The 288358-nt window shown below is 36.7% G+C and overlaps 2 long non-coding RNA genes and 1 other non-coding gene across 5 annotated transcripts; 2 read left to right on the top strand and 1 right to left on the bottom strand.

The window, feature by feature from the left end:
- The first annotated feature begins 4051 nt into the window (after nt 1-4051).
- Nucleotides 4052-4353, top strand: LOC146397545 (signal recognition particle RNA). Its single transcript, XR_014825377.1, has one exon.
- Nucleotides 4354-85165: 80812 nt separating this feature from the next.
- LOC146397544 (uncharacterized) lies at nt 85166-219937 on the bottom strand. Of its 2 annotated transcripts, XR_014824210.1 has the most exons (4): nt 219872-219937; nt 198081-198232; nt 121220-121309; nt 85414-90094 (listed from the first exon to the last, which is right to left on the bottom strand). It is a non-coding gene; the product is annotated as an uncharacterized LOC146397544 (long non-coding RNA). The 2 variants fall into 2 exon arrangements; XR_014824209.1 differs by lacking the exon at nt 121220-121309 and having other exon boundaries at nt 85166-90094.
- A 107-nt stretch (nt 219938-220044) lies between these two features.
- On the top strand, nt 220045-258495 carry LOC106505717 (uncharacterized). 2 transcript variants are annotated; one of them, XR_014824208.1, is made up of 3 exons: nt 220045-220265; nt 232539-232609; nt 254440-258495. It is a non-coding gene; the product is annotated as an uncharacterized LOC106505717 (long non-coding RNA). The 2 variants fall into 2 exon arrangements; XR_014824207.1 differs by lacking the exon at nt 254440-258495 and having other exon boundaries at nt 232539-236561.
- Nucleotides 258496-288358: the final 29863 nt, after the last annotated feature.

Below are 288358 nucleotides of genomic sequence, written 5' to 3'. Positions count from 1 at the left end.
AAATGGGAGGGAAAGAATGGAATCTCCATTAACTCATTCAGCTACTCCTGATTAGTTTGTAAAAGCTGTCAGGCGATGTTTAGTGAAAGGCTTTTCAGGAATAGGAAATTAATTAAGGTTTCCATATATACATATTATTTCAACCCAAACAGTGCCAACTATATATTAAACGAGAATAAATACTTCAGCTCTTCCTCAATGCCCTGCTTTAAGCAGCAGCGTAAAAAAGCACCCACTTTCTTAAGGACACTCAACACAGGACCAGCTAACTCAACAACCTCAGCACCATAAGGGGAGGGGAAGTAGGTGTACAGGGAGCAGAGGTATTCAAGGAGGTGTGGTTCATGGTCAACACAAAGACAACTATCCCAATTCCTAGGTGGCCTATGCATTTCAGTCACCAGGGAGTTCAGGGAAGTCCAAGTCAGAAAACATTCATCAGGCAATACTATCCCTGGTTCTAACTTGGTGACAAAGTTGGGAAGTCTTTTCTGGGCTATGGGGTTGTTCTAGCTTGAAGGAGAGACTCGGTCAACATTTAGTTAGGACTCTGAATTACAAATCTCTCAGGTTTTTCAAATGTTTGAAAAACCTACGTCACTGTCTGTGAAGATTCTTCTAAAGCTACTAAATACCTCAGGCCATTAGAATAAAAAATATTTTATAGTGAGGCCAATAGTGCAAATAACTTAGTTGCTTTAAGAAAGTAGCTTTGGTTTTGGCCTCCTTTCCTGGGAAAGCTCCAAGTTGAATAGAGAATAAGACAGAGGAAAATCTTCTTGTGAAGACAAGAAGCATTTACTGAAAGCCTATTATGGATATGTACTGTTCTATAACCGTATTAAGCTTTCACGACAACTTTATGTGATGAGTGCTATTACTATATCCATCTCACAGATAAGGATGCTGTGGCACAAGAGGTAATTTGCCCAAGAACACTATGCTATCCAAGTGCCTAGTTTTAGGCATGAATCCTGATGTCATAGGAATCCTGGTGTCACAGGAATGCACTGTGGTCATTTGTTTTCACCTGGACTCCAGACACTGTGGCTTTGGTTTCTCCTGAGTGTTTTATTCAGTTTAAATCCTAGCCTATCTTCAGGCTCACAGGAACATTTAGTTGTCTCCACTCAACTCCACACACCTGTGTGTATAAACTAAGTGGTCACACACCCAGGTTTTCAAAGCAAAAGCATATTGATTGTCATGGGGAAGAAAGCAGCACCTTGTCCTCACCTGATTTCCTGGGATAGTGACTTTCCAAACTGAACACTTTCTCCCAAGTTGGCTGTCAATGCAAAGTAATTCCTCAGCAGCCACAGCTTGGCTGTTGCTGAGTCTTGCTGTTCTGAGAACATAATAAAGTTTGGTTTTAGTGTGTCACCTGAAAAAAATTTTGCGTAGTCTTAGCTGGTGACCAGAGTTCAGCAATTTCAGAATCTATTTCTCCTATTTCTGGTTAAAACATTCAACTACTTAGTTGTCCCTCTTCCTCAGGTGCCCTATGAACTTGGAGACTCACCTAGTTACCATTTTTAATACATACTATATTTTGTATGTAGAGTTACTAGTAAAAACACATGACACGTAGTTAAGTTCAGCTTCTAGAGAATTTTAGAGAAATTCCAAGTTTGACTGGGCATCATGTGCTTCTGTATGCTAAATCTGGCAACTGTATTCTACAGCTAGCTCATTAGAAGTGAGGGGAGGGGCAAGCCACTTTTTATTGAATAAACTACCTTGTGTGTAGATTAGTTTAATAACACTAGAAACTGAAGTATTTTTTCATGGTTAGCATCTGCAGATGGATGCAAAATTTTCTCTCATTTATTTTAAATTGTACATCATAAATTAATTATATTCAGGCTCTAAATCTAAACATATTTAGTATGATTTCCACAGTTCATTTTCCCAGCGTAAGATAATCACCATAATAATTTTTAGGAAATTTCCCCTATTCATTTATGATTAAGGGAGCCCATAAAGATGAATTTTCTTAAGCACTAAAACACTCTAATTTTAATTTTTCATAGAAAATTTTCTGAAGTTTATTTCACTTTGTTTTATCTACTTGAGGGTGAGGTACTGAACATGACTTCCCCTGGAAAGTTATTAATATAAATTATTTTGGTTTGTAATACCATAATATACCCCCACAGTGTACTGACATGTACAAGACTGGTTTCTTATTTATAAATAGCCTTGCTGTGCTATGCTTTTGTGATTGCATGCTGCCATTTGCTCTCCTCTCTGGCCATCTCCAGGAAACAGTTATGAGTGAAGGACTGGGGAAAACTCACAGATTCAGGTGCATTTGCTTTGTGCCAGCTGTGTTTTTTGCAGCTATTTCAGAGGCCTGCTTGCACTTTGAGGTCTATCCTTTATTCCTTAGAGGTTGGGCATGTGCAGGGCTGTTCTGTGTTTGTCATTATTACTCCTCTAGATGTGTTCTACTGGACACAAATTCTATGAAATGTTAATAGGTGCCTCAAGAAAAACTTCAATAGTTGAGGAGTTTGAGAGAGTGAGCTAAAAAAAGTTAAACTCATAAAAAGTTAAAGCTGCCTCTACAGGGATTTTTGTATGTTAATGGGGATTATAAAGCCCCAGGTGTTTAACATGGTATATGGCAAATTTTCATTCTATTTATCTATCTAATCCTTTTGGTGAAAAAAAAAATCATATTGGACTCACTGTGACCCTTTGTCATGACTTATGGTTTCAGTTGTACATAGAAGTAAAAATCTTCAGCATAAGTTTCATTCTAAAAACTTAGGAGAGTGGAATGGAATAGAATGAACTGATTTATAATGGGGATGCATTAATATCCTTTATATATTCAACTAATTATGCACTGGAGATAGTTCTTTGAAAATAATAGCAAGTGTACAGATCTTCAGCACATTAACCAGAGGACAGGATTCTTCTTTAGAAGTAAAGTGTTGAGTTTCTGAATGCTAATGTGTTAAAAAAGGAGTAACATGTCAAGGTTTAAAACCCATAAAATATAATAACAGAACTCCTTCTTGCTCTCCGGGTAAGTTCAATTGGAAGATAAAAGGTTAAAAGTTTAAATAGAATTCAATGCTTCCAGCAGAAACTTCAAAAAAAAAAGGTCGAATAATAAACTTGGTTTCTTTTTCCTCCTGAACTGCCATTTCTTTTCCTCTGTGCTCTTAAAAACAAACAAACAAACAAACAAAACATGTATTTTAGGTGAATATTACTGCTTTTAATCAGTATTTGGTATTGTTTTGTCATGGCTTTGGGGAGTTAATACTACTAAGTATTGAAGGAAAGGGCTGTATATTTTGTTGAGAGGAGCATAGTAATATTTGGCTTAAGTATGTGTGCCATTTGTCTTTGTCTGAAGACACACACATGCATAGAAATATATTTGTATAATTATATTATAAATATCTAATCATGTATAACAATGCCCTCTGTTCTCTGTTTTGTCTCATGTCAGAAATATATTTTTATGGCTTAGCATCAATGATAAATTGTAACTCAGATATTTAATTTAATCTGTGTTTAGAAGCTTATTTCAAAGACAAATTCATAGCTGCCTGCAGTTATTTTGTGTCACTTACTGGCTTGCATCTTAAGTGATCTGTGTGAAGAAGTTCATTTTAATAATAATGGCAAACACATATGTCAGCTTTGCTTCTAAAGTGTTTTACATGCATTATTTAATTCTAAGAACAATGTGTTCATGATTTCATTTTAGAGATGACAAAATCAAGGCATATTCACCCAAGATCAACAGTTAGTAAGCTATGGAGCTGGAATATGATTCCAAGTAGTCTGATTCAAGAGGCTGTTGTTAATAACCATTAAGAATGGAAATATAGGAGTGATACTTAGGCTAGTCCATTAACTTTAATTCTGCATTCCTAGAACCTTTCTGTAGGTTTTCCTGAGGCAATGTGTCCACCAAGCTAAATCTTTATATTCATCACTAAGATAGGAGGAGTAAATAAATATTTTTCCACTATCCTGGGGCATAGTTGGTGAGGTCTAATGTCTTCGACAGAAAAAATGCCATGCTGTTGGGTGGAGTAGCACCACCTATGGTCCCAGCAATTGGGACGCTGAGGCAGGAGGATGGCTTGCGTCTAGGAGTTCTGGGTTGTGGTGTGCTATGCCCATCAGGTGTCTGCACTAAGTTCAGCATCTATATGGTGACCTCCTGGGAGTGGGGGCAGGGATGGCCAAGTTGCCTAAGGAGGGATGAACAAGCCCAGGTAAGAAACAGAGCAGGTCAAATGTCCCATGCTGATCAGTAGTGGGATGGGCCTGTAAATAACCACTGTACTCCAGCCTGGGCAACATGGCAAGACCTTTTCTCTTTTGTTAAGGGAATCCTGTATCTCCTAAATGTGAGGTGATAATTTTATTGCTAGAGGAAATTTCTCTTTGCTGGAGAAAGAACATAGATGATTATCCTAAAACCTGGGAGAGGTATGGGCTCTGTCTCACTCTCCTTTAACATCCTACAGTGCTAACCACAGGACCAAGTGCTTAGGAGTTGTTCAACAAAGACTTTTTGAGTGATTCTCACTTTATAGATGAAATTGAGGTCCAGGAAGAAGACCTTGACTGAGGTGTTACAGTAGGTGGCAAAAATTCCACCCATCGTCACAGGTCCACGTCATTTTTCACTTGACTATGTTGACATTTGGTGTTGATTTCTTGAGTTAACAATTTGTAGAAATGTTAAAATGCTGGAATTATTGGAATTCATGTTGATTTATTGTTTGTCATAATTATATATGACTATATACACAAATATCTTCATTACAGTGACTGGGTCTTGCTGATGATCAAGCTGATATTGCTGGTGGTTTCTAAAACAAATTACTCTCCAGATGTAATTGGGCCATATTTCCAGTAGCACTTTTTGGCTTCCTCATAGAGCATCTCTACCTTAAAGCAAGCTAGACAAATTGCCATCTTAATCTTCACTAGGAGAATCTAAAGTGGTGGCAAACAAATGCTTTTCCTATTTTTCCTTTGAAAAAGCCAGTAACTAATGATGAACTGTTCAGGGTTGATAGACCAACCACACATATTATCTCCTTTCTTGACAATGCATTTTACAAGGCAATATGAAAAGCACTACTTTCTGAACTAGAACCATTTTACATGGGAAACTTCCTAAATGTCTTAAAAATTTGCATGTTGATGGGTCGCTTTTATTTCTCTACCCACTCACTATTACTGATGTGTACATTTTCATATCTTTCTTTCACTTCTGACCATTTTTTTTTCTTTCTGGCTGTCCCATAGCATGTGGAAGCTCCTAGGGCCAGAGATTGAACCCCCACCAGGCAGTGACCTGAACCACTGCAGTGACAATCCTTAACCCACTATACCATAAGAGAACTCCTTGACCAATGTTAAATAGATGTCTGTTCTTTCAAGCCTCTAAGTTTTAAGACCAATAGTGCAGCCATCACACTTCAGATATTCCGTTATGCTTATCTTTTTCTGTTTTAGAAGGACATGTGAACAAAAGAATTTCATTAAAATTTCTGGAACACACTATATAATGAAAAGTTTTAATGTCACTGACTTTGCAGTCATATTACACTTGGATTAGAATTTTGGCTCTAATAATTACCTTGTGACCCTGAACAAACTACTTAACTGCTCTACACTTTCGTTTTCCTTATATGAAAAAAATAAAACTACACTGACAATAAAACCTATCTCATAAGGCTGTAAACATTAAATGAGATAATGCATGAAAAGTGCTAAGCACAGTACTGGCTAGTACTAAGCATAACTGTTAATTATTTATTTACATCTTCCATACTAATTGATATATAGAGAGCAGATCTTTTCAGGCCCAGAAGTCATGCTGAAATCTCCCTCAGTATAATAAGGAAAAACATTTACCGAAAAGACAAGCTATAGGAGTTTTGTAAGTATGTGAATAAATACCAGTGGCACTGGCTAGCCTACTCAGTATGGGGTGCTTGCTCTTTCTCTCTCTCTCATACACACACACACACGCAAGAAGTAAAAGTTACTATTTAGACAGTCACAAATAGAACAACAAAAACAAAGTAAAACAACAAAAAATTACCATTTCTATTTTGGGAACTAGTATCTTTTTTTTTTTTTTTTTTTTGGCTTTTTAGGGCCACACCCATGGCATATGGGAGTTCCCAGGCTAGAGGCTGCATCGGAGCTACAGCTGCTGGCCTATGCCACAGCCACAGGGATGTTGGATCCTAAAACCACTGAGCAAGGCCAGGGATTGACCCCACAACCTCATGGTTCCTAGTCGGATTCATTTCTGCTGCACTCAGGGAACTAGTATCTTTATAATCAGATGTACTTAGGTATGACTTATTTAGTTTACGTGCTACATTAAATGCCAACCTTTATAATTATACTTGTAATTACTAATATAAAATTGTATCTTGGTGGCTAAAAGTATGCATTCATTTGTGAACTTCCTATGCTACAATTAAATTATGAAGGTAAGAAATAATTTGTATTTGGATAAGGAAAATGGCTTGTTCAAGGGCGTAGGTCCCCTTGTTCTTTTCTTCTTTGTGGTTGGTGTGACAGTCCCCCTAAACTTGGAAGTGATGACCTGCTCTCCCTGCACCTCTCAAGCTTTTCTATGCTTGGCTTTCCTCAAAAATATACTCCGTTTCGTCTTATAGAGCTCATGGGTATACATGAGCTTATTTCAGTACCAGCACCCACAAAACCATCAGGCAATTTCCAGGTCAAAAAAAAAAAAAAAAAAAAAAAGAAAGAAAAAAAAAAGATGCTGGGCGGTGTCAGTTTTAAAGATCAAGGTCTTTAGAAGATCTTCATTGCCCATCTCCTAATCTATACTTGGTCTCAGTGACTGTGGAAATATCACTTTTAAAATCTGACACCAATAGCCTCTTTTTTTTCCAGGTGCAGTGACTGTATTATCCAAACAAAAATGAGCAATTATGACTGAAGAAGGATTTTGCTTCCAGGTGTGATAAGCAGTATCAGAGATGACATATTGGACCCTTGAAATATTTCAAGGTTTATAGGAGTGGTTCACAAGCTTTTGGAGACCGAGGAAGCATTTTTTGAGTACCTATGTTAGGGGACTGTTAGTTAATTCACATTATGACTCAATAAGTAGGCTTTTTATAGTTTCTCATTCTTTAGGGGAAAATTGAAGCTTAGAGAGCTTTCCGCTAAATCACACAGCCAGTAAGTGATAGAGTCCAGGTGTGATTCAAACATGTAATAATGCTTCATTAAATTTTAAAGATTCTTAAAAAACCCACAACTATTTAGTTAAACTTTTAAAAACATAGTAGATTCTCATGTATCTGAAATAGTTTAAATATAGGAATTCCTAGAAGCAGGGGAAAGAATACATTGTCTTAGAGGCTCTTCAAAATCTGTACAATCTGATTTTAACAGGTGGTGCTAAATTCTTCTTTTACCTAAACAGAAGCTAATTTCAGGAAAGATCTGATTTGAAATACTGATGTAATTAAAGCTATCAAATAAATTCTTATTTCTTTACAAGATATTAACATTTTGGACCACTGTCTACAATAACCTAGCTATATGTGTATCATAAAGTCTATCACAAGATAAATGTAGTTTTCGGTGACCAAAGGTAATTTTCCTGTGTTATTAAAAGTATATTTATACTTCTTTGTATATCATCTTTCACTTATAATCATGGTTCATGAAAGTCTAAATATGTGAATATAATCTAGCAACATAATTCATATATTTATAATTTTGAATAAAACAACATAATTCATATATTTATAATTTTGAAAGAACTCTAATGTAGCAGAAAGAGCATAGTCCTGGGCCTTGTCCTCACATTGCCACAAAGTAGATGTATAGGTTTGGGTTATCCCTCAGCCTCTCTGGAGCCAGTCTCTTCAGTTATAAAATCTATTGGGTAGTACTAGGTGAGCTGCAAGGTCCTTCTAGTTCTAAGGTTAATGATCTCCATAATGAAGGGATCAGAGAGAACAAACACTATACTAAAGAGGTTCTGCATTCTCTGAGCTGCCTTTTAGAAAGTTGTCAGTAGCCTTTAAATCAATCATGAACCAGAGGGCAGACTTGCATTGTATGAATTGAAAAGCTTCTTGCTTTTATTTTTTGGGTGCATTTCTGACACTTCAGGGTAGTTTAAATGGCTCTGAGTGCCCTAATGCCACACAAAGCTCACATCACTCTCATCATTATGAAACCTTCACAGATGTGCACTGGAAAGATTTTCTGAGGAAGTTAGAAAAATGAAACTGTAAATGCCTTCCAGCTGGCATGCCTAAATGTTCTTCATCTCATTGGAGATGTGTTCAGGTTAATTTCAATTGATGACTGATAGCTCATCCAAATGTTACTCAAGATAATGTAAAGCAATTTTTCTCTTCTAGTGATGAACTCAGATATGAGGGTGATTATTGAAAAAAAAGTAACTAACATTTCTCAATTGAAAAAGATGGCATCATTACAGAAACACAAAATTAAATTATAATGTCTTTAAAAAAAAAAGAAAAAGACTCAAGGTCAGGTCATAAAAAGCATAAGGCTAATTACACACATGCATATGGTGCACATTCTATTTAAGTACTAAGGGAGTTAACACCTTCATGTCCAGCTGCTTTAGGTCAGGCCATTTACACCCTGCTGTTTACAATAATATTGATAAGAAATGGGCTGCTTGCTATCACTAAGTGCCAGATACAGACCATATGGCAGCAAGGCAACATCAAATTTTAAAAAATAGCAGTTTTCTCAAGATTTAATATACTTTGATAGCTTAAGACATGCAATCTATTACACATTTCCTTAATTTCTTTAAATCCCTCTTCTCATCCTGGCATTGCTGCTGGCTGCTCTTCAGCTGTTCAATGTGAACATGAAAACAAGCAAAAAGCATGATTATAAAACCACATATCCTGGAATCTAAGTTCTTTACATTGGATGATTTCCTTCTTTCACTGAAAGCGCTTTGTAGAAACAACAGAAGTCCAGGAATAAAAACATAAAAAGGGATGACAAGCTATTCAGACGTATGTATATAGGCAGACACATATAATGTGAAGTGATTTCTTAAAGTTGAGATAAAAATAATGGAATCATAGAATGTTAAAGCTGAAAGGGATCTCAGAGCTCTTTAGACTCACTCCATTGCTTTACAGAAAACGAAACTGAGGTAGAGCTGTGTTAAATCACCTGCCAAGAGCACATGAGAGTTATTGACAGAAATGATTCTATAATGCAGGCCTATAGACTTTCATTCTAGTGCACTCTCAAAATCTGATCTTTTTTTTTTTTAGAGCCATACCCGTGGCATATGAAAGTTCCAGGCTAGAGGTCAAACGAGCTGCAGCTGTCAGCCTACACCACAGCCACAGCAACACTGGATCTGAGCTATGTCTGTGATCTATACCACAGTTCACGGCAACGCTGCTGGATCCTTAACCCACTGAGCAAGGTCAGGGATTGAACCTGCATGATCATGTATGCTAGTCCTCAAAATCTGATTATAATATGTTGAAAGATTTAAAGATAATAGGATTTCAAAGAATTAATTTATGATGATTGAGAAATTATTTGGTGTAAAACATAAGCAGACCTTGGACTTCATGATTAAAAGCAATAAACTTCTAACAAATACAATATACATTTTGAGGAAAAGTTGAATTTTTCTTTAATATGATTTTATCCATTAATTGAACTAGTGAGTTGCCCTGATCATTCCATGTATCAAACATTGTTGGAATGGGTTTCATAGTCATTCCACAAATCTTCCTCTATACACAAACTAAAACCACCATATTTATCGTAGTCTGAGGATTGATATCCTCTTCTGTAAAATGGGCCTATGTGATCTAAAAGATCCCTCTCAACGCCGGCACATTATGGTTTTACCGTACCCTGTTTGCAATAAAGCATGAATTTTGAAGCTGTGATTATCTGACCTCAAGGTAATTCATGATTTAACTTTTGATGATTTAAAAAAGGAACCACTCTATAGTGTTGGTTAAAGATATTTTTTTGTTAATGATTGTTTTATAACCAGATTATACCTAGATATTTTAGAACATTACCCTTAAAATAAATATTCAGAAATTTATAACTACTATTGATAGAACCATTATCCATTGGAGTTTTTCCGTAACTCAACCCTAATTGTATGAAATAGAAGGCCCCTGAGACTAGTTGCTTCAGTGCAGAATTTTCATACTCTTTCTTATGTGAGTGGCAATGTATTTTAAAAGGAATTTAAAACTGAACTGTACTTATCATTGAGCTAACATTAAGCCTTTTATCTCTACATTTTCATATTTAAACTCCATGATTAAAACCAATCCCAGATATCAAAGCATCAGAAGGACCGGTGATAAAAGTGAGGAACAGCCATGAGTAACGGAACTTTTAGTCACAAAGCAGAGTGAAAGATTGAGCTTAGAAGCTTAAAGTTAGAGCTAAAAGCTGATTTATTAAAAAGTATTTTTGTTATTAAATTTTTATTTGATTATAAACTACTCAAGGACTTCAAAGGATCAAGATTAATGATTATTAAAGACCACAGTATGAATTACGTAAAAAATCTATCACTGAATTTTAGCAAAGTCCTTACCAATTCTGATTTTTGTCAATATAGCTGATTCTAGGGCTGGAGAAAGAAGAGTCTACAGCATCTTGTAGCCCTAGAAAGAAAAAAGCTCAAAAATTGAAAAAAATGTGGGTGAGGTATGTCAAAGGGATATGGGAGCCAAACTGAAAGAATTCCCAGTGGCCAAAGCTGGATCAATATGAGCAACAAAATAAACAACAAAGATTGGATTATGACCCAAAGTATGAAATATCCATGTATACATACCAGTATAAATGATCAAATAAGTAAATGAGGCAGAGACAAATCTCTTGCATAAAAAAATTTCAAGTAATTTATGTAGCTATTAATCCCTAAAGGGGGTAAAACTTAGATCCCTATCCCTTAAATGTGAGCTATGCTTAGTGACTTCCTCCCAAAGAGTAGAAATAGTTTAAAAAAACTACAAATTCACAGTGAAGGAAGCTGGCAAATGCTATCTATCTCAGTCGGGTGAACAATGTTATCATCAGTGAGAAGTCGCACTGATAGCATGTACCTTTGAAATGATGTGACAAGATGGCCCTTCACCTCTGTGGTCTTCTTCACCCAAACCTGCTATCTTAGGCTAAGAGAGAAAACAAGACACACACCCAAACTGAGGGACATTCTACAAAATACATGACCAGTACTCCTCAAAACTATCAAGGTCTTGGAGTTCCTGTCGTGGTTCAGTGGGAACTAATCTGACTAGCATCCATGAGGATGCAGGTTCTATCCCTGGCCTTGCTCAATGGGTTAAGGATTCCGTGTTGCCATGAGCTGTGGTGTAGGTCACAGATGTGGCTCAGATCTGGCATTGCTGTAGCTCGGATTCAACTCCTAGCCTGAGAATCTCCATATGCCGCAGGTATGGCCCTAAAAAGACAAAAAAAAAAAAAAAAAAAAAAAAAAAATCCCCACAACTATCAAGGTCCTGAAAAACAGGAGACTTTTAAGACCAGAGGAGACTAAAAAGACAGGATGACTTAAATGTACTCTGTACCTTGGACTGGATCCTATAACAGAAACAAGAAGAGAATAGTATGGGGGAAATGAATGAAATCTGAATTAAATATAGAGTTGAATGAATACTAAGGTATCAGTATTGGTTGATTAGCTCTGACAAATGCATGACACTAATATACTAACAATAGGGGAACTGGGTTTGGGCTATGTAGTCACTCTCCATATTATCTTTGTAACTTTTCTGTAAACCTCAAACTATTATAAAATGAAAAGTTTGTTTAAGAGCAAAGAAATTTGATGATACTGTTCTCTACAGTTTCTATAAGACATGTTGTATGTTTTGGCTGGCATTTTCTTTTAGATTAAGTCTTATTTACAAAATTTTTGGAACAATTTGCTTAATAGCAACGGTTTATATGTGTATCAGATAGAGAAATAAATTGTATTTCAAATTATGCTGCCCTATGCCACAAAGCTCAAAGCATTTTTTTGAGTCATCACTTATTTTCTAATGATAAAACTTATGAAAGTGTGTTATACTGTAAAAGAGCATAAAACATATACCACAATTACTTATTACTTTATGATGACTTTCATTATTATTCCTGAGAACTCAATAATGTTGCTAAAGGGAGTTTCTATAGGTTGAATAAAGCCTATCTTCATAAAGTTAATGCCAAAGAAAAACCTCATTTAGTCCCATAAAATAACACGATGTGATTTTAATTATGTGGATGTGACCTTAGAATTACATGTAATTGTCCAATTTAGTCGATTTTTCTTGCTTTGTTCAAACCAAGTGCTTCACATTCTTAGTGTCATATTTGAAGAGCCATTTAAATAAAAAAGGCCAACAAGATTGATCATATTCTTTATATATGAATGATTTAACCTTGAGCAGACATAGGTTGTCTGGCCTCAGTAACACAAAATTGCAGACAAGTAAGGCAAAATTGCTAAATATTTATTTTCCTGAGAACTCACTCTTGGAGCATGATTGTGTGATAAAATATTTTTTATGAATTTGGACTTTAGCCATCTTTTGAGATAAATCAGTGGTGGAAGTGAGAAGAATATTAGAGCCAAAATGCAAATACACTGGTGAGACAGACAGATTTACAGTGGTGAGAAATGCACTCCCACTGTGAACTCTCCCTGGATTTGAAAAACAAAAAAAGAGCTTTATTGAGGTATAACAGCACTACAATATACTTCACATATTTAAATTGTGCAGTTTGGTAATTTTTGACATACGTATGCAACCATGAAATAATCACCACAATCAAATAATGATCATATGCATCACCCTCAAAAGTTTCTTTGTGCCCAGTTGAAATTTTTCTCTCTTGCTCCTCTCCATACCACCTCCATCCTTGTCCCCAGACAACCATTGATTTGCTTTTTGTTACTCTAATTAGTTTGCATTTGTTTCATATTTTTGTTCAAATAGAATCATACAGTAGTTGCTCATTTAAAAATTTTTGAACTCTTTCACACAGTATTATTTTGAGAGTCATATTGTAGCATGTGTCAATAATTCATTCCTTTTTATTTTATGGACCTCTCACAATGTGTATTCATCTAACTGTTTGTGGCCATTTGAATGTAATCTCCTCTTTTTCTGATATTCAGACAAGAAATTAGTGTTAGCATGGTTTTTTATCCTTTTACTTTTTTTTTTTCTGGGTGCACCCATGGCATGAAACCAGGGATGGAACCTGGGCCACAGCAGTGTCAATGCAGAATCCTTAATTCCTAAGCCACCAGGGAACTCCTTATCCTTTTACTTTTAACCTATTTGAGTTTATATTCAAAGTGCATTTCTTGTAAGAGCATATAGTTGGTACTTGCTTTTATATCAATGTGAAAATCTATATACTTTATTAGCTAGAACTCTTTGTTTTCTTATTTCAGTGATTGCTTTAGTGTTTATGGTATATATCTTTAACTTATCTCAGTCTATCTTCATTGTGGTCAGTAAATTATGGTCAATGAGCCACATCTCTCTCACTGTCTGTTTTTGTAAATGAAGTCTGCCTTTCTTAGGTGATGTCACTGAAGCAGCTGGCTGTCTACAAAAATCTATTCCCCGGTTCTTACACAATTTTAGAATTGTAGCTAGCATGGGGTTGCCCAGCTGAGGATACATTCTTAACCCCCTTTGGAGTCTGGTGTGTCTGGATGGCTAAGTTCTCAGTTTCAGAATATGAGCCCCAGGGAAGTGTGCCAATTTCAGTAATGGGGGAAAAACCAGGAGTGATACTAAACTTTAGGTTGCTCAAACTTTTTGATGTTAGTTTTGAGTATAGTTATAGTTAGTCAATAAATATTTTTAATAGACTAAAGAACCTTTTGATACTCCAGTATGAGTGAGAGAAGCCACATAAATTATTCTTTTGTGAGATTTTCATGACATAAAAAGACTGATATGGCTATAAATGTTATAGCCATGTGTCCCAGCTTCAGCAAGTGAGCTTCATCATAATAAATGAACTATACCTACTGAAAGCTTCTAGAGTAGAAAGAGACTTTAAAGCTATAAAGGGCCTTAAAGTTTAATTCATAAACACTTTCTTTGGTTCTGCTCTACAGTGCCAAACATATTGTGAAAACCTAAGAGAATATTAATGGACAACACTCAATTCTAAATTGGATTCAACAAGTCAGTGTAGTTTTTCTATTGATAAAGACCTTCCAACAAATATTAAAAAAAATACCAATTCACTAATAGCTTTTGTCTCTCTATAGATACACATTTATAAAGTATACAAAGTCAGTATTTTCTGAATCACCTAGTAAAAAAAATTATTGATCTTGAGTGAGTGAGGGCTGATGTCATGGCTACATTAACTCCTCCTAGATACAAACTGTTTGAAACTACTGACCAAGAGTTCAACCATATTGCTAATGGTTAGGCAACCTCTCACTTAATATGCATATAAAATCCACTAAATGGGTAAATTCTCTACCTTAAACAGTAATGGTTTGATTTGGCAACTGCTGAGCTAGTTTCTTTAAAAAGTCTTTTAAGACATTCTTCTCCTTCTATCTCCTGCCTTGCTCTTTCTCACTTCTCTAATCAGAATCCAGAAATTACCTAATTATAGGTATTTGATTCTACTACCAACAGGATTCCTAGACTAGAAAGTTGTATCTTATGCTATAGTTGATATCAAAGAGTCAAGTGTGTGTATATACTTATAAATAGCCATATACATATATGTGTGTGTGTAATTGTAAATCTACCAAAACATAATTGATTAAAGATCAATTCTTGTAAGGAATGAAATCTTAGTACATTCTGACATTTAAGGAATATTAGGAGAAAAAAAATGTTATTAAAAACTCTGTCTTTTTTTAGCAAGTATAAAAGGCAAGAGGTATAATATCAATGTGTGGTAGTTAACTTTATGTGTCAACATAATCAGACTTTAAAGTGATGGGATCTTTGGTCAAACATTATATTGGGTATGTTTGTGAGGGTGTTCGTGATTGAAATTAACAACTAAATTGGTAGACTAAGGCAGAATGCCCTCTCTAATCGGGGTGGGGCCTATAAAATCAACTGGCCGCATCCAATCAGTTGAAAGTGTGAATAGAGACGAAAGACTGACTCTTCCACAAGGAAGGGGGAATTCCTCCTGCATAACTGCGTTCAAGCTGAGACATCTGATTTTTTTCTACCTTTGGACTTGAACTGAAACACTGGCTCTTCCTACATCTCATGTCTACAAATTTTGGGACTGGAACTACACCATTGGCTCTCCAGGGTCTCCAGCTTGCTGGCTGCAGATCTTGGAACACGTCAGCCTCCATGTGATTGCATGAGCCAATTCCTCATAATAAATAAATAAGTAAACAAATATACTATTGGTTCTTTTTCTTTTGAAAACCCTGACATTAGTTTTTGGAAACCCACACTATATTAGGTAAAGAATTCAGATAATAAGGATAATGAAGTAAATGATACAGCACTTATTTCATATAAATAGAAATATAATTAGTGAGCAAAATTTTAAGAGTAATGATCTTATTAGCCAACAAATTATCATTTTACACTTATTAAACTAATAAAAAAAATTAACATTTATACCCAAGCCTAGGAAAATTGTGTTGAAACTGCTAAAAACAATCCATTATTGGAAGTAATAATTTTTTTTTTTTTTGGCTGTGCCTGTGGCATGTGGAGGTTCCTGGGCCAGGGAAAGAACCTGTGTTACAGCAGCAACCCAAGCCACTGCAGTGACAACACCAGATTCTTAACCCACTGCGCCACAATTCTGGAAGTAATAATTTGTCACAACTCTTTATGATAACAGTATGGAAAAATATATAAAGGATTAAAAAACTGCTTATATACCTTGACTCCAGTCATCAAACACATAGGAACTCTTCTTAGGGAAGTAATGCTAAAGGGGAAAAAAACCTATCTGCATAAAGAAGATTGTAGTTTATACAGAAAAGTGAAACAATGCAAATAGCCTAAGAAGTAAATAGTACAGAAATGGTTTCAGAACCTAGTAAAATGAATATTATGCATCACTAAAATCATAATTATGATGATAATTTAAAGAATATTCCTTATGTACCTAAAGAATTTTTTACACTACTATAAGAATAAAATAGATACATACACTACTATATATATACACTACTATAAGAATAAGTTAAAAATGTATATGATTATCAGGTGGAGTGGAAAAATAAAATCCTGGGCTATAGTTAGTTAGTATTCAACAAACCTACCCATTGTCCTATTTTATTTGTTAGCAGTGGGCCACAGATTTATTTGTTAGCAATGGGCCATAAATTAGGCAGACTTCTGGCAGCTAATTTGAAAAAAAAAATTTTACATTGTTTAAAAATGTCATAAGAACAGGCTATTTTTAGTGTGAAATCTGAGAGATATTTTTCCTATGGAGTCTCTGCAAAGACAACGTGGTGTGAACTTCGTGAACAAGGTCCTACATTTTAGTGGGAGGGACTCCTCCCTCCCTTTTCTCATGTTTCCATGGAGAAAGGAATGTCCACTCCCCTCTCCAGGAGGGAAAGGTGGAAGACCTCCACCAGAAGCTTCTTTTTCACCCCCTCTCTACTTAGGGAAGAATACTTCAGCTGATTGAGGAATTTGAGAGAAAGAGTGTGTATAGCTCAACCCCTTCCTAATTTATAATTCTGGAAAGCAATTTCTGTCTTCTGGGGGTCTGAATTAGCTGCAGCTCCAGGGCAATTTTCAGGGTGCAGCTCAGCCTCAGAGAGATGGGAGTAGGTTGCTACTGTCTACCCTGGCCTGTGACTCAGCTGGTAAATCTCTCTCAATCATGGGTCCTTCAGGGAGTCCATTTTGCCCGAAGGCAGACTTCTCCTCCATCATATTGACTTTCATCCATCAGATGCCTCTAATTCTCTCATAAATGGTCAGGTCTTGGATTTGAAGAAGAATGTTTATTTACTGGCCCCTAAAATCTAAACGCTTAACAACATCCTTGTTGTAGATACTTCATTGAGACTTTTCAGGGATATTTCTTAAAATGTACCCCAAAGAAGAAATCCACAACAGGGCCAAATATCCTGCTCTGTGTCTCCAAATTCTAAGGCTCTCTTCTTGGCTGGCACAGGGTCACCTTCCTGCTGTGTTCTTACACTGTGGGAGAGGGTGGGGCAGAGAGAGAGGGAAGGAAAAAGCTAGCTTTCTGATATGTCTCTTCTTGTAAGAGCACACACTAATCCCATTATGAGGGCCCTACCCTCATGACCTTATTTTAACCCCATAAGCCCTATCTTCAATACCATCACTTGGTGAGTTAGAGTTTTAACATACAAATTTTGGGAAGACAAAAGCTATGGGTCTAAGGTAGCAACAGCATTCTGAGGTAAATCCATCAAGGAGTAAGTTAACTGGATAGAAAGACTTATACAAGAAGTGATAGACTCATTTTCTAATCTCAATTTTGGAAAACACCACTTCTCTTCTTGGTGGCTCAGTTTCCTCAGTGGTAATCTTATTTTCATAGTCTGTGATTTATTTTCTTTTTTGTTGTTGTTGTTGTTGTTGTTGTTGCTATTTCTTGGGCCGCTCCCGCGGCATATGGAGGTTCCCAGGCCAGGGGTTGAATCGGAGCTGTAGCCACCAGCCTACGCCAGAGCCACAGCAACTCAGAATCCGAGCCGCGTCTGCAACCTACACCACAGCTCACGGCAATGCCGGATCGTTAACCCACTGAGCAAGGGCAGGGACCGAACCCGCAACCTCATGGTTCCTAGTCGGATTCGTTAACCACTGCGCCACGACGGGAACTCCCTGTGATTTATTTTCTTTTAACACCTATTTGGCATTGTGTTCTGGAGTGAACTGCATGAAACAGGGCTGTGGGTGTGGACCTGCTCTAGATTTAATATTAAGATCCCTTAGTGCAGCCACAGGTCATATGAATGTCAGGTAACCAGCAACATGGTCTAGGATGATATTGCCAATCTACCAGCCTTAATGTGACATTCCTTATAATTCCAGCATTCTAAAGAACTTTTGCAACTTTTGTTATCAAACAGATATAAATGCATATAAAACCGGTCCTACTGTTCTCTCCTCTTCACTGGTAACCACTTTCATTTCTTTTAGCTAATTATTTTGGGATTTCCTTCCATGTTTTAAAATTTCATGCTTGTATTGCTACTTCTTGACTCAGTTTGAAGCTTTATCAATTGATTTTATATCAAGGAAGATGAAAAGTGGTGTTTTCCCACACCACAAGCAGGCATCCTTCTCACTAACAACATCCTTCTAATTGTCATGTAGTAATTTTGCTTAGATCAATATTTCGTGTTTACATTGTTATGACTATTAACAGCTAAACTATATTATCAACTATAAAGGCTTTCTTTTTTGTATCCAACTTTTCATTCCCCTGGAGATCTTTAAATTTTTTCTATTGGGCCCTTTTTACACATACTTTTCCCTCAGCTTCCAACATGTGCCTTCCTACTTCCCACTTAAAAAAATGTTATTATTTTCCTCCCTTTTGACATAAAACACAGCATATTGTTAAAATGTGGTAAATTCTTAGTGTTAGAGTCTGTTTATCAGCAGGGTGGATAAAGAGTCATCATCCAACAGATATTTATTGAGTGCCTAATCTGAGGTAAGTACTGTTTTATACTACAGGGAGAAAGCTGTGAATAAAACAAAGTCCTACCTTGCATTCTGGGGAACTCAGATAATGTAACAATGACAGTTGCCTCTAAATGCGACAGTTTTTGTTGTGTTTTGCTTTTAAATGAGAAACAAATTTAATACCACCTATTTGAAAATATATGCTTATCTCCATTGAGCTCATAAATACGCAGGTAAAAATGCTTATCCAGCTGAGGTTTATCATCTCTTTTAAGCTTCTAAGTTTTTGTTTAATGAGTCACATTCTTAAAGTCACTGAGCAGAACTAGAGGGCCCTAAACTAGCGCAAGTCAATTGCCTTAGAGAGCAATTAATTATAGGAATAATCAGTTTCAACCCCAAATCCTCTTAGTGAAGTTACCATCCTACACAATTAAATGTGTTATTTTAAAATCTGTTGTTGAAAATAAAGTGACATGTGGTTTTCCAGAGTTTATTTTTACGACTCATTATGCCTTAAACTAACACTTTTCCTATCCTGTGGCCACAGACTTTATTATTTTCTAGAAACACACTGAAAGTCTTACCTGCTTGTCCATCACCTTAATGTGGTTTGCTGTCATTTACCAAATTCTCTGCCTGCCTGCGAATAACCAATAACATAACTGGTTAGTTCAAGAAGACCCAGATCACTGATTCAAGGCGTGTGACAAACAAAATGACACTCGTATTTCACTTCCACTTTCAGAAGAAAGCAGCTCATTACCACTATTGATTCTGTAAACATGTCAGTGCTGGTAAATACCTTTCTGACAATATCTGCCTAATGAAACTCCAGGAGAAATGACAAGCCTGCCATTAACCTTTAGAGGAACTGATAGTAGTAGAAACAAAATTTATCATTTACAACAATTACTTGTCAATGTTTTATGAATCATTTATCTAAGAGATAACAACCAATAAAGTAAGCTTGAATCTTGAAGAGTTAAGCTTTTTAAAAGTAAGTTGTTAAAATAATTGAGTGAACAATCACTAACTCTAATACAATAAAAGAGGCATAAATCTGTGCTTTCTGAATTGAAAAGCTCTTGCTGGGTCCAAACTCAGGGACATATTGTGGACATAACTCCACAATAACAACAATAAAATTTCATCTTAATTATGTGAAGAGACTCTATCAGAAAAGCAATAAATTGTATTTATATTTTAGCGAGGAACTTCTCATAAAACCTGATATTTATCAGATTCTCCATGAATAGTCTGAAAAGTTTATTCTGTTCCTTCTCCTGTTTTAGTAAAATAAAAAGTAGGGAGTGTTACAAAATCTAGGTATCTAGAATTTTGTTAACCATACATTTCTAGTAACTAAAACGTAAGTACCATGGAATTCACCCTAAGGTCCTGAAGGCTCCTAAAGAATTTCATAAGCTTTTAAATATGTTGAAAAATTACAATCCTTCATCACTCTGCAAGTCTCTTCACTGGTGGCCCTCAGCCATTAGAGGTTTTAAAAGCTATAATGTGTAGCCAGAGTTGAGGCCAGGGGTCCATGTTTCTTAAGGTGTGCTCTGAAAACTACCTGCCTCAGAACCACCTGGGATCTTAAAAAATGCAGGCCAGAATTTTTAGTGTTGGGCCTTGAAATCTACGTTTTGTTTTGTTTTGTTTGTAGAATATGTGCTTTTCATTTTATTTTTTCTATTATAGCTGGTTTACAGTGTTCTGTCAATTTTCTACTGTACAACAACTTTTTTTTTAAGAGGGAACCTCCATTACACTAAGGATCACTTCAAGGCAAAGAAGAAAAGTCATAATGAATCCTGATTTTTTTCTATAGGGAGTTATCATCTCTTTGTAGTCAAAATGGCCATCATTAAAAAGTCTACAAATAATAAATGCTAGAGAGAGGATGGATAAAAAGATCCCTTCTACACATTTACACTGTTGGTGGGAATGTACATTGGTACAGCCACTACAGAGAACAGTATGGAGGTTCCTTACAAAACTAAAAACTGAGTTACAATATGATCTGGAAATCCCACTCCTGAGCATATATCTGGAGAAAACTCTAATCTGAAATGATACACACACCCCTATATAAATAGCAGCACCATTTTCAATAGCCAAGACATAGAAGCAATGTGTCCATCAACAGATGAATGATAAAGAAGGTGCAGTGTGTATACACACACACACACACACACACACACACACACACACACACACACACACACACACACTGCAATGGAATATTACTCAGCCATAAAAAGAATGAAGTAATTCTATTTGCAGCAACATGGATGGACTTAGAGATTATCATATTAAGTAAAGTCAGTCAAACAGATAAAGACAAATATCATATGATATGACTTATATGTGGAATCTAAAAAATATTGATACAAATGAACTTATTTACAAATCAGAAATGTTAAGACTCACAGAAATAGAAAACAAACTTATAGTTACCGAAGGGGAAGGGAGGCAGAGAGGGATAAATTAGGAGTTTGGGATTAATATATATACACTACTATATATAAAATCAATGTACTACAAGGACCTACTATATATCATAGAGAATTATATTCAATATACTATAATAACCTGTAACGAAAAAAATCTAAAAAATTGCATATATATGTATATGTATAATTGAATCACTTTGTTGTACACCTGATACTAATGCAACATTGTAAATCAACTATGCTTCAAAAAAAATGAAATATCATAATGAATCCTGATTTTTTTTCCCTTTCCTACTTCTTGAAGCTAAATAAGCACAAACAATAGGCCCAGCATCTGCAGCTTTACTTTGGTCTGCAGTGATAGGCTTGCTATCAAGATTTGTCTCATTATTTATTGTTTATTTTTTACTTCCCTGCTAGCTCAAGTCTGAGATCCAAGACCAATTAATTTTTTTTTTTTTTTTTGTCTTTTGTCTTTTTGTTGTTGTTGTTGTTGTTGTTGTTGTTGCTATTTCTTGGGCCGCTCCCGTGGCATATGGAGGTTCCCAGGCTAGGGGCCGAATCCGAGCTGTAGTCACTGGCCTACGCCAGAGCCACAGCAACGCAGGATCCGAGCCGCGTCTGCAACCTACACCACAGCTCACGGCAATGCCGGATCGTTAACCCACTGAGCAAGGGCAGGGACCGAACCCGCAACCTCATGGTTCCTAGTCGGATTCGTTAACCACTGCGCCACGACGGGAACTCCGAAGACCAATTAATTTCTTATTCATCAGAGGGAAGAATCACTATTGTCTTTTAATTTTGGCATTAGCTTGATGAGGAACCAAGAAAATTAATTCTTTGAAGAAAAAAAAGCATTTTTAAGGTTTGTTAGAATTGAGCATAATAAGCAATCCACGGACTACTTGTTGGGTTATAAATTGGTAACAGTCTTTTGGAATACAGCCCTTTCATCTTGGGAAACCTAAGAGGATCATTTTGGGTTCCATGGCAGGGTAAGTAATGTTCCAGTGAGTCAACCTTATTTCCCCAATGCTACTCCAACCCTGCTGTAGACTGGGGGAGACTTTAATCTCCAGGTTTACCTCTGCCCACATGCCTGAGCCAGTATGAACCCAGAAAGACTATCCCTACCAGTAGGTTAGTCTTGTTACCTACTGTTATACAATCCTGGTGTTGGTTATGTGATTCCTTTTTAGCTATTCATTGACAACTCTTCTCACACAGATGTATTTGCAAAGGGTACAAACACTTTTTTCTTATTGACTATTTTATGCATATTTGAAACAAAATTAAAAGCAGTTTACAAATTAATCGTAATAGCTACCATCTATTGTTGGCTGCTATATATCAGGCATAATGTTGGACATTTCAAATATACTATCTCTAATATTCTCACAAAAATTGAAAATATGTAATATTGTTCCCACCTTTCATGTAAAGAAATTGTTAAATTCAGTATCATACAAGTAATGAGTAGAATCTAAATTTTAATTTAGATATAAACTCAGTAGTTTAAAACACAACCTCCAATTTTACTTTTGCTTTACTTTAACTGAATATTGTTAAACAGTGCCTGGTATATACAGTAACTTTAAATATTCATCTGGAGGCAGATAGATAGAATTTTGATTACCACCAAGGTGAACTTGGCAAAATTTTCAATTTTTGTGAGTTGAAGTTACCTACAAAATGGGATTATCTGAGAATTAAGTAAGAACATGAGTGCCAAGAGCCAAGTCTTATGACTATTTTCCTTCCTCATTCATGCCCAATTGTAGTGCTTACCATGTCCATATTATTATTTTATAGCTTCTAGTCCAAAACTTCAGGTTAAAATGAGAATAAAAGGTTTGGGTTTCCATTCATTCTGAGCAAAGAAATAATTATAAAATAACCTCATACTGAAAGTACACCACCAATCCAGTCTTTTATAACAAAGCAAGGCTCTCTTACTGTCATACTTCATTGAAAAGTAGTTAATTAACCACAGACTGCCAGATGAAGATGAATGAGTTTTTCCCCTTTAGTTCTTCCAGAAAAATCCTATTATCACTTTGTGAAAACACTGTGACATTGTCACAAGGCTGGGAAATGCAAACAGATGAAAATAATAGTGGTCTGAAGTGAAGAAATAGACACATAAAGAATTTCTCACTCAAAATTTTTGTCGCATATTTTGTTGTTAGTCAACTGTCCAATTCGCAGAATCTACAGATGTATTTGGAGGGCAATTCAAAGAAATGTTAAGATCTAAATGTAAGGAGAAGGAAGTTTATGCAAAAGTGCTTTGTTTAACAAGTTATGAATAAAGCAAGCAACCACAGTTTCATGTAATATTTATACAACACTAAGAAAATTAACAAGAGGTTTTCTAACCTTTAGGAATTTTAAAATAAATGACATAAGCCTTGGCTTCTTTCCAAGGAAGTTGTGGCAGGAGTCACAAAGAGCCTCAGGCTCTTGTCACAAATACAGTAATTATTCTTTGACTTCGCTAGAGATCCTTTTCTGTTTGAACATTCCCCCCAAATAAAAGAGTATAATATTAATTTAAATCCATAAAAATGAAAAGTTCTACAGTTCCCTATCAGGCCATGTTTTAGGCTCCAGTTTATAACAAGTTTATAAGGAAACATTCAGTATTCATTACGGAAGAATCACTCAAAGATTTTGTGTGGGTAGTGGTTAAGCAAAGGACTAGAGAGCCAAGACGCCTGGGTTTTTGTCGTAAATCCTGCCACTTACTGTGTGACTTTGGGGAGGAGATGTAACCCATTTGTGCTTCATTTCACAGGTTGTGATGAGGATGTAAAACATTGAGAACAATACCAGAGACATATCTGGAACCACTGAAAACAGCTTTTTCTTTTCTTTTTCTTTTTTGGAATAAGCAATTTGTCAGAGTCACCACCTAGCCATTTGGCCTTGAGTAAGTCACTTTTCTGAATCTGATTTTCTTAATCTTCCCCTCCTCCCCAGCCACGCCCACAACATATGGAAGTTCCCTGGCCAAGGATGGAATCCAAGCTGCCACAGAGACAATGCCAGATACTTAACCCTCTGTACCACAGCAGGAACTCTTGATTTTCTTAATCTTAGCTACAGAGGGAGAGCTAAAGATTGTCTTTGAAACATGGCTATATGCAGCAAATATAGTTCATTGCATTGTAACTTCTCACGTTTTTATCTTTATCTTTTGTATCTTTTTTCCTACCTTCTACCTTTTAATTGCTTGTATATGTGTGTATGTGTGTGTTTTCTCTCCCTCTCTCTCTCTCTCTATATATATATGTACATGCAATATATTCTAGATTATTAATTCCTTGAGGAATTGAAGAAATATATATTTATACTCCAGAGTACATCAGTCAGTGTCTTAAATGTGGTGGATACTAAAAGATTATCAGCTGAAAAAAAATTAATATTAAATTTATTACTTTGGAATATACTAAATTCTGTGTGAGTCTCTTTAACTTTATGTTATGAATTATACCATACTCTTCAAGAATCTGGGAAATCAATATAGTAATATTTTCTATACCATAGAGACAGAGGAAGTAGAGTAAAAGATCCATTATTTCCATATTCAAATACAACTAATCCATATTAATTTTAGAAATTTCCTCAAGTAACTGAAACTGATAACATGGAAGAGTAAGCCCTGTTCTTAAACCTTCAATCAGCTTTAGAGTGCTATTTAATCCCAGGGTTATTCTCTGTTCTGTCCCGACCTTGGTACACCTATGCCTGTTTCTAACCATGGAGCTGTCTTGGCCCAGATACAACTTCTAAATTCACAAAATCACAGGGTTTCAAGTATTCACTAATATGATCTTTTGGTAACAATACAGATTTCTTCTCTTACAGTTCTATACTAAGAAGTCTGACAGAGGTCTCACTGGGCTAAAAGGCTGTGCTAAAATGTTCCAGGCTATGTTTCTCCTGGAGGATCTAGGGAAGACTTCATTTCCTTGCCTTTTCTAACTTCTAGATGCCACCACATTCCATGGCTGGTGATCTTCTGCTTCCATCATCAAAGCCAGCAACAATGAGTTGAGTTTCTCCCATCACATCACTCTGGCTTTTCTTCTATTTCCCTTTCCCACATTGTGATTACACTGAGTCCACCTAGACAATCCAGAATAATCTATTTTAGCATGTTGGAAAACTGACATTTTAAAATTGGAGTTCTTTATGTAATTTTGGAAAATCAGATTTCTGTAAGAGGGAAATAGTCCACAGTTGGATGTGTGCTTATATAGCAGTGCCAAGAGGGTCCTTCATCTCAGAGGACTGGTTTCCACAGTGACCAACAACAGCATCATCTGCTGTTTGGCAGCCTGCGATGTAGGGCACTCACCTCGATTCCAACATGAACAACTAAGTGACAGAACAGAGCTCTCCTGGCAAAAACACTTTATCTAAAAGTCCAGAGACTGAGGATTTTGATGCATAATTCAGCCTCCTCCAACTTAGTCTGTATCCCACCGTGTGCTTGGCAACACACTGGACTCAATGGAAAGATATCATTCACGTTGGATGGTTTCTGCTGACTGACAAGTTGACTGCAAAAGGAAATGTATGACAAACAGAACACCTCAAGTTCAGCTAAGGATGTCAGAGTTCTAGTGTCACAAATGAGCTACATTCTCAATGTGGAGATTTGCTTCAGATGGAAAACAGCTGTTTAGACTCCCAATTTCTGCCTTTGATACAGCTTGTTACTGGTAGCGTGGCCTTGGAATCAGACAGCCAGGGGCAAAGCCCAGCTCTTTTGCCTAAGAGATTTCTCATCATGAGCATTTTACTTTTCAGGCCTCAGTTTCTGCATCTGTAAAATTAATTATGGTTACCACAGAGGATAATTATGAGGAAAAGTGAGGTAATATATTAAGATTTTAGTACAATGCTTGGCATACTGTAATTCCTTGATGGATGGCACTACTTTTACTTCCTTTTTAATCTGTTTGATTTTACTGCTTTAAATTCCTACTAAAATATTAGGGGGAATATGAAAGGCTGTATTTTTTACCCATGGCAACAAGCTAATGATTTTTTTTTATTACCTTGTTGATTTACTATTTGTTAAATTAGTTATTGAACAAAATATTAAATCAACTAGGTAAAAATGAAAATTTTACTTTAAATAGCTTTCTAGCAACATGAGATAAAATTTCTTATTATTTTGCAAATTCTATTACTTGCAAATTTAGATTATCCCTGCCTTGTTTCCTGTCTCTATGCTTCTAGATCTCTCACATCCAAATTTGCAGTTGCTGTGTTTCTAATATTGGCCTCATGTTTGTCCTTATTCATCACTTGTATTCAGAATCCACCAAGTTTAGGATTATCCTGTTCTTTATGTGATGATGGTCATGCTAAAGAGGGAAGAGGCACCTAGAAGAGATCTTTGATAGAGGAATACATGGAGTGCAGTGGAATCTATTTTTAAAGAAGAGACAAATCTTCATGTTGGTCCTCATTAACCTTCTGTCAAAAAGAATAGTTGAGCACAAGCTAAATGAAAGGCATCTAGTCATGAACATGATAAAGATACAGAGAACTTTAGAGCTTTGTAGTAAGCAACCAGCAGTGGGCACTTGACAGAACTTTCCTAGCAATAGAGTGGAGAAATACCATCTGTAAAGTGATCTGGTGGTAAGTGCAATTTTATTTATTTTTATTTTATTTTTTGTCTTTTTAGGGCTGCACCTGCAGTATATGGAGTTTCCCAGGCTAGAGGTCAAATTGGAGCTGTAGCCGCTGGCCTCCGCCACAGCCACAGCTGTGCCAGATCTGAGACCTGTACCACAGCTCACGGCAAAGCCAGATCCTTAACCTACTGAGCGAGGCCAGGGATTGAACCTGCGTCCTCACAGATAATAGTAAGATTCATTTCTGCTGAGCCACAACAGGAACTCTGTGAGTGCAATTTTAGATGGTGAGACCAAGTGAATTAATGTAATAGCCCCTGGTCGTTTGGATGTGTGAGGCCATGGAAAGCCGAGGAGCAGAACCTGAACACAGAAAGAAGAAACATCTGTTCTGGCCAGAGCAGACCAAATTACCCAGCTAGTGAGCTAGTGAGGAGGATCTAGAAATTCTTTTGAAATTCCATCTTACAATATTTATAATTTCTTTATAATCATGCCAAAGTTGTGTGCAAATATTACATATGGATTTCAATGTGTAGTTATCACATTAAAAACTATTAGTAGTTTGGAGAGTTCCCATTGTGGTGCAGCAGAAATGAATCCTACTAGGAACCATGACGTTGTGGGTTTGATCCCTGGCCTCGCTCAGTGTGTCAAGGATCTGGCATTTCCGTGAGCAGTGGTGTACTTCGCGACTTGGATCTGGCGTTTCTGTTACCTTGGTGTAGGCCAGCAGCTATAGCTCTGATTAAGACCCCTAGCCTGGGAACCCTCCATATGCCACAGGTGTGGGCCTAAATACACAGAAAAACAAAACAACAACAACAAAAAATCTATTAGTAGTTAAATCCACTTCAAGGGGTTTCTTTTGTGGTCCTCATGAAGGAAACTCTTTCCACATATTCCTCCAGACAGCTACATATAGTAGGTTAAACCTCACACTTAGTTTATCTGAATACCATCTCCCACAGGGCCAAGTGGGCTTGCTCTATCTGCTTGGTTTTTGTTGTTTAATTTTCTTACTCCCTTATTTCTTTGTCTTTTCCCATCTTTTCTTCCTCAGATGTATACAGTCCATGACTTCATCTATTTTACATATTCAGGGAAGCCTAATATCAAGTTAGGAAATGACCATTATGATGGATGGGTTCCCTTCTGTCTTAGCTAGCATACTTCTTCACTGGTTGAGTATTGACGGGTACCCTGAATGCCTTTTATCTGAGCCCAGGTAATGAGAGTAGGTATAATTCTTCTTGGAAATTAATGCTGTTTATTTGTCATCTATCGCCAAGATACAACTGCACATCTTTTTGCTTCCCAAATTTTACTGTCCCCTGCTAGAGTGTAAATCCCTCAAGAGGAACGATCTATCTCTGTTTTGGTAGCTGTGCATCCCACTTGTCTAGAACAGTGCTGGACACATAGTAGGCATACAAATAGTTATTAAGTGAGTTGCTCTTGGGGAACAAGAAACCTAGCAAGGGTTAAACTTATGTGGGGATGGGGTGAGGTGAGATGGGCCAGAAGACTGCACTACTGGTTACTGCGAGAGCAAATGTAAGAATGGTTTTGTGCTTTGGTTGTTTTCCCCAAATACCTCATGGTCTTGCTTTCATACCATTTTTTTTTTCCCTAAGATTTTTTTATCACAATCCTAACAACTACTGTATTAACATAGTATCTTAAACATTGTCCCATAGGTAGTACTTTTGAAAATATATTCAGGAGTTCCCGTCGTGGCGCAGTGGTTAACAAATCTGACTAGGAACCATAAGGTTGCGGGTTCGGTCCCTGCCCTTGCTTAGTGGGTTAACGATCTGGTGTTGCCATGAGCTGTGGTGTAGGTTGCAGACGCGGCTCGGATCCCATATTGTTGTGGCTCTGGTGTAGGCCGGTGGCTACAGCTCCAATTAGACCCCTAGCCTGGGAATCTCCATATGCCGCGAGAGCGGCCGAAGAAATAGCAAAAAGACAAAAAAAAAAAAAAAAGAAAAAAAGAAAATATATTCAGCTGAGGAGACTCCTCTCCCTGTTACCCAACCCCCTCTCAGCCACACCTCTGTGTGGGACTATTTCAGAGAGGAGACTGCCACTGTGACCTTGCCAAAGAGCAAGTTATTAAAGGAATTATTAAAGCAGAGTGCATAAAAATAGCATTAAGTATTTATTTGTGAATTGTTGAACATATTCATAAAATTGCCCAGCTAATCCTCAATGCTTATGTGAAATATTGATACCCTGCCTATGTAAACACCAGTTAAAATTATAATTTCTGTCTTCAATGTTTCCCTTCTTCCTCTTTTATTTCTTCTGGATTTCTGTTTTTCTCTCTGTTTCTTTTGTAAATATTCACAAAGAGCATACAAGATCTATAGTACTGAGATGTGCTGGCTCACGGAGTGGAGTAAGTAGATTCCTGTCAGGAGGAATTCACGGTTTAATGGAAATAGATGTTTTGGTCAACATGATCCTATGTGGTGAGTTCTATGAGGTGGATACGTATGAGAGGCTATGTGGGCACAAAGAAGAGTAAGTAACTTAGTCTGTAGGTTTAGGGAAGCTTTCCAAAGGAGAAATCCTGATAGATGAGTAAGACTTCTAAAGGAAGTCAAGGAAAATAAGGGATTTCAAACAGAGGGAATATGTCCATGACCCTGTTGGTTGCTTGTTCAAGTACCATTTCCTCTTCATTTATTCCTGGCCATGTAAATCCAGACTTTGTTTGTATTTCTGGTAGTCTCACGAATCACTTAAGGCTTAGGTGGTCCTCAGTCCCGTGGATTAAATCATTATTAGTCTACTTAATAGGACCAGTGCTATTGCCCTTATCATGGTTGGTTTAGAAAAGATCACTTTTTGAAAAATTTTTTTTAAATTAAAAAAATTTTTTTATTGTTATTTCCCCAACACAATATTTTTTTCCCCACTGTACAGCATGGGGACCCAGTTACACATACATGTATACATATTTTTTCTCCCATTGTCATGTTCCATCGTAAGTATCAAAATCATTAGTAAGGTCTGTAATGTGTAACACAGTGACTGTCGTCAATAACACTGCATTGAATAATTTAAATTTTCTAAGAGAGGAGAACTTAAGTACTCTCACACCAAAAAAAAAAAAGATAAATATATAAAGTGAGGGATGTGTTAATTGATTATAATTCTTTCTCAATGTACAGGTATATCAAATCATCATGTTGTACACTATAATCATTTTATTTCTGCATTATACCTCAATAAAAAACTGGAAAAAAAAAAGAAATGTTATAGTACTAGGATTTATATTAAGGGGTAAGATTCATTATGAGAAAATTTTATAGATGGTGCAAACAAGAAGTCAATATTTGTGTGTGTGGCATAAAGCTATTCTAGACTTGAAACATCATTTAAAAGAGCATCCATCCTCCATGGATTTTTCTTAGCAACTAAGTAAAAAAAAAAAAAAAAAAAAAAGACCTCATATGTGACAACTATTTCTTTCTTTCTTTGTTATTACTCAATGAATTTATTACATTTATAGTTGTACAATGATCATCACAATTTTTATAGGATTTCCATCCCACAACCTCAGTGCATCATTCCACCACCCAAAAAGTCTCCTTTACAAACCATAAGTTTTGCAAAGTCTGTGAGATATTGGTGTCTGACTGACTTCACTTAGCATGGTAATTTCTAGGTCCATCCATGTTGCTAAAAATGCTAGTATTTCATTCCTTCTAATGGCTGAGTAATAGTCCATTGTGTATATGTACCACCTCTTCTTTACCCACTCCTCTGTCGGTGGACATTTAGGCTGCTTCTATGTCTTGGCTATTGCAAATAGTGCTGCAATGAACATCAGAGTACATGTTACACAGAGTACATGTGTTTTTGGTTTTCTCTGGATAGATGCCCAGGAGTGGGATTGCTGGGTCAAATGGTAGTTCTATCTTTCATTTTCTGAGGAATCTCCATACTGTCTTCCACAGTGGCTGCACCAATTTACAATCCCACCAACAGTGTACTAGGGTTCCTTTTTCTCCACACCCTCTCCAGCACTTATTGTTGGCAGACTTTTAGATGATGGCCATTCTGGCTGGTGTAAGGTGGTACCTCAGAGCGGTTTGGATTTGCATTTCTCTAATAATTAGTTATGTTGAACCTCTTTTCATGTGCTTTTTGCCCATCTGTATGTCTTTGGAGAACTGTCTGTTTAGATCTTCTGCCCATTTTTTGATGGGGTTGTTTGTTTTTTTGATATTAAGTGGTAGGAGGTGTTTATAAATTTTGGAGATTAATCCCTTGTCCGTCAATTCATTTGCAAAGATTTTCTCCCATTATATGGGTTGTCTTTTCATTTTGTTTAAGGTTTCCTTTGCTGTGCAGAAACTTTGAAGTTTAATTAGGTCCCATTTGTTTATTTTTGTTTTTACTGTCATTACTCTAAGAGGTGGATCTGAGAAGATGTTGCTTCATTTATGTTGAAGAGTGTTTGACCTATGTTTTCCTCTAAGAGTTTTATAGTATCTGGTCTTATATCTAGGTCTTTAATCCATTTGGAGTTTATTTTTGTGTATGGTGTTAGGAGTGTTCTAGTTTCATTCTTTTCCATGTGGCTGTCCAGTTTTCCTAGCACCATTTATTGAGCAGGCTGTCTTTTCTCCGTTGTATATTCTTGCTTCCATTGTCATAGATTAGTTGGCTGTAGGTGCGTGGGTTTAATTCTGGGTTTTCTATCCTATTCCACTGATCTATATCTCTCTCTTTGGGCCAGTACCATATGATTTTGATGACTGTTGCTTTGCAGTATAGTCTGAAGTCCAGGACCCTGATGCCTCCAGCTCCATTTTCTTTTCCAGGATGGCTTTGGCCATTCTGGGTCTTTTGTCCTTCCAAACAAACTTTAAAATATTGTGTTTGAGTTCTGTGGAAAATGTCCTCGGTAATTAGACAGGGATTGCTTTGAATCTGTAGATTTCCTTGGGTAGTACAATCATTTTGATAATATCAACTCTTCCAACCCAAGAGCATGGTATGTCTTTCCATCTATTTGTGTCATCTTTGATTTCTTTCATCAGTGGCTTATAGTTTTCAGAGCACAGGTCGTTTGTCTCTTTAGGTAGGTTTCCTCCTAGATGTTTTATTCTTTTGGATGTTATGGTAAACGGGATTGCTTCCCTAATTTCTCTTTTTGATCTTTCATTGTTCGTATGTAGAAATGCAGTTGATTTCTGGGTATTTTGTATACTGCGACTTTGCCAAATTCATCGATGAGCTCTAACAGTTTTCTGGTAGAGTCTTTAGGATTCTCTAGGAATAGTATCATGTCATCTGCAAATAATGATAGTTTTATTTCTTCCTTTCCAATCTGGATTCTTTTTATTTCTTTTACTTCTCTGATTGCTGTGGCTAGGACTTCCAAAACTGTGTTGAATAGTAGTGGCGAGAGCAAAAATCCTTATTTTGTTCCTGATCTCAGTGGGAATTCTTTCAGCTTTTCACCATTGAGAATGATGTTAGCTCTGGGTTTGTTGTATATGGCCTTTATCAGTTGAGGTAGGATCCCTCCATGCCCACTTTCTGAAGGGTTTTTATCAAAGGCTTTTTCTGTGAATATTAGGAGGATCATATGGTTTTTATTCTTCAGTTTGTTAATGTTGTGTATCACACTGATGGATTTGCGGATATTGAAGAACCCTTGCATCCCTGGGATAAATCCCACTTGATCATGATGTACAATCCTTTTAATGTATTGTTGGATGCGGTTTGCTGATATTTTGTTGAGGATGTTTGCATCAATATTCCTCAGTGAAATTGGCCTGTAGCTTTCTTTTTCTGTTGTATCTTTGTCTAGTTTTGGTATCTTGGTGATGGTGGCCTCATAAAATGAGTTTGGGAGTATCCCTTCCTCTGTGCTTTTTTGAAATAGTTTCAGAAGGAGAGGTGTTAGCTCTTATCTAAATGTTTGATAGAATTCGCCTGTGAAGCCATCTGGTCCTGGACTTTTGTTTGTTGGAAGTTTTTTAATCACAGTTTCAATTTCAGTTCTTGTGATTGGTCCATTCATCTTTTCTATTTCATCTTGGTTCAGGCTTGGAAGATTGTAGAAAACTAAGAATTTGTCCATTTCTCCTGGGCTTTCTGTTTTATTGGCATATAGTTGCAATGGTAGTCTCTTGTGATCCTTTGTATTTCTGTGATGTCCATTGTTACTTCTCCTTTTTCATTTCTAATTTTGTTGATTTGAGTCCTCTTTTTTTTTTTTTGATAAGCATGGCTGATGGTTTATCAATTTTGTTGATCTTTTCTAAGAACAAGCTTTTCGTTTCATTGATCTTTTCTATGGTTTTCTTTGCTTCTATTTCATTGATTTCTGCTCTGATCTTTATGATTTCTTTCCTTCTACTAATTTTAGGTCCTGTCTGTTCTTCTCTCTTGAGCTGCTTTGGATGTAAAGTTAGCTTGTTTATTTGAGCTTTTTCTTATTTCCTGAGGTTGGCTTGTATTCCTATAAACTTTCCTCTTAGAACGGCTTTTGCTGCATCCCATAGGTTTTGGGGTGTCGTATCTGTGTTGTCATTTGCAGCTAGGTATTTTTTAATTTCGTCTTTGATTTCTTTAGTGATCCATTGATGGTTTAGTAGTATGTTGTTTTGTCTCCACGTGTTTGTGTTTTTTGCAGATTTTTTCTTGTTGTTGTTCTAGTTGTATAGTGTTGTGGTTAGAGAAGATACTTGATATGATTTCAATTTTCTTAAAGTTACCAAGGTTGGATTTGTAGCCCAGGATGTGATCCATCTTAGAGAATGCTCCATGTGCACTTGAGAAGAGTGTGTATTCTGTTGCTTTTGGATGGAATGTCCTAGAAATATCTATTAAGTCCATCTGGTTTAATGCTTCATTCAGGGCCTGTGTTTCCTTATTGATTTTTCTGTCTGGATGATTTGTCCATTGCTGTAAGTAGGATGTTAAATTCCCCCACTATGACTGTGTTATTGTTGATTCACAAATATTTATTATTTAATATTTTATCTCATTTGCTTTTCTCTTTTCATATAAAAATATATGTGTTTCTACCTGGTTTTGATATTAAGTTGCTGACATTATAACACATTGCCCCTGAATACATTAGCATATATTCCATAAGAAGAAAGACATTCTACCACATAACCATCACACCATCAACACATCTAAGAATGTAACTTGCTATGACAATATATAGTCAACATTCAAATACCAGCCACCCCCACAACTGTCTACCAGTTGTTCTTTTTTTTTTAATATAATGATTTTTATTTTTTTCCATTATACCTGGTTTACAGTGTTCTGTCAATTTTCCACTGTACAGCATGGTGACCCAGGTTACACATACATGTATACCTTCTTTTTTCTCCCATTATCATGCTCCATCATAAGTGACCAGACATAGTTTCCAGTGCTACATAGCAGGATCTCATTGTTAATCCATTCCAAAGGCAATAGTCTGCATCTATTAAACTGAAGTACCCATCCATCTTGTTCCTGCTGCCTCCCCTTGGCAACCACAAGTCTATTCTCCAAGTCCATGATTTTGTTTTCTGTGGAAAGGTTCATTTGTGCTGGATATTAGATACCAGATAAAGTGATATGGTGTTTCTCTCTCTCTTTCTGTCTTACTTCACTCAATATGAGAGTCCCTAGTTTCATCCATGTGCTGCAAATGGCATTATTTTATTCTTTTGTATGGCTGAGTAGTATTCCATTGTGTATATATACCACATCTTTCTAATCCAGTCGTCTGTCGATTTGGGTTGTTTCCATGTCTTGCCTATTGTGAACAGTCTTGCAATGAATATTTGGGCACATGTGTCTTTTTCAAGGAAAGCTTTGTCCAGATATATGCCCAAGAGTGGGATTGCTGGGTCACATGGTAGTTCTATGTATAGTTTTCTAAGGTACCTCCATACTGTTCTCCATAGAGGTTATACCAGCTTACATTCTCACCAACAGTGCAGGAGGGTTTAGCTTTCTCCACACCCCCTCCAGCATATGTTATTTGTGGACATATTAATGATGGCCATTCTGACTGCTGTGAGGTGGTATCTCATGGTAGTTTTGATTTGCATTTCTCTAATAATCAGGGATGTTGAGCATTTTACAATGTGCTCATTGGCCATCCGTATATCTTCTTTGGAGAAATGTCTATTCGGGTCTTTTGCCCATTTTTCAATTAGGTTGCTGGCTTTTTTTGCTGTTGAGTTGTATAAGTTGCTTGTATATTCTAGAAATTAAGCCCTTGTCAGTTGCATCATTTGACACTATTTTCTCCCATTCTGTAAGTTGTCTTTTTGTTTTCTTTTTGGTTTCCTTTGGTATGCAAAACCTTGTCAGTTTGATTAGGTCCCATTGGTTTATTTTTGCTCTTATTTCTGTTGCTTTGGGAGACTGACCTGAGAAAACATTTGTCACATTGATGTCAGAGAATGTTTTGCCTATGTTCTCTTCCATGAGTTTGATGGTGTCTTGACTTATATTTAAGTCTTTAAGCCATTTTAAGTTTATTTTCATGCATGGTGTGAGGGTATGTTCTAGTTTCATTGATTTGCATGCAGCTGTCCAAGTTTCCCGCAATACTTGCTGAAAATACTGTCTTTTCCTCATTTTATGTTCTTGCCTCCTTTGTCAAAGATTAATTGACTCTAGGTGTCAGGGTTTATTTCTGCATTCTCTATTCTGTTCCATTGTTCTATATGCCTGCTTTGGTACTGGTACCACACTGTCTTGATGACTGTGGCTTTGTAATATTGCCTGAAGTCTGGAAGAGTGATGCCTCCTGCTTGATTTTTGTTCCTCAGGATTGCTTGGGCAATTCTGGGTCTTTTGTGGTTCCACATAAATTTTTGGATTGTTTGTTCTAGTTCTGTGAAAAATGTCATGGGTAATTTGATATGTATTGCATTGAATCTGTAGATTGCTTTGGGTAGTATGGCCATTTTTACATTATTAATTTTTCAAACCCATGATCATGGAATATCTTTCCATTTCTTTACATCTTCTTTAATTTCCTTGATGAACATTTCATAATTCTCAGCATATTAATCCTTTACCTCCTTAGTCAGATGTATTCCCAGGTATTTGATTTTGGGGGTGCAATTTTAAAAGGTATTGTGCTTTTGTATTCCTTTTCTAATATTTCATTGTTAGTACACAGACATACAACTGAGTTCTGAATGTTAACCTTATATCTTGCTACTCTGCTGAATTTGTTAATCAGTACAAGTCATCTTTAGGTTGTGTCCTTAGGTTTTTCTATATATGGTATCATAGTATCATGTCATCTGCATACAGTTGCAATTTTACCTCTTCTTTTCCTATTTGGATGCCTTTTATTTATTTTGTTTGTCTGACTGCTGTGGCTAGGACTTCCAATAATATGTTGAATAACAGTGGTGAGAGTGGGCATCCTTGTCTGTTCCAGATTTTAGTGAGGAGGCTTTCAATTTTTCTCCATTGAGTACTATATTTGCTGTGGGTTTGTCATAAATTGATGATTATGTTAAGGAATGTTCCCTTTATACCCACGTTGGTGAGAGTTTTTAACATAAATGTATGTTGGACTTTGTCAAATGCTTTTTCTGCCTCTATTGAGATGATCATGTGGTTTTTGACTTTTCTTTTGTTAATGTGGTATATGATGTTGATTGATTTGCATATGTTGAACCATTCTTCTGAACCTAGGATGAGTGCCACCTGGTCGTGGTGTTTGACGTTTTTTATATGTCGTTGAATTCGGTTGGCTAAAATTTTGTTGTGAATTTTTGTGTCTATATTCATCAAAGATATGGGCCTATAGTTTTCTTTTGTGGTATTTTTGTCTGGCTTTGGAATTAGGGTGATGGTGGCACCATAGAATGTCTTTGGGAGTGTTCCTTCTTTTTCAAGCTTTTGGAAAAGTTTAAGGAGATTGGATATAAGTTCCTCTTTGCATGTTTGGTAGAATTCACCTGTGATGCCATCTCATCCTGGACTTTTATTTGTAGGGAGTGTTTTTAGGACATATTCAATTTCATTTCTAGTGATTGGTCTGTTCAGTTGGTCTATTTCTTCTTGTGTCAGTTTTGGTAGGCTTTAAGTCTCTAGAAATTTGTCCATTTCTTCTGGGTTGTCAAACTTGTTAGCATACAATTGTTCATAGTATTCACTCATGGTTTTTTGTATTTCTGTAGTGTCAGTTGTGACTTCTTTTTTATTTCTTATTTTGTTTATTTGGGTTTTTTCTCTCCTCTTTTTGGTGAGTCTAGCCAGAGGTTTGTCAATTTTGTTTACCTTTTTAAAGAACCAAAGGTTTTATTGACTTTTTCTAATCTCTATTTTATTGATTTCCTCTTTGATCTTTATGATTTTCTTCCTTCTGCTGACTTTAGGTTTTTTTTGTTCTTCTTTTTCTAGTTCATTTAGATGTTGGGTTAAGTTGATGATTTGGATTTTTCTTTTTTGAGGAAAGCCTGTATTGCTACGAATTTGCCTCTGAGCACTGCTTTTGTGGCATCCCATATATCCTGAGTGGTTGCATCTTCATTATCATTGAGGTATTTTTTTAATTTCCTTCTTGATTTCCTCATTACCCCATTTTTTTTTTAGTAACATGTTGTTTAGTCTCCATGTAGTCAGTTTCTTCTCATTTCTTTTCCTGTTCTTGATTTCTAGTTTCATGCCATTGTGGTCAAAGAAGATACTTGAAATGATTTCTATACTCTTAAATTTGTTGAGGTTAACTTTGTGCCCCTGGATGTGATCAATTCTTGAGAATGTTCCATGTGCACTTGAGAAGAATGTGTATTCTGATTTTTTGGGATGTAATGTCTTGAAAATGTCAATTAAGTCTAACTTTTCTATTGTTTCCTTTAGGTTCTCTGTTGCCTTATTGATTTTCTGTCTAGAGGATCTGTCCATTGATGTGAGTGGGGTGTTAAAGTCTCCTACTATGATTGTATTCCCACCAGTTTCTCCTTTTATGTCTGTTAGTATTTGTTGGAGGTATCTGGGTGGTCCTATATTAGGGGCAAAGTTATTGACAATTGTAATATCCTCTTCTTGAATAGATGCTTTAACCATTAAATAATGTCCTTTTTTGTCTTTATAGCCTTAGTTTTAAAGTCTAGTTTGTCTGATATGAGTATTGCAACTCCTGCTTTTGTCCATTGGCATGAAATATCTTTTCCCATCCCCTCATTTTCGATCTATATGTGTCCTTTGCCCTAAGGTGAGTTTCTTGTAGACAGAAGATTGAAGGATTTTGCTTTTTTATCTAATCTGCCACTCTAGGTCTTTTGATTGGAGCATTCACTCCATTGACATTTAAGGTGATTATTGATAGATATGTATTTATTGCCATTTTAAACCTGTTTTCCAGTTGATTCTTTCTCTTCTCTTCTTTTGGTTGGATGGTTTCTATTTATTTTATGATTGAGTACTTTTCAGTTTCTGTGAATGTAATGTTTGGTTTGATTTGTGGTTGCCCTGTTTTTTAAGAATGTTAACCCCTTCCTATATCTGCCTGCTTTAGCCTGTTAGTCATATAGGCTCAAATACCATTAAAGAGTAAAAAAAAGAATCTATATTTTCTTAGTTTCCTCCCCCACATTGTATGATTTTGAGTCTCTCTCTCTTTTTTTTTTTTTTTTTTAACATTTTCATGTTTAAACCTGTATGCTGGCTTATTTAAGTGACTGCTTTCCAATTGCGGTTTTCTCTGTCCTAATTATTCTTACTTTTTTTTAGATGCCCTTTCAGTATTCCTTTTAGTATGGGTTTAGTATTGCTGTACTCTTTTAGCTTTTGTTTGATGGAGAAATTCGTTATTGCCCCTTCTATTTTAAATGATATTCTTGCTGGAGAGTATTCTAGGTTGCATTTTTTTTTTTTTCCTTTCAGCACCTTAAATATATCTTGCCACTCCCTTCTGGCCTGTAGTGTTTCTGTAGAGAAATCAGCTTATAGCCTTATGGGGGTTGCCTTATAATTAATGTTTTGCTTTTCCTTTGCTGTCTTTAGAATTCTTTTTTTTTTTTTTTTTTTGTCTTTTTGAGGGCTGCACTTGTGGCATATGGAGGTTCCCAGGGTAGGGGTCTAATCAGAGCTGTTGCTGCCAGCCTACACCACAGCCACAGCAACTTCAGACCCAAGCTGCATTTGCGACCTACACCACAGCTCACAGCAATGCTGGATTGTTAACCCACTGAGTGAGGCCAGAGATTGAACCTGAAATCTCATGGTTTCTAGTTGGATTGTTTCCACTGTGCCATGATGGGAACTCCTAGAATCCTCTCTTTATCTTTAACTTTTGCCATTTTTTTTTTTTGCCTTTTCTAGGGGTGCACCCATGGCATATGGTGGCTTCCAGACTCCCTAGAAATCGGAGCTGTAACCACCAGCTTATGCCAGAGCCACAAGCAACACATGATCTGAGCCATGTCTGCCACCTATACCAAAGTTCACAGCAATGCTGGATCCTTAACCCACTGAGCAGGGCCAGAGATCGAACCTGCAACCTCATGGTTCCTAGTCGAATGGGAACTCCCATTTTTATTTTTTTTTTCTATTTTTTTTGAACTTTTGCAATTTTTATTATAATACGTCTTTCTGTGGGCCTGTTTGGGTTCAACTTGTTTGGGCCCGCTCTACGTCCTGTATCTTGATATCAGTATCCTTTAGATTTGGAGAGTTTTCAGCCATAATTTCTCCAAGTATATTTTCAATCCTCTTTTCTTTTTTGTCTCCTTCTGGAATTCCTATTATGCGTAGATTGCCCCGCTTTATATTATCCCATAGGTCTCTTATATTGCTTTCATGTTTTTTTCATTTGGTTTTCTGTCTGCTATCCTGATTGGGTGATTTCCATTATTTTATCTTCCAGGTCACTAATTCATTCATCCGCATTATTCATTCTGCTCGTTATTGCCTTTAGCTCCATCTGCAACTCTGCAAATGAATTTTCTTGTTTTTCTTGGCTCCTCCTTTTATTTTCTAGTTCCTTTCTAAAGGACTCTGCATTACTCTTCATATCCTCTCTTAATTCCTTTAGTATTTTCACTATCTCCCTTTTCAACTCAATGTCTGTCAGACTGCAGAGGTCTGTTTCATTTTTGACTGCTTTAGGTTAATTCTCCTGTTGCTTTAACTGGGAATGGTTTCTGTGCCTCTTCATTTTGCTTGAGTTTTACTTTTTTTTGTGAATTTGGGGAAGCCAAAGTGTAGTCTTGTAAGGCTACTTCTATGCAAGAGTACCCCTTTGTATTTGGGGGGGTTACTATTTATTTTTGGTGTGGGCATTGGAATATTTGCTGTCTCTTTCTTCAGTGTGAGCAGGCTGTTATCCCCAGGATGCTCAGTCTGTTTTCAGGGAGAAGGAGGCAATGGGTAGAGTCAGCCATCATTGTCTGGTCATTGGGCTCTCAACAGCAGCAAGGACCTGCAGGAAGGTGGCATAGGCTGCTCCTAGTTCCATGGCCTTGGGAAGTGGTAATGAGCTCTAGGGAGATCTTCAAAGTGACCAGAGCATTTGGTAGTAGCAGCAGCAGGGTGCGTGAGTTCTCAGAGGAGTGAGAGCAACAACAGCTTGTGTTGGATTGCAGCACCCTCCTCTGAAATTATTGGAACTGCAGGTGGTACCTGTCCAGGGATCCCTAGTGGGAGCGGGCCATGACTGCCTCTGGAATCAGTGATAACTGCAGTGATTTGCCCCCACCACCTGTAGAACTTGCATGAAGCAACCCATCTCACTTAGCCCACATAGGAGGTGCTGCACAGGCTGCTCCTAGTTGCAGGATCCTGGGAAGTGACAGAGCTCAGGCATGCAGGTATTGCCAGGAGCATTTGGCAGTGGCAGCAGCAGGGCGGGTGTGTTCCCACGGGTGTAAGAGCACCAATAGGTGGTGTTCAGTCACAATGCCCTCCTCTGTAGTGCCCTTGAGGTGAATGGGTCTACAAGTGGTGTCTGTTCATGGACCCCTAGTGGTGGCAAGCCACTCCTTCTCTGGAGCTAGAGATAAGTGCAGTGATTTGCCCCTGCCTCCTGTAGACCATGAAAGAAGCACCTTGTCTTGTTTAGCCCCCATAGGAGGTGCTTGCCAAGCTGCTCCTAGTTGCAGGTTCCTGGGAAGGGACAGTGGTCAAGCATCTGGGCACTGCCCAGAGTGTGTGGCAGTGGCAGCATCAGGGTGGGTATGCTCCCATGGGAGCGAAAGCAACAACAGGTGGTGTTCTGTCACAGTGTCCTTCTTTGTGGTGCCCTCTGAGGTGGTTGGGGCTGCAAGCGATTTTTGTTCAGGTATCTCCAGTGACAGTGGGCCATGCTCACCTCTGGAATCAGAGATAACTGCAGCAGTTTACCCCCACCACCTGCACACCATGCAAGAAGCACCTTGTCCCACTGAGCCCATGGAGGAGGTGCTGCACCAGCTGCTCTTAGTTGTAGGATCTTGGGAAGGGACAGTGACCAAGTGTCTCGGTGCCACCCAGACTGTTTGGCAGTGGCACCTGCAGGGCAGGTGTGTTCCCAGGGGAGTGAAAGCAACAGCGCATGGTGCTTGGCTGCAGTGCCCTCATTTTTTCTTTTTTGCCAACCCCTGAGGTGACTAAGCTCTCAGGTGGAGCCCACTCACAGGCCCCCAGTGTGGCAAGCCACGCCTCCCTCTGGCCTCTGAGATAACTGCCACAGTCTGTCCCCACCACCTGTAGATCATGCAAGAGGCACCATGTTGCACTTATCCCCCTGATGCCCTTAGCCCACCCAAGAGGTGCCTGGCCACCAATAGCCTGCACACGAAGTGCCCAGTCTCCCCTAAACAAGCAAGAGGCTTTTTGCCATTCATAGCCTGCGTCAGCGCTACCCAGCCCTCTGAGAGCCTGTGGGCATGTGCATGCTCTGGTCCAGGGAGTTTCCTATGGTGGTCTGCCCCTCCTCCTCTCACCCTCTCCAACAATGGTGCCTTGCCTCTCCTGCGGGTCCAGACCTTCTCCCAGGTTCTCTCTGCTGTGGCGTTCCCCTTCTCAGCTCATGGCATACCATTCCCCTGCCCATGGCACACTGCTCCTTAGCCCCTTAGGCTATCTCCCCACTGCCAGCCCCAGTCCTCTCCCTGGGACTGACCTCCAGAGCCTGACTCTCAGCACCCAGCCCCCAGCTGTGGTGTCTGGGGCAGTGGTGCAGATGATCTGTGCGGCTCTCACTCTGCTTTGCTGTTCTCAGTTCAGCTGCTGTGCTTTTCTCAGTGACTTTGAGGTCCCTCCAACTCAGCTGATCTTTCTGTCAGTTAGGTGGCTTCCCAGGGTGTGGGTTCTCTTTCTCGTTCACAGCTCCCTCTCAGGAATGCTAGTCCCATCCTGATTCCTTTTCTCTTTCTCTCTTTTTTCTTTTGTTCTACCCAGTTATGTCAAGAGTTTCGTGTCCTTTTTGGAAGTTTAAGTTCTTCTGCCAGCATTCAGTTGATGTTCCGTGTGAGTAGTTTTACATGTAGATGTGTTTTTTTGATGTGTTTGTGGGAGAAGTTGAGCATGACCTCTTACTCCTTTCCATCTTGCTCTTCCCTGCCAATTGTTCTTTACAGGTGTTTCTTTTTTCCCTGCCTCAGGATCCAATCAAGGATCATGGTTTACATTTGGTGGTTATGCCTCTTTAATCTTCTCAATTTTCTTTCTCTCTGATCTTTTTTTTTTTTTAAGACTCTGCAACTGGTGTTTTATAGATTGTTTCACAATATGAGGTGGTCTGACTGCTTTTTCATTATTAGATTAGGTTAAACATTTTCACAAGAATACTACATAGGTAAAGTTGTGTTACATCATTCTAGCACATAAGAAGAGCATGGTATCAGTTGGTCCCATTACTGGTGGCAAACATTTTGGTCATTTGATCACACATAGGATGATGTTCCAGATCCTTCTTTATAAAGGTTGAGTATTCTCCTTTGTAACTTTTCCACAATATGTGGGATAATACTTTAAGATTGTATGAGTATCTTTTTATACAAGATTTTACCTATAGTTTTAGCATCTATCAATGACCCTTGCCTTCATTAGTTATTACATTGGCAAGTGCAGAACATTTCTGTTTCTATCCCTTTAAACTTTATTATCTGGCATTCTAATATAAAGAGGAGCTTTGCCTTTCCTGATGTGCTTTGAATGCTTTTGATCTCCTTTATTCTGAATATTATACTCTTAGCATTGCAGCCAAAGATTGCAGTAAATTATTCTTCAAAATCAGGTCACACAGTTTGGTCATTCAAAGAACAAATTATAGTTCCATTATAACATGTAATGTTTTAAATCATTCATCACATATTAGAGCATTAAAATGTAAGAATTTAGTTAGATATGTTCACATAGTTACAGTGTGGGATATTGCTATTTCTTTAGCAACCTGACTTATTTAGTTTTCATGTTTTCAAAGCTCTCTATTGACAACGTATTTTTCTGGTGTCTTATACTTCCTACTAGGGGTTTATCTACCTTCTGTCACTGGACTGCCCATACACACTTAGCAATAAAAATGATCACATAATATTTATGAAAATGATTATAATTCTACCCATAGCTACAGTTATCTCCCAATGATTTTCTCCACATCGGTACTATATGTTAACATGTTAGGACATATATATGTCCTTATTACATTCTAAAATTAAATAAGAATTATAAACACTAAATACAGAATCATATGATATAATATTGAAACTTAATACTCCTCTGCAGAAAATCCTTGAGATGGAGATACTGTTAATATTTAAGCATATTAATTAGTCAGAAAACAGTCTAAATAGTTTAAATTAGAATCATCTGGCCCATCTTTTTTTTTTTTCCAGAGAATACAACACAGACTAGATAAACTAAAAATCATTTCTCTTCAAGGACACTTCTTTTCAAAGACGTTGGGCTTTTTGTTGTTATTGTCATTTGGTTTGGTTCATAAAATCACATGAATTCCTGAACTGGTGTTTCCTCATGAGTGTCATCATCCCTTGAACAAGATTACAGAAGAAACAGATGTGGCTTTTCTTCCCATAAAGACTGTATGAGGCTGCAGCAGTTAAACATACTTTTCAGCTGCATCTTCAACAACTGCAATTTGACATTGCTTTTTAATTTATCAAATTGAAAAAAAAATAAGGCAAAAATTAGGAGCCATTTCTCTTGTTATTATACTGATTACACAGATTCAGCATGAAGAAGACAGATGCTAATTTGTGCATAAAGCATATTCCTTTTGACAGGAAAATATATATGAGTTGTATATTTTCTCTAAGTGAAAAAAGACAATGGGGTACTGATAAAAGCATTTTTGGATTTATGCTGTAAGTTTCTAGTGAAAGACACGATCTTCTGCTTTATCACATCAACAATAATTCCTAGATATAGAGTGTCAGTATAGACACCCAAACAAATCTCTTCTAGTGGAGCCTAGGGGCTTGGCAAATGGGAATTTTTGAACCAGTGGTGAATCCAAGAAAATCAAAGAATGTGCGTGATGGGGAGAAAACAATGAAATCACCTGTGTCCTAATTTCCTGTACTTCTTCTATAGAAATTCCAATGTAATCTTCAGCAATTCCTTCAACATTTTTTGATCTCTGTTTTCTCATTTCTAAATTCAAGATAATTTGAGTTACATCATGCTGGCTGTGTACCTTTTAGCTATCATGTTTGATATATAGATTCTATTTTTTAGGCTATGTAGAATGAGTTTGTGATCTAAACATCTTTGAACTGATATAAATTTAAAGTCAAATAACTGCCATGACAGGTGGATTTTCTCCAAATCCCATTATGACCTAGAAAATTTGGTATTAAAAGTAACTTTCCTCCTGATAACCTTATAAGTACCTAAGTGCCATAAATTCAAGACCCAGTCAGTGGAACAAGAATGATGTCTGCTAAGAATGATGGCAAAGCAGAGTTTTAGAAGAGCTGAAGATTAACACTTAAAGCTGAGAGAATGTCTGTGGTGATGGATGGACTTCTCCTATTTAACCCATAATAAACATCACACTTTCAGTGCCCAGTCAAAATACTGCTTACGCCATAAAACTTTTCCAGTCACCCCACACCTATCTTGTTTTCCTTTCTTTTTCCCTACCACTTTGTTCTTTGTCCTTTTGATATGGTTTTCTATTAAAATTAACTATTTACATGTCAATTCAATCCACTATTTTGTAAATTTCTTGGGCCCTCAGACAACTCTTTTTTACTTTTGTTTTTATTCTTCCTATCTTTATCTTCTTGCACTATTCTCCCACCCCCACTCAGACCAGAGGATCTAAATATAGAACATACTCAATATTATTTGTCATATTTAACATCGTGATGTAAATATAAATGACAGAACATCAAAATCATTGAATTTGAAGTTTTTTGATTCAAATGATCAAATTGGCCAGTGTTCTGTAGATGCAATTTCTGAGTCTTTGTCTCATTACTCAATGTAAATGTCTCATACCAATTACAAGAATCACCTCCTCTTTGCTGCAATTGCTATTGATTACTGATTCTTCACTCTTTGTTCTGTAATCATAATGGGATTATAAACAGTTAAGTACCCATCAATCTCTGGCAGAAAAATACTAAGATTTACTTGACTGAGCTTCTTGAAGTCAGGGACCACGTCTTGTCCAGCTTTGTGCTGCCAGCAACAGTCATGGCATCTGGCACTAAGTATGTGCTCTATTAAGCACATTCTTTTTTTTTTTTTTTTTTATTTTCCCACTGTACAGCAAGGGGGTCAGGTTATCCTTAGATGTATACATTGCAGTTACAGTTTTTTCCCCACATTCTTATTGAATGAACAGTCTTGACATATGAGCAAGGTTAGGGTTAGCTGTGGAGCTGTAGAGATAAAAACAATAGACTGTTTTTTTTTCTTGGATAAATTCAAAAGAGACTTCCAAGAATACAGATAAAAGAGTGTACTTTTCCATGAATCATATTATTTGCAATATATTCAGAGTAACCTGTCTCTAACTAATTACAGTTGACCCCAGAGCAATGGGGGTGTGGAGGTGGTTAGGGGTGTTGATCCTGCACAGTCCAAAATCCATGTATAAGTTCACCACGAGCCCTTCACATCTGTAGTTCAATACTCATAGACTCAACCAATCAGGATCGTGTAGTACTGTAAAGTGTTATATTGAACAAAATCTGGGTATACATCAACCCATATTGTTTAAGGATCAACTGTAGTCTCAATTTAAAATATACAGCTTTTTAATAAACTCACATTGGTGGAGTGTGAGTGAGATACAGAAAGAATCATATTAACATTCTAGATTGAATCATCTGACTGTCTAAGGTTTTAATCTCATTTTCAGATTTGTCTGGAGTGTTGATGAAAAAAACTATAATTACTTTTTTTTTTCCTCCTTTCTACCATATGATTGAGTTGTTTTTTTTTCTTTTCTTTTCTTTTTTTTTGTTTGTTTCCTAGGGCCGTACCTGTGGCATATGGAAGTTTCCAGGCTAGGGGTTGAATCAGAGCTACAGCTGCTGGCCTATACCACAGCCACAAGAACATGGGATCTGAGCTGTGTCTGCAACCTACACCACAGATCAGGACAATGCTGGATCCCTGACCCATTGAGTGAGGCCAGGGATTGAACCTGCATCCTCATTGATACTAGTAGGATTTGTTTCTGCTGCACCACAATGGGAACTCCTTGGTTGAGATTTTTTTATTCAATTAATGATCTGATTAAAGTTCGTTACAAGCTTTTTTCAGTAAATATTTTCCAGTTTATAACATTCATTCTTAAGTGTTCCCACTAGATACCAATAAAGTAAATAAATAAGTAGAATTGCTTCTTTTCTCACAGCAGGAAGGAAATTAGAGCACCCCAAGTTGCCTCAATAAAATTTGAACAAACCTTTATCACTGGTGTTAAACATTAGAGTAAGGTCAGTAATTGTTGATTATGGCATTTTCCTGCCAGTCCTCCAGCTCAAAGGCCACATACACATGGATATTTATGTCTAGCAGAGTTTTCATCAGACTCCTCCCTTTCCATAAGATGGATATAATCTGTACTATTTACCTAAATAATGTCTCAATTACAAGAGGAAACATATGAAACAGTATATGGGAAACTAAATCCTGGTACAGCTTGCTGTGCACTGGTCAAAACCTAGTGCAGAGCAATAATATCTGTGATGATTTTGACAATTTTTATTATACTCATTGCTTAGTTTCCTATTGTTTTATCTATATAGAATAATATATAGAATGTGATTTTCTTTATATTCTGATGATACAAATATAGAAAAATATTCCCTCCATATGATCTGTGAATAAATGGGGGGTCTGAGGTCAGAATAATGTAGGAAATGCTACATGCATCATGTAGACATTCTTAATGCACATGAATATACCAAGAACTTTGAGAATTTTTTTTTTTTCTTTTTACAGCCACATCTGCAGCATAAGGAAATTCCTGGGCTATGGCGGGGATAGAATCTGCATCCTCATGGACACTATGTCAGGTTCTTAACAAGGGGAATCCCACAAAATTGTTTAACATGGTTATCCCAGAATTTCCTATACTTATTTGACTGTTCTGCATTCACTTTCTCTTTCTGCATTTGCATTTCTTATTTCCTATCTGCCACTCTTCCTTCTCCTTTTTTTGGCAGGATAGTTTCTATTAAAATGACATTTTATGCTCTGATGAATTCTTTGGGAAAACTCCTCTAGATAGGTCAGAATTTATTTTGCAATAAAGTCAGACTAGGAGAAAACTATAGCAATGTCTAGACTGCATAGCCCTAATAGTTTGTTCTAATAGAGTTCCTTTTTGGTACTATGTCCGCATAAAATTATTAAAAAAAAAAACTCTACCATTATATTTGCTGTAGGAATGTTGTTTTAGGACATTATCCATCACAAGGCATATTGCCTTCCCTGTAACATTTCACAAGAAAATGTTTTTAGAAAAATTTCTGTTAATTGCTAGAGAATTTTTTCTTCTCCTAAAAAACTGGCATTTGCCACTCATAGAAAATGAGTATTATATGCAATGCCATCTTCAATTATTAAAGCATGAATAAATGTATAATCTCAGTTAATAATTTGTAGGAGACAATTTGGTTTAAGAGTGATTAATTCAGCAACTCAATGATATCCACAGCATTCATAACTTCATGATTTTTTTTGTAATCTATGTACCTCAGTGTCAAGCTTGTTATTAGGCTAGACTATCATGGCTGTTAGATGGTTGAAGTAGCACCAGGAGTCAAATCATCACAGAGTGACATCCAGAAGAATAACGTATGTCAAACTTTCTCAGTGTGTTCTAGCTAATTTCAAAGAAACATCTCCAGAGGACCCCAAGTTATGTCCTACCATTTCATCAGTCAGAACCAGATTAGGTGCTCAACTAGAATGACTACTGGTAGAACAACTACAGCAGAGGAATGAGATGACCATGGCTGACTTAGATTATTCAGAATTTACCCACAATCTAAATAGTACTTGAATAAAAGAGTTTGTTAACAAGGAAGAGAGAGGAAGAGATCTTGAGTAGGAACCAACAGTGTCTACCAGAAACATTTAGAGGGGCTCTTTCTCATTTTAAAATAAAAAACTTAGAATTAAATTTGTAAGCCATGCATGTATCTTTCTGGACTTTCTGTATTTGTTCTACTTTGATCTCTTAGTCTTAGTATCAACTGATATTTATTTTTTTCTGCTCTTAATTTTTGTATCCTATTTTTGGCATATACTTCTGATGTTTTTCAAAATTATGTATTATATATAAAACTAAAGCTAATGTATCAGGTACAAATTAGGGAATAGAAGATGAACAGGTAATTGTTCTGGGTTTGAATATACAGGATTCACTGATATTCCAGCAGAATAATTAGAACTCGTCAGTTCAGAGTGACTTTGGGCCAAGCCTCTAAAAACATGGCTGTAGTAATAGATTTCCCAAGCATAGTAACACTGAATATTCTCATGTAATTAACATCTCTAATTTACAGACAAGCAGTGGTGGCACTTATTGCCACAGGTAGAATTTAATTAGCCAAGACAAATAAATTAGGTTTCACACTTCTATCAGGATAGTGGAATTGCAGAGAGTGGTCTGGAAATTTCAAGCCATTAAAGGTGTCATCTGACCTCTCAAGGAAATTAACTTTTCCAGCTGCCATTCTGATAAGTTCTAATTAAGCCATAATGGTATTATTGACTTATCTATTTTAATCAATGTCATGTAGTCAACTTTCTTGGAATTCTGGCAAATCCATTAAGTGGCTTTTTTCTTAATGTACAACTGCCTGACAGGTGAGATGGAAAGCATCTTAGGATGGTACATGTCAACTGGACCATAGGGAGAGAAGATTTATAGAGACTAATCGTACAAACCTCCAAAGATTCACTTTATTCTTTCCATATGGGAACCCAATTTGTATTACATTTCCTTTTGTATAAGAGTCTTACAGGATAAAGAATGCATGGAGCATTTGAAAAAAATCATCCTGTGTTGTAGTGGGAAATATTGCAGAGAAGAGACAGATGTTGGAAAGGCAAATGTGGACTCATTTTATGGGGAAATAAATAAATAATGGGAAGACTAATGTAACAGTTTAAGAGTAATGGTTAGTAATGATCTTTAGGGAAATGGTTCAATTAAATAAAACATAGGACAAAAAGTATTGCAAATGGATTTGTAGGTAGAGATATAATTAATTATAGGATTATGGGAACTTGGGAGCACTTTGTGTTTGGTTGCTTGAACTAAAACATACTGCACCAGTACAATTACTTAAACAGAAAGAAGGAAGAACACGTTGGAATCAGCAAGAATCCTGGAGGCACAGATGTAATAAAAAGGAAGAGAAAATGTGTTGTTCTTGCAGCCAGAAAAGAGAGAAAGTAAATGAAGGGATGGTGTCTTTAGGGAGAACAGTTAAATGCATATGATTATAATCTGTGATAGTTAAATAAATTATTCCTATGTCATATGTATGTTTTCTCAGTTTTCCCATGAAATGATTGCTTTGTGGGAAGGGTTGTATTTCTGGAGTGCAACAAAGTCAATTCTGCTCTCAGGTTAGTTCAATTGAATCTTGGAAGGAGGGCCACTTAGGTCTTGCATTATTTGGATTTGGTTCTATAAGTGGATTTATTTCATGTTTATTTATTTCAATTATCCCATTTTATCTTTCTCCATTGCAGAGGTCTAGAATTATCTAGGGCCCTGCTCTGTATCCCCCATTTCACCACAAAGTCAACACTTCTTCAAAAAGGGCCTTCTGTTCTTGGACTAGGGGAAAATTACTTGGATATGTGGCATAATGGGGAACGAGGTGAGGGAGCAGGGCACAACTGGTTTGGTAGTTCTGTAATCTTCTAATTAACCAATTGGATGATTTCCTATGGAATATTGAGTTACTTCTTTGGAGTTTCTCTGGGGATTATTGGAATGCATGGCTTTTATCTTTGTAGTAGTCCTCTCTGCCTGTTTTCCAGTTTATGTGTGTGTGTGTGTGCATTTGTATGTGTGTGCGTTTGTGTATGCATGAGTTTTAAACACTCCCTCTCTTATTGATTCTAACTTTCTTCCAGAAATTTCAAAAAAATGTTGCCCATCATGGTACTCTCTATTTTTTCTTGCTAACGTCTATTATTTTTACTTCAATTAGATTTTGGAAGGAAAAAGAAGTATATACAATTAGTCAAGTCAGCTATCTTTAACCAAAGTCATAGGTGTATATTCTTGACACTTTAAAATGCTTATGTTCAGTGAGTACATTGGGTCCATCCAATGAACTGGTATCCAGTTTTTTTCTTAATAACTTAACAATATTAACATTGATTCAGTTCTTCATACATCATGCTTTCATGCTAAGGAGAAAACATCCATTTAGCCCAGGAAAGCTATCCCTAGAAATGACCTGAAGTATATTAATTTATACATAACCCAAGGGAGTTACCATTGTGGCTCAGTGGGTTAAGAACCCGACTAGATCCATGAGGATGCACGTTTGATCACTGGCCTTGCTCAGTGGTTAAGGATCTGGCATTGCTATGAGCTGTGGTATAGGTCACCGATTCAGCTCAGGTCCCATGTTGCTGTGGCTGTGGTGTAAACCAGCAGCTACAGCTTTGATTCGACTCCTAGCCTGGGAATTTCCACATACTATGGGTGTGTATTTTTGGTTCTCTATCTTCTCCAACTTCTGCCACAAGGCCAGGTTGGAAGTGCTGGCTAAAAGAACATATTGGATGGCAGAGTTTTTGCATTTATTTCTCCCTTTTAGATAAGTCATCGAATAACAGGTCAATTGTAGTCATTTAATTAGTAAAATAAAATAATTATGAAACTTAGGAAATACAGAAGTGTTATAAATTCTACTAAAAATCATAATCATAAGATCATATTAGTTAAAAAGATATATATTGCTAATATTTTCACTTTTTATATTTGGATCAGATAAATTTTTTTTATTTTTATTTTTTGTCCTTTTAGGGCCACACCCATGGTATATGGAAGTTCCCAGGCTAGGGGTTGAACTGGAGCTGCTGCCAGCCTGCACCACAGCCATAACAATGTCAGATCTGAGCCATGCCTGTGACCTACACCACAGCTCACAGCAACACTGGATCCTTAACCCACTGAGCAGGGCTAGGGACCAAACCTGCATCCTCATGGATATTAGTTGGATTCGTTACCTCTAAGCCACAAAGGGAACTCCCAGATAAAATTTTAAATAATTTATAGATGTAAGCTAACTTTTATTTAAATGTTACTCCGAGACTCTGTTTTGGCATTAATAATGCCAAAGTGGGAATAATGATAACAAATGGGAGTAAAAATAAAGTAACAGATTTGAAGTTCAAATTTTATACATTGTACTCCTCTCAGCAAGGTGCACACACTTTCTGAAACTCAGTATACTTCCTCCCCACTTACCCTTCTCTCACACATGCACATACTCAGGTGCAAAAATATGACATTTTAATGTAATACCTAGGTTTTGTACACAAAATTTGGATTAGAAAGTAATAGCTGAGGTAAAACTGAGTTATAAAACATACATTGTCACCTATAAAGATCATGAAAAATTCAACTAAGATAGTTTATACAAATATTTTTGACTTGATTTAAAATTCTCTCTTCCTATCTTCCCTCAGTATTTCAGGGGAATGGACAACAAAGATTAAAGTATTGACCTCCTTAAACCTAGTCGTCATTATCAGCTATGCAAGAAAACTCCTCAATAAGAAGTGATGGTATTATGTCTCACTAGAGAAGAGGTAATAAATGCTCAAAATTCCCATTCCCATTCTGTTTTTCACACATCTATTGTTGGTAGAGAAACTTATAATATAATGAATATTTACAAGAACACAGTTTGGAAAAGAAAAAGCAATAATTTCTACTTGTCATAGACATATAAGTTGAATGCTTTTCAAACTTCAAAACAATTCTGCAACATTTCCATATAGTGATTTTCTGGTAGATTCCCAGAAAAAAATCTCTGACATTTGGTTCACAAGGTGAGTCTCTATCTTGGATACAGATAAATGAGTAACTTCAACCACTTGATTGGCAGCTGAGTTTAAGGTTCTGAAAAATACTGAGGTTGACTGAAACAGGTATAAACTCTAGAGATATCCATTTGAGCTATTCCAAAAAATGACTTAAAAAACACAAAAATGTAAAATTTTGGCTTTAAAATTGGTCTAATAATTGTCAGTTATTTTTAGAAAATGATGAAGAAGCCTAAACATAAGAAGACTAAGAGCCAAAGGATTTATGTGTTCTGCTATGACTATAGCTCTATAAGTTGCATTTGTAGATTGATACTAAATGCTTTAAGACTTAAAGCATTGCTATGCATATAGTAGATATTTATGTGCATCTGGAATGTACTGAGTCCTTTTCCTGTGTTTGGTGAATTTTTTACTTTATGAATCCCAGTTCTGAAGATAAACGCCAGAAACCTTTCCAGGCTCATTGCAGCTAAAGGTACAAGTATGTGACCTTGATGCTGCCAGTCATACATTACCATATGAGCTTTCTGGTTGGTAGAGAGGGATGTGAAGAAAGCAGTGCAAGGGGGATTCAATTCTGATGATGAATTTGGTGGCAGGGAGACAGTTTCAGAAACTGCAACAGCGCATAGCCTAACTTCCCGTATCTGATGTTAGAAAGACAAGGTACAAAGCCTATGCCCAGAGTGCAGGCCTAGTGTCCTCTGGAGCCATCCTGTGCTACTCCTAATTCTACAGCCTTTAAGCCTGATTCTTCAGAAGTCTATGAACTGCCTGATTCGTCAAATTTCTACTTAAATGGTCCAGAATGGCTTCTTCTTGTTTGTAACACTCAAATTCAATTAGTATAGTACATAAAACAATGGTACTACTATTGCTACTGCTAATACTTTACGTTTGTACAGAACTTTTGTAATTTTAAAATAACATCTTTAAAAAAAAAATGGAGTTCCTATTGTGGCGCAACAGAGACAAATCTGACTAAGAATCATGAGGTTTCGAGTTCGAGCCTGGCCTCGCTCAGTGGGTTAAGGATCTGGCGTTGCCATGAGCTGTGGTGTAGGTCGCAGATGTGGCTTGGATCTGGTGTTGCTGTGGCTGTGGTATAGGCTGGCAGCTGTAGCTCAGTTTGACCCCTAGCCTGGGAACCTCCATATGCCACGGGTGAAGCCCTAAAACAAACAAAATCTTCTGAGTCTTATTTTTCAAATTATCTCTTTTAATTCTCATATCAATGTTAAGACTTGGGATATGGCACTATCTGTAGCCTCATTTGACATGTAAGGAAGCTGTGAAACAGCAAGACTAAGTAACTTTTGTCACAGAACTACTTGATGGGGTATGAGTGGAGACTAACATTATCTTTGGTTTGATTCTATTGGCGTCACCATTATCCAGTCCCACAAAGAAATGAGGTTTTCCACTAACCCTTGCTTAAGTTCCTTGACTTCTTATATATTTAATGGAAAAGATTCCACTAGAGAGACATTTTGAAAGTAGAATGACTGGATATGTAAACATTCTGTGTTATAAGTGACTTGCATCCAGCATCCACTCATTCTCCAGGGTGAGTGTCCTCTGGGGGAATTGCTTATTCCTTGCATAGTTCCTGATCTGAACCTCCTCTTTGCTTCAAGGATGAGAGTTGGATTTATACCTACACAGAGTGATTGGTTGAGGAAGAAATAGGCACATGGTCCAATGAGATGCTGCCTAGACAATTCTGCTTCCCCTTGGAGAGGCATGTTATCACCTGCTAGTTTTAAACATGGAAAGATGCAGGCCCAACCTTCAAAATGTGTGGCGAAAGCCAACCCAGAAAAAAGAACTGAGATATGAGTCTTGAAGACAGCTGTGCCTGGAAATTTGTTACACTAGCACCTTAATTGCCTTTCATGTTTAGACCAGTTAGATGGGATATTTTGTCCCATGTAACCAAAAGAAAGAGTTTTAATACCTTTCATCCTTCTAACTTTCTTGGACTTCACTACTTACGTACAATCCAACAGAGCAGTACTACTCAACCTCTTAATTAGAGGAATAAGTCTAAATCCTTCTAAATAAGACTAAGGGATCCCTTATCCCTTAGGGATAACTAAAAATATAATTTGCTTTCACAACTTTATATATGAAAGGACCTCAAATATTGTTTTCCCAAATCTAGGAAAGGTTTAGGGGGAAAACAATCGATCAGACATTAGAGATGTATAACTTCCTGAATGTTTCCTGTATTAATCCTGTCTCTCCTTTATTAGTACTCAACAATCACTTAGCCCCTTCCAGTTCACCTTTCCTAAATTTAGAAATTGCATTATAATCTCCATCAATAGACTTAAAAGGACAGGAAATACTCTTGTTTTATAAACCACTAATTAATTAATAAAATTTTCAAATTCAAGAATCTAGATCCTCCTTGAGACTTTAAGTTTAGTTCAGACATTTATTTCATTTACATTTATATAAAATTTTTGCAATCAATTTTAAGGTGTATTCAAATAAATTCTGGTGTCATTTGCAAACTATATACCCATATTTTAAAACAGTTTAAACTCTATAAACTTAATTGTTCTGTCATTTTCTTAGTACTTTAATATCTGACTAAAACAAAACCTTAATATTTAAATAACTCATATAACTAATACATTAAAGCTAAAATATAGTAAATTTAATGTTCTAAGTAGTCAATAACAAACTTAATTAAGAGTTTACTTAAAATCAAAAGTCAACTCAAATGTTCCATGTAAGTTGGAATATAAGGCTGTCACTTTAATAAGCTAAATATTACAATTATATAAAATTCTAAATTTGCACAGATTCTTTCTTAATCCCTACCCAGAGTTAACCAAACTGTACAGTTAGAGGAAATAGTTCTCACAAGAGCCCTAATTTCAGACACCAGCTGCAAACTGAGGGTCCAGTTCTATACTCATGTCAGACCAGCTGGCTACAAATTCGAAGATTCCCATGACCACTGTCAGGCTTGATAATTTGCCACAAGGAGTCACAGAAATCATTGAAAGCTACTATACTCACAAGGAGTATTCAGGGACAGGATACAGGTTAAAATTATCCAAAGGAAGCACATATAAAGCAGACTCTGGGGCATCCAAACACGGAATTTCTGGTCACCTTCTCCCTATGGAGTTATGCACAGTGCTGCCTTCTCCTGGCCGTGATGTGTGATGATGTACAGAGAATATTGCCAGGCAGGGAAACTCATTTGAGCCATTGGTGTATGGAGTTTTTATTGGGGCTCAAACATGTTGCCCATTTTTGGCTGACCTTATGTTTCCAGACTTTCCTGGATGTTAGACCTTTAGTTTCTAGTTAGTCTGGAGGTCAAAATTGATACTGCATGAGCCCCCATGATAAACCACAGTGTTAGACTTTCTGGTAATCAAAGACACCAGCAAACAAATGCTCCTACCAGACAGGATGTGCCAGGGGCTACGAGGTTACCTTCTAAGAGCCTAGGACAGAAGATAGACTCTCTTTGGGTAGAATTAATTCTTCATTACATAATACTTGCTATTCACTAAGATAACTATAATTGTTGGTTTTGTCTTCTTAGAACATTCTAGATTTGGACTAAATTTAAAGGCAGCTGGACTAGGTTTTAGACGTACCTTGAGACCCACAGGTAAAAGGTTTTCTATGAGTAAACAAACATCCTTAGACTCTGCAGAGTGGCATATAATGTTTATCTCACATTAGTAAGCTCCTTAAGAGAGAAATAGTAAATTTTTATCTTGCTGCACTGTGACCAAATTCCTTCTAAAGCCTACTTAGCAGCCACAGTTTGGGTATGAAGAGTATTAATAATGCTTGGAGGTAATTTTGCAATATAATAGGAAATCATCAATTTTGGGACGCTCTGATTTTTGAAAAAGCTTAGATTTGTTTCTAAAAAGCATGGTGACAGCATGCAGCTGTCATTATGTGCTCAAAACAAAGGGAAATCACTCTATTTGTGTGGGCTTGGGAAGCAGCACCTAAGGACACATAGGGCAAGTCTTGACCAGATGACTGCATGATAAAACCCATGGTGTTTCTTGTCAAAAGTACAGCAGGATGCCTTCAAGAGTGGGAAGTTCAGTTAGCAAACTCCATGAACTATGTCTTTGTGTTTAGGTCACAGATTATGTACTCAGCCTTTTAGACTCTAGGAGCCAATTATAGTATAGCTCATTATTTTGTAGATTTGTATACCCCTCTCTTTTTTTCTCTAGAGAAATAGTTTCCAAAGTTAAATGGGGAGGTTTTAAAGAAGTCATTTCTATTGTTTATTTTTTAAAATTCTTAGCTTCAAACTCCACTGTTCAGTATCATTTTGACATGTTGAAGGCACTGCAATCATCAGTTGTATCATGGCCTACATATCTGCATGGCATGTCTTAATCGAAGCAAACAAAATGGCAAGGCACATATGCAAAATAATGTGGGGCTTAAATGAGATAATAACTAAATATATAATTTTTATATGTATATAGCAAATCTACAGAATTATAAAGGAAGCCAATAATATGGTAATTAAAAATATTAATAACCCAAATTTGTAATATATATATAATTTCTATTGAAAAATCAAGCAATAAGAGTTACAGTGGGTCTACTAGCTGCCCTAATTTCTGAGTAGCAATAAGCATTAAATGATATCTGCAAAAATTATGTAGTGTAAAGGTTCAAGTAATGCTATTATTAATATGGTAATAAATTAAAAAGGTGTTAAATTTCAGTTAAAGGTTTTTAAAAATAAGGATGTAATATTTATGTGTGTTTGTGTGTAGGTATATGTGAATGTGTATGTCTACATCACCAAAGACTGAATTCTAGGTAAAGTGGTTTCAGAAATGCAAACTACCCCCTTTTAACAAGCGGCTTCTAAATGGATTTTGAGAGATGCCTTATACTTTGCAATTTCTCCCATTTATATCCTTTTGTTATTCTTAGTCAATTTCTTCCAAACTGTTAAGCAGTAAAGAAAAAGAAAGAAAGAAAAGAGCCCTGAGGGCCCTTGGGGGAACTGAGCAAGATGATTTTTGCACTTTACTCACAGCCTTGGCAGTTGAGAGAGTCACAGTAGCAGCTTCGAAGAAGAAAAGCTCTCAGGAAATGATAGGAAAACAAACTCAAGGTCTGGAATCTGCAGCAGATGAAGAAGGAAATTTGGGGAAATTGGTTCTAGAAGACGTATAGACGGAAGGCCTAAGGGAATTCCCTGACAACAACTTAGAAATCAGTGACTTCTTGAATTACATACAAGAATTTTATCTATTATAAAAATGTAGTATATATTTGTGAATGTATATTTTGTCTGTCTGTGTGTGCCAATGGTTATCTTCTTTAAAAAATTACTGTGTGCTTTGTAACTCCTATGTTATAGATGAGGAAACTTGAGGCACAAAAATGCTAAATGCTTGCTTAAGGTCACACATTTTGTAAGCAGCAGAGCCAGGCTTAGCATCTAAAGCGTGTTTCTTTTCTATTTTTTTCTTTTTAGGGCCACATGAGGCCAGGGATCAAACCCACATCTTCATGGAATCCTCATGGATACTAGTGGAGTTCGTTTCTGCTGCACCACAACATGAACTCCCTAAAGCTTGTTTCTTAACACATTCCCACCTGGATAGTTCAAGGGATTGGGCTGAACAAGCCTCCTTCTGATGTACAAAATGTTTACAAGGAACTTCCAAAATGTCCTGAAATGTATTTTTTTAGTATGCTTATTTTTCACTGGCATATAAGTATCTCATGCTATACTGCCCTTAAAAATCAAAACTTTTCCTGAAGTTACCAAGTATGTGGATTTCTCCCTTAGCTAGTTTTTCATCTGCTTCTTAACTCCAAATCTTTCTAGCACAAAGGGAGAAAACTACTGTAACTATCCATGGGCTTTTTCAAATTACCTACTCAGCCTCACATAGAACTGGATGTGTGAGCTAGTAGTGCATGAAGAAGTTCATTAGAAAAAGGAATTGGGTTTGATTAATTTTTTCTAAACATTGATTGACTACGACAGTCCATTTTGCTAACATTTATACTGCAGTAAAGTTTAATTATGGCTTATATTGCCATAAGGCAAACTAGACTGACATAAAGCAGAGAGTGAAAATTTACAGTACTGCATACATATCAATTTCTAATTTTTTACTGATTTTCTATTTTATTTACAACTTCAGGCATTCACTTTTATAAGTACACACAATTGTATTACTAAAATAAAAAGTCAGAAAAATAGTTAAAGATAAAGAAATAGATCATAAGAAATACAGAATCAGTATCTGATATAACTTGTCTATATGTATAGCTTAACTTTTCCCTACTGACTTAACATTAATGGTCAAGTCAGTCAAAAAATAGATAAACCAATGTGCCATCTTATGTGGCTATTTAGAATAATGATTTTGCTCTTGTATGTAATTGAGATGTGAGGATGGTAGAAAGCTTTTCTAACTGTAGGACACTAGCCTAATATATTCTGTCACTAGGCCTTTTTTCTTTTTTTTTCTTTCTTTTTTCCCCTCAAATGCCTCTCTATTCATTTACTTCTTAAAGTGATAAAAGCATTATAGATACTGATTTGGAATTAGTCAGGTTCATGCAAGATATTTTCTATTAGAGAAAAAAATTTTAGCCTGAAAAGAAGCTAATAATAAAAAGTGATTGGGTGGGAAAGGGAGATGGTGAGAGCAATATTTATATTCAGGGGCAAAAGTCCAAATTTAAATTGTGTGTCCAAGTTCATATTTGGTAACTGCTGTTCATGTTGGCTTCTAACACATGGAAATTTGGATATATGTGCCAATCAGACAAGTATTGAATGGGAAGTGTGTGCACATTAATCTTAGGTCCCCAAACAATTCTATTTTACTGACCTACCTTGGGTACTGGATAATACAGGGTATAAAATAATGAGCAAGAATATTAAATTGTAAATCTAAAGTTCTCAAGTTTAAATCAAATTTTGTCTTTATTTGATCACCAAGACCCTCAATAAAAATGACTTCCTGGTTTGTATCAGTATTATAGGCATTTGCAGAGAGTCAGTATGTTCAGTTCATCATTATAATTAGCATCTGAGTTGATGTCTTCAGCAATAACAATTCTGGCCTAACAGACAGAACAAAGAACTAACTACTTAGTCACTGTTTTCTTTTGAGGATGAATTTTTATGCCAGCTCCTTTTTATGCCACACTCCATATGACAACTTGGAAAATGCACACTAATATTTTAAAATTTTGTTCAACTTCGACAAATACCAGTTTGCTCCTGAGTAAATTAAATAAATAATTAAGATCAAAGTAAAGAAAAAAAATTGCCTGTAATCCTTTCTTCTGCTCTCATTACACCTAAGCTAACCAACTATATCCTCCCAGACATGCACACAGGTGTATAGTGTTTTCAAATATATACATACACACATTTCCAAATATAGACACACATTCAATTCAAACATTCAACATCTGTATTTCAGAAACAAATTTTAAAGTTTCATCTTTTAGATTTTTTCACTTGAATAAAATTTCTGGTTTCTTTCTCATTCTTTCCTAATCACTCATAATTTAACCTTGCATCAAACAAATGTATGATTAAGCTAATGATTAATTATGAGTATTAACTAGATAACTGCTAGTTAAATATTCTTTTCTGGAGAGACAGACATGTTTCAACTTCCTCAAATTTCCTGAGTTTAATACTACATATATAAATATATTTACTGAAGGTTTATAACATGTCCAGGAATAATATGGGGGCCGAAAGAAACAAAGTCTAAGAACTGATCCCTCTTTAAAGTGATTCCAGTGTGCTCTGGGATACAAAATAAACATGTGGGAATGGACTGGAGAGCAGCTGATGCAATACAGAAGAGAGAAGGAACAAACACTGAGAATTAAAGGTGCCTCTGAGAAGGCTTTAAGGGCTGGAGGGAGGTTGCTGGCCCTAAGAGATTTAAACCTTCGAAAGGAAAGGAAAACTATTCCAGGCAGAGGAAGCAGCATGAACCAAATCATGGAACTGATAATGAGCTCGGCACAACAGGCCTTTATATAGTAGGAAAAAGTGGTCCTGAAGTTTGATGTGGGAAGTTCCAGAAGAGTAATCATTATTAGTTTACAACCTTTTGGCCTGAATTCATCTGAATGATATGACTTTGATTTATTGGAAGCCTTACTAAATATCATCTTTTTCATATCTTTAGCTCTCTGTGAAAATATTCAAGTGCCTGCCAATGTCCCACAGATCTTTCAAACGAAATACGTCCCACACTGCAATCATCATATTCCCTCTATTGAATGCCTCACATTATCACCAGTGGGTCTGTTAATAAAGCAAAACTTAATTTGTACTTCTTTCAAGAAAAAACATGAACCTGACAGAGTTCAAGAGTCTTAGCAGTGTCTCAGAAGAGGAATATTTATTTACAGAATTTTGGCATCTAGGCTTAAGTGTAAGATGGTTCCCTCAAGATGAAACAAATTGGGGCTGCACAAACTCTCCTGAAGAAAGTCTTAATATGCAAAATTTTGTTTGGTAAGTGGACTGCATGCTCAGGTGAACAGACTATTATCTTTAATAAATTTATCTACAGAAATTTCCTAAGACAATTGGAGTTATTTTTTGCTGTACAGTTTTATCTTTCTCTGGACAAAGAACTATATCATGTTGACACAAGTGGTCTCCAGACTTGTCTAAGTCAAGTGGACACAGATGATCTCAGTTATCGCCTCCCCAAACCAGGTCCTTCTATGACGTTTCCTGCCTGCATCACTGCTAACAACTCCCCACTTGCCTGTTCTCCCCAGGAAAGAGCTTGGCTTTGTTTTTACTTCCCCATCTCCTAATGCAGACTTTCTCTCTCAATTCCCATACTTCCCAAGTGTTTCCCAAATATCTTCCAGCATCTCTTCTCTCTCCAGTCTTTCTTTTACATGAAGGTTAAAGTTTCATTTCTAAAATAAATAACTGAATATGTAATGTCTCTCCTAAATGATTTACAGTAGTTTCACACTGTATGTGTACATGAAACCATCATGCATCATGTGCATAGGCTAAATATATACAATTTTTATTTGTCAATTATACCTCAATAAAGCTGGAAAAAAATTTCTCAACACTAAAGAATAAAACCCGAACTTTGTAAAATTGACTTCAAGATGCTCCCTGAGCTGATCTTAACCTTTTAGTTCACTTCACGCTGTATTTTTTATGTATGGATAGATTCCATAACAAAGCATGGAACTATCAGGTTTTTGTTCTACCTAATACACCCTTCTCTTCTTTCTCCACTCCAAGGCCAATATTCTGATCCCCTTTATTCTGTGATATTACTCTCTCTGTTTGCTTGCTATTTCTCTCTGCCCTCTTGCCAGTCTCCTCATTTACCAACTGATTTGATTGGTATCCTGGGGTTATATCCTTGCCTCACCACAGTTTGTTCTTTTGTCTTCTTTTTAAATGCTCTCAGCAATTTTTTTTGTTTATAATGATTTTTATTTTTTCCGTTATAACTGGTTTACAGTGTTCTGTCAATTTTCTACTGTACAGCAAGGTGACCCAGTTATACGTACATGTATACATTCTTTTTTCTCACATTATCATGCTCCATCATAAGTGACTAGACATAGTTCCCAGTGCTAAACAGCAGGATCTCATTGCTAATCCATTTCAAAGGCAATAGTTTGCATCTGTTAACCCCAAATCCCCAATCTGATGGCTCTCCAATCCACATCACTCTTCCTTAACCCTCCTCTGAGCCCCAGATGCGAATTCATCTGTGTTACACATATCCCCTTGGGATTCCTACAGGCATCTCAGATTCAACATGCTCAAAACCAGATGCACTCCTCCTTCTGTAATCTTTATCACAGTATCATCACTTAGGAAACAAATCTGAGTGCTATCTCCCTCACCCTTCATGTCCCATCACCTGCCAGTTTTACTTCCTTAGAATTTCTTAGATTTTTCCTATCATCTCCATTCCTCTACAGGTGCATATTTTGTGACCACCTCCTAATGGCTCTCTCTTACACCTTGCCAATTTCAAATAAAACTTCCATTGAGCCACCTGTGTTTCTAAAATGCAAAATTGCTATCCCTTAGAACCTTTCAGTGGATCAATGAGCCTAAAGAGTACAGCTCAGCCTCCTTGATATGCAATATAAAGCCTTCTATAAAACTTGGTTCCTGTGAATCTATCCTATGTTATATGCCTTGTGTTTTGCATTTCTGCAATTATAATTTTTTATTTTTACTTTTGAGATTGTGTTTATGATGTTTCCTTTGCTTGGAGCTTATGTATTCCCTAAGTCTGCTGAATAATTTTGTTTTTCCTTAAGATTCCATTAAGCGTCTTTCTAAGCGAGACTTCTCCTGGGATAAGATTGCTTCCTCGTATGCTCATAGCACCAGTGACGTCCTATCGAACACACTAATGACATATTTGTTATAGGCCTCCCCTGCTGGATTCTTTAGGACTTTGTTCATGTCTTGATTTTGTCTATTTCAGTAAATATAGTATTTTAATTATTATCATCACTTTACCTCCGAGAATTTAAAGTTCATGAAAGTTAGTTAGCAAGTGACAAAGCCTGAACTTGAGCCCAAATTTGCTTAACTTGTAACTACTATGCTATAGTGAGATAATGTCATAGTGAGATCAGTGTCTGCACATGGTAGATGCTGGCTACATGTATTTATTATTATTAACAAAATACATATTATTTATTTTTGTACTTTTAGTACATGACTTATTATAGGTGCCCCAAAAAATGTTTGTTTCCTCTAAATAAAAGATGATTCTTGTCTTATCCTCTGAGCTGAATGAAAAACTTCTTACACTATGCTTCAAAAGCACTCTGTCCTTAAGCTGTTAATCCTTAAGCACTACTTTGAGTTTCATTACGGTGAGTTGTTTTAATGTTTGTTTCTCATATGACTGTAAACTTAAGGTCAGAGTGTGTGTATATTTTCAGATTATTTGTCCCCATACCTTCCAAGTGTTCATTGAACATTAGAGGCATTTTAAAAATCTCAGTAGAATTAGATTATTGAAGTATAATTTATATACATAGAGATGTATAGTCCTTAAGTGTGCAATGAATGACGACAAATGCAGATTTCTACTCCATTAAGACAGAGAACATTTTCATCAACCCAAAGAGATTTGTTTTTGTTTTTGTTTTTCTCTTTTTTGGCCCCCTTGCAGCAGATGGAGTTTCCAGGCCAGGAATCAAAACCAAGCTGCAGTTGCAACCTATGCCACAGCTGCAGCAATGCCGGATCCCTAACCCACTGTGCCAGACCAGGGATTGATCATACATCCCAGCACTCCAGAAACACCGCTGATCCTGCTGTGCCTCACTCAGCAGGAACTCCTCCAAATACATATTGATTAGACTGTTTTGTACTGTCTCAGAGATCACTGAGCCTCTATTCATTTCTTACATTCATTTTTTTCTTTCTGTGCTTCAGTTTGTGCTGTTTCTGATGCCTGATTTTGAAATTGAGTATTTTTTCTTGTGTTGTATCTAATCTGTTAAGTCCCTATAGTGAATTTTTCATTTTCTTTATATTTTTAGCTGTGTAATTTCAGTCGATTCTTTTGTATGGTTTGTATTTATTTATTGAAAGTGTCTATCTATTTCCTCATTATGCTCATGTTTTATTTGAAGGCTTTGGACATGAACATAGTTATAATGCTCTTTTTCAGGGTCCTTGTCTGTTAACTGAATCACTTTTGTAATTTCTGGTTCTATCTTTATTTACTGATTTTTCTCCTGATTATGGGTCATTTTGTTCTGCTTCTTTGCATGTCTACAAAGTTTTTATTGAACCTTAGATAGTGCGAATGCTGTGTTTATGAAGGTCTAGATGTTCTTTCCTTTCTTGTGTTAAGTAGTACGTTGGATATTTAACATCTTTCAAGATCAGCTTGATCCTACTGGGGCTTTTTTAAGCTCTGTTGAGACAAGCTTAAAGTAGATTTTGCTGAACTAGCCCTACTCTTCAGCAGTTGTCTTTCTGGAGTCTCTTCTGAATACCCTAAATGTTTAAAAAGCATCTGATTGGTCAGAACTCAAATGTCTCTCAGCCCTATGCCAGTTCTGGTGGTTATGCTGGCTATTGCTCCAGGGAGTTGTTCGTACCCCACTAGTTCTTCTTTTCCTAGTTTCATGTAATCTCACCCTAGACATGTGCAACTTAGTGTTCATAAAAGATATAAGAGGACTCAGTTTGATTTCTGGGACTCTTTCTCTGTGTGGCTCTCTCTTTGCCCCTCAATTCCAGGTGTCTTCACCTCTCCCACCTCTGATCTCTGTCTCCTAATTGCAGTGGGGCCACTCTGCTTCATTTTTGCTTTGTCCTCTTCTGTTCTAGAAGTGCTTTTGTGAAGCAAATAGGGTTAGTTTGGGGGTTCCTCTTATTTGTTTTCTTTTTCTCGTGGACCAAAATCCTACTGTTTAGCATATTAAAAAAACTTTTAATGTATTTTAACTATTTTTCTAGTTACTACAGTAGGAAGTATAATTCAGGATCAGTCAACCCCATCATGGCTGAAATTGGGAGTCTTGTTAAAATTAGATTAAGTTATAAAAAGTAGCTACTAATGTTATAAATTTGTAGCCTAAATAGATATTTGTGGTGGGTTAGGGAAAGAATCAGAGCATAACATATTAAAGCATGTTTTAAGGATATACTGATCACTTCATTCTTATTGCAGGGACTTCTATAGCAGTTATTTTTTCTGTACTCTCACTAAATAAACACTTAAATTTCTATAATGTCTTTCCTTTGCTTGTGAAAGTGACTTATTATTTAACAACAGAGCTGCTGAAGAATATTGCTCACTGGTGACTGGGTGGTTTTCTGCTGGTTTTATTTTTGCTAAAGCTGTTCCTCATTAATCACAAAAAAATTGCTTGTGCATAAAAAAAACTACAAAAGAAAGTAGATTTCGGGGATAGTGATGGACAGGATGCATGTTGCTAAACTTATCCAGCCCACTGAGCTGTGATGGGCATCTCGCTTTAACCGGATGAGTGCGCACGTGAAGTGTCTCATTTAAAACCAAAATGGTTCTCAGGAATTTATAGTAGCATAAAGCGATAGTTTAATAATAATGTCTCTTTGACAATAAGCATGTCTAGAAGAGAAGGATTGAGTTGACTGAGGGAGAACCTTTGGGGAAGATTTCAAAATGTTGATGTTACAGTGACATTGGCCCTACTCAGCAGGTTACTTTCAACTTTTCTGCTACTTACAAAGAACTGAGCAGAAGGGAGCCATGGAACTCAGAGAAAATGATTGACCTGAAATATCTATTCTAGACTCTGACCCTTATCAAGTAATTTATTTATACTATCTTTTTTTTTTTTTTGGTCTTTTGTCTTTTTTAGGGCGGCACCCACGGCATATGGAGGTTCCCAGGCTAGGGGTCTAATCAGAGTTACAGCTGCCAGTCTATATCACAGCACTGCCAGATCTGAGATGCGTCTGTGACCTACACCACAGCTCATGGCAACGCTGAATCCTTAACCCAGTGCGCAAGGCCAGGGATTGAACCTGCAACCTCATGGTTCCTAGTTGGATTCATTTCCACTGTGCCTGATGGGAACTCCTAGTGATTTATTTATTATTATTTATTTTTTCTTTTTTTTGGGGGGGGGGCTGCACCTGCAGCATATGGAAGTTCCCAGGCTAGAGCTGCAGCTGCCGGCTTTCACCACAGCCACAGCAATGCCAGATCATATCCTCATCTGCAACACATACTGCAGCTTGCAGCAACATCAGATCCTTTAACCCACTGAGCGAGGCCAGGGATTGAACCCGCAGCCTCATGGGTACTAGTTCACTTCTTAACCCACTGAGTCACAATGGGAACTCCTCAAATAATTTATGACTGAGGTAAAAAGCCTTTTTGAGTCTGGGGAAAAACGCAGAGTAGTAAAAGTTTCGAAAATATATAGAGTAGGTTTTATGGCCTGAGGTTACTTGAAGATTATATAAGTGTTGGTCTTACTCATTGGGCTTTGGTGGGTGAGTGGTGGACATTATGAAACGGTGGAATGTGTTTTCAAAGCCTTCTGCATTGCAGAACACAGAGGTGGGATATTGGAATTTATAACTGCGGGTAAATTTTCTTTACTTTCAAATATGCCTATGACCCCTTTCAAGTCCCCATTTTAATAGACTCTTGAGGATATATATTATTTTGAACCATTTGAACTAAAGTGAAAGTGGAATAATAGTTAACATCTTTTGCTATATCTAATGGTGTGCTAGTAAACAACTCTCTGGGGTGGCGAGGGTAAGGGATAAGCCCTTATTTATTATTATCATCTGTTTTGTTTTGTTTTGTTTAGGGCCACACCCACAGTATATGGAAGTTCCCAGACTAGGGGTTGAATCTGAGCTACAGCTGCTGCCTACACCACAGCCACAGCAACACCAGATCTAAGCCAAGTCTGTGACTTATACCGCAGCTCAAGGCAACGCCAGATCCCCAACCCACTGAGTGAGGCCAGGGATTGAACCCATATCCTCATGATACTAGTTGGGTACTTTACCCCTGAGCCATGACAGGAAATCTAAGAAGCCCTTATTTAGAGTGCTTGTTGATTTCCGGGGTGCAAACATTCCCACCACAACCAAGTACAAATTATCAGATTTTAACAACTGGCTTGCAAAATTGCTGGATATTTAACAGTTGGTATAGGCCCATGAGGGCAGCTCCAGCTATATGATATGATAACAGTGCATGAGAAGGGTTGTGATGATCTTAGTTTAGAATTCTGGCCCCATTTTTTGGTGAAGTGTGACTTTGGAAGAATAACACTTCTGGCTGTGTTCAATAATTTGTGATGTATTAATACCACAATGTGTTGCTGTGAAAACTGAATGAGATAATGATCGAATGCTTAACATAATTTCTGAAACATAATAAGCGCTCAATAATTGGTAGCTATTATTAATTACATGTAGTTTTGAGATATTCCAGTACAGTTACAGGAGAGTAACTGCTTTTTAAATCTGGGAATTTAGAAAATAAACTCATAACTGCTATGAATTATGTAATTTAAAAAATTATTATAACTATAGCAGGCTTATCTACATTTGAAACATCATTTGTATGACTGTCTATTCTAACTACAGAAAATGCTTGGATGCATATGGATATTCAGATATGTTTTAATAAATTAATGGTTTCCTAGGGTCAAAGATTCATAAGTTTGGAACCACTACAGTGTTAATTTTGCAGTGGAAAGTTGAGTGAGTGTGCTCAGTTACCACTTGCAGAGGTGTGTAAACAAATGAGTTGATACAATTCCCGGAGGCACTCCTGCTTTCACAAACGCAGTTATCCAATCCAAACATCTAAGCACTTTTGTGGACTTGATAATAGAATTTCAAGTAAGACCAAATTTTATATGAATTGGATGGAACTGCATTTATTTCTTTAAGATTGTATTATGTTTTCATGAGGAATGGTGCTTTTACTTCTGATTTTCAGAACCCTATTCTTTCAAGGAGAAGATCAATATATTTTGACCTATGAAGAAAACTGATGAAAGTGGCTCAATGTTTTCTTAGGGTAGAAATGTCTTTTTGTCAGACTCTTCTAGAGCTCTTGAAGTTCACTCACTTATCATTAGATATTTTATTCATATAAGATTCAATACAAAGAATTCTAATTTTTAACACTGAGTTAATGTTTTGTTCCTTTAATAATGAAAATACCATGAAAATTTTATTTAAAAACTTTCAAAAGATATCACAAGACTATTTCTAATGTTCTTTTTTTTGGGTAGAAATAACAAGATCACTTTTCAATTTTACTGCTATTGTGCCAAGTCTATCAAAATACATAAACATACAATGTTATTCGTATTTAACGGATGGCTCTGATTATATTTGCATTCAGGCCTATCAGTGGCAATAAGACTGCAGCTACAATAATTCAAAATAATATAGATTGTATCCATAGATTTCTCTAGCCTTCCACTTTTGTGTGATCGTAAAGCTTCCCAATTACATCACTGGAAAATCACTGAAAAATGCAAATAGATAAGAGGTTGTCAAGCAGTCATGTGAGCTGGCAAGAACAAAAATGTTGCCAGTCCTGTAATCACTGAGCATGCAAAACACCTGACAGGACAAACACCTTCTTTCCATCCATTGACTAAATGTATATTATTGCTGCATGCTTTAGAAAACACAGGTGAAAAACACACCATTCTCTGAGCTGGACTTTTACGCATTTTCAGACTCATCATGGCTTTTGACTTGCAGAATGAAAGAATGCTGTTTAATATTGAGTTAGTCATTTCATAATCAGCTGTGTTGAATACATTATAAGAGCATATTTCTTTTTTAGCTAAGAAGAAAACAATGCCCAAAATATCCTCCTAAAAATAGCTTTTTAAAAGAATCATTCTAACCTCCATTGATTGGGCATTATTCAAGGAGTTACCAGGACTGCTGTCCTGTATGAAATCCCTGATTGCTTGGTGAGCCAGGTACAGGACCTGGTGGGCTCCATAGATGGCTCATTTATCAGTGAGTCTCATGTATAATGGGACAAAAAGGCAAGAAAAATCACTGAGGGGCAAACCGATATGATTCTGCTGTCTGTCCACTTACCCAGGGGTCTCAGTTTACCTGCCTCTGCCTCTAAATTACTTTTTTTTTTTTTCTGGAAGAAACTGTACTAGTTTCCTAGGGCTGCAGTAACAAAGTACTACAAATTGGGTGGCTTAAAACAACCTAAAATATTTTTTCACAGTTCTGGAGAACAGAAGTCAAAGTGTTGGTAGGTTTATGCTTCCTCTGAAGTCTCTAGAGGAGGATGCTTCCTTGCCTCTTCCAGTTTTGGGTAGCCCCAGACGACCTTGGCTTGTGGCAGCATAACTCTAATTTAATGCCTCTGTCTTTACATGGTCATTTTCCCTATATGTTTGTGTCTTCACCATAGTGTTCTCCTGTGTGTGTGTGTGTGTGTGTGTGTGTGTCCAACTTTTCCTCTTCTAAGGACACCAGTGTAATATTGGATTAATAATGATCTCATCTTAAACTTGAGTATATTTGCTAAGGTCTTATTTTCAAATAAATTCACATTCATGGGTACTGGGAATCAAGACTTTAACATTTCTTTTAAGGAGACACAATTCAATTCACAGGACCCAAGGAGACAGATTACTTCTTAACCTTCTACCTAGGGGTTAAGTCAATTACATTAATAGGCCATGAGTGCTCCAAGATGTTTGAGACAAAAAATAAATTAATAAAGTGTGATTCAGTAATTCATTCAGCATTATAGCACATTGTAAATGTACTCTTTGTCAGACATACACTGAACTTGCCTACACAGTGATGAAAAAACAATGTGGTACTTGCCCTCATGGAGTCTGGAGGGGATTTGAAGGGGATTATACAAATGTTTAATTGATTACTGTTGACTTAAATCTAGTGAAGGAAAAGTCTGGGATCCCAGGAAAGCATATTCTGAAGGGATTTGATATAGTGTGGGGAATCAGAGAAGGTATTTGAAAAGCAAGATAGTTATGGCAATGATAATAACCATATTAAAAATAACAATACTAACATCAACTGAGTATTTAGTGCTTTCCAGGCACCACTGTAACCATTTTACTTGTATTAACTCTCCTTATCTTCACAGCTATCCTTCTTTACAAAGAAAATGAGGCAAAGAGAGGTTAGGTTATTTGCTGAGGATTATACAAAAGGTAAGATTTCTGCTGAGATCCAGTTAGGAATGAGAGAAGAAGGAGCATGGACAGAGAGTTACACATGGAAGCAGCAGCATGTGTAAATGCTCTGAGGCAGGATGGTCTCTGTGGCTGGAGTGAAGTCAGCAAGAGGGGAAGGCAGTGCAAGAAGGGGGAGAAAGGCAGTCAAATGTCAGATCCTGATGGGTGTTGAAGGCTAGATTAAGACATTTGTCTTTATGGTAAAAGTAATGTAAAGCTAGTGATGGGTTTATATAGGACAATGTCTTAAATAAATCTGGATTTTAAAAGAAAAAAAGAGTTCCATTGCAATGTGAAGAAAGGACTGGGGGGATACAAGAGTCTCCAGAAACGTTAATAAGAAGCTTCAGGAAGAAGATAATGGTGACTTAGACTAAACTTGTGTCAGTGAAGATGAATAGATAAGAACACATTTGCAGTTACTAAGAGGTAGGATTAAGAGGACAGAGCTAACACTAGACTGTCATGATAACAGGGTGCATGGTGGTGCCATTTTCGGCAATAAAGGAGTACTGAGTGAAGAGCAGGTTTTGGAGGGAAAGTTGTGGCTTTGGTTTGGATACACTGAATTTGAGGGCCTCTGTGGCATCCAAAAGGCTATACCAAGTTGGTAATGGGAAACATAGTTCTGTAGTTCATAGGGAGGTCAGGATGGAACTATAATTTCTGAGGTCAATATTATAGGAGTAGAATTTGAAATTGTGGGAATGAATGAATTTGGCTGGGTAGAAAAGAGTAGGAGGGGAATAAGGTCTTCAGACTGGGTTCCAAATACCTCCAATATTTAAAGAGCAGGGGAGTTCCCGTCGTGGCGCAGTGGTTAACGAATCCGACTAGGAACCATGAGGTTGCGGGTTCGGTCCCTGCCCTTGCTCAGTGGGTTAACGATCCGGCGTTGCTGTGAGCTGTGGTGTAGGTTGCAGACACGGCTCGGATCCCACGTTGCTGTGGCTCTGGCGTAGGTCGGTGGCTACAGCTCCGATTCAACCCCTAGCCTGGGAACCTCCATATGCCGCGGGAGCGGCCCAAGAAATAGCAACAATAACAACAACAACAACAAAAAGACAAAAGACAAAAAAAAAATAATAAAGAGCAGGTAAGAAAGGAAAGTGAAATTGGAAGAATGGCAGAAAGGTTGAAGGAGGTAAATTAGAAGATGTGAGATAATGTGACAGAAGCTAAGGGAAGAGAAGATTTCCAGACAGTAAACATGTCTAATACAGCTGAGTAAAATAACAAATGAAAAATGTTAGTTAGACTTAGTAACATAAAAGTCACTGAAGAGCTTATAAAAACAATTTTAGTGATGTGGAGAGAGCAATGAGTGTATTGGAATGAGTGGACTGGTGAAATAAGGAAGCTTAAAAGTAAGAATTTTAGAAGTTTGGCTTTGGGAGAAGATAGGGCAGTGGCTAAAGGTAAAAGGTTGGATCTTGGTGCATGTATGTGTGCATATGTATGTGTGTGTATATGTGTGCATGCATTTTTTTTTCTTTTTTATGGTCGCACCTGTGGCATCTGGAAGTTCCCAGGCTAGGGGTCAAATCAGAGCTGCAGTTGCCGGCCTATGCCACAGCCACAGCAACACAAGATCCAAACTGCATCTGTGACCTAAGCTGCAGCTTGTGGGAACACCAGATCCTTAACCCACTGAGCAAGGCCAGGTATCCAGCCTGAATCCTTATGGAGACTATGTCAGGTTCTTAACCCATTGAGCCACAATGGGAGGTCCTGTGTGCTCATTTAAAAGAGAAAATTTTAGTTTAGATTAAACATAAATATTCATAGTAAGTGTTCAGTGATGGGAGTCATTTAGACACAGGATAAAGAGGGAAATCAATGGCCTAAGGTTCTAGGAAGTTTAAAAGTGCTGGGATATAGCAGGCAAGGAGGAGCAAACAGTGAAGGAACAGACTTGGTGCCAGGAATTTGAGGGAGTTTATATTTCACGGTTTCTGATTGTTTTGAGGGATAGAAGGTGAGGTAATCTGCCCCACTGAGAGGAAGAGGGGCTTGGCAGTTTGAGGAGATTGAAATAGTCATTGCATAGAGTGGGAAAGCTGTTGGTTCCGAGATCTTTGTCATTCTATTTTCCAGATGTCTTTCAAGTGTCTGGGATGAGGCTGGTGCATAGTCAACACTTAGCATATTTGTTGAAAGAATATTTGATGAATTTTGAGTTTGTAAGGTGACTGTTGCTTAAAGGCCAAAGCACAGGAACAGAGTTCCCTCTTCATATTTGATCTTGAGTCCCTCTACACAAGTTGAAGATAGTTCTTAGATTTAAAAGGGACTTCTGATTTTGGAATTTGAAATTACTTGAAGAAATGTAACTTTTTTGCTATTACAGTTTACATCTATAAGAAAAGATTACACATATTTTCAACCTAGTTCAGTTCATTTTATCTAACTTGCTCTCTTTAAGACAATTTCTTCTTGCCTTTAAGGCATCTTTATCAAGAATACACCCACACTTAGGAAGATTTTGTCAAAGGATTATCACTTATTTTTAAGAAATATGTCCACATTAGAAAGATTTGTCATAAAATGGGTGGCAATTATTCCATGTTTAGAATTAGTATTGCCATTGGAAGAGGTAATGGCATTTTACTTCCATGCTTTTTCCATGTCAGTTCAGTCTTTACTACATGCCAAATGGCTTGAGTCAGTTTTGACCAAATTTGCCACTTCTGATGGAAACTTGATTAATGATTTGACAATATCTTTTGTACCAGTGTGTTAATTAAGTTGAGCATCTCAGCTTTCAACTCTGAAGTAAATATTCTTTTATTATTACACATTGTGGTGGTATTATTTAGGCTTCTCTTTCAATGCTTATATCTTATTCTGGAATTGAGGTTAGCATAATCTTTTAGTAATTTTAATTCTTGATAATTACTTAATAACTTTGGATTCACAAAGAAAAAATCTATTTCAATTATCCCTGGGCATATATGTGAATAATTCACACATTCTTCCTGTTCTTTCTGTCCAGCTTATGTCCTTTTCTTTCTAATAGTAACTGAGAACCTTCCTTTGACAATACGTTTATAAATAATAATACTTAATTTTCTAGATTACATTATTAGAATTTTTAAAGTGTTTCATATTTTAAAAGGTGATGTTAGTTCATTCCACAGACCAGAAAATTCTCAGAAAGATGTAATATAATATCAATGATAAAATACTCTGAGTATGACTGTCAAATATATGTAATTATGAGAATCATGTTAGTAGCCTTGTAATAGCTTTTATTTGGTAGTTTAAAAAAATGCTATTCATCATCTAGAATCATTGGCTTTTTAGAAATTTTTTTAAGGCAGTTTGTTTTCTGCAAGTAATAACTTGTACATGAAATGCATTCCAGAATAGAGCTTAATTCCCCATGAATGGCTTGTATATAAGTGACTAATTATGGGCTAAGTGACAATTAATTCATCTTCATCATTCATCGAGTCATTTCAACTTTGGTTAAACAAATTAACCACCTGAGGTGCACCTGTTTGAATGCATGTGTTAGGCCTGCATATAAAGTAACTACAAGAAAACAACAATACTAAAAACATTTCTGCATCCTTAGGGACAAATAGAGTGCACTGCAAGTGGTAAATGCTTGATAAACAGTTACTAAATAATTTAAAAAATTCTCATATCCTCACTATTACTCATTTTAGGTGAAATGCATATCTCTACTGTGTGTGTATATATATATATATATATATATATATATATATATATATATATATACAGTCTTTTGTCTTTTGTCTTTATAGGGCTGCACCTGCGACATATGGAGGTTCCCAGGCTAGAGGTTGAATCAGAGCTGTAGCTGCGGGCCTAAACCATAGCCACAGCAACTCGGAACCTGAGCTGTGTCTGTGACCTACACCACAGCTCAAGGCAACGCTGGATCCTTAACCCACTGAGCAAGGCCAGGGATCGAACCCATGTCCTCATGGATACTAGTTGGGTTCGTTAACAACAGCCATGATGGGAACTCCTCTACTGTATATTTTTTAAGATTTCCTTTAAGGTATCAAAATATCCACTGGCATTACAACTATTGCTGAAATAGCCTTCCATTAAGTGTCTATTGTGTATTTAGACTAGGCATAATATTCAAGTATTTCACCTAACTGCAAGAAATGTGGAACTTAGAGAGAAAACTGTTTTAAAGTTCCAATGATCTTAGTGCCTAAGATCTTCTATGATCTGTCCTCAAATTGCTGTGTCTCTCAATGGGCACAACAGCACAGAGGCCTTGAATTATTTTGAAAAAGATATTACCTTTTTAAAACAGCATCAAAATAGTTGTTGTAGATACTCCACAGATATAGAATGGGCTCCATCCAAAATCTGGTTTGATGTAAAGACTGACGATGCCCCCTGTACACCCAAAGTATATGAAGAGATTTATTACTAAGCTCCCAGGCATGTCTGAAATGACTCAGAGAATAGGGAAAGGAGTCTTGGAGACTCTGGGGCAGTTAGCAGTCGGGGTCAGGTTGAGGGTTTCTGTGAGGTTTGAATATTTCCACTGGTGCCAAAGAAAGGAGCACCTGGGCTTTCTTAGCTTGCCCAGACGGGGGGCAGAAGGTATGAGGGATGGGGTAAAACTTAAAAGTTGTCTGTAATCAAGCATCAAAAATCGAATCAGATACTTTATTATAGGAGTCCTCATGGGAAAAATAAGAATTTTGAAGGGAAAAGTGTAAACTTTCCCTTTTGTGTTGCTCTTAATGATCTATTTCATGGTGGGTGGGGAATCATTTCCTTTTGAGTGCTTAAGGCCTCAAAGGTTGTGACTGGCCCTGGGCCACAACATACCTTTCTGACCTTTTCTACTATTTTCTTCTTGGAACCAGTCGCCGGCCACACAGAATCAGGGGTCAGCTCTCTAATTCTGCATCTTTGCTCATACTCTTCTCTTGTCCTGGAAGCTTTTTCCATCCTATTTGCAAGTGTGAGTCTTATCCATTCTTCAATTTCAGTTTAAAGGCTTGAATCTTTTTTTTTTTGTTCTGCCTCTTAGAAGAAATCACTGCTTCTTCTGAAGCCCCAAAGCATATTTTGTTTGGTCTGATAGCACTTATTGTTCTCTAGCTAGTCTCCGAAAGTGCCTGAAGACCAGAATCTAAGAAACTGATTTATTTTTGTATCTTCTACACTGTCTTTCTCATAGGACATCAGCTCTAAGAGGGCAGGAACTTTGTTTTGCTCATAGTTATTCCTTTAACCACTTAGAACAGTGCCTGGCACAGAATAGGTGCTCACTATATACAATTTTGTAAATAAATAATAGATGAATGTTTACTGAATAAATAAAGCTAAATTCATAAAGGCTTTCTGAAACTCATATTAGATTCTTAAATTTCTTCTTTATGCATTAAAGAAGAGGGAAATGCATATTTTATTGAGAGTTTAGCATCGCAACTAGTTGAGTTGGCAGATTAATTAATTTAAAGGGTAAAATCAATATTGAATTAGGCATCCACAACTATGCATATCTGATATGCTTCTGTAACAGATAATCTAGCACTTTCAGAAACTGAGACTTTGATTGAAACAGGGAGTGTTAAATAACCTGTGATCACTGTGAAGGTACTTGGCAAGCACAGAAATTTTGCTTTTTCTGTTTTCAGAGATCTATGCAAAATATATATATATATATATATATATATTTTTAATCACAGCTGTAGGCAAAATTAGCAGGTGCTGAGAGGCTGGCCTCATCAGACTGTGCACAAACTTTCCTTCGCTGTCCTTACAGGTACAACATTTAGTGGAGGCCAAATTAAGACAGGTTATAAGACAAAAAGTGAGCTCAATTACCGATGAGGTTGGTCTAAGTGAGGGAAGTCTAATGAGGAAAGGGAAATGAGGAGTCAATACTTCCAAAGAAGTTTGGCCTCAGTGCTCAAGGCCTAACTCTTCTCCAGGAGAATGTAAACCAAACACAGTTTGTGGAAGGTTACAGTCTCTCAACTCAGACATGTACTCCCCAAATTAAGGGGGTCAAATTCTAACATCAAAAATTCTAAGATAGGAGTTCCTGTCGTGGCTCAGTGGTTAACGAATCTGACTAACAACCATGAGGTTGGGGGTTCGATCCCTGGCCTTGCTCAGTGGGTTAAGGATCCAGCGTTACCGTGAGCTGTGGTGTAGGTTGCAGATGCGGCTCGGATCCCACGTTGTTGTGGCTCTGGCGTAGGCTGGCGGCTACAGCTCCAATTCGACCCCTAGCCTGGGAACCTCCATATGCCACGGGAGCAGTCCAAGAAATGGCAAAAAGACAAAAAAAAAAAAAAAAAAAAAAAACTAAGATAAACTGGATTTCAACTGATGGTGTTTGTTTCTATTTGTTTGGTTATTTGTTTTAAGGAAGTTTCCTTTCCTTTCTGTTTCTCTGTATCTTCTCATATTCAAGAACCTGCCTGCTCTTCACTCTGAGATTATACACACCACAGTGCAAAGGACAAAAGGAAAAGGAGAAGGATACCTGATTATAAACGAGAATGATCAATAGGACTAGGAGGACTGGTAAATTGATTACTTAGGAGCCTGGGGTAGATTATATACTCAACCCCTTGCATCTGCCCTGGCCTTGTGATTTGCTTTGAGGAAAGTAAAATTGTATGTAATTCAGAGGCCAGGCTTCAAAAGGAGTTGCAACTTCTTCCTTTTCCCGTTCTAGCTGCTACCATGAAATTTCCAGGTAAAAATCCAGTCTAGGAGTTTCTACTGTGGTGCGGTGGGATAAAAATCTGATTGCAGCAGATTGGGTTGCTGCAGAGATTTGGTTTCAATCCTGGCCTGGCACAATGCACTAAAGAATCAGGTGTTGCCACAGCTGCAGCGTAGATTGCAGCTGTGGCTCAGATTCAATCCCTGGCCTGGGAACTTCCACGTGCCCAGGTTGCAGCACCGCTCCCTCCTGCCCCCCAAAAAAGCTAATCTAGCTTACTGGAAGGCAATGTAAGGTGAGAGGCCACCTGGAGAAGAATTAAAACACCTCAGCCAAGAGTCAATCAATCATCAGATATTTGAGAGAAGTCATCTTAGATCTTCTATTTCAGTTGAACCCCCAGCTGAATGCAGCGTGTGTGAGTGAGCCTAGGTGAAATCACCTTTATTTCTCACAAACCAAATCACAGATTTGTGAGAAATAAACAATCATGTTGTTTTTGGTCCCTAAAATTTGGGATGATTTTGTTAGATGGCTAAAGATATTTGATGTGTAGCCTGATTGTGAGTTTTATATTTATTCAGTCTACTTGGTAAGTCAATTATTTATTTCCACTTTCCAACTTAGGTTTTCCAAAATAATCAAATTTCAGCATCTCCAAATATTATGTATCTCTGAAGGGTCATTAATTTGTTCATTCATTCATCATTCATTCATTCATCCATTCACTCAGTTTGGTGTTGCTCAAGAATCATATATGTGTCAGAAAGTAGCAAAATGAGACTTCAGAGGTAGGCTAGTACCCCTGGTTTTCAATTCAATATGGGCTGACAAAAAAGAAATAGAATAGATATCAACATCAAATGTAGTAAAGGTAAGAATGGTTTCAGTTACTAAAATGCACATGTGTACTAAGTCATAATATAAATGTTTCTCTTGCCTTATTAAAAAGGTTTGAAGGCCGCTTGACAAGATCATGGAAAGTACTGCACAGTATCCTAAAATACTTGGATTTTCCCCTATAGTTTGAGGTGTTATTGAAGACTTTTAGGCAGGGTTATATACATGTTTTAGACTGATCCGTGTTGGTGTTTGTGTGACAGGTCTATTTGAAGGAGGAATGACAGAAGGAAGGAGAGGATTTAGAGGTCTAGGCTAAAAAAGCAGAAATACTTTCTTTTAATAAGGATTTATTAGGTTTGGAGAGAAAGGAGTAGACTGGAGAAGTGTTTAGAATTTAGATCAGAAAAACTGAGGCTGATGGAATATGGGAGTAAAGGAAAGAAAGGAATCATGGAAATGATTGATATTTGCAGGTTCTGACAGATATATGGGAAGTACTGCTATTCTTAATGGCATCAAGGGTGACACAGATTTCTATCTGGTATGAATGGCATGGCCATGAAAAGGGATAAATAATAGATAAGAGTAGCATTCATATTGGGGCTTTATTAATTAATTTAGTTTCGGACATGGAAAGACCGCTGTTTGCAGGACATTCAAATAGCTAGATCTATGAGTTTGAAGCTGGAGAGACAGATGTGAGCATCATTATATGGTGACTGAAACAAAGATGGTACATAAGTAAAGAGACTATGAAGAGAGAAGCATGGGTGCCCCCCAAAAAGAACTTCTAAATACTGGGGAAATCCTTGAGTGGTCAAAGTAAAAGGAATCCAAAATGATGGCAGAGGAGGAAAGCCAGAACCTGCAGTGTAACAGAAATCAATGAAAAGAATATTTTTGAGAAGGTTGGTTTTTAATATCGTCAAATGAAGCAGAGAGATGGAGGAGGATAAAAACTAAAAAAAAAACCCAAAACTTCAAATTAGGCAATTAGGTCATTTATAAGCATGTCATTGGAGAGGTGGGGGCAAGTAGCCAGATGGTAGTGGGTTAAATTAATAGACAGAAAAAGGATGTCTGGACGAGATTAAAAGGTGAGCTCCTTTCCCAACCTTCCTTGCACGAGTTCATTATATTCTTTGCCTCTGCATTAGCACAATTCAGGCCTCCATGGCCTCTTGCTTGGAGTATGGGCTCCACACTGTTTACTGTAAAGATCCTGGGATTTATTAAGAATCATAAGAATTGTGAAAAGAAAGAGACAATATATGATTGCACTTAATAAGCGCCTAGTACTCTGCCCACGGTAATACAGAGCCAATGGTAACCTGGTGGCAGGAGCATTTAACCTTTCCTGGGAGGTTTAGAAAACTTCCCAGAGAATGTGGCATTTGAACTGAATCTTGAGGAATGAGTGGGTTTTCCCCAGAGGATCAGGCCATTTGAAGTAGATGGATGGCATGTATAAGAGGAACAAAAGAACGTGTGGCAAGAAGGTAGATGGGTGTCTTAGTCTACTCAGGCTGCCATAACACACACCACAGACTGGATGGCTCAGACAAAAGAACAAAAGAACTCTATCTTTCATAGTTACGCGGAATAGAAGTCCAAGGTCAGGGTGCTAGCATAATCAGACTCTGGTGAGTTCTCTTTCCTTGCCTTACAGATGGCTGCCTTCTTGCTGTGTCTTTACTTGGTAGAGACAGAGAAAGAGCCCTTCTCTTCTCATCAGAGCACCAGCCCCATGATGAAGGCACCACCCTCATGATATCACCCTATTTCAATTATCTTCCAAAGGCCACATCTCCAAATACCATCACATCAAAGGTTGGGGCTTCAACACACGAATACTGGAGGGACACAATTTGGTCTACAACACTCTGCCTCTAGCCCTCTATAATACACATCCTTTTTGAATGCAACATACATTTATTTCATCCCAACAGCTCATTCCAGCATCAACTCTAAAGTCTAAGGTTTAAAGTCTCATTTAAACATCATCTAAAGCAGGCATGAGTGAGACTCAAGGCATAATTTGTCCCGAGGCAAAATTTCTCCAGCTGTGAACCTGGGTAAACAGGTGTTCTGAGATCCAATTTCCAACATGTGTGTGTGAGGGGTAGTTTAAAGGTTCATTACTACAAGACTGCTCCCTACCACTTCTGACACCAGTCACAAGCTCAGGTTGTTACCTTTGACTTTGACTAACTGGTTACAGATTGGAGGTTTCCATGACCACCTCCTCAGACTTCAGATGCAATTTTCAAGTCCAGATTATTAGTGAACTTATGTCTGGCCTGCTATAAATTAGAGGTTTCCACCATCCCCTCTCCTTTGGTTTAACAAATTTGCCACAGGGTCTTGCAAAACTCAGAAAAAAATTTTACTTACTAGATTACTAGGTTATTGTGAAAGGACATAATTTAGGCATAGCCAATTGGGAGAGATGCATAGGGTAAGGTATGTGAGAAAGGGCATAGAACGTTACAGGTGTGTCACTTTCCCCAAATCTCGATGTCTTCACCAACTAGACATAGCCAAATGAGAGAGGTGCATAGGGTAAGGTATGTGAGAAAAGGAATGGAGCTCTCCAGGTGTGTCACTTTCCCAAAATCTCTATGTCTTCACCAACCCAAGAGCTCTCCAAACTCTGTCCTTTGGGTTTTTATGGCTTCATTACTTAGGCTGCATTGATTAAATCATTAACCATCTGTGACTGATTTAACCTCCAGTCCCTCTTCACTCCCTGGAAATCAGGGGGTGGGACTGAAAGTTTTAACCCTCTACCCCGGGGCTGGTTCCCCTGGTAAAGGGCCTCTGATTCTTAGGTGTGGTCCAAAAGTCACCTCATTAACATAGCAAGAGATACATCTGTAACTCTTATCACAGACAATTCCAAGGATTTTATTAGCTCTGTGCCAGAAATGGAGATGAAGATACATATATTTATTAGTATAAATCATCACATCACACTGTGGAATCAGACAAGTTTTGTGTTTCCAAAAATACAATGGTGGGACAGGCAAAGGATAAACATTTCCAGTTCAAAAGGGAAAAATTATAAGAAAGAAATGTGTGATGGGTCCCAAGCAGATTCAGTACCCAGCAAGGTAAACTCCACCACCTCCCAAGACTCAAGATTAAGCCCCTTTGGTTCAAGGAACCACCTTCCTGAATCACTGGGGCAGCAGTCCTGTTCCCATGGTTCTCCTCATCAAGGGTTGCACCTTCAAGGTCTGCTGGACAGGGATCTTATCCCTTAGGCTTCCGGTAGCTCTGCTTCCATGGTTCTGGATGACCTCAACCCTCATAGTATTGATACAAAGTTCCTGTCTATCTTCTTCAATCCAATCTGACAAGGTTCCTCTCATACAGTCCCATAATCTTTACTGAGTGATAATTTGACCCCTGGTATTCTCTTCTGAAAGTGCTTTCTCATTTTTTGCAATGTGGACAGGATAAGAACCTAAATCCTTGCGTTTTGGTTCCTTTTTGACAAACTGTTCCTCCTTCATTTCACCTCTCTCTTCCTGCCTTTTATCACAAGCAGTCAGAGGAACCAACTTTAATATTTTGCTTAGGAATCTCCTCAGCTAAATATCCAATTTCATCACTTAAAGTTCGACCTTTCACACAACACTGGAACATAAACACAATTCAGCCAAGTTGTGTGCCATTTTATAACAAGATTGCCCTTTCTCCAATTTCCAGTAATATGTTTCCACCTGAGACCTCACCAGAACTCACCCCTAATGTCCATATTTCTATAATATTCTGTTAATAATTACTTACATATTCTCTAAGAAGGAGGAAACTTTCCTTCCAGCTCTCCTTTTTTCTTCTGAGCTCTTAAAATAATTACCCTTCATGGCAATGTTAGCTTCTTCTAGCATGCTCCTCTAAACTCTTCCAGACTCTATTACCCAGTTTCAAAGCCACTGCCACATTTGAAGGCATTTTTTTATAGCAGCACCCCACTGCTCAGTATCCAAATCTTAGTCTGGGAACCAATAATGTATGATGAGACTTGCTATAAGGAATTGATTCACACAGTTATCAAGGCTGAGAAGTCCCAGGATCTGCAGTCAGCAAGCTGAAGACCATGGAGAACCAATGGTAGGGTTCTAGTCTCCTGAGAGCCAGGAGGGCCAATGATTTAATTCCAGTACAAGTCCAAATCCAAAGGCAGGAGACAACCAACGTCCCAACTCAAAGACACTCAGAAAGAGAGCAGATTCTCTCTTATTCTGCCTTTTTAATCTATCCAAACATTCAATGAATTGGATGCAGCCCACCCATACTGAGAAAAGCAATCTCTTTACTTAGTCTACTGATTCAAATGCTAATCTCATCCAGAAATACTCTCACAGACACACCCAGAATAATATTCAACCAAATATCTGAGCACCCCATGACCCAGTCAAGCTGACACATAAAACTAACATTGCAGTGTGTATGGAGGGGCTTGTGGGGATTGAAGTTGAGTGGGCAGGGCTGGAGTCATTTAAGAGCACACATGGAAAGCCTTCTAAGGCTTTTTGTTCTCTTTTAGCTAATAAGGAAGCATTTAAGTCTTTTAGAAGCAAAGACACAGGATTAGAATTGTGCTTTAGTTTTTTTTTTAATTAACATCGCTGGTGGTGATTGAAATTTCTTCAGAAATTCACTCTAAAGACCCAAAAGTCTGGTTAAGAGAGGACACTATTTAGAGGCAATCCAATCGAGATTCATATCCTGACTTATTATTTATGTGAATTTGGCAAGTTACTTAACTTCTTTCTAGGTCTCAGTGTTTCCCTCAGCAATATAGAAATTACAGAAAGTCATGTGGGTTAAGTGCTATCATGCCTAAAGTAACCGGAAAAAAGTACCTTTCTCTGATTGTTAGCTCTCCTACCCTTTCTGTGGATCCAGTCAGCCTAGATATGCAGCCTATATCAGCATATTTTCATTAATATAGGGACCAAAATGTTAAAAAAAATCACATTTCTGCTTTTGGAATTTCATTTTACTATTTATAAAAAAAGGAGTTGATTGAAGCAAGTGCACTGATTTTCTGTTTTATTATGAAAAATTTCAAAACGTACGAGAATATGGTTAAATAAACTTTCATATACACATCATCCATTATCAAGATTTTGCACATGAGCTTTATTGATGCCTTTTTGTGAAGTATTTTAAAGCATCCAGACATCACAATTCTGCACTGTACCTGAGATATGGGTATACTGCTATATAACTAAAATGCATTATCACATCTAACAACACTAAGTACATAATCATGTGTTCTCAACAACAATGATAGTTCTGTGTACTTTTAGAACTATTCATATCATAGGAGCTTCATGAATAAATGCATAGAAATTGGTGGGTAAAAATCAATTTGTCACTTCCAAATATATATGTAATTTTAATAGTCCAAACAAGAGTTGTCCAGTTAGGCTGGCTTATGATTTGAAACACATAATTTAGTATAAGTTAATTATATTCACATAAAGGCTTGTGCCATTGATAATGGTGACAGTTTAAATTTGGCAAATCAATACTAATGCAAAAATAGAAGCCACAAGGGAAGGCTTCAGAACATTACCAACAGATTAGCTTTGCTTGTATTCTCCATAAAAATGTGTGTTTTATCTGAATTAAAAAGCCACTGACATTCAATTCAGTGATATATGTGTGTGCGCGTGTGTATCAGAGAGAGCGAGAGGGAGAGAGAGAGGAAGGGGTAGAGAGAGAATGTATAATACCTTCTCTCTTTTTAAGTGAAGTTACTGGAGAGCAATGACTTTCTTCATAAATTAGACACAATAATAAAGCCTTATTGTTGAAATTGTTCTTATGCAAGTGTAACCAACTACTCAAATCAAAAATGTCTTTATCCTTGAAACTGACCTTATCCTAGTCATGGATTGTTAGCGTTAATATTCAAGCTTCCTAATTATTTTTTGAAAGGCTGTTGCAGGAGAATTGCGTGTGGAATATATAACAATTTATTTAGTCTCACAGTCCCTCATACATAGGAATCAAAGAAAAAAGAAAGAAAATAAGCTAATTCTTTGATATGAGTGGAAACAATTGACTATGAATTAGTTTAAGCAGTTTATAGCACAAAATTAAAAATAGTAACATAAGAATCTGATTTTTAAAAATGTTCTTGTTATTCATACCACCTATCCATATTTGAAACATCTGTCTTTTAACTGCTTCAAAGTAAGATATTTTAGCCTTGTACTGTGTCCATGAAATTAGATTCATCCAAGTGAAGTGCTAAACTTCTAGAGGTTATTTACTTCCACAGTGAATTTCTGTGAGTTTATCTCAGGAAAGAAATATTCACAAACCTAGACAATTGTTGTGAAATAAAAGGATAACGATGGCACAGAGTTTGTAGATCACTGTTTCCCCATATAAGTCTAATAAAACAAAGCCAAAAATGAGTTACATCAGCACAATAAAACGTTTGAAAAAAATTTAGCCAGACAACTAGTTATCTTTAACAAGAAAGAAAAGAAGATTTAATTCAAATAGGTTATTAGCTAAATTCTATTTCAGTTTTCTCCCAGTATTTGTGTGGCATATTGGATTTGCTCTGTTGTAGATGATATAAGCCAGATGATTAAAAAATGAAGGTAAGCTATATTCCTTTACAAACTTGGTGCCTTGGAAGTACTTTTTGAGCTTCAAGGGATTATACATGAACCAGTCAATGTTGCAGCAGTGTCTATCAGGAGACACAGCTTCAAAAAAAGCCAGGCCTATTTTTAATATGGGTACAAGAAGATTTTGGCTTCAAAAAAACAAGAAGCCACTTAATATCTCCATTAGGATATCTAGTAATTGTCTCAGACTCAACCAGTCCAAAAGGTCATCTCCTATCATGGCTTACCCTACCTCAGCTGCTCAGGCTAAGAAGCTCTGCTTAGAGTCATCCTAGACTCCTCTTTCACAACTCACTTCCAGTGTTCAGAGAATCCTGCAGGCTCCATCTTTAAATGTATTTAGAACCCATCCACTTCATTGTCACCATCTGGCTCCAAGCCACCCCATGCCTCCTCTGGATTATTGTAGCAGCTGCCTAACTGGTGTCCATTTTTGCTCTGGTCTCTCTACAGTCTTGCCTCAACATAGCAGCCAGGATGATATGTATTATGCCCTATAAGATACTGCTTTACTTGATTTACAGGTTACTCTGCTCCTCCTGTTCATTTCTCCTCCAACACACCAGCCACATTCATGCCCCAGGGCTTTTGCACTTGTTAGTTTCTCTGCCTAGAACATTTTTACCTTAGATATCCACACAGATAGCTCTCTCATCTCTTTCAAACTTTTATTTAAAAATTATCATCTTAGTGAGGCCTTCCCTGGTTTCCACATTTAAAATTGCAATCACCCCCAATGTGCATTATTCTTTTTATCAGCTTTCTTTGCCTTTGTAGCATTCTCCACCAACTGAGCCATGACATTTTTTTAAAATTTATTTTTTATTGTCTGTCTCCCCAACTAGAATGTAAGCTCTTTGAGGGCAGAGGGTTTTGTTTTTAATTTTTTTTTTCTTTTTTATGGCTATACATGGGGGTTGAAATTGGAGTTGCAGGGCCTGGTCTGTGTAATAGCCATGGCAACACTGGATCTGAGCCATATCTATGACCTATGTAGTAGCTTGCAGCAACACAGGATCCTTAATCCACTGAGCAAGGCCAGGGATTGAATCCCCATCCTCACAGAGACAACATCGGGTCTTTAACCCACTGAGCCACAATGAGAGCTCTGGCAAAGGGTTTTTTTTTTTTTTTTAATTATGTGCCTTGTGCTTAACTGAGTATCTGACACATAGTAGATGATAAATATGTGTTAAATAAATGAACAAAGGTACACATGGAACTTTTTACTAGTATTTTGCATTCCGCAACCTCATTTGTTGGAATTGCAGTATATCTTATATGGATATAGCTCAGGTATTGAGACCTTGAAATTATTTACAATTTTTAATAAAAATCAATGTAGCATGCATGTTCTGTATCTGCTTCCTTGGGTGTATGGGAGTGTATTTCTTTAGGGTAAAGAGATTTATATTTTTTAACCTTTGCTAAGCTGGAATTCTACTTCCTGGAATTCCATCTCTTACATAGAAAGCATTTTTCATGAGATTTGGTAGGTGAAAGTTAGCAGGAGCCATATTGTTTTTACTGTTGGAAAGTAGTTCTGGCACCAGGTACTGCCTCAGCTCATGTACCCTGCAGCTTATCTCCCAGCTCCCAGGACTGCCCTGGGATAGAAGCTGGGCCACGTTAGGCCAGCCCAGCCAGACCACCTGCTTTAGCTTTTCCACCTCCTGGGAAAAGTGCATGTTTAGTCTTTGATGGCATGTGCTGGCTCCTCCCTTAGGACACCCCAATCACCCAAATGAGAGGTTTGGTGGTGCTAAGAGTCTAACACAGATTCGCACCCTTCCTCGTGGCTTCAGTCTCAGACTCCCAGGTTCCAGTTCATTCTTTCTTCCCCTCATGTTACTTCCATCCTCCCTTCCTGCCTGCCTGCCCTGTGGATTTCATGCTCCAGGACCAGACACAAAAAATAACAACCACACATTGACTGTGAAATAAGCTCCAAAAATTTCATTAGATAAAACCCAAATATAAGTGTTTATATCCTAGAGGTTCTGCTTCTCTGAGGAAACACAGGTAGGTAATGAGGAACAATGTGCTGGGCCATAGGAAAACACAGGTAGGTAATGAGGAACAATGTGCTGGGCCATAGGATTTATACATTTTTTAAATTTTAATAGATTAAAAGTTTGATCTCCCATCTATGAAACATGGGAAGCATTTCTCCCAGGGATCTATAAATTACAAATCAGTTTCATTTGTTTGCACTTTAACAACCTGAGCAGACAGTAGAGTGTATTTTTACCGTGGGAGGGTGGCTGTGGAGGAAACCAGGGAAGGGAAACACAGGTAATTTGAGACCAAATGATGTATGGTATTGTCTGCACAGCTGGCCTCAGTTAACAGGACCACTGTGAATCAATTTACATTTTAAATACTTTTGTGATGCCAGAAATCAGAAACATAATTTTAACAAAATAAAAGCTTAGACTTTTTTCTTTTTTGTCGAATGACATTGAAGGTTTGTTGTTCATGAACAAAAGCAATTTTTCTCAGTGGATGCATTCTTTCTCTTGGCAGATGTTGGACAGATGTTTTTACTATAGACACATGGTGACTTACAGGAACAAAACCCTCCTAATTACTCAAAGCAGCCAAAAACTGTGTTTCATAACCTAGCGATGGAATTAAAAATGTCTCATGTCGGAGTTCCCGTCATGGCTCCGTGGTTAACGAATCCGACTAGGAATCATGAGGTTGCAGGTTCGATCCTTGGCCTTGCTCAGTGGGTTAAGGATCCGGTGTTGCCGTGAGCTGTGGTGTAGGTCGCAGACGCGGCTCAGATCCCACGTTGCTGGGGCTCTGGCGTAGGCTGGAGACTACAGTTCCTATTAGACCTCTAGCCTGGGAACCTCTGTATGCCGCGGGAGTGGCCCCAGAAAAGGCGAAAAAAAAAAAAAAAAAAGCCCCTCCCCCAAAAAAGATCTCATATCTTAAAACATTCACATTAAGATATCAAAATAGCTTGTTTTTCCTTTGATCATATCTACATCCTAAGAGTAAGTTCCTTAGGACTCTGTCCTTATAAAGGCCCAGTGCAATGTTTTAATTTCTTGCCCCCTTGTTATTACTGATTGAAATGGGTTTTGGAAGATAGAGTCCTCTTTAGATTTTCTGGTTTTTCTCCTCTGTGAAGAGTTTCTATCAAGCACTAGTGTCTAAAGATGTCAATAACCAAAGGCCATTTTAAAAAGTGAAGGAGCTTTCCACTTTGAAAAGATGTGGGGGTGGAGGGATGTGCTTAAGGCAGCAGGGCCTGCCTGCCTCTGACATTGTGTGTGGTGGGCATCCAAGGCTGATCTTGGCAAACCAAGCTTCACACTAGAAAGTGGTTGTGACTGATCCACAGAGTCCCAGAAGTGGGTCCACGAGTGCCTTTAACAATATCAACATTCCTAGATGGCCTTAGGCTCAATAACTAGGACAAGTAAATTCTTGTGTGATTTTTTACTTTGTTTTACAAAAACTAGATGAGCTCAGACAATAGTTATCTTTTTCTTGAAAGATGAACTCCCTTCAGCAAAGACCCACAATGACTCAGGGTCTCTGGGGTTCTCTGACTCTTATCTCTGCTGGTAGCCAAGGGCCTGAGATAGCTGGGAGAGAGCAGGAATTCAAGCTGCTCTTGAATGAGATATTTCACTAACCAGTCCTGTTTGTATTCCAAAGGTGTCGAAAATGTACTCTTGAGTCACTCTCCAGGGACCTTAAAACATGTTCTAGTCTCCTCAGGTGAGAGTTAGGGAGGTGTACAAACTTTGGAACAGCTTTACTGATAATAAAATCTGAACAGAGTTGTGGAAGGTCTGCTTTACTCTGGTCCCTAATGATCAAGTTCTTTGAGTACAGGTGTTTTCACTTCTCAGAAATTCTTTTTTTCTTGTTAAAACTCCATTAAGGTTCACTACAGTTGAACCCCTTTTAGAGCATTTCTTGCCAAGGGTTCTGTCTTTGGTCCTTCTCATTATCTAAATTTTCGGTGAGCAGGGCACATTCGGCACAGTCATTCTTGGCTGGCTTTGAACACTCTGCCTTTGAAGTCCCCATGGTTTAGTTTTCCTGCTCCTAAGAAGAAATAACTTACTTCCTAGCCCTGACTCTGATATAGTTTCCTTTCCTCTTCATGTCACAGAGGGTCTCCATTCTGAGAAGTGGCATTTAGGCTTCTGGAAGGGGTAATGTGGTAAGGTATGGCATAGACCTTTCATATGTAACTTTGGGTCCAGGGTAGATGACTGGCACAGCAGTGACCTCAAATGCCATCTGATACCAACCAGCTCATTCTCACTGATCTCCCTCCTCTACCAGAGAGCAAGTACCTCCAACCTTGACAGACATTCCCTGATACACAGAGTTCCACACCCATCTTCCTCTGCCTAGCTTTCTCCTTTCATTGTTCTGAGACACAGCCCCTGGCATGGGTTTCTACCAACCTCATTTCATGGAGTAGTAAAAAGCAGGGAGCTCAGAGCCAGGCTGTGTGAGTTTCAGACCTGGCTTTTCACTTACTAGTTGTATAAACTCAGGCAAATTACTTGGTCTCTCTGTGTCTCAATTTCCTCATCTGTAAAATGGGGGATAAAAATAGTATATTTACAGCATAGTGTTGTCTGTATTTATTGAATTAATATATGTCTGTTTTCTTGAATAGTGCTGGTTGATAATAAGTCCAATGTAAGGGTTGCTTATTATTTTCTGACATACTTGAAATACTGCAGGTATTTCCAAAGTATTTCTTTCTTTTTAAAGGACAGTTCTGGATTACTGATCTTTTTTAAGTTAAAAGAATGTGCAGATTCTTCAACTCTCCCTTCTCCCTTTACTTTTCTTTTAATTTCCTCTCTGTTCTCGATTAGGGGGATAAAGAACAATGAGTCCACTTGCTGACTCCAGTGCAAAGGGCTCCTTGGGAAGCACTTTGGAATCTTTGATGGTCCTAATGGTGTGTCTCCTGATGATCTCAATGTTTGTAACACAGCGTCAATGGCTTTCTTCATGTAATAGCAACAACTACACAGAAGTAGGAGTAGCTGCTTACCATGGACTGGACCTTGTGATAGGTATATAAACCTGTAGTCTGTCTCTTTCCAAACTTAAGCTTAACTTGTAGAAACATGGTGGTAAATACCAGATGAAACTGCTAAGAAAGTAGAAGTAATTTCCTCTGGGAAGGGGAGATACGGGAAGGAATGGATGGGCGGGGGACCGTAGTTGTGTTGTTGTTGTACACTTTGTAGAATGATTTGACTTTACCTATTTCTTCTGGTATTTATCACCATTATCAACAAATATGCTTATACTTCAATTTCTTGACTTTTTTCAGTTTTATATATTATCTCATGGTTTCTCGTTATCGGAAGGTGAGGAATTATCTCTCTTATGGCCCTTCTCCCATTATCTTAATATATTCTGGTTAGCTCAATACTGTTTTAGACAGTATACTGAGATAAATACTATTTACAGCTGAGCCATGCGGCATATTTTTATTTTATTTTGTTGTACAATGTTGAGTATTCTTATCTATTACTTTTGTTTACTTTTTCTACGTATCAATCACTTATTCATGTGTTCCTGATTTCTTCAAACATACCTGATAATTACCATATTTGGTTTTGTTTGTGCTACCTTTCCACACCTTCCCCTCTCTAATCTTCCTGCTTTGAGGCAGTCTTTACTCTGGTTCTTTCCTTACCATATCAGAAGAATCTATTTCTCTCCTTTGTTGGATTTCTTGTTTCCTGAAGCTCATGTCTTCCTTTTCTTTGTCAAGTGGAGTACATCTTTCATTGGTCTCCTGAGAAGGGGGACAGAGGAGATAAATTTGTTGAGGTTTTCGCATGTGTCTATCTACTATCAATTATACCCACAATGATCTGCAAAATAGTTTTTATTATACTCATTTTATTGATAAGAAAACTGAAGTTTAAAGAGGCTTTAAAAATCTGCCCAAGTTCACATCCCTATAATGAAAGTAGAATTGAGAAATTGGCAGAGTTGTACATACACATACAGACACACTAGAATTGGCTAGTACCATTTGTGATTCATTCATTTTATTTTCACAGAAATAAGTTTTAGAGAATTAATCTGAAGAATTTACATTTTTCTTTCCTTCATTGTACTTTTTCCCTTTCTAGTTTTGCGTAGGATAATTAATTCATCACTCTTTTTGAATGATAATCCTGGATTTTAAAATTCTACAATTAGAATATCAGTTTGAAGATTAAAAGATAATAATGGAAAAATTTTACAGATATAGAAAATTGTTTGACTACACTATATCATATAAAAGTTTGTATACTATTTTTTTCACAAATAGCAATAGGACAATATAAACAAGGATTTATAACTGCTGAGTAATTAGGCAAATTATTTTAGAAATACTAGCTAGAGTAACAATTCTACACTCTCAATTCTTTACTGAATTATATGATTATTAAACTTGAAATCTAGGCATTGACCTAGATGACCTTGAGTTCTCTCCTTTAACCCTATCATGTAAAAATTACTTCATAAAAATGAGGAACTGGTATAAAAATGACATCAATGTTTAATTCCTCCATTGCTTCTATGAACTGAATGTTTGTATCCTCTCAAAATTCATGTTGAAGCCCTAACCCCCAATGTGATGAAATTTGGACATGGGGGCCTTTGGGAGGTAATTAGGTTTAGATAAGGTCATGTGGGCAGGGCCTCCATGGGGGAATAGTGTCTTTTTAAGAAGAAGAGAGACCAGAGTGCACTCTCTTTTCTCTGCCTTGTAAGGACATTGAGAGAAGGTTTCTGTTTACAAGCCAGGAAGACGGTTTTCACAAGTAAACAAATTGTTTGGCATACTGATCTTGGAATTTCCAGCTTCCAGAACTGTGAGAAATACATGTTTGTCACTTAAACCACTTGGTCCATGGTGTTTTGTTATAGAAGCCAAGGCATACTAATACGATAACCTCATTTATTAAAATTTGGGATGTTTTAAGACCTAGGATATAATATCACAAGGAACACTTAATACTTAAGAGAACACTTTATATGTTGGTCTAAGATACCATGTAATTTGAAGGGCTATATATTGTTTTTTTCAAAATCAGAGCTCTACAGTTGGAAACACTGGGATTCAAGTTTTACTCCTGCCACCACTGGCTGTGGGAATCTGAACAAGTTTCTGCATTTGTGATACAGCATTGATAAGGCCCACCTTGTGAGAGTTAAGAGACTAATGTCCATCATGTGCTTAGCATCATGCATATGTGTAATAAGTACACAATATAGATTAGATGGCTTTTTAAAATGACTTACATTTATTCTCTCACTTTCAATTGGTAAAAAAAGGCCCACATCATAAGTGGTTTCTTGACTAAGATTGTCTGTGTTAATCAGCATCAAATCACAAGACAGAAAACACAAAGTGTTTTGAACAAGGAAAGTTTAATATAAAGAATTATTAATAGTTGAATGAAGTAGCATAGAGTTAATTTGTGAAAATTACAGAGAATTGTGAAGGATACAGGGGTAGCAGATATAAGGAATGGCCACCACCTCTCGGGTGAGATACAGTGTCCAAGGAATGACCCTTGTCCCATCCAGGCTGAGATCCATGCCTCCTTTCAGGGACTGGGACGGCTGCTACATGCAGAAAAGTCACTGTGGAGGTATGTATACTGGTAGGACTTGTCAGATCTTCCCTCTAGCTTGTCCGAGAAGGCTGCTTACAGAGAACTATCAAGCCTCACAACTGGCAAGCTGCTGGGGATATTAACCACTGATCACCAGAAGCTGGTGCAACTTGGAATTGGGGAGTCTGCCCTAAGAAGGAGTCTAGTCTACTTCTGTGTGTGGCCTGGACCAGGGCACTTTCAGGTTATCTGGACAAAATAAATGTTAGCTGCCTGGGTTGCTAGATGACAAAACTTGCACGGTTCTAGGCATCAGTATACCTAGGTGGGGCATCAATTTGCACTTCCTGGGGTTCCTGGTTATTCCACTACTGCTTGAGTTGAGAGCTATAAAGAGTGTACTATAGCCAGATATTGGAGAAAGACGTATTCTTTTTTTTTTTTTTTTATTTTCCCACTGTACAGCAAGGGGGTCAGGTCATCCTTAGATGTATACATTGCAGTTACAGTTTAGAAAGACGTATTCTTCTTAAACTCAGCACAGGAGGGCAAGCATTGGAAAAAAAGTACTCTGGAAAGAGAACCAAGAAAATCCTTTTCTCCCAAGTCTCCCTCTAGCATACTCTATAGACAATTTTTAATGTCTTGTGTGGTGGCAAAGAGGAAGCATCTGCAAGGTCAAATTCTGTTATCACAGAGCATGCAGCTGAGCTGTAATAATCTCAATAACCTGTACCACATGTCATAGTCAGAAACACTCATACATAGAAACCATCAAATCAGGACATTTATAGTATGACTAGCACTGTATGCCCTAGAGAGATCAGGAATATTAATCATTAATAGGGTGTTAAATGTGACATGTACTATTCCAGGTGTCTGAAATCCAAGAAAGAAATTTAAAATCTCATCCTCAGAGCTGTGGTGCAGCAGGTTAAGAATCCATTGTTGTCTCTGAAGCAGCATGGGTTCAATCCCCAGCTTAGCACAGTGGGTTAAGGATGTGGCATTGCTGCAACGGTGGCATATGTAACAGCTGTGGCTCATATTCAATCCCTGGCCTGGGAACTTCATATGCTATGGGTGCAGCCAAAAAATAACACAACACAACACAACACAAAACAACATAACATAACATAACACAACACATCACATCTTGTCCTCAAAAAACTTAAAGAAGAAGCAAGAACATAATACAAGAAACATTCCCACCAGCAGTATAAGAGGGTTCACTTTTCTCCACACCTTCTCCAGCATTTATTATTTGTAGACTTTGTAATGATGGCCATTCTGACCAGTATGGATTGGTACCTTATTGTTGTTTTGATCTGCTTTTCTCTAATCATTAGTGATGATGAGAATCTTTTCATGTGTTTATTGGCCATCTGTATGTCCTTGTTGGAGAAAAATCTGTATAGGCCCTCTGTACATTTTTCAATTGTTTTTTTTGTGTGTTTTTTTTTTTTTGATATTGAGCTTATATGAGCTGTCTATTTGTATATTTTGGAAATTAAGCCCTTGTCAAACCTATCATTTTCAAATATTTTCTCCCAGTCTGTAGATTGTCTTTTAGTTTTGTTTGTAGTTTCCTTTGCTGTGCAAAAGTTTGTAAGTGTGATTAGGTCTAATCTGTTTATTTTTGCTTTTAAATCTATTGGCTTGGGAGGCTGGCCTAAGAAAATATTTGTAAGATTTATGTCAGAGAATATTTTATCTATGTTCTCTTCTAGGAGTTTTATTGTGTCCTGTCTTATATTTTAGTCTTTAAGCCATTTTTTTTTAACTTTTTTTCCCCACTGTACAGCAAGGGGATCAAGTTATCCTTACATTTTTCCCCACCCTTTGTTTTGTTGCAATATGAGTATCTAGACATAGTTCTCAATGCTACTCAGCAGGGTCTCCTTGTAAATCTATTCTAAGTTGTATCTGATAACCCCAAGCTCCTGATCCCTCCCACTCCCTCCCTCTCCCATCAGGCAGCCACAAGTCTCTTCTCCAAGTCCGTGATTTTCTTTTCTGAGGAGATGTTCATTTGTGCTGGATATTAGATTCCAGTTATAAGTGATATCATATGGTATTTGTCTTTGTCTTTCTGACTCATTTCACTCAGTATGAGAGTCTCTAGTTCCATCCATGTTGCTGCAAATGGCATTATGTCATTCTTTTTTATGGCTGAGTAGTATTCCATTGTGTATACATACCACTACTTCCTAATCCAATCCTCTGTTGATGGACATTTGGGTTGTTTCCATGTCCTGGCTATTGTGAATAGTGCTGCAATGAACATGCGGGTGCATGTGTCTCTTTTAAGGAGAGTTTTGTCCAGATATATGCCCAAGAGTGGGATTGTGGGGTCATATGGAAGTTCTATGTATAGGTTTCTAAGGTATCTCCAAACTGTTCTCCATAGTGGCTGTACCAGTTTACATTCCCACCAACAGTGCAGGAGGGTTCCCTTTTCTCCACAGCCCCTCCAGCACTTGTTATTTGTGGATTTATTAATGATGGCCATTCTGACTGGTGTGAGGTGGTATTTCATGGTAGTTTTGATTTGCATTTCTCTTATAATCAGTGATGTTGAGCATTTTTTCATGTGTTTGTTGGCCATCTGTATATCTTCCTTGGAGAACAGTCTATTCAGCTCTTTTGCCCATTTTTCTATTGATTGATTGGCTTTTTTGCCATTGAGTTGTATAAATTGCTTATGTATTCTAGAGATTAAGCCCTTGTCGGTTGCATCATTTGACACTATTTTCTCCCATTCTGTAAGTTGTCTTTTTGTTTTCTTTTTGGTTTCCTTTGCTGTGCAAAAGCTTTTCAGTTTGATGAGGTCCCATGGGTTTATTTTTGCTCTTATTTCTGTTGCTTTGGGAGACTGACCTGAGAAAATATTCATGAGGTTGATGTCAGAGAGTGTTTTGCCTATGTTCTCTTCTAGGAGTTGATGGTGTCTTGTCTTCTATTTAAATCTTTCAGCCATTTTGAGTTTATTTTTGTGCATGGTGTGAGGGTGTGTTCTAGTTTCATTGCTTTGCATGCAGCTGTCCAGGTTTCTCAGCAATGCTTGCTGAATAGACTTTCTTTTTCCCATTTTATGTTCTTGCCTCCCTTGTCAAAGATTAATTGACCATAGGTGTCAGGCTTTATTTCTGCATTCTCTATTCTGTTCCATTGGTCTGTCTGTCTGTTTTGATACCAGTACCACACTGTTTTGATGACTGTGGCTTTGTAGTATTTCTTGAAGTCTGGGAGAGTTATGCCTCCTGCTTGGTTTTTGTTTCTCAGGATTGCTTTGGCGATTCTGGGTCTTTTGTGGTTCCATATAAATGTTTGGATTGTTTGTTCTAGTCCTGTGAAAAATGTCATGGGTAATTTGATAGGGATTGCATTGAATCTGTAGATTGCTTTGGGTAGTATGGCCATTTTTACAATATTGATTTTCCCAACAGGAACATGGAATATCTTTCCATTTCTTTACATCTTCTTTGATTTCTTTGGTTAAACTTTTATAGTTCTCAGCATATAAGTCCTTTACCTCCTTGGTCAGGTGTATTGTGAGTCATTTGATTTTGGGGGTGCAATTTTAAAAGGTATTGTGCTTTTGTATTCCTTTTCTAATATTTCATTGCTGGTATACAGAAATGCAACTGACTTCTGAATGTTAATCTTATATCCTGCTACTTTGCTGAATTTATTAATCAGTTCAAGGAGTTTTGGGGTTGAGTCCTTAGGGTTTTCTGTGTATAGTATCATGTCGTCTGCATACAGTGACAGTTTGATCTCTTCTCTTCCTATATGGATGCCTTTTATTTCTTTTGTTTGTCTAATTGCTATGGCTAGGACTTCCAAAACTATGTTGAAGAGCAGTGGTGAGAGTGGGCATACCTGTCTTGTTCCAGATTTGAGTGAGAAGGCTTTCAGTTTTTCCCCATTGAGTATTATATTTGCTGTGGGTTTATCATAAATGGCTTTGATTATATTCAGGAATGTTCCTTCTATACCCACTTTGGTGAGGGTCTTTATCATAAATGGATGTTGGACTTTGTCAAATGCTTTTTCTGCGTCTATTGAGATGATCATATGATTTTTGACTTTTTTTTGGTTAATATGGTGTATGACGTTGATTGATTTGCATATGTTGAACCATCCTTGTGAACCTGGGATGAACCCTACCTGGTCATGGTGTATAATTTTTTTGATATGTTGTTGGATTCGGTTTGCTAAAATTTTGTTGAGAGTTTTTGCATCTATATTCATCAAAGATATTGGCCGATAGTTTTCTTTTTTTGGTGTTATCTTTGTCTGGTTTTGGAATTAGGGTGATGGTGGCATCATAGAATGTCTTTGGGAGTATTCCTTCTTCTTCAACCTTTTGAAAGAGTTTAAGGAGGAGGGGCACCAGTTCCTCTTTGTATGTTTGATAGAATTCACCTGTGAAGCCATCTGGTCCTGGACTTTTATTTGTAGGAAGTGTTTTTTTTTGTTTGTTTGTTTTTTTGTTTTGTCATTTCTTGGGCTGCTCCCACAGCATATGGAGGTTCCCAGACTAGGGGTCTAATCAGAGCTGTAGCTGCCAGCTTATGCCAGAGCCACAGCAACATGGGATCCAAGCCGCATCTGCAACCTACACCACAGCTCACGGCAATGGGGGATCGTTAACCCACTGAGCAAGGGCAGGGATTGAACCCACAACCTCATGGTTCCTAGTCGGATTCGTTAACCACTGCGCTACGATGGGAACTCCTGTAGGGTGTGTTTTTACGACCTCCTCAATTTCATTTCTAGTGATGGGTCTGTTCAGTTGGTCTGTTTTTTCTTGATTCAGTTTTGGCAGGCTCTAAGATTCTAGAAAATTATCCATTTCTTCGAGATTGTCAAATTTGTTGGCATATAGTTATTCATAGTATTCTCTTATGGTTTTTTGTATTTCTGCAGTATCCGTTGTGATTTCTCCTTTTTCATTTATAATTTTTTTTATTTGAGTTCTTTCTCTCCTCTTTTTAGTGAGTCTGGCCAGGGGTTTGTCAATTTTGTTTACCTTTTCAAAGAACCAGCTCTTGGTTTTATTAATTTTCTCTATTGTTTTTTGAATCTCTATTTTATTGATTTCTTCTTTGATCTTTATAATTTCCTTCCTTCTGCTGACTTTAGGTCTTTTTTTGTTCTTCTTTTTCTAATTCGTTTAGGTGGAGGGTTAAGTTGTCAATTTGGGATCTTTCTTCTTTTTTGAGAAAGGCCTGGATTGCTATAAATTTCCCTCTGAGCACTGCTTTCACAGCATCCCATAGATTTTGAGAGGTTGTGTCTTCATTATCATTTGTTTCAAGGTAGTTTTTAATTTCCTTCTTGATTTCCTCATTGACCCATTGGTTTTTTAGTAGCATGTTGTTTAGTCTCCATGTAGTAGGTTTTTTATCATTTCTTTTCCCATGGTTGATTTCTAATTCAATAGCATTGTGGTCAGAGAAGATACTTGAGATAATTTCTATGCTCCTAAATTTGTTGAGGTTAGCTTTGTGTCCCAATATGTGGTCGATTCTTGAGAATGTTCCATGAGCATTTGAGAAGAATGTGTATTCTGATTGTTTTGGATTTAGGGTCCTGAAGATATCAATTAAGTCTAACTTGTCTATTGTTTCCTTTAGGATCTCTGTTGCTTTATTGGTTTTCTATCTAGAGGATCTGTCCATTGGTGTGAGTGGGTTATTAAGGTCTCCTACTACGATTGTATTCCCATCAATTTCTCCCTTTATGTTGTTAATATTTGTTGTATGTATCTGGGTGCTCCTATATTTGGGGCATATATGTTGATGATAGTAACATCCTCTCCTTGGATGGATCCCTTAATCATTAAGTAGTGTCCTTCTTTGTCTTTCTTTATGTCTTTTGTTTTAAAGTCTATTTTGTCTGATATGAGTGTTGCAACTCCTGCTTTCCTATCATGTCTATTGGTGTGAAATATTTTTTCCCACCCCTTCACTTTCAATCTATATGTATCCTTTGTCCTACGGTGAGTTTCTTGTAGGCAGCATATTGAAGGTTTTTGCCTTTTTATCCACTCAGCCACTCTGTGTCTTTTGATCAGAGCATTCAGTCCATTGACATTTAAGGTGATAGTTGATAGATGATTATTTATTACAATTTTGAACCTCGTGTTCCAGTTGATTCTATGGTTCTCCATTCTTCATTTCTTTTTTTTGGTTGGATGGTCTCTGGTTATTATCTGCTTGAGTGTTTTTGTTGTTGTTGTTGTTGTTGTTGTTCATTTTTTCGAATGAAATGTTTGGTTTTGGCTTGTGGTTGCCCTGTTTTTTAAGTATGCCTACCCCTTCCTATAATTGTATGTTTTAGCCTGATGGTCCTGTAGGTTCAAACACTTCATTACTATATTAAAATTAAGAAGAGAAACAAACAAACAAAAGAAAAGGGTCTATTTATTTCCTAACATCCCTTAACCACATTTTATGATTTTTATGACTTTTTTTTCTTTTTAATTTTATTTTGTTTGAAATATGTTCATGATTAAATCTGTATGCAGGCTTATTTGCGTGACTGCTCTCTGATTGTGGTTTCCTCAATCCTAGTTCTTCCTCTTCCTTTTTTTTTCTTTTTCCTCCCTTTCTTTCCTTCCTCTTTTTGGTTTAGAGAAGCCCTTTCAGTATTTCTTTTAGCCTGGGTTTTGTATTGCTGTATTCTTTTAGCTTTTGTTTGTTGGAAAAATATTTTATTTCCCCTTCTATTTTAAATGATATTCTTGCTGGATAGAATATTCTAGGTTGCATATTTTTTCCTTTTAGCACTTTAAATATCTCTTGCCATTCCCTCCTGGCCTGTAGTGTTTCTGTAGAGAAATCAGCTGATAATCTTATGGGGGTTCTCTTGTAGGTAACATTTTGCTTTTGCTGCCTTTAGGATCCTCTCCTTATCACTAACTTTTGCCATTTTTATTATAATGTGTTTTGGTGTGGGTCTATTTGGGTTCAACTTGTTGGGGCCCTCTGTGCTTCCTGTATCTGGAACTCAGTATCCTTTAGATTTGGGAAGTTTACAGTGATAATTTCTTCAAATATATTTTCCATTCCTTTATCTTTTACTACTCCTTCTGGAATTCCTATTATGCGTAGATTGGCCCGCTTTATATTATCCCATAGGTCTCTTATATTGCTTTCCTGTTTTTTGATTTGGTTTTCTATCTGCTGACCTTATTGGGTGATTTCCATTATTCTATCTTCCATATCACTGATTTGTTCTTCTGCATTATTCATTCTGGTTTTTACTGCCCTTAGTTCTGTTTGTATCTCTGCAAATGAATGTTCTAGTTTTTTTGGCTCCTCCTTATATTTTCTAGTTCCTTTCTGAGGGTGTCTGCAGTACCATTCATATCTTCTCTTAATTCCTTAGTATTTTCACTATTTCTCTCTTGAACTCCAGGTCTGTCAGACTGCAGAGATCTGTTTCATTGTTGACTGCTTTAGGTGAGTTCTCCTGTTGGTTTGACTGGGGGTGGTTTCTCAGCTTCTTCATCTTGCTTGTTGTTTTCTTTTTCCTGAGGGAGTTGTACTCTCCGTGACAGGGCAGTGTTTGCCTTGTCACTGCTGTGGAATATTTCCTGAGGGCTGGCATTGTTGGTCAGTCTTTTTGAGGCAGTGTGGCTTTTCTGGAGTGTTGATGGGGCTAACAGCGTCTCTCTGAAGCAAAGGAGGACTTCCTGACGGCAGACAGGACTGGGAGGTCCACACCACAGTGGGAGCAGATTTCACTCAGGCGGGCAGAGCTTGCTCTGGTTTTTTTGGGCTGTGGGGCTCTTGCAGGGGCCTGGCGGTGCTGGGCAGTTGTTCCGCAGGAGTGTAGCACCCCCCAAGGGCTGGAGCAGCTATCTGGGTCACTGAGAACCCAAGAGGCTCTTCCCCACGGCAGCCCAACTCAGAAGGACTGTCTGAGAATGTAGGCAGATTTTTTCATGGCCCGGCCAAACTTGTTCTAGCTTTTCTGGGTTTCAGGGGCTCTTGCAGGGGGCTGGCGGTGCTGGGCAGCTGTTCAGTGGGAGCACAGCACCCCCTGAGGGCTGGAGCAGCTAGCTGGGCCACTGTGAACCCAAGAGGCTCTTCCCCAGGGCAGCCCGACTTGGAAGGACTGTCTGAGAATTAGGCAGATCTTTTCATGGCCCAGCCAAGCTTGTTCTAGCTTTTCTGGGCTGCAGGCCTTTTCCTGGGGGCTGGCAGTGTTTGGTGCTGCTCCATTGGGGTGTAGCCCCTCCAGAGGGCAAGCAAGCCAGGGCAGGGATAACCCCTGTGGTGGTAGGCTCCGGCAATTGTTGAGGCCAGCCCTCCCAGATGGCAGGCAGCCCCAGGTCCAGCGTGTGCGTAAGGGGTGGCGGGGGTGGGGGGAAGGGATGCACTGGGGAACACAGCTTTCTGATAGCTAGCAGGCCAGCAAGCTCACTGTGGTGTCGGGAGTATTCTATGGGGGCCCCTTCTTCTTCTCTCCTCTTCCCAACAATGGGGCAGACCCAGCTCTTCTCCCAGGTTCCCTCTGATGTGGCTTTCCACTTCCCAGCCCTTAGTGTATTGCTCCCTCCCCCTGCGACGCTCTGCTTTCTAGTCTCCCAGGCAGTCTCTGCCATCAAACTTGACATACCAGTTTCTATACCTCCCAAGCACCCCACACCCTGCCCTTTCTCAGGGACTAACCTCCAGAGCCGAGGTCTCAGTGCCCAGCCCCCACCCAGGCGTCTCAATTTTTGGTGACTGTGCCTGTTGTTCAGATGATCTGTTTGGTTCTCGCTCTGCTTTTCAGAACTCCGACTTACTGCTATACTCTTCTCTGCAACTGGAGATTCCTCCGGTTCAGTTGATCTTTCAGTCTAGTAGGTGACTTTCCAGGGTGTGGGATCCCTTTCTCCTCTGTGGTCCCCTTTCAGGAGCACCCATCCAGCTCAGATTCGCCTTCTCTCACTCTCCTCTTTTCTCTTGTTTTACCTAGTAATGTCATGAAATTCTTGCCGTTATTGGAGTTTAGTTTCTTCTGCTAGCGATTGGTTGCTGTCCTGTGTGAGTCGTTTATCCCATAGATGTGGTTTTTTTGTTGTTGTTGTTGTGTTTGTGGGAGAGGGCGAGCATGTCCCCTTACTCTTCTGCCATTTTGAGTTTATTTTTGTGTATAGTGTGAGAGAGTGTTCTACCTTCACTGATTTACATGCAGCTGTCCAATTTTCCCAGCATAACTTGCTGAAGAGACTATCATTTTCCCATTGTATATTCTTGCCTCCTTCATTGAAGATTGATTGTCCACAGGTATATGGGTTTATTTCTGGGCTCACTATTCTGTTTCACTGATCCATATATATTTTTTTTTGTGGCAATATCATGCTGTTTTGATTACTGTAGTTTTGCAGTATGGTGTGAAGTCTGGGAGGGTTATGACTCCTGCTTTTTTTTTTTTTTTTTTTTTGCTGTTTTTTTTTTTTTTTCTTTCTTTTCTTTTTAGGGCTGCACCTGTGGTGCATGGAAGTCAGCAACATGCGATCCAAACCATGTCTGTCACCTACACCACAGCTCACTGCAATGCAGGATACTTAACCCACTGAGTGGGGCCAGGGATTGAACCTGCATCCTTGTGGATACTAGTGAGGTTCATAAGCTGGTCAGCAACAATGGAAACTCCCTGCTTTTGTTCTTTTTCCTCAGGATTGTTTAGAAATTCTGGGCCTTTTATGGTTCCATATAAATTTTAGGATTATTTTTTCTAGTTCTGTGAAAAATGTCATGGGTAATTTGATAGAGTTCACATTAAATCTATAGATTGCTTTGGGTAGTATGGCCATTTTAACAATATCAATTCTTCTAATCTGAGAGCATGGGCTGTCTTTCCATTTCTTTGAATAATCTTCAATTTCCTTTATAATGTTTCATAGTTCACAGCATGTAAGTCTTTCATCTCCTTGGTAAGGTTTATTTTTTGATGCAATTTTAAAAGTGATTATTTACATTCCCTTTCTGATACTTCACTATTACTATAAGAAATGCAACCAACTTCTGTATGTTAATCTTGTATCCTGATACCTTGCTAAATATGTTAAAGAGTTAAATACAATACCTTTTAAAATTGCACCCCCAAAAATCAAATACCTGGGAATACACCTGACTAAGGAGGTAAAGGACTTATATGCTGAGAACTAGGAAACATTCATCAAGGAAATTAAAGAAGATGTAAAGAAATGGAAAGATATTCCATGTTCCTGGGCTTGAAAAATTAATATTGTAAAATGGCCATACTACCCAAAGCAATCTACAGATTCAATGCAATCCCTATCAAATTACCCATGACATTTTTCACAGGACTAGAACAAACAATCCAAACATTTATGTGGAACCACAAAAGACCCAGAATCGCCAAAGCAATCCTGAGAAACAAAAACCAAGCAGGAGGCATAACTCTCCCAGACTTCAAGAAATACTACAAAGCCACAGTCATCAAAACAGTGTGGTACTGGTATCAAAACAGACAGACAGACCAATGGAACAGAATAGAGAATCCGGAAATAAATCCTGACACCTATGGTCAATTAATCTTTGACAAGGGAGGCAAGAACATAAAATGGGGAAAAGACAGTCTTTTCAGTGCGTATTGCTGGGAAACTTGGACAGCCGCATGCAATTCAATGAAACCAGAACACACTCTCACACCATGCACAAAAATAAACTCAAAATGGCTGAAAGACTTACATATAAGACAAGACACCATCAAACTCCTGGAAGAGAACATAGACAAAACATTCTCTGACCTCAACCTGACAGATGTTTTCTCAGGTCAGTCTCCCAAAGCAACAGAAATAAAAGCAAAAATAGGAGTTCCCATTGTGGTGCAGCAGAAACGAATCCGATTAGGAACCATGAGGTTGCAGTTTCGATCCCTGGCCTTGCTCTGCGGGTTAAGGATCTGGAGTTGCTGTGAGCTGTGGTGAGGGTTGCAGATGAGGGCCAGGTCTGGCATTGCTGTGGTGGTGGTGTAGACTGGCAGCTACAGCTCCAATTAGACCCCTAGCCTGGGAACCTCCTTATGCTGCGGGCGCAGCCTGAAAATGACAAAAAAAGACAAAAAAAAAAAAAAATAAAAGCAAAAATAAACCAATGGGACCTAATCAAACTGAAAAGCTTTTGCATAGCAAAAGAAACCAAAAAGAAAACAAAAAGACAACTTACAAAATGGGAGAAAATAGTTTCAAATGATGCAACTGACAAGGGCTTAATCTTTAAATTATACAAGCAACTTATACAACTTAACAGCACAAAAGCCAACAACCAATTGAAAAATGGGCAAAAGACCTGAATAGACATTTCTCCAAAGAAGATATATAGATGGCCAACAAGCACATGAAAAAATGCTCAACTTCACTGATTATTAGAGAAATGCAAATCAAAACTACCATGAGATGCCACCTCGAACCAGTCAGAATGGCCATCATTAATAAGTCCACAAATAACAAATGCTAGAGGGGGTGTGGAGCAAAGGGAACCCTCCTGCACTGTTGGTTGGAATGTAAGCAGGTACAACCACTTTGGAGAACAGTATGGATGTACCTTAGAAAACTACACAGGAGTTCCTGTCATGGTTCGGTCATTAACGAATCCAACTAGGAACCATGAGGTCGTGGGTTTGACCCCTGGTCTTGCTCAGTGGGTTAAGGATCTGGCACTTCTGTGAGCTGTCCTGTAGGTCACAGACTCAGCTTGGATCTGGCACCGCTGTTGCTCTGGCATAGGCTTGCGGCTACAGCTCCAATTAGACCCCTGGCCTGGGAACTTTCATATGCCGTATGTGAGGCCCCAGAAAAGGTAAAAAGACAAACAAAAACAAAAACAAACAAACAAACAAAAAAACTATACATAGAACTACCATATGACCCAGCAACCCCAGTCTTGGGCATATATCATGCAAAACTCTCCTTAAAAAAAAAAAACATGCACCCATATGTTCATTGCAGCACTATTCACAATAGCCAAGACATGGAAACAACCCAAATGTCTATCAAGAAATGATTGGATTAGGAAGATGTGATATACATACACAATGGAATACTACTCAGCCATAAAAAAAGAATGAAATAATGCCATTTGCAGCAACATGGATGAAACTGGAAACTCTCATACTGAGTGAAGTAAGTCAGAAAGAAAAAGACAAATACCATATGATATTGTTTACATCTGGAATCTAATATAAGGCACAAATGAACCTTTCCACAGAAAAGAAAATCATGGACTTAGAAAATAGACTTGTGGTTGCCAAAGGGGAGTAAGAGGTAGTGGGAAGGATTAGGAGCTTGGCGTTAATAGATGCAAACTATTGCTTTTGGAATGGATTAGCAATGAGATCCTGCTGTGTAGCACTGAGAACTATGTCTAGTTACTTATGATGGAGCATGATAATGGGAGAAAAAAGAATGTATACATGTATGTGTAACTGGGTCACCATGCTGTACAATAGTAAAAAAATTGTATTGGGGAAATAACAATAAAAAAAGAAAGAAAATAGTATGGGGTTTCCTAAAAGAACTACAAATAGAGTTGCAATATGATCCACCAATCAGGAACATACCCAGACAAAACTATAAAAGATACATGCACCCCTGCATTCACTGCAGCACTATTTACAATAGCCAAGACATGGACACAAACTAAATGTCCATTGACAGATGAATGGATTAAGAAGATGTGGGATTAGCAGAAGTAAACTATCATATGTAGGATGGATAAACAACAAGGAAAAGAATATGAAAAAGAATATATACATATATATGAATAACTGAGTCACTTTGTTGTACAGCAGAAATTAACACATTGAAAATCAACTAAATTTCAATAAAATTTAAAAAATAATGCAAAACACAGTTATAAACAATAATATATGGTCATGTGTTAAGTAGGATTATACAAACTTTTTTTGCCAAGCAGTTATAGAGGTGACAGAATTTTTTATTGTCATTTTTGTGTACTTATGTCTTGTTAATCTCCCACAGACACATTCAAACTGTTTTATATTTAGGTATTTATTAAATTACACAATAAAGTATATTTCTTACAAGCTTTATAAACAAGCAAATAAACATTACTTTAAAATCATACAAAATCATATCACAATATTCCATGTGCACTGATTCTGTATTTCTCAAAGCCTGAAGATCATTATTTTGTAAATTAGCCAGAACTTTTTTTTTTGGTTAAATAAATATTCTTATTCCATCACAGTGATTTCTTATTTGTTGCCAATTTGCCACACTTGTTTTTCTTGCTGTTTATTGCTTCTCTTAAGAAATGTGTCTTGGTAGTTAAAAGAACATGTTGGAATCCAATAGACCTGGCTTAAGTCCCAGCTCTTTCAGTTTTTAGCTTTATGGGCTTAATCAACTTACTCATCCCTATCCTAAGTATTTCAGTTTCTTTACCTCTGAAAGGGAAATAAATACACATAAAAAATCATATTCTTATAAGGATTAGTTATATAACTTATGTACTTATGTATCTATGGCATTTGCCAGACTATAAATATTAATTATCTTTTATTAAAGTTTAGCATAAGAAAGAGGAGAACAAAAACTAATCAGTCTCTTTTCTGCTTGATAATATCTGTGATAATGGAAGTAAAGGGAGGAAATTTTAAAACTCATGGATACATACAGTTTGGCTGTCACACATTAGTGGACACCAGAAAGTCCTAACAAGTCAAGTTGTGAGTTTGGGGTGATGACACATCCATTTATTCATCTCTTTCTTTCTCCTAGGACTATAGCTGCTTTGGTGCACTCAAGAAATGATATAACATTAGAGTTAGATAATCTCTGAAGACTTGGTTCATGGATATTAACACCCCAAGCACACAGAATGTTTATATGTGCTGGACTCATCTGGCTTCTTCATGATGAGTCAAGGCCAACTGGAAAGCCCATGCAGCTGAGATGGTATCATGACAATATCACAGTCAACAGATCTTCTATTTTCTACTCTCCCATATGGCAGTAAGTAAAATGGTCTGCTGGCCTCTTGAGTAAACCAATTTTCATCTTTACGTTCTATCCAAAATGTCAACTTCATAAATTATCTTAAATAATTTAAATAACTCCACCCATTCTTTGCCCTACAATCCCAATTGCTCACATACCTCACACTCCACAAAATACAAGGAAACAAATGTTAAGAAATTCCTGAAAGAAAGCACAACTCCATGAAGAAAACAGAAATCATTTGTTCTGCTATCATTTTCCTAACTAATTAAAATAATTTAAAAGCTGTACATCATAGGAAAAACAGAACCTATAGGAAGAGACTGAGGTTCAGGATACATAAGGAGCTAGAAATTGAGCAAATAATCTGTGTAGACTAACTTCACATCTTAGCCACAAGTCAATATTTTCATGTAAAGCTGGAAGAAATTGATGGAGGATCATAAAATTACTTTGAAAAATTATAGAAAACAGTGACTAAAGACCCTAATTTTTGAAACAATTAAGAAGTTGGATTCCACAAGCTTTAGAACAGACGCATCATATGACCACAGGAAAGATGCTGCAATGGATTATTAAATGGCAGTTTGTAAGCTCTTAGAAAAAGCAAAGCTCTGTTAAGATCAGCATAGTTTTTCCATGATCAAATCACATCAGATTTATTACATTTCCTGACAAGAGTTTTGAACTGGATAGAACAACAAACTTCTTTAGAAATAGTATATATTAATTTCAGAGAGACATTTACCAAAATACCTCTTGATGTGCTTTATACATTAATTTATTTAAGACATATTTATTAGACCCATGTTATTTGCCAAAGATTGTATTAGCACTGTGTATGATAGAAGAATATAGCTTAGATGATAGTAAATCTGGGTAGATAGAAAGCTTTCTAAAATTTATACTCCCAAAATATGTGTTATCACATGAAAAAAGGCCAGCAGTGGTAGTCAGTAAGACTTTGAGTTCTACCTGACCTACATTTTAATAAAGACTGTTACTATCCAAAATTGCTTGAGTTTAAATGACATATTTGAAAACAGAATCAAGGCTGAGAGATATCGCGACAAGCCCAAGAAATGGACCAAAACAGACGAGGCAAAATTAATAGGAAATGACAGAATATCTTGCACTTTTTTCAAGAAATTCAGCAATCCCACTCCTGGGAATATATCCAGACAAAATTTTCATCAAAAAAAGATAATCCACCCATATGTTCATATCTGCACTATTTACAATAGCCAAGACATGGAAAAAACCTAAATATCCATCAACAGATGCATGGATTAAGATGTGGTGCTTATACACAATGGAATACTACTCAGCCATAAAAAAGATCAAAATAATGCCATTTGCAGCAACATGGATGCAACTAGAGATTCTCATACTAAGTGAAGTGAGTCAGAAAGAGACAGAAATACCATATGATATCACTTACATGAAGAATCTAATATACGGCACAAATGAAACTATCTAGAAAACAGAAACAGACTCATGGACATAGAGAACAGATCTGTGTTTGCCAAAGGGACAGGAGGGAAGAAGTGGGATGGATGGGGAGTTTGGGCTTGGTAGATCCAAACTGTTACCTTTAGAATGGATAAGCAATGAGGTCCTACTGTATAGCACAGGGAACTATATCCAGTCTGTTGGGATAGACCATAATGGAAGATAATATGAGAAAAAGAATACACACACACACACACACACACACACACACACACACACACACACACATACATGACTATGTCACTATGCTATATAGCAGAGATTGATACAACACTAAATCAACTACTCTCTAATAAAAAATTTTTAAAAAGAAATCAACTGCACAGGTAAAAGAGAATCTCCATTAGAACAGATGTTCATATGAAAGCATGTTAGCCATCACATTTCACTGGAAGGTCACTATGATTTATTAAGCATGACTTCTCCACCAAAAAGCTAAGAATTTGAGCTACACTTCAGAGTCTTAGAGTCAGAATAAGAGTCCATCATAAGGACATTAAAATATTTTTCAGACTATGTTCAGCCTAGAGTATTGATTAAGAGGTACAGTCTATGTCTAGCAGTATGCTAAGTTGAAGGCAAAAAGTAGAGTATATGTTTTGGCAATCTTGTTATAGAAAGTCAAATGAAATAATGGAAGGATGTCTGCACAGAGAAAACAAATTATTGAAGGAGATCCATTAATTATCTTCAAATGTTGAAGGGTACAATGTGGGAGAAAATTTTAACGAAGTTTTTGGGTTTATGAGCTTCAGAACCATGGGATAAACAAGGGACTGAAAGGTTTTACCTGTTGGGTATTGGGGATTTGAAGTGAATGGGTAAGAAGCAGTAGCAGGGGTTTGCTAGAAGGAAAACCAATATATAAAAAAGAGGAGAAGGAGATACTGTTTCATGAGTAGAGCAAAGAGTTTGACACCTGCATTCAAGTCCTAGCTTTAAATTGTGTGATTTGGGAAAGTTGTCTAATTCTCTAAATTCAGTTTTATCATCTAGAATTTAAAATATTATCAACCCTTCTGATACAGGGGGTTGATATGAAAGTGAAAATATACAATGTATGTACAGAGAGATGTGCGTGGCACATGATCAATTAATATTAGCTTGTCTTTCTTCTTTGTAATGTAGTAGAAGAAAGGAAAGATTAGCATTTGGAGGTAAATTGAGTAAATATTTGCTTTTCTAATATAAGAATCTGATCTGTTGGAATGTCTCAATAATACATTTTGAGTGATAATGAGTTCTCCTTCACTGGAATGTTCAGACAGGTTTGAGGAGGAGTTTTACATCATATAAGACGTTCTAGAATTACTCCTTAGTTCCTAGCTTTTATAAGTATGAAGATGTGCATTTAGCATGAAATCTCTTCTAATTGTTCATATTATAGTATGTATATTTTTATTATTCACTTGAAATAAAAACAACAAAAATTCATGTAGAAAATATGGGTGACAGCTACATATTGAGTTTTTACTGTGTGGTAGGCACTTTACAATAACTCTACAATAAACTTTATCACAATAAATTCTTTGCAGTAAACTCTTTGAGGCAGATGAGCAAACCCGAGGCTTCTAGGGCTTAAAAACATTGGACTAAAGGTTACAGAATTTATGAAAGACAGTATAAACTTTAAAATATTAAAAAACCCCTAGTTCTCATACAAATAAATAGTAAACATGCCAAACTATTAATTATCAATGAGGAAATAAAAAAGATGACAAAATTGGTTCAATGGATGATATCAGAAACTGATTATATATATAAAGTCCTTGAAAGAACTTTATATGGTTCTGGGATAAAATTGCTAAATCAATACAAAAATTGTTACTTCCATGAAGGCAATAAAAACAAAATTTTTGGAGTTGCCTTCTCTCCTGGACAGAAGTTTCTTTTATCATTATTGGACAAAGTCACTTACTTTGTACAGGGAACAACTTCCAATGTTAAACTCGATGTGTAGAATATTTATTAGGGAATGATTTTGGAATTAACCTATGGAAGAGAGGATAAGAAAGCATGATTGGGCAGAAGAATCTGAGTTGTGGTCCTGTTCTAGAGAGGGCTCATTTAATCCAGCTCTGTTTTCTTGAGCTGGTAGGAGGAAGTTAAACTTTTATGTCCCTTTCTTTACATTACTTGACCAGTCATAGGAAACTGCTTTCTCTTGGGAGGAGGCATGACCTTAGTGCCAGTATTCTTCAAAGAGGCAATTCCAGCATTGAGAACTATGTCTAGATACTCATGTTGCAACAGAAGAAAGGGTGGGGGAAAAACTGTAATTGCAATGTATACATGTAAGGATAACCTGACCCCCTTGCTGTACAATGGGAAAAAAAAAAAAGATACAAACAACTAGTCATAAAAGAAGATACAAGGATATAATATATAGCACAGGAAATATAGCCAGTATTTTATAACTTTATATGGAGCATAAGCTGTAAAAATATCAAATCACTATGTTGTATACCTAAAATTAATATGACATGATAAATTAATGAAACAATTTTTAAAAACAAAAAAACAAAACAAAACAAAACAAAAAAAACAAAGAGGCAATTCCCAAAGAGGACTCATACTTGAGTTTTCTTCCTTCCTTCCTTCCTTTTCTTCCTTCCTTCCTTCCTCCTTTCTTTCTTTCTGTCTTTCTGTCTTTCTGTCTTTCTGTCTGTCTGTCTTTCTTTCTTTCCTTCTTTCTTTCTTTCTTTCTTTCTTTCTTTCTTTCTTTCTTTCTGTCTTTCTTTCCTTTCTCTCTCTCTCCCTCCCTTCCTCCCTTCCTCTCTTTCCTTTCTCTCTCTCTCCCTCCCTTCCTCCCTTCCCCTCTTTCTTTCTTTTCTTTCTTTCTTTCTTCTTTTTAGGGCTGTACCCATAGTATATGGAGTTTCTCAGGCTAGGGGTTGAATCAGAGTTACAGCTGCTGGCCTACGCCACAGCCACAGGAACACAGGATCCGAGCCGCATCTGTGACCTACACTACAGCTCACAGCAACACCAGATCCTTAACGCACTGAGCCTGAGCGAGGCCAGGGATTGAACCCGCAACCTCATGGTTCCTAGTCAGATTTGTTTCCGCTGTGCCACAATGATGGGAACTCCAACTGAGGACTATCTTTTGGTGGTGTTGGGGTAAGAAGAACTTCATTTCTGGAGGGAGATCTGGGAAATACCTTATGGGGGCTATCATAAAAAAAAATTGTATCTCATCACTTTTCTACACATTGAAATTTAACTTTAATGTATTGTTACATGTCTGAGCCATAATCAGTAATAAAAAGTAAGCCCCCCAAAACTTATACTTCCCTAGAAAGGAAATATAATGAGTTTGCCAGATAATCATTAGCATAACAACCAAGGATGTGCAGCCATCTTTTGCATCATTTAAACTTTTTCTTAACAATAATAGGGGGATATGTTCCAAAGAAAGCTCTCACCAGTTAAGGCAATGTCATGAAGTAGCTAAGAATTTAACATTGAAACAAACTCATAATTTGTAAAATATTAACACAAACGAATTCAAGATGTATTATTGCTCCAAACTATGGACATTTCTTGGTAAAATATGAATGTGAGATATTCCTCCCAATGGTTTGTAACACACAGACTGCAAATAAAAACATTATATAATTTTAGGACAATTTCTACCTCACAGATTCTGAAGTGCTTGTCTTCCTCAGAGACAGAACGTATCATGGATGTTTATTTTTAAATAACATCAGACAAAGTCTCTTTCCTAAACATCCTCTTTCCTCTTTCCTCACTAATGACTGAAATTCTTTTAATGGGAACAAAATCTTGCATTTCGTCACTAACATTAATATCTAAATTTAAATGACTTTATGAGCATCAGCATTATGCAGTGGACATTATTATTGCTGACGCTGATTTTTAGAAATTCTTTCCTTGCAGGCATAATTTGAAATAAGATGTGGCTTGTAACTTGATTTGGTCAATAAAATATGAGTGCAGTTATCATTTCCAGGCAGAAATATTTATGAGCTGGTTCACGATTTTCTCTGGTTTCTTTTCTGTTTTAGGGATTGTAGAAGCATGCACTGATGTGGTGGTGCCAAAAGTCTAAAGAGGCCTGGAATGCAGAATCACAACATGGGAGGCTAGCGGCTCTCAAGAGCTGTCCAAACCCTACAGCAGACCTTGTGGTGCTGAGAAAGAAACTGTGTCAAGCCACTGAGATTTTGCCTTTATCACCTTATCATAACTGAGCTTAACTTACTAATAGAAATGAAGACTTGGTTACTCTAAAGTATGACTGATTCAGATCATCTTCTTTCCTTTCAGCAGGTTTTGTCAGAAAAAAAGCAAAGAAAAATCAGAAAGGCATTTATGAGGACACTAAGTCAAGGGAAAGGAAGCTGGTAGATGGGACAAGGAAATCTCTAATACGTTCACAAGTTTTTCCTGTGACAATCTTCTATTGATGTAGTTTATTAAAACTATTTTTGTTACATTAAAAGTTTCTTTCCTCTGTTCCTCCCTTCCTCCTTTCCTTCCAATTTGATACCAGAGAAACTAGAGGAGAGAAACTTTGAAGATTTAGCAGAAGAGTCTTAAAAAATTATACAAATAATTTCTTACAGTTTACAGAATATTATGGGATAACTAATATAAATATCATTGTTGAACTTGCCACTATGGAAAAGTGGCTCACAATTCAGAAGTCCTTCCAAGTACAAACAGCACATTTCTAGGCCACTTAAAAAAAATTTATGACCGTACCCATGGCATTTGGAGGTTCTCATGCCAGGGATTGAATCTGAGCCACAGCTGTGACCTATGCCACAGCTGTGGCAAGGCTGGATCCTTTAACCACTGTACTGGGCCAGGATTCAATCTGTACCTCCACGGTGACCAAGCTACTGTAGTGGAATTCTTAATCCACTGCACCACAGAAGGAACTTTCTTCTAGGCCACCTAAAGGTTTATTAGTTACCAACTCCACTAATGGGAGAGCACATTTAAAATGTGAGTTAAAATCTACATGGTTTCTAAGAATGTAATTTTCATTTTTATTAGAGTCATACAGGCTTATTACAATAAGAACAAAATCACAGTCCTATATTCACTCTGTCCTTCCCATCTATAATTTCTGTTTTCAAGAGCCAAACCCGTTTAACTCTCTGAACAGTTCTCTACCATATTTACCTTCAAATTTCCTTTAATTGCTTATAGTTCTTTTTCCATTTTCATTTTAGATATTATATATTGATTTACCACTAAGAAGAATGAAGCTTTAGCTCCATTAAATTGATAATTTCCCCAATTACCATCCCTTATATGCACTACCCTCCCCTAATTTTAAATATTATAATTTGAGTGAAATTAATATCATTGACAATACTATGATTATACACATTTATGGATGAGCTATGTCGTATATTATGAGACATTTTATTTTGTATATAATTTTTATTTTCTCTGGATATTTTAGTTATCTTTTAAAAATTAGTTTAATTTTCTAATTATTTAGCTTATTTCAACTCTAATGACAGAACTATAAAACTACAAAACTCCCAATGATACATTCAAACACATCTGCTGGTTTCACTTTTTTTTTTCTTGACACATTCCTTCTGGAATCCTCTATCCTCTTGAAATTGTTAGGACTGTTTACTGTCTAAGTCTGCTGCCTAGGTGTAAAAATGAAATCTCCCTTTACCATGAGTCCGTATGTTTCCCCTAAAATCAGAAAAATGTTTAAAATAAATGAAAATTGGAAAACCTGAGCAAAGAAACATAAACTTTCAACAAAGAAATAGAAGATGTAAAGAAGTTGATGGAAATTTTGGAGTGGAAAAATGCAATAACCGAAATATAAAGCTCAGTGGATGGACTAAAGAGCAGAGTGGAGGGGACAGAGGAAGCCATCAGCGGACTAAAAGACAGAGCAATAGAAATCATCCATTTTGAATAATAGAGAAAAAAACGGACTGCAAAAAATATAAATAGGGTCTGACTTGGGGAACTGTGGGAATATAATTAAAGATCTAACATTCATATTATCAAATTCCCAGAAGATGAGAAAAAAAAAGGAGGCCCTGAAAGAGTACTCAAAGAAATAATGGCTTTCTAAATTTGGTAAAAGACAAAACTCCACAGATTCAAGAAACTGCATGACTCTCAAACAGGATAATCCAAATAAATCTATGCCAAGAAATATAATTACACACCTGAAAATTAAGGACAAAGAAAAAACTGAAAGTGGAGAGGGAAAATGACACTTTACCTAAAAGGGAAAAACAATTCCAATGACAGTGGATTCTCATCAGAAATCATGGAGGCCAGAGGAACTAGAAACATCGGTGAAAATAAGTATCTATTAACCAGAATCCTATACTCAGTGAAAATATGGCAGTAATGAAGGGGAAAACAATACATTTTCAGATGAAGGGAAACTAAGGAATCTGTTATCAGCAGACCTAACCTAAAATAATATAAAGGAAGTTATTTAAAAAGAAATCAATAAAATCAAATATAGGTAAACAACAGACAAAATCAATGAGACAAAGAAAGATGAATAAAATTGGTTAACCTCTCACAAGTCTGACAAAGCAAAAAAGCTGAAGACATATATGACCAATATCAGGAATGAAACAGTTTCAGTTCAGAGACGCTCTGCTGACATTAAAAGGAAAGTAAAGGCATAAATTTCTAAAAACATTTTACATACATAAATTGAAAATTTAGACCAAAATGGCCAATTCTTTGAAAAACCTAAACTACCACAACCCACTCAATATTGGAATGGCCCTATAAACATTAAGGAAATTGAATTTGTAACTTAAACACTCAACATTTAAAGAAGAACTGATAACAACTCTACACAATCTCTTCCAGAAAATAGAAGAGGACAAAATACGTTCCAATTCATTTTGTGAAGTTTACTCTAGAGCTACAGCAATCAAAGTGTATAATGCTAGCATTGGAAAAACATATAAATTAATGGAAAAGAAAAGAGAACCCAGAAATAGAACTAACATATCCAACTGATTTCTGACAAAAGTGTAAAAGCAGTTAAATGGAGGAAAGGACTATTTTAACAAATGGCCCTGGAGCACTTAGGCATCCAGAACAGAAAAAACAAACAAACAAACGGAAACTCAATTTAGATATCACCTTAAACAAAAATTAACTGAAAACGGGTCACAGATTTAATTAAAAAATGTAAAACTATAAAACTAAAAAAGAAAAACCACATAAAAGAAAATCTCCTAGATCTAGAACTAAGTGAAATGTTCTTAGATTTGATACCAAAAGGATAATCTATGAAAAGTAAAGTTGATAAATTGGATTTCATAAAATTGTAAATCATCTATATATCAATTAATTTTTTATTTTTTCCCTTCGAAATATTCTGACAAAAGAATGAGAAGAGAAGGTACTAACTAGAAGAAAATATTTACAAATTGTCTCTCTGAGAAAGAACTTGTACCTCCACCACATAAAGAATTCTCAAGATTTGAGTGTAAAAACAGAAACCATCCAACAGAAAATGAGCAAAGGTATAAACAGATATTTGACTGTAGAGAATATACAGATTCAGATAAGCACATACAAAGATGTTCAACATTATGAGCCAGTAGGATAGCACCATGCACCTAACAGAATGGTTAAAATAAAAAGTAACATCACCAAATGCTGGTGAGGATATGGGAAAACTGGATCACTCATATAGTGGGAATGAGAAATGTTACTGTCATTCTGGAAATATTTTGGCAATTTCTTAAAAGCTGAACTTGAAATTTTGATTCAGCAATTGCATTCCTGGGTATTTATCATATAGAAATTAAGATTTATGTTTACATAAAACCCTAAACATGAATATTTATAGCCCATAAAAGGTAAAAACCCAAATGTCCTTCAATGAATGATTAAACAAACTGCCATACATCCATACCATGGAATATTGGTCAACAATAAAAAGGAATAAATGATTGATACCTGCAGTAATCTAGATGAATCTCCAGAAATTACAGTGAATTAGAAAAACCAATCACAAAAGTTTACATGGTATATAATTCCATTTATATAAGATTCTTGAAATAACAAGACCACAGAAATGGAGAACAGATTAGTGCTTGCCAGAGCTTAAGAAGAGGTTACAGCTGAGAGGGAAGTATGTTCAGCTATAAAAGTGCAATATGAAGAATCCTTTTGGGTTAGAAATGGTTCTGTATCTTGATTGCATCAGTCAGTATTCACATTGTGGTATTGTACTACAGTTTTCAACATGTTACCACTGGATAAAACCAGATAAAGAGTAAAGGGAATTACTCTGTATTATTTTTAACAACTGCATGTGACCCTACAATTATCTCAAAATTCAGTGTTTAGTTTAAAATACTATGACATAATATGGGAAAAGGGAATTTTGAAATATTTGAAAAGTGACACATAAACCAATAAATGTATGTTATACTTGTGCACATACATGTAGTCTACATATTGCAATGTACATATATTTGTGTGTATATGAATAAACCTATGGTATCTACTATTTGGACATTTACAAAAAAACATTTTCAACCTGTATCACACACACATACACACACAGAATTAATACTTGAGGATTCAACATTCACAGTTTCCACTAGGATTTAAGAATTCCAGGGCATATAGGAATTATAATATTGGCAATTCATGGATTTTATTGACACACTGCAATTCTGGTGTGTGTTAGCAAGTTGTTTAGCTAGCCAATAAGCAATCACAACACAATTTAGTGCTCACTTGTCATTACCTATTTTTATATTACCCTATATGATATATTATAAACTTTTCTTTTTTATGAAAAATGGTCATTAAATAAGAAAACGATGCTGGTAAAATGTAGTTAATTTTTAGTGTTAGATGTGCAGGGGAAAGTCAAAGTGCTAATAAAGAAGCAAGTCAGCCATAACACATTTTTTTGTTCTTAAAATTTGAAGGATTCACCAAGGTATTCACATATATCCCCTGAAAACGTCAATGCTTCAGAAATGCACGTAAAATGCATATTACCATTTTATTGAAGAAATTTAAGAAGAAAGTAAAATAACTTTAATACTGGAACATAGTATATGAGGATTTTTGTAAATTTGTAAGGATTCTTACAACATAACTAAGGATAAGCTACAATATTCAAATTATGTGAACACAGAGTCAATATTTTTTAAATACTATATTGCTTGGAAGATACTGCTAAAGTATTATTTCTGTACAGTTTTTTAGTATTTTCTCCTCTCTTACTCTTTTGTGTAGTTTTTGGTCGATTTTTAGGGTTATAACTTCCAGGACAGATTAAAAAATTTCTCTTTCAGTTGGATCGAACTGTCACATTTTAAACATGTCTTTGGTATCAGAAGCTCTCCCTTTCCTCAGTTTATAGTAAACAGTGTTCTAATGCTGTGGCTGCAGTTGAAGGAAGTAGTGTTGATGTATCAGTGAATAATACTAGTAAAAATACTCAATATGACTTTCTGTCCTTGGAGTCCAAACATATACTGGGTACTTTAAGCAATCATACAAATGATAAAGGAAGAATAATACACATTATTATATTTTTACTTTTTAGTGTATTTAGTATTATCTTTCTCTTCAAACAACTACAGCTTCCAATTTCATTGAATTTTGCTATTATAAATTATTATAATTAATAACTACAATTATTTTATTTGGAAAATAATTTTCTCAGCATGATTTTTTCTTCCATGGGAGTTTTATACAGTTTTAATTTAAAATTTAGTCTACTTTTATCACCTCACATGAAACTTAACAATTCAATAATTTTGTTTCACATGCATTTTAAATAGCTTACTGCAGTGTTTGAGTGAGTGCTGACATCAGCTATAAAATGCTTGTGGGCATATCAACATGTCTTACAGTCATATATAAATCATGTAAAATTTATGCTTAACCCTGACAGAATTTTGGCATAACTTTTTTTTTTTTGGCCAAACTTGCAGTAATGTGGAAGTTCCTGGGCCAGAGATTGAACCTGTGCCAAAGCAGTGACCTGAGCCACTGAACTGGCAATGCTGGATCTTTAACCCACTGAGCCCAAGAGAACTCCATGGCATAACTTTTTAATTATCATTATATGAATATATTTAAAATTGGGGAAAGCATGAAAATGGTTTATGGTACTTTCCAGTTTCCTCAGGAAATATTTGAACGCTGATTTACTTAGGATTCCAGAGTAAATTTCCTCAACCACAATCAACTTTTTACAATGTCTGTAAGTGGTAATTCAGTTTTCTTCAAAGTCTAACTTTATACTTAAGCAAGGAAGTATTACAGTTTTGGGGGAGAATTAGAGAGAGAAAGGGGGAGGATTAATCATACAATTTACAGCAATTATTTTACATATATTGTTTAAGTCTCAGAGAACTGGACTGAAAATTTTAATCATTCGTTTTGAAGAAACACTGAGGTCTTACAAAAGCCTTTAAAGTGATAAATATGTGTGCCTTTCTAATATCCACTATATAGTAGAATAGAAAAACTACTGTATTTGGAGTTAAACACACACACACATATACACATCCTAGGTTTAGGTTTTGGCTCCAGGCAGTGTTCTTATGCTGAGACAAAAATGGAAAATCTTGTCAGTTGCAAAGCAGAAAGACACGGATCTTTTCTATATAGTCCAGGGACATACATATTTATAAATATTTAATATTGTTGTTATGTCAATAGAGCTAGGACACAGGCTACTTCTTTCTTTTATCTTTATAGGTGATCAATCAAGTTTTTAAGTATATTATCCCCAGTTTTACTCATTTTATCTGCTAAATTTATCAGTTCTTATGAAATATACTTGATACTTTCCCCTTTATATATTGAGTTCATATTTTTAGTTGAATATAGGTTAAAATTATTATATCATCAAGTAATGTCTATATTTATATATAATAATGCTTTTAACTGAGTTCTAGTTACTCTAATTGGTACTACTTTTCCTGGTTAGCATCATTTTCTATTCCTCCGTTTAAAAACTTTCTATGCCATTAAGTTCTAAATATGAATTTGTAAATATCTGACTTTTCTTACTTTTCATTCAACCTGAGAATATCTGCCTTTTAAATAAGTTCATTTTGCTTATATTCATTATGATTACATTTCTACCATTTTTTCTTGATCATGTTAAGTCCTTCACTTCTTTGGCTCATTCCTTCTTTGCATAACATCTTTTTTTTCTGCCTTTTCTGCTCCTGGTTTCAAAGTTATACTTTCTCTTCTGTTTATTTGAGTCAGAGTTTCTCAACGACAATACAAATGACTTTTGGGGATGGATACTACTTTGCTTTGAGAGCCTGAGGATGCCTCTTAACAGCATGCCTGACCTCTACCCTCTCCTAGAATTATGGCAATTAAAAATGTCTCGGGTCATTGCCAAATATCCCATGGGGGGAAACTCACTCCCATTTGAAGACCATTGTTTTAAAGATTATCTATAAATTTTTATGTACACATATGTCTTAACAAAGCTTAATATTACACCATAGCTTTGGCTCAAAGAAGATGACAACCTTAAAATATTGTGTTTGAACTCCTTCCTTGTCAATTCAATTCCTTTTCTGATAAAGTACTTTCTTCAGAAATGGTATTTTCTATAAGTATAAAGTCTCTTACTGGGTTTGTATCTGAACTATGTTTATTTTACCCTTACTTTTAAATAATAATTGAGATTGGGTTAGGATGATGTTACTTTTCCACAGCAATTAGGAGATATTACTCCTTTTGGGTTTGGCTCATGAGAAGTCTGCTGATCTTTACTAAGAAGTGATTTGTATCCTCTAAGTTTTTAGTATTTTCTCATCATCTCTGATGTTCTGTAGTTTCCTTATGACATGTTATTATGTAAGTGGATTTGTTTTTAAATGATCCTACTTAGGATTTGGTAAGTGTTTTTAACATGAGTATTCAACCTTTTGTCAACTCGAAGAAAATTTTCCAACATTACCTCTTTAAATATTGCTTTCCCTTCATTTTCTTTTCTTTTCTTTTTTTTAGGAACACAGTCATGGCATATGGAAGTTCCCAGCTTAGGGGCTGAATCGGAGCAACAGCTGATGGCCTACACCATAGCTCACAGCAAAACCAGATCCAAGCCATGTCTGTAACCTATACCACAGCTCATGGCAATGCTGGATCCTTAACCTACTGAGAGGGGCCAGGGATCAAATCCACATCCTCATGGATACAAGTTACGTTCATTTCCTCTGAGACACGGTGGGAACTCCTCCCTTCATTTTCTGAAATCTCTCCTAGAACTTTAGTAGAAATAAGTTGGAATATCTCATTCTTGGTTTGAATCTCATCTTTCACATTTCCATCCCTTTATCTGGCTGTGCTTCAGTCTCAGTGATTCCCTTATATTTATCTTTCATTTTATTGTTTTTTTCTTTAGCAGTGTCCAACAAAACTACTTAAACATTTGAGTTTTTAATGTTAATGAACTATATTATTGAACTCTAGAACTGATATTTTCTTCTTTATATCTGACTCCTCTCTTTTCCTTATAATGTTTATTCTTGAATTTTGATAATATTATTTTAATCTCTGAATATTTTATTTTTATTACTTTTTACCTCTATTAAAGTTGATTTACAGTGCTGTGTCAATTTCTGATGTATAGCATCAGAAATTGGATGACCCAGCATCCATATTTATATATATACACATTCTTTTTCTTGTACCATTTTCCATCATGTTCTACCCCAAGAAATTGGACATAGTTCCCTGTGCTGTGCAGTAGGATCTCATTGCTTATCCTGTTTAATAACATATCCTTTCAGATGTGTCTAAAGGGATTTATGGGACATGAATTTTGTACAAATGAACTCCAGTCAGTGGAAATTATTTTCCTTTTGGAGGACTGAGTGGCCTAAAGTGTGAGGAGGCCTTTTCAGCCATTAGGGAAATGTTTTGGCTCGATGCTTCCCTCTGTGTATTGAGTAAATGTGCAAATTCAGACATCATATCCACAATCTTGGGTTTTCTCTTTCCCTCAGTTTCCAATTATTCTTCCAGTGATCCATGGAGATTCCATGCACTTTGCCATATCCTAAGTCCATCAGGTAGTCTCTCTGGTCCTTTAGCATAGACAGGACAGCTCATGAAGATTCTTCTCCTTCCTTAGGAAGCTCAGTTCCATCTCCGAGACACCAGGCCCACGGCCACCACAAGCATTTTGGTGAAGCTGAGTCTAAAATCCAGTCACTTAGGCAGATATTCAATCCATATACTCTACGGAGCACTTCAGTTTTCACTTTCCTCTTTTTCTGGCACCAGGGATTTCTCATTTACTGCTAAGCTTGGCCTTGAATTTAAATTTTATTGGTTATATTTTATCAATATAATGTTAATACATCATTTCTATGTTTGAAGTTTTGTACTTCAGCTGAGTTTTTGATTCACTAGAACTCATTTGATTTTCTAACAAATCAGTATTTCTTACTTCTTTTGCTTCTATATCTTTAATTTTTAAAAGAAACCATTATTTTATGTAACTTAAATCTTAATCTGTTCTTGTTTCTATAAGCCTTCTGCATCTGATTTATAGAGATTGCCTCTTTTTATATCCTACTGAGAATACCAAACCTATTTTTAAAAACTCTGCTAGTTTATATAGTTTCATGTAGTTCATACGCTTTTCTGATGTCTGCACTTCATTTTTGCTTTAGGATGAAGTTCTTTCCCTCTTCATCTGCAGTAAATTTTTCCTAAGTTCTTCACCGGGGTCTTCTTCAAGTTGACCTTCTAAATCCACCCTCCACCCTCCTTTACCCCTGTGGGCACTCACTGTGAAGTTAATATGTATAGACGCCATCAATAGACTGGAGAATCTTCTGGCTTCCAGTTGAGCTCAATGAATGGGAGCACCTGCAGGAGACTGGAGGTCAGAAATACAATGAGATTGGAATATTTATTTCCCTATCTTCATTCCTTCTAGTTTGTTGAGACTTGGCACAGCACCTGGGAGGGACCTTACCATTAGGCTACACTCTCTAGATTCTAAGAACTCTTCCCTTCAGACTTGGTCTGTACAAATGGCTCCTTAAGGTGGTGAACCCTGGGGATTTGCCACATCCTTCCTTGTATGTATCTCTTCTCCCTGCCCAAACCTTGGAAAAACAATCCCCTCATCAAGTTTTTTTTTCTTTCTCATGTTAAGTTTTATTTGTTTGTTCTTTTCTGAGTCCTGATTAGTAGAGCTTTCACTTCAGATTTTATTTTCTATTTTTTCCCCTCATTCTTTATAGGGAAGTGATCTATATAGAGCAGTCAAAGGATAAGTGGAGTTTCCTTGGACGTGGTCTTTAAATGTGTCAGTCAGTTCTGATTTCCAGATTCATAGCTTGAATTTATTGTTTCCATATTGTATGGCTTTGTTAGAATCAAATAGGAATTTTTCCTATCCTGTTGTCTAACTCTCTAATATTCTCCTCTGCAAAACTCAGTGCCAGTTCATGACATACACATTTAGCTGGCCAAGTTGCTTTTTGGGTTGGAAGGGAACAGAATATTTCTGGCATACAGAGATTCAGAAAAGGTGCTTCCTTTATCTATCTATCTATCTATCTATCTATCTATCTATCTATCTATCTATCTATCATCTCTATTTATCTATATATCTGTGTATGTGAGCGTGTGTGTGTGTGTGTGTGTGTGTGATGAAAAAAATTACTCAAAGGGGTACTTCATCTGACTGAGAGGTTAAAACTAAAAGAAAGACTCAATACTTTAAAAAATATAAAAAAATATAAAAATACTTGCATTCCTTTTCCATTGGGCCAAGTAGCTCTTACCAGACCAGCTCTCCTGGGATTTATAAAAACTATCAACTCTTGAAAACCATAAATGAAACAACTACTTGATGGCCTGAATAGGTACAAATTGGAGGAGAGATGATATCTGAAGGAAGAGAAAGGATTCTTTTGAATTTCTTATTTATAAAATATTTAGCCTGGGTGCATGTCCCAGTTTGCACCTCCAAGGACAGTTAAAACTGATGGAAAACTTACAATTTTACTTTTTTGAAGAACCAGAAGACAAGGTTCAGTGACTAACTGCAGCCACTGGAATATAGGGAGGAAAATACCAAAAAAGGAGAAAGCTGGAAAGAGGGAGCTGCAGATTCTATGTATAACTCTGTCCAAATCTCTGGTAGCTCAGCTAGGGCTGCAAGAACTGAACTGAACTGAAATTTTAAGATGCTACCCACGGAAGGGAAACAGAATTTTGTACTTTGTATTCAACCAAACTAACTGTTGGCTTAAAACAAACAAACAAACAGCAACAATAAACTTGCAGGTATTTCCTTATTGAAGTTATCAGTCCAGGGAAAAGCTTATCTATGTAGGAAGTGTTTCCTTTCCTTCAGTTCCGTTTCTTTTCTTCTTGTCTCCCCCAATCCTACCCACTTCTGCCAGTTCCTTGAAATAGTTTCTTGAATGCCTATTCATTTTTCTACAAACCAGATAGAAACTCTTACCCTTTTCCTACCTTGTCATTACTTGCAAGGATCAAAAAATACAATGAAAATAGCTCAGTAACAAAAAAGAAGTGAATGGTATTCAGAGCATGGAAATCCAAGATAGGGAAAAAAGGAGGATTTCATGCAGATGAGACTGGGTCTAGTAACAGAAAGTCATCAGTCAAGGAAAACAAAGATATTTCTCTTTCTAAGGCTATATTATTACTCTTTTGTCATTGCTTATTTCTGCATATGGTCCAATATTGAAACCCTAAGTAGAGACCTCCACCCCTGAGTCTACATGACTACGTGGTCTCCACTCCTGGTGGGACTCATTCTCTAAGTCCAATTTCTAGGAAAAATCAAAAAACAAACCAAGAAAGCCACTTTATGTATTGGCTTTGAGTTCTGGTGCTAACAAATGGTCCCATCAGCAGTGGCTGGTGAGACATATGTGTGACATGTGTTCAAAGGAAAGGGTAGGTGGGTTACATGACCCCCACAAGAATCCACTGGGATGCAGACTTTCTAATAACAAGGCATGCAAATGCCTTGTCAAATATACAGACTGCAACCTCTAAAATTAATAATTTGTGATATGGTGGTACACTTCATAACAACAGAAAATTATTTTCATGGTAGGGACACTGCTAGGAAACTTACTAAGCCAAAAATATTTCTTTTGCTGTCCTCAAAACCAGAGTTGTACAGATCAAGGGAATGGTCATTTGATTGTCAAGGACCTTAAGCCATACATTTCTTCATCTTCAAAATTCAAATAGTGTGATTTGATGTTTGTATCTAATTTTCTAATGGTGGCAACACACCAACAATGGTAGATATTATAGGCAAATACCTTCTTTCTTTGTATTATTTTCCATCTAGGACCTCTAAATATCCTTCTGTCAATTATTTTATATCTGTCTATATGTATGTACATATCTATTTATATATATGTATCTATTTATATATATATATACACTTTTTATACTGAAAGAGAAGAGTGTTAACACTCAGTAAAAGAGAAGAGAGAATATAAGGAATACATCAAAAGGTTGGCAATAGTTATTTTGGGGAGTAAGATTTGTGAATGATTTTCTTTCATTTAAAAACATGTTAGGGAGTTCCTCTTGTGGCTCAGTGGGTTGCAAACCTGACTGGTATCCATGAGGATGCAGGTTCTATCCAGGGCTTTACTCAGTGGGTTAAGGATCCAGTGTTGCCCTGAGCTGTGGTGTAGATCACAGATGAAGCTTGGTTCCTGCGTTGCTATGATTGTGGTGTAGGCCAGCAGCTGTAGCTCTGATTTGACCCCTAGCCTGAGAACTTCCATGTGCTGCAGGTGTGGCCCTAAAAATAAAAAAAAATTAAAATATTCTATAATTAATATTGCTTTAATAATATTAGTAACTTAAAAATTATTAACTTAAAAACAATGCATTAAATTAACAAAAAATAATGCATTCTTAGTGCATAAGGGAAAATGTTTTTGTAAATGACAAAATTGTGGATAGAAATAAATGATTAAAGTTATGTAAGCATCTAAGTATGGCTGCAAAAAGCACAGAGGTAAAAACCTGGACAACTTAAAGAAAAAAGAGTGGTAGAAAATAATAAATAAATTTAAAGTTACAATAAAAAAAGAAAAAGTAAGAAATAATGGTCAATATAAAAGACAATAAAGGGAAACTAGAAGAGATTTGACATTTACTTTTAGATACTTTTAGTAGAATCACAAATAAAAACTGCTTATGCAACAAAAATGTTCAGAAATTTTTCAGTTAAAAGTTCTGAGAAGACAAAATGGTTTTTTGCATTAGTAACTTTTTTCAACAAAACTCTCAAGCATATGACTGGGGATGTAGAATAAGAAATAGACAAGATCCATAATGAGAATAAGAAAATGTGAGGAAATAAAGATAGTTCAAATTTGGTTACTTATTCAAATATTTATCATTTCTCTACTATGAATCTAGAGGTAGGAAGGAGAGAACTCAAAGTAGAGCAGTGATTTCTAAATACTAGTCTAGAATCAATTGGGGCTGCCGTTGATCAAGATTTTATTAATTTTTTGGGGGGAGGGGTCACAAGGGCAGCATATGGAAGTTTCTAGGCTAGGGGTCGAATTGGAGCTACAGCTCCTGGCCTATGCCACAGCTACAGCAATGCCAGATCCAAGCTGCAGAGGCGAACTATACCCCAGCTCCTGGCAACTCTGGATCCTTAACCCACTGAGTGAGGCCAGGGATTGAATCCACATCCTCATGGATACTAGTTAGGTTTGTTTCTGCTGACCTACAATGGGAACTCCTTTACTAGTTATTTTTAATGAAAATTAAGAACAATCTAGTGAATTTCATTTTAAGATAAATTTATTAAATTTACATGACATTACATCCTATTTAATATATTTTTGTTGTTAAAATGTCCTTTCTCTTATGATATGGCATGGATAGTATATGATGGCTTTTAAAGTGTTTTCAGCAAAATGAAGAGCTGGAAATGCTATATATCCCTCCAAATTTTATAAATATGTTAGCTCCAAGAGTTAGAGAACTACAGCTTTAAACCATTGTCATTGTACATATCCTTTAAGAGACAGTAGCTCAGGAGTTCCTGTACTGGCTCAGTGGTTAACGAACCCGACTAGTAACCATGAGGTTTTAGGTTTAATTCCTGGCCTTACTCAGTGGGTTAAGGATGTGGTGTTGCCGTGAGCTGTGGTGTAGTTTGCAGACGTGGCTTGGATCCCACATTGCTGTGGCTGTGGCGTAGGCCAGCAGCTGTAGCTCCAACTGGACCCGTAGCCTGGGAAACTCCATATGCTGCAGGTGCAGCCCTAAAAAGACAAAAGACCGAAAGAAAAAAAAAAAAAAAACAGAGAAAGAGAGAGACAATAGTTCAATTGAGCAAGGAGAGCAAGGAGATACACATCCATAAATAATAAATAGGAACAGTGCTGGGTATTATGTAATTATGTGACATAGTGAGTGGCACAGATGTGGGCTGGCAGGATCAGGGAGGGTTCCAAGGTGGAGGTGAGACTACCTTATGATTTATACTATGGGCAAGACTTTAAGTGATGATGACAGAGAACAGGGCACTCTGGAAGAAGACAAATGTGAAGACAAAGTTCAAAATACATATGAGATATAAAGGCTCAGGAATTGAGTAGATGTACTTGTTGGGTATGGCAAAAAATAAGTTCAGACAGAATTGATGCAGGTTGAGAACAATTACGCATTTCAGGATTGAGTGTTTAGTTGTTACTATTAAGTAATGACAACTATTTGTCAGTTTAAAGCAAGGTGAATGACTGTTTGAAATCATTATTGTTCAAGATTTTTCTCTCTGGTTTTGGTACTCTACTGTTTAAACTACACATCTGGGTTTGAATTTATTATTATTTAGTCAGTTCCTGACATTGATTTTTTTGGACCTATGGTTTTATGTCTAATCAATTTTCAGAAGCTCTCAGACATTCAAATATCATCTTTTGCCATTTTCTCTATATTTTCAAAATTCAGCTCCTGAGAGACAAATGTTAGAACACCTCATTGTGTTCTGTGTCTCTGAATATAACAACAGACCTGGCTGAAGGGCTTGAATCAATGCTTAAATGGGTGGTGCGCTTTGAGAAGATGTTGCCCTGCTGAGCAGTCTTGTCTTGGTAATACTCAGCCCAAACCTGGTATCTGATGTCCCAGTTCTAGTTTGTTGATGAGTCTGGTGTCACCAACTTTCATGTGCTCTTTGGTTCCCCAGTATTCCTTTCCATGGGCCAGTGAGTGACCTGTTACACATCTGAAAGCCAAAAGTGGGGCAAAAGATGTTAAGTGAGAAGGAAGCCCTCAGTGTAGTGGTCTGAAGATGATGGCCCAGTCCTCACTCACTGCGGGCTCTAGGTCACTCAGGGGATTGAGTTCTTGTTTCTCTAACTTTAACATACTAGGTATCCCATGGCTTCATTTTTAATTTTTTTCAAGTCTTCATCTGAGTGCCATTCAATGAGATCATAGATGAAAACTCTATTTAAAATAGTAGCAAGTCTTTATGTCGCTTTCTTAGTTGGCAGATAGTTTGTATTTGAATCTCAAAACTGCATGAAGTACAGCACTGAAGATGTTCAGTGTTCAGGGGGCTTTATCTCCTTTTGCGGAGATAAAATTCCCTGTTGTCTCCCTATAACGGTGGTTGAGTTTTCTCTCATTCTTTCTTTCACTGAGGACACAACTTTTTAGGGAGAGAGGGGTCTCAGCTTTATGGGGACTCTGTTTTCTAGCTCTCTGTCTTGTTTCTAGCTCTGGTATGGACTTACTCAAACTCATTACTATAGCTAATAAAATTCCTAAAGATACCTGCAACCTAAGCTCAGTGCTTATCACTCTGGTTGCAGTTAGCTCTTCATTTTAGGCTTTTGGGGATTTTCCATTACATTCCTACGATCTCAGCTCTATATTTTAAAAGATATTTACTATAAACCTATTTTTCCTCTAACACATATAGGATGGATATTAAAAATTTTTTAATCTAATATATCCTATTGCTAGAAATAAAAAAAAATAAAACCAGTGTTAAAATATTCATTGACAATGGTACAAGGCAAGATTAGAAACATAAAAGCTTAATAGTGTACCAGTTAAAAAGATAGTATAGTGCACTTTTTAAAGAATATTTTTTTAGAGAAGTTTTAGGTTTATAACAAAATTGGGAGGGAGGATTTCCCATGTACCCCCTGCCACCACACATGCATAGTACCACTCATTATCATCATTAGAATGGTATGTGGTTTTTACCGAGGATGAAGGATGAACCTACACTAACACAGATTACCAATCAAAGTCCATAGTTTACCTTAGAATTCACCCTTGATTTTTATATTCTGTGGTTTGGATGTATAATGACATATACTCATCATTAAAATATCATCCAAATTATTTTCACTGTCCTAAAACTCCTCTGTCTTCTGCCTATTCATCTCCCTCTTGCCCCCAGCACCTCTGGGAACCACCTATGTTTTTAATGCTTCCTTCATTTTGTCTTCCAGAATGTCATACAGTTGGAATCATAGGCTAGTATGTAGACTTTTCATATTGGCTTTTTTTCCATTTGGTAATATGCACTTAAATTTCCTCCACATCCTTTCATAGTTTGATAGGTTATTTCATTTTAGTGCCAAATATTTCATGTCTGCATGTATCATAGTTTATTTATCCATTAACCTACTGAAAGACATGTTGGTTGCTTCTAAGCTTTGGCAATTAAGAATAAAGCTACTATAAACAACCATACGTAGGCTTTTATCTGCAGTTTTCAATTCCTTGGAACAACTCCTAAATACAAAGGAGTATGAATGCTGTGTTGTTTGGTAAAACCATTTTAGTTTTGAAAGAAACTGCCAAACTGTCTTCCAATGTATCTGTACCATTCTGCATTCTCACCAGCAATGTTTGAGAGTTCCTGTTGCTTTACATCTTCATTAGCATCTTGTAGTGTCAGTGTTCCAGAATTTGGCCATTCAAATAGGTGTGTAGTGGTTATGATGAAGTTTTTACTAGATGAAATAAAATTTATATTTTAAGGCAAGAAAAGAAAATTTAAACATAAAATTCTCTTTGTGCTTGTTTGGGCCTCCTCCCTAACTTTCTAGTGTACAGTGTACATTTGAATTACACGATAATCAGAACTCCTTGAAGATGGGAGTGCCTGCTCAACAGTAAAGATAATTTTTTTTCTTTTTTCTGATGTTAGCAGTGTAACTTCTTAAAAGAATAAGATTCTTTCCCAACTCTGCAGTGAGTAATGGTGACTTGCTGCTTGGTTTGTATGTGCTTATCTGGACTATGTAACCTCAGTGAACTTTACATCCTCAAAATACGTCATTTTGATGTACAATCCTTAGTCTTTGAAAATAAATAACTGTTGGCTTCTACTTCTGTTTTTCTTTTTTTAATATGGAAGTTCCTGGGTCAGAGGTTGAATCAGAGCTGCAGCTATGGCCTATGCCGCAGCCACAGCAACACATGACCTGAGCTGCATCTGTGACCGACATTGAAACTTGTGGCAACACCAGGTCCTTAACCCACTGAATGAGGCAAGGGAGGGAACCTGCATCCTCAAAGAAACAATGCTGGGTCCTTAATCCACTTAGCCACAACAGAAACTCCTGTTGCCTTCTACTTCTAACAGGCAGAATAGTTCTCAGAATTTTCTGAGAACCTATCTGCTGGGTTATAATATTTAGTTTAGCTCAAATAAAATTCCCTTTTTACTTAACTTGATTGTTTATTGATTTTTTTGTCAACAGATTTAACACTTTTACGTGGTTAGTGACAAATTAGGATAGAGATCTTGAAAAATTCAGAAATGTCGTGTCCATGCTCAGTGAGTATGAAGTAGTAAGCCCTTTCTTTTTGTTGAAAAATGAAGCCAAAGCAGGGGCAAATTTAGGTGATGGGAGTAAGCTGTTGAGTAGAGAGCATCATTATATTATCTGACAAAACAAATATATGACTTTGACTTTTACAGATGAAGGAAAAAGGAAGATATCTGAACCATGCTTAAAACACCAAGAGCTTTTTTATATCTCCCATAAGACTTAGATAGGCACTTTCATACTTCTCTAAACATTAAATAAAAGTATAGGAAAATCTGACAATGTATAGTATCAAGAAAATATGAAAGTATCTCAGTGAGATACTACTGGCAGCAAGAGCGAAAAAAGAAAGACACTCCTGATAGTTTAGATTACAAGTGCCTGAGCAGTGATAAAACTTGTAAGGAAGTTCATATTTTTACATATATAATTTCACGTTCATGGTTATAGTTCCACTAATCATTCCACTGACTGGGTGAATGTATGTCTTAAGTTACCAGAGAGTAACAGGTTACTTAGTGAAATTTGTTTTCAAAGTATTGAATGAATGAAGCAATTCTGAATCTAGGTTACATGACAGCTGTTTGAAGAAAGCATTATAATTCCACCACAAAATTGCAAAATGGATGCAATCTTGTCTTTTTAAAAATGTAGCTCTTCTATGCCCACTTATTTGAAAATAAAGCTGCTTTCATGAAAATAATAAATAAGCATCCTCACAGCATGTCACTTAGAGACAATTTCCTATTGCATGAATAAAGTATTAAGAGTCAAGAGAGCAGGTGAGATTTTTCCTCACTGTTACATAGTTTGATCAACAAGGATTTTTTTTTTTTTTTTTTTTAATGGCTGCCTCTGTGGCATATGGAAGTTCCTGGGCTAGGGGTTGAAATCAGAGCTGCAGCTGTGGGCCTATGTTACAGCCATGGCAATGCCTTTGCAAGCCACATCTGCAACCTATGCTGGGGTTTGTGGCAACACCAGATACTTAACCCACTGAGCAAGGCCAGGGATCAAACCAACATATTTACGGACACTGTGTCAGGAGGTTTTTAACCTGCTGAGCCACAGCAGGAACTCCCAACAAGGATCTTAAAATTGTTAGCATATGGCATGTGTAGTAGTTTTACTAACATTTATTAAATAACCGTCATTAGTTAACACACTTCATAGTTGGAAGGGAGTTTAGGAGATATTTTTGTTGTTGTTGTTCCAGCTGTTTACTTAGGCAGACAAATACCTAAATCAGAAATCCCTAATTAATTGATGGGATCAGCCCATCAGTCAAGTAACTGATATGGCACAATGTAACATCAAAGATTATAATCTTCACCACTGGGTAGGAGGTTTGAGGGAAATTGCTATCGTATACCTCTCTTTCCTTTGCACAGTTTTTAGGTAGCCATCCACATTCTCTCTTGCCTCTAATTTGTGTCACAAGTACCTCCCACAAGAAATCTGGAACTTCAGCTTTTGGCTATCATGGAGGTATTTATAGCAGATGAATGCCCCACTGAGAAGAATCAGAAAATGAATACAACACCTATACAAATATTCAAAATACAACCTGTTTAAAGGTTCTGTAAAGCTTCTTAGAATCAAGAACTTGTCATGAGCTCTTCAGAGATAAAACACTTAATGATGTGAGCCAATCAAATTCTGCATATTGCAATACTCTTGGTCCATGTGTCATTTTTTAAGCTTGGTAGAGTGAGAAGCTGTGGATAAATGCCAAGGGCACCAAAACCGGCAGGACTTTTGGCAATCTCATGGGGTTTAGGAAACAAAAATAAAAGTACAGATATGTGAGGGAGGCCAGGACTTGATGGTTCAAAATTCTGGAGATAAATGAGGTACAAGGAAGTGTTTTGGAAGTCGCTAAGAGAGCAGTGGGCTATTGCCCTTCAGGTATTTGTGGATTTGTAAACTACACAAGGCAAGAGATCCCAAACTAAGCAAACAGTAAAAATCAAGCAAAGATTTCAGTCATCTCACTTTGCTGGGGAGACAAAAATTGGAGTTAAGAATATCCGAAATGGAAAAACCTTGGTAAATACCCTAGACTCTCAGTAAAGAACCTCTGGGGAGAGGAGTGGTTGTTTTATATGCTAGTACATAGTGTTCAAACCTTATTGTGTATGAAATACAGCCTTAAGTCACCCAGACTGAGACAATCTACCATTACTCTAGCTGGCTGCCAGAAAATGATGGTAAGAATCTCTGGAGGTACATATTCTCATGCAGAGCCTCTCGAATTTTTCATGTACAATTACTGTATTCCAAAATAATTTCCAGAGTTACCAAGAAACATATCTAAGAGGAAAGATAAACAATAGGAATCAGCCCTATGGCTGATCCAGGCTCTTTGCAACAGAAAACCAAGACTTTAAATTTATGATAATTAATATGTCAGAGATAATAGAGGGTGAGACAGGCAATATAATCAGTGAACTGAAATCCATAAACAAAAATTGTAGAACTAAACATATAATTTGAAATAAAAATGCTATAGATGTGTTTAACAGCAAATTAACACAACTGAAAAAAGGATATATGCCAAGAAGGACAAATATAGAAAGTAAAATAATGGGAAATATAAAAAGAGCACAATAGCTACATAGATGCAATGAAAAGTTCCTATATATGTAATTTTTATAATAGAAAGAGAAATTGTGAATGGAGCAGAAGCAAGATTAGAAGACGGAATGATTGAGAATACTTCAAAAGTGATAAGAGTTAATCAGGCTAAAGATTAATGAAGAGCTATGAACCGAAGCATGGATAAATTGGAAACCAAACCAAAACAAAACCATGCAAATACATCATTGTAAAACTGTTTCAAATTAAGCATAGGGAAAAAATATAAAGAACAGAGAAATGCGACACAAAAACACATATTAACCATCACAATATCAACAGTAAAACTAATGACTAACTTTTCAAGAGTATCAACACAAGTCAGACAATGGAATGACATCTTTAAAGTGTTGAAAGAAAGAAAACTGCCAACATAGAATTATTCTTTCTTCAAAAATAGAGGTAAAATGAAAATACTTGTAGTCAATAACTCTGGGAATTCATCACTGGGAGGCCAGCACTACAAGAAATAAAGTGTGCAATACCAAAGGGAAATGATTCCAAATAGAAACATGGAAATGAGGAAGAGATGAAAAGCAACAAAATGGTAACTACGTAACTCTAAGCAATTATTCACTATGCAAAGCAATAACAATTCTGATTTCCCAAGAAGTTTAACATAATTTTAAACTTAACATTGAATCAATTATTTCAGAAGCATATCTTTTCTTTCCATCTAATGTTCCCTTTCCCTTGACTCTCTGCTTCTAATAGTTGAACAATGAGATGTCATCTAGGCTTATTTTACTTTTATTTATTTATTTATATCTTATTTTATTTTTGCTAACATATATAATGACTGCAGCAACCTAGCCCTATCCCTGGCCCCTTGACTGTTTCATTTGTCAGATTTTTATTTGAGAAGGGCCATTGTGTGAAGCAGATCTTTGCCTTAATTTTGGTGCCTAGATTATATTTATCTTATTTTGTCTGGGCGTTTGTTTATATAATTGTTCCATCCATATAACCTTTTATTCTGCCCTTGCAAACACTTTTTTTAAGTGACTCCATATCCCAAGATAAAAATTGCTCACACCTTTATTATTTATGTACCCAAGTGATTATAGGCTTTGAATGACAGTTTTAAAAATACCACCCATGTAGGAAAGAGGATTTTTAAAAATTTTTATTTTGTGGCAAGAACAACCACAAGACTCCTGAGCTAGAGATAGTTACTGAAAAAAAAAGATAGGATCTCAGTATTTTATTGATTTTAAATACATGTACCTTATTTACAGTCATAGCTGCTATCCTGGTTCAGAGGTTTGGACATGCTTAGTCAAGAACTACACCAAGAGTCTTCCTGGAAGATGGCACTTCATTGAACAGGCTAATGACTTATTATCATTTCAAATAAATATTCTTCAAATGTTTGCTTAATATTTATTTCATGGAGACAGGACAGGGCCTAATTTTTAAATGAATGAACTGCCTACTTATTTATGTTTAAACTATGTAATTTATTTGATGTATTAAATATTACATAGTATTTATTTTACTTGAAATTATCCTTTATTTTACAATCTTTCTGTCACTCATTGCTTATATGGTGTTAGTCAGTCTTAATCACTAAGGTTAGAGGTAATCACAAGGTTAAAGTCTTGTTCAAAATATATTTAAAAGTCCTTTTGTTTTCATGGTGAGAAAAAATGTTCCCTAGTTCTTTCTAGTCATTTTCCTCTCTGTTGTCTTCTTTTTTATTTTATTGAGATATAATTGACATATAGCATTATACAGCCTGTTGATTGGACACATTTCTATATTGCAGTATGATTACCATCACTGCATTAGCTAACACTTCTATCAGGTCATGTAATTATCATCTCTTTTCTGTGGTGAGAACAATTAAGATCTAGTTTCTTGGGAGCTCCCATCCTGGTGCAGCAGAAACGAATCTGATTAGTATCCATGAGGACGCGGGATCGATCCCTGGCTTCGCTCAGTGGGTCAGGGATCCGGCAGTGTCATGAGCTGTGGTGTAGCTCACAGACATGGCTCGATCCTGCGTTGCTGTGGTTGTGGTATAGGCCAGTGGCTATGTGAATTGCAGAACCACTCACACAGGATAGGGTGGCACTAGTGAAGCATGTTGTGAGCACTGTCTACTACAGTGGGGAGTGTAACCAAATATATTCTAGTATTTATATCAGTAATTCTACCTAGAAAGCCTATCAACTCCATCAATGCCTGATTTGCTACAACAGAGCTGTAGCACTCTTTCTTTGGCACAGCCTCAGTTAGCTTCCTGGCTCAGTTGTGTTTTTTTCAATCTAACCCACATATACTTCATCTGGTGGAACTCCCCAGAATCAGTCTCAGGGCCATTTTCTCTAAGCCTCATTTTTCATAATATTGGATATATTTTTGCCATTTAGTATACCTTTCATGAGCATTTTCAATCAGATGATGAGAGTATTTCAGACCACACTGCCATGTAACATGGGCTTAAGTGGAATTGTTTTTCCAACACTTACTGGTGCTTCTGCTCTTATTTTCAATATTGTACCAATCCCTCAGGAGAAGGAAAGCTCAAAGTACCTTAGGGTTAAATTTCATAATCCATAATCCCAATGCAAATTGAAAAAGCTACACCTTTACAGCATTTTATAGTTTAGAAGAGTTTTCCATTGTGGAAACAATCTGGCCCCATCAACAGCCACAGCAAGGAAAAGAGATTACAGGGTTCTGAATAGGGGCATCAGCTGGCTTTTCTATTTACTCTGACAAAAAAGAATGAATTTATATATTTCCTTGTCTAATTTACAAGAGAACTTTGTGTTCTTCCCAGGGAGGGTGTGTGTGTGTATGTGTTTGTGTGTGTGTGTGTTGTGAAATAATTACCTGAGCTTTTAGTTAAGGACTTATTTTGTTCCCTTTCTGTTTTGCATCACATTTTAGTATTTTCTGACATTAACTGAACATAAATGGCACCACGTCCATAATTCTTTCTAATTCCCAACTTGTTCTCTTGAACACATTGATGGTGGAAGGACAAGATAAGGAAAACTAAGTTTTAGTTTGTCTTCAATATGCTTAATGTATTTAGAAATATTTATAGTACATGTTTATCATAATTATAGCATTTTTATTAAGTTAGGATTGTTTTATATAATTGTTTCTTTTCCCATTGTATCTGTTTTGAAAAATTAAAACACTACTTAATTTGAAATACTTCATTTTTGAAAGATTAAAGATGTTTCAGTTTCAAAGCATGTGACATGAGATTAAAATGTTTCAGTAGATTTATTCCATGGAGAAACACAGGGTTAAGAACTACAAAACAGAAGTTCCCGTCGTGGCGCAGTGGTTAACGAATCCGACTAGGAACCATGAGGTTGCGGGTTTGGTCCCTGCCCTTGCTTAGTGGGTTAACGATCCGGCGTTGCTGTGAGCTGTGGTGTAGGTTGCAGACGTGGCTCGGATCCTGCCTTGCTGTGGCTCTGACGTAGGCCGGTGGCTACAGCTCCGTTTCGACCCCTAGCCTGGGAACCTCCATATGCCGCGGGAGTGGCCCAAGAAATGGCAAAAAGACAAAAAAAAAAAAAAAGAACTACAAAACAATTCATAGGATGGACCATAGTTTGAACAGTATTAGGATTGCAGTCCTATAGTTGATTATATTTAACAGCTTAGTATTATAGGGAGGATTTTTTTTTTTTTGTCTTTAGTCTTTATAGGGCCACACCCTCAGCATATGGAGGTTCCCCGGCTGGGGTCCAGTCAAAGCTGCAGCCACTGGCCTATGCCACAGCCATAGCAAAGCCAGATCTGAGTTGCGTCTGTGACCTATACCACAGCTCACAGCAATGCTGGATCCTTAACCCACTGAGCGAGGCCAGGGATCAAACCCTCAAACTCATGGTTCCTAGTTGGATTTGTTAACCACTGAGCCATGACGGGAACTCCTGGGAGGATTTTTTTAAAAAATTAATTAATTTATTTTTTTCATCATAGCTGGTTTACAATGTTCTGTCAATTTTCTACTATACAGCATGTTGACCTGGTCACACATACATGTATAGATTCAGCAGAAGTGATTAGACATAGTTCCCAGTGCTATACAGAAGGATCTCATTGCCCATCCATTCCAAAGGCGAAAGTCTGCATCCATTAACCCCAGACTCCCAGTCCATCCCACTCCTTCTCCCTCCCTCCTGGCAACCACAAGTCTGTTCTCCAAGTCCATGATTTTCTTTTCTATGGAAAGGTTCATTTTTGTAGTATATTAGATTCCAGATATAAGTGACATCATGTGGTATTTATCTTTCTCTTTCTGACTTACTTCACTCAGTATGAGAGTCTCAAGTTCCATCCATGTTGCTGCAAATGGCATTATTTCATTATTTTTTATCACTGAGTAGTATTCCATTGTGTATGTATATACCACATCTTCCTAATCCAATCATCTGTTGGTGGACATTTGGGTTGTTTCCATGTCTTGGCTATTGTGAATGGTGCTGCAATGAACATGTGTGTGCACATGTCTTTTTCAAGGAAAGTCTTGTCCAGATATATGCCCAAGAGATGGATTGATGGATCATATGGTAGTTCTATGTGTAGTTTTCTAAGGTACCTCCATACTGTTCACCACAGGGGTTGTACTAGCTTATATTCCCACCAACAGTGCAGGAGGGTTCCCTTTGCTCCACACCCCTTCCAGCATTTGCTATTTGTGGATTTATTAATGATGCCCATTCTGACTGGTGTGAGGTGGTATCTCATGGTAGTTTTGATTTGCATTTCTCTAATAATCAGGGATGGTCAGCATTTTTTCATGTGCTTGTTGGCCATCCATATATCTTCTTTGGAGAAATGTCTATTCAGGTCTTTTGCCCATTTTTCAATTGGGTTGTTGGCTTTTGTGCTATTGAGTTGTATAAATTGCTTGTATATTCTAGAGATTAAGCCCTTGTCAGTTGTATCATTTGACACTATTTTCTCCCATTCTGTAAGTTGTCTTTTTGTTTTCTTTTGGGTTTCCTTTGCTATGCAAAAGCTTTTCAGTTTGATTAGGTCCCATTGGTTTATTTTTGCTCTTATTTCTCTTGCTTTGGGAGACTGACCTGAGAAAATATTCATGGTGTTGATGTCAGAGAGTGTTTTGCCTCTGTTCTCTTCTAGGAGTTTGATGGTGTCCTGTCTTATATTTAAGTTTTTCAGCCATTTTAAGTTTATTTTCATGCATGGTGTTAGGATATGTTCTAGTTTCATTGATTTGCATGTGGCTGTCCAGGTTTCCCAGCAATACTTGCTGAAAAGACTGTCTTTTCCTCATTTTATGTTCTTGCCTCCTTTGTCAAAGATAATTGACTATAGGTGTCTGGGTTTATTTCTACATTCTCTATTCTGTTCCATTGGTCTGTATGTTTGTTTTGGTACCATACCACTGTCTTGATGACTGTGGCTTTGTAATATTGCCTGAAGTCTGGAAGAGTGATGCCTCCTGCTTAGCTTTTGTTCCTCAGGATTGCTTGGGCAATTCTGGGTCTTTTGTGGTTCCACATAAATGTTTGGATTGTTTGTTCTAGTTCTGTGAAAAATGTCATGGGTAATCTGATAGGGATTGCATTGAATCTGTAGATTGCTTTGGGTAGTATGGCCATTTTTATAATATTAATTTTTCAAACCCAGGAACATGGAATATCTTTCCATTTCTTCACATCTTCTTTACTTTCCTTGATGAATGTTTCCTAGTTCTCAGCATATATGTCCTTTACCTCCTTGGTCAGGTGTATTCCCAGGTATTTGATTTTTGGGGGTGCAATTTTAAAAGGTATTATATTTTTGTATTCCTTTTCTAATATTTCATTGTTAGTACACAGAAATGCAACCGATTTCTGAATGTTAATCATATCCTGCTACTCTGCTGAATTTTTGATCAGTTCACATAGTTTTTGGGTTGAGTCCTTAAGGTTTTCTATATGTAGTATCATGTCATCTGCATACAGTGACAGTTTTACCTCTTTTTTTCCTATTCGGATGCCTTTTATTTCTTTTGTTTGTCTGACTGCTGTGGTTAGGACTTCCAATAATGTGTTGAATAACAGAGCTGAGAGTGGGCATCCTTGTCTTATCCCAGATTTTAGTGGGAAGGCTTTCAGCTTTTCTCCATTGAGTATTATTGGGTGGATTTTATTGCTAGTCTTTTTTTTTTAACTGATGAAAGAAAACTCTTTTTCTGATTAGCTAAGTGTATACTCAAAATTGAAAAAAATAAAAAATAAAATAACACCTTAAAATATTTTCATCTTTTCTAGTGTTATAAATCTAGTATTTATTAAGTATACAAAATTAAGACAAAAGTATTCCTAGACCTAAATAATGAAAATAGTAAAATTTTCTCATAATGTCAAAAATAAAAAATAAATCATTCAAATATACCCAAATGTATTGAAAGGGGGTTTGAATATTTGGAAAAGTCCTTTCAGGCAAAGGAGTTTTAGGTACTTTTTTAGAAAATATGGTCTATTTTTATGACCATAAACTTCTAAATCTGTCATAAAATTTATTCACATATACATAAATGTTGTACGTAACCATTCAGAAACATATTTATACCCTCCAACACATTCCTAAGTATTTATACTATAATGTATACATATGTTTGTATATGTGTATATATTATGTCTTTACACAACAATTATATATCATTACAAAAATATTGCATAACGAACAACTATGACACCTTGAGGTAATGAAACAATACACATTTCTTTATCTCACACTAACCTGCGCAGGTGCTCTTGGCTGGGCTGGCTCGTACATCTGCCGTCAGGTGGAGTGACAAGACAGTTCTGCTTATCATAACTGCTCACTTTCATGTTGGGGATGCACTGGTTTTGGCTGATGTGTGATGGCTTTGGCTGTAAATACTAGGGTAGTGTTGTCCTGTTCCACATGTCTTTCACCACCAGCAACTAGCCTGGTTATATTCATAATGGTACAAGTGCAAGAGCAAGCACTTAAGTGATTTTTTGTTCAAGGCTTTAATGTACCATCGCTGATAGCCTCCTGCCGAGGAAAGCAAAATCAAACAGCTGAGTTCAGAATCAAGGGGTAGGGAAATTTCACCTTTGTTTGAGGGAAGACATGCAAAGTCAATAAAGCAAAGAGGGTGAATGAAAGGAGAGGTGAAAATTGGAGGTATTAGTGAAATCAATCTATTGAACATTTTATATTTAGGTTTTTAAGTAAGACTCATCTTAATAGAATAAGGATGATAATTCTAATTATAAAAAAGAAAGCCCTTAAATTTTCTCTAATATTAAGATGCCAGTTTTGCTATGATAGATATTTTAACATTATATTTTAATTTAATTTAATTAATTAATTTATTTATTTTTTGCTTTTTAGGGCTGCACCTGTGGCATATGGAAGTTCCCAGGCTACAAGTCTAATCAAGCTACAGGTGCCAGCCTGTGCCACAGCCACAGCAATGCCAGATCTGAGCTACGTCTGTGAACTACACTACAGCTCACGGCAATGCTGGATCTTTAACCCACTGAGCAAGGGCAGGGATCAAACCTTCAACCTCCTGGTTCCTCGTTGGATTAGTTTCAGCTGTGCCATGATGGGAACTCCTATATTTTTATTTTAATTAGAAATAAATAAGAACCCATTAGTGAAGGCAAAACTGGGCATGTCCTAAAAGGAGTTGAAGGTACATGGTAAACAGTGGAGAGGAATATATTAGGTATGATGTGTGTGATGGCATTCTGGAATTCTGTGACACTACTCTTCCCTCTTTGCTTGTAATGTGTCTTACATTTCTCTTCTTCCCTCTTGTTTAGGCATCAAAGAAACACTTAATGGCACTTAAGCTGTATCAGGCCAATGAAAACAAATGAACAAGCTAAAACAATTGGATTTCACTTCCAAATTCAAAGCATGGGACTGGAAAAAAAATCTCAAGGGTTTGAAAACTAGTCCTGGCAGTCAGCCACTAAAAGGGTGTTTGTCTGGGGATTTTATGCCCATATAAGATATACCCAAGAGTTGGGGGGGAAAAAAGAGTAGAGATCAAAGCTGTATAATCTAAATCATGAAATCATGAGGATGGAATACAATAAAGTGAAGCTAGTATCACATTAGAGAAGTAGACTTAGTTTCTCAGAACAAAGGAGCCTGAGTCTTACCCTTCCATTGCTTGTTACTCCTAAATATTTGCAGGCTTGACAGGCAATGCTACAATTATCCCTCCCAGTTATTAAATCCACTCTGTATCAGTAATGCTTTTGGAAATCTTATGTGCTATGTCGCTCCCCCCTCCCGTCCCCCGACTCCCAGAAAAGCAAGCTTTTTCCCCTTAATACCTGCTTAAGAAAGAATAAAGTTAAGCAGGAAAAAAGGATGAAGCACTCAAATTTATCTAGAATTATGACTTCATTTTAAAGAAAGATATCTTAGGAGACAAGAGAAAAATAAATGACTCTTAAAAACAAAGGTAAAAAACTCCTATAAATCTCATAAATTGAAACCACAAAATGTTTAAAAAGCTTGCCTGCTGAAATATTTTGGACTCAAAATGTAACCATGAGAAACAGTTTCTAATGAATTGGTCTGAATTATTTATGCTTGGGGTTACTCTTAGGTCCATACAGTTAGTTATTTTAGGAAAGAGAGAAAAGTCAAGGGACGAATAGACAATGCAGATAACATAAATCTGAATTTGCTAGCACATGCTTTTAAAATCCATAGCTCCTATGATTTAAAAACTACCTCCGACAACTGCTTAGGCAATTCATTCCACTATCAACAGTCCTTAACATCTCCGAGATAAAGATCCCTTAAGAGGGTAATCTGAACTCTCATTCCATGGAACATTCAGAAACCAGAATTTTAGATACATGTTATAAAAGGGAACTAGTGGTTTTTAGTTATATTGGAAAACAGTATAACCCTGTTGAGTTTAAAAATGTGAAAGTCATGCATAATATTAATTAAAAATAAGATGACCAAATAGAGAATTTTTACCACCTATTACTAACAATAATTGTTGATAACTTAGTATAATGCTTTATGATTATGTGAGTTAATCCTCAAAACATTTATTTTTATTATCGTTATTAACATAATGATCATTATTATTACGTTATAACTAAAGCTACTGAAAGCTCAGTTTAAACAATTTCTTCAAAATTGTTTTCATATACACTTTCACCCTGTATACCACATTTTTCTATGCCTTTTTTTTTACTTCATTTTCCTCATCTGTTAAATGGGTTTACAAAGAAGAGAATTAACAGAGATAATTCATACACTTAGAATAATGCATGGCATATAGCAAATGCTTGATAAATATAATAATTATCAGGATAATGAATATATGTATTAATCAAGATTCATATTGCAATGGAAGAAAATTGATACATAAAAAAGTGCTGAGAGTAAATTAATTTTATTTATTTTTTAAATGATTTTAATGATTTTTATTTTTTCCATCATAGCTGGTTTACAGTGTACATTAATTTTAAAAACTCAGGAAATTCCTAGATAGTCTAGGATCAGCAAATATTTATCCTCATGACTTCTTCATAAATATAACTTTAAAAACTACTGAAAATTGATGTTTAAAATCATGTGGTTTTAACAGAGGATTCAAATATATTTAACTATATTAACTGCATTTTATGCAACTAGTGGCCACTTAATTTTGGATCCCTAGTAAATTGGAATATTTTTTCTCTTAAGCCCTGGAGACAACCATTAGTAGCATATATTCACAACTGAGCAAGTTGTATTCTACAAAAGTCCTTTATAAGGGGGCCTTACCCCCTGAACCTGTCTCCAGGCTCAGTTTCTGAGAAAAAGTACATAGGACACACCAACAAATACACAGGCTTTATTTATGGTAACAGCTTCCAAACTGAGCCCTACAGACCTTCTTTCCTTTCTGGTGATCTAAACAGAATATGACCTCTTTATAACTCTATCTTAACATATCTCACTGTTTCTTCATCATTGATGTATAGGATTTTCTACAGATGGAAGACATGCTTTTATTTAATACAGGGTGCAAGCAAGTGAAAGAATCATGTCAGGATGGACAATTTTCATATTTTGTCTGCAACTCTGATCTCTATAACTGTGTAGTCTTGGTCCTAGAGTTACAGGGAATTAATATTCATCACCAGTCTATTTTGCCACTGTCTCATAATTTATTTCTTAGCTGGCTTAAATTTACTCTTGAATTGTTTTCTTCAAAAGAATTTATATGCACTATATATCCTAAGTTCTTGCAGTTTTAGTTTGTTGCTTTTGTTCTTTTTATGTTTTTACTACTCAATGAATTTATTACATTTATAGTTGTACAATGATCATCACAATCCAATTTTATAGGATCTCCATCCCACACCCCCAGCACATCCCCCCATCCCCAAACTGTCTCCTTTGGAAACCATAAGTTTTCAAAGTCTGTGAGGCAGTATCTGCTCTGCAAAGAAATTCATTCTGTCCTTTTTTTTCAGATTCCACATGTCAGTGAAAGCATTTGATACTGGTGTCTCATTGTCTGACTGACTTCACTTACCATGATAATTTCTAGGACCATGCATTTGATAAAAATGCCAGTATTTCATTCCTTTTAATGGCTGAGTAATAGTCCGTTGTGTACATGTACCACTTCTTCTTGATCCACTCCTCTGTCAATGGACATTTAGGTTGTTTCCATGTCTTGGCTATTGAAAATAGTGCTACAATGAACATCGGAGTACATGTGTCTTTGGAAATCATGGTATTGGTTTTCTCTGGATAGATGCCCAGGAGTGGGATTGCTAGATCAAATGGCAGTTCTATTTTTAGTTTTCTGAGGAATCTCCATACTGTTTTCCATAGTGGCTGCACCAGTTTACAATCCCACCAACAGTGTCCCAGGGTTCCTTTTTCTCCACACCCTCTCCAGCACTTATTGTTTATAGACTTTTAGATGATGGCCATTCTGGCTGGTATAAGGTGGTACCTCATCGTGGTTTTGATTTGCATTTCTCTAATAATGAGTGATGTTGAACCTCTTTTCATATGCTTTTTGCCCATCCATATATTTTCTTTAGAGAATGGTCTGTATAGATCTTCTGCCCATTTTTTGACGGGGTTGTTTGTTTTTTTGATATTAAGTGGTAGGAGGGGTTTATAAATTTTGGAGATGAATCCCTCATCCGTCAATTCATTTGCAAAGATTTTCTCCCATTCTGTGGGTTGTCTTTTCATTTTGTTTAGGGTTTCCTTTGCTGTGCAGAAACTTTTAAGTTTGATTAGGTCCCATTTGTTTATTTTTGTTTTTACTGTCATTACTCTAAGAGGTGGATCTGAGAAGATGTTGCTGTCATTTATGTTGGAGAGTGTTTGGCCTATGTTTTCCTCTAAGAGTTTGATAGTGTCTGGTCTTATATCTAGGTCTTTAATCCATTTGGAGTTATTTTTGTGTATGGTGTTAGGGAGTGTTCTAATTTCATTCTTTTCCATGTGGCTGTCCAGTCTTCCCAGCACCATTTATTGAACAGGCTGTCTTTTCTCCATTGTATATTCTTGCTTCCATTGTCATAGATTAGTTGGCTGTAGGTGCGTGGGTTTAATACTGGGTTTTCTATCCTATTCCACTGATCTATATTTCTCTCTTTGGGCCAGTACCATACAGTTGTGATGATTGTTGCTTTGTGGTATAGTCTGAAGTCCAGGACCCTGATGCCTCCAGCTCCATTTTCTTTTTCAGGATGGCTTTGGCCATTCTGGGTCTTTTGTCCTTCCAAACAAACTTTAAAATATTGTGTTTGAGTTCTGTGGAAAATGTCCTCGGTAATTTGATAGGGATTGCTTTGAATCTGTAGATTTCCTTGGGTAGTACAATCATTTTGATAATATCAACTCTTCCAATCCAAGAGCATGGTATGTCTTTCCATCTATTTGTGTCATCTTTGATTTCTTTCATCAGTGGCTTATAGTTTTCAGAGCACAGGTCGTTTGTCTCTTTAGGTAGGTTTCCTCCTAGATGTTTTATTCTTTCGGATGCAATGGTAAATGGGATTGCTTCCCTAATTTCTCTTTTTGATCTTTCATTGTTAGTATGTAGAAATGCAGTCAATTTCTGAGTATTAATTTTGTATACTGTGACTTTGCCAAATTCATCAATGAGCTCTAACAGTTTTCTGGTAGAGTCTTTAGGATTCTCTAGGTATAGTATCATATCATCTGCAAATAATGATAGTTTTCCTTCTTCGTTTCCAATGTGGATTTCTTTTATTTCTTTTACTTCTCTGATTGCTGTGGCTAGGAGTTCCAGAACTATGCTGAAGAGTAGTGGTGAGAGTGGACATCCTTGTCTTGTTCCTGATCTCAGTGGGAATTCTTTCAACTTTTCACCATTGAGAATGATGTTAGCTCTGGGTTTGCTGTATATGGCCTTTATTACGTTGAGGTAGGATCCCTCCATGCACACTTTCTGAAGGGTTTTTATCAGAAATGGGTGATAGATTTTGTCAAAGGCTTTTTCTGCATCTATTGAGAGGATCATATGGTTTTATTTTTCAGTTTGTTAAGGTGGTGTATCACACTGATGGATTTGTGGATATTGAAGAACCCTTGCATCCCTGGGATAAATCCCACTTGATCATGGTGTACAATCCTTTCAATATATTGTTGGATTTGGTTTGCTAGTATTTTGTTGAGGATTTTTGCATCGATGTTCCTCAGTGACATTGGCCTGTAGTTTTCTTTTTTTGTGGTATCTTTGTCTGGTTTTGGTATCAGGGTGATGGTGGCCTCATAGAATGAGTTTGGGAATATCCCTTCCTCTGCAATTTTTTGAAATAGTTTCAGAAGGATAGGTGATAGGTATTCTCTAAATGTTTGATAGAATTCGCCTGTGAAGCCATCTGGTCCTGGACTTTTGTTTGTTGGAAGTTTTTTAATCACAGTTTCAATTTCAGTTCTTGTGATGGGTCCATTCATCTTTTCTATTTCATCTTGGTTTAGTCTTGGAAGATTGTACTTTTCTAAGAATTTGTCCATTTCTTCTAGGTTTTCCGTTTTATTGGTGTATACAGTTGCATATAGTAGTCTCTTATGATCCTTTGTATTTATGTGATATCTGTTGTTACTTCTCTTTTTTGATTTCTGATTTTATTGATTTGAGTCCTCTGTCTTTTTTGCTTGATAAGCCTGGCTAGGGGTTTATCAATTTTGTTGATCTTTTCAAAGAACCAGCTTTTCATTTCATTGATCTTTTCTTTGGTTGTCTTGGCTTCTATTTCATTGATTTCTGTTGTGATCTTTATGATTTCTTTCCTTCTACTAACTTTGGGTCTTTTCTGCTCTTCTCTCTTGAGCTGCTTTGGATGTAAAGTTAGCTTGTTTATTTGAGCTTTTTCTTGTTTCCTGAGGTGGGTTTGTATTGCTATAAACTTTCCTCTTAGAATGGCTTTTGCTGCATCCCACAGGTTTTGGAGTGTGGAATCTTTGTTGTCATTTGCTGCTAGGTATTTTTTAATTTCCTCTTTCATTTCTTTGATCGATTGGTTGTTGAGTAGCATGTTGTTTAGTCTGCACGTGTTTGTGGTTTTTGCAGTTTTTTTCTTGTTGTTGATTTCCAGTCATATAGCCTTGTGGTCAGAAAAGATACTTGGGGAGTTCCCATTGTGGCGCAGTGGTTAACGAATCCGACTAGGAACCATGAGGTTGCGGGTTCGGTCCCTGCCCTTGGTCAGTGGGTTAATGATCCGGCGTTGCCGTGAGCTGTGGTGTAGGTTGCAGACGCGGCTTGGATCCCGAGTTGCTGTGGCTCTGGCGTAGGCCGGTGGCTACAGCTCCAATTCGACCCCTAGCCTGGGAACCTCCATATGCCGCAGGAGCGGCCCAAGAAATAGCAACAACAACAACAACAACAACAACAACAACAAAAGACAGAAAAAAAAAAAAAGAAAAGATACTTGATATGATTTCAATTTCCTTAAAGTTGCCAAGGTTTGATTTGTAGTCCAGGATATGATCAATTTTAGAGAATGTTCCATGTGCACTTGAGATGAAGGTGTATTCTGTTGCTTTTGGATGCAATGTCATATAAATATCTATTAAGTCCATCTGGTCTAATGCTTCATTCTGGGCCTGTGTTTCCTTATTGATTTTCTGTCTGGATGGTCCGTCCATTGCTGTAAGTGGGGTGTTAAAATCCCCAACTGTGATTGTGTTACTGTCGATTTTTCCTTTGAAAGTGTTAGCAGTTGCCTTGTGGTGAACTTATGTTGGGTGCATAGATATTTAAAATTGTTATATCTTCTTCTTGGATTGATCCTTTGATCATTAGGTAGTGACTTTCCTTGTCCCTTAAAATATTCTTAATTTTAAAGTCTATTTTGTCTGGTATGAGTATTGCTATTCCAGCTTTCTTTTGATCCCCGTTTGCATGAAATATTTTCTTCCAGTTTCTCACTTTCACTTTGTATGTGTCCCTAGAAGTTAAGTGGGTCTCTTGAAGACAGCATATATATGTATCCATTCAGCCAGTCTATGTTTTTGTATGCATTCAACCAGTCTATGTCTTTTGGTTGGGGCATTTAGTCCATTAACATTTAGGGTAATTATTGACGTGTATGTTCTTACTGCCATTTTATTAATTGCTTTGGATTTGTTTTTGTTGTTCTTTTTTCTTCCCTTCTTCTCTTGTTCTCTCCTCTTCTGGTTTCATGACTATCTTTAGTGTTGTATTTGAGTTGATTTTTCTTAATTTTTTGTGTATCAATTGTAGATTTTTGGTTTGCAGTTATTCTGCAGTTTTGATATGAGTCTATCTATCTATCTATCTATCTATCTATCTATCTATCTATCTATCTATGAGATTGTTGGTCTCTTAATTGCAAGTGTATCCCCAGTGTCCTGCATTTGTACCCTCCTCTTCTCACAATCTCTGATTTGGGCGGCATAATTTTGTTTGGATGATTTCGTATCTTTAATGTATATATACCTTTACTGGTGAGCTTTGTCATTTGTGGTATTTTTGTTTCCTGTTGTGGCCTTTTCTTTTCTGTCTTTAGAAGTTCTTTTAGTATATGTTGTAAGGCTTGTTTAGTGTTGCTGAATTCTCTTAGCTTTTGCTTATCTGTGAAGGTTTTGATTTCTCCTGCAAATATGAATGAGAGCCTTGCTGGGTAACGTAATCTTGGTTGGAGGTTTTTTCCTTTCATCATGTTATGTATATCATGCCACTCCCTTCTGGCCTGCAGAGTTTCTGCTGAAAAATCTGCTGATAACCTTATCGGGGTTCCCTTGTATGTCATTTGTTTCTTTTCCCTAGCTGCTTTCAAGATTTTCTCTTTGCCTTTAATTTAGGTCAGTTTGAGTAATATGTGTTTCGGGGTGTTCCTCCTTGGGTTTATTTTATAGGGTACTCGTTGTGCTTCCTGGGTTTGAGTGAGTGATTCCTTCCCCATGTTAGGGAAGTTTGCGGCTATTATCTCTTAGAATGTTTTTTCTGTCCCCTTCTCTCTCTCTTCTCCTTCTGGCACCCCTGTAATACGGATGTTGGTGCGTTTAACGTTGTCCCAGAGTTCTCTGTGACTCTCTTCATTTGTTTTCAATCTTTTTTCTCTTTTCTGTTCTGCATCCGTGATTTCCACTAATCTGTCCTCCACCTTGCTTATTTGTTCTTCTGCTTCCTGTATTCTGCTGTTGGCTGCTTCTAGTGAATTTTTTATTTAATTTATTGTATTCTGCATCTCTTCTTCTTAAGTTTTATATCTTGTATCTCTTTGCTCAGTGTTTCCTGTAAATTATCCATCTTTACCTCCAGATGTAATGTCTTGCATCATCTTCAGCATCAATAGTCTAACGTCTTTTTCCTGGAGGCTGAGAATCTCCTGATCACTTACCTGTTTTTTGGGGGTTTTTTCTTTCTCCATTATCTGAGTTACAGGTCTCTGTCTTTTCATTTTTATAGGTTTTTGGTGTGGTGACCTTTAATCAGATACTAGAGTTGTAGCCACTCTTACTTCTGGTGTCTGCCCCCTTTGTGGCTAAAGTTGGTATGGGGGCTTGCTGTAGGCTTCCTGATGGGAGGGCCTGATGCCTGCCCACTGGTAGGTGGAGCTGATTCCTATTCCTCTGGTGGGTGGGGGTTTGTCTCTTGGTGAGATTAGAGGTGGCTGTGTTCCTGGGGGGTCTTTAGGTAGCCTGCTTACTGAGAGATGGGGCTGTGATCCCACCTAGATTGTTGTTTGGCCTGGGGCTTCTCAGCACTGGTGGGTGGGGCCAGATTTTCCCAAAATGGCCACCTCTAGAGAAACACATGCTGATGAATATTCCCAAGCATCTGCTTCCAATGTCCTTCCCCCACAACAAGCCACATTCACCCCTGTTTTCCCAGGAGGTCCTCCAAGAACTGAGAAGGTTTGACCCTGATTCCTATGGAGACTTTGCTTTGCCCTGGGACCCAGTTCATGCGAAAGTCTGTGTGCATCTTTTAAGAATGGGGTCTCTGTTTCCCCTAGTCCCATGGAGTACCTGTGTACAAGCCCCACTGGCCTTCAATGCCAGATGCTTTGGGGGCTCTTTCTCCCAGTGCCAGGTCTCCATGAGTGGGGGTTTGTTGTGGGGCTCAGAACTCTCACTCTTGTAGTTGAGTCTCTGTGAACCAGTTACTTTCTAGTCTGTGGGGCTTCCCACCCGGGAGGTATGGGGTTGCTTATATCACATAATTGGACCTCCTACCTCTTGATGTGGCCTCCTCTTTGTCTTCTGGATTAGGACATCTTTTTGAAAGTTTCTGGTCCATTTGGTTGAAGATTTGCTCAGGATTTGGTTGTAAATTTTGTTTTTAGGAGAGAAGTTGAGCTCCAGTCTTTCTATTCCATCATCTTAATCCCATCTCCTGTTGCTTTTATTCTTATGTGAAAATTTGAATGGGTATAAAATTGAGTTTCAATCTCATCCTTTGAAAACATTGTGAGCATTAGTCCACTATCTCTTATTGTTCCTGTGGAATTTTTGGAGTCTAGCCTGACTTTTACCATTTATCTGTATTTTGAAGTTTATACTTATAATTTAACGGAATTTTTATTGCCTTTGAAGTCAAGTGATTTTACCATTCCATAATAAAATTGGATATTTTATATCCATTTTTTCCCCCTGGTACATGCTGTGCCCTATCTCTGTATTTATTATTTTTTTAATTTCTGAAATTTTTTTCCATTATATTTTAAAATATTTTTATGTCATTGTTTTGATTCTCATCTTTAGGGGATCCAGTTATTTATATGTTAGGGTCCATAGTAATTATTTTTCTGTATTCCTCTTTAGCTATTCACTCCCCCCTTTTTAATTGAGAAATAACTGTCATGTATCAATGTGTAAGTGTTAGGTATATAGCTTGATGTTTGATATACATACATCATGGACTGATTACCACAATAAGTTAATTTATTTTTTAACTAAACTGCAGTTGATTTACAATGTTTCTTCAAATTCTGTTGTGTAGCAAAATGACCCAATCACACACAGTTCCCTGAGCTGTACAGTAGAGCCCCATTGCCCATCCATTCCAAATATAACGGTTTGCATCCTCAAATCCCAAACTGCCCATTCATCTCACTTCCTCCCCCCTCCTCCTTGGGAACTACAAGTCTGCTCTCTTTGGCGGTGATCTATTGATATTTTGGTAGATAGGATCATGTGTGCCATACATTAGTTTCCACAAATAAGTGATATTATATGGTATTTGTCTTTTTCTTTATGGCTTACTTCACTTACTATGATAGTCTCTAGTTCCATCCATGTTGCTGCAAATGGCATTAGTATATCTTTTTTATGGCTGGTATATGTATATACCACATCTTCTTAATCCATTCATCTGTCAAGGGACATTTAGGTTGTTTCCATGTTTTGGCTATTGTGAATAGTGCTGTGATGAACATACAGGTGCATGGATCTTTTTGAATGAAAGTTTTGTCTGAATATATGCCCATGACTGGAATTGCTGGGTCATATGGTAGTTCTGTATTTATTTTTTTGAGGTATCTCCATACTGTTTTCCATAGTGGTTGTACCAATTTACATTCCCACCAACAGTGAAGGAGGGTTCCCTTTTCTCCACACCCCCTCCAGCATTTGTTACTCATTGATTTGTTAATGATGGTCATTCTGACTGGTGTGAGGTGGTAGTTCATTGTAGTTTTGATTTACATTTCTCTAATAATTAGTGATGTTGAGCATTTCTTCATGTGCCTGTTCATCATCCATATGTTTTCTTTGGAGAACTGTCTATTTAGCTCTTCTGCCCATTTTTCAATTGGGTTGTTTGTTTTTTTATTGTTGTTGCATTGTATAAGCTGTTTGCATATTTTGGAGATTAGGCCCTTGTCTGTTGCATCATTTGCAAAGATTTTCTCCCATTGTGTGGGTTGTTTTTTCCTTTGCTGAGCAAAAGCTTTTGAGTTTAATTAAGTCTCATTGTGTCTTTTTTGTCATTATTCTAGAAGGTGGATCAAACAAGATGTGATTTATGTCAAAGAGCATTCTGCCTATTTTTTTTCTAGAAGTTTAAATGTATCTGGCCTTACATTTAGGTCTTGAATCCATTTTGAGTTTTTTTTTGTGTATGTTATTAGATTGTGTTCTGTTTACATTCTTTTACTTGTAGCTGTCCAGTTTTCCCAGCACCTTTTATTGAAAAGACTATCTTTCTTCCACTGTATGTTCTTGCCTCCTTTGTCATAGATTACTTTGCCATAGGTGCTTGGGTTTGTTTCTGGGCTTTCTATCCTTTTCCATTGATCTGTATTTCTGTTTTTGTGCCAATACCATATTGTTTTGACAACTGTAGCTTTGTAGTGTTATCTGAAATCAGGAAGCTTGAATTCCTCCATTTTCACTTTTCTTTTTCAATATTGCTTTGGCTATTTGGGTCCTCTGGTGTTTCCATACAAATTTTAAAATATTATATTCTAATTCTGTGAAAAAGGTTTATGATACCAAAACCAGACAAGGATATCATGAAAAAAGAAAATTTCAGACCAATATCACAGATGAACATAAATGCAAAAATCTTCAGCAAAACACTAGCAATTGAATCCAAAAATATATTAAAAGGATCATATACCATGATCAAATGAGATTTATCCCAGCGATGCAAGGATACTTTAATATCCACAAATCAATCAATGTGATACACCACATCAACAAACTGAAAAATAAAAACCATATGATCATCTCAATAGATGCAGAAAAGGCTTTTGACAAAATTCAATACCTATTTCTGATAAAAACGCTCCAGATAGAGGGCATAGAGGGAACTTACCTCAACATAATAAAAACATATATGAAAAACCCACAGCTAATTTCATTCTCAATGGTGACAAATTGAAAACATTTCTGCTAAGATCAGGAACAAGACAAGGATGTCTATTTTCACTACTGTTATCCAGCATAGTTTTGGAAGTGTTAGCCATGGAAATCAGATAAGAAAAAGAAATAAAAGGATTCCAAATTGGGAAAGAAGTAAAACTACCACTACTTGCTGATGACATAATACTATACCTAGAAAACCCTAAAAACAGCACCAGAAAACTTACCAATGAGTTTGGCAAAGTTGCAGGCTACTAAATTAATTCAAAAAAATCAATTGCATTTCTATATACTAACAATGAAATATCAGAAAGAGAAATCAGAGAAACCACCCATTTACCACTGCATTAAAAGAATAAAGTACCTAGGAATAAACTTACCTAAAGTGACAAAAGACCTATACTCTGAAAACCATAAGATGATGATGAAAGAAATCAAAGATGACATAAACAGATGGAAATATATATCATGCTCTTGGATTGGAACAATCAATATGGTCAAGATGACTATACTACCCAAGATAATCTACAGATTCAATGCAATCCCTATCAAATTACCAAGGACATTCTTCACGGAACTAGAATATAATATTTTAAAATTTGTATGGAAACACCAGAGAACCCAAATAGCCAAAGCAATATTGAAAAAGAAAAGTGAAAATGGAGGAATTCAAGTTTCCTGATTTCAGATAACACTACAAAGCTACAGTTGTCAAAACAATATGGTACTGGCACAAAAACAGAAATACAGATCAATGGAAAAGGATAGAAAGCCCAGAAACAAACCCAAGCACCTATGGCAAAGTAATCTATGACAAAGGAGGCAAGAACATACAGTGGAAGAAAGATAGTCTTTTCAATAAAAGGTGCTGGGAAAACTGGACAGCTACAAGTAAAAGAATGTAAACAGAACACAATCTAATAACATACACAAAAAAAAACTCAAAATGGATTCAAGACCTAAATGTAAGGCCAGATACATTTAAACTTCTAGAAAAAAAATAGGCAGAATGCTCTTTGATATAAACCCCAGCAATATATTTTTTGATCCACCTCCTAGAATAATGACAAAAAAGATACAAGAGGTCTAGAAAACACTTATCATCTCATAGATATAATAAGAAAGTAATTTTTAAATTTATAGAGATAAAGATTTAATACTTCCACATCTTCTTCCTGAAATTTTATCATACCTTTAATTATATCATAATTAGTGCTTCCATCATTATAACAATGTAGATATTGTTCACTGCAAAGCTTTTTAGCATATTGTCATTACATGTTCTGTCTGATTTTTTTTTCAATTGAAGTATATTTGACCCAAACACTATGTTCCTACCAGGTGCAAAACATAGCGATTTGATATTTCTGTACATTACAAAATGATCACAGTAAATCTAATTACCATTTGTCATAATACAAAGTTATTATGATATTATTGACTATATTCCTTACACTGTAGGTTTCATCCCCATGACTCATTTAATTTCTACCTATAAGTTTGTATTTCTTAATCTCTATTACCTGTTTCTTTCCTTCTCCTCCCCCCTCTCCTCCCTGGAAACTACATATTTGCTCTTTGTTATCTATGAGTCTATTTGTTTTGTTATGTTTTTCATTTGTTTTGTTTTCTAGATTCTACATATTAGTGAAATCATATCGCATTTGTCTTTTCTGTCTGACTCATTTTACTTAGGTCCACCCATGTTGCTGCAAATGGCAAGACTTCATTATTTTTTATGTCTGAGTAATATTCCATTGTATATATACACTACAGATTCTTTATCCATTCATCTAATGATGGACACTTTGGTTTCTTCCATATCTTGGCTATTGCAAATACTGCTGCTATAGATATTGGGGTGCATTTATGTTTTAAAATTAATGTTTTCATCTTTTTCAGATATATACCTAAGAATGGGTGTCTAGGACTGATGACAAACTACTGGTGGGAAGCCAGGTCTCTGAGCACCTGGCTGCAAAGCCCAGAGAGTGCAAGGACTGGTGCTGGACCACTGGTGGGCAGATAAGCTGCCAGTGCCAACAGGCTACAGCGAAGTCTCCATAATAGCACTCACTAATACCAGTGTCTTTGTGATATAACAATCTTCCCAAAACTGCTGCAACCAGTGTCTATATCCCTCGGAGAGCTCCAGTTGCCTCCTGCCTCTCCAAGATCAGCAAGCGAGTAAGACCTGAAGTCTTTTTTTAATTACTGGCTCTGGGGTGGGTCTCAGAGCATGAGAGATTTTTCATGTGTTCTTTAAGAGCAAGGTCTTTGTTTTATACAGCCCTTTGGCTCTCCAGAACACAAGCCCTCCCCACCACCCCACTTGCCTCACCTTTAAAGCCAGATATGGAGGCTCATCTTCCTGGTGCAAGCTCCCTAGGCTAAGTAGCCTGATGTGGCACTCAGACTCCTGACCTTTTGCAGAACATCTACAATTGTGATTATCCACTCATTTGTAGGTTGCCTAACCTGAGATATGGATTTTGACTATACCATATTTGTACCCTCATTCATGTCTCATTATGATTCCCTCTTCATGCCTTTAATTGTGGAAAATTGTCTCTTCTAGTCTTCAGGTCATTCTCACTGATAGTTGCTCTTTAAATTACTGTAATTTTGGTGTGCCAGTGGATGGAGGTAAGCTCACAGTCTTCTTTCTCTGCCATCTTGGTGCAAGCAACTCCTCTCTAACTCTTCATTTCCATTTTATTTTGTTTGCTTGTCTCAATGTTATGCTCCATGTTCCTTGAGAATGTTGTCCTATGTGATAAGGCCAACATAGCCTTCATTTCTATGATGGTTTTAGTTTCTATTCTATTACTTTCCTAATATCTTTCTACAGTCTCATGTTCTGTGATTTTTGCTTTTTATTTGGGTAATTGCTTTACATAGCTAACCACTTTAAATATTTTTATTTATGACAATATTTTTGGTCATCTGCTCTACAGAAAAATTATTTGGTGAGTGTTCTTTGCTACTTGCTTTTCCTATTTCTTTCCTTCTTCATATAATGTTATATTTGATAGGATGCAATGCCAATTCCTTTTTTTTTCTTTTTTTTAAAAATTTTATGGCCACACTTTCACAGTATGTGGAACTTCCCAGGCAAAGGATTAAATCCAAGCCACAGCTGTGACTTATGCCACAGCAGTGATGACATCGGATCCTTTAACCCCAGTGTTTGATCAAACCTGCACCTCCACAGTGACCTGAGCTGCTGCAGTTGGATTCTTAACCCACTGCACCACAGCAGGAACTCCCAGATTAGTTTTTGATGATGCATTACATTTGAGTATGGTTTCCATATTGCACCAGTTATTTATAGGAAGTTCATTACAGGATTGGACAGCTTATATTGTTGGGTAGTTCTTCTCTCCATCCAACATAAATAAGCAGCTGCGGGTGTACCTCCATTTATATCATTATCTTTTGCTCTGCCTCACCAACTAAATGCTTCCTGAAATATGGCATATCAGTGGGATTCTTTGTTTAGCCTTACTTATCTTGATTTTTTGTTGCCATATTAGTTCATGGAAGTTCCCACAGTCATTAGCATACACATTCTTATGTTTCAGTTGAGAGATGTTGACTTATGTTACTCATTTCAAAATTCGGCCAAATTAATCTGAGATCTGCAGCCACAAGTATCCATCTTTCCTTGATTACCTCCCACTATTTTACCTTCTCTAAATTTGAAAGTTCTAACTCATATCATTGTTATTCTGATTCACAGATGAAGTGCCTATGTTTATTAAAAGTAAAATTTGTATATTGCTTGTTCTCTTTATTTTCTAGGATAGTACCATCTTTTATACTAGAGGTATAAAAATGTGATTTTTAAAAACAATGTTAGAGGATTATTCAAATGCATTGGAAAATCTTTAAAAATCTTAATTATTTTTTTCATTGTAAGTAACATTATTTCTCTTCTTGAAAACATAAGACTGCTGTGATAGGAAATCTTACAAAGTATAGTTACAAAATATAAGCTCCCATGTAATAACCCAAATCCATTTGTTAATTTAATAAAGAATTAAATCAAAAAAATTTGAAAAAATTATGAAATTGCAACAAATTCACTCTAATGTAATCTTGACTAAAGTGGCTAACAATAGGAGAAACTTCTCAGTAATTAACTATGCTGGATATAGTTAACTCCACAGGGCTTATGAAGATTCTTAGTTACAAAGGGCTTTGTTTTGATGTTGTAAAGATTCTCTACAAATCTTTTATAATGGGATGATGATATACATTTACTTTTTTGCAGAAAAGGAAACAAAGTAGTGTTTTCTCCACCATCATCAGGGACGTGTCAATGAATAAAATCCTATTAAAAGAGCGTTTGAAGCAGAAATATGTAAAAAGAAAAATAGAGAGTATTTTAGAGATGAGCCAGTGTTTTTAGAGGAAGAGTTTGCCTGCATTACTAGCATCCTCATTACTTTGTGAGGGTGACCCTGTGTGGAGGGATTAGAGACTATGCCTTCTAGGTTTCTGTGGTTAGAGTTTGGCTTAGCTCAAATTCCTGCTCCACCTAGTGGGAAGGATAGGGCTGCCTACTTAAAAACATATTGTACATTTAAAGGAGGTCATGAAGCTGAAATATATTGTGTACTCTAACATTAAAAAATACTATAATTATGCTTGAAAGTATTGTTTGGTTCCAATGTACTATAGTCAGGAACTACAATTTTACCACACCAGTCTAGGGGTTGCCAATCCTGTTTTAAAAGGCCCAAAAACATATTTGCTGAGCTTAAAACAAATGTTCGCCAAAAAAATTCAAAACCCCCCAAAACCCAGGTACTTTTATAAAAGGAGATTCAATTAGATTGACAGAACTTTTGAAATAAATCTTTGTTAGTTTTCCCAAAGTTCAGTCCTCCTCATGGATATTAATAATTGCTTTCTGATTTTATTTTTGTTCCTCATAATTTTTATGACATATAAAATTTAACCACTCTATATTTTTCATATTTAATTTGTTACCTATTAGAAAGCTTATTAATACAACTTGTCTTCAAAATTGTTAGATATCTCTTTATATATTTGAGCTACATAGTGACTCAGTAATGCATTTGTTTAGATAGGGAATAAAAAGGACTAAAAGAATGTCGATATTTAAAAACAACAAAAAGCTCCCAACTATTTATATGTAAGGTCTATATATTTCAAGAATACCTTATCTTTCCTATCTTTTGAAGTTCATATTTCCTGACCTTACTGTGACAAGATTTTTCTTTTCTATTTTTACTCTCTTTGTAATCTGCCCTGTTTCATCATGCTTTCTGGTCTGTATGCTCCTCAGGAAACTTTAACCAGCCTCAGCTATCATCCACAAGGCTAGAGAAGAAAGTACCTGTCTTTTATTTGCACTTCTGTAGTGCTTAGTCTAGTGTGAATTTAAAGAAAGTGCTTTATAGGCATTTATGAGATTTTGATCACTTGATCATAGCTTTTTCCAGTGATGGAAAGGCCTTAATGGACTTATGCTTCTGATAAGCATCTATCTATCTATCTATCTATCTATCTATCTATCTATCTATCTATCTATCTATCTATCTTTGATTTACTCTCTTTTTTATCCCTCTCTACTTATTTCCATGTCTAATCAACTTCTTTGTAAAATTTGACCTTACCACAGCCTCACATAACGTCTATAAACTCCCAAGACCACCAAAATCTATTTGTTAAAAAAATTATTTTTGATATATTGTTGCGTCTTTTGCTGGTATTATTCACTTTTTTTTTTTTACACCATAGGGTTCTTAGAGTAAAAACAAGGTTACAAACCTGTAATCCTCCAAGAACTCTAATCCCCTTCAGATTCCTCACATGTATTCAGTAGATTGTCTTGAATGACCCACATATCCCTTTTCTCCTTTTTTTCCTTTATTAGTGGTGCTGATAGTCCCTCTTGTTGCTGACTCCAAAGTAGCAACTTTGCTGACCATGTGCACTAAAGATTCTGCTGCTGTTTCAGGTGTATCCTGAGATTACTGAATCTCCACATCAAGGATCCTGCTCTATGTGCTAAGTGTACTCTCTTGCACGGTTGCCAAGCAACTTGCTATTGTTGCTGCAGTGATTGGGCCCATCTCCCATTGTTGCAGAAAGTAGAACCATTATAGTGAATGTCTTATATTGCAGTTCGGTTTTTACCCTTTTAGGTTTTACTTCCTTCTTTATTGCAACTCCTTAGCCCTAGAAATCAGGCAACAGCTTGTACAGGCTGGTCTGGCTTAAAGGACAAAGGGAATAATAATAATCAGGCTATGCTCAGAACCATCCTGATAACTGCCCTATTTCCAGTCTATTTCCTTGTCAGAATGTAAATATACTGAAAGACTAATGGCTTAAATATAATTCTCTTTAAAAAACCTACTATTGAAGCAATATGAAGTTATAAAAATCAGAAATTTACCATTCATTTCTAAGAACAAATGATAAAGCACCACTTTATCATGCACTTTATATGCACTTCTCTTTATTTAGAAAATAGAATAAGAGTCAAAGCCTTTACCTCCTTTGAGGCTCATCTGTACTCAATATAGAACTCTGAAAAGAGGGTATCTGTGATGTATGGCGATGATGACCTTCACTCTTAGATGCAGATACTTATTTGAAAAGCATTAAGATGAATAAAGCATTTCCAGTGTTTACTACTTCAGTCTATTAGTTTAAAACAATCATGGTTACTAGATTGACATAAATGCTTTCACATATATGAAAGAGAAAGTTGAATAACTGTTCTCCACTGATTGCAAGGCAGAGGGAAAGGAGAGAGAACTCAAATACTAGTAAGAGGATGCTGACCAAGTGCTCATAACACTGTAACTTGGGGAACATAACCCGAATTCCAAAATGGCATTTAATTCTCTCTCATTTATTTTTTTCTTTAGGAATTAAATCATCTGCCTCAAGTTTTTACAAGCAGTCACCCCTGGACAAATCAGAGTAAAGAAGAAAGACAATTTTCAGAGTTTTTTTAACTTAAGCCCTCTAAAGTCATTGGTGTATCCAACACCTATGGAGACAGGGGATGCTAACTCTGAGTAACAGCTTATGTCAATAGTTGTTACTGGTAGCAATGATTCCTAATATATCTGGGATTCAGAGGCAATTGTGGCTATGGACATAATCTTTTATATTTTTAACTATGTAATTATGGAATGCTATATTTCTACATGCCTTTTGAGATCTTCAGTCAAGTGTTTACTGCGAGTGTGGCACTTTACTAAAGTGTGTGTAGCATTAGGATATTGATTCATAGGGTGATTATCAGGTATTTTCTGATCAAGTAAGTTTGAAAAATTGTGTGTTAAAGTTAAGTGGATTTCCTTATTGCAGGGTTTTTCAGAGTTTTTATTATGCTAATGAATTGACAAATGACAAAGAGAAGGTTTTTAAGATTGAGGGGGTTGGGTCAGCTGCGCATAACAGAAACACAATTAAACTGGTTTAACTAAAGAGAGATTTTTTTCCCCCCACATAAAAAGAAGTCTCGGGTCTAGGGTAGGCAGTCCAGGCCTGACTCAGTGGCTTCAGTAAGTCTTCACATCCTGAGCTCCTTCTATCTTCCTGCTTGGCCAATGTTACTGGGTGATTTTTCTTTTCTTTTTTTTTTTTTTTTTCATCTATGTATATTTTATTTTATTTTATTTTTTTTTAAATTTTATTTTCCCACTGTACAGCAAGGGGGTCAGGTTATCCTTACATGTATACATTACAATTACAGTTTTTCCCCCACCATTTCTTCTGTTGCAACATGAGTATCTAGACATAGTTCTCAATGCTGTTCAGCGGGATCTCCTTGTAAATCTATTCTAGGTTGTGTCTGATAAGCCCAAGCTCCCGATCCCTCCCACTCCCTTCCCCTCCCATCAGGCAACCACAAGTCTTTTCTCCAAGTCCATGATTTTCTTTTCTGAGGAGATGTTCATTTGTGCTGGATATTAGATTCCAGTTATAAGTGATATCATACGGTATTTGTCTTTGTCTTTCTGGCTCATTTCACTCAGGATGAGAGTCTCTAGTTCCATCCATGTTGCTGCAAATGGTATGATGTCATCCTTTTTTATGGCTGAGTAGTATTCCATCGTGTATATATACCACTTCTTCCGAATCCAATCCTCTGTCGATGGACATTTGGATTGTTTCCATGTCCTGGCTATTGTGAATAGGGCTGCAATGAACATGCGGGTGCATCTGTCTCTTTTAAGTAGAGCTTTGTCCGGATAGATGCCCAAGAGTGGGATTGCGGGGTCATATGGAAGTTCTATGGATAGATTTCTAAGGTATCTCCAAACTGTTCTCCATAGTGGCTGTACCAGTTTACATTCCCACCAACAGTGCAGGAGGGTTCCCTTTTCTCCACAGCCCCTCCAGCACTTGTTATTTGTGGATTTATTAATGATGGCCATTCTGATTGGTGTGAGGTGGTATCTCATGGTAGTTTTGATTTGCATTTCTCTTATAATCAGCGATGTTGAGCATTTTTTCATGTGTTTGTTGGCCATCTGTATATCTTCTTTGGAGAAATGTCTATTCAGGTCTTTTGCCCATTTTTCCATTGATTGATTGGTTTTTTTGCTGTTGAGTTGTATAAGTTGCTTATATATTCTAGAGATTAAGCCCTTGTCAGTTGCATCATTTGAAACTATTTTCTTCCATTCTGTAAGTTGTCTTTTTGTTTTCTTTTTGGTTTCCTTTGCTGTGCAAAAGCTTTTCAGTTTGATGAGGTCCCATGGGTTTATTTTTGCTCTAATTTCTATTGCTTTGGGAGACTGACCTGAGAAAATATTCATGATGTTGATGTCAGAGAGTGTTTTGCCTATGTTTTTTCCACCTAAAGTTTTTAGGAAGAATCCTACATCTTTAGGCATTGCATTACAATTGCTTTCCTAGATGTCCCACCCAGTAGGGTTTTACTTAAATTTCATGCAAAAATTAGGTTATATGCTCTCAGGAAGTTTGCTGTCTGTGGAAATGAGATTTTGAGATTTTAAATCAGGAACATTGTCACTCTGAACAAAACCAGGATCTCATTGGTTGGGAATTTGCAAAGTATGGATATCAGGAGGCAAATAACAGTGTTTGTCATGTAGCATTGTCTAACTTATATTGTTGATGTCTCCCTCATCCAACTCCTTCCTTTTTTTCAAATGGACTATCTATCAGGACATATGGGACACACTGATTCTAGTCTCTTTACATATACACTTAAAAGAACCGAAACCCAAATATGTAATAAACTTGTATAAGTTCACATTTATGCTTCCATTGGTTTCATTTTTAGTATAATTTTGAAAATTTGAAGTCAATATCCAAGAAAATAGCTAGTAATAAAAATATTTGTTTCAAAATGTTCTAAAGCATTTCTTTGAGCTGTTATACTTTTAGCCTCTCTTTATCCTGTTTCACAGTTCAGAGTTTAAAAATTATCTTAGCATTTACCTTCATTTGCAAATTGAGAGGTTTAGTTATTGAGATCATCATAAAAAGGAGCAATTTTAGAACTTCAAGCAGACATTTTTAATGTGGGCCATTTGTCTCTGTTATCAGTTTTATCTGATTACTTTATTGCATATGCATGCTACAAGTGACAGATAGCTTTAATATCATCATGATTAATAGAATATTTTTCTTAGGTTCTCCTGCAGAGAAGAGTATCATGATGAAATATTGATAAAGTTCTTTTAAGACAGCAAAATTGATATGATACTTAACAAAATCTTTAAGACAGTATTTTCTCTGACTAAAGAGATAAGGTATTTTACAACTAAAGATTCAAATATTATGTTTTTTGTTTTGTTTTTTTTACAGAAAAATCATATCATGAGATTTTTTATGTTCACCAAAATAGGCTCATTCTAGTGACCTGGGTCTGTCATGGACTTAACTGAATAAGATTACATTTGTTGCAATTTCCTTCGTGGTGCAGCCAAAATGAATCCGACTAGGAACCACGAGGTTGCGGGTTAAAGGATCCAGCGTTGCCATGAGCTGTGGTGTAGGTCACAGATGCGGCTCAGATCTGGCATTGCTGTGGCTCTGGCATAGGCCAGCAGCAACAGCTCTAATTAGACCCCTAGCTTGGGAACCTCCACATGCCATGGTGTGGCCCTAAAAATTCAAAAGACAAAAAAAAAAAAAAAAAAAAAAAAAGATTACATTTGTCAATACTATTAATTTTGAAAGTCAGTGACTTAGAAACATACATGAAAAATTACAATGTCTGTACTAAATTGAAAAAACTGAAAACATTCAGTAGAAATAAATAAGGTATATTCTACATAGGGAAGAAAAAAAACTTCAAAAGAACATAAGATGGATAAGCAATGAGATCTTGCTGTATAGCATTGGGAACTATATCTACTCACTTATGATGGAGCATAATGGGGGATAATGTGAGATAAAGAATGTATTACATGTATGTGTGATTAGGTCACTTCGCTGTAGAGTAGAAAATTGACAGGACACTGTAAACCCACTATAATGGAAAAAATAAAAATCGTTTTAAAAAAACATAAGATGGGTCATTTGAAAATGTGTATAAATAGCAGAGGAAAAGATCTTATATGAAAGAAAGATAGGCAACAGTATATAGAAATATAATACTTGTGTATTGTGTTACTCAGTTATCTCCCTGACCATGCCCTGAATTCCTATAGGCATTGTGTCTCCCACTGACATTGGACTTGACCATATCATTAGTTTTGCCTAGTGGAATGTGAGTAGACATGGTATTGAACATGCTTGCTTGTATGGACTGTCTGTGTCCCTCTGTGAGCATCTGCTTTCTTTATGAGAACATCATATCCCAGATAGTGGCTGTCCTCTAGCTTGGTACTTAGAATGTGAAGATATATAGAACTAAGTCAATACCAGCAGATCTACAGCTGATTACAGCCTTCCTGTAAGGTGAACAAGTGTTTGTCATTGTAAACCACTGAAACTGGGGGAATGTTTGTTGCAGCATTATAAGCTAACTAGTAATCTGTCAGTAATACAGGGTTGGAATACCTTTACATGTAAATAAATGCATAATGTCAAAAACATTGGCTAATTCTCCTTTTGCTTAGCATTGCTTCGATTGCCTCTGGTATTGTTTCTCAATTTTTCTGTGTAATTTTACCTTTATTCTCGCAGAGAAAATATTAAGTATACTTAGAAAGTGAAGAATGAGTATTCTATATAACTGTACATTCATATATTAAAAAAAACATTGACAGACAACTATTACCAGGTTCTGGTCCACATACCAGAGAAGTCAGCAGGGGACAAAAATGGTTAGTCCCTGCTCTTTGTAAGAGTAAGTTATAGTCAGTGGAGACAAATAATAAGCAAACCAATATATCAATAATCAGTGTTATGAAGAAAAACAAGGCAGGATAGGAACCATGAGTCACTGGGGGTAAGAAAGACTCCTGAAATTGTACTAAGTGTCTAATGCTATGGAAGAACCTGGGCTTTGTCATCAGTTCGAGATGAGACTGAAATGCAGCTCCATCGCTTCTCGGACTTTTGGCTAAGATCAAGTGAAATGCAGCTCCAACACTAATTAGCTGAGTCACTGACTATAACTACATTACCTTATCTTTCTGATCTTGGTTCCTTTGATAGTGAAATGGGAATTATCATATAAATGCCACAATGCCAGATAGTGAAATGGGAATTATCATATAAATGTCTTTCTTCCAAAGACACAAAATAACAAGTAGAGAATTAATACACATTTAAAGGAATCAGTACAATAATTAGAACACAGGTAGGTCTTTAACAATTGGCAGTTATCATTACAGGCAATAATAGCAAGGAATGGCCTAGGGACATGGAATCAGGTATTCTTCTTACTTTGAGGTAGAATTGGGGGTGGCTTTAGATATGTAGGTTCCACAATACGAGTTTGCACAAGGTCTTAAGAATTTTTATGAGGTGACAGGTCAGGCAATCAGAAAACCAAAGTCTTCATGTCATAGAATGGAGAACACAACAGGTAGTCAGATTTGGGGCATATGGATTCAGAAGTCATATAGCCCCCGGAGCCTGAGGCAGCATCAGGACCAAGAGGGAGAAAACCATAGTTGGGGTTTAGCTAAATGAGTTGCTGCTTCCATTGACTTTAGCTGCCTTTATTGGCCACTGACTTTAGCTGCCTTTATTGCTGCTTCCACTGACTTCAGCCGCCTTATTAAATGATCTACATGGATCATTTAATAAACATCATTCCTCTCTAACCTAAGACATCTCTGCTCTAATTTCTTTCTTCCAAAGACACAAAATAACAGAATAAAAATGGCAACTAATTGGATTCAGAAGACCTAGATTTATATCTTGACTTTATCGTTATCTTACTTTTTTCCTCTAAAATCATGTCATTTAATTCTATCAAGAATAAGGTAATAAAAATATATATTTAAAACGTGTAAACTGAAAAAGCTCTATTCAAACATTTTTACCACACAAGAATAAAAGTTCATTTATTCATTCATTCACTAACTAAACACTGATTAACTAGAGTAAGATATGATTCCCACTTTTAAAGCTCTTTTAAGTGTATGGGTGGGGGGGAAGTACCTAAGGCCTTTTATTATAAGAGAAAAAGAAAACATGCTATGCATGTGGCATGATAGGATTATGAATAGCCCCTCATCTTCTCCTTCATTGGTACACAAAGCTCAGTTCCTTTTATTCTACTTGCAGTATTCTATGTTACAGAAGTCCCTCCCTAGGCTCTGATACCAAAGTGCTATGGCATTACTCATCTCTCTTGGGAAGAATATGGTATTAATAAGTTGTGACTAATAACTAAATTGTAAAAAGACCCCATGCCCTTTTCTCATTCATTTCCCACAGATGATTTATACATACTGTAACAAGGATAGAAGACAAATTCCATATATTACAAATTCCAATGGGAAATCTCTTTGTCTAGCCAATTATATATATTTGCTACTTGAAGTTTATTTTAGAGAAGAGAGAAAAAAACTTTGTGTTCTGGCACACAAATGAGGTTAAGGATGTCATGATTTGATGTTACCATTGAACTGGCCGCAAATGAACTAAGAACTATAATTTGATGTCATTTGGTCCTTGGTTTCTGCTCCAAGAAAGCTAACAGAACAAGTTAGAATATATTCCCTCATTGAAATAATTGGTAATACCACTGAATCCTGAAGTGGATTGTAGGCAATGCCTTCTCTCTGTATTTGTCCAAGGACAAAGTAAGTCAGATGAGGTCAGGGATTCAGGCTGTTTGGAGCTTGTTTGCTGGAGGAGTGCAAGCAGTGCATGTAATATTTGGTTATTGAATAAGATTTTCTTGAATAGATAATAAAGATGTAATAAAATATTTTTGTCTGGTCTCTGTGTCTTAATAGTTACTATGTTGTGGGCTTATGACTATTATATTTGGTTCATAATTATTCCTTCTATCATAACTTATTGTCTTTCTGTCCTAATTAGTTACTTGTCCTTATATTTCATGTTGACTAACATTTTCCAGTCCTGATTTTTAATTTGAACTTCTTAGTATCTTTTTGACCATGCTTATATTTTCTAACTCTATTTATCACATTAAGTATATTTGTAGTACATAACAGATAACTGTTTTTTAACCCAATTTGGTATCTTATCCTTCTGTAAGAGACTTGCATTAATTTATGTATAAAGTAATACACTTGATGTTACTTCTTTTTTAGTACACTATTTATTTTGCAAAAGGGTCATCCTAATATTTTCATTATTCCAATTTTGATATATAAGTTACAAGAGGTTGCATGGATTAAGTGTTTTAGCTCCCTTTTTCAAAATTAAATTCCCCTTTTTTTTTTGGTCTTTTTAGGGCCGCATCCATTGCATATGGGGGTTTCCACGCTAGGGGTCAAATCACATCTGTAGCTGCTGGCCTACACCACAGTCACAGCAATGCCAGATCTGAGCTGTGCCTGCAACCTGCACCATAGCTCACGGCAATGCCAGATCCTTAACCTGCTGAGCAAGGCCAGGGATCCAACCTGCATCCTCATGGATACAGTCAGATTTGTTTCTGTTGAGCCATGATGGGAACTCCCAAAATTAAATTCTTGATCTCTTTTTCAAGAGGTGTTTTGACCTCCCAAGCAAGAATCCTGATAGTCAATGGTCATTCCTGTCTCTTCCTCATAGTCACTTCCAGTCTTTCAACAAGCCCTGTCAATTGTGTCTCCAAAGTATCTGTTCATTTCTTCATGTATTCATGGCTACTACTTCAGTCCAAGTAACTCTCACTTTTCACCTGGATAACTAGAAATCTCAACAACCAACTAATTTCTCTATTCCCAATAAGGAATGAAAATTAGTAATTTTGCAAAATTCTTTTTTCCCCTTTTTGGCCACCCTGCAGCACACAGAATTCCCAGGCCTGAGGTGAGATCCGAGCCACAGTTGTGACCTATGCCACAGCTGTAGCAATGCCAGATACTTTAACCCACTGTGCTGGGGATCATTAGAGGAGAATAAAATTTTCTTTGTGAATTGAGAAAGCATATTTCAATAGCAAAATTTACTATTAAGAAAGGGAGTCTTAAAAGTTCTGTTTTTCCAAATATTTTTTACTTTTTTTAGAAGAAACAAGAATACTATCTAATAATTGACAGACCATCAGCTTTAGAAGCTTTTGACTTCATGGAAGAAAGAAAGTGAAAAATACATTATAAGATGAGGGATAAGAGAAACTTTTTTCTAGCTAACCATGTCCAACCCTTCTCTCTTGCTTGCCAAGAAAATAGAAGATGAAAAAGTTAAATACTCAATATTCCAATAACTCTTGTAACTAGAGGGTGGCTGCATGTCATAGTCTTAGCTAATAAAACCTAAATGAAAATGTGCTGGGGGGATTTTAGGAAAGGATATGTTTTTTTCCTAATAAAAATATCAGTCACTAGCAGCCCCTGGTAGTATGCTAAACCCCACGTTTTCTGCCATAAATTTACATGTGTAGCCTGGAGCTATGAAAGTCATTTTGCTGTCCTCAGGAAAGGCTGAGTGCTGCTAAATCAACATCAGAAGCTGCCTAACTCCAGACTTTTTGTTAGGTGAAGACAAATTCTCTCTCTCTAAGCCACTATTTTCTTCTAGCTGTATCCAAAAGCATTTCTACATTTACATGAGAATAGACTTGAAACAAGACCTTTAATAGATAGCAGTTTTCAACATTTCCAGACAAATTCTACTGTACAATGACTGATCTCTATGTAACATAGTCCAAAAGTTTTAGTGTAGTTCCAGAAGATTTAGTGTCATGTAAAATTTTAATATTTATGCACACACACACACACAAATGCTACAAACTTACAAATAAGAAAACTTGAAAAGATTACTTTTATTTCATCTATACTTATTTGATTTTGTTAAATCAATCAAATTTATTCAAAATCAATTATACTTTGAATAAACCTATTTTTTAACTTTAATTAATTTTCAGACAACTTTTGCCACCTTAATCTGAAAGGACTAAAGCAAAAAATTTAAAAGTCTATTGATCATGTCCTAGAAATAAGTGTATGTGAAACTGAAATATAATTAAACTTTCAAATGATGCTTCCTGTCAGTGTCATTTAAACTTCCAAAGTTATTAAAGCTTAAAACTGCACTATGAGTTAATCCAATGCATACCAGTCATTGGAATAAAAGGCAAATGAGATGGTACACAAGATCAAGAAGCTAATAGTTCACAGAGCTTCTTCATCCTGGCTACACACTAAATTATAGCAGAGATTAAAAAACAACAATGCACAGTCCCCAGCTCACACCCCCAGGATTCTGGTTTCACTGGTCTGGGATGGGGCTTAGGCATTGGTATTTTTTAGTCCTGTGATTCTAATATCTAGCCAGAGTTAAGAACCACTCACCTAGTAGGTAAGTGTTCATATTCACTTCCAACTAAACCGAGGCAAACAAGCTTTTTAAAAGAGGGCTGGTTTATGAAATAGGATAGTATAGAATGTTTGATAAACCTTAAGATTATATATAGTGGGTAGCCGTCATCCTTTACACTTAGGACTTCAAAATGGCAACTAATTATCATGTGTGGAATTTCCCTAACAGTTTTGTTCATGATTTTTCTGGGTAAACAATGGGTAGTCCTTTTCTGTTTAATTTCTTTCTTTTTTTTTTTTTGTCTTTTTTGTGTTTTTAGGGCCACACCTGTGGCATATGGAGGTTCCCAGGCTAGGGGTCGAATTGGAGCTGTAGCCGCTGGCCTATGCCACAGCCACAGCAATGCCAAATCCGAGCTGTGTCTGCGAACTACACTACAGCTCATGGCAATGCTGGATCCTTAACCCACTGATCAAGGCCAGGGATTGAACCCGCAACCTCATGGTTCCTAGTCTGATTCTTTTCCACTGCACCATGATGGGAACTCCCATGTTTAATTTCTTGTTTAAATCATTCTGAGATGTAGTGGCCCACAAACTGGTCTACACAATGCTGTCTATAATAAACCCTTTTCTTCATGGACAATGACAGGCAGTCCTGAAAAATGTAGCCTTATTACTGACTTATTTCTTACCAAGATTGCCTTCATAAACTAGAACACAAGAGAGTGGTTAATTAAGGATTTCTATTAGTTATATTTTATTTATTTGAGATTGTTTCCTATACTGCATTACATACTTGAGAATGGAATACAAAGACACAGATTAAAAGTCCTTCTATACTAGTCTTTCTTCTCAAATTATTTAGAAATTAAAAGGAGATGTGCAGTGGTGGTAATAATAAGTAGATATATTAATATTTCAGTTATTTCATGTGAGGAGAGTTATTCATGCAACAAATATTCATTAAGCAACCACTTTGTGCCAATTATCTTTCCAGATACTGGGAACACACTGATGAATAGCATGGAAGAGGACCTTTTGCTGGAAGCTTACAATCTAATGGGATAAATCTATTGTTAGAATGTTTTTTTAAAATACATAATTTCTCTCTGAAGCATATTTTTACAGAGTACTTCTGGATATTTTCATGAGTAGCTTTTTAAAATAACTTCTCATTTCAAAATCACACAGGTATGATTTTTAGGCAGAACTGAAGATATTATTGTTATAAGTAAATAAATAAAAATACAGATAGCAAAAAAGGGAAATGCTTCTGTTAAAAAAAATCTCATAATCCCAGAATTAACTATGGATGAAATTTTGGCATATTTTCAGACAATTTTCCATACACACAAACACAAATTTTTAAAAATTAAATCATATTTCTATTAAGTAGGTTAAGATATTAATCATTTAAAATATACAGTCAGTAATAAAATTTTGCTATACTGGTACAAACAAAGCATATTAAGAATACTATTTTTAAAACTAATCTAAAACTCTAAGGCAATATCCTTGTTAGAAGGAAGAGAAATTGATGGAGGTTACTTTCAAACCTGAGAATTTATTTTAAGGATTCATATAGCAGTGAGGGAGCTGCAAATCCTTCCAGAACATAGAACAACCAGACTTTTGGGCCATGGCGCCAGTGTTTAGGAATTGTAAGATCTTTCAGGTTTCAGACTAACTTTAATGATCAGGTAGCTCTGACATTTTCTCAGCTTCATGTACTCTTCTTTTGGATTTCCTCACTGCTCCACTAATGTGACAAGCTTCATCTTTTTCCCCATTGTGTGTCTAATTATCATTTGCCACTTCCAATTCAACTATCCTTCCCCCTAAACACAAGCACTTATTTTAATACCACCCATGCAAGCCTGATTTGTGTGTGTGTGTATGTGTGCATGTGCATAAATCCTAATGAAAACATTCCAACACAATAGATTGACTATATGTTCATTTGAGAACATTCACATCTATTTATATTTCCTCATGATATGACTATTCATGTGTTTTCAGCCAATGAAAGTTAGTCCTACATCACTTTAACACTTGGCCAATGAGCTTTTTCCATCACACTCCTCATCAGAGATGAGTGGATTCTGCAAAATATAGTTTCCAACTCTCAGTTTTTATTTCTGTCATGTATTTTGACCCTTAATGCCTGACAAGATATATAAAAATGATAGTGTTGGATCTGTTACAAAAACTAAAGCAAAAAAATAAAAAAGAGGGGGAAGGATATAAATGTATGCTGAAAGATAAGATGAAAGTTTGGTAAGCAATTAAGATGCTTTCAACAAAACAGCCAAGGAATTAGGAAGCAGAGATAATCTGGTATTAGGTGTGGGTGGGTAGAAGTCCTTTCCTTTGAGCAACTACAATTTGTCACAGTAGCTCAAGGTAGTTTATGGTTGGAGGCAAGTCATGAGGTCAAGTGACTGTCAATGTTTTACACAAGTGACACATCTAAAATAGACGGTACCAGTAGTCTTCAAACCAAAGAGTATTTATGTCTGGAGAGTACACAGAGACTTTCCAGGGACACAGACAGTTTTAAGGGAATTCAGTTTCCAGTGTCTTAATTTTCATGGGTATACTTCCCAAGACTGCTCTGTCTGAGTTATGTCAAGATGTTCTCCTATTTCTTTCACAAGTGTCCTTCTCCTACTTACTCCCACCCAAACTTCTTTTGGGATACAGAAGCCTCCAGGTTTGAAATAATAGAGAAACTTAAAAGAATGGTATTTTAAAGTCTTTTTAATCAAGACACTGTAAGATAAAGGTTATCTTTTCTTTTTTTATTCAGACCTTGTGGTAAGCAGAATTCTAGGATGGTCCTGAAGATTCCCAACCCCTGAAGTACAACACTCTGTATAATTCTCTCCCCTGGAGAGAGTAAGCTATTATGGGATAGCAAACTTCCAAGATTATATTACAGTATGTTAGAACTATCTTAACATACCAGAGGGAGAGATTTTCCTGTTGGTCTTGAGGAAGTAATTTGCCATGATCTGAGAGGGCTTGTGAGAGCAACATGGACCAAGGAACTGTGGACCTCTATGAGCTAAGGGCCAGCAACCAAGTACTAAAGCTGCAAGGAACTGAATTCTGCCAACCACCACCTCAGAAAAGGACTGTGGGACTCAGGAAATAATGCTACTTTGCTGACATCTAATAAGATTCCTGCAGTCTGATAAGACCTTGAGTGGAGGCCCTAGTTAAGCCAGCTGAGATTCCCAAACCAAGGAGACTGAGATGATAAATGTTATGTTGTTCTAAGTTGCTACATTTGTGGTAATTTGTTATACAGCATAGAAAACCAATGCAATCATTCAAAAAGCATTTACTGAGCACATACTATATTCCAGACACTGACAGTCTTTAACGACCCTTCCAAAATCTCTCCCCTCATAAGACTTATTTTTAGTTGGTAGAATAACCATAAACAACTTTAAAATATAAAATATCTAGCATGTTAGTGACTGCTGTTAGAAAAAAATTCAAGTAGGAAAATGGGAAATGATTTGTTCGAAGTTCAGAGATGGGTGGAAAGAGGTATTGAAAGGTTAGTTTACCTAGAAGTAGGGTCTTATAAGAAGGAAGGTGGGAGTTTCCATTGTGGCTCAGCGGAAATGAATCTAATATTCATGAGGATGCTGGTTCGATCCTTGGCCTCGATCAGTGGGTTGGGGATCTGGCATTGCCGTGAGCTCTGGTGTAGATCGCAGCTGTGGCTTGGATCCCGCTTTGCTGTGGCTGTGGTGTAGGCTGGCTCCGAATCGAAACCTAGCCTGGGAACTTCCATATGTCACAGGTGTGGCCCTAAAAAGCAAAAAAAAAAAAAAAAAAAAAAAAAAAAAAAAAAAAAGCAAAAACAAACAACAACAACAACAACAAAAAACCGAGGAAGGTAACTGACAATGTTGAAGGAAGAGAGAAGAACTCAGACTGGCCCAGACTGGCCCAGACTGTCAGAGACCGGGTAGAGGGTTGGGGGTATATGTCGGCCATGCAGTATACTAGGTAAGGATGGAGAGTAAGAGATGAGGTCTGAGAGGGAAAAGGAGACCAGAGGCAGATGATGCAGAGCTTTGAAAGTTTTTTTTTTTTTTTTTTGCCTTTTATTCAGAGTGACATGAGGAACCAAAGGAGATTTTAAGCAAGAAAGTGATAGTATTTGACTTTATTTTTTCCTTTATGTTTACCACAGAGAATTTGGGTGGCAGCGGGGGTTGGGGGGGCTGGGCTGAACTTGCAGCATGCAGAAGTTCCTGAACCAGGGATCAAATGTGCACACTAGTGACAATACCAGATCCTTAACCACTAGGCCACCAGGAAACTCCTAAGTTTTATTTTAACAGATTCAAGGTAAGTGTTACAAGATAATATATATTGACAAGTATGTATTGACAGAGGGCAAGGATGGAAGCAGGGACACCCATTAAGATCCTGTTGTAATAATCCAGGCAAGAGGGGATTAGTGGGTGGTCCAGGGTAGTGGTAGCAGAAAGAAATTGTTACATTCAAATCCTTTCTTTTCAAGAAAACTGAAGGCAGATATGGTTGATAGAGAATTAAAATCTTCTTCCATTCCCCCTACTTATTTATGTAAAGAAGGTCTCTCAAAACTTATTGCTCTAAAAAATGAAAACATAGAATAGAGTTGATGCTAAAACCTAACTCTATCCTAGCAACAAGTAATATGCATCCATGGATACATGAACTAATTAAAATGTCTCCACATAAGTGATATATTTTTGTGTTCAATATCTTTATCAAAACTTTTGATAGGACTTTCATAATTTTTATATTAATAATGATAGTAGTAACACTCAGTTCACAAATGTGTTTTGGTTTTTTTTTTTGTTTGTTTGTTTGTTTTTTTATCTTTTTGCCTTTTCTTGGGCTGCTCCCGCGGCATATGGAGGTTCCCAGACTACGGGTCGAATTAGAGCTGTAGCCGCCAGCCTATGCCAGAGCCACAGCAACACAGGATCCGAGCCCCGTCTGCAACCTACACCACAGCTCACGGCAACGCCAGATCGTTAACCCACTGAGCAAGGGCAGGGATCGAACCTGCAACCTCATGGTTCCTAGTCGGATTCGTTAACCACTGCGCCACGATGGGAACTCCTTTAACCTGTGAAGTCTTAAGGCCACAAGATTATAAAAATGATTTCAATTTATATACTTTTTTTTTTGTAGAAAAGATTGATAGAATGGCTAACAACAGGTATTTGAGTAAAAATATATTTACTAGGAATATTGCATTAAGATAAACAACTGTGGGGCAGTGAAATGGAAATCTGAGCACAAAGAGAGGAACAATGATGGTTTTTGACCCTTTAAGAAAAATGTGATGATTAATTTTTAAGATGGGTAAAAGATGAGCATCAAATCACTATGGTAGTTAACCATATGATCCAGCAATCCTACTCCTGGGCATATATCTGAACAAAACTTTCATTCAAAAAGATACATGCACCCCAGTGTTCATTGCAGCACTGTTCACAATAGCCAAGACATGGAAACAACCTAAATATCCATCAACAAATGAATGGATTAATAAGATGTGGTACATATATAGAACAAAATATTATTCAGCCATAAAAAGAACAAAATAATATCATTTGCAGTAACATGGATGCAACTAGATTATTATACTAAGTGAAGTCATAAAGAGAAGGACAAATACCATATATCATTTATATGTGGAATCTAAACTATGGCACAAATTAACCTATCTACAAATCAGAAACAGACTCACAGACATAGAGAACAGACTAGTTGTTGAAAAGGGGAAGAAGGGAGGGAATGAGATGGACTGGGATTTTGAGGTTAATAGATGAAAACTATTACAGTTAGAATGGGTAAACAATAAGGTCCTACTCTACAGCACAGAGAACTGTATTTAATCTCCTGGGATAGACCACAACGGATTAAAAATAAAAGAATGTGGGTTACACACACACACACACACACACTGTGCTATACAGCAGAAATTGGCACTACAATGTAAATCAACTATAATAAAAAATTAAAAGAATTTCTTACTCCAAGATCAGAAAGATCTTCATTTCATTTATTAATCTTGCAGTTTTATTTTTAATATTTATTCTTTAATCCATCTGTAAATTACTTTTATATATGGTGTGAGAAAGAAACATGTTAAGAACTGAATTGTGTCTCCCTAAAATTCACATGTTGATGCCTTAACCCCCAATGTGACTATTTTTGGAGGTACTTAAGAGTAAATGAGGTTTTAGAGTGGGGTCCTAATCCAAAAGGACTGCTGTCCTTTTAAGAAAAGGAAGAGACTCCAGAGCATGACCCCCACCCACATCCCACTTTTTCTTCCTCTGCCACTCCTACCCCTATGTGAGCACACTGGACAGACTATGAGAGGATATAGCGAGAAGACAGCCATCCACAAGCCAAGGAGAGAGCACTCATCAGTTGCCAGCCCTGCTGGCATCTTGATCTTGGACTTTCAGCCTCAGATCTGCAAAAAGTAAACTTCTGTTTTTTAAGCCACAAAGTCTGTGGTATTTTGTTAAGGCAGCTCAAGCAAACTAATAAAAGGTCTGATCTTTGTTCCAATTAGTGAAATAATCCTATCTGTTAAGTAATTCTCTTTCCCCTCATTTGTAGTATCATCTTTATCATGTATAAACTCTGAGTTCTCTTTAAAAAAAATCACTATGGCAGTTAGATTCTATCAGACACATTCCAATTGGGCTGCCCCAAACATTAGTGGTGCCTGGACCATAAGAACAAATAGAGGCCCATCTATTACATGCTTAAATATTTAGGAGTTACAAGTTAAGCAAAGAATTGTAAAGTAAACCATCCTCCATTTTATCTTAAATAATGTACTGTCAATGTGACAGAAAACCAAATATGTAAAATTTTGTTTTTTATAGATCTCAAAGTTGGCGAAATGTTTATTAGGACTGAATACCTTTATTATTGGGCATGTTTGGGTATTGCATTGGGGAATTAGCTGTGTTTGGATACATAAAAAAATAAAAATGTACAGATTATATAAATGCTATGTGTTCTTCCATAAATTTCATTTTTGCCCCTATTTTGTAAATAATTCATTATGTTGTCTTATTCAAAATTTTCATATAATTTGTATTTTATTGATGATAAAAATCCAGAGATTAAGGATAAAATAGTTATAATCAAAGTTCACAAAACTTCAAATATGTTTATAAAATCTATGTAAATACAATAAGAAATATTTTTCATGTTTTTGAATAGTTATTTTACTTAAATATTCAAAAATTTCATTAAAATTAGATATACAACAGTTCCCATTGTGGCTCAGTGGTAATGAATCTGACTAGCATCCATGAGGATGCAGGTTTGATTCCTGGCCTTGCTCATGAGGTAAGTTAAGGATCCATTGTTGCTGTGAGCTGTGATGTGGGTCACAGTCATGGCTCGGATCCTGCACTGGTGCAGCTGTGGCGTAGGCCAGCAACTACAGTTCTGACTCGACCCCTAGCCTGGGAACTTCCATATGTCATGGGTGTGGCCCTAAAAAGACAAAAAAAAATTAGGTGTATAGATTATAAACACTGAATGTTAAACATTTATATTAAAATTAATTTTTGAACACTGAATTACATTATTAAATATGTATATGAAAAGAAAGTCATTGGCACTTCTACTATTCAATTTCGATTTAGCTGCCAGTGCAAAAAAAAAAAAATGGTCTAGATATCCATATACGCAAATACAAAGGTAATATGAATTGTTTATTATTGATAAATAATCCTCAGCTACTACGTGCAACTCTTTTGAATATTGCTTTAATCAGAAATCAAATAAAGGCAAGAAAATGGGCATTTGACTCTATAGAAAATATTACTTTGTTCTTACAAGAATATGTTACAGCCATGCCATCTGGCACAGGGGTTTGATAAATTAATTAATTTGTTCTTCTCTTACTTAAGCACTTTGTCTATCCAAATTTGCCCTATTCTCCAAAGCAGTGTCTAGCTCAGGCATCAATAACAGCACATCCTCTGAGCTTTTATGACATTGAGATGCAGTCTTTCCATGGGCTGTACTAGGTCCTCAAATGTGCAAAGTTAATTCCCTGAGCTAGAACAGTGTTTGTATTGAAAACAGATATCCCAAGTTACAGGTCCTATCTGTGTGAGTGTTACATGCCAGCTCCTGAATAATACAGAATCCTAGGAGTTTTTTTGTTTTCACTTTTTTTTAAATGAATTTTTATCTTATGCCTTTGTGATATGCAGGGTTCCTCATGATCATGCCTGAGATTTGACTTCATTTAAAGGACAGACTTCTTATTTTTAAATCCCAATATTTACAAATGTTAGAAAATGTATCCTTTGCAACTATTTAAATTTATCATCGAAACAGTATATTACAATTTAAAATGCGTAATAGGGTACAAAATTTTGGAAAACTATTTTTGAGCTACCTTGAATAAACCAGGTTTGGAATTTTGAATAAGAAGCTGTATATGGTGCTAACTCAAAAGCCTTCCCATTCCTCAAATTAAGCATGCCTGTATCTTACATTCGAATGCATGAAATGAAATCTATTTGGTTCATTCAGTTTCCTTCATCCCTTTATGGGCAGAGCTTTTTTGCCAGGGTAGCTCATAACCTATGATTTCACCTATTATTTGACCACCTCTGGTATAATCAGCTATGTCTAGGACTTGAGATAGGGATATCTTCTGCACAATAGTGGACATGGACTGAATTCCAAGAGTGTTTTTATGAATATAACTATGAACTTCAATAGGAATTGCGCTATCATCTTTAAATGTGTAAGGGCAAATCCTAGGAGGCACATATAAGAAAAGAAATCAGTGCTATATTAGAAAGACTGAAAAAGATTAATGCTTAATAGATATTGCTATTTGATCAGTGTGATATCAACTGCAGAGCAGTAAAGTAGTTGCATGAACCCTATGGCTATACTGTAAATATTCTCCAGAAATAAGAGTATTTCAACTAATTTTTCAGCAGAATTCTCTCTGATGGGTGCAAAACAGTGAATTGTTATGTATACTCTGGAGTCAGACTGTCTGGGTTCTTAGCCAGCTCTATCACCTAGTAGCTGTATGCCCCTTGGGTAAGTTACTTTCCCAGTCTGTATCTCGGATTCCCCATCCAAACAACAGGAATAATAACAGTAACTTCTTCGTAAAACTGTGACTAATCATTGTTAGTCACTTTGAATAGTGACTATTAAAAACTTAAGCACTAGCTGCTATTATGAGTAAAAAACTTATTGAAGACATTTCATATATTTTTGAAAATAGCATACAAGACTGTAATTCTCAATTAGCCTGCATTAATGGAGGAAAGCAGAGGTTTTAATAATATATACAACCAGAAACTGGATAAAAGATGCATTAACTCATATTTCCATGTTTTCTGGAAATGATTATCTATTTTTTCAAAAAAACCTTTGTTTTGTACTATTTCACCTTTTTTTATGAGCATCAGTTTTATTATGATAACAGAAAAATCAATAAACATAAAAAGAAAATTCCTAAAATTGAAACAATTCTACCCTCATTGGCCAATACTACTCCCCTAACTCTTTATACTCTCATAAATCTTCGGCTATTATATGCATTTAGAAATGAATGGTGGATTCATTCCTGCTCTACAGTTGTTTAATATTCATCTGAATGCCCTACTGAAGAGGAAAACAGTGTGAGATATATGAAATACAATCAAGCAATTCTAGCATTAAAAAGTCCAAAGTGAAAAGATATTCATGTTGGAGCAGAATAATACTAAAAACAACATGAGTAATTTAATAGCAAAAACTTCCAAGTGTGCTTTGGTAGAATTATTACTCAATAGTTTTGTTAAGGATATTTTATTCCTACTAAGTTGTATTTTAATTTTATAAAAATAAAATCCCTTACATTTCCAAACCACAGAAGACATCACAAATGTGTGTGCATGTACAAAGACACACAAACACATACACACTTTTAAAAGCCAGGCCACAAATTACTTTCAACTATAATTTACAGGAATAATTATTTACTAAAAAAAAGTTTTTTAAGATGGCATTTTATATTGCATTATTTTTTTTGTTAAAATTCAAAAAACAACCATAAGCCCTTTTAAAAAAATCCTTACAAGTAAGATAGAAGAAAAATTAGATTTGAATTTTACCTAATTCAGAGGCACTATCATTTCCTATTAGGCGCTTGATTTATAAATACAATTATTTAGCATAGTTGTAAACTCTCCATGGAAAAAAATAATCAAATTATATTAGATAGATATCACATTCTAATTTTCAATTAAAAGTCTTTTTTAAAGGTATGTGAATAGTTATTCCCATTTAACAGTTGCTCAGAAAGGCATGAGAGAAAACTGAAATGCCCTGGCATGATGTAGCACAGTTTATGAAAATGCCGTTAGAATTTAGGACAACTAGACATGGGCATAATCTCTGAACAAAAGGGGGTTTACTTCTTACTCTGCAGCTGGTGATCCTGAATCTCTTAAAATATACATGATGCTAAAGCTGCAAAACTGTGGTTTCACAAAAGATTGGAAACACAGCCCTACAATACATCAATGGCAGAATCCTAACACAGAGATAAAACTCAGGTTGCCTAGGTTCAAATCCTGACTGTACCCATTCTAGATAAGTAAGGTATTTAAACACTCTCTACTCCAGGATCTCCATCTATAAAGTAAGGGTAATATCATATCTGCAGTGTTGTCGTGAGGATTAAGAGTTAACATATACATTTAGAACTTAACCTGGGTAAGCAGTTAATTAATGACATACGTTTACATTGTTGACATTAATTCTATGATTAAGAATGGGCTTATGCATCTGGGAACTTCCATATGCCTCAGGTGTGGCCCTAAAAAGCAAAAAACAAAAAACAATAAAAAAACAGAAGAAAGGAGTTCCCGTTTGGCTCAGCAGAAATGAATCCGATGAGCAGCCATGAGGTTGCAGGTTTAATCCCTGGCCTCACTCAGTGGGTTAAGGATCGGGTGTAGCTGTGAGCTGTGGAGTAGGTTGCAGATATGGATCAGATCCTGCCCACATTGCTGTGGCCGGCAGCTGTAGCTCCTATTTGATCTCTGGCCTGGAAATTTACATATGCTGCAAGTGCGGCCCTAAAAAGCAAAAAAAAAAAAAACAAAACAAAACAAAAAAAAACTGGCTATGCACATATAATTGAGGAGCTGCATCTATGATATAACGTACTGGTTACTGAGGTGAGATTTTCCCCTGCCAATTAAATTACTTTTATGGATGTCTGAAATTATACATTAGTAACTTGTCCCTATTAGGACTATGGACATGGGGCATGGCCATAGAGGGCTAAGAGTGGCCAGAAATCATGTCAGTTTTACATCATCTTTGGATCAGACAATTAAGGACATCCAGCCTAATGAATAATCATCCCAATAGGTGGACAGACTATGATTTGGTCAATTGTGGATGCTGGGCAACAGTCAACTCATGCCAGGGAGGTTTGGCAGAGGATATCAATAGCCTAGTCATGGGACTAAAGTCAAGAGAAGCAGTCCCACCCACAGAGAGTCTGGGAAGGTAAACTGCTTGCACAAAGGACAGGGAAAGAATCTAATTCTTGGTGGACTGGGTACAAGTCAGTATCCTAGTCGCCCAGAAGAAGGCAATGATCATCCTAGCAGAATGACAAAAAAAAAAGCTCTTTGTCCATGCTAAATTTTTACTTTGAGGTGGACACCGGCTGTTTTGGCCACATAACATCATATGCTATGATAAAAGTACCCAATTCTATTTGGGGCATATCAGCCCTCTCCATTCATTCCCTGTGCTCTGGGTGAAGCTTTCCTTAATTTTCCAGGTTGCTGACATAAACTAAATCAGCCAGCATATTCCATATCCACGTCCACAGTGATTGATTAAGAATAGGCATATCACTCAAATTATTTTATGAGAGCCAAGAAGACTTAAACCCAGAACTTTATGTTATCATAAAACCAGATTATTTCTTCTGATATGAAGTGTGGTGGTGGTTTGACTTTGAATCTTCTTGAGATCCCACATGGAGCCTGAAGATGGAGTCCAATCAGAAAAGTAGAGATAAGAAATGAGCCCTGATTAGAACCCTTTATCAATTTTTTCTTTAGTTTAGTTTACATGACTCAATAGGATATCTTTTGCTTAAACCCATTTGGGAAATGTTTCCTATCAAGAAAAACAACAGATATAAAATGATACACACTTACCTCATCAATTTATGATTTTTTTTTTTTGCCAAATCTGTCTTTCCCTTGGGACTCTGAGGCCGTACAAGAAATGACTATCTCAGTCATCTTTGTATCGATATGTAATAAGCCTTGTCAAGTAACTTACACATGGTAGGTGACTAATATTCATTTACTCAATGAGTAAGTGATTGAATGAGTGAATGAATGAGCACAGCTAATTGGCTATATCACCAAGGGTCTATGGAAGAGGTTGGCATACTATGACTTATGGGTCATATCAGGCTCACAGTCTGTTTTTATAAATAAAGATTTACTGGAACACAACTATTCCCATTCATTTACACATTGTCTACGTGAAGGGGAGCACATAGTTGGGAAAGTGTGTGTGTTAGGGGAAGGGAGTTGAAAGGAATGCTTAAAAGAAGAAAGAGTGAAGATAAAGGAGATTAGGCTGCTGGAGACAAAATTTTACTCTATAATAATTCTTCAAGCTGACCCATTATCCCAAAAGTCACAGTTTGGTTCTATGAGGCATATGGAATAAATAAGCAAAAATTCAGAGAATAGCACTTCTAATGAATTAAGTCAATGGACAGTTTGTACTGATAAAATGGAAGGAATATTTTGTGCCAATTTTATAAAAATAAAAATATGATAAAAATGTTCAGAAAAAAAGAACACACAGATCCAAAATAAAGGTTTTTCTATTAGAAAATTTAAAACCTTCTCTCTAGAATTCTAAAAATATAAAATCTCCTTTACTTGAATTCTGAGTGTTTTCCCATCTCAAGTAATAGAGATCTGATAAAATGAATAGCTTAACATTATCAGGATACTAGGGGTGAGCAAAAAAGGAAAAAAAAAGAATAAATAACAACTATTTAGGAATCAACATCTACAAAAATGCAAAGGTACTAATATAATGAAAGAAAGAATTGCCAAGCATTTTTGTTCTCTTTGGCCTTGCCAGAAAAATTAAGTTGAAATAGCTTAGGGGACTAGTTTCATTCCAACAGTTTAAATTTGTTTAACCTTTTAGTCTGTTAGCAAAACATATACAGTGTGCTAAATCCACAGACTTGCTTTTGCTACTGGAATTAGCAAAAAGAGGGCTTGATTTCTCAACACTGGTTTATTATTTTGTTTTACATTTTGTATGTTAGCGTGCCCTTTATTCTTCCCAATTTTCATTGACAAAGGAATACATTTATTTTAGAAGAGACTTAGCATAACTTGAAGTTTCTCTGAAGTAATTTTCCCAAAGTAGCTAATTTAGGAAGAGATGTGAAGGGTACTATTACATCAACTTTCAAGACTATTACTTTAGCAAAAAGCATATTAAAGCTGATCAAGCATAAGTTTATTGTTTAAAATTTTTTGAAGTTATTTTTGTTCCATTTTGTATGTAACAAAGGATGAAAATTTTGTCTTAGGCTTTAAATCATCTCAGGCTGAATGTTTTTACTTAGAAACAGGGGGAAAAATCCCTAATTCCAAGAATATTTATCTCCAGTACCTTTTCAGACAATCTCAACCATCAGGGATATATTTGAAAACTAAAAATTGTAATAAAAATCATAATAGTAAAGTGTATTAACTGCAATATGTACAAAGGGAGGAATATCCAGAATTTTTAAGGATATCCAGCTCCCGAGGAAGAGATCAAGATGGTGGAATAGCAGGGCGTGGAGTTTACCTTTTTCCACAAATACATCAGATGGAACAGTATTCACAGAACACCTGACAATACTGGCAGAAGAACTCAAACACCTGAAAACACAAGAGGGTTCTCCACATAACGAGATACGTTGAAAGAAAAAAAAAAATCAAGGCAGAAGCAGGGAAGGAACTGAAGGAGAGGACAGGTTGCTGTAGCTGGGGGAGTCCCCTTACCAGCAAAGAGATCAGCTGAGACAGGAAAGGGGATTCAGAGACTCGGAGGAGAATATAACTGCCAGTTTGTGGCAGGCAGGACAGAATGAGACATACATAGATGGTCTTAACAATTGACCCATGCTCCCTAGTCTAAGACATGCATCTGCTAATACAATAAGAGACTGGGTATTGGAGTTAGAGGCTTGGAGAACAGACCTTGGGAGAGGACTGTTGTTGGCTGTGTGGAGGCAACCTGGAGGGGTAGAAGGCTTGGCAACAAGGAATGTTCAAGGAGGAGACCCTTGCCACCTTGGAGGCAAAGCACCATTGTCAGGTGGCATGTGAGGAGCGGAGCCACAACCACTGCAAGCTCTTTCCCCATGCAGGCCCCTGCCTCTGGGTACTTTGGGAGAGGCTCCTGCATGGGCTGGCTGGAATGCCCTGATCATTGCCTACCTCCTGCCACCTGGATAGGCTCCTATGCTCCTGCTGCCTCAGAAGCAGTCTCTGATGGCTTGCCCATGTGCCATGAAACCATGGCTGAGTCCTAGGGACCTTGGAAGAAGAGCTGAAATCTTTCCTCTCAGCTGTGAGAACTGCATATTTACACCTCCATTGCCAGCTTTGTAAATTCAGCACCTGTGGAACATCCAAACAGACAACAAATGCTTCTGCAGCTGAGATAGTCTGTTTTTAGCAGCTATGGGCTTTGTGGGCACATATAGGCAGAGGCTGGACCAAGCAAGAGTCTGAACTGCCTCCAAATCTCCTACAGAGGGTCCAGGTACATGACTATTGCAGTTCTGGGACCTGACCTCAGTGGACCTGTGCTGGTGGGCTGGTGAAAATAACACCTGAAAGACACCAGGGCCAATTACTGCCATAGCAGTACCAACAACAGCATACTTTTGAGCCTGCGCAATGGATGAAAAATGACACAACTGACACATTCATAGGCAAACAACTCCAGTAGAGGAATACTGAGTGGCTCCTCTCCCAGTGGAAGTGCTGAAATCCTGCCTACCTTGCACTGCAGATAAGAAACATAGCTCAGAAACAAATCTGGGGACTTCTACTTCAACAAATAGGGAGCAGACCCGCCCCTTACAGGGCTGTGACAACCTCAGCGAAAATAGGAGGCTGCACTCAATATCCAGTATAGGCTCTGGTCACTACAATATCAGTCACACTTCCTATCAAGGCCATATTTACAAGAATACACTGAGGAAAGAGATGGAAGGTATCCATGCTGAAAACATCCCTCACACCAAAAAATATTACACCCAGATAGGATGCCTAAAGTCATTTTGAACTTACAGCTACCTCTAAACACACCCCTTGACACAGCCCATCCTACCAGAGGGACAAGATTCAGCTCCACCCACACATGGGCAGGCACAAGTCCCTCCCATCGAAAGCCTGCACAAGCTTCTGGACCAAATTTACCCACCAGAGGTCAGACACCAAAAGCAAGAGGAGCTAAAATTCTGTAGCCTTCAGAAAGACCACAAACACAGAAAGTTAGAAAAAAATGAGATGACAGAGAAATATGTTTCAGACAAAGGAACAAGATAAAAACCCACAAAAACTACTAAACGAAGAGGAAATAGGTGATCTACTTAAAAAGGTATTCGGAGAATGATAGTAAGAATGATCCAAGACTTCAGAAAAAGAATGGAGGTACAGACTGAGAAGTTACAAGAAATGTTTAACAAAGAGCTAGAAGATTTAAAGACCAAGATGAATATAATAACTGAAGTGAAAAATTGCACTGAAATAATACCAGAGTAACAAGCAGATGAATCAATAAGTGAGCTGGAAGACAGAATGGTGGAAACCACTGCCATGGAAAATAATAAAGAAAAAAGAATGAAAAGAAATGAGGGCAGTCTAAAAGACCTCTGGGACAATCCTGAACATACCAACATTTAAAATATCAGGGTCTTGGTCTCTGTGGAAGTAGCCTGAGGTCCAGAAACAGCTTAAGTGTTTTTCTTTTATTAGTACTGAAAATAGCTTTGTGGCATATCAGAAGGAAATTAAAAAAATAATAATCTTCCTGGGAGACGAAATTAAGATGGCAGAATAGAAGGACTGGAGCTCAACTTCTCTCCTAAAAACAACAAAATTCACAACTAAAGACTGAGCACTCTTCACCCAAATGGACTGGAAACCTTCAAAAAGATATCCTACTCCAGAAGAAAAAGAGGAGGACACATCAAGAGGTAGGAGGGGCAATTTCATGATATAAACAACCCCATACCTTCTGGGAAGGAAGCTCCACAGACTGGAAACTAACTAGTTCACAGAGACTCACCTACAGGAGTGACAGTTCTGAGCCACACATCAAACTCTCACATGTGGGGATCCGGCACAGGGAGAAAGAGCCCCAGAGCATCTGGCATTGAAGGCCAATGGGGCTTGTGCACAGGAGCTCCACGGGACTGGGGGAAACAGAGACCCCGTTCTTAAAAGGTGCACACAGATTATCACATGCACTGGGTCCCAGGACAAAGCAAAGTCTCCATGGGAATCTGAGTCAAACCTGACTGCAGTACTTGGAGGACATCCTGGGAAAACAGGGGTGAACATGGCTTGTTGTGAGGGAAGGACATTGAAAGCAAAACTCTCAGGAATATTCAGCAGCCATGCCTTTCACTGGAGGTGGCCATTTTGGGAAAATCTGGCCCCACCCATCAGTCAGCTGCTGAGAAGCCCCAGGGCAAACAAAAACCCAGGTGGGATCACAGCCCCGGCCCCTTGGTAAACAGGTTACCTAAAGACCCCCTCAGGCACACAGCTGCCTTTAATCCCATCCAGAGAATAAGCCCCACCCACCAGAGGGATTAGAATCAGCTCCCCCTCCAGTGGCAGGTATCAGCCCCTCCCATCAGGAAGCCTACAGTAAGCCCTCCATACCGACTTAAGCCACAGGGGGGCAGAAATCTGAAGTAAGAGAGGCTACAATTCTACTCTCTGTAAAAAGTCACCACACCAAAAACCTATAAAAATGAAAAGACAGAGAACTATAACTCAGATGAGGGAGAAAGGAAAAACCCCAGAAAATCAGCTAAGTGATGAGATTATTAGCCTCCAGGAAAAAGACGTTAGACTATTGATGCTGAAGATGATGCAAGACATTGGAAATAAACTGGACTAAAGATGGATAATTTACAGGAAACACTGAGCAAAGAGATACAAGATATAAAACTTAAGAAGAAGAGATGCAGAATACAATAAATGAAATAAAAAATTCACTAGAAGCAGCCAACAGCAGAATACAGGAAGCAGAAGAACAAATAAGCAAGGTGGAGGACAGATTAGTGGAAATCACGGATGCAGAACAGAAAAGAGAAAAAAGATTGAAAACAAATGAAGAGAGTCACAGAGAACTCTGGGACAACGTTAAACGCACCAACATCCGTATTACAGGGGTGCCAGAAGGAGAAGAGAGAGAGAAGGGGACAGAAAAAACATTCTAAGAGATAATAGCCGCAAACTTCCCTAACATGGGGAAGGAATCACTCACTCAAACCCAGGAAGCACAACGAGTACCCTATAAAATAAACCCAAGGAGGAACACCCCGAAACACATATTACTCAAACTGACCTAAATTAAAGGCAAAGAGAAAATCTTGAAAGCAGCTAGGGAAAAGAAACAAATGACATACAAGGGAACCCCGATAAGGTTATCAGCAGATTTTTCAGCAGAAACTCTGCAGGCCAGAAGGGAGTGGCATGATATACATAACATGATGAAAGGAAAAAACCTCCAACCAAGATTACGTTACCCAGCAAGGCTCTCATTCATATTTGCAGGAGAAATCAAAACCTTCACAGATAAGCAAAAGCTAAGAGAATTCAGCAACACTAAACAAGCCTTACAACATATACTAAAAGAACTTCTAAAGACAGAAAAGAAAAGGCCACAACAGGAAACAAAAATACCACAAATGACAAAGCTCACCAGTAAAGGTATATATACATTAAAGATACGAAATCATCCAAACAAAATTATGCCGCCCAAATCAGAGATTGTGAGAAGAGGAGGGTACAAATGCAGGACACTGGGGATACACTTGCAATTAAGAGACCAACAATCTCATAGATAGATAGATAGATAGATAGATAGATAGATAGATAGATAGATAGACTCATATCAAAACTGCAGAATAACTGCAAACCAAAAATCTACAATTGATACACAAAAAATTAAGAAAAATCAACTCAAATACAACACTAAAGATAGTCATGAAACCAGAAGAGGAGAGAACAAGAGAAGAAGGGAAGAAAAAAGAACAACAAAAACAAATCCAAAGCAATTAATAAAATGGCAGTAAGAACATACACGTCAATAATTACCCTAAATGTTAATGGACTAAATGCCCCAACCAAAAGACATAGACTGGTTGAATGCATACAAAAACATAGACTGGCTGAATGGATACATATATATGCTGTCTTCAAGAGACCCACTTAACTTCTAGGGACACATACAAAGTGAAAGTGAGAAACTGGAAGAAAATATTTCATGCAAACGGGGATCAAAAGAAAGCTGGAATAGCAATACTCATACCAGACAAAATAGACTTTAAAATTAAGAATATTTTAAGGGACAAGGAAAGTCACTACCTAATGATCAAAGGATCAATCCAAGAAGAAGATATAACAATTTTAAATATCTATGCACCCAACATAAGTTCACCACAAGGCAACTGCTAACACTTTCAAAGGAAAAATCGACAGTAACACAATCACAGTTGGGGATTTTAACACCCCACTTACAGCAATGGACGGACCATCCAGACAGAAAATCAATAAGGAAACACAGGCCCAGAATGAAGCATTAGACCAGATGGACTTAATAGATATTTATATGACATTGCATCCAAAAGCAACAGAATACACCTTCATCTCAAGTGCACATGGAACATTCTCTAAAATTGATCATATCCTGGACTACAAATCAAACCTTGGCAACTTTAAGGAAATTGAAATCATATCAAGTATCTTTTCTTTTTTTTTTTTTCTGTCTTTTGTTGTTGTTGTTGTTGTTGTTGTTGTTGTTGCTATTTCTTGGGCCGCTCCTGCGGCATATGGAGGTTCCCAGGCTAGGGGTCGAATTGGAGCTGTAGCCACCGGCCTACGCCAGAGCCACAGCAACTCGGGATCCAAGCCGCGTCTGCAACCTACACCACAGCTCACGGCAACGCCGGATCATTAACCCACTGACCAAGGGCAGGGACCGAACCCGCAACCTCATGGTTCCTAGTCGGATTCGTTAACCACTGCGCCACAATGGGAACTCCCCAAGTATCTTTTCTGACCACAAGGCTATATGACTGGAAATCAACAACAAGAAAAAAACTGCAAAAACCACAAACACGTGCAGACTAAACAACATGCTACTCAACAACCAATCGATCAAAGAAATGAAAGAGGAAATTAAAAAATACCTAGCAGCAAATGACAACAAAGATTCCACACTCCAAAACCTGTGGGATGCAGCAAAAGCCATTCTAAGAGGAAAGTTTATAGCAATACAAACCCACCTCAGGAAACAAGAAAAAGCTCAAATAAACAAGCTAACTTTACATCCAAAGCAGCTCAAGAGAGAAGAGCAGAAAAGACCCAAAGTTAGTAGAAGGAAAGAAATCATAAAGATCACAACAGAAATCAATGAAATAGAAGCCAAGACAACCAAAGAAAAGATCAATGAAATGAAAAGCTGGTTCTTTGAAAAGATCAACAAAATTGATAAACCCCTAGCCAGGCTTATCAAGCAAAAAAGACAGAGGACTCAAATCAATAAAATCAGAAATCAAAAAAGAGAAGTAACAACAGATATCACATAAATACAAAGGATCATAAGAGACTACTATATGCAACTGTATACACCAATAAAACGGAAAACCTAGAAGAAATGGACAAATTCTTAGAAAAGTACAATCTTCCAAGACTAAACCAAGATGAAATAGAAAAGATGAATGGACCCATCACAAGAACTGAAATTGAAACTGTGATTAAAAAACTTCCAACAAACAAAAGTCCAGGACCAGATGGCTTCACAGGCGAATTCTATCAAACATTTAGAGAATACCTATCACCTATCCTTCTGAAACTATTTCAAAAAATTGCAGAGGAAGGGATATTCCCAAACTCATTCTATGAGGCCACCATCACCCTGATACCAAAACCAGACAAAGATACCACAAAAAAAGAAAACTACAGGCCAATGTCACTGAGGAACATCGATGCAAAAATCCTCAACAAAATACTAGCAAACCAAATCCAACAATATATTGAAAGGATTGTACACCATGATCAAGTGGGATTTATCCCAGGGATGCAAGGGTTCTTCAATATCCACAAATCCATCAGTGTGATACACCACCTTAACAAACTGAAAAATAAAACCATATGATCCTCTCAATAGATGCAGAAAAAGCCTTTGACAAAATCTATCACCCATTTCTGATAAAAACCCTTCAGAAAGTGTGCATGGAGGGATCCTACCTCAACGTAATAAAGGCCATATACAGCAAACCCAGAGCTAACATCATTCTCAATGGTGAAAAGTTGAAAGAATTCCCACTGAGATCAGGAACAAGACAAGGATGTCCACTCTCACCACTACTCTTCAGCATAGTTCTGGAACTCCTAGCCACAGCAATCAGAGAAGTAAAAGAAATAAAAGAAATCCACATTGGAAACGAAGAAGGAAAACTATCATTATTTGCAGATGATATGATACTATACCTAGAGAATCCTAAAGACTCTACCAGAAAACTGTTAGAGCTCATTGATGAATTTGGCAAAGTCACAGTATACAAAATTAATACTCAGAAATTGACTGCATTTCTACATACTAACAATGAAAGATCAAAAAGAGAAATTAGGGAAGCAATCCCATTTACCATTGCATCCGAAAGAATAAAACATCTAGGAGGAAACCTACCTAAAGAGACAAACGACCTGTGCTCTGAAAACTATAAGCCACTGATGAAAGAAATCAAAGATGACACAAATAGATGGAAAGACATACCATGCTCTTGGATTGGAAGAGTTGATATTATCAAAATGATTGTACTACCCAAGGAAATCTACAGATTCAAAGCAATCCCTATCAAATTACCGAGGACATTTTCCACAGAACTCAAACACAATATTTTAAAGTTTGTTTGGAAGGACAAAAGACCCAGAATGGCCAAAGCCATCCTGAAAAAGAAAATGGAGCTGGAGGCATCAGGGTCCTGGACTTCAGACTATACCACAAAGCAACAATCATCACAACTGTATGGTACTGGCCCAAAGAGAGAAATATAGATCAGTGGAATAGGATAGAAAACCCAGTATTAAACCCACGCACCTACAGCCAACTAATCTATGACAATGGAAGCAAGAATATACAATGGAGAAAAGACAGCCTGTTCAATAAATGGTGCTGGGAAGACTGGACAGCCACATGGAAAAGAATGAAATTAGAACACTCCCTAACACCATACACAAAATAAACTCCAAATGGATTAAAGACCTAGATATAAGACCAGACACTATCAAACTCCTAGAGGAAAACATAGGCCAAACACTCTCCAACATAAATGACAGCAACATCTTCTCAGATCCACCTCTTAGAGTAATGACAGTAAAAACAAAAATAAACAAATGGGACCTAATCAAACTTAAAGTTTCTGCACAGCAAAGGAAACCCTAAACAAAATGAAAAGACAACCCACAGAATGGGAGAAAATCTTTGCAAATGAATTGACGGATGAGGGATTCATCTCCAAAATTTATAAACCCCTCCTACCACTTAATATCAAAAAAACAAACAACCCCGTCAAAAAATGGGCAGAAGATCTATACAGACCATTCTCTAAAGAAAATATATGGATGGGCAAAAAGCATATGAAAAGAGGTTCAACATCACTCATTATTAGAGAAATGCAAATCCAAACCACAATGAGGTACCACCTTATACCAGCCAGAATGGCCATCATCTAAAAGTCTATAAACAATAAGTGCTGGAGAGGGTGTGGAGAAAAAGGAACCCTGGGACACTGTTGGTGGGATTGTAAACTGGTGCAGCCACTATGGAAAACAGTATGGAGATTCCTCAGAAAACTAAAAATAGAACTGCCATTTGATCTAGCAATCCCACTCCTGGGCATCTATCCAGAGAAAACCAATACCATGATTTCCAAAGACACATGTACTCCGATGTTCATTGTAGCACTATTTTCAATACCCAAGACATGGAAACAACCTAAATGTCCATTGACAGAGGAGTGGATCAAGAAGAAGTGGTACATGTACACAATGGACTATTACTCAGCCATTAAAAGGAATGAAATACTGGCATTTTTATCAAATGCATGGTCCTAGAAATTATCATGGTAAGTGAAGTCAGTCAGACAATGAGACACCAGTATCAAATGCTTTCACTGACATGTGGAATCTGAAAAAAAAGGACAGACTGAACTTCTTTGCAGAACAGATGCTGACTCACAGATATTGAGAAACTTATGGTCTCTGGAGGAGATAGTTTGGGGGTTGGGGGAATGTGTTTGGGCTGTGGGATGGAAATCTTGTGAAATCAGATTGTTATGATCATTATACAACTACAGATGTGATAAATTCATTTGAGTAATACAAAAAAAAGTAAAAAAAAAAATATCAGGGTCTTGATGAAATAGAGAGTGAAAGGGACTGAGAAAATATCTGAAGAGAATACAGTTGAAAACTTCCAAAGAATAGAAAACACTTACTCAAGGCTGGGAAGTGCAGATTCCCATACAGGATAAACCCAAAGAGGAACACACTGAGAGACATAGTAATCCAGACACCAGCAACTTAAAACAATTTTGTATATAAATAAATTTATCTCAAGGGAAATGCAAAACAAAGGTACAATAAACACATACATAAAAAAGAAAAAGCTATCCAAATATAAAACTAAAGATAGTCATAAAGTCACAAAAGAAGAGAAAAAAATAGGAAAGGAAGAAAAAATTCCTGCAATAACAGATCCAAAACAATTAAGTGCAATAAGTACATACATGTTGATATTACCTTAAATGTAAATGGACTAAACGCTCCAACCAAGATACATAGACTAGCTGAATGAATAATAAAAAAAATAAGACGTATATATATGCTGTCTACAAGAAACCATTTCAGCTCTATAGACACATACAGACTGAAAATGGGGGGATGGAAGAAAAAATTCCATGTAAATGGAAATCAAAAGAAACCAGGAGTAGCAAAATTCATAACAGACAAAATAGACTTTAATATAAAGACTGCTATAAGAGACAAAGAAGGACACTAATAATCAAGGAATTAATCCAAGAAGAAGATACAATAATTGTAAATATATATGTACCCAACATAGGAGCAGCACAATGTACAAGGCAAATGCTAACAGCCATAAAAGGAGAAATCAACAGTAACATAATAATGATGGAGGACTTTTAACACCCCACTTACATTAATGAACAGACCATCCAGACAGAAAAATCGAGAAAGAAACACAGGTATTAAATGACACATTAGACCAAATAGAATATTTATAGAAATTATATTTATAGAACATTTCATCTGACAGCAGAATACACATTCTTCTCAAGTGTACATGGAACATTCTCCAGGATAGATACCATCCTGGGCAACAAACCAAGCCTCATTAAATTTAAGAAAACTGAAATCATATCAAGCGTTTTTTCTGACTAAGGTATGAAACCAGAAATCAACTACAAGAAAAAAACTGCAAAAGACACAAACATATGGAAGTTAAATAATATGTCACTAAACAATGAATGGATCACTGAAGGAATCAAAGAAGAAATAAAAAAAAAACTGGAGACAAATAACAATGAAAACACAAAAATCCAAAACCTATGGGATGCAGCAAACTAAGAGGAAAGTTTATAGCGAATAAATTTTATCTCCAAAAACAAGGAAAATCTCCAATAAACAACTCTACACCTAGAGCAACTGGAGAAAGAACAACAAACAAAGCCTAAAGTTAGTAGAAGGAAAGAAATCATAAAGATCAGAGTGGAAATAAATGACATAGAGACAAAGAAACAATAGAAAAAAATCAGTGAAACTAAAAAAAAAAAAAAGAACCAAAACAAAAACCCAAAACCAAAACAAAAAAACTTTCAAAATACAAAAGAGCACCTAATGGCTTCATAAGTGAGTTCTATCAAACATTTAGAAAAGAGTTAATACCTGTCCTTCTGAAACACTTCCAAAAAATTACAGAAGAATGAATACTCTCAAGCTCATTCTATGAGGCCACTATCACCTTGATACCAAAACCAAAGATACCTCAAATAAAGAAAATTATACCAATATCACTGATGAACACAGATGCAAAAATCCTCAACAAAATATAAGCAAACCAATTCTCACAGTATGGTAAAAGGGTAATATACCATTATCAAGTGGGATTTAACCCAGAGATGCAAGGATTCTTCAGTATCCGAAAATCAGTGTGATAAACCACACTAATGAATTAAAGAATAAAAAGTATATGATCATATCAATAGATGCAGAAAAAGCTTTTGAAAATATTCAACACTCATTTATGATAAAAACTATCCAGAAAGTGGGCATAGAGGGAACCTACCTTAACAAAGGCCATATATGACAAAGGCACATCTAACTTACTCAATGGTATATGATAATAAATATACCATGGTGAAAAGCTGAAAGCATTTCTTCTAAGATCAGGAATAAGACAAGATGTTCACTCTCATTGCTTTAGTTTTAGAAGTCCTAGCCAAGGCAATGAGAGAAGAAAAAAATAAAATAAATCAAATTGGAAAAGAAGAGGTAAACCTGTTGCTATTTGCAGATGATATACATAGAAAATCCAAAAGGTGCTACAAGAAACTACTAGAACTCATTAATGAATTCAGTAAAATTTCAGGATACAAAATTCTTATAGAGAAATCTCTTGTATTCCTATATACCAACAACAAAAGATCAGAAAGAGAAATTAAGAAACAACTCCATTTGCATTTGCAACAACATGGATGGACTTACTTCACGCAAGTCAGTCAGTCAAAGACAAATATCATATGATACCACTTAAATGTGGAATCTAATAAAAATGATACAAATAAATGATTTACAAAACAGAAACAAAGATTTCAAATATAAATTTAGGTCCAAAGGAGAAAACACTGTAGGATAAACAAGACATTTGGGATTAACATATAGTCACTATAATATACCCAAGAGATAAGTAACAAGGACCTTCTCTACAGCACCAGGAAATCTATTCGATACTCTGTAACAACCTATGTGGGAAAAGAATCTGAAAAAGATGGATATATCTATATGTATAACTAATTCAATTTGCTGTACACCTGAAACTTATACAATACTGCAAGTCAGTTATACTCCAATAAAATTAAAAAAAAAGAGAGAAAACCTACTCCATTTTCACTCAGCTGGGTGACATAAATCATCACATCATTCTTATACTTACCTAGTCACTAATTAAGCCTAGTGTGATATACAGTGGAAGTGTACTCACTGGGAAAATTTTATGTGTTCAGATCTCTGTTCTTTCTGAGATCTTCAGATATGTGAATCAGACTTCCATTATAAGGTTACAAATTGACTATCTTTATTGCTCTTCATTGTTAAAATTTAGCATATAATTATTATGTGTACACTTTTTTTTCGGTAATGCTATACTAAAAATAAAAATAATATTGAATCACAAGTGTGTGGCATTTCTGAAATATCTTTATGTAGATCATTTGGACTGGACAAGCCTGGGCCATGTAATGTAAGCTGGCAGTATGGGCTCACAGTTAATTTGACAGGGACACTTCTTCTAAAATCTGCAGTTGGAGGATCATTTCTTTTTAACCAGAAATGTGTGGCCAAAAGAATGTGTTGCTAATGCTTCTGTGTATTTAAGTTTTTATCCATACCCTTCTGTGTCATTGGTTTGGTGAACATCTAGGGTATCCTTCATATAAGCCCAACTTTGCTCCAGTATGTTTAGCCAGCTTTCAGAATCTCCTTCATAACCATGTTCATGGATCTGCTTTTTAGTCACACACTCCCATGATTCATGGTACTAAAGCCCTTCCAGTCAGTTAAGACATGCCCATATCAAGAGGGGAAGCTAGATGGCAAATACGTATCATCTTAGTAGCAATATCTTTATCCTAAAATCAAGTTTAACTCAGCATAACTTACTGGACTTAAATGGAATAAAGACTTGAGCGTGATTTTTTTTTATTAGACTAATTTTCCTATAAAGCTATCTGGTTTCCTGAACCATTTTCGACTGATAAAGAGAATGGGAGCACCAACCTTCGTATGATAGGCTAGGCCTTAACCCAGCTAGGTCTTTGTATTCTCTTGTTGAACAACAGCAATCCCAGAGAACATCAACATCAAACTATGACATTCAGTGACTATGATGGATGAAGACAAAAAACAAAACTGCTCTTGAATCAGGTCTAAATGTAGGCAAAACATGAACACTGTCCTAACCACAAAAATAACAGAACATCCCCTTCTGTCTAACATGAGTTGCCCATAGGTAAGATTTATTGAGATATCTAATTGTAAAACTTTTCCCACTCTTTGGAAAACCTGGTCAATAATGAATACTCACTATCTAGGATTATCCCCCAATTAGCAAGCAAAGCCAAAATCCTATAATAAGTTCTTTCTAATGCTCTCTTCTTGAGGTGCCTCACTGTTTTTCATGGTGAATATTCTCTCTTGCTGTAAGAAGTAACACAGTTGTTTAACTGGGGCATCCTCCTGGGGACTCTGATTGGAGGACATTGACACAACACTAAGTTTCTCTAGCTTAGTGACTCAGAACCTTTACTCACTTTGCCTGATCTCCTTCTTGCCCTCTACACCTAATTCCAGCATTACCTTAGGCCTAGATCATCTCTTAAATCTGTCACCTGCTTTGTTTCCATGCTGCCTCCACCTACATGTAATCTTTTCTGGCTCTTTTACTCAGGCACTAGATTATCTCAGCTTTGATTGCCTGTTTGCTCATCTACAGATGTCAAATGCATCATTCCTTAATAAAGCTGGTTAAATAAAGATTATTTCCATGAATAATAAAGTTAGACTAGGCAACTTCTATGCTCTTGCTTAGGTCAGACTGAATATATCTCTGAGTCTCATTTAATTGTATCCACAAAGACACATATTCTCAAGGTAAAAAAAAATAATCAAATAAAGAAGGCCAAATTGTATTTACTCTTTCAAGTGGTGAAGATGAAGAAAGCTTCAATTTTATTTGGAACTCATGTAGCTGGCTATGTAAAAAAAAAAACAGCATGATCTTATTATTTAAGTACAAACTTTCCACTCACAATGATTGAGATTTAATCCATACTATTTGGTTCATATTTATTTACAAATTTTCATTAACTTGATACTCTTCTTAAAATTCAATGTCCTAATTAAGAATTGCTGCAAAAGAAAGGCATATATGTCATGCATGGAATGCACTATAAATTATTGCTCTCAGTAACATATAAGCTATTATTTTGCAGACTGCTAAATTAAAGGAAATGGGGGTAAAGTAGAAAGAAGTCTCAGAAAGGTATAGGAGACATGTCTTCTTGTCACAACTCTATCACTGAGTTGATTAATCCAATCTTCAATTTTCCTATTTTTCAAATAAAATAATTTGGCAAGATTTCTAAAATGCTATATACTTTTATTTAACAAGCATTTCATAAAGTGGGCTATTCTTAGCCATGTACAAGTGTTCAAAAAATCATATGACTAATTACTAGGAAGAACTAGATTAATTCATAGCATACATCTCTTTCAATTTACTTCTCTAAGACAATGTTTGGTTAAGTGTTCTTTTGGTAATTCTTCTCCCCAAGGTTAAGGGTTGAAGATAAATACATGCATCTAGCAAACAGGAAACCAGGACATTCTAAGGATTTGCTTAAGGTCCAAATGATAGGATAGTATTTATAACTGGGTCTCTTGTTTCTCAATCTATCTATTTTTTTAAATCATCCATACACAGATATTCTGTCTTCCTTAAAATTTGTATTTTAAGTATGTATGTGGGTTCCTTTACATTATGTATTTCTGAGGAAAATAGTGTTATGTTTCTGAAGTTCACCATAGTTGAAATACAGAATCAAATCCTGGGGAACAGTTGTCTGCCAACATCCATTTATAAAGAGGAGAGTGAAGGAATTGTTCAGAGGGCTGGGACAACTCAGCTGCCTTGCAAAGCTCTTAACAAAGGTCAGATAGGCCTCCCAAATGATTTAGGATTAAGTTGAGGCACTAAATAGTCCCACAGAATTTTTCTCACTTCAATTAGAATATAAATGACAGAAGTTGAGTCACAGTAAAAATCTCATCATGTGTTCTATGCCCTTTTCTCTAGGATCCACAAAAGGCCCAGCTGAGACTGGAGAAAATTAAATTAGACAGTTAAAATTTAAAAACTTAGGACACTTTGATAACTTTATCCTTGTTTTCAACAAGAACAACTGCCCAATTCCTATTGTTTAAATATTTTAAAAGTAAAAATATTAAACTAGACTCCTGAGAAATTAAGTGGATCAACTGAATGAAAGGCTGTACATCCTGTAGTCTTCCTGCTTTCCCTTGAAACGAACTTTGAAGTTTTAGAGGTTTGCACAGGAAGGAGAAATAGTGAGAGGTAAGAGTAAAAGTAACAGAGAGAAGATATAACTTACCAATTCAGGATAAGAACATCCCACAAGCAATGCTATATACTAGAATTTGACAACTTAGATGAAAATTGACCAGGTCCTCAAAAAACACAAACTCACTCAGTATAAAATCAGTAATTTGTATAAGTCCATAGAAAAATTCAGTTCTTAATTTAAAACTTCCCCAAAGTTCCTACTGTGGCTCAGAGGGTTAAGAACTGGACATAGTCTCCCTGAGGATGCAGGTTTGATCCCTGGCCTCACTAGGTTTAAGGATCTGGCATTGCCACAAGCTGCAGTGTGGGCTGCAGATGTGGCTCAGATCCACTATTGCCATGGATGTGGTGTAGGTCTGCAGCTGTAGCTCCAACTCCACTCCTGGCCTGGGAACTTCCATATGCTGCAGGTGTGGCCATAAAAAAGAAGAAAAAAAAGATGAAAAGAAAGAAAAAATGTTCCCCTAACAAAATCTCCAGGCCCAGATGGTTTCTGGAGAGAACTACACCGAATGTTTAATGAATAACTAACACCAGTTCTACACAATCTCTTCCAAAAATTACAATAAGATGGAGAACTTTTCAAATCAATTTATAAAGCTAGATTACCTGATACTAAAAGCAGATGAAGACAGTACAAAAAAGAAAACTGTAGAATAAATATCCTTATGAATACAGATGCAAAAATCCTTAACAAAATGTTAGCAAATAGAATTCAGCCATATATAAAGAAGAATTACATGCTGTAATCAGGCGGAGCTAGTTAGAATGATGCAAAGTTATTTCAATATGTGAAAATCAAATAATATACTCTATCATATTAACAGAGTAAAGAAAAAAATCACATAATCATTATCAATTGATGCAGAAAATGCAATGCAAGATTCAACATGCATTCATGATAAAAACATGCAATACAAATGTACACGTAAGTTCACAAAGGAAGTGCGTAAGAATGTTCATGATAGCAAATACTTCCCAAATGGAAACTACCCCAGATACTTTTCAACAGTCAACTAAACTGTACTACATTCACATCAGCAGAGGTTGGTCAACTTTTTCTATAATGGATCAGATAGCAAATATTTTAGGTTTTGTAGTCAGTATAGTCTCCATCACAACTTTGCAAGTGTGAGTGTAGCTTGAAAACAGCCCTAGATAAAACATAAACAAATGAATGTGCAATAAAACTTTGACACTAAAACATGAATTTCATAAAAAGTTTGATGTATCCTGAAATAATATTCTTCTTTTCATTTTTTCAATCATTTAAAAATGTAAAAACCATTTTTATCTTATAGGTTATACAAATATAGGTGATGAGTTGGATTTGACTCATGGCTCATGTTATGTCCCACACTTGATGCAGAAGAATACTAGATAACATGAGAATGAAGAAAACTAAAATTAATGCAAAAATTGGGAAGAACATCATAAACATAATGTTGAGTGAATGAAAGTTGGATACAAAAGAGTGCATACCATATGTTTTCATTTATATAAAGTTCAAAAAAGGCAAAATTAACGTATGATGTCAGAAGTTAGAAAAGTGGTTATATTTGACTGAGGTGATTCAAAGGGGACATGTGGGGGCTTTGCGAATGTTGGTGATGTATCTTGGTATGGCTGCTGGCTATAATAGTGTGATTGCTTTGAAAAAGTTTATTGAACCGTGCCTTATGATTTGTGTAATATTCTGTTTTTGAATACTTTAATAAACATTTTAAAATGCCTATGATTTTTAATTTCCCTTTAATTTTTTTTAATCTGGGGAAAATGTTTTCTCCTTTCACTGAATAAAAACTCTGACAGCTCTGTGATTTTCTAGTCTCTTCAGGTAATAGATGGTCCTGTGCAAATTATAGCTTTGATTTGGAAATTATGATATATTAATCACAGATCCATCTTTGTTCAAGCTTCTCTCATCCCTGCTCCCAGGTATAGTCTGTAGAGAATCACTACCTGATTTTAAGCACTAGGGTGTTTTGTTTTTCTCCTTTATTTATCCCCCATTTCTTCACTTGCCAGTAATTCTTAAAGACCATATGGGTTGGCACAAAGAAAGAAGACAGAATGGAAGAGAAAGTCCTGATTTCACTGGTATTGTTGAACTATATTTTTTGGTTTTGGAATTGTCAGAAAAACTGACCTTTCTCTTATATGTGCTTTTCAGGGGTTCACAATCTCTCCTACTAGGGCACTCCAATTGCAATTCGGTTGATCTTGATAGATTCTATTTCTTGGCAGATGCTCTCCCTTCAATCTCTGGTTCTCCCATTGTTCTTGCCATATAGATTTTCTCTGTTGGTTCACAATAAACAATAGTGAATATTTTGTCCAAATCCATCCTGGAAGCACAGGCAAACCCAAAATATCATCTCTCCTTCACTCTGCATTCTGCTTGGCAGACCATCTGTTTCACTCTCCGGTCTGGCAGAAGTCAGAGACCAGTCCACTGTCCCCAAATTCACATAGTGGTTCTGTTACCACCAGAACTCTAGGCTTGAGGAAAGGAGACTTTTACTCATCCCTAATCCCTGTGTGTGTGACCATGTGTGCACTGGGAGGTGGGGGTGGTCAGTGGAGAGCTCATAAATGGTATGAGTATTCTCCAAAAGAAATCGCTATATAGATCCTTGCAACTCTCCAATTCCTGATCTTTTTTACATCTTCTTGATGCTAAGAATTTTTAAAAGTTGTACAACCAGTTCCTAGATGTCCCCTTTTAAACTCTATATTTAGGGTTATGTCATTGGATGCCACATTTGAAACTAATACTTGTACTTATACTAAATTTTCTCTTATGGAAGGAAAGTTGAGCTCAAAGAGGGTAGTCAATCCTAATTTTAGAAAGGAGTTAAGATAATTCAATTCTCAAATTGATTTCTAGAGCTATACCAAATTAAAATGTCAAGAATATTTGAGAATTCCCAACTTCAAGAAAACTAGTATTTTGAACATTCTAATTTGATGGATTAAAACATAATGATTATTTTGGAAATTATTACACATTGTATATATTTTCCATACTGCTAATAACTTTCTCATCATCCTACCCATTAATTAATCTTAAACTGTTATTATAGCCAAGCAGGACCCTATGGGGCCTTCCCAGACTAGACCTCCACCCATGTCACCTGCCTGCTTTTGTTTGTAGAAAAACTTTAGTCACAGAATAAATTTAATCAGAGAAGTGAGGAAATGCAGAAAGAAAAAAAGTCAAGCAAGACAAAATAATAATAGTTTAGCCATTCAACTAAGTCAAAGCCCTTTCTTTTGAACTGTTTTACAGATACAAAAACACCCACCAGGTGAAAGAAGTTAACTGTATGCTGCACAAGCAAGTAGACCATAGACAGGTTAGAACCAGGAGGTCCATGATGCTGATTCCCAATTACTTCACCACTGACCAATCAGAAGAATGTCTGTGAACTGATCACACCCTTCTCCTTGAATACTATAACACTCCTCACTACCCCCTCCCTGGGGGATACTCAGTTTTGATGGCATTAGCCTGCTGTGGCCCTCTTTTCCTGGAAAAGCAACAGAGGTATTCTTTACTTTACCCATAACTCTGTCTCTGGGTTTCTACTCAGCATTGGTGAACAGAGTCTGAGTTTCAGCAACATTATTGTTATCCATTTAACCATAACAGTTATCTTTCTCACATGAAGATTATGTTACTTCTGCCTTGACTGTGACTATCTTGACACTTTCCCACATGCTTCCAATTATGTTTTAGCCCAGTGTGTTTTTTATTGCTTCTAACCTATATTAGTTTTGTGTTACAGAAGTAATTTGTCCTTAATTGACTGACTTAGCACTCCATTATTAATCATCATTCTGCTGGTATAATGTCTCATTCTGTTTCACTGATTTCATTTTCCTTAAAATTTTTTCTATATACAAAACAAATATAATGGATTTTTTTCCATATTGGATTGCTTTTCCATCTTATATAATTCAGATTCTTTCCTCCATATTTCTTTATCTGAATTTTTACTAAGTTATCATTCCTATTTCTTTTCATCTTATCACATGGGATCAACTCTATACAAATCTTCCATTTGCCCAGGTATAAAATGGATAACTTGGTTTAGACTTTCTTTTCCTTATCTTGTATCTACTAGTATTTCTCTCAAAATACCTGGTATTGTAGGATCTTCCAGCTTATCTGGAACATGACAGCATAGGGGACTAGGATTTAACTAGGGATGTGAGCAACTGTTGGTAGAACAAGTCTCTAATATTTTTGATAATTGTGTTAAAAATCTTATATTGTCATTTATCGTACTATTCAAGGGCCTCTCATATTTCTGAAGGGGCAGATCATTTAGGATTCAACCTGAGAGAAGTATAAATTTAAATAGGGAAGAACAAATCTGACTCCACATTAGATCTGTTCCTTTTATTTTAACCTTACTTTAACCTTTGTGCTCTGTTGCCTGTGCTTAGTCATGCTCTGCACCTGTTGTAAAAGAATATTGCTTATAGCTTGAAATATGCAGGATAGCCTGACCATGGCCTGACCTGAAGAGAGAATAACAGGAGCTTCATGACCTGAGCATGACCTGACCTATGTGGACCACAACAAGAAAAAGGATACCAAGAAAATTGCAATAGCTAACCATGTCCCTTCCTTACCTTGCCTTTGGACTTTTGCTTTGCTGAAAGCTTTCAAGGAGTTTGGACTTTTTAAGGCATGAGTCACCTGTGTCCTTGTACGGCCCTGAAATAAAACTTTCTCTGCTCAAAACTCTGACGTTTTGGTATTGGTTGGCTTCACTGTGTGTCAGGCACACACAGACTTGCATTCAATAAGATAGATATTAGGAGATACACACACACACATGCTTGGGATTTGGCCTTATGTAACTGGTTAGTCTCTTCAAGGCTGTTTTCTTTACATCTGATGCTAGAGTTTAGGGTCTTTAGAGCAAGAAGTTGGGAAGAGAAGATGAATGTAAAGTAGGGAAGACCAAAAGCAAATTTGAACTCAAAAGCATAAAGTGAAACTCCATAAGAAAAGACTGAAATCCATGTCAATTTTTGTTGCCTCTAATGGGTGTTATGGGTGTCTTGCAGAAGCCAGGTTCTTCCTTACAGAACTAAACACACATATATAGCCCAGGAATCAGTGAAACTGAAGGAGCCTGCATGGAAAGATATAACAGCTGCAGCTTAGCTGTGCTTCCAACAATAAGATGAGTTGGCAAATCAGCAACAACACATTTGAGCTAAAAAATGGCTTCTGCTTTCTTTCTGCCTTCTAAATCTCCTAGGATCTCTTTCATGGAAGCAAAGAAAGGGATTCTGGGAAATCTAAGCAAGGAGAAAAAGGTACAAAGTTATCCTTGGATTTTCTTTTTAAATTATCCTTAAATAAAGTACAGCCTTGGCTGTAGGCCTTTATTTCTGATGGACACAATGAGAACCAAGTTTTATTTCCTATTTCATTCATTTCTCTCTTGAAGCCAACCAAGAAAGTGACAAAACCTAAGCCATAATGCTGTAAATTAAAGTCACATTTACACTGTCATGTGAAAATAAAGAGATAATAGTCATTATGATCTATCATAATCTGTATTTTGACTTGATGTTCAAACTTATACAGATTCACTCCATTAACAATTTTTTTTTCAGGGCTATCCATGATACTGGCAATACTAAAACTGTATTTTCTACAAGCAAAATGAAGCAAAAAGGAAGGTTTTAGCCAAACGTATTTTCACTGAGATTTTTTTTTCTCAGAAAATTTGTATAATCCTAAACAGCAAAGCCCTCATCAAAGTGCTTCCCTGAAATTACCTTGGCAACCAAAAGCACTTTTACTCAATGAAAAGCTTTAAAATGAGTCAGCTCTATTAGACAGGAACTTCAAAAGCCACAATTAACATCCAACTGTGAAGAACACAACAGTGAATTTTAAAAAAAGCAATTGGTGATGTGAAAACATCAGCAAAACTTTGTTAACGAAAAAAAAAAATACTGCCAAATGGCCAAACTGTAAAGAAATCCACGCACCCAATTAAGCCTATAGTTAAGGAACACTGATACTTCTGTCAAGAGCCAAGAACTTTTCCCCTGGCAAATTTACAAATTAAAAATCTAAACATACAAACTAAGCATCTTAAATCACCCAATGTTTTCTCTGCTTGCCAGATTTGGTAATTATGAGTTGTTAGCTGAATATGCACAGAAAATAAGACAATTTAAGAACCTAACTTTAGCTTCAATCTTGATCTTGTGATTACGATGCTTGTATATACAGTGTTTGCATACTCTTTAACTTAGTGCTATAAAACTATGAAACTATTTTCTATCTATTTAAAGCAGTCCATATTCTGTTCTCCACATTTTAATGCCACAGCCAAGTCATTTCAAAGCATGTGAAATTTCCCAAGATAGGGCCCTGAGCCTTTGTTTTCTTATCTGTAAAATTGGGATAGTAAGACCTGTATGTCATTATCTCACAAGACTTTTTTTAGTTCTCCAAAGTGATATTTTTAAAAACTGCTATGTAAAAATGAAAAGTAAATCATTATGGTTAAGCCTAGACTAAAAAGGTTATTTGAACCTTTATCTAGAACAACAAAGCTTTTTAAGAAGCAGTTATCTCTCTTCTGAGAATGAAGATATGAATTTACATTTTCAGAAGCTCAGTTGAACTAGTAAATGAAATACTCAGAAATAGGTGGGAATGAACTGAAAACATTAATTTTCTGGTGATCAACCCATACATTAAAAGGGAATGAGACCTTACTCTATAAAATCAGCTTGTTGAATTTAGGTCATTCACCTATTTATCAGTGTGGGAATGGTATATTATTCTGACTCCTCTTAAACTTTGGTTAAGATGAATTGTTACAGTTATAGGCTTTTAGATTATCCTCCTAAATAGGTCAACGTGACTGAGCTAGCTAGCTCTCTGTGTTTGTTCCAGTGATAGTGAAAATAAAGTTCTTCTTTTACAGAGTAGAATGATGGCTCAGCAATTCCTGAGAAAGGTAACTGAGATCAACTATTAGAGTATAGTTTTTAAAAGATTAAAAACCATGGCTGATATTAAGACATAAGATGAATATGTCAACAATTTTATTATCAACTGGATTTAATTAATTCTTTTTGATGGAACTAACAAGAAATTCAAACTGGTTTAACTGTTTCCAAGAAAAAAACAAAAGTCCTAATTTGTAGTGTCAATTTTTGTAGTCCACATACTCCAAGCATTGCTGATTTTAAGTTAGCATTGAGAAGCCAATAAGCTTTTAAAATTCTCAAATATTAAATAATTGGTTCATATGAGCCAGTCTGAGTTGGCACTAGCATACCTCTGTCATAGATAAATGCGTAATTTAATAAAAGAATGTTAGGGTAAGGTATATAGGTTATTAATCTGGTAACATCTCAAAGGGAATTAATTTTTAGAATTACTTTTCCACCAGACAGGAATTATTTGCTTCTCTGCTGAACAAAATCTGTAAGTTAACCTCTGCCCTACTAGAGTTGTAAAATAGCCCAGTCAATAGAGTCAAGCTCAGCATTTCACTGAAAGAAGACCTAATTTCTTTCTTCTTTTCCAAGTTATGAATAATATTTTTTCACAGAACATATTATCAAATCTATAATGAATTAATATTCTGCTGGATCAATTAAAAAATATGAAGTTTCCTCACTAGCCTACGAGGTGCCCAAAGGTAGAAAATCTTTTTAGTCTTTGTTCTCTAGCCCTCAGCAAGTACTCAGGAATCTCTAGGCTCTCAATTTTCAATACATGTGTGGTAAATTGATGAGTATAATTTTATATGGGAAAAGTAGAAGTTAATATCTCAAGATGGACAATCTCTTCATTTTTCTCCCTCCTTTTTAGATTCCTGCCAAGAAATATGACTGAGGACAATTAAGGGCAATAAGTATACTCTGGCTTAAAGGGAAATTTTAAAGGCAATGAAAACAAACATTTTAAAGGCAGTAAAAAACATGGGATGAATGGTGGAAATGGAGAGGTCATAAATAATACAGCAATTTAAACTTATTAAGACAGTTCTTTGAACTTTTACCTTAATTTTTCTTGAGTATAATGCAGATTTAAATTAAAATAGAAATTATCATTTTTTATTTTTATTAAAGTATAGCTGATTTACAATGCTCCTTCAATTTCTGCTGTATAGCAAAGTGACCCAACCATACATACACACACATTTTTTTTTTCATGCTATCTTCCACCATGTTCTAACCCAAGAAACGGCACAATTCCCTGTGCTATACAGTAGAACCCCATGACTTACAGTTCACATCACCAACCCCCAAATCCCTGCCCGTTCCATTCTCTCCTGCCCCCAGCAAAAACAAGTCTAATCTCCAAGTCCACGATCTCTGTTATGTAGATAGATCATCTGTGCATATGTTAGACTCCATATATAAGTGGTATCATAGGGTACTTTTCTTTCTCTTACTTCCCTAGTATGCGAATCCCTAGTTCTATCAATGTTGCTGCAAATGGCACTGTTTTGTCATTTTTTATGGCTAAATAATATTTCATGAGCATATATATATGTGTGTGTGTGTGTATACATATGTATATATTCTATTTGTGTATATGGAATATACATATCTTCTTAATCCATTCATCTGTTGATGGACATTTGGGTTGTATCCATATCTTGGCTATTGTGAGTAATGCTGCAGTGAAGTTAGGGATGCATATATCTTTTTGAATGAATGATATATGCCCAGAAGTGGGATTTCTGGGTCACAGGCTAGCTCTATATTTAGTTTTCTGAGGAACTGACATACTTTTCCCATGGTGGTTGTACCAATTTACATTCCCACCAATAGTGAAGGATGGTTCCCTTTTCTCCACATGCATTTGTTCTTGTTGACTTATTAATGATGGCCATTCTGACTAGTGGAAGGTGGTAACTCATTCTAGTTTTGATTTGAAATTCTCTAATAATTAGTGATGTTGAGCATTTTTCCATGTGCCTATTAGCCATCCATATTATTTAGCTCTTCTGTCCGTTTTTCAATTGGGTTGTTTTTTTGTTGTTGAGTTGTGCAAGTTATTTGTATACTTTGGAGATTAAGGCTTTGTCTGTTACATCATTTGCAAAGATATTCTCCCATTATGTGGATTATTTCTTTTTGTTGTTTTTTTAATGGCTTCCTTTCCTGTGGAAAAGCTTTTGAGTTTAATTAGGTCCAATTGGTTTATTTGTATCTTTACTATTATTATTCTAAAACAAGTTTTTGCAGTGATTTATGTCAAGGAGTATTCTGTCTATGTTTTCCTTTAGTTTTATAGTATCTGGCCTTATATTTATTTTTAATCCATTTTGAGTTTATTTTTGTGTATGGTGTTAGAGAATGTTCTAATTTCATTCTTTTACATATAGCTTTCCAGTTCTCCTAGCACCACTTATTGAACGGACTTCCCTGTATGTTCTTGCCTCCTTTGCCATAAATTAGATGACCATAAGTGCTTGGATTTGTTACTGGGCTTTCTATCCTGTTCCATTGATCTATATTTCTGTTTTTGTTTGTTTGTTTGTTTTGCCAGCACCATACTCTTTTGATGAGTATAGCTCTGTAGTATAATATGAAATCAGGAAGCCTAATTCCTCCAGTTCTGTTTTTTTCTTTTCATTATTGCTTTGGCTATTCAGGGTCTTTTGTGTTTCCATACAAATTTTAAAATATTTTTCTAGTTCTGTGAAGAATGTCATTGGTGATTTGATAGGGATTGCAATGGATCATTTTGACAATATTGATTCTTCCAATCCAGGAGAATGGTGCATTTTTCCATCTACTTGTGTCATCTTTGATTTCTTTCATCAGTATCTTACACATTTCAGAGTATAGGTCTTTTTTCTCTTTAGGTAACTTTATTCCTAGGTATTTTATTCTCTTTGATGTGGTGGTAAATAGATGGAAGAGTCCCCTAATTTCTTCATTGTTAGTATACAGATATACAATCTATTTCTGTGTATGAAATTTGAATCCTGCAACTTTACCAAATTCATTGATGAACTCTTACCAGTTTTCTTACAATATCTTTAGGATTTTCCATATATAGTATCATGTAATCTGCAAACAGTGAAAATTTTACTTCTTTTCCAATTTGGAATTGATTTATTTTTCTTGTGTGATTTCCAGGGCTAACACGTCCCAAACTATGTTGAACAATAGTAGTGAAAATAGACATCCATGTCTTGTTCCTGATCTTATTCAATTCTGCTGAACAATAGTAGTGAAAACAGACATGCGTGTTTTGTTCCTTTCAGTTTTTCACTATTGAGAATGATGTTAGCTGTGGGTTTGTTACATATGACTTTCATTATGTTAAGGTTGTTCCCCATCTATGCCCACTCTCTGGAGAGTTTTTATCAGGAATGGGTGTTGAATTTTGTCAAGATTTTTATGCATCTATTGAGATGATCATATGGTTTTTATTTTTCAGTCTGTTGATGTGATGTATCACACTGATTGATTTGTGGATATTGAAGAATCTTTGCATCCCTAGGATAAATCCTACTTGATCATGGTGCATGGTCTTTTTTAATAAATATTTGTATGTGGTTTGCTAATATTTTGTTGAGAATTTTTGCATCTATGCTCATCAGTGTTACTGGCCTGTAATTTTCTTTCTTTCTTTTTTTTTTTTTTTTTTGGTGGTGTCTTTGGTTTTGGTATCAAGGTGATGATGGTTTCATAGAATTTGAGCTTGGGAGTGTTACTATCTCAGCAAATTTTTGGAAGAGTTTCAGAAAATTAGGTATTGACTCTCCTCTCAATGTTTGATAGAATTCACCTTTGAAGCCATCAGTTCTTGGTTTTGTTTTTTGGAAGTTTTTAAATCAGATTTTCAATTTCAGTGCTTGTAATTGGTCTGTATTTTTCTATTTCTTCCTGATTCAGTCTTGGTAGGTTGTACCTTTGTAAGAATCTGTCCACTTCTTCTAGGTTGTCAACTTATTGGCATACAGTTGCTCATAGCAGTCTCTTACGGTCCTTCTTATTTCTCTGCAGCCAGTTGTAAATTCATTTTCATTTTTAATTTTATTTGAACCCTCTTTTTTATCTTGATGAGTCTGGCTAAAAGTTTGTCATTTTTTGTTTCTTTTGCTTTTTAGGGCCGCACACGTGGTATATGGAGGTTCCCAGGCTAGGGGTCCAATCAGTTATACCTGCCAGACTACACCACAACTAGAGCAATATGGGATCTAAGCTGCATCTGTGACCTACACCTGCATCTGTGGCAATGCAAGATCCTTACCTACTGAGTGATGCCAGGGATCGAACCCACAACCTAATGGTTCCTAGTTGGATTTGTTTCCACTGAGCCATAATGGGTACTCCAAGGTCTGTCAATTTTGTTGAACTTTACAAAGAACAAACTTTTGGTTTCATTGACCCTCTTTATTGTTTTCTGTGTCTCTATGTCATTAATTTCTGCTCTAATCTTTATGATTTCTTACCTTCTACTAATTTTGGGCTTTGTCTGTTCTTTCTTCTCTAGATGTTTTAGGTGTAAGATTAGGTTGTTTTGAGTTTTCTTTTTTCCTCAGATAAGACTGTTTTGCTATAAACTTCAGAACTACTTTTACTGTGTCCCATAGGTTTTGGACTGTTGTATCTTCATTGTCATTTGTGTCTAAGTATCTTTTAATTTCCTCTTTGATTTCTTCGTTGATCCATTGGTTGTTTAGCAGCATACTGTTTAGCTTACAGTGGGTTTTTCTTTTTCTTTCCTTTTCTTTTTTTTCCTTTTAGATGATTTCTAGTCTCACAGCATTGTGGTCAGGGAAAATATCTGAAATAATTTCAATTTTTAAAAAAATTTATCAAGGCTTGATCTGTGGCCCAAAATGTGATCTCTCCTGAAGAATGTTTCATGTGCACTTGAGAAAAAATTAAGTTCTGCTTCTTTGGGGTGGAAAGTTCTATAGATATCAGTTAACTCTATTTGGTCTAGAGTGTCATTTAGAACTTGTGTTTCCATGTTGATTTTTATGTCTGGATGATCTGTCCATTGCTATAAGTGGGAATGTTAAAGTCCCCCACTATTATTTTGTTACTGTAGAGTTCATCTTTTATGGCTGTTAGCAGTTGTCTTATATACTGTGGTGTGCCTATGTTTTGGGTGTATACATATTTACAATTATTATATCTTCTTCTTGGACTAATCCTTTAATCCTTGTGTGATGTCCTTGTTTCTAATGACCTTCTTTATTTTAAAATCTATTTTGTCTGGTATGAGTACTGCTACTCCCACTTTTCTATGATTTCCATTTGCATGTAATACTTTCTTCCATCCCCTCACTTTAAGGCTGTATGTGTCCTTAGATTTGAAGTCTCTTGCAGATGGCATATATATGTGTCTTGTTTCTGTATCCATTCATTCAGTCTGTGCATTTTAGTTGGAGCATTTAATCAATTTACATTCAATGTAATTATGGATAAGTATGTAATTATTGACATTTTCTTAATTTTTTGGATTGTTATTTTGGGTCTTTTTTCCTCCCTCCTCTTTTGTTGTCTTTTCTTGTGGTTTGCTGACCATCTTTAGTGTTATGTTTGGATTGTGTTTTCTTTTTTATGTGTATGTCCATTAGAGTTTTTTGATTTGGGGTTCCTGCTATATTTTGATATAACCATCTATAAGTGTGCAGACAAGTGTTAGGAGCAGTGGTATCACACTATCTCTCCTGAGGCTGGATGGATCCTAGGGATGGAGTCTGTGAGGATGGTGGCAGTGATCCACAGTTCACAGGATTGCTTTTGTAGCATGTGGGGGCAGCAGTGGCTCCTGTGACCTGTCCTGCTACCAGGTTGCTCTTAGGACTATTCCCTGTAGCTGGCAATGTCAGCAGCTGCTCCTGCATTCCCTCCCCTTGCCAGGGAAGCTCTTGGGACTTCTCTCTATAGCTGTAGGGGCAGGCATCATTTTGTAGTCACTCCCCTTTTTTGGCCACTCAAGGGATTTCTCTCTGTAGCCCCAAGGTGTGTGTGTAGGGGGGGTGTTGCTCCCTCTTGCTAAAAGGCTCTCTCTGTAGGACATGTACCATTTATCATCTCCTTGACAGCAGGTATGTAGATGCAGCAGCAGGTGCCCAATCCTGGTATTCTCAGGGATGGTAGCAGTTCAGGTGTACCTAGAGCAAGTGATGGGAACAGTGGTATCACACTAGGATGCGCACTTCTGGCAGTCCCTACCCCCACCTGGCTGCTGGCAGGAGTACTCTGTAGCTGTGGTGGTTTGGAATGAGGACCAATGGGCCTCCTGTGGCTTCCTTGGGAGCTACTGGTGGGGGTGACTGCAAGGTGGCTGGGTGGACCCACAGAGCTTGTGCTTTTCCCAGTCTGGCAGTTTGTAACTCCCACAGGGAGGGCGTGCCTGTGGCCTTCTCTTGGTCTTTTTGGCACAGGTTGGGTGCCACTAGTGTGAGCCCCTGCAGAACCACTGGCTGGGACTGAGGAGCTTATGCCTTTCCCAGTTGGGCAGTTGGCAACTCCTGCAAGGAACGCCCACTCATGGCCCTCTCTCTGCTCTTCTGGTATGGAACAGATGCTGCTAGCATGGGGGCCACTTGCAGAATCCCCAGAGGTTATGTTATTCTCCCAGGCAGTTACTCTACCTACTCTGAGTTCTCTGTAGCCCTAAGTGTGGGGCGGCTACCCAGCTGCTGCTAGGCAGCCACTGGCTGCCCAATGGTTACAAGTGCTGAAACAGACAGTGTCCTGAAGCCTGAGAATGCATGCAGGGAATAAGGTTATAGCAGTGGATCCCATCCCTTCCTTTAAGCACCCGCATACAATGGTGCCTAGCCTCTAAGCCCAACTGGGTTGACTCAGCTTCTGCCCTCAAATGTGGTCACCCTATACTCTAGTCCCTCCAGGCTTTTTCTGCATGGCCAACTCTGATTTGTCCCACTTAGCTAGCCCCAGATCTCTCTGAGTCTGATCACTAAGGCCAGAGTTTTAGTTCCTGACAACTGCTGGCACCCATACACAGTTGCTGTAGCACTGACCATTTGTGGAGAATTGTTTCTATTTTAACTGTTTCACACTGGTTATCTAGAGTTCCTCCCCCATCATGGCTGATTTCCTCGTTGGTGAGGGAACTTCCCAGGGTGCAGAAGCTTTTCCTCTTTCCAAGTCCCTCCTAGGGGACTCATGGCTCTTTCCTCCATATTCAAAGCCAAAAGCATAGCACCTTTCTCCTCTCTGATATCTGCTTTTCTTTCTCTCAGACTCTTAGTTTCTTGCCCCCATATAAGGATCCTTGTTGTTATATTAGACCCATCCAGATAACCCAAGACAGTATCTCCATCTTAATATCCATAACTTAAGACATCTTCAAATGAGGGGACATATTCACAGGTTCTGGGGATTAGTCTGTGAACATCTTTGGGGGATAGTGAGGAGGACATCACTCATCTACCACAAATGGTATAGTGAGGAATGAATACTTATACCTGAAATGCTCCAGGAAAATTTATATTCATATAGAAGGGCTGGGTTTAATTAGGGAAACAAAAATTAAAATTGTATTGTGTGGAAAAGTTTAGCAATTAGGTTACTGTGTTTAGTATGGCATAGGGTTCCAGAAGCTAAAGATGAAAGATTTGGTAGAGAAGGGAGTAAGCAGTAAGTAGGTGGATTAAGAAAGAGCCCACAAGGCTGAGAGTATGGGAGAAAACACAAGACAGAAGAGAGTACTAATTAAATGGTGGCAGTAATGTGGAATTATCCAGGTTTAAGGTTGAAATAGATCTCTGATGTCAATGTTGAGTTCCATCACAGTTCAGAGTTCCAGAAGATTCCACATGAAGAGTCTGTGATGAAAGCTCCCACGTAAAGGGACTCGGCTCTGTGCTATTTATTTAAATCAGTGAGATAAATCTGCAAAGCCTCAGAAGGGTTTACTGTGTTTTTTTCATGTTTGTATTATTTTCTCATTTATACGAAAGAACATTCCACGTGATGACGAACTTTATCAAATCAAATCACTGAATGCTTCTATTTTCTTGAAAGAACAAATTTAGAGTAATTTCTGAAACCCTGAAAACTTCCATTACAGAGAAACAAAAATTGTCTGTATATATTGCATGACGGTTATTCTATGGTCTCAAGCTGTCTAGAATGAAAAAAACCAATATAAATTATGTCCACATTAAATTGCACTTTTGCAAAATAGTCCAAAAGAAGAAAACATAATATATAAATATCCTGCAATATTCCTGGGTATTCTGGTTTCCTAACCAAATACTGCTCAGGATTTGCACGCAATTTCAATAAAGTTTAAATATTCTTTTTAAAATTTTTTTTATTTTTAGGGCCACTTCCGAAGCATACGGAGGTTCATAAGCTAGGGGTTGAATTGGAGCTGTAGCTGCTGGCCTACACTACAGCCACACAAATGTCATATCTGAGCCTCGTCTGTGACCTACACCAGATCATTAACCCACTGAGTGAGGCCAGGGATCAAACCTGCATCCTCATGGATGCTAGTCAGATTTGCTTCTGCTAAGCCATGACAGGAACTCCTAAATATTATTCTTATTATCTTTATTTCCATACTCTCAAAAGTAAATGTCTTCAGACAAAGGTATAACCATGGAAAAGCTGATGCTGGTTGTTACTGGGGTCTTGAATAGTTTTAGACTCTATGTGGCATCACTTCTTTCCCTTCTCACTTCTAGTCAGGGGTAAGTTTCTAAATATTTTGCTTTGATTTTCATCCAAAATAGTACAGGAGTCATGATGCTGTACGAACTTATCTAATAAAATCTGGTTTTAAGCTTTTCATCTCTTAGGCATTCAAACCTACTCTTTTTGTTAAAAATAAGTTAAAAAAAGAGAGAGAATCTCTGATTAAAATTCTAAGCTTACTTGAATGAGCCATTAGATGGCAAGTTATATTATGGCCTCTTGCTCTTTTCACCAATCCAGTGATCCAACTGTGAGAAATACTTCCTATTCCCAGGGTCAATTTTATCTCCTCTAATAGCAAAACTTGAATGAAACAGCCAATAGCTAAGTCTGACTGGTTGGTAATAGCTCGAGCCTTATCATCAAATCATTGGTAATTTAGCTTTCAAAAACACACAGGAGATGAATTTGTAGTTGCTTCTTCATTACAACCAAGAAAACTGATACACACACTACAAATGTACCGAGTCTATCTTTTTCTTTATGACTTTTCCTCTGCAAACATTTTTTTTTTTCGTCTGTGAACCTTGCAGCTGAATGTCAGAAACTTTTCACATAAGGCTTATAAAGCAACAAGTAAACTGTAAGTGTTGGGTATATTTTTTCCAACTTTAAAAAGACTCATGAGATACTTCACCAACAATTTGAAGATAGTTCAAATCTGGAGTCTAGAGAGAAGGTATTAGGTCAAAAGGATGATTTTCTTATTCCACAGAGCACAGCAGAAATGAAAATGAGATTCTTTGGGGATAAAATTTATCACTGGTGTGGCAAAACTCTCTGTCCTATGCTCTGATTGGCAACAATATAAGTTTTAGATAAGAAAGGGGAAAAACAGTGCTTACAAGAATATTTTTCCTACATAGTTTTCAGAATAGCATTTTTCAAACTATGGATAAATTAGTTTAATATGCCCCAAATAGCATTTTTAATTAAATAAAACAGAAATATCCAGAAATTTCTAAATAGTAAAAGTGTCCACTGTTTCTTCACATTTTCTTTCAGGTGCACTAGGTGAATGCACATATATTTGTACACACTATTGTGAAATAAAATGTATTTCCTACTACAAATTGCAGTCAATGTTTAAATACATTACTTTTCTGGAGTTCCCGTCGTGGCTCAGTGGTTGGCAAATCCGACTAGGAACCATGAGGTTGCGGGTTCAATCCCTGGCCTTGCTCAGTGGGTTAAGGGTCCAGCATTGCCATGAGCTGTGGTGTAGGTTGCAGACGTGGCTCGGATTCCACATTGCTGTGGCTCTGGTGTGGGCCGGTGGCTACAGCTTCAATTTGACCCCTAGCCTGGGAACCTTCATATGCCAAAGGAGCGGCCCAAGAAATGTCAAAAAAGACAAAACAAACAAACAAACAAACAAAAACATTACTTTTCCATACTAAGATACCTGCAGAAAATAATTATAACGGTATCCTCTTTGTAAAGGTAAGTCCTGAGTTAGACTGCAGGAGAGATGGGTGAGGGCCATGAGCTGACAATGGGAAAAAATGACCAATCTTAGTAAACTTCCTAAGTATGGCAAGCAAACTGCAAGCAACACCTCAGAAGTCACTGGAATATACTGTGATCAATACACATCATGAAATCACTAATACATTTATGTGTCCTACTTCCAGTCTATTTTCTTTTCTTTTTTTTTCTTTTATTTTTTCTTTTTAGGGCCAAACCTGCAGCATATGGAAGTTCCCAGGCTATGGGGTGAATCAGAGCTACAGCTACCAGCCTATGCCACAGCCAGAGGGATGGGGGAATCCAAATCACAGCTGTGGCCTACACCATGGCTCATGGCAATGGTGGATCGCTGACCCACTGAGCAAGGCCAGGGATTGAACCTGCATCCTCATGGATACTAGTTGGATTCATTTCCACTGTGCCATGATAGGAGCTCCATATTTTCTCAAGGAATTGCTTTCTCACTAAAAATTAACTCATAATATGTATTTTAATAAGAACATTTAAACATCATTTAACAAAAATGATAAATTTAAATGAATGTTAAGTTCTCCTGTGATCGCGAATCACTGTAGTTTTAAGAATTCAATCAAAAGATACCATTCCTTTAAAAGGCATTGCTTTCTTCCTTCAAACCTAAGAAGTTTTTAAAAGAGAAGTGAGTTTCAGGATGTCATTCCTTCATCACCAGGTTCCAGCCCTTCTTAAAAATATAAGGCCAGATTCAGGTATAAATCTCAAATCTAGTCTCTGTCCTGAGAGAACTAAACAGACCTTTCCTGCTGCTTGGGTTGGGGGAGGGAGAGGAGGAATAGGAATATATTAGCACAATCCAATCAGCCAAATTAAAGGGGGAGAAAGTGAGATGTTGACCCTGGCATACACTATTTGGCAATTTACTTCTCCTAAATTAGGCTTCTTTAATGTGGTTTTCACAAACAAAACATCTCTAGAAAAACCTTATTTTGCAACTCTCTTTGAAATGTGTGTGAATTGTATAAGTTTAATATGAACCAGAGTGGTAAACTTAAACATTGGAAATTTAAGTTTATTCTTAAGGAGCTACAGAGATATTTTTAAAAGGGTTTAAAAATTGTTCAGGTATAATAAGCTGAGTCATTAAATAGTAAAACTAAGTAAAAGTAATTTAATGTGCTAAATGTCTCACCTTGACTAATTAGTAGATTCAGAATAATTTTATACTGAGAAGTCTGATTCAATGTGTTAATGAATATTTTAACAGGAGTAGTATATGATAATCCTCAAGAAAAGTACCAGTTGAACTGAGTGCTGAAAGAAAATGGAAGCTGCAAAATCCCTTTTTGCTTTAGCAAGAACCTATAGTTTTAAAATACCAGAGGAAAATGAGTAGTGACAAGGTAAGTAGTTCCTGAAGAATCAGAAGAAAGGAAATTATCAGGAGGATATACTTAGAAACCAAAAAGATTTATAAAATTACATTTTCAAGTTCATCTAAAATGTTTAAACTGAAGCTAAGAGGGAAAAATGGACTTTCTTCATTGCATTTAAATCACACACACTCAGTCTTTCATTCTTCTAAACACTGTAACCTAAGATGAGGGTTTGTTTATCTTTGTGCTCACGTTTTTCAAAAGACTTCTTTTGGGATCTATCACTGGAAACACTTTAAGTAAATTAATCTCTACTGACATTAAGGGAGGAAAAGATGTTTAAGATGATTCACGTGTCTTTCTGAGATTGAAGTTAAGACTAAAACCCAATTGAAGCTATCATAACAACATATGTACGTTCCAGAGGACTGAATACTTGTGTTTCTCCCTGCTGCATTCTGCACTGCCCCGATACCTCAGATCTCCTAGGAATGCAAGAGAAGAGCATCATCATGTGGGCAGGACCACCCTAAGATAGCCATGACACTGAAGTGTAAATTTTTGCTGCCTTTGGTCTGTAACCTCTATACAGAACTTCCCCCCCATCAGTACTTTATTTACCCTTTCTGAAGTGGATTTACAGGTACTAGTCCAACAATCAGATATTCAGTACCTGTCAACCAATTCATATCCTCATTGATACCAAGTATATGAAAGATTCTGTGCTGATGCTTAGAGGAGAAACAAAAGAGGTAATGATAATGAATACTTACTGAGCTGTTTCTATGTGCTAGGCACTATGCCTGCTTTATATGCATTCGCCATTCACTACCACCAGTGGCCCAATATAACACTGAATCAAATTTATACTAATATAATGTGAAAAACAGCCTCCTAAAGGTAAATTCTCCTATGTAGAACTATTAAGTGGTAAAATTCAGATTTGAATTCAGACAGTATGATAACAGAGTCTATAGTCTTAAGCACTACTCTGTACTATCTCACATTAAAGAAGAGAAAGAAAAACAATAATCTAGTGTTGGATAATTTTGAAATTATATCAGTGGATAGACATTTGAACCAAAAAAAGATCAAATATCCACAACAAACCCTACAAAACGCACACTGAGCTGAGAAGTTGTAGAATTAGTATATCTTTTTTCCCGAACTTTGTCCTGGGACCAGGCTGTGGCTGATCTTGGGGCTATGCAAAGTACAGTAGGGAAAAAAAGGAACATGAATAGGATGTGTCTGTGGAAACAAAGAATCAGATCCACAGAGACTTTAAATATTGACATCAACCAAAAAAAATATGTTTAATACATTTAAATAAATAAAAAAATAATTCTAAGCTTGAACTAGGAACAAGGGACCATCAAACATGACTGGACAAATCTGAAAAAAGCCAAAAGAACTTTTATAAATATAGATATATTAACCTTGAATTTGATAAGTGGATTTTAAAACTCATACATAAGAGCAAAGGTCCAAAATTCACTAACATACTTTCCAAGTAGACTATTTAAGGGATTTAGAAATATCAAGGCATATTAAAAAAGCTCTAGAATTTAAAATATGTGCCATTATTACAGAGCTAGAGAGACTAACGCAGTTAAATAGAAAGCAGAAAAACAGATTTTCTTATATGTAACATCTTTGTGCATTTATTTTTTTTTTAAATTATTTCCCCAATACAATTTTTTTTCTACTGTATAGCATGGTGACCCAGTTAATATGTAACATCTTAATATGATAGTGATGAATTGTATATCAGAGGGAAATAATGATATTCAGTAAATGGTGAGAGGACAACCGATTACTTTACACCTATACAGAAAGCAATTCTTGATTTCCCTTCAAATAGGAAAGCCAAAGGTCCCATTTTGGTGCAGTGGAAATGAATCCAACTAGTCTCCATGGAGATGTGGGTTTGACCCACGACCTCGCTCAGTGGGTTAAAGATCCGTCATTGCTGTGAGCTGTGGCAGAGGTTGCAGATACGGTGTGGTTCCTGTGGCTGTAGTACAGGCTGGCAGCTATAGCTCCAGTTGGACCCCTAGCCTGGGGACTTCCATATGCTGCAGGTGCAGCCCTAAAAAGCAAAATAAATAAATAAATAGGAAAGCCAAAACTTTTAAACTATAATAAAAATTGACTGTAATAAAAATTGCAGAAGGGAATGATTTCTTTTTTTTTTTTTTGTCTTTTTGCCTTATCCATGGCTGCTCCCGTGGCATATGGAGGTTCCAAGGCTAGGGGTCTAATTGGAGCTGTAGCCGCCAGCCTACACCAGAGCCACAGCAACACGGGATCCAAACCACATCTGTGACCTACACCACAGCTCAAGGCAATGCTGGACCTTAACCCACTGAGCAAGGTCAGGGATTGAACCCGCAACCTCATGGTTCCTAGTCGGATTCGTTAACCATTGAGCTACAACGGGAACTCTGGGAATGATTTCTTAAGACATAAACATTGTAATCTTCCTTTAAAAGTTTGATTAAAATTGGCATTTCTGTCCATCAAAAGATATCATCGAATAAATGAAAAGACAAACCAAACACTGGGAGAAGAGATTTGCAGCACATAAAAAACACACAATGCAGAGTCAGAACATATAAAGACCTCAAAAGCAGTAAGAAATCCAACATAAAACTGTGCAAAAGATATAAACACACCTTTCACAAAAAGGCAAACTCAAATATCTCATATTCATTTTAAAAGACAATACCATTGGTACTGGGGAAGTTAATATTTAAAACACAAGATACTATTTCGCACCTATATATTACCAAAAATAAAAGTCTTACAATACCAAGTGCTGGTGAAGCAGTACAGCAATAGGAACACGTATATACACCTGGTGAGACTGAAAACTAGTACATCATTTTGAAAAAAATCACTGGAGGGAGTTCCCGTTGTGTGGCTCAGCGACGAACGAATCTGACTAGTATCCATGAGGATGCAGGTTCGATCCCTGGCCTCACTCAGTGGGTTAAGGATCCAGTGTTGCCGTGAGTTGTGGTGTGGGTTGCAGATGAGGCTTGGATCTGGCATTGGTGGCTGTGGTGTAGGCCAGAGACTACAGCTCCAATTGGACCCCTAGCCTGGGAACCTCCATAAACTTCAGGTGTGGCCCTAAAAAGACAAAAAAATCACTTGGCATTACCTAATAAAGTTAGACATGAGCCTTCTCCTAAACCTAAGCATTTTATTCTTAGTCAAAGCCCTAGAGAAGCGCTTATGTATGGGTATGAGAAAACACGTAAAAGAATATCGTTGGAGTTCCCATCATGGCTCAGTAGTTAATGAATCTAACTAGGAACCATGAGGTTGTGGGTTCGATCCCTGGCCTCGCTCAGTGGGTTAAAGATCCAGCATTGCCTTGAGCTGTGGTATAGGTTACAGATGCGGCTCGGATCCTGTGTTGCTGTAGCTGTGGCGTAGGCCAGCGGCTACAGCTCCAATTGGACCCCTAGCCTGGGAAACTTCATATGCCACAGCAGCAGCCCTAGAAAAGGCAGAAAGACCAAAAAAAAAAAAAAAAAAAATACTGATAACATCCACTGATTGTAGAATAAATATACATGCCACATTTATTCCACAGAACATCACCATTCAAAATGAATTAATGAGAGCAACATGGAAGGCTCTCACAAACAGGATGTGTTACATAAAGCAGGATGTGAGCAAGCAATATGCAGTCTGATACTACTATATATAGTTCATAAATATCCAAAGCTAATTATATATAGGAATGCATGCATGGATATTGAAACTGAATGAAAACCAAGTAGATTATAAACACAAAATTCAAGGTAGCATTTAGCAAGGATGCAGGGGTCTGTAGTGGCGAAAGGAAAACTGGAAACTTCAGAATTCTTAACATAGGTAGTAACACCCCCTTCTGGGGCATTGCAGAAGTTCATGATTAGGAGCACACTGTATTGGCATTACTGAATTTTGGAATGCCTTGCTGAATTAAACCGTTATACATATAAATTGGAAGTATTTTAATATGATAATATTAAAGCGTTTGTTATAAGAAATTATTCAAAAGGCTCAGAAATGTAACAGACCTTAACCAGAGGGAAGCTTAAATGGAATCAAGACATCATCTTGAAACTATTCAATGTTTTACTCTGCACATTCTGCTCACTCAATATATCCTAGCACTTCCAGCTACATTTGTAATTGAAAAGGGTTTGGGGATATAGTGTACTTATGGCAGCATCCTGGGCTATAACAGGGTGAATAATTTTGACACTACAGTTCCAAATACAGTTCTGAAGATCACTTGATCTTCAGATGAAGGGATGACCTCATTTTCTCCACTGGAGCAGTCTGTAATTTGCCTCTGACTGTTATCCCTTCATCCTTCTGTGGCCTCTCCTCTTCCTTACACTAGTAAGTCTGGTCTGTAATTACCTACCCAAATTTTAGGTTTGATTGATTTATCTAATTTGAGAGTCCATCCTTGACTCTGTTCCCATATTGAATAGCTCTTGACCTTATATACCCTATATCAAAGCAAATTCATTGTAAGCATATAAGAAGAAATATAACTGCTTCCTGAGATCGCTAGTGTACATGTGCCCACACATTTACAGACTGAAATATATTTTACTACATTTTGCTTTCTATTTTTCTAGCACAGTTATTTCATTACATTCATTTTTTAAAAATGTTTGCAGGTAAGTTTGTTAAGCATTTTATGAGCAGATAATGAAATATTTCTTTTTAAAAGCTGTGTATGTACAGACAGGTGGTCACTTCACTGTGACTTCTTACATCGCTCACATTGGCCATCAAATATGCATGATATTTCATAACAAGAAAAAGAACACTTTTCCTCAAATAGCGCAGAAACAGTGTGAATGATGCCTACAGATTTGCTTACCTGTGTGAGACCGAGATATAAACACCACTCCTCAGAAGGAGTGAGGGAAAGGCAGTGCCCACTGTGGCTCAGCAGCTTACCAACCCTACTAGCATCCATGAGGATGAGGGTTCAATCCCTGGCCTCTCTCAGTGGGTTAAGGATCCAGCCTTGCCATGAGCTGAGGCACAGGTCTCAGACGCGGTTCAGATCCCGGTTTGCTGTGTGTAGACAGGCAGCTGCAGCTCCGATTCGACCCCTAGCCTGTGAGCTTCCATGTTCCGCAGGTGCAGCCAGAAAAGGAAGAGAAGGGGGGTTAAAAAAAAAGAGTGGCGGGATCCTCCACGCCGGCTTCACTTACATCCGGCTACCATGGAGGGCGAGGCCCAGCAGATTCTAAAAAGCCTGAAAGGCCTATCTTTTTTCCTAACCTTCTTTGGGCATGTTAACAAGAGTAGTGTATCCCCTCCTTTCTACCATAGGTTTCACTTTTGAAAATAGCTGTTCACACGCCTGAAATCTCACCTTGCCAAAATCTTTGTGCGATTCGCCGCAGAGTCACGTTGAAGGGCCCATTTGCACCACCACACTGAGCAAGCCTCAGGCGCAGATTAAACCGCGTGTGCGCAGACGCACGGGCCAAAGCACACATGCGCAGATACGCAGGCCAAAGGCGCATGTGCTGACCCTTTCTGCGCGGTAGCCCACGTTCGGTTTAATAAGAATGGATGTCTGGTGGAGAAGCAGCTCGGCAGCTTCAGGGAGTGATGAAGCTGGTAGGGGACCCAGGTTTTGGAATAGAGGCTCAGCAAAAACATGTGTTATTGCTGGAAATAGTTAAGACTTCAGTGCCCCTAAGCGACTGAAATACAGATCTTGGGGTGCAGAGGAAAAAAAGAAAACGCCACATTCCCTATAGGTGAGTCTAAAGTAAGGTCTTAACTGCAATAAACGTCATATTCCTAGTTGTGTGATGATGGAATCAGAGCAAATAAGGCAGAGAAGTGATAATGTTTACTAGAACTCCGAAGCATGATTTGCAATTGATAAAACGAAGATAATCTAATAGACATAATTGACTTTACTTCTCTTTGCCTGACATTTTAAAGTTATATATATATTTTTTTCCTGATTATGTTGTTTAGAGTAGTAAATGGTGAAGAAAAATATTGTGTTGCAAAAGTATCCTCAGGGCAGGGAAAAGAATCTTTTATCTTGCTGTATGTGCTTTTCTGTTTGAAAAAGTCGCTATACATTATCAGATTTAAATAAAACTATTCACTGCCAACATTGAATTCATTTATGTAGCTTGCTTTATCACTAATGAATATCTGCTTTTTCGTTTAACATTAGGAAATATTTTATTTGAGGGAGAGGTCTTTTCAAATATTTAAAAATATAAACCAAAAGTTGTTTATTTTTACAACCTGTTATACAATGACACATTTCATGTTATAAATATAAATTCAGTTCCACTTAAAAGTGAGAAGATTGTCTCCTATCAGGAACATTTCCCAAATGTTCAGAATTCTTCTTTGGTGTTTTGGCTTTGTGTATCAGAAAACTAGAACTGTGAGCAGCATTGAGATCTGAGGACTAAATTAGGGACTTCTCTCCAAATTAGCAGCTCAAAAATTTTGCCAAGTGTGAGAAGCAAATTTTGCAAAAAGCATTCAGTCTTGAGCCGATTTGAACATTCAAGCAGTTGGGGGGGGGGGGAGTAAGGAAGATCTGGGGTCAATTTGTTGAACAAGACACTTTTTCTGTACTTAGCTAATTGCACACAAAATTTTACATGAAGCAAATCAGAAATCTTCTGTTATCAATTTGACCCATACTGTATTATATAAACCATTGCTGTTGACTTTGCCCAATATTAAATTTCTTACCAAATACAACTAAAAGGATACAAAATAAAGGTACTTCCTGAATGTTAATGACTTTACTTAAAGGCATGAGGTATTTACCATCCCTATTCTTTGTTATTCCTAACCAAGACCTACAGAGTATACTAAATGTGAGGGGGACTGAATGTCAAGTTTACTGCCTCTTCAGCACATTTGAGTGCATAATGATCAGTCTCAGCCAACTAAGTCTTTTTTTCCTCCTCCAGCTTTATTGAGATATTATTGACTTATAATACATGTAAGTTTATATGTACAATGTGATAATTTGATACATGTATATATTACAAAATGAGTAATTTGTAATTATTCAATAATGTTAGCTAACACCTTTATTGTTAAAGATAATTACTCAATAACATTAGTTAACACCTTTATTTCCTCATATAGTTACCCTTTTTGTGATGGTGTTAACTTTTATTTTTATTTATTTATTTATTGTCTTTTTGCCATTTCTTGGGCCGCTCCCACAGCATGTGGAGTTTCCCAGGCTAGGGGTCGAATCGGAGCTGTAGCCTCCGGCCTATGCCACAGCCACAGCAACTCGGGATCTGAGCTGTTGGATCCTTTTGGATCTCTGCAACCTACACCACAGCTCACAGCAATGCCGGATCCTTAACCTGCTGAGCAAGGCCAGGGATGGAACCTGCAACCTCATGGTTCCTAGTCAGATTCGTTAACCAATGTGCCACAATGGGAACTCCAGCTTTTAAAATCTAAGTTTCAAGTATATAATACAGTATGATACTCACCATACTGTATATCAGAACCCCAGAACTTATTCATCTTATTGCTGAGAATTTGTACCTGCCCCTGCAATCCCTGCTCCATCCTAGCAACTGCCATTGTACTATGTCCCTGAGTTCAGTTTTTTTAGATTCTGCACACAAGTGAAAACATATAGTATTTGTCTTTCTCTCTGTGACATATTTTGTTTATCCTAATGGCCTCAAGGTTCATCCAAGTTTTCTCAAAAGGCAGGATTTCCTTATTTCCTTTTTTATAGTAGAATAATATTCCATTGTGTGAGTGTAAAGCATTTTCTTTATTCATCTATTGATGTACACATAGCTTGTTTCCATGTCTTGGCTATTGTGAATAATGCTGCTATGAATATGGGGGTACAGATATCTCTTCGTGATGGTGTTTTCATTTCCTTCACATATATACCCAAAAGTAGAATTGCTAGATCATATGGTAGTTCTATTTTTAACATTTTGAGAGACCTTCCTACTGCTTTCTATAGTGGCTGTACAAAATTTCATTCCCACCAGCAGTTCAAGAACGTTCTCTTTTCTCAAAAGCCTTGCCAATGCTTGTTGTCTCTTGTCTTTTTGATAATAGCTATTCTATTATGGGAGAGGTGATGTGCCATTGTAGCTTTTATTTGCATTTTCCTGATAAGTAGTGATGTCAAGCATTTTTCATGTACCTGTTAGCCATATATGTCTTCTTTGGAAAAATCTCTATTCAGGTCGTTTGCCTATTTTAGTCACATTGTTTGTTTTGTTTGATATTGAGTTGCGTGAGTTATTCATATATTTTTAAAATTCATTTATTTTTTATTTTTAATGACTTTTATTTTTTAGAATGATTTTTATTTTTTTCTATTATAGCTGGTTTACAGTGTTCCCTCTATTTTCTACTGTATAGCAAGGTGAGCCAGTCACACATACATATATTCATTCTTTTTTCTCACATGAGTTACTCATATATTTTTAATATTAACCCCTTATCAGATAGATGGTTTGCAAATACACTCTTTTCATTCTGTGTGTTGGCCCTTTACTTTGCTGGTTGCTTCTTTTGCTGTGCAGCTTTTTAATGTTATATAGTGCCACTCATTTATTTCTGCCTTGTTGCTTGCACTCTTAGTGTCACATCCAAAAAGTTTTGCCAAGCCAATGTCAAGGAGTTTTTTCTCTATTTTCTTCTAGAAGTTTTACAGTTTCAGATCTCACATTTAAGTCTTCAATTTATTTCAAGTTAATTTTTGTGAGTAGTGTAAGATGGGGATCCAATTTTATTCTTTTCCATATGGTGTCTAGTTTTCCCACCATTTATTAGAGAGACTGTCTTTTCCCCATTGAGTGTTCTTCACTTCCTTTTCAAATATCAGTTGACCATTTATGTATGATTTTATTTCTGTTATCTCTTTTCAGATTCATGGGTCTTTTAATGCTATTTTTATGCCAGTACCATAATGATTTGATTACTGTAGCTTTGTAAAAAAGTTTAAAATCAGAAATTGTGATGCCTCTAGCTTTGTACAGTTTACCCTTGAATAGTTTGGGTTAAAACCATGCAGTTCCACTTATATGCAGATATTTTCAATAGTAAATGCTATAATACTACATGGTCCATGTTTGGTTGAATCTACAGATGCAGAGGAACCTTAGCTAAGGAAGCCTAATTATAAGTTATATGTGGAATAACCCCTTGTGTTATTCAAGGTTCAGTTGTACTTCTTGTCAAGATTGCTTTGGCTATATGGGGTCTTTTATGATTTCATATTGATTTTAGGATTGCTTTTTCTATTTCTACAAAAAATGTTACTGGAATTTTTATAGAGATTGCATTGACTCTGTAGTTTTCTTTGGGTACTATGAACATTTTAACAATATAAATTCTTCTGACCCGTGAACATATCTTTCCATTTATTTTACTTTTCTTCAATTTCTTTCATAAATGTCTTATAATTTTTAGTGTATAGACCTTTATCCTCTTATATCAAAGAATTTTATATTTTTATTTTTATGCTATTATAAATAAGAATGTTTTCTTTATTTCTTTTTAGCTAGGTTGTTAATATATAGAAATATGAATTTTTGTGTGTTAATTTTGTATCCTGCTTTTTCTGAACTTTACTGAATATGTTGATTGGTTCTAACAGGTTTTTTTTTTTTTTTCCTTTTTTTTGGCACGCCTTCAGCATGTGGAATTTCCTGAGCCAGGGATCAAAACCAGGCACAGCATCTGAGCCATGGCAGTGGCAATGCTGGATCCCTAACCGCTGTGCCACAGAACTCCTCTAATAGTTTTTGTTTTGTTTTGTTTTTTGTTTTTGATGGAGTTTTTAGCATTCTCTCCATATAAGATCCTGTCATCTATAAACACAGATAGTTTTACTTCTTTCTTTATGATTCAGATCCTTTTTATTCATTTCTCTTATCCGATTGCTCTGAAAAGGACTTCTAGTATTATGCTGAAAGGTTGTCTTGTTCCTGATATTGGTGGGAAAGCTTTCAATCTTTCACTGTTTAATATGATGTTTTGTTATGGGTTTCTCATATGTGACCTTTATTATGGTGAGATACTTTCCTTCTCTATCTAATGTGTTAAAAGTATTTATCCTGAATAGATGTTGAATTTAGTCAAGTAAATTTTCTGCATCAGTTAAGATGATCATAGGATTTTAATATTTTATTCTACTAATCTAATGTATCGCATTTATTGGTTTGCATATGTTGAACTATTATTGCATCCCAGGAATGAATCCCACTCGATCATAGTATGTGATTCTTTTACTGTACTGTTGAATTTGGTTTACTAGTATTTTGTCAGGAATTTTTGGAAGTTCCTACATGGTGTACAGGTTAAGGTTCCGGCATTGCCATAGCTGTGATGCAGATTGCAACTGTGTCATGGGTTTGATCCTTGGCCCTGGAACTTCCATATGCTGTGCTTGCAGCCAAAAAAACGAACTGGATTCACAGGAGCCATGGGGGTCAATTGTCACTGGGGCGGGCTGGAAGCCTTGGGCCACTGATCTGCCTGGGGCCGCTTGTACTGTCTGATGTTGAGTAGATTAGGGGATGGGTTCATGAAGCCCTCTAAGAGCCTGAAGCCAAGAAAGTTGCTTTTAACTGGAGCTCACCAGTGCCTATGTGAGCCAGAAGCCTAGATTTGCTGGGGGCCTCTGGGAACCTGGAGCTAAAGAAAATTGCTTGGAGCCATGGGAGGTACTTAAAGCCACTGGAGCTAGCAGACTCCTGAATGAGAAAGGGCTCTGGGTTCCTGGGAGCCCTTTCTTGGAGGCTGTGTGGGCTGCTGAACTAGGCAGGCCTTAGAGTGAGCCAGAGTCTGGATTCTTAGGACCCCACTGAGAGTTTGGTGCCAAAGATGCCATTTGGAGCTACTGGAGCCACCTGGGACCACTAAAACTGACATGCATTGGTAGGGTGCTAGAGCCAGCAAGCACCAGAGTGAGTGAGGGCCTGGGATTTTGCAAGCCCACGGGGAGTAACCTAGGACTGCAGGAGTTGGCCTGGTGGGGTAAGGTGGGATCTGGGAACTGTCGTGAAGTCCAGTGCTCACTTTACTGTCCTCTCATGGGAATGGTGTTTCTCTCTGTGCTGGACTGCCTAGGCGTGAGTGAGAGGTAATGGGTGTAATGTTACACTATCTTTTCTACCCTCTTCAACATGTCTTTTCTTATTTCTATGTTTCATGCAAATGCTGTAATCCCTTATGTGGAATCCTTGGCTCTTTTGAAGGTATTTTCTACAGATAGTTGTTCAAATTGATGTTTGCAGGGGGAGACAAGGAATAGAAATTCCCATGCCATTATTTTTCAGATGTAACTCCAACAAACTAAATCGTTCCAACAATTTATAGTCTTATATTAATAAGAATACAGTTGTAGCTAAATGCTTTTTTTGTTTCTTTCTCCAAAAGTAAAAATACTTTTCAGATCTCAGCTTTGTCCCTCATTGGCCACTGGTCTTTGGATATGGTTATAGTGTGTATCTTAATTTCATTATGTGCAAAATAAGAATCTGAATAGATGATTTCCACAGATTTCAAAACTGCAGTGCAGTCTGTATTGTTTGGCAAGAGTTTTGCTTTCTATTTATAAAGAAATTAAAAAGCTATGGAAGAGAATTACAGTGTATCAAAGGAAAGATGAGTTTGAGGTCAGCCAAAGAGGGTAAGATTAGACAGGAGGCCATAAAAGAAACAAGAGAAATAAATTACAACTCTTCTTTATAAATTAACATAACCTTGTGCTTTTTTCTATAATGTGGGGTTTTATGTTAAGGAACTTTTATATCTGACCTCTGTCATGGAAGATATAAGAAACAAAGCTAAAACAAACTTTTGTGATAGGTATAGAGGCAACAGACAAAGGAAAGGGTCAAGAAGAATCCCAAACAAGAAATAAACTTTCCAGAGTTATCACTGTGGCTCAATGGGTTAGGACCACCCCAACACAGTGGCCATGAAAATGTGGGCTCAATACCTGGTCTTGCTCACTAGGCTAAGGATCTGGTGTTGCCATGAGCTGTGATGTAGGTCATAGAAATGGCTTGGATTCCTCATTGCTGTGGCTGTGGCATAGGCCAGAAACTGTAGCTCTGATTCGACCCCTAGCCTGGAAACTTCTGTATGCTGCAGTGTAGCTCTGAAAACAAAACAAAACAAATTTCCCTTTGAATGAAAATTACAGTACATTTGGAGTTCCTTTGTTGCCTAGTAGTTAAGAATTTGGCATTGTCACTGCTATGGCGTGAGTCTGATCCCTGGTCTGGGAACTTCTGTATGCCACAGGTATGGCCAATTTTTTAAAAAAAATACAATGTAACATATATATATATACACACACACACACACACACACACACACACACACACACGCACACACATATATATATTTCAGACATTTCCAGAGCTTGAAACAAAATGCTACTAAATTATTTTACCTAATATATAGTTACTTAAAGTAGATAGCTAAGTCAAAAAAAAAGTTTTTCCCACATCCCAGCGTGTGCCTAACTAAGCCATCCTGAAAATGAAACTTCGTGAATGGGTTTTATTTAGCTTTTATCTCTAGAATAGCAATGTACCAAATAAGAAATTGGACTCCTGAAGATTCTTTATATGGGGATCCCAAGTTTACAATGTAATATTTTTAAAGAAAGGGAAAACTGTGTAAAGACATTTGTGGTGCCAAATTTTAAAACATCTTTGCAGATAAATTGTCACTTTCAAATCGGGATTCTTTTTTAAGCCTCAGTAAATTGGAAATCATTCCTTTTGGTTCAGAGACTTTGAGGTAGATGTAAGAAGAATAGTAAAACCTGGTGGACCTTTAGTAGCATGGTTTGTTAGATAAATAATTCACCTGTGTATTCATGATAGTGTTAATTGAGGGTTACGTAAGTACTCTAATAACATGAGTTTTGATTTTTTTTTGCCATATCAGAAGTGAACTCATTAGCCCTTTTAATAGAATAAATTGATGAAAAACTCCATTTATAAAATGCCTAAAATCATTATGTCAAACTCTTTGCCTACATTGCCATTTAAGTCTTATGCTACTTTTTGAGACATGATTGTTTCTGTCAACATAAAAGTAAACTTGGCTGAGACCACATTAAAAATAAGTGGGGCAGAGCTGATATTTGAGATCAGACTTCTCTGATGCAGTCAGCACTCTTATCTTCTGTGCTATAGGTATTTGTAGTCATGGCTGTAAGACCCCATGGATTTAATTTCTAGAAATCAAAATCCTATTCATCTTACTATTGGGTTAATTATCTCCAGGTGAACTGTTATTACCCACTACATCCTGTTGGCTTGAAAATGGTGAACAAATGGTCCTTCAAATGGTTCTTTCCTACTTCTTAGCCATGTTCTGAGTTCTGGTTAATTAATGAAATGGTTAGTTTGAGAGTCCATTTTGCTTCTGTGAAGAGGATTTTAACTGCTTAAAATTGAAGTTCAAGTCCATGCAGTATGCTATTCTTGGATATGTCTCCCACTGAGTTCAGTATCACTTGGATCCAGAATTTTATCTGAAGGTAAGTAGTGAATTGAGTACTTTGCAGAATGCTATGCAAGCTCAGAACATAATCACAATCAATTTTAGCAATCAGCCTATTTCAGCAGTGTTAGTGTGTTTCATTGCTATACTCATAGACTTTGCTGATCTTATCTCTCATTTTCACTGACCTTGAGCATGTTAATATTATGTGAAAACTATATGTAGCATAACCCTCAGTAACTATTCCATAATTTAGTTGATCTGGAAATCACGGTGTATTTCATTCTAATTCTTAACAAAATCCATTAATTAATTTTAACAGTCCATAACGGAAAAGGTATTTGAAAATGTGGCCACTCTAAACCAGGGTATTGCTCATAATAGGCTACTTTATGCCATGCTAATTAATTAGTTACTAAATCCCAATGCATTTATTAAACACAGGTTTATTTCTACTCATAGTGCATGTCCATCGCAGCCTGTGGGGAGCTCTACTTCACATTGTCAAGTGGCGACCCAGATTGATGGAGGCTCCAGCATAGTACAGTCGCACTATCCAAAATAAAGTAATCTTGGTTACTGTGGCATGGTAAAGAGGAGCTGGAGAATCTTGAAGCTTTTACAGTTTTTTCATTGCTTCAGCCCTTGAAACCACAGGGGTCACTCTAACAATTCATTGGACAGAGTTAATTATAAGACTGTACTTAACTGCAAGGATGCCAGGAAATTTATGGAAGTAAATGAAATGCTTGGTAAGGTTTATTGTTGTTACCACAAACAAGAACCATTTAAGTCTCAGCTGTGTCTAACTAGCCAGCTTCTAAGAGCTCAGTAAAACATTTATTCTGTAGTCATTGCTAGCAGCACAGGTCACTCTCAACCATGTTTACCAAATCTACTTGTGAATGGCACATCCTTGCTTCTTCCTTATTTAAGGCACTTTACAGTGCCATAACCTGCATGGTTTTCCTGTGACACAGGTTGTAATTACCCACAAAACAATGTAGAAAACTGCCACCTTTAGAGATGAAGTACACATCCTAAAGTAAGAAGGCTGGTAAATGGTAAAATGTGATTTTAAAATGGGGTTGTCTGAATATGAGACACTTATGTCACTTGAAGTGGGCTTCTTTCATGCCACAACAGGCTTAGATTTACGCAGCTTTCCAGGAAATAAGCACAGATATTTTCTTTTCCAAGCATCAGTTCCTTCTTGAATTAAACCAACTACCCAATCTCAGCTGCAGCAGCATCATAATAATCTTTTTTCAAACTCTGAAAGGAGAAAACCAATCCATCATGATTCTAGTAACAATATCACATAAAAGAAACTGAGCTGTAGTCAGATGATGATGTGAAGTAGATGGTCCTTATATCACACTAGGTCATTAGTGGGAATTTACAAAGATTTCTTTAATGTAAGCCAGTGCACATTTTTGTGTCTAATGATCTTACTTACCGATGACCTACATTTGAAAACTCTGAGTCTAGTCATTTGCAAGTTCTTTCATGTAGATATACTAAGTAAGTATTATTTCTTTAAGCTCATCTTTTAGAATCTACAGGATAATCTAGCTAAAATATGGGAAACAAAAATTCAGTGGCATGCTAAATATGACCATTGTTTGAGATGTATGACATTCAGATAAACTGAGAACTTTTCCTCTAATAAAAGAAAATGTTTATTGTTTTCGTTTTGACAGGTTTATGCCTGAGGTATTATATCCTACTTACTTCCAGTAATTCTTTAAACATTAAATTGTGTTTTGAAATGATTGTTAGGAGTAGGCTCTATAATGGTATGTAAATCACTTCAAAACACTGATACAAAGAATTTCCAAGAAATTTGTTTTTTTAGACACATTTTGAGTCTAAATTATTTCTCCTTGAAACAGGTTCATAGCTAGGGATGTCTGTTCATCCTTGCTTTGCTTACTGCGCATCAGATTGTTTTCCAGAGCCCTAAGAGATGGATGTTCAAAATCTAACATGTTAATATCCTACTTACCCAGAGACCAACTACTTACTAACTTCAAACATCCCAAGCCCCCACCAAATGGAAAGTTCCCAAACTAGCTAAACTATATAACACAAAACACGTTCATTTACTTAAGGGGTAATCCCATGGGTAATAAAACTACCATGTGGTCCAGCAATTCCACTTCTAGGTGTCTGAAGAAAAACCACAGCACTAATTCAAAAAGATATATGTACCCCTATGTTTGTTTCAGCACTGTTTGCAATAGCCAAGATATGGAAATAAACTAAGTGCCCAGCGAAAGATTAAAAAGACATGGTGTGTATATATGTGCTTGTACATATAAAACATGGAATACTACTCAGCCATAAAGAAGAATGAAATCTTGCCATTCAAGACAACAGGGATGGACTTAGAGGGTATTATGTTCAGTGAAACAAATCAAACAGAGAAAGACAAATACTGTATAATCTCATCTATACATGGAATCTGAAAAACAAAAGCAAAACAAAATAACACCCAGGCTCATAGATGCAGAGAATGGTTTTTCAGATAGTAGAGGAATTAAGAGGAAAGGGGATCAAGAGGTTAAAATGTCTATTTAAAAAATAAGTCATGTAGATGTACAGTATGGAGGCTACAGTCATAATATTGCATTAACTTGATATGGCAACAGATGATAACTAAGCTTATCATGGTCATCTTTTTTCAAGGTATATACACACTCACACTAGGGAGTAAATTCCACAAAAAATAGAAACTTTATTTTTTTTCTTCATTGCTGTATTTCTAGCATTTAGAAAAATGCCTAACATTTGGTAGTCATTTAAAAAATTTTTGATGAATGAATGGGCCACAGTAATACTATTGTGCCAATGTCTTTACTCTTTTAACATTTGTTTAGATTTATCAGTGATCACCTAATGTAACAAGCCATTTCAAATGTAATATGTTCTAAAATAAATGCATTCTGTTTCTCCTTAATCATCATCCCCTCCTGCTATATTCCTCATCTCATTTAATTGATTAAATCACTGAAGCCAGAAAACTTAGTGTTATGGATATTCTTTGCTTCCATTTATCCCATGTTTATACATATACATCTATATATTTTAATGTATATATTTTAGTGTGTATCTTACTACATATACATTAGTTTAATATATATAAAACCAATTTTTTTTTTGTCTTTTTGCTATTTCTTTGGGCCACTCCCGTGGCATATGGAGGTTCCCAGGCTAGGGGTCGAATCAGAGCTGTAGCTTCCGGCCTACGCCAGAGCCACAGCAATGCGGGATCCAAGCCGTGTCTGCAACCTACACCACAGCTCACGGCAAAGCCGGATCCTTAACCCACTGAGCAAGGGCAGGGACCGAACCTGCAACCTCATGGTTCCTAGTCAGATTCGTTAACCACTGCACCATGATGGGAACTCCTATAAAACCAATTTAATTTAACTTTTGCAGTGTTTCTTCAATGTCTTCACCTTCTCTTTTTCATATCTACAACCACTGCTCTGGTTTAGGTTCTTATTTCCTCTTATGCTATTTTAAGACCTTTTAATTGAAGTCTAACAGAAAGATAAAAGATTTCATTAGTATGTAGCACAATTAATTTTACAAAGTGAACACACTCATGTAACCAGTGCTTGTGGACATGCAGCTACACAATGGGTTAGAAGAGACTCTGTCTGAGTCCCAGAGGGTTCTCTGGGATGCTTCCTAGTAATTCTGTCTCTACCATAAAATTTAAAGGGTAATTACAAAAAAAACAAAGAAATGCAGAATCGCCAAGAATTCAGACATTTTAGATCTTTCAGGAATAAAAGTTTGTGCCAACCCTCCAATGTGTAAACATTGGCCATCTGAGATCTTCATTGTATATGTAGTATGTATGTATTAACTATTTTTTTCCCTCTCTTTCTACCCCTTACAATTTTACATAGCATTTCTGATGGTTGTTTAAGATTTAATTGTCGTGTAACAGAATATTTAGAGAAAACTAACTTTGAGAAGGCATTGAGAACACTTGGGGCAGATACTGTGGCTACTTCACGGCAGTAGGTACAATGACTACTGGGACTTGATGTAGCTTCACTTTGGGGAGAGGGTGGGAGTGTCTTTGTATGTAGGATGGTTGTATCTTGTTAGATGAAAATGAAGTTGTTTTGTTGTTGACAGATGTTTGAATATATATTAAAAGTGTGTGGAAGGGATCCTGAGTAGTCAAAAGGGTAGACTATGCTGGTTATTATGCTGTTGTTATCTCACTGTCAAATCCATCTTTTTATACTCAGCCTTGTGATGCTACCGAGGGGACTCTGCAAACCACATATCCTCATTGTCAGTGGATCTTTAGGAGACTGCAAGTAGGGAGCATGAGAGGGAGATTGGAGGAGGGAGAAGGGACTTGCTTTGTCTATTTGCTTTCCGTTTCTGTCAGCAGCTCTCCAAAAATGGCCCTTAGTCTGGGAATGACAGTTCTATTTTGTATTTTGCCTATGCTTCCTAAAAACAGACTAACTGTGCTCTCTCTTTCTCAACAGGTACATATTTCTTTAGCCAAATGGCACTATTTCCTCTGCATGAGCTCTGTGAGGTCTCTTCTTTCCAACCAGTAAGTCTTACGCTATAATAATTTAAACCTCTTCAACTTTCCCCTCTCAGTTTTTGGGGTTAAAAACTCCCTTCAGCTGTTACATTTGTGGTCCATCCTTCTTCCTTCCACCCTTTCTTTTTTTTCCTGTTTTTTTAAAATTTATTTAAAAAATTTTTAAATCCATTTTATTAAGGTGTAATTTGCATTCAGTAAAATTCATGTATTTTACTATGTAATTCAGTTATAGTCCACTATTGAATTTACCCATATAACTACCGTTGCAACCAAGATACATAGAATATTTCCAGCACCCCTCAACACTTCTCAGTTGCTCTGGCAGTAAATTGTCATCCTCTGCAAGTGTTAGGCACCCTTTGATATTTTTTGTCACTGTATATTGGCATTGTCTGCTCCAGAATTTCATATGAATGGAATCAGGTAGTGTATGTTTATTTGTCTCTGGATTCTTTTGCTCATAATAAGGCTTTGGTGATTTATCAGTGTTTTACACTTACTGATAGTTGATTACTTTTATTTTTGAGTAGTATTCCATTGATTGAGTATGCCAGAATTCATTCATTAATTTACTTGTTGATAGACATTTGAATTGTTTCCAAGTTGGTATGATTATGAATTAAATTGCTGTAAGCATTCATATTCAAATCTTTTTGTATGCATATATTTTCATTTTGTCTTGGGTAATTCCTACAGATGGATTGCTATATCATATGGTAGATATATGTTTAATTTATAAGAAACTGCTTAAATGTTTTTCAAAGTATAAAAAAAAGTGGATTTACACTCCCAGAATTTACACATCTTCACCAATGCTTGAACTTGTCAGTTGTTAAATATTAATCATTCATTGAGCATGTAGTGGTTTATCATTATGATTTTGCTTTTTTATTTCTCTAATGACCAGTGACGCTGAGCTTGCTTTGGTCATTATTGGTTATTTTTGCATTTTATTTTGTGTAGTATTTCTTAAAATCATTTGGCCGTTTAAAAAAGTGAGTTGCTTGTCTTATTATTGAGTTGTGAAAATTCTTTCTAGATATCAGTCCTTTGTCAGACATATGCGTAGTGAATATTTTATTCCCAGTCTGTGGCTTGACTTTTTCATATTCTAAATGGCATCTTTCCAGGAATAGATGTTTCTAATTTGAATGAAATACAGTTTATCAAATTTTCTTTTTTTTTCCTTTTATTGTTAGTGCTTTCTGTATTCTAGAAATCTTTGTCTAATTAATACAATGAAAATTTTATCCTGTATTTTCTCTAGATTTTAGTTTTAGATCTATGATCGATTTTGAGGGGTTTTTTTTTGTTTGTTTTTCTGTGTAGTGTGAGTGAAGGATTGAGTTTATTTTCCTAATGAATATCCACTTGTCCCGATATCATTTGTTAATGAGGCTGTTCTTTTCCATTTATTTGTCTTGGTACTACCTTTGTTGAAAATTAATTGATTGTATATGTGTGGGTCTATTTCTGGACTGTTTATTACTTTCCATTGATCTATGAGGGTATCCTTACATCAATATCATACTGTCTTTATCAGTGTAGATATATAAAGTAAACTTTCAAGTCAGTTAATGTCAGTCCTCCAACTTTGTTCTTTTTTTTTTTTTCCAAAATTGTTTTAACTTTTCTAGATTCTTTGCATTTTCATGTAAACTTGAGATCTAGTATGTCAATTTATACAATAAAAACCTGCTTGGGCTTTGTTTGAGATTGCATTAAATCTACAGAATAACTTGGGGGAAATTAACATTCCTAACAATATTGACTCTTTCAATCCATGGAGGTAATATATTTATACATTTCTTTAGTTCTGATTGAATATTTCTTAGCAACATTTAGTAGTTTACGTTTTATAGGTTTTGCACGTACTTTATTAAATATTGCTAGGTATTTCATGTTCTTGACTCTTGTGTCATGCAACTTATCAAATCTACTTTTAAATTTAGTAGCCCCCCCCCCAATTCGCTTGGATTTTCTATATGTAAGAACACATTATCTGCAGTTAAAGATTGTTATATACTTTACATGTTCCAACACCATCATTTCTCTTGCCTTATTATACTGGATAGGACCTCAAGTGCAGTGTAAAGTAAAAGTGATTAAAGCAGACGTCCTTGACTATTTCCTGTCTGAGGAAAGGTGTTTATACTTTAACCATTGAGTATGATGTTTGCTGTAAATTCTTCATAGGTGCTGTATTAGTTTCCTAGAGGTGCCAGAATAAATTACCACAGATTTGGTGCTTAAAACAATAGCAGCTCATTCTCTCAAAATCAGGCTAGAAGTCTGAAATCATAATGTCATCAGGGTCATGCTTTCCTAATAAACTCTAGGAGAGGAGCCTTCCTTGCTTCTTTCTAGCTTCTAGTGATTTCTGGCTGTCCTTGGAATTTCTTGGCTTATGGATGTGTTACTCTGATTTTGTTTTTCTTTTTTTCACATGGCCATTTTCTCTGTGTGTGTGTCCTTACATCAATTTCTCTGTGTCTTCACATGGTCTCCTTACAAGGACACCAGACATTAGAGTTGGGGCTCACCTTAATCCTGTATGACCTCAGCTGAACTTAATTACATCTATAAATATTCTCCAAATAAGGTCACATTCACAGGTAGTAGGATGAGAACGCCAGCATATCTTTTTTTTGGGGGGTGGAGTATCACAAGCAAATTCACAGTATCTTTTATTGAGGAAGGTCCCTTCAGTTCCTAGTTTGCCAGAGGTTTGTATTATGGATGTGAATGGAGTTTTGTCAAATGCTTTATTGGAACCTATTTAGATGATATATCAATTTTCCTTCATTTCCTTTTAAACACAGTGAAATACATTGATAAATACTTTATGACATATATTATGGACATTTTCAAACATTTAACAAAGTTGAAATAATTTTACAGTGAATATCACTTTCCCACTATCTATAGTCTATCGTTAGTATTTTACTATACTTAATTTATCACATGTATTTCTTACTACTTATCCTTCTACTTTTTATTAATCCATCATTTTTGATGCATATAAAGTAAATTGAAGACACCTGTACACTTTTTCCTTACTATTCTGGCATGAATATCACTACAAGTTCAATGTTTGTTTAATTTTTATTTTTGTAAGAGTTCACATACATAAAAATAAGTTCCCAGCAGATTGTACATCCAAAGATGAGAGGCAAATAAAATAACATTTCTATTAGTAATAAAGAAAATATTTTCATGGAAGTCAGACAGAAGGACACATGTTAAATGTTTCACTAATATGTGGAATCTAAAAAATAAAGCAAATGTAACAAAACAGATTCACACATATAGAGGACAAATGAGTGGTTAGCAGAGGGGAGTAGTGTTGAGGGGGGATTGAATAGGTGAAGGGGATTAAGAGGTACAGGCTACTAGGTGTAAAATAATTAAGTTACATGTATGCAGTGTACAGCACAGGGAATATAGCCAATGGTTTATAGTAACTTTGAATGGAGTATAATCTATAAAACTATTGAAATATTATGTTGAACACCTGAAACTAATATAATCTTATAAGTCAGCTATACTTTGATTAAAAAAAATGAGACTGTCTACATGACATTGGGGTAAAGAATCATGTCATTAACAGGATACAAAATTCCCTAATTATAATGGAGAATTTTTGTAAGTAAATTGTAAAACATTTCTTTCTATACTTTAACAGATGCTGTTTAAGGAATAAAAAGATAAGCAAGAGAGTAGAAGGAGATATGTGCAATATACGTTCTCGATAAAGAGTATATCTCGTGATAATATAAGAATTCTTAACAACCAATAAGTGAAACACAGCAGTATATAAAAAAGTCTGAAACAGGTCCTCCAAAAATAGAACATCCCATGACAAATGAGTATATTAAAACATATTCAATGTCGTTAATAATTAAAACCACAAGGAGAAACTTCTAAAACCCACCAGAATAACAAAAATTAAAAATAATGACTACAGGAGTTCCTGTCTTGGTGCAGAGGAAACAAATCTGACTGGGAACCATGAGGTTGTGGGTTAAGGATCCAGCATTACTCAGTGGGTTAAGGATCCAGAGTTACTGTGAGCTGTGGTGTAGGTTTCAGACGCGGCTTAGATCTGGTGTTGCTGTGGCTGTGGCGTAGGCCAGCTGCTGTAGCTCCAATTAGACCCGGAGCCTGAGAACCTCCATATGCCGCAGGCGTGGCCCTCAAAAAAAGACAAAAAAGACAAAAATGGCTACAGTAAATGTTGGTTAAGATGTAGAATGAGAACATTAATGAACTTCTAATCAAAGTGTAAATTTTTACAACCACTTTGAAAAACTGTCATTATCTAATAATATTGAACATATGAAATGCTATGACACAGGCTTTTTACTAATAGGTATGTATGAAATACATACAAGTATGTGGAAATAACATGCAAATATGCATCAAAAATTATATTTCAGATATCTATATAAACATTTTTTGTAATAGCCCCAACTTTGAAAAACCCAAATGTTCATCAGTAATAGATTAAATAAATTGCTTATTTTTACACAATGGAATACTAAGTATCAGTGACAGCGAAGTAATTATTGTTGTAGGAAACAATGTAGATAAATATGACAAACACAATGCTTAGTTAAAGAAGACCCACAGAAGAATACATACTGTATGATTTCTTTCATGGAAAGTTCAAAAATAGAGGTAATTAATAGCATTTGAGAAGTAGGAGAGGTATGGTTTGGAAGCGGGCATAAGAGAGGTTTTGGGTTGGTGGGATAGAGCCTGTCAATGTTACATTCTTTAATCTGGTGGTAATTACATTGTTCACATTGCAGTAATTCCTTGAACCGTTCCAATACGATTTATAGTTTTCTAGAGCTTTTTTTTTTTTTTTTTTTCAAAAAAGAATTTAAAAGAACAACTGTTTAGGTCATGCCTTATTCCTCCTCTTTGCCTCTCATCTTCATCAATGGTAACCCCTACTTTTCCACACTTTTCTCTTTGTTTTTTCATGCTCCTGCCACACTGGGAAACCTCTCTTCCTTGAACTCATGCAGAATTTATTCATTTTTCTCCTTTTCTTTAAATGTTCTCCAAGCTGCCTCCAACCCTTTTTTCAAGTCCCACCCCAAATGCCACTTCTTATTCAAAACTTTCTTCGTCCTTCTATCAACATGATCTCTTCTTTCTCTGAAATACCATGCTATTTTCCACTTCTTTTTGATCTTTATATTTTATTTTTAACAGTAGTAATTTTAGTACTTGCTCTATCTCCCATCCAAATCTCAATTAAGGAATAAAGTATGGAAAACTAATGTATGAAATAGAAAAAGGTATGACCTTAGGATTTAGACTAATTTTAATGGAAATTTATAGCAGAATATTTCAAACATAGGATTAAGTATAGTGAATAGTAAATTCTTATATATCCATCATCCAACTCCAGCAATGATCATAATTCTGGCTCAGCTCAATTTTGAATTCCTTATTAGAATGATAATGGGCAGTTGAGGTGGAAATTAAACTACTGCCATAGGATGGAAATAAAATGCATAGAAACAAGTATAAATTTGGACCTGGACATGCTTATATGTTCAATAGCATCTCATTTTCATACACAAACTTCCATTTGACATGTTATAACTTTAATATTGTGTTAACAGTTTGGTTTTAAAGTTTCCTATTTTCCTTATATATTAGCATCCAGATGGTTTAACTGGAGTTCCCTGGTGGCCTAGTGGTTAAAGATTCAGCATTGTTACCTCTGTGGCTTAGGTTCAGTTCCCAGAGCCAGGCAACTTCCATCTGTCATTTGCATGACCACTATATGGTTTAATCGTTTCATAATTGGATGAACAAATTACATTGGTTTCTAGTTAAGTTTAGTGTAATTTTCATCCTTCCTTTCCTTACCTCTTCCTCTCATCACATCTTCACTCCCTACCTCCTTCTGATACGTTTTTTAAGGGGTGAATTTTTCAGAGCACTCAATTCTGAAGAAAGGAACACCTAGGGACTTCTGGAATGTTAAAGTGATAAAAAAGACTACAGAACAATAAAGTGATTTTCCCAATTCCATCTCTTCAGTTTTTTGGTGTGTTTATATAATGAATAGCATGTGCAAAATACATTTTAAAAGTGGAAGAGAGCCATGGATTATTGTGCATTAAAAAGATAATTTTTATGTCTTTAAAAAGGTAGGTTTTCTTCATTACCACATTGAAGAATGCTTTTTTTTTCTATTTTTTAACTGACATATAATTTTATTTTTCTTCTCTTTTTTTTTTCCTTTTCCATTTTATTCCTTCCCCCCTTCTTGTACTTTCTTTTTAGTAGCAGCTTTATTGAGATATAATTAACACACCATTCAATTTATCTATTTAAAATGTACAATTCAGTATTTTTTAGAATATTATTTAGTATACAGATATGTACAACTAATACCACAGTCAATATTAGAACATTTCATCACCTCAAAAAGAAACCGCATACCCTTTAATTATCACCTCCCTATCTCCCCATCCCCCTGACCCTAAGCCACAAGCTATGTACTTTCTGTCTGTAGATTTGCCTATTCTGGACGTGTCACATAAATGGAAGACCATGTAAAATGTGGTCTTTGTCACCGGCTTCTTTAGATGGTTGACTCTTTTAAGGTATGTGAGATTCCACATTGAAGAATACTTCTAGTGAAGAAAGACAAAGTAATATCCACATTATTTTATTTTTAATTTTTACTTTATTTTTTAATTTTATTATTATTGAAGTATAGTTGATTTGCAATGTTTCATCAAGTTCTGTTGTACAACAAGTGACCCAATCACATATTATTTTAAAACCAAGGAGTTTGGAATGGATAGAGAACACTGAGTCTTTGTGGGGTCCTTTAAATGAGTTTTTCATGTATTTTTAGAAATAGGAAGTAAGGATACACTATAGGAAATACAAATAAGACTTTTGATAAATTAAAGTTGTTGGGTCTTAGCTTGCCTGTCTAGAAAATATTTTTTTCTCCTAAAAGTGAAAAAAACTCATGAAAAATAAACACAAATCTAATGGACATCAGTCATCCTTGATTATATCTATTGTTGAATAAGTACATAAAGACACATTCTTCTCACTTTTTCTTACACTAAGAGCTTTTCCATTAAATAATAATAGCCACACCCCCACACAAATATAAACTGTGTGAACAATATAGGTCAGCAGACAGTTATATAATGAACTTTATGGGATAATAAATAGTTTTAATTTTAAGTGATTAGTTTTTTAAAATACTTGAGTATTAGAGTGAATCATTGGGGGTTTTGTGGGTGGAGGGTAAAGGGAGCAGCTGAGTGACGAGTAATTAGTTAATAATGTATTTTCCATGGATCTGTACAATGCCCAGCAAAGTGGTAGTCATTGAAAGTGTTGAGTTACAATCCATGCAAATTGGTTTGGATGCTGGCTGAGCACAGAAATATACATGGGTAACTATATTTGTTGTTAGCATTCCTGAGATACTTCATTTGGTAATATTCAGTTCACATAGAAAAGCCTGTCTTTTCCGAGGTTTTCAGCACAAGTTATATTTTTTTTCCTTCAAATTATTTTCATTTTCTGCTAAGCCTTGCTGAGGAAGTTGACATTTTGTGCTACGTAGCCAGTGACTCACACATTTCGTTTGGTCCACACTGGTTCAGTGACTCTTGCCATCCTTAATAATACAATAATTATTCTGGCTTACATTTACATTGAACAACTGATTAATGCGTGCCCCCTTCCATCTGCAGCAAAGCAAAAACATTTGCTCAATCGTTTTAACAACCGCATTACAGATCCTAAACATAGACTACAAATATTAAGGCAATATTTTTTCCAGAGCAGCAAAGGATTTTACTCTTATCCTCTTGCTAGATAAAGGAGAGATAGGGAGGCAATTGGAAGTGAGAAATAGATGATGTTTAGTAAAGACTTTTTAAAGAGCATCTCTGAAAATATTAGATGTAATCATTTTGCATGTAGCACATTTGCATTTCAGTTAGAGTTTGTTATGTTCAGTTACAATTTTATCTACTGTGTTGCAGGTTAACTAAATGAAAATGTAGCTAAACTATTGCTTTAAATGACTTCAAAACAAGAAAAAACCATGTACTTTAATATCACATTACAAGGCACATATATGCTTTACCTTTATGTGCACATTACAAGGCACATAAATGCTTTACCTATAGATTTATATGCAATATATAGTTTCTCAATCTTTTTTTTTTTATTATTAAGATAGAATTAGTCCATTGTTTTCCCTGCTCTTTAATGGTATCATTGTCATTTAAATGAACTTTGAACTTTTTGAATCAGGAACTTATTTTTATTTGATTCCTAGACTCCCTTGTGTAATTAAAACAAAGATGCTATCTTTGGCTTCATTCTCAATCTAATCTTTACTCCTACTTCTCTTCCTCATCATTAGCAGTCTCTTAAAACACCTTGTTAATAGTAGCTCAGCATGTAAACTATGCATTATAACTATTCTAATCCATGTCTGCTTTAATTTATGGCTTTCTTGAATGTAAGCAGTGGAGTCAATCTATGGCATGTTCATTTTATTACAGTAATACTCATTATTTAGTATGCATGCTACATCTTCTCTCAGGTATTCATAGCATTTTATTTTTTTTTGTCCTTTTTTTTTTTTTTGCCATTTCTTGGGCCGCTCCCGCGGCATATGGAGGTTCCCAGGCTAGGGGTCTAATCGGAGCTGTAGCTGCCAGCCTATGCCAGAGCCACAGCAACTCAGGATCCGAGCCGCGTCTGCAACATACACCACAGCTCACGGCAACGCCGGATCGTTAACCCACTGAGCAAGGGCAGGGACCGAACCCGCAACCTCATGGTTCCTAGTCGGATTTGTTAACCACTGCGCCACGACGGGAACTCCGCATTTTAACCAAACATTACTATTAGCAGGTCCTTAAATAAGTAATAATGGCAATACATCTTTTGTAAGATTATAGACAACATTTTCAGGGCTTATTATTTCCAAAAAATAGCAAAATGCTAGCATTTCCAAAATGAGAAAATTCAAGCATCCTCTACATCTTTTCTGAAATATTTCATATTTTCAGCAACTTAATTTCTCCCCAAGTAAAGTAAGTTAACATAATATTATACATTAGTATTTGTTGTTATTCATCAGTACTGTTGGGTAACATATTATTTGATAGACTGTAATTGAGAGGGCAGATTAATGTAAATTTTAATCACTCCTTGCCTTTTCTAAGCAGAGGGAAAGAAAATTTAGCTAAATGAAGTTCCCTAAGTTCACAAGTCAAGGTTAAATTTTCCATTCAAATTAAGCATGAACAAACTGTGGTGCAAAAGGTGAGCTGAGAAAGTTCAACAATATTTGAAAGAGTTCCAGGTTATTTATAATACAAGGGTATGAGAATAAAAATAGGCCATTCAAAATGTAATAAAATTAACTTGGAAGTATTCCAGCCTGTCTGTAAAAAAGCGAGATAAGAGGGGGAAAAAATGGATGGAAAACTGCCCAGTGAAAAATGAATATGTAATTGGGATTCCATTTCTGTTTTCAAACTGATTAATACTAAGCTAGGTCGGCATTCTCTTCAGTTACCCTTTATTACATGTTATTATTTCTTCATTCTGCTTAATCAGTTTATATAGTTTTCAATATATCGGTTTATATTCTAATTCAAATAAAAAGTGTAGTTCATTTTTGCTACCATCCCAAGAGTTTTATTGTCCAATTAAACAGCTACGCATGTATTTCGGCTATACTTGGAAAGTTCTGCTTCTTGCTTCGTAAGAGTTTTCTGTTGAAGTGGAAGGTGAATCACAAGTTCAGCCCCAGATAGGGATCTGTTCTGAATGTTTTGTACCATATTTTGGCAGTTACATTTCAAAATTCATTAGGCAGGAACTAAAGTTGCAGCTATTAATGGAATATTTTGGCTGATAGATATGTTTTGTAGGACTAGCAAATGAAAAGAAGAGCAAATGAATGGAAACTATCATTTTCAGAAGACAATGAAAGGTAATGAAAATGGTATGAGTGGTCAAGGGGCACCATACATTTCTAAAACTGTATTTGCAAATATTGCCTATTATATTTCCTTCTCCCCCCCCCCTTTTTTAGGGCCACACCCATAGCATATGGAGGTTCTCAGGCTAGGGGTTGAATTGGAGCTGTAGCTGCTGGCCTATACAACAGCCACAGCAACATGGGATGTGAGCCGCTCTGCAACCTACACTACAGCTTGTGACAACACCAAACCCTTAACCCACTGAGCAAGGCCAGGAATCGAACCTGTGTCCTCATGGATACTAGTCAGATTCATTTCCCTTGAGCTGCGATGGGAACTTCTATATTTCCTTCTTGAAGATATCCAATATGCCATAGAATATTTAGGGCCCTTATACTAAACTTTGTTCACCCTAGGACTTCCCAAATTTATTTGGCCACATGTGCTTTCTTTCTGCACGGACTTGTTAATATATTTAGGAGCTTTTGTTTGTTCCACACACATTTTGGGAAAGAGTACATATTATCACTTCTGGGAAATGATAACAAAGAGGATACCCAGAATGGAAGTAGAGGAAAAGAGCTACCTGGCTGAGAGGCTTCAGTCACATGCAGTGGCATGGAGTGTAGCTCCTGAGGGTGTGAAGAAGAATGATGGTTCAGAGAGCTCTGATCCAGGAAGAATGGTAAATAGCTAGCTATTCAAGCTATGTTATTTGACTTTTGCTTGTGCCCTGGGTGGAAAAATGCCTGTAGAGGAGACTTGTGGGAGCAAAGGAATGAGAGCCTGCTACAGAATTTTGTCTCTAATCAGAATTTAAGAGGGGTATTTTATTGCTCATATAATTGTGCCAACTCTGAACCTTCATTTAAAAACAAAATAAAACAAAACAACCCCCCCCACACACAAATTAGCAGTAGAACATCTGCCATTCAATACCTCCAAGATAAATAAGCATCTTGGAGAATTTGTTCACACTGTTGTGGGCTCTCCCATGGGAGGAAGAATTTATGTGAGAACAGGAGCTGGAGGATCAGGCTGAATCAGATTCAAGTTCTAGATCACACCTAAACTAAATGCATGATCTTGAGCAAGGTATTTTATTTCCAAGTCCTCAGTCAAAGCAATAGAATGTTTCACGCAGGCATTATGCTGAAGGTTTTGCATGTCATGTTACTTGTTTCTTATAATAACCCTATTATAAATAAATACTATCATTATCTCCATTTTAAAGAGAAGAAAATATACAGAGAGAAATGTCACAAAGTTACCTAGATATTAAGTGTAGAGTTGGGATTTTAGTCTGATATGGGGTATACTCTTAACACTATGGTGTTATGCCTAGATATGCAATTGCAAGGAGATAATAAAATGTAAATTACTTGTATGTCTCCAGGTGTCAAATATTAACATATTCACAGTTAAACAAGGATTCTAATAGCTCTAAGTCTCCAACTACTTACTCTGGAACTCCAGTGTCTACCAAAGACCTAAGTATTCTTAACATTTTCCAGATGACTGCTCTGATGATCAACTCTTTTCACAATACCTCTCCCAAAAACAAAGAGAATGGTTTCTCCCCTGACTTTCATAGAGGAACCTGCAGCATATTTGATCCTGAGTTTAGTGGTGCAAACCATTTAGCTTACAGATATGATCTTTCCCCACCCTCATGCCACCACCATCCAGCACAGATTACTTGGATCTAAAGAACTTTCCTTATCTACTGTCATTCTGAACTTGACTAAAAATATCAACTCCTCTCTGACCCATGGGAGAGAGAATTTCTGAATTCAGAAATTCCTGAATTCCCTCATCATGGAAACCTTGCCTTTTGATGGTTTCTCTCTTAACACCACTAAAAATTTTACTTCCTTTACCCTTTTCCGTCTGGGCTACACAGATATATGTGTACATTTCTGAACCCCAATTGTGGCTCAAACATGGTTTGAAAATATCCCCATCTGAGCTTGGGGTTAATAGATGCAGACTATTGCCTTTGGAATGGATTAGCAATGAGATCCTGCTGTGTAACACTGGGAACTATGTCTAGCCACTTATGATGGAGCATGATAATGTGAGAAAAAAGAATGTATACATATATATGTGAATGGGTCACCATGCTGTACAGTAGAAAATTGACAGAACACTGTAAACCGCTATAATGGAAAAAAATCTTTATAAAAAAATAAAGAAAATATCTTATCTGGGGAAAGTTCCTCTAGTCCACTGTAAGTCAAAATTTTGAAATCAGTTTCTGTGACGTATCTGGAAGATGTGTGAAGTAATGAGCCAGATGTAACTAAATATTAGTTATTAGCAGTCCAGGACTCTGATACATAAACATGTTAATAATTTCACAATGTAGTGCTGGAACTGGCTCATACTAGCTCAGAAGATTGTTAAATTTTACAAAAAATTGCAAGCCAGTTGGTAGCTTGACATCAGTCATGGTGGGAGTATAAATGCCATGGAAATCAACAAATGGTACAAATCAGTGTTTTCCCCATCTTTCCTGTTCCACCCCCAAAGAGCTACGTGTTAAACATTTCCCAGGGCACCTTTACTTCATCTTCTTGGGTTGAATGCTGGTAAAAGTTGGGGGCAGGGTCTTAGCAAAGAGGAATGTTGAGCATAGGACTGATACAAAAAGTCCATATGTAAATCTAGCTGAAAAATTTCTGAGGAGCCGCAGTTCCCTGCTAGCAAGTCTAGTCTGCCTTTCGATTCTGATCATTACAGGAAAAGAATTCAAATGAGATCTGTTGTGGCTCAGCAGAAACGAATCCGACTAGTATCCATAAGGATTCGGGTTCGATCCCCAGCCTTGCTCAGTGGGTCAGGGATCCAGGCATTGCCAGGAGCTGTGGTGTAGGTTACAGATGCAGCTGGGATCCCACATTGCTGTGGCTGTGGCTTTGGCCGGCAGTTGCGACTCCAATTCACCCTCTAGCCTGGGAATGTCCATATGCCGTGGGTGTGGCCCTAAAAAAGCAAGCAAGCAAACAAACAAACACAAAACAAAAAACAGCAAAAATAATTCAATTAATAGGGCAGTAAAAATATCTGAAATTAAGAATATTTTATTTTGCTTTTTAGGGCTGCACCCGCAGCATATGGAAGATCCCAGGCTAGGGGTCAAATCCAGGCTACAGCTGCCAGCCTATGCCATAGCCATAGCAACGCGGGCATGATCTGAGCCATGTCTGTGATAAACCACAGCTCACGGCAAAGCTGGATCCTTAACCCACTGAGAGAGGCTGGGGACTGAACCCACAACCTCATGGTTACTAGTAGGAATCGTTTCCTCTGAGCCACTGTGGGAACTACAAGGATATTTTATTTTTGTTGCCGGGATTCCACTGAACTTAACCTTTAAATGCTTGTTTCCTAAGTAAAAATTAACATGTAATAGAGAAATTACGAACCCAAAACATTTTACTTTAGTTTGAATCATTTTGGGGCTAGAACAGTGCTCTCAACTGCAGCTGCGTATTGGAATCACCTGGGTGCTTTGATGCCAGAGGCCCCTCCCCAGATCAATTATCTCAGATTTTGGAGGTGGGTCACTGCCTACCTTGTTGCCCAAGTTTTCCAGGTAATTCCAATGTACATCCAGGACTGAAAACTGCTGTGTAGCCTCTGGAATCTTCCCTCTTGATGGAAGGTAGCATTTATGGCAGGACATGGGCCAGTTTTTTGAAGTGTTCGCGTTTCCTCAGGGATTGGTGATGAACACAGAACTGTGAGTGGTTTGGATTTAACTTTTGTTGTTCTTGCATATTTTTAATAATATGCTATTTATTGCCAACACATCTTGAAGTTGTAGTAAAGGGTTTAAAAAACAGTGGGGAGTAACTAGAAATTTTGGAAAATCAGTTACGAACCAAATTTACTCTTCTTGTTGCATATAGAAATAAATCCAGATGAGGAGGGGGCAGAATTTCCCCGAAAGCTTGTCCTTGATATTTCTCCATCTCTCTTTGTGATAGTCTTTAATTTAGAGAGATTGTTGTGTAGACAGTCTGAAGTAGTCACTTCAGGTTTGTATTTTCTTTTTTGCAAAGTTTTTATTTGTAACTTTTCTTCTCTGGTTGTGTTGCATGAGATACATAACCCTTATCTAGTAATGTCAGAAGTGTAAGTAGTAAGTAGTGTGAGAAATGAGGTCCTAACTAATCCCTTCTGTGACTCTAAGTGGGTGGGGGGATGGTGTTCCTACTTCAAATGTGTTTAAATTAAAACAAAAAGCACCCCCCCAAAAAAAACCCCTGAGCTTTAGAAGTATGAGGAAATCCAAAGAAGTTCTGACTTTTTCCAAAATATGTTAACTCCCTTTTAAAAACAAACATAAAACACTCTCAAAACTATTTTTGGTGCCTTAATCCTCTTCACGGGCTGCCTACTAAGCTGAGCAGCCTAGCGCAAGTTTCAAAACAATTTCTCTGTTTTGGCTGACTTTTTTCCCGGAAATTTATTGAGCATGAATTTCCCATTCTTGACATAACACAGTGACTGAGACTATAGTCTGAAGATGGTAAATTATCACACACACAAAAAAAATGATAGATTTTGAAAGAAAAAGTGAAAAGCCAGAATAATGTTGGAAATCGGGTCCAGATGCCAAATGCTGAAATAATGGCAGCTTTGCCAGTTAATCATATTTACTTGGAAAGCCATAGAAATGTTTGAATTAATTTCTTTATAAAAGCATTCCAGATTTTTTTAAAAGCCTTAAACTCCATGAATTTAATTTATGTAAGATCTTAATTTGAGTTAGATGACTTTTATTTGATAGCTTTTCTCTAGAACTCACCTTTGTTTTCACTTTGCCCCTGTATACAGATGACAGCAACTTAATTGGCAAAAAAGAAGGTTCTCACTATAACAGTATAAATATTTAAATGCAGACATGAATGTAAATCATCATCTTTAAGTGAAATCATCAATTTCATACATAGCAAAGGGGTTCAAGTCAATTTAGCTTTATTCTAACATTAAAGAAATTTCTATAAAGAAATTTCTATAAAGAAATCATACTGAAAAAAGAGTCCAGAGACTAGTTTTCAGAAATACTTTCATGAAAGTATTTCTATGTCTTATAGAACATGATTTTCAAACTTCTCATGAAGAATATGAAAAATGTAAGTAGCATATGCTGAATGATGTAGTGGATAGCTTTAATATTTCAGGTTTCTATTGATTTCATCTTGAATATAAATAGTTCTGACTTCGTAAAAGTTGTGAAGGTGACACTCTTGTGACAATTATGTGTCTAAGGGTTTATTCTTCTAGAAGGGCAAATCTCACAGTTCGAATAATGACAAGATGACTTAATTTGTTAGAAAGTTATGGTTCTGTTGGGTACAAGACCATGGGAACACATTTGGATGTTTGAACTTTCTGAAGCCCAAGAAATTTTTTAAGTGTTTTAATTAAAATATAGCACACAAATTGTAAACAAATCATACATATATTTAGCTTGGCAATACTTTATGAAGTGGGTGCATGTGTACCTACCACCTAGATTAAGATATGGAACACTACCAGCACCCCAGAAGTATCACAGATCATGCCCTGAAAGTTATTCCTATTATGACTTCTTTCACCAGAATTTTGATTCCTACTTGGGATTTCATATAAATGAAATCATACTGGATGACATTTTTTTTTTTTTTTACCTTTGCTCAATATTTTATCTGTGAGATGCCACCAGGTTGTATTTTGTATTTCTTTATCAATACCACATAGCATTTCATGGGAAGGATTTATCACAAACTTTTTTATCCCTTCTATTTATTCATAGACTTCTGGGTTGTTTCCGGTTTGTTGCTATAATGACTGATGTTGCTATAAGTAATACTCTTGTATATGTCTTTTGGTGCATGTATATATATACATCTCTATTGGGTCTATGTGTCTAGAAGTGGAATCCTGAGCTTTAAAATAAGTATATGTTCAGGTTTTTAAAACATTAACAGATATTTTCCAAATGGGTTGTGCCTATATACACTCACACCAACAATGTCTATGAACTTCAGTAAAGAGGCCAGGAGGAAATTTTTGTATGGACACCTGGGTTAACCCAATACATTTTATCAAAATAAATATGAGGTAATGGAAACAGTGTAAAGGCTGGAAACATGAATTTGGGACATAGATCCTACTTTAGATGGCTAGAAAACCAGGCAAGAAAACCTGAGAATAGAACTATAGGAAATATCTGTTTTTAGGGAGAAATGAAAGACAGGCAGGAAAGACAGAGACATATTAGGCTTGGAGCAAAGAAAGTTCAGTGTTAAAGTACACTAAGGAGTTAGCTGAACAGGTAAAAGGAAGGGACAGTTCTATTATAGCATATAGCAAAGTGTTTGAAGTTGCTATACTTCAAAGAATGCTAAGTTGCTGTTGGATTTGGAAATCAGAGTATCATGGTTGATGTTAAGAGAAACTTTTTTTTTTTTTTTTTTTTTAAAGAAAGGGGGTAGAAGCCTATTTGCAGTGGAATAAAGAGAAGGAGGAAAGGAATTGATAAATCTAGGTAACTCTTCCAAGCTGTCAGTGCAAGAGATATTGAGAGGCTAATGGGATGAGGAGAGGGCACTGGATAACTTAACTTGATGAAATAGAAGGTTCATTAAGGAGAATTATAGGAGACAGGCTTGAAAAACTGCAATGAGCAGAATCTGGAGAGATGTGATTGGCTCACCAGTGTGTCTGTTTTTTGTCCTTTGTGCCAGAGTGGTCTCTGATGGGGTGAAAGAAAAGAGACAGTATTACTCTCTGGGGAATTTAATAATGTTCCTCTTTCTGCTGTTAGGGGTGTTTCAATGAAATATTCTTGGAAGAACATATTTGAAATTCAGTGAAAAATGTGCATTGATTAGTAAGGAGGCAGAAAAGTGATTTAGATATTCCCAGATCCTTTTTTTTTTTTTTTTTTTTTTTTTTAGAATCCCCATTTCCTAGCATTTTTCACCTTCTATTGTTTGAAGCTAGGGATTCTCAGCAGTATCAGTACTGTTGGCTCTCCATCTCCTTGGGTTCCACATCTGAGGACTCAACCAACTGTGTACTGAAAATATTTGGGGGGATTCCAGAAATTTTCAAAAAGCAAAACTTGTATTTGCCACACCCTAGCAATAAAATGTCCTGAAATTTATAAAGAAACTTCAGAGGATGGAAAAAATATTTCATTTCATGACCTCCATGCTTCTGAGGACCTGATGTGGCCTGATTACATGGTGTCCCCCCAAATTGTTTGTGCTTTATTTTAAATGAACAGTTTTACATTAATGATAGTTTAAAACTGTTAGGTTACCCAGTATATAAAAATATTAGAGAGTTAGGTTACCAGTATATAAAAATATTAGAGAGTTATTGTTAAACAACATATGACCACTTTGATCTGTATGCAAAACCCAATCTTAACTCTAATTCAGGTCAGGGTTATATGAGGCAAGGCATTTGAAATTGAAAGAATTTCCTTCACTTTTCTTTTTGATGTTGACTATTTTATCTTACAACATGCCTAGTGTATTAAAATAATCAAATGGAAAGAATGTTTCATGTTTCCCATTCCTTGACTTATCTTTGTTGTGCAACATTGCATTTTAATGATAAGGAGTATTTCTTTTTTTTTTTTTTAAGGGAGAGGGCTGCTAATGGTACAGATGGCAGATAGTGGTCTGTCAGACTTTCAGACTCTTGATAATAAGAGGCAATTAGACATTTTTAGCAGATTTTTTTCTGGTAAAAGTAATCAAGAGTTCTATGTTTAGACTAGTATTTCTCAAAACATGATCCTGAGCAGCTGCATTAGGATCACCTGTGAACTTGTTAGAAACATGAATTCCTGGCCCACCCCATGCCTTCTTTCCCCCAAATGAGTCAGCAACTCCACATTCAGATTCTGATGCATGTTAAAATTTGAGGATTACTACCTAAGATGATGGAGAAGCCGATGGCATCTGTCGTTCCTTTTACCTCTTCATTTCTAACTTATTAATGGTCAAAACATAAATTAAAGTGAAATACTTAGAAAGTGCTTCTCCTCCCTATAAACTTATCCTGTCTGTGCTGTGATACACTGCTGCACATAGATAACTTTCAGTTATTAGGGGGTGATTTATTTGTCTAGTGGGTTACCCATATATTTGTGGTTTTCAGTGTGACAGGAGCCAGCTCTTGCTAGCAGTTATGCTGGTGGGGTATTTATAGGTACGATAACAAGATCTGTTCCTTTACTGTTTTCTTTTCTCTGCTTGCTCCTATCAACTTTAACATACAGTTCCAGAAAAGCAGAACCAATAGGATAGATAAGAGGAGAATTAATGTAGGAATTGGCATACAGTTATGGAGGCCAAGAAGTCCCATGGTCTGTTTTCTGCAAGCTGGAGAACCAGGAAAACTGTGGTGTAATTCAGTCTGGATGCTAAGGCCTGAGAATTGAGAGGCGATGGTGAGTCAGAACTGCCTGAAAACTAGGAGTGCTGATGGCCAAGAGGAGAATATGGATGCCTACACTCCAGCAGAGAGAAGGTTCTCTCATCCTCCTTTTTGTTTCTGTTTAGGTTCTGAACAGATTGGATGAGTTCCACTCATTGGTGAGGGTGATCATTTTTTCTCAGTTTGCTGATTTAAATGCTAATGTCTTTCGAAGACACTCAGATCAGCTAAGCATCCCTTAACTCAGTCAAGTTGACACATGATTATCCCACAGGCTCACCTAAGTTCCATATAATTTGGCCCCCATGACTTTACTTCCCATTATTCCCTAGCCTGGCTCATCTAGTCTCATCAGTTGGGGTGTGTGTTTGTGTGCATGTGTGTTTTGGGGGAGGGGTTAGATTTTTTTATAACAACATGATACTCATTTCCAACTGTATGTCTTCCATTATTATCCTTCCACATTTACCTCCTCCCCCATCACTCCTCTAATTTCTCCTATCTTTAGTGAGAGCTCAGCATACCCATCTCAATGAGTAAATCAAGTCTAAGAAGGCCTAAGCAAAAGAACTGGCCAACTGGACAAAGGAATATGTCCAGACAGCCACCTGCTAGGACTAAGGCTCCTTTGGCAGACACAAATTCTATAAGCAGCAAGTCCGACATGCCCTTGCTGGCTGGTGAGGTCTAGGCATGCCCAGGGTGGATTTGGGCCTGGTAGAGACCAAACCTGTAGGTGAAGATGCCAGTGAGTTTGGCAGATAGTTTGGAAAGGCCTGCAAAGAACAGATCCAGTCCCAAATCCCTGGTCATTCCCTAGTCACCCTCTCACTTTTACTGTTCTTTTGACCAAAGCATGTTACACCTAACAATTTAGGACTGACTGAATTTCCTAAATTTCTACGATTTAGGACTGACTGAATTTCTATGTTTTGTTTTGTTTTGTTTTGTTTTAAATACAGTCATTGTATTAGCCTGCTCCTGTTGCTATAACAGAATACTGTAGACTAGGTTGCTTAAACAACAGAAGTGGGGTTTTGGGGGCTTTTTTTTTTTTTTTTTCTTTTTTTTTTTTTTTGGTTTTTCTTGTAGTTCAAGAGGCTGGAGAGTCCAAGAAAAAAGATATTGTCCAATTTAGTCCCTGGGTGAGGGCTCTTCTCCTGGCTCGCACTTGGCTGCCTTCCCGCTGTGTACACGCATGGCAGGGAGTGAGTGAGAGAGAAATCAAGCTATCTAATGTCTCTTCTTATGAGGGCCCTACCCTTATGAATTTATCTGAAACTTATTCTGTCCCAAAGGTCCCATCTCCAAATACCATCGTATTAGGGGCTAGGGCTCCAACAGTTGACTCCATAAGCAGTCATTTTAAGATTCATGCTGCTATTTTATCCCCACTGAGCTTTTGCAGCACCAAGCATGAGAATAGGCAGTCAGTTAAATTTTGCTGGCTAATTGATATCTATATACTATGTATAGTAAATAAGTATAGATTTTAAAAACATTGAATAAATACCTTTCTATAAATCTGGACTCATTGCCTTTTAAAGTTTCTGCTGTATTGATTAAGCTTTTACTTGTCCTGTAATTCATTTTCCCTCTAGAGAGGAAACAAAAAGGGCTAGAAACAGTAGCACCACTGAAAGCAGCCTTGCTCAGGTCAGGAACTGCAGCATAATTATCTTTAAAATTTGCTTGCAGATCCGAAATTAAAGGGAGATATGATAAAGGTTGCTGATTTTTTTTTTAATCTAAAATAATCTGTCCTTCTTGTGCCTTACTCAGGACCTAGCCCTATTCCTGGGAAAGCATTTCAATAGCTAAAGCAAGTCAATCAATGAATAGTATTTACTGAGAAAATCCTATGTACCAGATTCACCCTGTTCTACTGGTAACTAGCTAGAACTATTTCTTTCAGAAATCCCAGTTAATATCCCCATTCTTTTTGGAGGTAGGGGAGTAGAGGAGTTATTTTTGACATATGGACCAAACCATACCACATGGAAAGAAAAAACAAAGGTCTGGAAAGAGACCTTCCTCTGTACTCAAAAGAACATATGTTTCTTTTTCAACCTGCTTATACATTTCAGGTGAAAAATAAAAACTCTTGGGTTCTAGTGTGTACACTTAGTTTGTTATGTAATGCACTCTATTTTCTCTTTAAATATGAACTACAGATTGTTGAACAAAAATCATAAAAATTATCAGATCAATACAGAATTTTAGATTTTTCCCCCAAGCCTTTTCCTAACTTATTTTTATCAGCATGAAACCCTCCTGAGAATATGGTGAGCTCTTTCCTCACTGATGTGCCACAGCCTAGAGTCTGGCAGTATTTACAACATCTACCACCCACAGAGCATAATTTTTTTTTTAAGGTTGTTTTCCTCAATGTGGTGAGATCAGTGATTTCTATCAGCAGTCACATCCAAGTTGCTTCTGGAATTATTAGCTGTGTAACTAAAAGTTATTTTCCTGCTGTTTTTCCTTATATTTTGAACTTTAGATTTACAGAAGTGTTGCAAAAATAGATTTTCTATATATGCTTCACTCAGCTTTCTATAACATTGACCATGGTAACATTTATTAAAACTATGAAATTAACACTGGTACACTGCTGTTAAATAAACTATATTTTGTTTGGTTTTCCCCAGACTTTCTACTAATGTTTGATCTATCCCAGAATCAAATCCAAGATGTTATGTTGCATTTAGTCATCATGACTGCTCAGTTTCCTTTATAACAATTTCTCATTCTGTCTTTGTCTTTGACTTGGACATTTTCTGCTGTTTTTACAGCTCTTTTCAAATGTACCTTTCTGTACAATCCAGATACTTTGTAACCATTGAATAGAATTCTTTATTTTTTATACATAAATAATTTCCACATGGTTTTTTCTATGTTCAAAAAAACTTTGAAAGGAGCAAACTATTTGTAGAATAATAAATTTTTAAAAAAGGAATTACCCAGGAAGACCTCATTGCTTGGTATAACTGCCTTTTTACATGGCTTTTCTGCTTTTTGTATCACCATGGCCAAATACAGTGGATATAAACATCCTTAAACATTCAGAATAATCTTAACATGTGAATTTATTGGACAATAATTCTATTGAGGGTACGATAATCATTTGCATAAATTCCAGACTCTTCAGCATGGCATGTAAGGTCTTATGATTTGGCTCTGCTCATTCCTCAAGAAGTACCTTTAGCTATTCCTGAACATTTTCAAGTCCTATGTGGTAGACAGACCCTGTGAGAGCTTCCAATAATCCCTGCTTCCTTTTCTGTATGACCCTGCTATATCATCTATAATTCTTCCCCTTGAATGTGGACTGAATTTCACTGCTTTTTTTTTTTTTTTTTTTTTTTTTTTTAGGAATAGCATATGATAAAAGAAGGAATGCCATTTCTTAGATTATCATAACAAAGACTGTGGCTTCTGTCTTGGGTGTTCGTTCTTTAATTTGAGTGAAGCCAGGCACCATTTGTGAGTGACCCTAATGAGAGGCCCACTTCAGGAGAAATTGATGTCTCTGGCTAGTAGCAGTGTGGATCTGAACCCTGCTGATAGATATGCTGGTGAGCCTGAAAGTGGATCGTTTTCCAGCAAAGCCTGGAGATGACTGCAGCCCTGGATCACCATTGTTTAACTTTTAAGAGACCCTGAGTCGAGCCTAAATTCCCAACTTGCAGAAATGGTGAGTTAGTAAATGTTTGTTGTTACAAGCCATTGAGTTTTAGGATAATTTTTAACATATAATTAATAATGTTCTATCCAACCAGACTAAAAACAATATCCCATATTAGTTGTACTTTCTCACATCTTGGTGCCTAGATGTTTGTCACTTATTTTGGTATTTAATCAGTGGTCATTAAGCCACTACCAAATGCCTGGCTCTATGCTAGTGGCCCAGATTAAAGACACCAAAATATGGTTTAAGAAATCCACAATTCAGTAGACAGGACAATGTTGATTATTAGTCACAACATGGCAAGTGCTGTAGTTGAAGCGTGAATGTATTTGTGTGAATTTAAAGAGAAGTTACTTAAGAAGCAAAGGAGTACCCGGAAATTTTTTAAATAGATTTTGAAGGTTAGTGGGGTTTTATCACACAGGAAAGGCAGCTGAGAGAAGAATGTGAACAAAGGTGAGTGTGGGAGTCAATGCTGCTTTGCAGGGGATGACAGTGTACCTGGGCTGGAGCTGTGTAGGATGGGCCTTGTGGTGGAAGAGAGGACTGTTTTCCACTCTCTGCCCTTTTACACTCTTGTCCATCCTTCAAGGCCCAACTCAAATTTCACTGTTACTTTGAAACCATCTCTGCCTTTAATGATCTCCCCATTCAATTACTTGTCTCTTTGTTCTTAAAGTGTGGCCCTAGCAAACTCTTTGGAATGGTGAACAGTGTCTTTTGTGTGCCTATCAAGAACACTGCTGAGCAAGTAAAGTTAGATATGAATCCTTATTGATTAATTGAAGATGGCATTTAACTTTTGTGTTTCTTGAAGTCTAAGTTAAAATGATAAAGCTGAATATACATAATCAACAACTGTAATGCAGCACTGAGATACATGCTTGATAATGATGCTGCGAATACAAATGCAGCCGAATGATTGAAATTTAAGCTGATATTTAGAAGCATAGCCTTGATATGAATAGGCAAATGGAGAGTTGGCTATGGGAAGAGCACAAGAAAATGCACAGATGGGTCTGAGTGCTGCAAGGGTGGAAGGCTCTACTCTAATTGGAATGGAGATTTTTTTCCAGGGAGCAGTGTGAGAGGTGATTGGGTAGCACAGATGAGCCCAACTGAGAAGATGTAAGCCCTAATCCATGAAGGAGAAGCCCATTTAGTATTGGCTTAGGTGTTCTGGGATCCAAAGTGCATATTGTAGAAGATAAATATCCCTGTTACCTACCTGTGAACTCTGGTTAATACAGGGACATAAGCTCCTGAATATCCTACAGAGTATTTCAGGGAATTGCAAGAAGTGTTCCACCTGAATTGACAAGTGAGGCAAACTAGTATAGGGATACCACGTGTTCCTTCTGGCCCCTCTTTGGACTGCTGTATACTATCCCTCCCACAGAACTAAAGGAGGTTTGTTCTGGATGGGCTGTCACTGCTGCCTCTGATGGGTGAGGCTCAGAGCACTCAAGCTTCTGGCCATCTGTCATTATAGTCATTGTAGTTATGTTCCCCGTGTCACCTTTGTGCTGCCCTAATGTGTTATAGATTAAAAGAAAAAGAGTTATTTCAATTGCTGCTTATAGTTTTACACTCTACTTATATCTTCTGCCTCCCAGGGCTCAGTCATATGAGTTCAGCTCAGGATAAGCAGAACAGGGGAGGGAGCTGAACCTGAAGAAAAAATCTTAGTGATAAACTTGATGCTCTATGTATCTTTTCTTCTTCTTCAGCCCTCAGCCTGCGTTACTCTACCAAATGTGTTGTGTCTGAGCCTCTCTTTATTTAGGGACTCTGTAGTAGTCCCTCTGTGAGGTTGACTAAATATTTTCAGACTTCTCTAAATTCCTAGTAGGGAATATCACTGGGGCTCAGGCCAGGACCACAGCTATACCATGCTCAAGTATGAACACGGGATGCCAGACTAGGAGAAAGTTGCGTAGTCAGATAGAGACAGGACCAGCAAATACAAGAGGGAGACTTAACTGTATGTTGGGATGGATGGGGAAGAGATGATCTGTATAGATCCTGTAGATATGGGTCTTTTGCCTTTGCTTGACATTATTTTACTCATTCTTATCATATGCTTGTATGGGTAAAACCGTTTAAAAGTGAGAGATAAGCAAGGGACTAAAATTATTAAAATACTGATTTTTATGATCTGACAGAGGTATGAAGTCTTACTTAAACTAGAGCAAGCTGGAAGACCAGCTATGAAAGTATTGAAATAATTCAGGTGTGGAGTGATGAGCATGCCTTTTACTTTCCATGCCTGTCACAAAACTCAAAGTGAAGTTTTGCACTGACTTGTAGTAGCTGTCATTTATCCAGATTTAGAATATGATTGCCTTTCATTTTTCAAATTACGTACATGTTTTCTTTGTGTCATTGGTCTTTAGGTTTTATCTTACTTGATTTTCCTTATAACCTATCACATATTACTTTTTAGAAGTAAATAGACCATATGTAATAAACTTTTTCATTCATGTATTTTTATTGCTAGTAGTGGCAAGCAAGACTGGAGATGAATGATGCTTATAAAGAGCCAAGGATTTTACAAAGGACTGGGTTAAGAGATGTCACCTAGTGGATGAATAGTGGTGTAACTGGGAATTGGAGAACAAGGTTAAGATGACATTAGTAACTTTTAAATTTGAAATGACAAATAGTTAGCTATGTTAGAGAAATTGTTATTGAAGTCTTAAGTATGTACTTCTCCACACTCAATTTTAAAGATCAGTGATCAAAACTGGATAATGGCTTGAATAATACAGGGTTCAGTAAGACTCTGCTCCTTTACAAGGCTGGATGGATGGAGGATTCAGAAGAGTGGTGTGATCAGAGTTCCCAGGGAATTCACAATGAGTGGATGTACTCATCTCTATCAGAGTAGTGACTGTGTGGGAAAGACAGTACGTGCTAGGTGTTGGAACTTACTAATTAGTGAGCACTCTTGATCTTCAAAACTTATAAAGAATATAAAGAAATAATGAGATTAGCAAAAAAAAAAGTATAATTGACAAATTCTGGAAGATATAGCACAAGAGTTTGCAAACTCAACTGCCTACAAGGTGCAGGCACATCATCGTAAATGAGTCAAGTGGCCAGGGTGTAATATAAAGAGGAGTAGTGCAGGGAGGGTGGACTAAAGTTCCTTTGGCAACCAGGCCCCCCCACCCCCACCCCCACCATCCTTAGGTGCTTTCCAGAATTTACCACATTAGCATAAACCCAGTTATGGTGGAAAGGGGCATATTATAAATAACAAGACACCTATTTCACCTTTATGGCTCTGAAGTATATTCAGTAACTGAAGACAAAAGACCAAATATTGTGACAAAAGATGTACCCCCCCCTTTTTTTTCTTACTAGGGCTGCACTCGCAGCATATGGAGCTTCTCAGGCTAAGGATGGAATCAGAGCTGCAGCTGCCGGCCTATGCCACAGCCATAGCAACGCCAGATAGGAGCCGTGTCTGTGACCTACACCGCAGCTCATAGCAATGCCGCATCCTTAACCCACTGAGCGAGGCTAGGGATCACACCCACAACTTCATGGTTCCTAGTCACATTCGTTTCCACTGTGCCATGACAGGAACTCCCCAGTGTTCTTAATGCTCAGAAAATTATAAGGGTTTTGATAGCCATGAGCCAGGAACCTTGGATGAAGACCAAATATATATTTCTTATAAGTCAATGTAGCAGTGGGGGGGGGGTAAGGGCTAGGAGTCTGGACTAGCCCCAGTAAAGAGATGAATAAGCCCTTTGGTATTAGGGCAGAAAGAGTGTGGCTGCCACATTTTTTATGTGACAGCAAATCTCAAAATAGGAAAAAAAAAGTTGTCAAATGTGCATCTTTTAACATTCACTCTATGTGACAAAAAGACAATTTACATCCAGGTTTCCAAAGGTTTAGTTTATGGGCTATGAAGTCAGCTTTGGGGTTTCAATCCCAGTTTTGTTTTCAGGTTATGATGGTATTTATGTGGTTACTGTGTACTAGAAAGTATAGTAAGTTTTCTGCATGTGTTATCTCAGTGATTCCTTATGAGACCCCTGAAGTAGGTGGTATTATCCCACCTTTGATACTGAAGGATATGAAGGCTTTGACAGGGTAGGTAACTTGCCCAAGGTCACTTGTCTAAGTAAGTGGTACCATCATGTTTTGGAGCCAAACTGGCTGACTGTAGAGCATGAACTTCACTGCAACTTTCTCTATAGATTTGTTGATAACACACTTCTAACTTTCTTTGAGTTTTTGTTTAAAAAAATCAAATGTAATAAATACCAAACATTGGCATTTATTTACCTGGCACTAAGTTCCAGGGAAGTTGCTCGGTGATTTCACGTTTGATAGCTATAACTATTAGTTTTTCTTATTCCTCATAGGAGATTCTACCTTTTAATTGGTACCCACTTTGCCCATTCAAAAGGAATAATCCCTTGCCCTTTCCCTGTCCCTTTAATTCTAGTCACTGTTTACATTTTCATGTGTCCTCTTTAACTTCTGGGAGCAATTGGGGATGAAGATGAGAAGAGACCCAGCCCACCTGAGATTCCTGCTCACTGATTATTTTACCACTGTTCCATGAGCCCAGCACTAAAAAAACTTTCCTTCTAAACAGTGTACATGTCTCCCCATGGACTTCTAAAACAAAAAATCATGGCCCACTGCTGAGCATCTATCTAGAAACACTCAGTTAAAACCACAGGAAGAACGATTGCAGAATGTGAAAGCTTAGTCCTAACACAGTTTCATCTGAAATGTTATATTCTTTGACTCTCTAGGGGAGAAAACGAAAGGAAATAGAAACAAATCAAAGAATAGGGATGGATATGAGGAGGAATCCAGCCAAGCAGTAGGTTACCATACAGAAACACAGAATGGTTTCTACTAGTCAAACAAAAGCCTGTCATAGTCCCAGGAATCAGAGGAGCTGAACCTGAAAACAAGTACCACACATCTTGGAAAAAATGAATCTGTGTGAAGGGGAGAAAAGTAGGACATACATTCTTTTTCTAAATGGCTTGATAACTACATTGAGTTAGCAAAGAAAATTACTTCTTTGTAATTGGTTGGTGTAGAGATAGCAGGTCACTGGGAAAATAACCCCTTCTTCTTATTCTTCTTTTTTATACTTTTGAGGAGGGAAACTAGACATTTGGGAAAGGAAGGAAAACCAGACTGTGACATCAAAGAGATTTCTTTTAAGCCAGGATATTATGCTAGACTGTTATGTAGTCTAGAAGTTGCTTTAGAAGATTTATATGTGATTGATAAAAATTGTTTAATACATCAGACTCAGGAATTGCTGGTCCTTAGATCTCATAATTAATAGAAAAACTTTCAGCAAAGTTTTAAACCATTAAAACCTGATAGATAGTATTTCTTTGCTGTCACATATCTTAAGATAAAAGGAATCTTGAATGTAAAATATATAGAACTCAGATATGATACTCTTTTGTTAAATGCTTATGATACATAAGCCACAGTGTTGGGTGCTATAATTCACATTATGTCAATTCTTTAAAACCTTTCAGTGTCTTCCCATTGAACTTGGAATGAAGTCCAGACCCACACTGTGATGCCCTGTAGTCTGGCCTCCACTTCTGTCCCACTTCATCTGTACCACTGTCCCTCCAGCCACCCTGGACTTCCTCCTGTGCCGCTCACATTTCTAGCTCTTTGCCGCTGTAAGTCCTTTCCACTTGCTGTTTCTTCTACTTGTGATACTAATTTCCTCTTCTGTTTCTTTAAAGGTGGCTCCTTCACACTTTTCAAATCCCAGCTTAATGTCATAGTCTCAGAAAGACCTTCCCTGATTCTCATTTTAAAATAGCTTTCCCATCCACCCCACCCCACCATCACTGATTTCTGCCACAGTTCTGTTTTCTTCGTAGAACTTGTCTGTTGTTTCATTTACTCCCCCCCCCACCCGAGTCTATAGTATAGGCTCCACAAGGACAGGGACCTTGTCATTCTTATTCTCTTGTGTCACATCCTAGAATGGTGCCTGGCACACTTGACATATGCTACTTATTTTGCTAAATGAAGACATGCAGGACATTGGAAACTAATATTTATAGAATCTCACTTTTATATCAAGCATTGTAAGTATTGTTTGTTAGTTTATGCAGTTTATTATGAGAGAAATTTTTCCATCTCAATGAGAAAAGTGGAAACTTGGGTCTTCTATGGTGCTAAGTTATTAAGGAAAGAGCTCATTATATAATGGATCTGGACTTTCTGTTCTTCCACTATGGGGTGTTGAAATCTTATTTAACATGCTTAAATTAAGTAGTTGGATTTAGTTCTGCTTTTCATGCCTCCAGCGAATTATGCATGCATTTGTGGGTATGAATGTCTTCATGAAATAAGCATCTTTTGGAGCAAAGACACTGTCTCTTGAATCCCCATAAAAGTGAAATGCCCGTAACATTAACACATATGATCCTTTAATTATAATCCTTCATTCACATAACAGTCTTGCAAAGAATTCTCACACACATTAGCTCTTCACATTTCCTTTCATGTCTCCAGTAGGCAAGCAGGGAAGTTATTTTCCTGCTGCAGATATGCTGCTGAAGCTCTGTGATATTAAGTGGCTTCTCCAAGGTCATGCAGCTGGTAGGTGGTGAGGGGCCCCTGGCCTCCATCTTCTGTCCCCAGAGCACAGTTCTATTGTCATAAGCCTCGTCCTCTTCACTCTTCGGACCCCAACTATCCTTTCTTCTCTGAGCAATTTCCTGAAAGTCAGTATTACGATGGGGTTCTTGGTAGGGAAGACAGCCAAGCAAACAGATTTCTGTGCCTGCTTCCCATTTCTCCCTGTGTCCCTCTTTTACCTCCACATCCCCCCCCCCACCAAAAGGGGAGAATGTCTCCATGATACCCTTACTTCTATATTTACTGCTCTGTAATATTTTAATCTGTGACAGTGATGAGATATTCTTTCTCTGATCATGTGATCAAATATGCTAATAAAACATGTCCCAGAATTTTTCAAATAGTTCTCTTCCCCCTCCATTCCACTAGTCCTATGCTAGTGTCAGTCATCATCTTTCCATTGTCTTTCAATGTTCTGACATGTTCTTTCCTCCAGTTTAGCCACCATCCATTCCACTCTCTCCACTGCAAACAGAGCTTCCATTCTACAGCGCAGATTTAATTATATTGCTTTTTCTCCTCACAAGTAATCACTGGCTGCTCTTCGCTTATAGCCTAACTCAGCCCTCTTCAAAATATCATCCTAGGGACTGAGTCCCTTGGCTAGTCCATCTGCCTTCCTGTTTTATACTATGTTCTTTTTCTAAAGAGAAAATTTCTGCGTGTTGTCTGTGCGTGCCATGCACTCTATCATACCTTTATCCCTTTTTGTGGTGTTCCTGCTTCCTGGAATGCCCTCTTTCCACTTCTCCAGTAAAGTTCAGCTCTAAGATAACTTCTCGTTTGAAGCTTTCCTGAACTCACCTCTATTATCCATTTTTCCAAAGAAGGTATTTTTCTTCCAGCCTTGCTTCCATGGCAGTTTGCTTGTACATGTATTAGGGCTACAGTTATAAGGTTTTGCTTTTAAAACTGTGGCAATAAGGTTTATCAACAAAATAGAATAGTTTAAATAATGGTGATAGCTACTTTCATTGCATTCTGTTGAGTACCCTTACTTCACAGGCCCTCGTATCATGGAAAGTAATGATGCTGCTTTATTCCTTTTTGTGATGTTAGAACCTACCATGGGACCTGGCATGCAGTAGTATGGTTTTTTTTTTGTTTGTTTGTTTGTTTGTTTCCCCCTGGACTTAAGTAGATTTTTGGGCTTTTTACCTATACTCTTCTATTCTTACTGCAATCCTCTGAAGTGGTCATAATGCTGTCATGTCTCAGATATAAGAAAACTGACATTGAAACAAACTTCTTTTTCACAGGGATCGCATTTGAACTTATGTGTGCTTGACTGTTATTACACTGTGTTCTTTTTTATTATGAGATCTTTCCTTATATAAATTGATCAAATATGCCATATCCCCTTCAATGTGTAGAATATATTCCTCCCCAACCTTGTATCCCATGAAAACTGTTAAAAGCAGGTGAGAATTAATACTTAAAGTGAACATAAAAGACAGAAAAAGGAAATTGAAGGAAAGGATTTTGTGGGGTCGGGATGAGATTAGCAGACATATGGCATGGGACGTAGCATCAGCAGAACTCCTTGTAGGCAAGACTTACTGGGGTTGCTTTCTATTCCCTAAGTGAAAACTTACCCCAAGTAAGATACACTGGTTGAAAATGAAAAATACTGCAGTTGACAAAGAGGTAAAATATTTTATAAGTACTTTAACATGTAGAGAATTCTATTCTTGGTTATGAAGGTGGCAGAAAAGGTTGACTTCCCAGGTCTCACCTACTGCCTGTGGTTTTTATTCTTCATTCTCTACAACTTTAGAACCATGCATTATTTGGAAGATTTGACAAACAAATCGCATATGTAATTATATCACTTCCCACTGAACATCTGCAGCACTTTCGTTTGGCAACAGGAAGTGCAAGAAAAACCAGGTGGGACATTGGATAAGAGGTCATAAAAACCCCTAATAAATCCTCTTACACAGTGACATTGTTGGATGAAATTATTGCAGAACACTTCCGGGTTGGTTTGGGGATTTTCAGAACGTTCAGTATTTTACAGGGAACAATACATTTCCTTTTCCCAAGGACATTTCTGACCAAGGAAGCTGCAGTGACACATTTTCCGGAGAGGAGAGAATAGCACACATTCACATTCACCAATAATCTTAGGAAAGGAATGAGATTTGGGGGCAAATACTGTGTTCTCAACTTGAGGAATGGTCATAAAGGGAACGGAAAGGACCCTATTTCTTCAAAGGAAGCAAATTAGTTGCAGGCGGCCTCAGACAAGTTGAAGAAACATCTGGAAAGACCGATAATAGACTGACTTCCTGAAATGTGGGTTTGACTATGATGACTTCAGACAGGAAGCTTATGTTTCTTATCGTAACATTGGAAAAAGACATCAAATTTCAAAGTAAAACTGATTAACTTCATACAGAATTTAAATTTTCTAAAATAGTATGTTTTAAAAGCTACAGAGGTTTAAAATTGTTATATTCAGCTGTCAAACAGTTAATATACTCTTATTCATAGAGAATACTTTAAGAAAAATACATGTACTTTTGTCCATTAATTCCAAATATTATAATCTCTTTGAATTGCAATATCCTGGAGGCAATTTCAATAGAAATGACATTTCATTCCTCTAAACCAGAATGTTGATGTGAAAAAAGTTTTAACTAGGATAAAGTTGAAAGAGCTACTGTGGAGAAAAATTAATAATCAGCAAAGAAATTAACCATTTTTTTTTAACATGACCGTTAGCCTTTCTAAGACCTCAAGGCAGGGCTCTAAGAGTAATCCTGGGAGTTCAAAAACATGTGCAATATCTTTTAGATTTTATACGCATGTCAGTATTGTCCATGAATATAAATTCAGGGCATTCTTTCAGGAGACTGGGAAAGTACTCTAGTACCACATTCCACCATCCTTCTTCTATCTTATTTCCCTCATTACCAACAAATTATAAGGCTCTGTTAATGTAAATGGTACCCTGTCTACTTAGGAAATATTTTTCTTCTGTGTTTAAAGGAATGTGTATATTTTTAAGTACCTAAACATGAATGTTCTTTGGGTCTTCATGTTGGCCATCTTTGCCTATATGAAATTGTAAAGCAGCCTTCCTTCCCATTGAAAGAATATGTTTTCTCCTCTTTCTTGTCTTGTCAAGGCGGGTATGTCCTGGCCTTTGACCAAAAGTGGCATGTAATCAGGCAAGTAGCAGCTCTTTACTCAGTTGCTGTTAATGAGGAAGAGTGCTTCTACATGAGTGCAGAAAGTGCAGTGTCCATCTAAATAAGGCTGTAGATGCATGCTTTTGAATATTACACAAAGTTCACACATCAGCTTCTTACCAGTTGAAGGTATTACATTTAAAAAACTTAAACCTTGAGTTTTCAATCACATGAAGATATTGTATATTTATTTTCTACCTAATATCCCATTTGTACGTTATGTCCAGCCAAGCAAATGTCCCAGTCTTCCCCTGACAGGCTCTGCTTTTTGCTATGTGTTGGCCCACAGGGCTTTCTCTCCCTGCAATGTGCTTTTTCATTTCTGCAGTTGTTAAAGGCCTTCCCATCTTTCTAGAATTCACCAGCTTAGGTGCCTCTATCTACTTTAAGACATATCCATCACCTCTGCAATAATTAGTCTTTGGTCCTTCAGTTAAAGGCTGTTATTGAGTACATTTTAATTCATTAGGAAGCTGTCCTATGTCCCGTGGGGGTTTTAAAAGTAAGAGAACACCTGCCCTCCAAAATTAGAGAAAATAAGACATGTATAACATAATCATACTACAATGCAGATTTGTATTTAATATCTGTATTTTACTGATCTGAATGGAATGATTTGAAGTTGCACACACACACATACATGCATGTATGTCATCTAAGGTTCACCTAATTATGGACCTGGAGTGATTAAATAGGAATGTAATGGTACTGCATAAGAGATTTCTTGGCATTTACCCTTTTGCCCAGTTGGGGATTGATTCTTTTATCTGTTTAGCTCTCAAGTTACTCTTTGGCTCAAAAGGAAATTAAAAGAAAATGTTTATGACATATTCTTTATTACTACAAAAATAACAGATATTTGTTATAAAATGATGTTTAGATAATGCAGAAGCTTATAATGTAAAAGGTGAAAATTGTTTTATTCCCACTCTTACTCTTCAGGGGTAACCATGTAAATAGTTTGTATATCCCTTTGGACTTTGCACACAATTCATAATTTGTACAGTTGTAAAATAAAGTATACACATATGAGTATTTCAAGATAGCAGAGCTATGATTTGAATGTAGGTGCCTGTCTGACCCCAAAGTCTATGCTCTTAGTAATGAACATATACTGTTTCATAATATAGTTGTCTTTAAATTTTCTCTTTAATATTTAGGTAGTTCTAATTCACAAGTATTAGTTCCATCATTCTAAAAACTCTTTGGTACTCTAAATAAAACTCTGAAATGTATTATTCAATGAACAATTTGTGTTTTGGAGAAATTCATCTTGTGTTTTCCCTAGTTATACTCTACATTTATAGATTTATACTCTACATTTATAGATTAATAAACCTATCTTCAAAAGAAAGATAATCAAGTCTGCATACAGCTGGGCCTTTCCCATGTTCCAGGCCTCTCTCTACATACGCACACCGTGACACACCCCAACACACACCCTGACTCTCAGTGGTCCTGATGCTGGAATCACAGTCAGCATTCAACATACTCTGACCTTTGAGTCTTATCTTCCATGCTGACTGTAGACATTGAATCAAGAGAGGTAGGTTTTGTTTCCCTCTGATTCTGTCAAGTTCAGAAACACACATGTGTAACTTCCTTCCCCTTCAGCGAGGGCAGAAGGTAGCAGAATCCAGCAGAGAAAGCTTTGTTAAAATTCAGAATCTCTCAAAACGTGGACCTTGCTCTCCAGGGTGCTCTCCAGGGTGCTTTAAATCATAATGGATCTACAACTTGTAGTTAAAAGTTTGTACTTCCAAGTACACTTCGGGTGTCTGTAGACTAGCCAGAGGACTTTATATGACTACTGGAAACATCATTGCTGTGGTAAATTAGAGGTCACTTGTTTGGAACTTGAAACACACAAAGCTTTGGACAGAGCCTATATCTGGAATACATCTGTAAGTTAAGTATAGGTACAAATTAGGCACCCAAATTGATTATATACAAAGATATTCATAGTCAAAGGAATGCAAGAAAACATTGAGTTTTGTTTTCAGATAGCAGAAACAGTATATGTACAAGTTCTTGAATATTGACTTTTAGAAGGAATTGAAGAATTAGAAGGAATTTCTAGTCCAGTAGTTAGAGAAAATACCAAATGACTGGGCTAGTAAAGTAATAAAGACTGATATTTCTGGAGTTCCTCTTAATGGCTCAGCAGTAAGGAACCCGACTAGTATCCACAAGGATGCAGGTTCAGTCCCTGGCCCTGCTCAGTGGGTTAAGGATCCAGCATTGCCATGAGCTGTGGTGTAGGTGCAGATGCCACTTGGTTCTGGCGTTGCCATGACTGTGGCATAGGTCAGCAGCTGCAGCTCTGATTCCACCTCTGGTCTGGGAACTTCCATATACAGTGGGTGTGGCCCTAAAAAGAAAAAAAAAAAAAGACTAGTATTTCTTAAGCGTTTAACCTCATGCCTCAGTTTCTCCATCTGTAAAATGGAGATGATAGTGCTTACCTCATAGGGTTGTCACCAGGAATAAATAAGTTAATGTGTATGAACCACTTAGTGCCAGGCAAATATTAAACATGTTAGTAATTGTCATTGGCACCGATTGATCATCCACAAACCCTCATTATGGACAAACATGCTATACATGAGATTCTTTCAGGCAGGAGGGGACAATAGGACCATGCCCAAAGTACATTAGCTGGCTATTTCTAAACAACCAAGCTATCTTTCAGCCTTCTCTTTTTAAGGGAAGAAATGAAACTGCAGAAAGTCTGCCATATTGACTGCCACTGAGAAGAGGCTCCTTATTGAAGGTGAAGAAAATACCCTAAAATTAGGTTATAGTAATGGATGCACAACTCTGGTTATATACTAAAACCATTGAGCTGACACTTTAAATGGGTGAATTATGTGGAATATAAATTATCTTAATAAATCTCTTTAAAAATGTCTGACATTCTTAAGTTCTTTCTAGGCTTTTATTGGAATTTTTCCTATCTGAAAAGGCAAATGGGATAATACTACCAAAGGCTTTTCAGAGGTAATTCTTATTTGTGAAAACATACCACAAACTACAAGGTCTTAGGCATAATAACAAGATCTGGTATCAGTTTTGTGAATTCAACAATTTTATATCTGAATAACTTCAGTATTGGAGGGAGACTTTTTCAGATTTCACTGGAGAAGCTCTCACCTTTGTGTTTCTAATGCTAATGATATTTGTTTTTTAATTTCATCCAAGTGCTAAGTTTCATAGAAACTCCAATCAATGGCACATCACTTATATTCTGAAGGAATAAAGCAGTAAAATTGGAATCAGATCAATATGACCTTCATCAAGCAGTTAGGCCACACTTTAACGAACTCAAACCATAACTTATAAAGGCCCACCAAGAGTGGCCTTTCAGAAGTCAGTCATGGCAATTAAACAATGGAGATGAGATGTTTCAAATCTACTGTTATCTTCTGTTTGAAGATCAAATTCCTTCATTGTGGCTGCAGTGAAAATCCAATTTTATTTTATTATCTACACATTCAGCTGGTAACTACTGGGGCTGACATAAGCTAAAATGAAAAACCTAGGACCTTACGACATCCTTTCCATACTCACTTGTCAGCAACTGATCTCAGTGCAGGCTGTAACTGCCCTGGGAGAGGAGATTCCATGTGTGTTCTGTCTTCCACTTTGTGAGATTGATCACCGGAAATGCCAGTTATCAGTCTTCTGATGATAAAACTTGTGGAAAAGTGTACTTCAAACTATTTGACTATTTCCTGTTTTTAATGTTCACTTAAGTTTTTTAGTAGTTCTTCAGTTTCTAAGTCTTATAAAAACATGACATTTCCTATAAAAACATCTATTTGTGCTTTAAGTGCAATGGAGCCTAACAAAAATGGTGAGTCCAGTAGTGGCCCATTAAGTTCACTGAACAATTTTGGAATATCACAAGTTATAGGTTATTGGAAACAGGTTCAGAGTATGACTATAAATCAAAATAACTGGGCATGTAAATAACATTAGCTACAGGGCATGTAAATAACATTAGCTGCACTCTAAATCAAACTGATTGTCTTGAGTTCCCTCCTTCAGAACACAGCCCCCAAATGAATTGAAACTGTTTTAGTTTGGACTTAGCAACTTTTCTGCTCAGATCCTACCCTTAACCCATTATCTGTAAGAGAAGCAGGAGCACTCACTGTGTCTGCTCGGGGTTCTTTGCCTCTGTGTCCCTCAGTATGAATAGAAAATCATCAGGGCTCACCTGGGATTTTGGGTTGCTTGCTTGGTTGGTAGCCCTTTTAGTTACTGCTACTGGGACTATGACTTGTGTTACTATTTCAAAACCAGCTTGCTTATTATGACTGTGACATAGCTACTGTGGTGGAGGACAAAGAAATGTGACTTTTCAGGCCTTCCACTGAGGATGACAGCATTTTTATCAATTATTTTTTAAAAAATTGATATTTGACTTACATTATGATGGCTTTATACATATTATCCACAGCTTACATTATGATGGCTTTACACATATTATCCACAGCTGAACCCTGTGTTTGATTATTATGAGCATTCTTTTTGTGTCCAATTTTTTGTTTTCCCTACAGTTAATAATGGCCATTGATTTTGGTTGGTCGGTCAACTTTCTCCTTACCTGGTATTTAAATCTTGCTTTTTCTGTTACTACTGAAATTCTGTTTCTGGAGGATTGAGCATCAAATAATCACTTGTGTTCTCTTTCATTTTAGAGTTACCTTTTCCTCTGCTCCAGTGTAGGTGGATTGATCTATAGACCTGCTGTACTACCGTCAACTGGAAAGCTCTTTATGCTGTCATCCTGGGAATTCCTTCATCTCTCTTTTTTGTTAGGTTTCCTGAGCCTTTTGTCTTTCTTTCAGTTTATACCTACATTTTGGTATATTCTCTAGGTGCTCCCTAAAGAGGAAGTTAAATTTGAGATGTTTTATGTCTAGAAGTGCCTTAATTCTATTCTTAATTTTATCTTTTGCTTAGACCTGGAATTCCTTACTGAAAATGTTTCCTTCAGAGTTTTGAAAGCATTGTTCCATTTTCTTGTAACTTTAGCTTGCCATTAAGAAACCTGATGCTGTTCTTGTAGTTAATATATGTGACCTCTTTAAAAAAAAAAAAAAACCTTTTTGTAAAAGCACCTAAGCACCTAATGTAAGATCGTTCCATTATCTCTGCTTCTTAGAAATGTTATGGAAAAGTGCCTTTTAAAATTCATTATCTCTTTTTAAACTGGAAATTCACATTCTTTGGTGAGGTGGGGTTAAGGGAAGATCTGAATTAACTTGCTTCTGAGTGGTTTTATTTTCTGTTTTCAGCTACAGTAAGATAGGTACTTCTCCTGCATCTGGTTTTCTGCTTCAGAACTTTTAACTGTTGTGATCTTGTTTCCCATTCTCTTTGACCCTGGATATTTATGTCTCATTAAAATTCATTAACTGTCATGATAGTAGAAGTGGGGGAAGGAATAGAAATGAATGTAGGTGTTGAAACTATCATGTTTAACTAGAGGTTCAGAATTTATATTTCATTGTATTAAATGTAATCTTGACAGTTCTAGCTAGCAGTCTGTAGTTTGCCAAGATTTTCCAGATGCTAGCTAGTACTGTCCTCCATCACACTGTATCACCAAGCTTTGCAACATCTTCAAATATATCCTTTGGGTATTTGAGGATGAACATGGCTATTCAGTAAGCCTTCTAAGGTTTTCAGCAAAGGAGATACTCAGTTCTGCTCCCCTCAAAGAAATTAGGCTGTCCTGTGTGAAAACCCCACTTAATCTGTATACATTGCCTCTTGTTCTTGAATTGTGACCAGAACTGCTTAAAAGTTAGTCAGGATATTTGAAGCAAATGCCCTTCCCAGCCCCCAATATCTCCTTTCTCTTTATCACACATATACATGTACACAGGGTAGTTACTCATCAACCACAACCAAAGGCATCTATAACTTCTGGACTTTGAACAGTGTAGTTTGGGTCTATGACCTTAACTGGCATGGTTACTTAGTGCAAATAGCTGATAACTTTTAATAGTCTATCATTGATTCCTACTTTTTAGACCTTTCCTCTGTGCTTGCAGATAGCTTCTACTTAACAGGGGATTGAAGGTGACCCATAAACACACACACACAGTTGTCGTATGCACTTTATGCTTACAGGAAAGGGGGCTTAAATAAATCTGATGGAAGATGCCAGAATATTCTAGAAAGAATCAAGACTTTATTACAAATGCTGGAAAGGCCAAACCGAAGCAAAATAAGTAAAATTTTGATTGTGATATCAGATTTCATTTTATTCAGGTATCTAAAATGAAATTATATAAAATTTAAACTGCAGCTCAAAATCTGTGGGAATTTTGTGTTTGTAACTTTGAATGCAAAATATTTGAGTGTGTGTACTTAAACTTGTTTCCTTATTATAGTCTGTGACCTATCCCAAATCTCTCCTGTTTTAAGGTTGATATTTGAGTTCTTTTATTATTGATGTAGTATTTGTACATATATAACATTTACCTTCCTATTCTTAGGTGAAACTAATTGTTCACAGGAAGACACAACACCTAAAAACTGAATATTGCAAACCATCATACTTTTCACTTTCAAGTTACAAATGTACATTCCCAGTTAAATCACACTAAAAGATGTAATCCTCCTTTTTGAATCGACCCCTAAGAGGAATAGAACTTGCACCTTTATATAAGCTAGTTTTGTTCTTAACCATTATGTGTTTTCACTTGAATTCAAGAATTCAGATGATTAAAAATCATAAATCTGGATAATGCAGATGTTGGGAAAATATTCAGAAAAATTCACAACAATCTTGAGTAGTACAGTGATAACTGAAGGGAAAATGTTTTATATTAACTCAAGCCCTAAATGTCAGTAAATTCAGTTATAATACTGCATAGTATTCCTTTAGAGTTTTTTGGTTGTGATAATTTTCCTAAAATAGAGCCCTAGAAGGCCCAGGAGATGGGTACACCCACCAGCCAACTGCTGTGCTGTCAGTCCCTAGGAAAGCAGTTCTCCCTGCTGATAAACTAGTATTTTCTTTGAGCAGGCACTCTGTCTTGTAACAGCACATCATTTCTCTTGGACTTAAACAGAGAGGACCTGACTGTGTACGCTACTGGATCAGAAGCAGATGCTGGGTCATCTGAAGTGCAGTGCAGGAAGAATGAATGAAACTCGCCGCAGTGCCTGACCATGCACTAAAGACTATGAGATAGCCATCACTGTAATTATTGTAAAGCCTTCCCTCCCATTTCTTACAATAGTAGTTGATTAAAGGAAGAGAAATACTGTACTCTTAATCTAACCTCATGAGAGGCATTAGGTACTGAGACACATGGAGGCATTATTAAAACAAAGTGGTTCTAATTGTATAGCAACCTGTAATTACACATTACAATTAGGCCAGGGCAGTTGAGATGTGATTCATTATTTCACTAATGCTTCTTTGTGTGTATGTGTGTGTTTTCCTAGTACAGTCGGAACTCTTCCAATAGTGGCTGGAGAGGTGGGGGGGAAAGAAACCTCTGACAGTTTTTCTTGATGAAACAAATGAATACACAAAAGACTTTTATAGCAAAATCTTAAAAGGAGTTCTAGTAATACTTGATAAGGCTAATCAGAACAGAAGTACTTTGCAGCATATGCTATTAAAATATTATCAGCACCATAACTAATAACAGCAGACATTCCCACTAGCATTCAGAGAATACAATAAATATGTACTTAAAAGTAAATACACACTTCAGTAGAAAGACAGTGTACATACAGACATAGGTAAAAGGATTCTTCCTTCTAAAATATTGTGCTGTAGTAACTAGGTTATGTTGGAAGGGCACAAATGTCACATTTCCAGAAATAGTCCAAAAAGTTGACTTTATACTTTTAAATGCCCAGGGGCAGTGAATAGAGGGTTTTGGTTTATAGGTACTTGAGATAATAATTCTGTCTTGAGAAAATAAGAGGTGTAAAAAAAAAAAATCAAGATTGTTGCCTGCGGGAGAAAAACATAAACTGTTTCCAGTTACATGAGACTGAAGTAGGCATATGACAGAGCTTAGGCTCAGAAGGGAATGTGATGGATGGAGGGCTCTCTAGATACTCAAAACTGTTGCATTCCTGCCTCCACTCCCTTTGGGAGCGGTATGTTCAATAGCGCATTCGGGTCACATCTGCACTGACTGTGGGAAATCTTATTGCAGTGTTATCTCTGTGGCCGCTCTCCTGCTTATTGAAATTTCCTACACAGATTTTGCCTGCAGGAACAGAGGAGCTTATGCAGAAGATTCAATGGCATTTCATACAGTTGGAAAAACATTTTGAAGCATCCTTATTTTTTTCCCTTTTATATCATCTAATTATTGCCTCTGTTTCTCAAAAGTTCCTAGCTTAAAAGTAGCAGATACAAGAGCATTTCTGGGGAGTTCCCATCGTGGCTCAGTGGTTAATGAATCCGACTAGGAACCACGAGATTGCGGGTTTGATCCCTGGCCTTGCTCAGTGGCTTAAGGAACCAGCGTTGCCATGAGCTGTGGTATAGGTCGCAGATACAGCTCCAATCCCACTTTGCTGTGGCTCTTGTGTAGGCCAGTGGCTACAGCTCCGATTAGACCCCTAGCCTGGGAACCTCCATAAGCCGCAGAAGCAGCCCTAGAAAAGACCAAAAAAAAAAAAAAAAAAAAAAGGCATCTCTGTCCCATCAAACTCTAATTTGGGTAATTTTTTTAGAGACCATACTTCTTGAGTAGTAAAATACCTCTTAAACTTTTTCAAACAGATGTGAAAACTGAAATATGAATGTTTAATAAATATAAGCAGAGGAAATTAACTTTTTTAGAATCTGCAATAGAATTACCACCAGAGTCACCAAATTACATATATATTTCCTTTGGAGTACTTGATCATTTGAGCACCTATATTTAATAAGAAAATTATAAGCTCAGGTGCGGGATGTAAGGTGAAAGGTAAAAAGTGATTACACATAAAATAGGACACATACAGTGTGTGTTTCTGATGCAGGTACAAGAATTCCTACTCTAAGTAGGTATTGGAGAGGCTGGGTGGATGAAGGAATAACATAGTAGACTAAGATATAATACGTTTGGTGGTAATGCCATGAAGCCAAGAGCCCAGTCACTCCTACACAGCTATGTGATGGGTATTTGAGTTGAACCTCCAGGTGAAGGGTGCTGACTCTCAAGAGTACCTGCCAACTATTCACCAATGATGCTTTTTTGTAGTTAGATACTTCAATAAAAGGATAAAATGTGAATTATAAACACTTTGATTATAATATCATTTTTTACAAAGTTCAAGCTACAATAGAAACACTTTCAAAGAAATAGGAACATCTATAAATGCCTTATCAAAAGTCTACTATCATTATTTGCTTATGAGGTCTTTGGGTTCTTGTCATCCTTGTTTTGTGAAATATACTAATTTAGCCATTTGTAATGGGGGAAGGAGGGAAAAGGGGAAGGATGGAGGAGGGGTGTGAAAGCAGAGTAGAATTGAAAGTACAGGGTATGACATGTTTAAAATCTTATTTTAATGAAAAGTTGGCTTTCCTTTATTATGGGGAATGCCACAAGGGCCTTTTCCACTCCTTAGTTCCAGAATCTGCCTAGACCAAAGCTGCCATGTGCTCTTCTTTGCCATAGGAAACCCTTTATGTTTCAGAGACCCTCCAATCTCGGGAACACAGAGTATATTTTCTGTGTCTGAGTCAGGAGTGACCTTGGATATTTCCTCTCAGGGTCATTAGTTTTCTAGACTCACAACTTCAGGGGTTTGGATTTCTGAGGACTTAGTGGGTTTTAAGGATGTAGCATGGCTTGAAGCAACTTCTGTCATTTCAGACTATAAAGGCCTTTAGATGACTTCCCTTCCTCACCTGTTCATAGGTTGGCCTGTGAAAACCAAGAACCTAATGTCTCTATGTCATTCTTCTCCCAGAAATACTAGTTTCAATTGTTTTTTCTCTTTTACAGTCGTAACAGAAAGTCTTGAGGGAACAAAAGGGCACTACTGCAGATCTGTAAGACACACACAACCTCTTGCTTTCCTAGAATATTTACTGGCACATGACTGAGTCTCTTCTGTTATTTTTTGAAGTTTTCATTCATGGTGGCCAGCTTTATAGACACAGGTGTGATTTGCTGATGAAGAGTGCCAAATTTTCCTTTTGGTTTCTCCAGGTTACTGGAAGGTTCTTATGGGCAGAGTCCTGTGCTATTTCTCTTTGTCATCCTTAGGCCTAAGACAGGGGGCCTGATATTTAATAGGTGCTCTACTCATGCTTTTGAAATTAAAATATGAATGTATTTAACCAAACCTGACATATAAACAGATTATTTCTCATTTATACTCTTTAAAGCAGTTTCATACCAGTTTCTGTAGTGATGTGGGGACAGACCTGGTCTCTTCCTCTGTGACTGCAGCCTCATCAGTAGTAGTAATGAGTTTGCTAGCATCACACTTATATTACCATTAGTATTCGACTATCCCATGCCTCCACTGCGAAGTCATTTGTTCAGTCTCTTACATGGAGAAACCTGAACCTAGAGTCTAGTTGGCCTTCTTATTAGGCAGCAGCACACTTAGTTTAGCCTAGGCAGGATATTCTGTGTGGGGTTTGCTGGAAGAAACACAATTTGTTAGACTTGAATGATTTGACACTGATTTATTAGAATAGATGGCACCCAAGCTGTGATAATTACAGTAGTGAACCCTATGGTGATGATATATGGAGATTTCAGATAAGCTTTCCTGCATGTGAAACCTAATGAGATAGTTTTATCACCTTAAGAGCTTTAGTCACTAGTGTCCAGTTTAAATAAAACTTATCAAACAGTGTTGACAGCAAGAAACTTAAGTCGAGGAAAAATGAGTGTTGCTTTTACTTTTTATTTCCTCTAGAAGCCTCAACACACTTAGCACTGTCTACACTGAGATATTACCTACTAAGGGGTCAGGGAACGCTTCTGTAGCTAGACTTGGACTTGAATCTCAACCCCTTAATTTTCTAGCCACAGGAACTTGGTGATTTGATTCACTTCTTTTATCCAGTCTTCTCACTTGTAAATACAGAAAATATGTACCTCCACAGGACTATGTTTAAATAAAAAGTGAAATTTCTTGCATAGTGACCGGCAAGTTCAGCTCATTGTAAATACTAGATTCTAACCTCCTCAAAGATATCTGATATTGATTTCAGTATTTATGCTTGAAAATCAGTGCATGGGGAAGAAAGTATAAAGAACTTCATTTAATGATTTTTTTGATGAATTGATCAAAATGCTAGGATATTGAGTAACCTGTCTTCTAGAAGTATAAGGTAAAAGAGTAAGAATTTTTTCGGTGGGAAATTATGATAGAATAATAGGGAAAAGTCTTTGACAGGAGTCAGGAGACCTACTCTGTAGTTGCACTTCTGCCCCAAAAAGTATATAAAACACAAAATTCATCTATGTGTGTTCATCATCCCAATTCCCTGTGAGGCAATTTCAAAGTCATCCATATTAGTTTTCCTCTCAACATCTTTCTCTTCTTCCATGCATCTAATGAGTCATTATTTTGTTGCTCCGTGCTTCATAATGGCTTTGTCATCTACTCAGTTTTCTTATTTTCACTGCTAGATCCTAACCCAACACTTACTGTGTTTGCAGACAATGGCAGTGGTCTCCTAATTCAGCTTCCTAATCCATACCTCTACTCAAAAACAAAACAAACAAAAAACTTTGTTTCAAATAATTATTTGTCCAGGTTGCTATAAAACTGAATATCTTTCTAACTAGCTGCAGATTTTCCCCATATATCTGATTATAATGATCACATTATACAGATGGGGCACATGCCATGGACTGTACTATAATTGACAGGCAACCCATTGAGTTGTGCATTCAATAGCCTGTGTGACTTGGCACTGAGGTCATGTCTGGATATGTCCAAATCACTCATTTAAACAATTCTTGGGCCTTAGAACCCTTCATTGATATTCACCATTGAATCCATAAATTTAGGAGAATCAAAGATACACCTGTGATTCATCATCATTATACTCTAGATCTGAACTGCCTTTCCAACCTCGTGTCCCACTATTTCTTGATCAGAATCTGCCATGCCATCCAAACTGGTTTTTGTATGACTGTCATCCAGAACAGACCAATCTAGATGGTAGCTGTGGAACAAGGTATGGGAAGAAGGAACCAAGATAGCAATAAATAGGGCTAGATGAAATATTTTGAGGCTTTGTGCTTAACCATGCAGAGAAGTTGTTGCTGAAAGGGGACTAGGGACTAAAAGCCAGAAGCTTGTCTGAGGTACTATACTCCATTGGCTCAGAAAGGTGAAGTGAGCAGAGAGTCTGAATTCCTGAGCTTTTTATAGACCCCTGATTAGACATAGGAGAGACATTTTGATTATCTTGTAAAAGCCTCAGTGTAGAAAGTCCAAATCCTAGCCTCAATATTAAAGTCCTATAAATGGTTAAGAAAGGAGTGCATATGGTATATTGAATAAAATAACTGTATTTCACGAGGATAAAGAAAATGTAGCTCATTGACTTGGTTGCCATGGTCACTGTAATTAAAGCCTACCTGTGTTACAGAGAAAGAAAATTATTATTGCAATTAAACAATTTGAAGCTACAGAACAGCACTGAGGACTCTGTAACTTTACTTACTTCTGTTATGTCAAGCCTCTTGCTGCCTTCTGCTCAAGATCATATTCTTTTCAAAACAAGGGTAAAAGAATCCCAGATCTCAGTCGTGTGCTGGGAGATTAATGAAACACATCCTAGAACAGAGGGAAGGCTGAAAAAACAACACCAAGTCTTCTGCATCTGTCACTTGTGCTGCTGCAAGTCTTCATCCAGTAGTCAAATTCTCCTTCCTCCCAGAGCCTCTCCCTGCCCACCCCCCAACTTTAGGTTGTCTTGTCACATTCTGCTTCACATCACTGAATCAGCTTCTCAATTTCAGTGTTCAGAGAATACTGCTGTCAGCACACTTTCAAATATGCCAGAGGCTTAAGATGTATATACAATATAAAAAGGTGGGCTCATTGCTATGTGAATAATATTCATAATTTTCATTGCATTATATATTTACTAAAACAGCATTTATCGGGTATTTCTTGTGCTAGCTATTACTTTTAACTCAGATATTGTGAAAAGTAAGAGAAAAAAGATGACAGCACAAAAGAAAAATTAGATCTTAAGAAATAAACAACTGCTGCTGCTATTTCTAGGGGGATAACTGATAGAATGACTGGGAGATTCTAGAGTAGATCCTTTCACATTCTGCTCACCCTGTACTTCCATCTCTTCTTAATGATAAGGGATGTTTATAAAACTCACACCATTACTCAACACAAGCATCAAAGTATTTTCCTCAGAAAATAACTAAAGCCTTTGCTTTATGAACTTGGATGATAATTGAAATTTCATAATTTAAACAAATCTGAGCAGTGAGTGGTATATAGGATAAGAACTGTCTAGAACTAAGTTATAGATGAAGAAACCTCCATAATTAGAACCTAGACGTTGTCAATGCAAGACACAAAGTCTTTTTAATTTTTATTTTATTTACTTATTTATTTGTTTGTTTATTTTGGCATTGTGTGTCAGCTCTGAGCAAGTGGATACTAGTTCAAACTGAACTGATAGTGGATTTCTGAAAGAGAAAGTTGAGGAGGAAAGAGACTTTTAAAGCTGTCAAGGATTCTGTTTCCCCGCCCCCATCCCCAGTCCGGCCAGTGGAGTTACAAATACCATGATGAAGTGGATTGGCAAGTAACCATAATCCAAACTGAAGGATTTGGTGGAATTCTATTTATGATTAGGACTTTAATGAACTGAATATTAGCCACTTCCTAATTTTAATTGGTTCTTAACATACTCTGATGTTTTCTTCAAAGAGGTTCTATGGCCAAAAATTCCCTTATTATTGGTATAAATTTGGATTCCAATCACACTACATATTTCTTTGAGGATTTCATGTAAAAACGGACAGATCAGATATGCAGCATTGCTCACAGAATTATGTCTCTCACAGGGTCTATTCCTTTCTAACTATTCTTCCTGACAAACTGACAGTTTGTGGGTTTTCCCTAGTGGTGAATTTTAACAAATATTTGGGAGAATAGTAAGGAGTTACATTATGTGGATATCTAACCCTTGTTTATATAGAGGCTAAGTCCTAGGCATGACATAACATTACATCTAGTTATATAAAATATATATTAGTACATAAAATATATATTCACTAAAATTTTTAACATATTAATAATACCTCTATGGATTTTGTCTTTGGGGCATGCTTTTTTATATTTATCTCTAAATAATCCTTGAATAGTGTATATTCACATTCATATTTGCTGTATATCTATGGAAGTCAAAATGTATAGCAAATATATCATTTGAAGATATAAAATTTCACTGGATACCATTACATGAAAAGTAAAAAAAGCAAAAGTGAAAAAAGCAAAACAAGTATGATTAGAGGCAAAATTGATTATATGGATATCATTAAGTATTTGTGGCATTTTGTTTGTTCATTCATTCAACAAATACCATATGCCTACTACCTACCTGGCAGTCTTCCAGGCCCTGGAAGTTAGGTGGGAGAGAGAATTACTTATTGTCTAATTATGAATTATTATTTGGAAAGGGTTAATTTTGGTGGAGGAAAAAATAGGGAAAATTGTACTTGCTGTTTTATAGTTGGGAGAAAATCTCTTTATTAAGGTAGCTGAAAGAAGAGGGTTTGGGGAAGGCAGAACATCCCAGACTGAGGAAATAATATGTAAAAAGGCCTTTAGGCAAGTGACATTCAAGTTGAAAGGTCGACAGCAAAAGTCATGTATGGCTTTGGAAGCCACTGAAAGCCAGGAGCCATCTAAAGAGTTTAGAATAGAACAATGCCACTGTTTGAGTGGGATGCTATGACAGTTCAAAGGAGAAATGATTGTGGCATTAACAGGTGTAGTAGCAGTCAACATGATGAGAAGCACCAGATTGTGAACAGAAATGATTGTGGCATTAACAGATGTAGTAGCAGTCAACATGATGAGAAGCACCAGATTGTGAACATATTCTGGAGAAAAGAAAAAGTGATGTTGCTTTTTTGCTGAATGTGAAGGAAGAAATAGAATTCAAGAAGTCAAGGAGAATTCCAGGTTTTCTGATATGATTGACTGGGAGAATTAAGTTGCCATCTACTGAGAATTGCAAAGAGAGCATCTTAGTCTGGAGGGTAGAAGTCAAAAGTTTGTTCAGGGCATGTAAGAGACATCTGAGTGAGATGTATTATAGGCAGTTGAATATATGGGTCTGGAAATCAGCCGAAAGATTCAGACAGACAAGGAATATAAATTTGGCAATTGTAATATGACACTTCAGTGTTTAGAGGTCAGAGATATGAAAAGGAAACAACAAAGGACACTGAGGATGACTAGTTATTGAACAAAAGAGAGAAGGGAGAGTGGGCTTCCAAGAACCAGATAATGAAAGATTTTATGAAGAGAGTGATCAGAGTACACAATGACAATTAACAAAGAAGTGAAGTCTGAGAATTAATCAATGGCATTTGCTTCAGTAGATTATGGATTTGTTGAGATTATTCTTTTGGCTTTTTCTATAGTTAATTTATTTGTATGCTATAAAATTCCATAAGACCTCAAAGTTGAAGAATGTCAGTGGTGTATATTGACAATTGTAATACTAGTATTGTTCTAGGCAGTCTTAGCTACTGATGATTTCTGCTGATAATGTGGTGTTTCATTCAGAAGAGTTGCTAGTGGATTGATGACTGGTGGATTAAGAGGAATACTTTCATAGATCTATTTCATCATTGTTTTGCATTTTTAATGTGGGTGATAGTAAATTTGATTAGATTAGACAAAATTATTATTATTATTATTATTATTATTATTATGCTTGCCTTATTCACATTTCCCTTTCCAGACCAGAATTAAAAGTATTGATACTTTTGCTGTGCAAAAGCTTTTAAGTTTAATTAGGTCCCCTTAGTTCATATTTGTTTTTTAAAATTTGTTATTATGGTTGATTTATATTATTTTTTCAATTTCTGCTGTATAGAACCCAGTCATATATCTATACATGCTGTCTTTCACATATTATCTTTCATCATGTTCCATCACAAGTGATTGGACATTAGTTCCCTGTTAGCAGAGCAGGAACCCACATTGCTTATCCATTCTAAATGGTTAGTAGTTTGCATCACTAACCCCAAACTCCCAGTCTATCCCGCTCCCTCTTGCTCCCCCTTGACAACCACAACTCAGCTGTCTATGTCTGTTAGCCTGCTTCTGGTTTGTAGGTAGGTTCATCTGTGCCATATTTTAGATTCCACATGTAAGTGATATCATATGGTATCTGTCTTTCTCTTTCTGACTTACCTCACTTAATGAGAATCTCTAGTTCCATCCATGTTACTGCAAATGTCATTATTTTGTTCTTTTTTATGGCTGAGTAGTATTCCACTGTGTATATGTACCATATCTTCTTAATCCATTCATCTGTCAGTGGACATTTAGGTTGTTTCTATGTCTTGGCTATTGTGAGTAGCGCTGCAATGAACATAGGGGTGCATGTATCTTTTAAATTAAAGTTTTATTTGGATATATACCCAGGAGCTGGATCATATGGTAGCTCTGTATTTAGTTTCTGAGGAACCGTTGATACTGTTTTCCACAGTGTTTTTACCAACTTACATTCCCACCAACAGTGGAGGAGGGTTCCCTTTTCTCTACATCCTCTCCAGCATTTGTTGTTTGTGGTCTTATTAATGATAGCCATTCTGACTGGTGTGAAGTGGTAGCTTCTAGTAGTTTTGAGTTGCATTTCTGTAATACTTAGTGATGTTGAGCATTTTTTTATTCATGTGCCTGTTGGCCATCTATGTCTTCTTTGGAGAAATATCTGTTTAGGTCTTCTGCCCATTTTTCTTTCTCTCTCTTTTTTTTTTTTTTCTGTTAAGGTGTAAGAGTTGTTTATAAATTTTGGAGGTAAAGCCCTTTGAGTTGCATCATTTGCAACTGTATTCTCCCATTTGGTAGGTGTTTTTTTTTTTAGGGTTTCCTTTGCTTTGCAAAACTTGTTAAGTTTAATTAGGTCCCATTGGTTTATTTTTGTTTTCATTTCTAATGCCTTGGGAGACTGACCTGTGAAAACATTTATGGAGTCGATGTCAGGGAATGTTTTGCCTATGTTCTTTTCTAGGAGTTTTATGGTGTCCTGTCTTATGTCTAAGTCTTTAAGCCATTTTGAAATTATTTTTGTGCATGGTGTGAGGGTGTGTTCTAGTTTCATTGATTTACATGCAGGTGTCCAGTTTTCCCAGCACCACTTGTTAAACTATCTTTTTCCAATTTTATATTCTTGCTACCTTTGTCAAAGGTTATTTGACTCTAAGTGTCTGGGTTTATTTCTGGGCTCTCTATTCTGTTCCATTGGTCTGTGTGTCTGTTTTTGTACCAGTACCACACTGTCTTCATTATTGTAACTTTGTAATATTGTCTGAAATTTGGAAGAGTTATGCCTATCCTCCTATGTGTGTATGTTTTCTTTTCTTTTTTCTTTTTTTTTTTTAACCTCAGGATTGCTTTGGCAATTCTGGGTCTTTTGTGGTTCCACATAATTTTTTTGGATTGTTTGGTCTGTGATTGACATTCTGTGAAAAATGTCATGGATAGTTGGATAAGGATGGCATTAAATCTGTAGATTGCTTTGGGTAGTATGGCCATTTTAACAATATTAATTCTTCCAGTGCAGGAACATGGGATCTCTTTTCATTTCTTTGAATCCTCTTTAATTTCCTAGATTAATGTTTTATAGTTCTCAGCATATACACCTATCATCTCCTTGGTCAGATTTATTCCTAGATATTTAATATTTTTAGGAGCGATTTTAAAAGGTGTTACTTTTTAATACTTATTTCATTGTTAGTATACAGAAATGCAAGTAATTTCTGAATGTTAATCTAATATCTTGCTTATTTGCTCAATTCCTTGATCAGTTTGAGTAGTTTTTGTGTGCAATTAAAGGCAATGAGTTAATAATGGATTAAGATGTTATCAAATTTCTTTAGAGGAAGTATATTACAGTGAGCCATTTGAGTAAAAGTAGTTTCCCAAGAGGAACTTAATTCTGGAAAGATAATTATCTGCTTTAGATGCCTGTAATTTACAATTATGTGTGGTTAGCTTCTGAATTGTGAATATGGGAAGTGTTGCAAGTCTTAGAAAGCTGGTCGATATGTAATTTGTGTAATTCATTTCCAAAGCTCAGGGGAACCAAATATTTAGGAACTGAGCCTGGGCCTGCATTCAGAAAAGCCATTCAGAGATAAGTTTGCATGGCTCTATGAGCATGAAGCTACATGAGAAAGTAAAAGTCATTGTTATCAGTAATAGTAATGTATTTTTTCCTTAAAATAAAAGGAAAATGAGGAGTTCCTGTCGTGGCACAGTGGTTAACGAATCCGACTAGGAACCATGAGGTTGCAGGTTCGGTCCCTGCCCTTGCTCAGTGGGTTAACGATCCGGCGTTGCTGTGAGCTGTGGTGTGGGTTGCAGACGCGGCTTGGATCCCGCATTGCTGTGGCTCTGGCGTAGGCCGGTGGCTACAGCTCCGATTGGACCCCTGGCCTGGGAACCTCCATATGCCGCTGGAGCGGCCCAAAGAAATAGCAAAAAGACAAAAAATAAATAAATAAATAAAAGGAAAATGACAAAATGACTTTTACCTATACCTAGAAGAGCATCCACTTATATGTGAAGTACTGAAGGAAAGGAATTCTTCCTCTTTCCTAGTACTCATGCCAGGAGAGTGGACTCCTGTCTCAGTTTCTAAAATGGGGATCCTTCTGCAACCTGAGTAGACAGTGAAAGGCAGGTCACATTAAGCCCTTCCACCTAAGAATAGAACCTAGGGTCTCTTCTGTGGAGAAAGCTCCCATGACTCGACGGGCTCATAATAAGCATCCACCCTTTTTCACATCTTGGGCCAGCTGGTCCTGCAGGCAGTTAAGAATGAAGCCCCTGGTTTCTTCAAGCTTCCTTGGAGAGGACTAATCTCAGGCCATTCAGTGAGAGAAGAGCCTACTGATTGGCCAATGATAAATAAAAATATTTCTGGGAGAAAAAGCAGAGCTTTGCATAACAAATAACCAAGTGGCTGCCTGAAGATAAGTATGTAGGAAGATTCTGAGTTGTCAACCTCTGCCTCATCTCATTTTCTTTTGTTTTACATTAAATTAAATTTTATTTTATTTTTATTGGACTATAGTTTACTTACAGTGTTAATTTCTGCTGTATAGCATAGTGACCCAGTCATACGTATATATACATTTCTTTCACTTTTTTTTTTTTTTTTTTTGTCTTTTTGCCATTTCTAGGGCTGTTCCCGTGGCATATGGTGGTTCCCAGGCTAGGGGTCGAATAGGAGCTGTGGCCACTGGCCTACACCAGAGCCACAGCAATGAGGGATCCAAGCCACGTCTGCAACCTATACCACAGCTCACGGCAACGCCGCATCCTTAACCCACTGAGCAAGGCCAGGGATCGAACCTGCAACCTCATGGTTCCTAGTCGGATTCATTAACCACTGAGCCACGACGGGAACTCCCTTTTACTTCTTTTTTAATACATTCTTTTTCTCATACTGTCTTCCATCATGTTCTGTCCCAGGAGATTGGGTATAGTTCCCTGTGCTATACAATAGGAGCTCATTGCTTGTCCATTCTAAATGTAATAGTTTGCATCTACTAACTGCCAGACTCCCCATTCATATAATTCCCTTCCCTTTCCTCTTTGGCAACTATCAGTCTGTTCTCTATGTTTGAGTCTGTTTCTGTTTTGTGGATAGGTTCATTGGTGCCATATTTTATAGTCCATATATGGTATTTGTCTTTCTCTTTATGAGTTATTTCATTTAGAATGAGAATCTCTAGTTGGATCCATGTTGCTGCAAATGGCATTATTTTGTTCCTTTTCATGGCTGAGTAGTATTCCATTGTGTATATGTACCACATCTTCTTAATCCATTTATCTGTCGATGTCATTTTATTTGCTCGCCCAGATCTTTCCTCTGGCCATCACAGATGCTGTAGCTTTCCATCTAGGGATTACTTAAAAAAATAAAAACTTTTGGATATATAGTTTTTCTCTCTCTTAATAGTTCTAAAGCTGAAAACCGATTACTGCCTCTAAAATGCTACAGAATTAAATGACATTGGTTCTGGGGGCTCAGAAATGGAAATCTAGGTCATTTAATAAGTTACAGTAAAGGAGTGGGTCAAAGGCCCCAGCATAGTCTACAGGCACTGATGTGTATATTTATGGGCTGAGAGCCATGCCAGCCACACATGGGCTTAAGTGTTCTCCATGGATTCTGAGGACCAAAGGGTGGCAGAAGCTAGGAATTCACTCATGAGGAGAGGAATCCACACGGGTGACCACAGTGTAAACCTTGGGCTTAAAGAAACATGACCCTGGGCAGTGAAGTAAGGTATAAGGGCTACAAACTGAGGGTGGAATGGTGGGTGAACCATTTCCTCCATCAGATTAATGACTTTGAAAGACTGGCAACGTGTTTTATGTATTTTGTATTGTCCTAAAGGCAGTGTTGGCCACTGAAATCAGGCTTGGAGCTCTGGGTGATAAAGAACTCATTTCCACAGTGGTTCGGGGGAAAGTCCATATTTTCTGTCTTCCCCCTAAAGTGCTTGACATGGGTATGGAGAGCAATGATTATCATTTAATAGACTCTGGTGATTCTGGCCAACACCTTGTTACTGAGGCCCTGTTATCACTGCTTAGTCTTCAGGCATAGATTCCTTAATCTGCCTTTTTAGACCACATTTCTGAACTGAAATACCAGTACCTATAAAAATCTAGGAAATCTGCTTTATCCTGCCATATCCTCAATGGGAGCCTTACTTTATACTGGCTCAGACAGCTCAGTGTGCGGGATCCTAACTCATTGCTTGATTTGTAACAACCATGGTCTCAGCACTAAATGCCAGTAGTACCCTGTCACATTTTCCAATGTTCTACCCTCATCAAGTGCATTGCCCTGCTGTACTGAAACCTCAGCCCTGGCCTGCTCTGATTTCCAACCTTCTGTGTGCCCACTCCAGATTAACTTGCTTTAGTCCCAAATCTCAGGACTCTTCTTTGAGTAACACAGTTCTTTCCCTAATAAACACAGTCTCCTGCCACAGCTATCCTTTTTTTGTCTTTTTAGGGACACACCCACAGCATATGGAAGTTTCCAGGCGAGGGGTCAAATCCAGTCATGTCTGCTACCTACACCATAGCTCATGGCAACGCCAGGTCCTTAACCCACTGAGCGAGGTTTGGGATTGAATTCATGTCCTCATGGATACTAGTCGGGTTCATTATCGCTGAGCCACGATGGGAATCCCCCACAGCTATCCTTGTTTTCCAAATCTACCATCAGCTATCACTACAAATTCAGAATGTTTTTTTTATTTATGCAAAAATTCAGAAGATGCTCACTTCAGCATGGGATTTGTTTTAAGTCAGGACCAACAACCCTAATGCTTCTGAAGGATTTTAAATACTTCTCTGATCCTGGTCAGCTCTGTTATATTAACAGTACTTATTTGTGAAGAAAATTTATTTGTCCATGGATATGTATGTGTGTATATATAGATATTTAGAGATTCAAATCAGTAATATTTAAAATATACCCAATACAATAACTTTTTCATAATGAAGGGTGGAGTTTAAAGTGTAGTGGACTCATTCTGAAGAGGAAGATGCTAGGACTTTAATTTCATAAGGGGTATTGCCCAAAGTAAGAGAATCTTTGCCTTGGCCAAATCAAGGAAAACATGTGAAGAAGCAGCTAAATTAGAGTAATTATGAATTAAGTAACATTGAGTCATTTTCCTTACCAGTGATAATGACAAAATGTGAAAAGGATTATGATGAAATTAAGTCTTGACATGCAAAATATACTTTCATTTACCTAGGTTTTTGTTTTAAGCAATTTTGGTAGGGAGGTTGCAGGTTCAATCCCTGGCCTTGCTCAGTGGCTTAAGGATCTGGCGTTGCTGTGAGCTGTAGTGTAGGCCGGCAGCTACAGCTCAGATTCAACCCCTAGCCTAGGAACTTTCATATGCGGTGGGTGTGGCCTTAAAAAGACAATAAATAAATAAATAGATAGCTAGATAGATAAAAGTCTTGGTAGTGATCAGTAAACCTGGGTCAGAATTCAGGCTCCAGGCTGTGTTCAGTAATCTACCTAATTACCAGAATTATATATATATAAGATTAAAGGCCCGGGGAGACTGAATGGTTTACTCACTGCCAAACAGTGATGGAATCATATGTCTCCACAAAAGGAGAAATCTCATGGTAACAAGTGAAGGCAGGACCAGATGAGCACTTGGACCTGCCAAAACACATGGAACTGCTGTTCCAGGTAAACTTCAATCATGAGTACTATGCTGTGCCAAGACACTAACTACACTACCATGTTTTCCAAACTGGGGTGCCGGTGTACTGCTGTTTTATGAAACTGAATGGTAAATTTGAATGTGTTTTTGATATACCATGTTAGATTTCAAGAAATGGCAGGCATGTTATAGCTGAACCAAGCTAAAGCCATATTTTGTAAGGTAAGCTTATCTGGGCTTTATCCCTTAGGCTACCTCAGAGGAAAAGTTAGCAAAGCATTCTGAAGTGTTTTTCCTTCTTGCAAAACAATAAGTGCATCTACATAGATCCAGCTGGATAAGATGAGAACTCTTATTTTAGCTAATCAAATCATTTTCCTCTGCAAAGAGAAAAATGAATAAAAGCAATAAACAAAACAAAGTAAAATCAATAAAAACAATCATGACATTTTATCTGTAAATAAGTATGTTTGAACAGCAATGCTTTCAGTTATAACTGCTGTTAAACCACTTAATCATCTCATTGTGGTGAAATTCTTCTGTGTCAAATAAGTCTCGAATTGTCTCAGTTCATTTCCAGTCCTACCAATGGGTAACCTTGAGCAAATGAATGTTCTGATTCCAGTTCCTCCTCTAGAATGTAAAAAATGATATTTGTCTACCTGTCTTATCAAGACAAAGTGAACACTGATTTATACCATGTTGGGCATTGGCCTATAACAGCAGAATTATTTGTTTAGGGCATATGATAATTAATATGATTTAAATTGTTAAGTGTAAGCATTTTATTCATGTATTACCAATAATCTTCCATTAGGAAGAGGAGCTGTCAGTAAATTTATGTGAGCTAGTAAATATTCCATTGTTATTAATAAAAAATGATTTGTTTTTTTAAAAACCAAAAAAGACTACAGAATAAATATTTTATGATTTGGGAATATGTGACTGTAATTAAAGAATGCCAAAGTACAATGTTATTGAATTGAAATATGTCACTAGTAACTTCATTTGACCAATTTTCAGAAATATTCTCAGATATTATTACATAAGTGTTGAAGATGGTTTTGCTACTTCCAAGTAAGACTAGGTGCTTCCCACAAGTGGGAAGGGAATTAATTGCAAAATGTCTGCTAATTTTATTGTTTTATTTCCATTTGTGTTGAGACATGCAGTGCTGTGTGTCACTTAGAAGTTTAAGGTGTTTGACAAATTTAACTTATAAGATCATGAAAGAATTATCATAATAAGTAGAGTGAACATCCATTATCTTATGTATAGAATTAAAGAAATACAAA

This window comes from Sus scrofa, chromosome 13 (genome assembly GCF_054392235.1).
Source record: "Sus scrofa isolate SSC_HxYL_T2T_F1_AM1 chromosome 13, Sscrofa_HxYL_maternal_Yorkshire_Landrace_v2.0, whole genome shotgun sequence".
NCBI lineage: Eukaryota > Metazoa > Chordata > Mammalia > Artiodactyla > Suidae > Sus > Sus scrofa.
This window is presented reverse-complemented; position numbering and strand designations above follow the sequence as displayed.